Genomic DNA, 269055 nt, shown 5'->3' on the forward strand with positions numbered 1-269055 from the left:
TTTTTTCTCTAAGGTATTCCAGAGCCAAAGAGTGTAACAGATTAGTGTAAAACAGTTACAATAACCATTATTCTAAATGATACTGCCATTCTTTTGTATACTGATTAAATCTAAAATAGCTTTCAAGTATATTGTGCCACATGTAGCTACATATTTGTAAGGTAGCTAATTTTTTAGTGCATGGCTATTAGTTTACATGTACTAGGTACTTTCTCAGACATTATCACATGTCATGTTTCCTAAATGCTAATATGTTGGTTGGATATATTTCTATCCTACAAAGAAGTAAATGCATATTTAAACCACTAGATCCAAGTTTTTCATTTGTAGAGTAATACACACTGTTCTAAAAACTATCTTGTATTTTTAATTAAGGGAAATAAATTCATTTTAGTTAGAATAATTTGTTGATCTCTTAAAACTAAGCAGTAAATCACCATTAAAAACTGTATATAAACAGCTTTTAAATACCTAAATCATTTATCTTTCTTTCTTTCGTTTTTTGAGCGTGCACACAGGTGTGAGGGTGAGGAGGAGCAGAGGGAGAAAGAGAATCTTAAGTAGGCTCTGTGACTAATCATGTTTATATTCTAATGCTAGAATGGACTTGCATGTATTTATGATTTTATGGTTAATATACAATATACAGTTATAGCAACAGGCAATTTTGGGTTCCAAATTTGAACCCAAAGAGACCAAATAAAGAAAAATACATTTTTTGAATATGTAATACAGACCATTGCTCTATTCAAAAGTACACTAGGGGAGAAAAGAACAAATAGCTGTTAAGGATCATTGACAGGTGGGAATAGATTCAAGATAGTGTTTAAATAATCAAGTAGATTGAGTAAGTATCTCACAAACTGTTGTGATTTACATGAGTCTTGTACTGGCAAGCTTGAACTTTAAAACGTTTGATCCTCATATAACCCAGCCTTGCAGTATATTATTCACGTGTACTCCCAAACTGGCTCTCTGATTCTGTATTCAACCTTTCATATATCAGCAGATGACTATTAATTCCAGGCTATGGCTGCCAGGAATAGGCCTGACTCTGTCAAGGTGAGAGTTTTTGTGGGAGTATATTGGTAGAGATACAATTTCCCACGCTGCCCCACTTACGCTCACACTTCCAACGTTGGCCTTGTTGCCACTCTACCCCCGCTTGGCAAAGCAAGGAACTTTGAGGAGTCCTAGCACTAGAGGCCTAGAGCTTGCTTGTCTCTTCCAAATTGGCATGTCTTGGGCAGCCCAGGTGGTGCAGCGGTTTAGTGCTGCCTACAGCCCGGGGCGTGATCCTAGAGACCAGGGATCGAGCCCCATGTCAGGCTCCCTGCATGGAGCCAGCTTCTCCCTCTGCCTGTGTCTCTGCCTCTCTCTCTCTCATGAATAAATAAATAATCTTAAACAAACAAACAAAACAAAACAAAAAAACAAATTGGCATGTCTTGAGGAGTACAGCCAGTCCTCTGATAATCCTCATGTGGGGAAGAGATTTGGTTAGGGAGGAGTGGAATGGGAAGAGGCAAGAGTAAGTGGGTAGGAGTGGCTTCCCCATTCATCTCCAGGTTTGGGTTCAAGGATGAATGATCATTTCCCTCTCTCCTAGAGCTTTTGCCAGGTTCCTGTATGAGGTAGCAGAGCCTTGGCCTGGGTACATTAGAAAAAAGAAAAAAAAAAAGATACCATCCAGTGGCACTTTAGAGTATCTCACTATTGATTGTATTGCTTTTGTGTATGTCAGTTCTAGAAACTGTCTTGCCAATATATTACCTTAAAACTTTTTACAAAGAGTAGTTTGGAGATTGTGCTCAAGAGATCAACTCTCCAGCTTTTGGCCTTTTATCTCCCCTAAGGCAAGAGATGCCCGAATCAACTTTGTTTCAAAGTCACTAAAGGCTACTCTGGGGTCCCATGAAATGGGGTGGTGTGGGTCAACAGGAAGCAGTAATGGCAGGAGCAATTATGAAGGTTTTTATGGTTTTCGGCACTCTAGGTAGGAATGAATGCCTCTTATGTTTCACCTCAAGACTTTTTGACTTCATGCACATTTGCAGGAAGCTTATGTAACAAAGTAGGAGACAGCCAATATCCAATAATGCTAAAGACCAAATTATTCCACAGCTTTGCTCAAGAGGCCAGGCCCAAGAATATGTTTGGAGGATGCATTCTCTTTGACTTTAAAATATGTGCACAAGAAACCCCAGTACAGGGATCCCTGGGTGGCGCAGCGGTTTGGCGCCTGCCTTTGGCCCAGGGCGCGATCCTGGAGATCCGGGATCGAATCCCACATCGGGCTCCCGGTGCATGGAGCCTGCTTCTCCCTCTGCCTGTGTCTCTGCCTCTCTCTCTCTGTGACTATCATAAATAAATAAAAATTAAAAAAAAAAGAAACCCCAGTACAATAACGAATGAGGGCATTTAGTAGTATTCAATCTTCCAACTTTCATTTCATGAAAAGTAACCATGCCCAGTGTCACATACTAGAAAGTGGAAGGGCTAGTAGAGACAGCTCTTAACCACTGCTCTAAAATGTCTGATTAACTGCTGACATTTAGTCAAAGTTTAGAGCTTTACAGATATTCTCTCTTTTAATCCTTACAACAGTGAGAGGTCCCATCCACATTAATATCCTCATCTTACAATGAGAAAAAAAGCACAGAGAAATTATGTAACATTTATGGTCCGTAAAGAAGCCATCAAGGGGGACTTGAACCTAGGGAATCAGATGGGCCCTGTACCTAGATTCTATGCCTAAAGGCAACAGAAAAAAAATCCCCCCCCCAAAAAAAATCCCCAAATGAGAAACAATTATGATAAAATGCTAATAGACACTGCAGGCGGAGGCATATGTGCATGCACACACACACATATACACTTACAGGATATAAAAAATAGCTAGTAAAGGACGTCTGCTCACTTAGATCACATTTCAGTAATCAGGACACATACTGTCTTGGTTTAGGCTGCTGTAACAGAATACCATGTAGACTGGGTGGCTATAAACAACTGAAATTTATTTCTGACAGTTCTGGAGGCTGGAAATCCAAGAGCAGGGTGCAGGCAAGACTGAGATCTGGTGGGAGAGCCCTTCTGGAGCGTAGCCCGCCCTTTTCTCTAGGTCTCTTCCTCAAAGGGGTCTCTTTTATAAGGGCACTAATCCCATTCAGGAGGGCTCCACCCTCATGACTTAATCACCCTAAGGCCCTACCTTCTAATACCCGGGAGGTAAGGATTTTTAACCTAAACCGGGTGGGTGGGAGGCACACAAACATCCAGTCCGCAACACAGACTAATATGCCACTGTTGGCTGGTAAAATCCTCTTTAAAATTATAGTGACACCCCACCCCACCCACCCCCCACCTCCGTCCCCAAGCTGATCCTGTGGACTCCCAGTCTCGAAACGATCAACTGCTATAAACACCTTAAACGTCCTGAGCGTTTAGCAAAAAGGCCTTAGGCATTCTTGTTTCTCCTTCCAAAGATAACTAAAAACCGTAGCCCTTTCGGGTTGTCCTATTTACTCTCACCTCATTTTCGCAGGAGAGGGATTCACAGCCTTCCGACAAGGTCGTCTGCTCCCAGGCCTTAGGAACCCCGCGGAAGGCCGGCGCCTGGCAGCCGGGGGGGGGGGGGGGGGGGGGGGGCGGGGAGGCGGGGGCACTAGACCCAGAGGGAGGCGGGGGAGGAGGGGGCGTCCCGGCGGCTCCCCGGCCGGGCTCCGTCTCCGTACCTGCCGAGGGGGGAGAGCCAGCAGGAGTCGAAATAAAGAGGGCGGCCGCGGCACCTCCGAGCTCCGCGGCCCGGGACGCCGCTGCCCGCCGGGAGGGTAGAGTCCCCGCGGGCTCGGGCCGCTCCCCGACGTCGCCTGCCCACGGCCCCCGGCCGCCCGGGTGGGCCCGACGGAGGGGTCCCGGCGGCGCCGCGGCTCCGGGTCCCGCGCTCATTGTTCCGGGAGGCGGCGGGCGGACCAGGGCCAGCCGACTCGCCCCCGCCTGGGGTCGCCCCGCAGCTGCGGGAGCACCGACTGGTGGCGGACGCGCGGCCCGTGCGTGTCCCTTTAAGGGGCCGGGCCTGTGCGGCGGAGGGGCTGGCGGGGTGCGCGTCGCTCCCCGTGTGAGTGTGTGGGGGAGAGAGCGGCGGGCGGGCGGGCGCCGGAGGGAGGGAGGGAGGGAGGGAGGGAACCAGCGAGCGAGCGAGCGAGCGACGCGGGCCGCCCCTGCCGCCGCCGCCGCCGCCGCCGCCGCCGCCGCGGTCGGACCAGCGGCCTCCTCCCCTCCCCTCCCCTCCCCTCCCCTCCCGCGCGCGTCGCCCTGCCGCGGGGAGGGGGCTCGCGTCGCCGCCTCCAGCCGCTCCCGATGAAGCAGCTGCCGCCGCAGCCACCTCCGAAAATGGGGGATTTCTACGACCCCGAGCACCCGACCCCTGAGTAAGTATCTGCTCCGCGGCCCCCCGCGTCCGCCCTCGGCCCGAGCCCGGAGCCCCGAGGGTGGCGCGTCCTGACGGGCGGCGGCGCGGGCCGGCGCGAGGAGTAACGGGCCCGCGGTGGACTCGCGCGGGCGGCGTGAGGAGCAGGCCCGCGCCGCCGCCGCCGCTTCGCTGGGGCCGCGGCCGCGGCCGGTCGGCGGTTGGGCCCGGCGTTGGCGCGGCCGCTCGCGTCGCAGCGGCGGTTGGGCCGGGCCGGTGGGGGAGGGGCGGCCACGGCCGCCGCCGCCGCCGCGTCCGCACCGACCCGGCCGGCCCGAAGCTCGGCCAGCTCCTCCGGCTCCCGGCGGCCCGCGGAGCCCGCGCCGCAGGCGAAGGGGCCGAAGCGGAGGAGCTGCTGGTGTCGGAGTTAGCGAGACGGCGCCGGCGAGGGTAGGCCGCGAATCCCCGGGCTCGGGTGGAAGCCCGGCCCGTCGCCCGGCCTGTCGCCCGGCTTCCCGGCGACGGCGGCTCGGACCGGAAGGGCCTAGCGTGCCTCCCTCAGCCCGGGGCCGCGTTGGGTCCGCGCTGCACTCTCGGGTTTGATTTTCTTTTTTCTTTTTTCTTTTCTCCTGGAACTCGATCCTGGCCTCGTAGTGCTTCCGGCTTCAGATTCTGCACCTTTGGCACTTCGGTTTTGTAATGGTGGCGAGGTTTGTGTGGCCCCGATGTTGAGGTGACACCGGGTTTGTTTTAACGCCTGAAAATGAAAGCCTTCGGAGGGGCAGACGTTCTCTTCCAGATTGTGGGATTTGCACACTTTCGGACACTACTTCCTTGGTAACAGGAACCTTTTACCCTAAATGGATGACTTTCTACTTCTCATAAAGACTTACTTAAAAATCAAGGATCGTTTGAGGATTCTCTAAAGAGACAGCATTCTAGAAAAGTGAAATAGAGTTTTTCCCGGTAGTATTTTTTTCAGCCTTGGACATTTCTTTCTTTCTTTCTTTCTTTCTTTCTTTCTTTCTTTCTTTTCTTTTCTTTTCTTTTCTTTTCTTTTCTTTTCTTTTCTTTTCTTTTCTTTTCTTTTTTTTTTTTTTTTTTTTAAAACATTTCTGTGGAGAGAGCTGTATCTGCTACTGTATCTGCTACCTCCGAGAGCTTCCACTCCAGAGCCTGGATTCACTTCTTTCCCTATGCCCTCACAAGACTATTGTTTTAAAAAGCTATTCTGAAACTCCATTTGCTGGTGTTGGTTGAAGTCTAGACCTACGAATACACAACTCATTTCAAACTTAACGGTTGGTAGGGATTTCAGATGAAACTGTCACTTTTTATGAGCAGAATGATTCCAAGGATTTGCTCTTTTGATACATTTTACCTTAGCTCTGCTATTGCTCTTTTTTTTTTTTTTTAAGCCCTTTGGCAAAGCTTTTCAACTTGGTCCAGAAATATCTGGATCTTTTTTGATAGTTATTAGATTCAGTTGCAAGACAGAAGGATTCCGTTGGGGTATTGATGGTTGTTTCCGCACACAAAGAGAAATAATTATTCTACCTTTGTAGACAAAACCTGACTCTTATTTTTGATGTAAGTTCTCTCAACATGGCTTTATCCTTTCATAGGTTCTTTGCTTTTAAGTTTACATTACCTTGATTAGATTGTTTTGATTTACTGCATAATCATCAGTGCAGTTAGAAAGCTCATGTTGTGTAGGGTTTTGGTGAGGGACTTGGAGAGCCTCAGACAATTCTGTATCCTGATCCAATGAACACTGAACAGTTGTCCTGTACAAAATAACAAGCTAGCCCCCTGGCTGGACTAAGTGCTTGCATACGGTTCTTTTTACCAGGTTGTGTGGTGAAGTCCAGAGCTTTAAGGATCACACTTCTTGGGGAAAACATAATTTTTCATATTGTGGGAAAATGGACCCAGAAGTGCATCTTTGATGGGACGGAGTGGGAAGGAATTAAGAATGCTTGTTGTTTTACACAAGGTCTTTTTTTTTTTTTTTTTTTTACACAAGGTCTTGAAGTTATTTCTACTGCTTTTCTGTCACCACTGCTTTGCATTTCTTTTTTTTTTTTTTTGCTTTTTTTTTTTTTGCTTTGCATTTCTAAGTGACTAAGTTCCAAAGTATGTGTGTGTGTGTGTTGTGTGTATGTTAACCTGCATGGAGTATAGAATTATGAAATATTTTCTGATAATATAAGAACTAGAAGGAATTTAGCATCCTGGACAACACCAGTTTTTCAATGCAGAAACTGAAGCCAAGAGAAATGAAGTGACAGGAGACACTCTGAGGTACTATGTAGATGCTAGTCATTATACTACTGGAGAAGGAAAAGCAGTCAGTGTAGGATTTAAAGAACTTTTGTTTTTTTTTTTAAATTTTTTATTTATGATAGTCACACACACACACACAGAGAGAGAGAGAGAGAGGCAGAGACACAGCCAGAGGGAGAAGCAGGCCCCATGCACCAGGAGCCTGATGTGGGATTCGATCCCAGGTCTCCAGGATCGGGCCCTGGGCCAAAGGCAGGCGCCAAACCGCTGCGCCACCCAGGGATCCCGGATTTAAAGAACTTGGATTTCAGAGTCAGACATCCCAAGGTTTGAACACTAGTTGAACCTTGGACAAATGTCTTCTTCATCTCTCTAAGCCTGGGTTTTCCAAACATCTTGGAAATAGGGATTGTGACGGTAGCAACCTCATAGGGCTTTGGGGGAGGATTGAATGAGAATGGGTGAAAAGCACTTGGCACAGAAGGTAGCATATATAAATGCTTCTAGCTGGAGTCATCAGGGAAAACTTAAGAGGTAGGCTTTTAAGTGAAGCTTAAAAAGATTAGGTGGGCTTGAGAGGGCGACGAGACTGGGGGAAGGAATGACCAAGTGCCCTTTTAGACTTTAGGTACTTTGGAATGGTTCTCAGACACATGAAGAAATTGAGGCACGAAACATAAATTCAGTTTGATTGAAGTAACAGTTTGAACCTGATGTTCTGTTTGTCTTGTACTCACTCTTTTAATGAGTCACAGCTGTGAGACCTGGCTTTTTTCCTGTGGCATATAGGATTGTGTTTCAGGTGAAAATAGCTGTAATCACCTGAGTATCTGTGCATTAGGTGTCTGCTATTGGGGCCAGGTGTTGAGGACACTGCAAATTAGATCCAGTTAAAGTCTTTAAGGAACTCTTCTAATGAGAGAAGTACTTAACAGCCATAAAAGTGCTGTTCTTTGAACATATGCACGTCTATTTTGTGGCAAACATAGTTGCACTAGAGGTAAGTGGTGTACAAAATAAACAAAATTTGCCCTTCAGGGTACTACTCCTAGTAATGGGTAGTAATGAATAATATAGAATGTTCAAAGGTACGTGCTTTGAAAAATGGAGCAAGGTAAGGGGGATCCAGAATTTCTGGGGATGATGTGACAATTTAAAATAGACTGAGTGAACCTTTCTGAGAATGATATTTAGACTTACAGATAGATATAAAGACTTAAAGGGGAGGGAGTTAGCCTTTTTAATATCTGAGGTGAAAGCTTTCCAAGTAGAGGGAATAGTTCCAAGGTGCCGAGGCAGACCTAGTGAATTCTGCCTGTTATGGCTAAAATGGAATGAACAAAAAAGAGCAATAAATAGTAACTTGGGTAGGGGTAGGGATGGGGTGCAGATTTCACAGTGCTTTGTAGAGTCATTATAAGGACCTTGCTCAGAGTTTTCAACAGAGGAATGACATGATACTCTTTTAGCTTCAGAAGGATCACCTTCTTTGCAGGGGAGGACAGAAGCAGGGAGACTTAAAAGGAAATTAACAATCTGGGAGAGAGTTGCTGGTGACTTGTAAAGGTGGTAACCAGGAAATGGTGAGAAATGATTGGATTCTGGATATACACTGAAGAATAAACCAATATGATTTGTTGATAGGTCAAATTGCCATGTAAGAGGAGCCAAGGAGAAGTCCAGGGTTTTTTGTCTGAGTAATTAGAAACGTGGAGTTGCCATCAACCAAGGTAGTAGGTATGACTGTGACAAGAGCAAGTTTGAGAAATAGATTAGGAGTTCAGTTTTAGACATGGTTAAATTTGAGATGCTTGTTAGACATTCAGGTTAAATTGATATCTAATTCAATCCTCTGGAGTTCAGGGGAAAGGTCTGGACTAGAGATATATTTTGTGGTCATCATCTTAGTATTAGAACCACATCACTGGAAGAGATCACCAAGGGAGCCTGTGTAGAAAGAGATAAGGACTTGGGAGTGGTCCCTTTAAATTACAGTATTAAGAGGCTTTTATTATAGTGTGCAGTGTAGGGGTCTTAACATGGATGGTATCCATAAACTTAGAGGGGAAAATAACTTCTTCACTATTCTCTAATTGTAAGTTAGCATTTCTTTTAATTACCAATGTAAATAGCAAACTATAGTACTACTAACAGTAATTGTGATTTTACTATTAGTCCAAGTCAAATATTTTTTATAATATGCTGTGCTTGTAGATATCTCAAAATATTATTTATGTGTATCATTACATCAAAATTATAGTACAGAAGAGATCTACCACCACATTGTTAAGCATATGTATTACTGTATCACACATTTGGTATTTTTGTCCTCAATATAATTGGTCTCATTTGTAATCTTTGTATTTTATGCATTTAAAAATATTAAGCTGAGAAGAAATCCACAGGCTTCATCAGAATGTCAAAAATTTTTTGTCCAAAGCACACACGCACACAAAAAAGTTAAATCCTGGGCTCTGTAGCTAGGGTTTAGAATCTCACCTCTTTTTTACTTAATAGCTTTATGAACCTGAGCAGGTTTTGTAATTAGGATGTGCTTTTGTGTCATTATTTATAAAGTGGGGATCATAATAGTATTTTCTGCAAAGAGTTTTATGAGGATTTAAGAATTAGGACCGTGTTAGCTCTTTTGTTATTAGTATTGGTTGGAAAGCCACAGTTAGAAGAGTACAAGGCACCATGATAGGAAAGGCAGTGAATTTGGCCAAAATAAAGTTTATTGACTGGGAAAAAAATATTTGTACATATTTTAATAAAATATAAAGCAGTGATGTTAGTCGAGTTCTCATAAAATTCTCATAATTCACCTTACAGTGGGAATAGAGATGCCATATGAAGCCAACTAAGAGAAAAATACTGCAGGGAGGGTTTCCTGACTAGAAAGCATAACGGACTATCCTAGTACTTAAGAGAGAGTATACCTTTCCAGTATTCATATTTCTCTTTGCTCTTTTCTAGATTTCAGGCGGAGCATTCATCTACTGACACATTATGTCTTTAGAAAGGTATCAAGCAACTGTTGATACGTTGTGTTTTACTAAGAAACCTTTAAACTGCCAATACATACTTTTATATGTAAGATTATCTATTAGTCATACCTACTTAGTTTCCTCAGTGGAACTTTGGTATTCCCAAATCTTTTCTGCCACTTTTTACTGTACTAATTGATTTAATCTATTCCTTTTTTAAAAAATTGAAATGTATTATAATGTACTCTTTGACAGATTTATAATTTTTCTTGACTTGATAATTGATGGTATTCTGTGAGTATTGTCAGTTTTTGCAGAGAAGCTAGAATAGTCATATGCGAGATGGTAAAGGATGACTAGCCTAGGTTACAGAATCAAAAGGTGACCAGCATCCAGCTTAATTTCTGCTAATTTTTCCAGAGTACTGTAGAGTACCTTATTTTGTAATGCACTAAGAGCTATTGTAAGGCCCTGAGAGACCATTCATATTAGAAACTGAACCATTACATCTGGAGTCACCAAACATTAGGTTTAGACTCCTTCCTTCCTTTGAGAGAGCCAGGGGTGGGGAGCCAGAGTAGGGGCAGGGGAGGCATTTTATTTTGAAAAAATAACTTGCTGAGAATTTGCAAGAATAGTATAATAGAATGTCCACATACTATTTATCCACATTAACCACTTACTTGAAATTTTGTCACATTTGGTTTATCTTTCTATATAAAAAAAAATACATCTTTTATTTTTGACTGAATCAAGTTGCAGACATCAACTTTACCCCTTTACCCCTAAATATTTCATAGTATTACCTAAGAGAAGGCATTCTCTTGGATAACCAACGTATAATAATCAAATTCAGGCAATTTAACATTTGTAACGGTACTGTTAACTCTTAGACTGGCATATTTAAGTTTTGCCAGTTGTCTCAAAAATGTCCTTTTTTTAGTCTAGGATTACACGTTGCATTTAATTGTGATGTCTCTTAGACCTCTTTAGTCCCTGAGGATAGAGCTTTAAATTCAAGTGTTGGATCATTACTTTACTATTGTCTTTGGATTTACCACAATTGTGATATTTTAAGAATAATAAGTGTCTGGTAGTATGTTTTAAATGGTTTCTTTTTTTAATTACCAAAACAAATGCTTATTGCAGAAGGGTAAGATAATGCAGATATTTATAGAATTAAAAGTAATCCACCCTTAACATCTTTTCCCTGCTCTACCTCTCTAAATCCCACATCCAAGAGGGTAACTACTACTAACAATTTAGTGTAGACCTTCCAGAACTTTTCCTTTTTTATTTTTATATAAGTGGAGTCATACTACATATATCATTCTACCTTTTTTCTATAAATTGTGTTCTCTGCATATTTGCATATATATATATATATATTATATGAGGTACTCATCTTTTTTAACAGACACTATTGAGTTGCTTTATTTTCTTAAGGTGTCTGGTTGTCATATTAAACAGTTTAAACAGACCTTAGGGGATCCCTGGGTGGCGCAGCGGTTCAGCGCCTGCCTTTGGCCCAGGGCGCCATCCTGGAGACCCAGGATCGAATCCCATGTCAGGCTCCCGGTGCATGGAGCCTGCTTCTCCCTCCGCCTGTGTCTCTGCCTCTCTCTCCCTCTCTGTGTGTGACTATCATAAATAAATAAAAATTAAAAAAAAATAAACAGACCTTAGAACATGTGCTGGGTGGAAGGTGTCTCTTTATAAATATGTTTCCACACAGGGTGAGTATATTTGGTAATTTATGATTGTGTTTTCACGATTTTGTTTGGACTTTGACTCCTCTACTTTTTTTCCTTTTAAAAATATATTGTATATGTATCTATTTCTGTTTGTCCTGTCTGGTGGATTAAGTAGTTTTTTTTTTTTTTTTTTTAAGATTTTAAGTAATTTCTACACCCAACATGGGACTTGAACTTACAACCCAGAGATCAAGACTCAATCACATGCTCCATTGACTGAGCCAGTCAGGCACCCTGGATTAAGTAGTTTTTATTCCTGCCCTACTTTGATTAGTTGCTTAGTTATTTTGAAAAGAAAACTCAAGGCGTTTAAGTATAGTTTTTTTGAAAATACTTGGTTTGACGCTGGCCAACAAGCTGGCCAAGTGAAAATTCAATAGGTTTGTTGTTTTTCATAATAAGATCTATATTTGGAAGTTTACTTTCATGAATTCAGATGGGAAGCAGTTTACCTCATGTAACTTTTGGTTATTATATGCTAGTAAAATTGTTGTATTTGAGTCTTTTAGGTTTGGAATTCAAGTGTAATGTATTTTTTTTAAAGGTTTTATTTATTACTTGAGAGAGATAATGACAGAAATACCAAGAGACAACAGGAGCAGAAGGAGAGGGAAAAGCAGGCTCCCTACCGGGCACAGAGCCCAGTGCTGGACTCCATTTCAGGACCCTGGGGTCATGACCTGAGCTGAAGGCAGATATCCAACCGACTAAGCCACCCAGGCACCACCCCTCAAGTATAATGTATTTTAATTTGATAGTTTTGGGTTTTTTAAATCAAACTTGTGGTTACTTCAGTGTCTTTTCCAGCTAAGTGAATATATTGGTCATTGAGCTGGAAGTTTAAAGTTGGTCTAAATTCTTATAGATGCTTTTTATTTTAGAGTGCTTTTTCTGTCAGATGCTAACATCTCACAAGTGAAAATATCCTTGGGATGGTGTGGGAGTTGATAGGAGTGTGATCATGTTGGCAGGCTGCTGGGAGGTCTGCATACTGGGAGCATTGCTTATGGGCTTGCAAGATCCTGGAGCAAGTGGTGGTTTCTGACAGTAGCTCTTTCTGCTGCCCACTTCCTGCCATATGCATTTAAATCTTCTCTTTGGGGAGGGTTGATTGTATAGTAATCACCAATATTTGCTTCATGATTAGCTCATGGAGTAACTTGTACTTTGAGTCTTTGATATTTGGCCTCTTAGTGAATAGTTATTAATTACATACTGTCTACTGTAGTAGGCAGATGATGTCAAGCTTAAAATTTTTATGAATTTTGTGTGAATGTAAAGTAGAGCTAACATTGTTTTTCATAAATTACATATTTGGCTGCAGGCCCCCCCCCTTTTTTTTTAAAGATTTTATTTATTCATGAGAGAGAGAGAGAGAGAGAGGCAGAGACACAGGCAGAGAAAGAAGCAGGCTCCATGCAGGGAGCCCGATGTGGGACTCGATCCCGGGACTCCAGGATCACGCCCTGGGCCGAAGGCAGGCGCCCAACTGCTGAGCCACCCAGGCGTCCCTGCAGACCCTTTTTATGGAAGTCCATTTATTCTGATCCTGGAGCACACACAGATTTTCTAAACTTACTTGGTTAAAGATCTACCTCTTCCATTATTTTTTTTTTCTCTTCCATTATTTTATCAATTTTAGATCTGTATCAACTCTAAAACACAAGCTACACGTTTTATGGTACTGCTTTTTTTAAAAATTTTTTTAATTTATTTATGATAGTCACAGAGAGAGAGAGAGAGAGAGAGAGAGGCAGAGACAAAGGCAGAGGGAGAAGCAGGCTCCATGCAACGGAAGCCCGATGTGGGACTTGATCCCGGGTCTCCAGGATCGCGCCCTGGGCCAAAGGCAGGCGCCAAACCACTGCGCCACCCAGGGATCCCCTGCTTTTTTTTTTTTTTTAAGATTTTATTTATTTGCTTATGAGAGACAGAGAGACACAGACAGAGAGAGAAGCGCTGCCTTATGGTACTGCTTCTGTGCTAAAAATTAACTGTAGAGAGATGTTTTATTGTACCTCAACAAAATTCGTTTTGTTAGAAATAGGTGAATATGTACTACTGAAGTTTTCACCAAGACAACCTTAGCAGGTACACTCTTTAGGTTAAATTTACCACGTCCATTAAGAAATAAAAACCAGTTGCCGGAATCATGAAAAAATATAGTCTTTCTGGCATATTGATAGCAATTTGTCTAAGAAAGTAATGTTAATAACTGAATATCAACACATTGAAACAATGGTAGTTAAATATAAAATCGTTCTCCCCATTTATAATGTTGTTTGTCATTAGAGAGACAAACTACCAAGAAATACTTGATGTCCATCTATCTTTCTTTGACTACTTTTCTTATTTATTAGAGAAGATAAAGATAGTGTTAGAGGATAAAAAATTGGGACAGGAGTTGGAACCTGGCTGTGATAGGACATTTTTTTTTTTTGTCTGTGCATATGATAGCTGTAAAATTTGTTAACCTCTGTGCTTTTGTGAAATGTACCTGTTGCTTAAAACTTTTATTTCCATCATTACTATTTTTCCACATTATTATTTTATAAGATATATTTGCATGCATGTGCATTTTTATAATTCTCCAACTTCTAAGATCCCTTAGGTGGTTACTAATATGAAGTATTGAAGAATGGCTAACCATTTCCTTGGACCCTGTCTGTCTGAGCATTTATCCATCATCATCTTGCACCATTTAAACTTGTTTGGTTCTATCTATTGCTAGGACCTAAGGGATTTTGTCCCATGTACTAGCAAATCCAAGGAACATGATGGATATTTTATAGAGCCTTATTCTTTTAGATGGAGGAATCCCAGTCACTAGCAGTTGGGTACATAGTAGTACGTGCTTAAGAAATGTTTAAGTTGACTTGATCCTTCTTAACTGTCATTTTGATTTTTTGATAGTGAGTAGCAGCATTAATAATTATTGGCATCTATCATAAGAGATTCTTAAATATTACATTAGGATAGAGAGAGAATTGAGTGATATGAATTGGGCTAATGAATGTGATTGGTGCTGAGAAAAGTTTTTATGCTTCTTCTGTTGGTCCTTCTGGAGACAAACTGATGAAAATTGGAGACCTCATGATGGTGGTCTGAGAGAGAACATGAGTGCTTCTTAAGGTAGGAAGTATTTTGTGCTAGACCAGTTTTTAGTTGCTTTGTATTTGTGTTTTTTTCCAGAATCCTCTTTAAATTATACCCGTTCACCCTTGTTAATTGTCTTTCTGTTCAGATCCTTCAATCAGTAGCTTCATTTATCTCTTTATGGATATTAAGGGCCAAAAGGAAGAAAGGCAAATACAGATGCAGTAGTAAATCAAGGGATGTTTGGAGGTATACCATAAAGCTGTGACACTGAAAAATGGTAGAAAACTTGATATTCTAAAATTGAGGCTTTTGTTCTCTAGGTAGCTGATGCTTTTTATACCTAGGAAACTTAAAAAAACTTACATGCTAAACCTTAAACTCTATGAAGCAATTATAAAGTTATATTCAAAGTTTTTTTTTCATAATCAAAACTTTTAAACCTGATGTTAAGAAAAACTAGCTGAATTGAACTTTTGACTAATCAATTAACATTTGTTGAATTCCTACCTTTTGATAAGGATACAGAAGTAAGTACAGGGAGCTATAGCAGGGGCACTTAACCCAGACTGGTGGAGTAGAGGGGTGGGGAGTCAGGGAGGGCTGCCCGGAGGATGTATACTTAGCCTAAAAGAATGGGAGTTAGGCAGAAAGGGTGGATGGAGGATACTCAAGGGCCACACTGAAGGGTAGGGTACATAGGGAAAACTGTCCCTATGTCCATTTCCAGTTAGATTCCACTGTATTTGCTCCAGTGTGAATTGCTGAGCAGCATAAGACGTATTTCATGGAGGAAGGCCTATTACCTTACCTAATGACTTTTCATTCCTGTGGCTTCCCACTTTCTTTCCTCTCAATCATTACCATGGTTTACCATGGCTGTGATTTATAGGGAATGGAAGATAGTGCCTCTGATTTTATGAATAAGGGAGGAAAAGAAGACCCAGAGAAGTTCAAGCTATGCTTACTAGCTAGTTTAGTGACAGTACCACAACTTGAGCCAAGGGTCTTTTGAGTACCCAATTTGTGAAAGACTACCTTTAAAAAAAAAAAAATGGGGTGGGGGTGGGGCAGAGGAAGAGAATCTCAAGTAGGCCCCATGCCCAGCATGGAGCCCAAGGAGGAGCTCTATTTCATGACCCTGAGATCATGACCTGAGCTGAAATCAAGAGGCAGGCACTTAACCAACTGAGCCACTCGAGTGGCCCAGGACTAACTTTTTAATGATACTAAGGAATAACATGATACCTGCCATTTATAATCAACTCGATTCCTGTATTCTGAGTTAACTTGTTTTCCTAGGGATTTCTGGATTAGTTTTGAGTTGCTTACAATAGTTTAATTTGGAGGATGCAGAGAAAACTCTTTTCTCTGACTTTGCATATATGTATGCTAGAGGATTAGATGGCTGAACATCATTGCAGCAAAAGCTACCCTGGATGTGTGGAGCATCCAGTTCTGCTCCTTTGGCCAGATACCTTAAATAGTCTGAAATCTTCATTGGAAATGAACTTCTAGGAATTTTTAATCCCATATGAGACTCCAGCCTTGGTTTGTTGTCATTCCATATATTAAGGAAAACCAGGAGAGGTACATAGGTAGATAACTTGCCTTTTGTTAGGAGGGCTAATGTTTATTTTTGCCTTAATTCATGTCCTGCATAAAATTGCATTGCTGCTTGTGTTCCTTCTGTCTTACCGGTTCATGTTCTGTCCACATGATGAAGTAGTTGTAGTTCAAGGGTTCTAATCCTGGATTTTGGACAAATGGAAGAGCTCACAAGTAATAATGAACATAATGTGTGAGAGCATAAGATGCCAGAGACATCACTCCTCCATACTGATACTAGGGAATCAAAGTAGTTGTAGATTAATAGGAAAGGCTATGTAATCATGGTTACTTTGAAATAAACTTGTACCTAACTTGCTTGGATGTCTGTAGATATTTTTCCTATTTGAATTGTTTGGGAAATGAGATCATTATTGCTCTAACTTGTTCTAAGTTGAACATCAAGACCCTAACTTAATGATTCTCTGATTCGGAAATTTATATTACTCAATGTTAATTTATTTTTTGTTTTATTTTAAGTTTTTTTTTTAAGATTTATTTACTTATTTATTTATGATAGAGAAAGAGAGAGGCAGAGAGACACAGGAGGAGGGAGAAGCAAAGCAGGCTCCATGCCTGGAGCCTGACGTGGGGGATTCAATCCCGGGACTCCAGGATCGTGCCCTGGGCCAAAGGCAGGTGCCAAACCGCTGAGCCACCCAGGGATCCCCTCAATGTTAATTTAAAAACCAATGTTTGAGGGTGCCTGGGTGGCTCAGTTGCTTAAGCATAAGACTCGATTTTGATTCAGGTCATGATCTCAGGGTCATCGGAATTGAGCCCTGTGTCTGGCTTGCACTGGGCATGGAACCTGCTTAAGATTCTTCCCCTACTTCTTCCTCAAGCTCCTGTCTCAGAAAACAACAACCAGCAACAATGCTTAAGTCTTGGAGATGAATAGTAAAAAATAAACAAATAAAATGGGTTGGTTAACTATGGCCTACAGGCCAAATCTGACTGACCACCTGTTTGTACCTATGAGCTAAGAGTGGTTTTTACATTTTTTAATGGTGGGGGATAAAATCAGAAGAAGAGTACTTCATGACATGAAAATTATATGAAATTGAAATTTCACTACTCATAAGTGAAGTTTTATTGGAACACAAACCAAACAAAAATAAAAACTAATGCTTATTTTTATAGTATTATAGAAGTAGAAAGAAGATGTAAAAGATTGATGAATGCTTAAATTGAGCCTAGTTCATACTTTGAAATTTCCTGGTTAGTAAATTTCCTAATTTTTTTTGTCTTCATCAAAAGAAAGTTTGAAGAGTGTAACATTGTTTTGTCTCATTGAAGTTTTCAGGTTGGTTATGGTTTAAACCTAGGTTTAAACTGAACTTTTTTTGAGCCTATCAATGAATAACATACTTTGATTTTTGTAATAGGTATCGTGTAGGGTGGTGGTTGGCAAACTAGCCAATGGGTCAGACCCAGCGTGCTTGGATGTTTTAGAATAGCCTGTGAATTAAGTATGATTTTATATCCTTTAAATGGTTAAAAAAATGGAAAGAATAGTATTTTGTGACGTGAAAATGATATGACATTGAAGTTTTTGTGTCTGTAGATAGTTACTGGAGCACAGACATATTTATTGTATATGGCTGCTTTCACACAAAAACATTGGTGTTGAGTAGTTCTAACAGAGACTGCATGGCCTGGAAGCCTGAAATATTTATTTTGTGGCTCTTTATAGAAAAGAAATTTGCCTGTGCTTTTCCCAGGGCACTGATGAAAAATATATTGTCTAATTTCCAAGATTGCTTATGTACAGTTTTAAAATGTGTTAAATTTTCAGGAAGGCATGGCGCATCCTAGTTTCATGCTTTTTAGAGTTTCTTGGTAAGAAGCTCACTGTACCCCAGTCTGGCATTTGGTGAATCTCACAGTTACATTAGAATAATTACTTCTATTTTATTAACTTTTAAGAAAGGAGCTTAAGCTTTCAGGCTGTTTTTCCTCTATCAGAAGGTAAAATTAAATGTAAACAATGGGTTGAAAGGGCTCCTGGAGAATTAAGAAAATGAAAAGGGGATGCTGAAGGTAACAGCAACGGAAAGGCAGGAAGTAGCTGCCCATCCTAGGGCTGGAGGAAAAAGGGAAGAGGATGTGGTTCCCACAACCCAGGACCTTAGAGTAGAGGCCCTCTGGAGCTGAGACCTCTGAGGAAGGGGTATCTGACAACTGGTGCTGGTGTCTGAGGGGTTGCAGTCAGACTGGTCTGGGATTGCGGGGTGGGGGGGAGGTGGAAACTGGAATCACCAGGGTGAAATGTATTGGTGGATCAGTATGTGTAGGAACTGCGACCAACAGGAAGGAACAGATTCCCTCTTAGTCTTCCAGCCTTTTAGTCTTCTGGCTAGCACATGCTATTTGTGCCAAAGGAAAAAGTAGTTTACAGGGTCCTAATCATACTGTCACAAATAAGAGAGTGTAGAAAGTGTATGCTGGGAGCTGAAGGAAAGTATCTTAATGAAGGACTGGTGGTCTAAACGTACTGAAATATTTCTCTAAGCTCTAGATAGGAAATGATTCTAGTGTATTTTCAGGAATCTGGGAAGGTAAAAAAATCCAAAAGGAAGATTTTGGATGAGCATTGTGAAGCGTCTGGAGACCTTTCTTCTTCTTCTTTTTTTTTTTTTTTTTTTTTTTTTTAGTTCATAATGTCTGTTTCCTATATGTTGCATTCTTTTGGAGGAATTGTTTTAAGGTGAGATCCTGGCTTTTGTTTACCTTGTATCCAACAGACCAATTAGAGTAAAAGATTGAGAAGTGAAGAATATCTGAACTATGTTAGATAGCAGTAAAACCCCAATATATAAAAAGTGGGGACTTTATATGTTTCCATTTTGGATTTTCTACTATCCAACAGGAGAAAAATAAATCCAGTTATCAGTTATTTAGGAAATAAGGGGTTCCAAATAGGAGAAAGCAAATTTGAACTTCTAGTTCCTTTTTTAAAAAATATTTTATTTATTCATGAGAGACACACACAGAGAGACAGACAGAGACAGAGGCAGAGGGAGAACCAGGCTCCATGCAGGCAGCCTGATGTGGAACTCAATCCCAGACTCCAGGATCACACCCTGGGCCAAAGGCAGACACTCAACCACGGAGCCACCCAGGGATCCCTCTTCTAGTTCTTTTGAAACTACCTGCTTATCTGTCATGGATTGATATATTTTAAACATACACTAAAAATTAAGTCCTAGAAAAATGAAGTGAAAAACTAGACATTCAGAATCCAATACCACTGGTTAAACAGTTACATATATTCATAGTGGTAGTAGTTATGTGAATCTGTGTATGGAATAATTTTGCCTAGAACTACATGCACACATAAATGAATATGAATGCAGGTTGAGAAGAATGGTGAAAAATGAATTAGGTCTAGTCTGGTTAATAGTAATGTACCAATGTGAATTTCCTGGTTTTGATATTGGACTCCAGCTACATGAGATGTCACCAGCGGAAGGGGCTGGGTGAGGTGTACAGAGACTCTTTGTACTGTTTTTGCAACTTCCTGTCAATCTGTAATTATTTCAAAATAAAAAGCTTAAAAAACTATGAGACCACTGATTACTGATCAAGGTCAAATTGCTATAAAAGTTTGCAAACTCTAGTCTCAATTTCTGTACTTGTGGATATGTAACATACTTAGCCAATTGGCGCTGGCCAAAAGACTACAGATAAGTGTTAACTCCCTTTTCCTTCTGCAGCTACTCTGTATTTTTACCATTTTCTTCAATCTCTCTCTACCTTTCATCTTCTACCTCTACTTCTGTACTCATTTGTTCAAAAAAAATTTCTTTTTAAATATTTTATTTATTCATGAGTGACAGAGAGAGAGAGGCAGAGACATAGACAGAGGGAGAAGCAGGTTCCATTTAGGGAGCCCAATGTGGGACTCGATCCCGGAACCGCGGGACCACACCCTGAGCTGAAGGCAGATGTTCAACTGCTGAGCCACCCAGGTGTCCCTGTTCAAAATTTTTTAATGTGCACCTTTTTAGTGCCAAGACCTGGGGATATAAAAATGAGCAAAGTCCTCACTATTTATGCTTATTTTCTGGAAGTGGAGACTTTTTAAAATTGAGGTATAATCGATACACAATATCTTACTAAGTGTTTTAGGTATTTCATAGTGATTCATATTTTTATACATTATGAGTAAAGACTTGCTAGTGAAAGAATCTTACAAATATGTAATTCATATTGCTTACAGTTCCCATATATTGAGTACTATGTGCCAGGCGCTATATGGAGGATTTTAAATAGATATTCTCCTTTGATCCTCTCTTTGAAGTAAATATAGTACTACTATTTCAGTTTTATAGATAAACTCTCTGGCCACTATTTTCTTAAGTGTTAAAAAGTACTGCAGTTGATATTCAAATCCAGGTTGACTGACTTTCAGGGTTTTGCTTTAACCTTTTATACTAAAATGCCTCTCCATCTTGTGTTTTGAAAACACATAATGGGAGGAGTAAAGGGATAGGGGCATGCCTTTTGGTTGGTAGGCACTAGAAAGGCCCTAGAGTGGAAAACTTACGCTAAACTATGTAGGTTTCGTTTCTTTTTTTCTTTTCCTTTTCCTTTTCTCTTTTCTTTTCTCTTTTCTTCTTTCTTTCTTTTTTTCTTTCTTTTCTTTCTTTCTTTCAAGATTTTATTTAAGATTTTATTTATTAGAGTGAACCAAGTGAGCAGGGGGGAAGGGGAACGGAGGGGGAGGGGCAAGCAGACTCTGCTGAGTGTGGAGCCTGAGTGGGTCTTGATCACAGGACCCTGAGCCAGAACCAAGAGTCCGATGCACAATGGACTGAGCTGCCCAGGCATTCTTACATCTTTTTCATCATACTAGTTACGGTATTTACAAGTGTCCATTTTGGTTTTCAGTGCTCTCATCAGTATAGATGTAGATATGAAAACCAACTGCCTACTTTGACTCTTCTTTATGATATTAGCTGTTGTTGAGGTACCTGGCTGGCTCAGTTGGTAGAGCATGTGACTCTTGATCTCATGGTCATGAGTTCAAACCCCATGTTGGGCATAGAACATATTTAAAAAAATAAAAAGATACTGGCTAGTGTTGTTAATTTCAAGTCCTAGTCCTATCATTTTACCCTTGGTTGTTTCCATGAGGGGTGCATCTACCTTGTCAGTTTGTAATATTTTTCTGTCATAGAGAATAAGATTTGACCTCTTATAGTGAGCTTTTGATGGTACTTCACATCTCTTTGTGATTACTGGAATATTTTTAAGTGGCTAGGGGCTTGTTGGCTAGGTCTGTGGACCAACTGCATTTTCTTAAATTCTTGTGTAGTATAACTTGACATTAGAGACATAAACAAAAAATCCCATAGGAGTTTTGATACATTTCTGTTTTATAGATGAACCAACTTTATATTCTGCATTATTTTATAAATCTTACACCTCTGGAATTTGGTATCTGGAAGTGAAAATTGTAACCAGATTTCTAATTTGCAAAATGATGTACAAAATATCCTGTTGTTTTTATGTTTACCTTAACACAAGATTTTTCTCAAGAAATGGAAATACAGCACTCTGGTGACTTACCCTAAAAGATTGGCAGATTGGTAAAAAATAGATTTAGGTATTAAGAATATTAATAATCTCCTTCCCAAACAAAATATCTACTGTTACTGAATTTTTGCTTTTTAAAAAAATTTTCTCAACCATGAGTCTTTTTTAATTAAATGATCCCTAAAGTAGAACTGTGTGTTGATGCTACTTATCAGAAGTTAATTTATAGAAAATATTTCCCATCATGGCATAGTTCACTGTCGTTACATATTTGTGATCTGTGTGTTTTTTATTACTGTTGGGGAGTGAAATTCTAAATAAAGTTTAAATCAGATGGGTAAATCCTGGATTGTTTCTGCTTGGGTAAATGGATTAATGCTCAGCCATAGCCAGATGAATGAGCTCTGATTGTGGGTAGATGCGTGATTGAATGGTAACCGGAATATATAAGTTTTGCCAGAACACTTCTAACCACCCACCTTCACTTGCTGCATGTGGACACATGGTCCCTTGAGGTTTACTTGTTTGGGGATTGGTTATCCTCCCTTGTATTGCAATTAAACATTAACTTTTTTATTATGAAAAATTTCAAATATTCATAAGGGAGAGAATATATAGTACAATGAATGCCCTCCCTGCCCAGTATACTCATCCAGCTTTAACAGTTACTAATACTTTGCCATTTTGGTTTTTATCTGTCTCCCATTTTTGTTATTGTTGTTATTGGAATACTTTGAAGCACTCCAGGTATTTTTTTTCATGCTTTTGTATAAGAGATAAAGCCTTTTTATTTTTATTTATTTTTAAAGATATTATTTATTTGAGAGAGAGAGAATGTGTGTGAATGAGCAGGAAGGAGGATAGGGAGAGAGTCTCTGAAGCAGACTCTGCTCTGAGTGTAGAGCCCTACCCAGGGCTCAGTCCTACAACCATGAGATAATGACCTGAGCTGAAACCAAGAGCTGGGTGCTTAACGGACTGAGCCACCCAGGCACCCTGAGATAAAGGCTTTTTAAAAAGTAACCACCTGGGCATCTGATTTCTCAGGGTCCTGGGATCAAGTTCTGAGTTGGGCTCCCTGCTCAGTGGGGAGCCTCCTTCTCCTTCTACCTCTGCCTCTGTCCTCACTGGTGCTTGCACTGTTTTGTGTTTGCTCTCCTTCTCTCTCTCAAATAAAATCTTAAAAAAAAAAAAGTAACCACAATAGCATTATCATGCCTAGTACAATTGGCAGTAATTCTTTAATGTTACTTAATTTCATTTTTTTTTTGAAGTTAGGATCTAAATAAGCATGTGATTACCAGATTTCAGATCTCTCAATAAGTAATAGTAGCCTGTTAACGTTTATTGGCTCTGTGCGTCCTTGTGGTATCCTTTAACATGTTTTTCTATTACCTGTATTTTTTAGAGACTGGTAGTTACATCAGACTCCCCACCCCAGCTTTTTATTGATTACCTATTGTATCACTTATTTTAGTGATGGCAAAATTAACCACTGGATTTTGGTATAGTCATCCTGATCCATGTGTTACAAAGTTCCCCATCAACCTTTCACCTACTGATTTTAGTTTCTGTTGATGATTGTTGAGTTTATTAGATCGAATTCTCCTACTGACTGTGCTAAAATACAGTTCATATGGAAAGATAGGAAAAATACGGAATTCTTTGTCAATTTTCAGGTAATGAGTGGGTATCTTATTGGTAATCTAATCTCCAAAGATGATCAATGGGGACTTATTTTTTTATGAGTTTATCTTTGTTGTAGTTTAGTACATTGCACTCATTTTTTGTTCTTATTGTTGCTCAGATTGCCTCATTGTTGTCCAGTGGAAGCCTTTTCAGATTGGCTTCTGTGATCTTTTGTATGATCCTGGTAATCTTTGATAACTTCCTTGGCCCCAGCTCATTTAACACTTTTTATCACAGCCTAGAGTCAGCCATTTCTTCTGTGAGTCTTGGTTCCTTTTAATGAAAATAGTATTTAGATACCATAATCTATATACTAGTCATGGTACTCATGGCTACTGGGTTGTCAATGCTTAGGCCTTTTCATTGGATAGTTAAGATATATGTATTTTTTAGAAAAAGAAAATCATACTGATTTTTCCAGTTCGTATTTAAGGGTTTTTTTTTTAAGATTTTATTTATTTATTTTATTTATTTATTAGAGAGACACACACATTCACAGAGGCAGAGACACAGGCAGAGGGAGAAGCAGGCTCCATGCAGGGAGCCCCAAGCAGGGCTTGATCCTTGGTCTTCAGGATCAGGCCCTGGCCTGAAGGCAGCGCTAAACTGCTGAACCACCTGGGCTGCCCTATTTAAGAGGGTTTTTTTTTTTATTTTATTTTTTATTTACGATAGTCATACAGAGAGAGCGAGAGAGGCAGAGACACAGGCAGAGGGAGAAGCAGGCTCCATGCACCGGGAGCCTGACGTGGGATTCGATCCCGGGTCTCCAGGATCGCGCCCTGGGCCAAAGGCAGGCGCCAAACCGCTGCGCCACCCAGGGATCCCTATTTAAGAGTTTTTATGTTGAAACTATATATATTTTTTTTTTTTTAGATTTTATTTATTCATGAGAGAGAGGCAGAGACACAGGCAGACAGAGAAGCAGGCTGCATGCAAGGAGCCTGATGTGGGACTTGAACCTGGGAATCCAGGATCACACCTTGAGCCAAAGGCAGGCGCTCAACTGCTGAGCCACCCAGGCGTCCCTGTGTTGAAACTTATATCGCTTTTATGTAGAAAATCTTAGTTCCTAATGACATTCATGGAATAACTTAATCTATTTATATGTGACAGTTTTGGTAATGATATCAGTATTATTATAGTAAGACCACCAACAGTTTAAGGTTTGTTCCCCCCCCCCCCTCAGGATATAGTTCAGTAAGGTATTTGTAGTCAAAATACTTTAGTTTAGTTTTTGTGTTTATGCCAATCATCAATTTGGTATAGTTTTTATAGTTTGAATTTCTAGAAATTATTATTTTTTTTTTTACTTTCTCATTTAAAAAAAAAGTTACTGGAATAAAAGAATGTTCGAAGAGGAATAACTTTGAGATGCCTGGGTGGCTCAGTGGTTGAGGGAAGAGGAATAACTTTTTTTTTTTTAAATTTTTATTTATTTATGATAGTCACAGAGAGAGAGGCAGAGGGAGAAGCAGGCTCCATGCACCAGGAGCCCGACATGGGATTCGATCCCAGGTCTCCAGGATCGCGCCCCGGGCCAAAGGCAGGCGCCAAACAGCTGCGCCACCCAGGGATCCCGAGGAATAACTTTTCATCCTTGATCTCCTCTCACCATTTCCTTTAATATATACTCATTATGTTTAATTTTGGTTGAGTCTTCTATTTTCCACTGTTTTGTGTCTTGCTGTTTCACTTATCAATATATTCTGGAGATCCTACCAGAGCAGTATACAGAGCTCCTCATCATTGCTTTATTATGCTGTATACTGCTTTATTGAATGGATGTACCAGAGTTATTCAGCCACTCTTTTGATGAACATTTAGGCTAGTTCCAATCTTTTGCTATCACGTGGATAACCTTTGCATTTTATTTTAACCTTCATTTTTCCATGCACGAAATGGTGAGGGGTGGTGTGTTCAGTGCATTGTAATTCACAGTTATCTTATATTATCATTGGCTCTGCCTTGTAAGAATAAGTGTTTCAGGGTTGGTTTGTTTTGAGGCATGGTTATCTTTATCATACTTGTCCTTTTATTAGTTGACTTGAAACCTTTCTCTTTCACACCTCAAACATTAATTTGCTATTTTTGGAAAATGCTTAATAACTAGAAAGTAAATGATGGCTATTTTATTGTGTTTTAGCTGTTGCTCCTGAAGAAAACTGAATTTTTCTTTCTCTTTCTCTCTCTCTTTTTAAACTGAGTTTCATTCCTTTTCTGTGTGTTTTGATTTGGGTCTGGAGGTGATTTATTCTAGGAACATTCTGAGTTGCTGTGTTCATTGTGTTACCAAAATTTAAATGCAGCCCATGTAGATTTTTTTAAATATTTATAACAGAAAAAAACTTGCTTGTGAAACATGAAAGAATGAAATTATTTTCAGAAGCATTTTTAATATTAACACCAAAGAAAGCAGGTATTTATGAAAGAGAAAGATTCTGAATTATTATCTTTGCGTATAAAAAAAGAATCGTCTTCTATCTCGTGTGTAGGTTTAATCACATCACGTGTTTTACTTTCATTGTTTTAATTTTGAAGGTGAGTTTTAAAGAGCTAATTTGCATTAGAGTCTATAATAACCACATGAAGGAAGTGACCACCATCTATTTTCATGTTTCTGTTTAATGTGGTTAAGAGTAGGACTAGAAGGCTGGTTGGCATAAGTATTCAGTCTGGTAAAATACAGGGTAGGTGCAGCTTTTAAACACTCACTACTTTATATCCTACAATCTATCTATAGCAAGCCTCCCTCAGATTCAGTATTCCTCATTGATTTCAGTAGAGTATTTCCTCATAGAAGAGTCTACTCTGAAGTTGTGGAAGTGAGGGAGACCAAAAAACCTAGTGATTTCTTGCATACAGTTTAGGAGTTTCTTTAGATACGCAGTGGACTAGATTTCTTGCATACAGACTAGGAGTTTCTTGAGACACATGACCATCAGGACTGTTACTCTTTATTTCATTATACAGCCCCTTCTGTTGCTAAGCAGATAATTTACTAGTACACTGAGTCAAAATATGTTTCTCTGGAACTTTTTTGCCCTTTGCTCCTAGTTCTGTGTAATAGCTAATAACTATTTGATTTAAAGAGCAAGGGTTCTGCAATCAAAAAGCCTGGATACTTGGCTCTGTGACTTTGTTAGCAATGATGTGAGGTTTCTTCATTTACAAAATGGGAATACAAATAGTATACCCTTTATAGGTTTGAGGATTGCAGAAGGACTAGTTGTATGTAAAGCATTTATTCTAGTGACCCACAAATAGAAAATATTCTGGTAACTGCTTATAGTGGGGATGGTAGTCTAGTAATGGGGGCTATACGACAGTAGTACAATGTGACCAGCTCACTAAGAACTTATCCTCAATTCCTTCTGTGGTGATTCATCAGCTGGTACTAAAATTGGATTTCAGCATTAACACATTTCTGTCTTTTGAAGGTTATTTGTTTATGGGGATCCCCCTCCCACATCTACCTAATGAGGAAAATAAAACAGATAACTTAAGAGACTTAACTTACAATAGTGAATAAAAGAAAAAAAATAGTGAATAAAAGTAGTGAAACTCATTTGTATATAACAGGTCCTAAAATGTTCAAATTAGATCACCACATACTTTTGGAAAAAGCAGATTGCTTGAAGAGGAGAACGTAATTCACTTCATGTAGGTGTTCTTGCAAACCAGGTTAGAAGACAAATTTAGCCATTTCAGGTAAATATACAATTGTTAACATTTGGAATGATATTCTTACCTTTCCTCACTGACTGTGGAACTCTGCAGGGATACATTTGAGATCATCTGTGTTTGTTTACAAAGTGATTGCTTGTTTAAAGAAAATAACTTCTTAGTTTTACTCACTATCATATGTAGATACTATGTTAAAATAAGGTTTCAACTCTTGGGGCCTGAGAATGGTTGATGGATGTAACGTTGGGGGAGAGAGCTGTTATTTTGATGTGTGTATATGTATATACACTATATATACATATATATATGTATGTATGTGTATATATACATATATAAGATAGTGTTTGGATCAAATTATTTCCTGTGAGAATATTCTTGCCTGAAATTTAATAACATTTCATTAATTTTTTTCTAGATTTAATCTGTATGAGCCTCTATTAAGAGCTTTCTGTATATTTTAGATACTATGCTAGTTGAAGATGTGGACTTAAAGCAAATGAGTAACAGTGCTTCTGTTTATCAGGTCCATTGGCACTGGTTCAGGTTAGCGAATTCATTCAAAGTGCTTTGCCTAAAGTTTCCAGGCCTTTCATAAAAAGCGGGGTGGTATTCATGGCTTCATTGTCTACATAAATCACATATATTTCTCATGGATGTTTTAATCCACTTGTCCTCCTGGGTCCTATGTTTTGGATGAGAAAGTATGGCAGATGTTATAAATTAATTTATGGTCATTCTGAGTGGCTTTTTTTTTTTTTTCTCAAGTCACTTTTTAGGTGTGTCTTTTTCTTTGAGAATTGCTTGAAATGAGAAAGTTAAAACATGGTACTATTATTAAGGATTTTTTAAATTCAAAAAGTGATGAGAATTTATGCTAGGAATGGAAATGGTAAAGCCAGGGGAGATTATACAATAAGGGCTAAATGTTGCCTTTGTCTCTTTGTACTGAAACCCTAGCTGGGAGGCTGAAACAGTAAATAGAAGGTCAAGGTTGTAAGTGATTGTCAGTCTGGAAAGTACATGGTTTAGGGGTTGAGTTTAGTAGTAGTTCCTGGAATGGTAAGGAAAGGGATAGGAAAAGACAATATGGTACTGAGTGCATACTAGGTAATTGCCAAATAAATGAAAGACCAAAGTAGCTGAGGAGATTAAGATGGGTTTAGGGGGGATGATATGTGTGTATGGAGGAGGCTGGGAGAGAGGGAGGAGGATGGTAGAATGAAGAGCAGTATGGGGACGCCTGGGTGGCTCAGCGGTTGAGCTTCTGCCTTCGGCCCAGGGCATGATCCCGGGTTCTAGGATTGGGTCCCACATTGAGGTTGTTGTGGGGAGCCTGCTTCTCCCTCTGCCTATACCTCTGCCTTTCTCTCTGTGTGTTTCTCATGAATAAATAAATAAATCTTTTTTAAAAAAGCAGTATGAAAAATGACTTGAGGTTGAGACTGATCTATGTTTGAATTTGGAGACCCATCTTAACCATTGAAATTCTTCTGGGGAGTAGCGTAAAGCAAGTTTATCTAGATAGGAAAGTGGGAATGATGGTGTCAGACATTTACTGAGTACTTACTTCCCTTTGTTCTGAGTAGTGTTTTTGGCATTTTTTTGTAAAGGATTTTATTTATTCATAAGATAAAAAGGCAGAGACATAGGCAGAGGGAGAAGCAGACTCCCTGCGGGACTTGATCCCAGGAATCTGGGATCACAACCTGATCCAAAGGCAGATAGATGCACAACCTCTGAGCCAGCTAGGTGTCCCTGTTTTTGGCACTTAAATGCCGCTGGCAGCAAGATAAAACAAACTCGTGCTCAAAAGGAGCTTGTTTCTAGTGAAAGGAAATAGGCACTACATTATAAAAAAAGATTAAGAAGAAAAAGGAAAGTAAAAAAATCCCATATTGATAATACTAGGAATAAACTAAGGACTAAAATGCGATAGAGTGATGGGAGAATCTTGGAGATAACATTTGAGCTGTCATCCTGTTACTGAGAAGGAGCAATCTGTTGAAGATCTAGAGGAAATGGTATTCTAAGAAGACACCTTCAGGTGAAAACGTCAGAAATTAGTTTGGAATGTTTGAGGTACAGAAAGAGGGCTTATGTGGGCTAGAACCTAGGGAATGAGGAAGGACTGTGAAAAGAGGTTAGAGAGAGAGAGAGTAGGCAGGCATGTGCCATGATCTGATTTATGGTTTTGAAAGATCATCTGGCTGTTCAGTAAATTTATAATGTGTATAATGATCATTATAATTGGTGTATACACATGTATGTAATCATCATTAGCTCCATTTTGACCATGTTATATTTGAGATATATAGCAGATATTCAAGTAGAGATGTCCATTTGTCCATTGAGTACTGGGTAAGTATGTACATAGTGGTTGGATTTGGAGATGGGGGAGTTACCAGTATAGATGATACTGAAAGCCATGAATCTGAATGAGATAAGGGAAGAGGGAAAAGATAAGATGGAGAAGAGGAGAGCCAAGCAGGGATCAGATTTTGGGGTATTCCAACTTGAAGACATCCAGTAGAATAGAAAGAGCAATAAGATTAAGGAGGGAATAGCCAGTAAGGGTAGGAGGAAAACAGAATGTGGTCCCTGGAATGAAATTGACCATTGGCTTTTAAGATATTGGTCCCTAGTGGGACGCCTGGGTGGCTCAGTGGTTGAGCATCTGCCTTTGGCTCAGGTCGTGATCCTGGGGTCTTGGAGTGGAGTCCCACCCACATCAGGCTTCCTGTGGGAAGGGAGGGTTCTCCTCCCTCTGCCTGTGTCTCTGCCTCTCTGTGTCTTTCATGAATGAATAAATAACATCTTAAAGAATATGTTAGTCCCTAATAACAGCCCACCTCCACTCCGGCCTTTTTTTTTTTTTTTTTTTTTTAAGATAAAGTATCTTTAAAGTTGTTTGAGAATGAAGAAAAAGAGAAACAGACACTGATAATAGAGGAAAGGAAAGAAATAGGAAATGGAAGTCTATGAGAAGGCAAGAGGATAGGGCACTGAGTAAAGTGATGGGATCAATTGAGATTGGTCAGGGTGATGATAGTATTAAAGATTATGGGTAGGAAGATTTGTGAAACAGGCATCTCGGAGAGTAAGAAAGGGAATTGAGTGGCACAAGTCATAGAGTGAGTGAGTAGTAGAGACATGGCAGGATTTCAATGTAGAAATCATCGAAGTTTGATCTTTTTGTTGTGTTATATTGCCATCCTAATAAAATTATAAATGCTAAAGGTGTGCTTTCATGGACAGTCAGGAAAGTAGGATGAGGTTGAACCAAAAAAAAAAATTAAAAAGAAAGACCCTCATTAGCTTTCTCATTTATGGCAATTATTACTTATTACCTTGTATTGTGGTTATTTGGTATACCTCTGTGCCATCTTACCTCAAGCAAAGGGAGAAATTCAGTGAACTTGACATCTTGCCCAAATAGAGTTAATACTGCTTCAGAAGGGTAGAACCTTAAATAATTGTTGAACAAATAGTCTTGTGATTGATACAAGTTCTGATATATGTTATTAATACTGTTGCCTTTCTAAAATAAGTCATTGGGCAATCCGTAAATGTGGTTGTAAGCTGTTGAAAAACGTGATGTGGTCTCCACTTTTGCCGTAAGTTTACCTAACTCATGGTAGTTAGCTAGGATACCTATTTCCTACAAAAACCTTGACCTTCAGAAGGATTAACAGAGTTTGTTGAGAAGTTTGCAAATGTGTATGATCTTGGGTCAAGCTGTGAACTAAGTAGATCTGATCTTTTGTAATAAAAGTTTTACTTAAGAAGGCTTTCTCCCTGACGTGCCACTTTTCTGTATCATTGAATATCAGAGGCATTTAAGGTTTTACTTGTATGATATTATAAGTGCCTAAAAGTGTAAATGTCAAAACATGCATGACTTCTGGCTTCTTCATTCAGTGCATTCATTCTGACTTCTTTTTCCAAGACAGATGTTTTTGTTTGTACTTGTTGGGGAGCAGGTCACAGATTTAGCAACCTAAAATGGAAACAAATGGGGGGGAGTGTAGCTAAAGCTATGAAATTCCATTTCTTTCCTAATAGTGGAGATAATCACTTAAGTATTTGAGAAGGGCTCTCTGCCAGTATTTCTTCGTGACCTTTCCTTGGGACTGAGTACACACAGCAAGTTACCTTTCTTCCAGAGAGTTCAGAGTACAACTTGAGTATACCTCTTGGTGAGGATATGTTACAAGCAATGTTGGGAAATACTCTTCAGGTTGTCATTGGTGGCTTCCTTCCTTTGTTACCAACAGTTCTCTTATCTTTTGAGTTTTCAGCTCTTCACAATACCCTGCATCTACAATTTCAGTCTAGGGTCTAGTTTTTATGTAGCTTATTCTCATCACTGCCTTCCAGAATATGAATTTGAAAAATTGGAGGTAGTGTTTCTCTGGCTGAGGCTCTGTGACTCTCTAAGAGTCCACATAGCCTTTTTCTGAACAATTTCTTAAGGGATGGAGATTTTGTAAGGGTATTTAAAAGTTTTTCCATATTTGATTAGCTTTGAAATAATTTCAGACTTACAGAATGATCAAAAATAATAGAGGTTTCCTATATATTGCCTTCACCCCATGTGAACATTTTACCATTTATCATTTTTTTCTACACACATACATACACAAATTACATTTTTTCTGAAATGTTTGTTAGAATTATGCCTTTTTACTCCCATATCGTCCAATGTGTATTTTCTAAAAACAAAGGCATTCTCTTATTTTTTTTTTTTTAAGATTTTATTTATTTATTTATTCATGACAGACACAGAGAGTGAGAGGCAGAGATACAGGCAGAGGGAGAAGCAGGCTCCATGCAGGGAGCCCGATGTGTAACTCGATCCTGGATCTCCAGGATCAGACCCTGGACTGCAGACGGCCCTAAACCGCAAGGCCACTGGGGCTGCCCAAAGGCATTCTCTTATAATCATTGTGCACTTATCAATTTTGAGAATTTAACATCGACATAATACTGTTTTCTAACTCACACACCTTAAAAATTATTTTGACCAGTTTGAAGTTTTAAAATGTATTTCACTTGAAAACTGCCTTTTTCAGTGGTAATTTTCAAGTAAAATAAATTTTAGTATACTAATTTTAGATTGTCAGTATTCTTCAATTGAGAACTATCCTTTGATATCTGACAATTTTTGGTCTCTTTGAAAAAGGCCCATATATCACTCAGATGTGAGGAACACTGACTTTGAGCATTTGAGGAGTGTGAGTTTTAATAAGAAATCTTTATAAAGATTCATTCCCACTTCATCTTTAAAGTCTTATTAAAATCAAGATAGAGTAATAATTGCTGTTTCTGATTTGTGGTTCAGGAAATTAAGTGAACTTGTAGGCCTAGAATGAGAACTTCTAGGACATTATTTTTAGCTTTACATCTAGAACAGGAATTCTATCTCATTTGAAGTAGGTTCTCATCCAGATTCTTCTTAAACATTTTTGGTGACAAGGAAACTTCAGTGCCCTATACAATGTCTTATTCCAGTTGCAGATGCCTCACATATGATTTTTACATATCAGAAAGACCAACCACTCAGATGATTGGCAAAGGACCTGAAAAAGCACTTCCCAGCAAAAAGAAAATAGCAATGACTTACAAACATGAAAAGCTATTCTACATAAAAAACATGTAGAGGGATCCCTGGGTGGCTCAGCAGTTTAGCGCCTGCCTTTGGCCCAGGGCATGATCCTGGGAGTCCTGGGATCGAGTCCCATGTTGGACTCCCTGCATGGAGCCTGCTTCTCCCTCTGCCTGTGTCTCTGCCCCCCCCTTCTCTTTCTCTCATGAATAAATAAATAAATCTTTAAAAAAAAAAAAGTAGAACTAAAAAATGAAGTTACCCATGTATATACTGATATATAATGGTACCCAGGCTTTAAATGGAGAAAAACAAGGTATAGAATTTCTCTTCTAGAAATTCTGGAAAGATATAAAGAACTTAATAGTTGTTGTCATTAGAGAAAGAGATCTAATTTGAGTTGTTTATCTCTTATATGATGAATTTTCCCCAGGTACATATATTTTTCAAATAAAGAAAATGAATTTAAAATGTTCAAACTGGGATGCCTAGATGGCTCAGCAGTAGCATATCTGCCTTCAGCTTGGGTCGTGATCCCCGGGTCCTGGGATCGAGTCCCACATCAGGCACCCCACAGGGAGGCTGCTTCTCCCTCTGCCTATATCTCTGCCTCTCTTTTCTTTTTTTTTTAATTAATTAATTAATTTATTTATGATAGTCACAGAGAGAGAGAGAGAGAGGCAGAGACACAGGCAGAGGGAGAAGCAGGCTCCATGCACCAGGAGCCCGACGTGGGACTCGATCCCGGGTCTCCAGGATCGCGCCCTGGGCCAAAGGCAGGCGCCAAACCGCTGCGCCACCCAGGGATCCCTTCTCTTTTCTTTTCTTTTCTTTTCTTTTCTTTTCTTTTCTTTTCTTTTCTTTTCTTTTCTTTTCTTTTCTTTTCTTTTCTTTTCTTTTTTCTTTTCTTCTTTCTTTTTCTTTTTTTCTTTTTTTTTAAGATTTTATTTATTCATGAGAGACACAGAGAGGCAGACACAGGCAGAGAGAGAAGCAGGCTCCATGCAGGGACCCCGATGCTGGACTCGATCCGGGCACCCCAGGATCATGCCCTGGGCCAAAGGCAGACACTCAACCACTGAGCCACCCAGGCATCCCTCTCTCTCTGTCTTTCATGAATAAATAATCTATTTAAAAATGTTCAAACTTAAAATGAGCTAAAATCTCTCATTCCATACTTCTGTTGGTCACAGATTCAACTTCAGGAATTGTGCAGAATAAGAATATTTTATCTTCTAAGTTTTCTTATATTTTAAAATAAATCGCTATGGCCTTGTAAGTGGTCTTTCTTCCAGTGTAAATAACTGTACCATTTCTTGTATGACATGGTATCCAGAATAGATTCCCTTACTGTCCAGCTATTTATATTTATGAATATTTTTGATATGGCCAAATCTCTCTTATCCTAGGCTTCCTTGTGGAAGCTTTAGTTTTTGTGTGTCCTAACCAGAGATACTGGATAGTTAATTGGTTGAATTTAATAGTCATGTCATTCTTTGGTTCTTTGAACTTGCTATGACTAAATTTCTTAATTAAGTCGTTTTCTACATGTGCCCTGTGAACTATTCGAGATTTGTCACTATGCTGACATAGATTAATCAACATTCTTTAAATATAGTTCTTCAGCAGTCTGCAGATACTTATTCTGTACATTTTTGACAACTGGCTTCAGTCTTCTGTTTTTCCTTCTGTAGTAGCTTTTCAAAAGAAGAAATAAGGCCATTCTAGTGTGATCTTATGCTAGAGAGTAAAACGGCTGTTTTCTCATGCTTCAGTATTTTTCATGGTAAGGATACTGGGGACTCTGTACTCCTAGCTGTATTCCATACCCTTGTTCCGTCAACCTTCCTTGAATATTATTTTCTGCTATTTACCAAAACAAGTGTTCTTTAATTGAAAAACACTTGTGGCTGATTCTTGCTATGAATTGTGGCCTCACGATTTTGTTTCTTCAAAAAGGTCTTGTCCTCTTACTGCAGCAGCAGTCTGCTTCCATGGCCATAGCTGGGTGTTGTCGTTTCCTGGAAATGTACCCCAATTCTGGTACTCTGACCATAATTCAGATTCTTTCACCTTACCCTTCTCCCTCTCTTTCTGGTTTCCAGTAGATTTATTCTTCGAAGCTTCTAGTATCTTGCCCCTACCCTATTCTTTCAGTTTATCAGCTTCTTTCAGATTTCACTCTCTTCTCTGTTATCTGTGGATTACTAGTTCAGTCATTTACGTATTCTTGAGAATGCTTTCAGTTCTCCTTGCCTTCTACCCCTTTTGTTACCCCTTTTGTCCCATCCAACTTGTGGGAGTAACTCACCAGTTGTTAACTTCATTTGCTTCCAGATAGTTTAATTAATGCTGCCAGCAAAAGTAGAATAACTGTGCTGACAAGCTCTATTATAAATTAGTAATGTCCAACTTTGGGCAGCAACATTGAGGATTATAGTCTGCTTCCATTTCTGTTCCTTACACTTGAATTTTAAGTATTTTACCCTGAATTTTGTATTTGTAAGTATTTTACCCTGAATTTACACTTGAATTTTAAGTACTTTACCCTGAACTTAAAAAGAAATTTTAAGTATTTCTCTCAACTTTCAAATGAGGATGTGAGAGAGAAAGAGAAACTAAAAGGATATGCTTTCCTTATTTTGAAACTTAACTGTCTTCACTCCTCTATATTCCCTTTTTTCAAGATCATTCTCTTCAATCTGTTACAGTGATTCCATATTTTTTTGTGATCTAAACACCTTGTTTGCTTACCTGTTCTATTTATGATGAGAAAGGAAAGCAAGATACAGAATGGTTTGTATAATATGATTGCTATACTTAAAAAGGAAGATTTTTGTTTATCCCTGTCCTCTGTATCACTGCCATGTACACAGAAGTATTAGAAGACTTCTTAGACCAAGGTGTTAACAACAGTTGTCTCTGGATATTGGATTGTGGACTTTTCCTTTTGCTTGTGTGTAATTTTGTCTGTCTGTCTTTCTTTTTCTTTCTTCCTTTTCTTTCTTTCTTTCTTTCTTTCTTTCTTTCTTTCTTTCTTTCTTTCTTTCTTTCTTTCTTTCTTTCTTTCTTTTCTTTCTTTCTTTCTTAAGATTTAATTATTCATGAGAGAGACAGAGAGAGAGGCAGAGACACAGGCAAAGGGAGAAGCAGGATCCATGCAGGGAGCCTGATGTGGGACTCGATCCTGGGACCCCAGGATCACACCCTGAGCCGAAGAAAGACACTTTAACCCCTGAGCCACCCAGGAATCCCTCGTCTTTTTCTCTATTAACATGACATGCTTTTACTATGAGAAAATTTTATATTGTCCCCCATATTTTCTGTATGGGCATATATTATAAACATTTTGTTATGTTTTGGGAAATGTCTTGCCATCTCTCTCAAGCAGTTCTCTGATTTCTGAAATGGAGCATTATTTCCTCCCCACCTCTATAATGTTTCATCAGCTTTTTAATAATGTGATGACTTTCATTATAGTTTGTCAGGATTATCCTCTTCATTTGCTGTCTGAAGTAGAGATGCTGAGGCTTAGGAAAGAGTTCTGGTGACCTCAGTATTTCCAGCACTTCATGTGTATGGATACCATGTAGACGAGTATGAACATTCTTAAATGTCTACTGAAAAGGAGAGTACAAATAAATGTGAATGACATTCCAAATGCTTGGATGTGTCCAAGTACCTTTTATGTTCTTGAAAAAAATTCCTTGTGGTACTAATTTAAGTCAAATCTAGTATGTTATAGGTTGTAAGATACAGCTGTCTTATGAACCACTAAGAAAGGAAAAAATGCTGCCAATCAAACTATGATGTTATTGATAGTGTGATGCAGAGATGTTGTATTTGGGGAAAATGTACATCATAGAATTAATGAAATACAGTTGTTCTAAGATTGCATTTGTGAAGATTTTAGTGGTTTGGGGGTAGAATAGTGTTTAATCTTGACCCTGATTCAGATCTCATCCATGTATTGGCAACTTTTTTCTCCTTCATCACTTGGTTTTTGTATGGCTACATAAACACTGGTGAATGGACTGAATTATGATGGAATCAGGCCTATATTTTGAGACAGGGTTTTGTACATTCCTTTAAAGGAGCTTTTAAAACAAATTATTATATTCCAGTCTTGCCATACAGCCTATAGAGTGTTCTGCTTAAAATACTGATCTGGTTGTCATAACCTAAAGCCTTTTTGTCGCTTGCCTTTCCCCAGTATGCCTTGGTGCACTGGTGTACACCAGACTTTTGGCTTTTGATTCCTTAGTCTTAGGACACAAGTGTGGTTAGGATATAACTATGTGCTCAGAGAGCCAACAAGCTGTGATGTGGAGCAGAGTGTATACCTTGTAATCAGGAAAGGGACTATTGACACCACAAAGGATTGAAAACACCTAATGCATAAGATAAAATATATTTCTCATGAGAAACTGGCCTTTGGACCTGGCTGCTGCCCCCTACTTCACCTAATTATTGGCGTCTTTCTGTCCTACACTTTATAATGAGGTAATACTGAACTGTTTATAGTTTCCTTGCATATGTTGTTCTATGATTTAATCTCTGTGCCTTTGTGGAGAATCTCCCTCTGCCTTGGATCTCCCTACAGGTATATTCTTCAGAAACTACTCTTCTTTTAGGGAGGATTCATTTACTTTCCTGTCTTTCTACTAAACTGAGTTATCTCCCTCTTTGCTGTTACACTGTGCATATTTCTATCCTTGTATTTATTATGTTGGATTTACTTTTGTAACAAAATTATATTTTGTATTTACAGGATACTGTAAACTTCTTAAGGGTGGAGACTCTGCTTTATTCACCTTTTATTTCACAGTTTATGGTACTATCTTCAATAAATATTTGCTATACTAAATGTAATTGAAACTTGAAGAATAGACAGCTCATAATCGAATATTTTATCAGATAGGTTGTAGGCATCCTAGATTTTAATAAAAACAATTTTGATTTCAATTGGTTTTAAGTATTTATGATTTCTGTTTACTCTTTTGCATGCTTTCTTGGCTGGATGGCAATAGAGAAGAAGAAAATGAGGTAAGTATCACTTAACTAGTTTTTCAGTAATTATTGGACTAAAAACTCAAAATTATTGGGGTGGGTGGCTCAGTTGGTTAAGTGTCCAGCACTTGATTTTGGCTCAGGTCATGATCTCAGGGTTGTGAGTGAGGTTCAGCCCTGAGTCGGGCTTTAAGCTGGGCAAGAAGCCTGCTTAAGATTCTCTCTCTCCCTCTGTCCCTCCCCACTTTCATGTGTGTGTTCTCTCTCTGAAACAAAAAACAAAAACCTCACAATAACTCAAAATTTAACATCTTTTTTTTTCTTTTTTAAGATTTTGTTTTTTAAGTAATCTCTACACCTAGTGTGGGGCTCAGATTCAACAACCCTGAGACCAAGACTTGTACATTCCACTGACTGCCAGAAAGGCACTCCTAGCTATCATTTTGAATGTGAAATGAAGTAATAGCTTTTGCTGAATTTTTAGATCTATAGTAAATCATTCCAGTGAGGAATGTTTTATATTTCAAGGAAATGATTTTTAAACTTGGAGCTTCAAAAGCTTTAAGCAAGCTATAGGAAGCTGGCAGCTTTGGAGACAGCATTTTACTTGTTATGTATTGAGCTACCATGTAAGATTTCATTTGACAAGTGGATTCTGTTTCTTAAAAGCATTTGAAGACCACTGCTCTATGATAATACATGAGGAAACATTTACTTTCCCACTTGAATTGTTACTGTATGATGTTGAAAACTGATTTCAGATTTTACCATATTGAAGGGGAAAACTGTCCCTTAAATGGCCAGAATTGGTTAAAGAATATCAATTAGAAAAATGTTGCAGATAGCCAGTGTACCATCTTTAATTTAGGCTTGAGTGTTTTTGCTATAGATTTTTTTTTTAGATTTTTTTATTTATTCATGAGAGACATAGAGACAGAGACATAGGCAGAGAGCAGCAGGCTCCCTGCAGGAAGCCTGTTGTGGGACTCAATCCCGGTACTCCAGCATCATGCCCTGAGCTGAAGGCAGACACTCAACCGCTGAGTCACCTAGGCATCCCTCCTATAGATTTTTCTGATACTCTCTACCACCTAGATTATGCCTTTAACTTCTAAAGCCCACTATTTCCTTTGGTGGTTTGGCAAATAATGGAGGGGAAAGTCTTCTTAGATGTATACTTTGTAATTGTTGCTCATACAGTAGGATTGGACTATAAATCAGCATGCCTAAGTGTGTAGGGCCCAGGCAAAGACAGTGGGATGGTGTGCTAGGGCAGAGTAATTTACAGGAAGGCAAAAAGATCTGGTCTTCATTTGCTTACCTCATCTATAAAATGAGATGGGAGACTGCTCTATACCAGTGGTTTTCAAATCTGGAAAGTCCATTGAAATTGCCTCGTGTGCTTGCTTTCCAAAAAACCAAACAAAACATACTTTCTTGCCTTACCTTAGATCTGGTGAATTCTTTGGAGTTTTGTTGCAGATCTATATTTTACCAGTTACCTAAGTAATTCTGTATGATGCTGGGAGACCACTGGTTATAATGACTTCTGATGTTTCTTCTCAGATAGAACATAGTAACAAACTGTTTTCCTCACTGAGATGCTAGCCATTGCTCTTTTTACATGTCTTTTTTTGTGTTGTATCTTGAAGTATATAGGATTTTTTTTTATTCTTATTAAAAATTCTGCCTGAAAAGATAAAAAGATGAATTCTTTATATGAGACAAGAATATAAAAGTATGGGTAATTGTTGAAACTGGGGGGTGGTTACTTAGGGGTTTATTATACTATTCTTTATACTTTTGAGTATGAAATTTTCTATAACAAAGAAGTGCTTATCTAGCTTAGTGAAATTCATACCATCCTTTAAAAGAACTTTTCATTTTCCTGACATTTTAAACTATGATGCTAGTCATTTGAAAATAACTTTGTTATTGTAGTAACTTCTTGTTTTGTTCATTTATAGGCAAAGATTGAAAATGTGCAGAAAACAGGTTTCATCAAAGGACCAATGTTCAAAGGTGTTGCTTCTAGTCGATTTTTACCCAAAGGCACCAAGACAAAAGTTAACTTGGAGGAACAGGGACGACAGAAGGTGTCTTTCAGCTTCAGCCTTACAAAGAAAACTTTGCAGAACAGGTTTCTGACTGCACTTGGCAATGAAAAGCAAAATGATACTCCAAACTCCCCCGCTGGACCCCTTCAAGTAGACTTGACCCCTAAAATTAAAATGGACATTGGAGATACCTTATCTACTACAGAAGAATCTTCCCCACCAAAATCAAGGGTAGAATTGGGCAAAATTCATTTTAAGAAACATTTGCTTCATGTGACATCCAGACCACTGCTGACTACTGCCACAGCAGTGGCATCTCCATCACCTCCCGTAGTACCGTTACCAACAGTCATAGCAGAATCAACAACTGTAGACTCACCACCCTCATCTCCACCTCCACCACCTCCACCTCCCCAGGCCACAATACCCTCACCACCAGCACCAATAACAGAGCCAGTGGCCTTGCCACACGCATCAATCCCAGTTCTGATGACAGCACCAGTAGATGTAGCAGCTAGAGCACTGAAGGAACCACCCATTACAACTGTACCAGAATCTTCAGAAGTGGACACTAAGCAGGATGCTATATCTAATAGTTCAGAAGAACACATAACTCAAAATTTGAATGAGCAAGTAGATACTCCCTCACAAAAAGAAGATTCCCATATTGGGAAGGAAGAAGAAATTCCAGATAGTTCTAAGAGTAATCTGGGCTCTAAAAAAACAGGTTCTAAGAAGAAATCCTCACAATCTGAAGGCACCTTTCTTGCTTCAGAATCTGATGAAGATTCTGTACGGACTTCCTCAAGTCAAAGATCACATGATTTAAAATTTTCAACAGGCATTGAAAAGGAAAGAGATTCAAAAAAGAGCTTAGCACCTTTAAAAAGTGAGGATTTAGGGAAATCTTCACGATCTAAAACAGAGAGAGATGATAAATATTTTAGCTACTCAAAACTTGAAAGAGATACTCGGTATATATCATCTCGATGTAGATCAGAGAGAGAGCGAAGGCGGAGCAGATCTCGTTCTAGATCTGACAGAGGCTCCAGAACTAGTTTATCCTATTCCCGGTCGGAACGATCCCATTATTACGACTCTGATCGTCGCTACCATAGGAGTTCCCCTTATCGAGAGAGGGCACGCTATTCCCGGCCGTATACAGATAACAGAGCTCGAGAGAGTTCTGACTCAGAAGAGGAGTATAAGAAGACCTATTCAAGGCGTACCTCCTCTCATTCTTTCTCTTACAGAGACCTAAGGACATCATCATCCTATTCTAAATCTGATCGGGACTGCAAAACTGAGTCCTCTTACTTGGAGATGGAGAAGAGAGGAAAGTATTCTTCTAAACTAGAAAGAGAATCCAAAAGGACTTCAGAAAGTGAAGCAATGAAAAGATGTTGTACTCCCCCTAATGAACTGGGATTCCGACGGGGGTCGTCCTATTCCAAGCATGATAACAGTGCTTCCCGTTATAAATCTGCCCTTTCAAAATCTATATCCAAGTCTGATAAATTTAAAAATTCTTTCTGTTGTACAGAATTAAATGAGGAAATCAAACCGTCTCATTCTTTTAATTTACAGGCTCCTTGTTCAAAAGGTAGTGAATTAAGAATGATTAGTAAAATTCCTGAAAGAGAAAAGACTGGATCTCCATCTCCATCAAATCGATTAAATGATTCACCTACTTTTAAAAAGCTAGATGAATCCCTTATTTTTAAATCTGAATTTATAGGACATGATAGCCATGATAGTATTAAGGAATTAGACTCTTTATCTAAAGCGAAGAATGATCAATTAAGAAGTTATTGTCCCATAGAATTAAATATAAATGGATCTCCTGGGGCAGAATCTGATTTGGCAACATTTTGCACTTCTAAAACTGATACTGTTTTGATGTCTTCTGATGACAGTGTGACTGGATCGGAGGTATCCCCTTTGGTCAAAGCATGCATGCTTCCATCAAATGGATTTCAGAATATCAGTAGATGTAAAGAGAAAGACTTGGATGATACTTGCATGCTGCATAGTAAGTCAGAAAGCCCATTTAGAGAAGCAGAACCTCCGGTATCGCCACACCAAGATAAACTCATGTCTTTGCCAGTTATGACTATAGATTATTCCAAAACCGTAATTAAAGAACCAGTTGATATGACAGTTTCTTGCTGTAAAACCAAAGATTCAGATATATACTGTACTTCAAATGACAACCCTTCTTTGCATCATTCTGAAGCTGAAAAGATTGAGCCTTCAGTTATGAAGATTTCTTCAAATAGCTTTATGAATGTGCATTTGAAATCAAAAACAGTAATATGTGATAACAGAACCCTGACAGATCAGCACTCAAAATTTGCATGTGAAGAATATAAACAGAGTGTTGGTAGCACTAGTTCAGCTTCTGTTAATCATTTCGGTAATTTATATCAACCTATAGACAGTTCAGGCATTGCTTCATCTCTTCAGAGTCTTCCACCAGGAATAAAAGTGGACAGTTTGACTCTCCTGCGATGTGGAGAGAACACCTCTCCAGTTTTGGATGCTGTGCTGAAGAGTAAAAGTTCAGAGTTTTTAAAGCTTGCAGAGAAAGAAACAGTAGTAGAAGTAGGTAGCGGCCTTCCTGATTCAGGAAGGGGATTTGCTTCTTGGGAAAATAGGCATAATAATGGGTTATCTGGGAAAGGTGTGCAAGAGGTTCAAGAAGAAGGGAATTCCTTATTACCTGATAGAAGAGGAAGATCAGAAATCTCTTTAGATGAAGAAGGAGGAAGAGGACATGCACATACTTCTGATGATTCAGAAGTTGTATTTTCTTCTTGTGACTTGAATTTAACCATGGAAGACAGTGATGGTGTAACATATACCTTAAAATGTGACAGTAGTGGTCATGCCTCAGAGATTGTATCTACTGTCCATGAAGATTATTCCGGTTCTTCTGAAAGCTCAAGTGATGAAAGTGACTCTGAAGATACAGATTCTGATGATAGCAGTATTCCAAGAAACCGTCTTCAGTCTGTTGTGGTAGTGCCAAAGAATTCTACTTTGCCCATGGAAGAAACGAGTCCTTGTTCTTCTCGGAGCAGTCAGAGTTACAGACACTATTCTGACCACTGGGAAGATGAGAGATTGGAGTCAAGGAGACATTCATATGAGGAAAAATTTGAGAGTGTAGCAAGTAAACCCAGTTCTCAAACCGAGAAGTTCTTCCATCATAAAGGGACAGAGAAAAATCTGGAAGTTTCTTTCACACAGCCCAGCAGAAAACAAATAGATAACCACCTGTCTGAAATGGCTCATCCTCAGAGTGATGGGGTTGATAGTACAAGTCATACAGATGTGAAATCTGACTTTCTAGGTCATCCAAATTCTGAGGAAACCACAAAAGCCAAAATAGTTTCTAGGCAGCAAGAAGAGCTGCCAGTTTATTCTTCTGATGATTTTGAAGATGTCCCAAATAAGTCTCGGCAACAAATCACTTTCCCTAACAGGCCAGATAGTAGACTGGGAAAAACAGAGTTGAGTTTTTCTTCCTCTTGTGAGATCTCCCGGGTGGATGGTTTCCGCTCATCAGAAGAGCTCAGAAACCTAGGGTGGGAATTCTCTCAACAAGAAAAGCCTACTACCACATATCAGCAACCTGACAGCAGCTATGGAGCCTGCGGTGGACACAAGTATCAGCAAAGTGCAGAACATTATGGCGGGACACGGAATTACTGGCAAGGCAATGGCTACTGGGATCCAAGATCAGCAAGTAGACCTCCTGGAACTGGGGTTGTATATGATCGAATTCAAGGGCAGGTACCAGATTCCTTAACAGATGATCGTGAAGAGGAGGAGAATTGGGATCAACGTGGAGGATCTCATTTTTCAAGCCAGTCCAATAAATTTTTTCTATCCCTTCAGAAGGACAAGGGGTCAGTGCAAGCACCTGAAATAAGCAGCAATTCCATTAAGGACTCTTTATCTATGAACGAAAAGAAGGATCTTTCAAAAAACTTAGAAAAAAATGATATGAAAGATAGAGGGCCTCCTAAAAAAAGGAGACAGGAATTGGAGAGTGATTCTGAAAGTGATGGTGAACTTCAGGACAGAAAGAAAGTTCGAGTGGCGGTGGAGCAGGGGGAAACGGCAGTGCCCCTAGGTTCAGCACTGGTTGGGCCTTCTTGTGTCATGGAGGACTTCAGGGACCCACAGCGATGGAAAGAATGTGCCAAGCAAGGGAAGATGCCTTGTTACTTTGATCTGATTGAAGAAAATGTTTATTTAACAGAAAGGTAAGTTTGCCTAATACTTTTCCAACAAATTTTAACCTCTTTTTGTTAAGAAAATTAGCTTTCAACAGTTTGGAATATATGAAGTCAATAGTTCATATTAGTTTTGTGATAAGATATACATTAAAAAAAATCTAAAAAGTATTTACCTATTTAGATCATGCCATAGAGTCCTTCCCTCGGTATATCCTTCCCCCAGCCCCTCAGAAGGTTTTTTTGGGTGGGGGGAGTCTCATTACCTCTTTGGTTCTGAAAGTATGATGTAGGCCAGCCTTCTTTTTCTTTCTTTTTTTTTAATTTTTTTTAATTTTTATTTATTTATGATAGTCACAGAGAGAGAGAGAGAGAGGCAGAGACACAGGCAGAGGGAGAAGCAGGCTCCATGCACTGGGAGCCTGATGTGGGATTCGATCCTGAGTCTCCAGGATCGCGCCCTGGGCCAAAGGCAGGCGCCAAACCGCTGCGCCACCCAGGGAATCCCCCCTATTTTTCTTAAATTCCTTTTACATGTGAAACTGTGATTTAAAAAGAATGAAGCAAAATCCCAGCAAAATAGTCTGCTCTTAGAGAAGAAAAAAGTAGTTGTGCTGGATTTTTTTTTCTTTTCAAAAATGCTCAGAATTAAGTGTCTTTGAAAGGTACTTTATAAAGCTGGAACTAGATTAGAACACCGTTTTCTGTCTAGTTTTTAAATCTATGGCTAATAGATTAAATTTGGCAATAGCGTAGCCACTATTTTAGAAATAAATGGTAAAACAGTTTACTACAGTTTTCTAGCATGAAATAGGTATAAGGAGAATAGAAATAATGAAAACATATTCCTCCAGAGCAGAGCTCCACAGCCTGCTTTCCTTCACCTGTTCTTGGCAGTCTTCTCATTTTCCCAATATAAATATGTGTTGAATGTGCCTTTAAAAAAAAAAAATGTAGTATTCGAACCCTTTACCTTTTCCTTTTGGAAATTTCTCTGTTTAAGTATCTACCTAGCCATCATCCCTTTCAGTGTTAAAAAATTTTTTTTATAATGAAAATTTTTCACTGTGGTTAAGGTAAAGTTGAAGTTAGGTCACATGAGAAGTTTTTCATATTTAAACAAAAAACTTTTTTGGGGTGCTGGATGACTCAGTCTGTTGAGGGTCTGACTCTTGGTTTCAACTCAGGTCATGATCTCAGGGTTGTGAGATAGAGCCCTGTGTCAGGCTCTGCAGTGGGCATGGAGTCTGAGATTCCCTCTCCCTCTGCATGTGTGCATTCTTTCTTTCTCAAAAAACACATCTTTAAAATTAAAACCCTCTTTGTGATATAGAAAGCCTCTTACAGTTATATTCATTAGTATCTAGTAAATTAGGTTTAAATTTAAAATATTGCATATGTTAAGTAGTAGTTTTTAGGAATTGTGTGAGTACATTGATACAATCTCCAGAGTCTTTGTAAAAGACTAGAAGTAAAACTAATTAACCCCGTCCTCTGGGATTTACTCAGCAGTGAGATCCAGATACATATAAGACCATACATATAGATATGGTAGATGGGAACATTGGAGAGCCTTTTTGGAGTGGGGAGCATTTATATATATTCAACATTTTTAAAGTACCTATTGTTATATGCTGGGCAATTAGGAGCCACCAAGAAGACAAATAAATTATTGTAAAATAGTTTTGAGTACAGTGAGAAAAGAACAAAAATTCTTTTTGTTATGTCTGATGAAAATAGGGTTACCTAAATCTGTGCCCATTAGTCCTAATCTGGCCTTACGGAGCAATAAATAATAAAGCTGCTGATTTTTCCAAATTACAGTTCTTACATACTTAGAAATAGATAGATATTTGGTTTATCTTAGTTCCGTTTCTTCAGGCTAGGAATATTCATATGCTCATTAATGAATGGTACCTTGAATTGATCCAGATGAGTCATTCTTGTTACTCAAACTTAATTGAGGCTATCTGGAAACTCTTCAGGTACTTATAAACTGGGACTATAATAGAACATATGTTGAAGATGAAAGCAGATTAGTTAGAGTATTAAGATAGCCACATAGAGCCTCTGTGCTCTTCACTGTCTGGTAGTTGGGAAGTAAGTCAGACTGCCGTAATCTTAAGAAGGAGCTCTGGGATGCCTGGGTGGCTCAGTGGTTGAGCATCTGCCTTCAGCTCAGGGCGTGATCCCATGGTCTGGGGATTGAGTTCCACATCAGGCTCCCTGCGAGGAGCCTGCTTCTCCCTCTGCCTGTGTCTCAGTGTCTATTTCTCTGCGTTTCTTGTGAATAAATAAAATCTTTAAAAAAAAAATAAAAGATCTTTATTTTTCTTTTTGACAAGGGTTAGAAAGAGAGTTCAACGTTTCAACATAAAGGCCAGGAAATAATCACATTTTGATTTTTTTTAAATTTATTTATTCATGAGAGACACACACACACACAGAAGCAGAGACACAGGCAGTGAGAGAAGCAGGCTCCTCGCAGGGAGCCTGATGTGGAACTTGATCCACACTTAATGCAGGGAGCCCGACATGGGACTCGATCCTGGGTCTCCAGGGTCATACCCTGGGCTGAAGGCAGGTGCTAAACCGCTGAGCCACCCAGGGATCCCACATTTTGATTTTCCTTGCAAACTGTGGCATAGGTATTTATGAACCCATTCAGTTTTGAACAGTTTCCCTTTTTACCACCAAATCAGTCTGTGTTGAGAAAATTTAGCCCTCTGATATTCTCTGTAACACCTGGTTATCTGTAATGCAGTTCTGTAAATTATACTTTTTTTTTAATCGTTCAGTTTTTCTTTAAACAAGATTTTAGAAACACAGTGTTACTGAAAGATTCTCTGAAAGATTTACTGAGTTAAAAACTATTTTTTATGAGTGCCTATGTGGCTCAGTCTGTTAGGTGTCTGACTTGGTATCGGCTCAGGTCATAATCTCAGGGTTGTGAGATTGAGCCTCGCTTTGAGCTCTGTGCTAAGCGTGGCGCCTACTTAAGATTCTCTCTCCCTCTGCCCCTCCCCCCTTGTGTGTACATGTGTGCTCTCTCTGCTCTCTAAAAAAAAAAAAAATAAGTATATATATTTTTTATATATTTTCTTCCTCAACCATTTCTTCATCCAGGATGACTGATTCTTCACTTTAATCAGCTGTGTCACTTTTTGATTGTCATGAGTTTTCCTATTTTTTTCCTGAGCCAAATGTGACAATTACATTGTGACAATTACATCTTAGATTGCTCAGAATTTGTGGCTTAGCTGACCTGGACTAGGAAATATGAGGGCTGAGTCCAAAATGTTAAACTTGAATGTACCCTATCTTCCCTTTTGCCAGGGCTACAGGTTGCTTCTTATTCTTATTGTGCCATGATAAGTCTTAGTGTTTTCAGTCTCACAGATGCTAGTGAAGAGAGGTTTTCCTCCTTTTGAATATTTGACTTAACCAGAATCATTAAATGTGAAACTAATGAGATTTAGCACATATTTGATTGTGTATGTTGTATCATTGGCAGATTTCTTAAACCAATTCTTGTGAAATTTTACCTACTAGAAAGAAGAATAAATCCCATCGGGATATTAAGCGAATGCAGTGTGAGTGTACACCTCTTTCTAAAGATGAAAGAGCTCAAGGTGAAATAGCATGTGGGGAAGATTGTCTTAATCGTCTCCTCATGATTGAATGGTAAGTAAATTAAAATGCTCTCATTTTGGGATCCCTGGGTGGCGCAGCGGTTTGGCGCCTGCCTTTGGCTCAGGGCGCGATCCTGGAGACCCGGGATCGAATCCCATATCGGGCTCCCGGTGCATGGAGCCTGCTTGTCCCTCTGCCTATGTCTCTGCCTCTCTCTCTCTCTCTGTGACTATCATAAATAAATAAATTAAAAAAAAAATTTAAAAAAAAAAAAATGCTCTCATTTTGCTCAATTGTTCTATTAAATGTCTCAAAATAGTAAAAAGAATTAGTAATGGGTCAGAATTTAACTTTTCTCCTTCTACCTAATGTCAAGTATTTATAAGCCCTGAAATCTCCAATGTATAATAGTGTTTATAAGGAGACAAATTTCCCTTGCATTGTGCGTTATAGTATTCATAGTCAGTGCTCTGTAAAGTAGCTTTATTACTAACATAATAGTAGCCTTTTATCTCTTGAAAAGTTCATGTCCTGAGAGGTAAATGTTGGTATTTTTTAGCTTTTACTGTAAAATGAGATATAACTCTAGCATTTCAAAAGTACATAAGGTAAACTGTCTTCCAAACCCCAATCCCTCTAGTTCTGGTCTTTTCAGATAATTTTTTTGCCTATACCAACATTCATAGATACTTCCATTTTTTATGTATAGAAATGAATTCTTTTCCACATGCGTTTTTGAATTTTATCCTCTCACCCCGGGCCAAACACACACTCTTAAATATGTTTTGGAGACCTGTTCAGAGCTACACATACAGACCTACATAAATCTTCCCTAGATTACTTTGTTAGTCTATTTAGTTAACTCATAATTATTCATATTCTACTGAGAGACATTTGCTTCTATATTTTTCTTATAAACAGTAAACATCTTTATGTTAAAAAATGTGTGATTATTTTTTTATCAGTTTGATGAAAAATTGTATCATTTTTAACATGGGGAGAATATTAGGGTGATTTATAATGTAGATACCTTGTTTTTAGTGTTAATAAAATGTTTTCTTTCAAACTCAGTTTTTGGTTTTGCTCACATTCTAGTATTTTGAGAATAAACCTATACCTCAGAAAAATAAAGAGAAAGCACTTTGGTATTCCTTTATCTAAACTAAAAGTAGAGATGACAGTGCACATATAAGAAGAGAAGACACGAGTTAGCACTATTCTCCTAACTTGACCTTGTTGCTCTGGTCTCTGCATTTTTCTGACTTTTCCTGCCAACCTTGCTTTAAGAAATAGGAAGTATAGGATACCTTTCTTCATGTGTTTCCCACAATCAAACTTAGAGCAGTTGTCAACATCAGGTTCAAATTTAAGCTTGGTGTTCAGAGCTCTTCATAGTAGGTCAACCTGCCTTTCCATCTTCTAGCAGCCCACCTATCTTATCAGTCATCCTCTGCTGTTTTGTTTTCCATTCGTCAAGTGGGTCTTGTTTCCGGTTTCTGCATACAGGCAGCCCTGCTGAGTATCTCTTGTTGTTTTTTTGTTTTTTTGTTTTTTTTTTTGTAATTTTTTAATCTGTCTACATCCTGTGTCATTAGAGATTCTACTTTGAAGAATTAATTTTCTCCATTTCTCATTTCAGTTCCTCTCGGTGTCCAAATGGGGATTATTGTTCCAATAGACGATTTCAGAGAAAGCAGCACGCAGATGTGGAAGTCATACTCACAGAAAAGAAAGGCTGGGGCTTGAGAGCTGCCAAAGACCTTCCTTCGTAAGTTATGTTTTAATCATCTTTCACTTCATTTTTGTGTTGTTGAAGTTGGTTAGCTACTTTGTAGGAAAATAATGTGTCTGTTATACTGAAGTTTAATAATGATTATTGTGCAGAATGACCACTTGGTAGTTAGTTTGTAAAAATATTTTTTTCCCATATCTTTGAGGAAATTAAAAAGAAAAAATTTCCTCTATCTCTTTCTATATATGAAGGGAATTTTGTCATTGTGACATTTAGACCAGATAGGTCCTTCTTTGTCTGGTAGTTACTTTTCCTTTAATTCCAAGCAATTACCAAGTACTTGCTGTAGACCCCCAGAATCCCTATGAAACTCTGTAAGGATTTGGGACAGAATCTATAAGTCTATATAAAACTTTGTTGAGATAACAGTGGAAGGAGAGTATCTGAGATTATCAAGGTAGGGAATTAAAGCATACTTGATACACAATCAGTAAACATTTATTGAATGAATAAATGTTACCTTCCATCTAACTCATGTAACCTTTTTATATGTAATGCAATAAAAGATTCATTTTATTTTCTACCATATTCAGTATTTCCTTTAAACACTAATTTTTTTAATGGTAGGGAGGGACAGAAGGAGAGAAAATTCTAAGAAGGCTTCACACCCTGTGCAGAGCCTGATGCTCGATATTACAACCCTAAGATCATGACCAGAACAGAAATCGAATCAGACATTTAACTAACCGAGCCACCCAGGTGCTCCTAAATTTTTTATTTATAGCATATTTAAGTATTATGAAAAATGAATACCTTTTTCTTTAAAGTTAAATTACGTGTATTTACGATTAGAAAACTCTTCTATATATGTAAAAGGAATAAAGAAAACATTTTAAACTGTTCCCTAAAGCTCTTTAGCTTTTCTAAGCTTCTCACAAAAAACTCTGCTTTCGTAAAATAAACTAGGACTGAATATTTCCATGTTTCCCACATGTTCCTGCTCGTATAGCTTCCATATTCTGATGATAGTGTCAGTTTCATGTTTTAGTTCCAGGCTATTTAAATATTGATTGGTATTCTCATTGAAAAGGACATATTGTCAGATATACACAGGATGAGGAGGGCTTTGGAGCTAATCTGCTAGTTAGGGTTAAATACCATGACATTCTCTCTATATATTATACCTATTTCTTTTCTATTGAAAGTACTAAATAACCAAGGAAAGACCAATAAGGGGTGGAAGATAACTGAAAGAATTCAAGGAGAGAGATTAATCATAATCACTGATAAATGCTAGAGAAAACTCACAGAGAATGCAGTGAGAGAAAAGGTCTATTTGACTTTTAACGTCATCAGAGACCTTTGAGTAAAGGCAATAGAAGGGCTACTATATTTAAATTACCATCTTTTTTCTCAGAACATAAAGCCTCTAATATTTCAGTGCCTCTTGATTTCTTCAGAGCTGTTTCTCAGCTCTAAATGTAATGTTTTCATGATAATGTAAACCAGATTTGAGTGCTTAATATCCAGTTAGATCAGGGATATGTATTTTGGTAGTATGTATAAATGTAAAAGTGTCTTAGAATGAGAAAACCTCAGATGCTAGGTACTTTACATACATTTTAATTATATCTTGTATAATACTAAATTTATCCACTTTGCAATATTTTGTTGAATCTACTATTTTTTGCATGGATGTATGTATTTTCTATATAGCTCCTAGGCAGGAAGTGCTATTGTTTCCCTTTTGTTTTGCTAGGAACACCTTCGTCCTAGAATATTGTGGAGAAGTACTTGATCATAAAGAGTTTAAAGCCCGGGTAAAGGAGTATGCACGAAACAAAAACATCCACTACTATTTCATGGCCCTGAAGAATGATGAGGTGAGCAGTGTGAATGTGTTTGCTTTGAAACAGATCTGGAGGGATCCCTGGGTGGCGCCTGCCTTTGGCCCAGGGCGCGATCCTGGAGACCCGGGATCGAATCCCACATCGGGCTCCCAGTGCATGGAGCCTGCTTCTCCCTCTGCCTATGTCTCTGCCTCTCTCTCTCTCTCTCTCTGTCTCTTCTCTCTCTCTCTCTCTGTCTATCATAAAAAAAAAAAATCTGGAAATTGTTGAGTGTGAAGGCATCATTGATATGGACCGGTCTTTTTTTTTGGACTGGTCTTTAAAAAACATTAAGTGATGACAAAAAAGAGGGGCATTAACTGATATCCCCAGAGGTTTTTTTTTTTTTTTTTTTTTTTTTTGATGTGGGTTATATTTGTCACTACTTACATAAAAATTAAAGCCAGAAATTGAAAAATACTTATAAACCACTGGAAAGTAACAAGCCCATAATATATTGACATAAATAACATGTTTTTATAAAAGTAAAGTGTTTTCAAACAGTTTTTGTTTTAAACTGAGGAATACCATTATTTTGCATTTTTATAAATACCTCTAATGTCTGGTATAATAAAATTTAGGTAGATTCTCATATCTGTCTCTATATCCAGTCCTGAAAAACCTAATTCTAGGTCTTACCCCTGGACCTGCTGAATCTAACTCTTGAGGTGGGCCCAGGAGGAGTTTTAACAGGCTCTTCAGGGAATTTGGATACACACTCCGGTTTGAGAGCTACTGCACTGTGGTATAACATGCACCTTAAAATGGAGTTTTATACACATGAATTGAAATTGGAATAAAAGAGGATGTAAGAAGTATCTAAAAGTAAATCAAAGAGACATTGTTAGATATGGACATAGTTTTTCCTGTAACTAAGATGTTTATAGTTTGCGGATCTGCCAGAGGAAGCAGTCAATTATTTGTCACTTGGATGTGTCTATACATGAAAGAGGAGGGGATTTGAGGATGTAGGTCGTACATTTGCCTAATGCTTCTCCTTTGCAAAACATACATGTATTTTGAGATCTCATTTTTAATTCTTAAATGGTCCTTTTTCCCAGATAATAGATGCCACCCAGAAAGGAAACTGCTCTCGTTTCATGAATCACAGCTGTGAACCAAACTGTGAGACTCAAAAAGTAAGTTGAGGTACATTTAGAGTTTGGGATACCTTGTTCAAGATTGCTGTTCTTTTAATTTTAAATTGTATATCAATGGTACCTGTGGATTTTATTTTTTAATCATCTTAATTTTTTCCTACTCTGTTATTAAAAATCATACTTTAAGTTTAGATATTTATAAAATAGTACAGAAACCGTATAGAGTTCCATATACTTCACCTAGTTTGCCCAAATGTTCACAGTGTACAGAACTATTATATAATTACCCAATCCAGGAAACACTATTAACTGTTAACTAATCTAAAGTCTTTATGCAGATTTTGCCATCTGTCATTTTTCTGGACTAGGATCCAACCCAGCAACTCCTATTGAATTTTATTGTCACCTCTCGTTGCCCATAACTTTTGACTGTTATTTCAGAGGTATCAAAATGCAAAACTAAAATTTAATTTTGATGAAGTCCAGTGTATACTCTTATATTCAGATTTTTATCAGCTGCCCTATTTGGCTGTTTTAATAATGGACTGAATGGCCACAGATGAGAGGGATTATATGCAATGTACATGTAGTTACACTGCTTTTCAACAAGGCTCGGCTCTGGGTCTTGCTTATCTCTATGCCTGGCACATAGTTGACCCTTGGTAAATTCATTTATTGAATTTGATAAAACATTTTGAAATAATGATTTTAGTGCTCTAATTTGTGTTTTGAGCTTAGAAAAATATGTATATGTTAGAACATTGGTTCTTTTTTAGGCTAAGAAAGCAATGGACCCACTTCCTAGATAACTAATATCAGTGATTCTCTCTAATATTAAAATAGTGCTTTTGACTCCTAGGTATTTTTGTCCTTTGATCTGTGTACTAATATATTAGATACGGTTCTTCTAAGAGCCAAGCCATATAATAAATAGGAGAACCAAGTCCATAATCATTTAACCTAAGTTCTGGTTATAGTTTTTGCTTATACATGCTAAGCCATATGTTTAACTGTGAGACTCCAATTGTAGTGGGTCCCTTCATCTTTTTAAGTCTGGGTTTTTTTCATCAGTAACATGTTCACATGGTCTGGACAGGAGCTCTACAGTTGACATATCTTACATCATATTCTGGAGCTACCAGTTCTAACACCTGTATATTTACTCCCATTTTAATTCTTGAGTTACATGCAACTGTTTTCATGCTTTCTTCTCCTTTCACTACAGTCATATGACCACTGCTTCATGAAATTAAACATTGGTCATCATTGTTTACCTAGTTCCATGTTCCATCTCATCGTAAAATAGTTACTTTTTTTTTTTTTTTTAGAATAGTTACTTTTAACATAATACAAGGCAATGCCAGTTTGCCTATGATAGTCAGTGACAAGCATTTCCTATTTGCGTATTTTTAGTATAAGGGAATTTTTATTGTGTGGAAATGTATATTAGACAAGTTAAAGTAGCAATTACTTTTATTAGAGACAAATTAGAGGCAATACTCAATCTGGTAGTATTAAATAAGAGTAACACTTAAATATGTTAGTTTATTTAAAGAAAAATGTCCTTGCTATTTGGAAAAGCTTTTATAGTGTAAAGAGGCACATGTGTAATTAAGGCAGATGATGATCTTTAAAGAAAAACACACAGATTAATCAGTTACTAATTTCTTTTCTTTTAAAAACAACATCTCAGTGGACTGTGAACGGACAACTGAGAGTCGGGTTTTTTACCACCAAACTGGTTCCTTCAGGCTCAGAGTTAACATTTGACTATCAGTTCCAAAGATATGGGTGAGTTTTGTTTTTATTCTGTTTTGCTGCTTCTAATGGGGGAATGAAATGGACTGTTCAGATATAAAAATTTAAGACTTTGATGTGAATTACTAGAAAGTAATATGTACCCACAACTCTTTACTCTTAGTTTTGTGTATTTTTCCCTACTGTATGACACTTGTGGCCATAAAGGGATTTGTACATGAACTACATAATTTTCCTCTGAATTTCATGCTTATTTGTATAATTATGCTTCTTATGTAACTAAAAAGCCCTTTTTATTACATAAATGTCTACAGTGTATGTGTGTGCATGTACATGTAAAGAGAATAGTGTAATAAATCCCTGTGTATCCATCATCCATTAGTTATCAGCTCATGACTAATCTTTCTGATCCATACCACATTATTGAAAAATAATTTACTTAATCTCTCTAACCAAAATAACAACTGATGTAGTAGCAATGAATACCCCCAGCATCTATGTTGTGGTTTCATAGAACCCCACTAAAAGGAATAGGGTTCCTTGGAGAAGTGACTGATTTCAAGTTAAGACAGAAATTGAACCAGGTGATCTTAGATTATTTTGTCATGCCAGAAAACCCATGGATAAAAGATGACAGTCTTTTTTTTTTTTTTTTAAGATGACAGTCTTGTCAAAGGGACTTGGAGCTAGCTTGAATAGGTTCTCACAATAAGTGGGAAACTTCTTATTAACACTTAAGCACCAATAAGGATAATAACTATAGTGGTTTGAAACCTATTAATGTAAAATCCATGAGATTTAATGATACTTTAAAAATAAAAGTGCTTTAGTCATAATAGAAGGGAACCAATTCGTGATTTTCTTTTCATGTTTTAGCTATTTTTTGTTGAAAATGTCGCATAACATAAAATTCACCTTTTTAACCATTTTTAAGGTGTACAATTTAGTGGCATTTAATACAGCCATGTTTTTTTTAAAGATTTTAAAATTTATTTATTCCTGAGAGAGACAGAGAGAAGCAGAGACATAGAGGGAGAAGCAGGCTCTCCACAGGGAGCCTGATGTGGGACTTGATCCCCGGACCAGGATCATACCCTGACCCAAAGGCAGATGCTTAACCGCTGAGCCACCCAGGTGTCCCTACAGTCACATTTTGTATAGCCATCACCACTCTCTAGTTCCAGAATATTTTTATCATCCCAAAAGCAGCCTCTGTATGTATTAAGCTATCAGGCCCCATTTCTCCCTTTTCCTAGCCCCTGGCAAACACTGATCTACTTCTATATCTATGGATTATTCTGTATGTTTCACATAAATTGAATCATACAAATGTGATACTTTGTGACTTTTTTAGCATAATGTTTTTAAGGTTCATGTTGTAGCATGTACCAATATTTCATTCCTTTTTTAAGGGTAAATAATATTCCAGTGTGCGTGCATGCGTATGTACTCGTGTGTATATATGTATATACAAACACACAAACAATATTTTGTTTTATCCATTCATCTGTCAGTGGGCATTTGGGTTGTTTCCACCTTTTGGCTATTGTAAATAATGCTGCAGTGAGCATTGGTGAATAAATCAATTCATGATTTTTATTTTTTTAATTTCTTTTTTAAAAGATTTTTTAAAAAAATTATTCGTGAGAGATAGAAAGACAGAAACATAGGCAGAGGGAGAAGCAGGCTGTCATTATCAGGACCCCAGGATCACGCCCTGAACCGAAGGCAGATGCTCAATCACTGAGCCATCCAGGCACCCCCAATTCATGATTTTTATTTTTATTTTTATTTTTTTATTTATTTTTATTTTTATTTTTATTTTTTTTTATAAATTAATTTTTATTGGTGTTCAATTTACCAACATACAGAATAACACCCAGTGCTCATCCCGTCAAGTGTCCCCCTCAGTGCCCGTCACCCATTCACCCCCACCCCCCGCCCTCCTCCCCCTCCACCACCCCTAGTTCATTTCCCAGAGTTAGAAGTCTTTATGTTCTGTCTCCCTTTCTGATATTTCCCACACATTTCTTCTCCCTTCCCTTATATTCCCTTTCACTATTATTCATATTCCCCAAATGAATGAGAACATACACTGTTTGTCCTTCTCCGATTGACTTACTTCACTCAGCATAATACCCTCCAGTTCCATCCACGTTGAAGCAAATGGTGGGTATTTGTCGTTTCTAATGGCTGAGTAATATTCCATTGTATACATAAACCACATCTTCTTTATCCATTCATCTTTCGATGGGCACCGAGGCTCCTTCCACAGTTTGGCTATTGTGGACATGGCTGCTAGAAACATCGGGGTGCAGGTGTCCCGGCGTTTCAAAAATATGGAACGCTTCACGAATTTGCGTGTCATCCTTGCGCAGGGGCCATGCTAATCTTCTCTGTATCGTTCCAATTTTAGTATATGTGCTGCCGAAGCGACCACCAATTCATGATTTTTAAAAAGTGGTTTAAAAGTTTAAAAAAGAGAAAAAAAAATCAAGCTTTTATCCTGCCTTCCCTAAGTTAATTCTTCTCTAGTTTATTATTTATTTTATTTTTTTTTCTTCTCTAGTTTAAACCAAATAATTGATGAGAGGAAGTTCTTTGGAGGTCATTTCAGCTAATATATGAAGTAGTAATGGTATCTCCATTTTGCAGCACCTTGTGGACTTTTGGGCAATTGGTGTAGCATTCAGGGAATGAATGCAGACCAGGTTGTACGTAGGGCTTCATATTTTTTTTTCCTCTTATGTTTGCACTGTCCTCTTTGAAGGAAGGGGAACTAGAAATCAAGTGTTGTTTGTGATTTCTTGCTCTACTTATTGAATAATTTATTTTTAGGCCTCTAATTACTAGTGTCAAACTAAATCTGTCAGTTTCCGTTTGGTACAGTTCTTCATGCTTTTCTCAGGTAGCTCTAGTCACAGAATAAATAAATGGATGTGATGGTTTGTACCCAGGCTTGTAAAGTTAGGTTTGTGTTCTTTCCACCATTTTTCTTGACTCCATGGTTATATTTACTTATTATTATGTTTCTTATTAGTATTTCATTTTTATGTGGTAACTTTTAATAATCCTGTGTTTCCTTTAAGTATCCTGTACATGTTGAATTTTGTATCTGTATATGTATTTATAACAATACATTTTGTTTGTTTAGTTAAACATTTACATGTAAGAGATGTTGAGCTGGAACCCATGGGTGGCTCAGTGGATGAACATATGCCTTCAGCTCAGAGCATCATCCTGGGATCCTGGGATCTAGTTCTACATCAGGCTCCCCAAAGGGAGTCTGGTTCTCCCTCTGCCTATGTCTCTGCCTCTTTCTCTGTGTCTCTCATGTACTTAAAAAAAAAAAAAATGATGTTGAATTATTTAAGCAGTTTTGTTCTTAGCTCAAATATGTAAATGAGCTTTTATTTTTATACATTAGTAGGTACTCATAAAGTGGAGGAATTACTCATTGGTTTCTTGACTGATTTTGTCTAGCTAATGAAGGAAAACTGGGAAAAGAATGACTATTTTTTTTAATAGCAGTTTTCAGGCATTTCCCTTAAATAGTATCAGGTTTGTTAGAGTCTCTTAAAATAGTTACTTGTTTTTAGGCTGAATTGATTTCTGTCTTGTATGTGATTGTTATATTGTTGACATTTTTATATGGTTTACTTTCACATAGCTGACATCTTTTCTATGCTCCTTAAACAGAAAAGAAGCTCAGAAATGTTTCTGTGGGTCAGCTAACTGCCGAGGTTACCTGGGAGGAGAGAACAGAGTCAGTATCAGAGCAGCAGGAGGAAAAATGAAGAAGGAGCGATCCCGTAAGAAGGATTCAGTAAGTGTTTCATCTTTTCTTTCAACTTTTACCATAAATGTTTTAAGAAGGGAAGTAACTTTTCTGACTGAAATTTGAAAAGTCAGACTACAGCCAGAGAAAGTCAGGATCAGATGAAATAATCAGGAAAAGTATGGTTGCTATTTTTATTTCCAGTTCATAGAAATTAGATTTAGGTATTGAGAATTATTGAAGCCATCTTATAAACACATGGGCTAATAGTTTTTTGGAGCCTGTAAAACTTCTTATCCTAAGTACAAATAAAATGTTTATCTACTAGCTTACTTACGTCTGATCTACAGTTCTAATCTTTTCATATTGGTTTGGGTTTTTTTGTGTGGAACTCTTAAAAGTTTACACGTGTTCCTATAATATCTGAAAATCCTCTTTGGAGTATAAAGTGAGTTTTGAGAAGTAACAGGCAACCCAGGAGTGAGAATGGAATGGTGAAAGTGGGTCTTTTCAATTACCACATTAGCACAGTAATCAGTAGCCTTTTTTCTACCCCCAGTCACCTCAGTTACTATTGGAGGAAGGAGCTAGCTTGTTAATAAAGGGACTCCTAACTGAGTCAAGGACTTCATGTTGTTTTTTAAAATTCCTTTTCCCTTTTTCTGAGGATCCCTTCACCAGAACGGTATTTCTCAGCCTCAGAACCACCTGACAGAGCCCACAGTGAAAATGCACATTTTTCGGGTCTATCCCCAGACCTATGAATCTTAGTGGAGGGCTAGGAGCAGGGGCTAGGGGGCTAAAGGGATTAGTCAGCAAATTCCCTTATGATTCTTTAGCAGTTACCTCATGCCTGGGATTTTCAGGAACTCCTACAGTAAGAATTATAAATGGCTGCATAAATTAAGTATAAATTACTATTCAGGAGCACTTGGGTGGCTCAGTCAGTTAAGCGTCTACCTTTGGCTCAGGTCATGATCTCGGGGTGCTAGGATCGAGCCCCCTCCTCAGCAAGGAACCTGCTTCTCCCTCTCATGTTCCCCCTGCTGTGTGCATGTGCATATGCTCTCTTTCTCTCTCTCAAATAAATAAAATCTTTAATAAAAAAAAGTTTAAATTAGTGTTTAGATGAGATAGAAGACGTAATGGGACAAGGGGATAAAAGTATAATGGTTAAAAGGTGAGGTCAGGAAGCCCAAATTAATTAGGGAGAATTAATATGGAAAATCTGAGCTCCATAAGAAGCCATAGATAGCAAAAACTGTTGGAAAGGGCAGTTGAAAAATATAGAAGGCCTTTTAAAAAGTTCCAAAAAGGAAAGTTTCAACAAATACCTGTGTTGGTAGACCACTCAAGATGAACACGTTCATTAGAGTATTGTGTGTGCTTCAGCTCTCTTTTTGTAGAGCATATAGATTATAATGGTGTGCCAGACACTCTGCTAAGCCCTTGACACATTAACTCACGTAATTCTCACAATCAACTCTGCAATTGGGTACAGGGATTTTTCTTATATTGTTTGTATAGAGTTTTAGAAATGGTATGTTTATTTCTGTAATTTTTTAATTCTTTTTTTTTTTTTAAGATATATTTATTCATGAGAGACAGAGAGAGAGAGAGGCAGAGACACAGGCAGAGGGAGAAGCAGGCTCCATGCAGGGAGCCTGACATGGGACTTGATCCCGGATCTCCAGGATCGTACCATGGGCTGAAGGCTGCACTAAACCGCTGAGCCACCTGGGCTGCCCTAATTTTTTTATTCTTGTTCTAAAATCTGATCCACACTGATTTATATTAAACATATTTTTAACTGTTAAAAGGTTTTTCATCCTTTAAGTTTATATGTAGTCCTAGTAATGGACGCTAGTGTTCTTAAGCTTTGGCTGGTAACGTCATAGTATCTGTACATGTCTCTCTCTCTCTTTTTTTTTTTAAGATTTTATTTATTTATTCATGAGAGACACAGGGAGAGAGAGAAAGAGGCAGAGACACAGGCAGAGGAAGAAGCAGGCTCCATGCAGGGAGCCTGATGTGGGACTTGATCCCAGGTCTCCAGGATCAGGCCCTGGGCTGAAGGTGGCGCTAAACCACTAAGCCCTCCGGGCTGCCCTGTACATGTCTCTTCTACACATATTTCTTAAAGGTGTGTCCATGGAAGTGGAGTCCTTGGGTCAAAGCCTGTTAGCCTTCTTGACTTGCCTGTTGCAGGAAATTATTCTCTAACCTTCATTAAGATTGCTTTCATTTTTAACTTTCATTGTTTTATAATTGATAGTTATCAGAACAGCCACAAAATAGTTATTAAACATGATTTGTGCTTAAAATCCACATAAAAACTTCCCTTTGGCTATTTGCTGTTCTCAAAACTTATAGAACAAGCATTTTTAAAAAACTGTATTATTGGTAGGGGGTGTCCTTAAAATATGATGGTTTTTAGGTGGCGTTATATCTCCATCATACCAATATCAGATGACTTTCTATCTGGTAAGATTCAAGAACATCCGAAGGCACTAGAGTGTAGGCATTCCTTTTCTTTGTTTGCTTGTATTTATTCTGGTAATGGTTTGTATCAGTATAGGCTTTGGTTTTTATAGACTGAATTAGGTATAACATGAATCCAGTCATCATGGGTTACTCTGGTTGTGAATTTGAAGTTATTCCAGAATGAGAATGATTTGGATAAAACTTTGCACAGATAGAGGAATGACCTAGAATGATTCTAGGTTTCTAGGAGGGTTATTTCCCCTGACTTTAGTAATGAAGAGTTGAGCTTTAGTTTTACTTAGATTGTCTCCTACTGAAATTCCCTTCTGCATACCTAGATTCTGAATTCTAGTCAGCTACAGTTAGAGTCTTGGGAATACTTTTGGGTAGAGGATACCACAGAAAGGACAAGATAGCACGGTTTATTTGTTTGTTTATTTTTTAAAGATTTTATTTGACAGATAAAGCCAGAGAGCACAAGTTGAGGGAATGGAAATGGGAAAGGGAGAAGCAGGCTTCCCAGTGATTAGGGAGCCCAGTTGGGTTCGATCTCAGGATCCTGGGATCATGACCTAAGCCAAAGGCAGACGCTTAACCAATTGAGCCACCCAGGTCCTCTGATAGCACAGTTTAAAATATAGTTTTGCATATTTTAACTATTAAAAATATGTTAATAGTACTATAGCCTGCGTCCCCCATATTAGCCTTTAATTGGTAAACATTTTTTTTATTTCGTACTCTTATGATTGTATTTATCTATAGCTTATCTGCTTAACAAATCTAGAAGCTCTTCCAATCAAAGGTGGTTGTCTTTTTTGGGGACGTCACCAACCAGGTAATTAATTACCTAATGTAATTACTGGCTAACTAAATACTTAGCTGATGGAGGTATATTAAGTCCCTGTTATGTGATGATATTTGTAGTTTGTAAAGTACAAACATGGAATAGTCTGAGACTTCCCTTAGTCTCTTTTGAGTTTGTGAAACAAATTAATGATAACTAATTTACACAATAAGGATGAAAAAACACAGAGGAAACACTTGGCTTTCAACACAGAACAAACAAGTATTAATATCCAAAATATATAGAGAGCTCCTACTAATCAATAAGAAAAAATCCAACACAAAAGAAAAATAACAGACAACATCCAGACACTTCATTAATCCAAAAAGCCTAAAAAATTATTTTTTAAATAAAAATAAAATAATTAATAAAAAAATTTAAAAATTCAAAAAGCCAATAAAAAGATGTTCTGCCTCATTAGTGATGAGGGAATATCAAAACTATCAGATGTCAGATGTCATTTATAGGCTCAGACTTGATAAAAAGTCTGATAACTCATAAGAACAGGAGATCTACAGTGCTGGTGGGGGTGTAAGTGGATACAACCACTTTTGAAAACACTTTGGAGGGGTATGTGGGTGGCTCAGTCAGTTAAGTATCTGCCTTTGGCTCAGGTCATGATCTCAAGGCCCTGTGTCTGACCTCCCTGCTCAGCAGGGAGTCTGCTGCTCCCTCCCCCTCTGCGCATGCACTTCAGCGTGCAAGAGCACTTTCTCTCGCTCTTCGTGTCTCTCTCTCTCTCTCTCTCTCTCAAATTAATAAATACATAAATCTTTAAATTGAAAACACCTTGGAATTATTTACTGAAAGTGTAAGTATGTGTATCAGGAGTCACAGCAGGATTGCTTATGTTAGAAAAAGTAGAAACAACTCAAATATCCGTTAACACTAATATAGACAAATTATAATGTAATCCTAGAATGAAAAACTAGTCATGAAAAACTAGTCATTAAAGTGAAGGAACTGTGGCTGCATGCAACAGCATGGAGGACTCCTAAAATGTAAGGATGAATGAAAAACAAGCATGACACAGAAGTTTTGTCCAGTATGATTTCCATAAAGATAAAAAATAGACAAAATTAAGTTATAATATTTAGGAGTTTATACACAGATGGTAAACCTATTTTAAAAATCAGAGAACAAGGGATCCCTGGCGCAGCGGTTTGGCGCTTGCCTTTGGCCCAGGGCGCGATCCTGGAGACCCAGGATCGAGTCCCACGTCGGGCTCCCGGTGCATGGAGCCTGCTTCTCCCTCTGCCTATGTCTCTGTCTCTCTCTCTCTCTCTCTCTCTCTCTCTCTCTCTTTGTGTGACTATCATAAATAAATTTAAAAAAAATTAAAATCAGAGAACGATTTTTTTTTTAAAAGATGTTATTTATTTGTAAGCAACAGAGAGACAGAGACATAGGCATTAGGAGAAGAAGGCTCCCCATAGGGAGCCCAATTTCGGGACTTGAGACTCCATCCTGGAATCCCGGGATCACGCCCAGAGCCAAAGACAGATGCTCAACCGCTGAGCTACCCAGGCATCCCAGAGAGAACGATTTTTTAAAAAATTAGGAGATGTCTCAAGAGCAAAGAGGAGGTATTATAACCAGGGGAGGGCAGATGGGACCCTTCCTGAATGCTGGCAGTGTTGTCATCCCTCTGCCCCTTTTTTTTCACCTGCATGTTGATTGCATGGATATTGCTCACCTGTTTGTTAATCATTTACATGCTTTTCTTTATATTTCATCAGAAAGTATTACAAATTCTGCTTAGAGCCATTAAAGATAGTTCATGGCTGAAATACTAAAGTACTAAAAAAGAGAGTAAATAATTTCTTAGACTGATTAAGTACGTAACAGTAAATTTCTAAGTGCTATAGAATTATGCATATATATATAAATGTTCGCTTATCAACAATTTATTAAAATACACCGTAATACTTTTATGTTGACTTTTAGTTACTTCAAATCCTTTCTGGAAGGTGGTGACCCATAAATTAAGATAAATACTTGTACTAAATGTAAATTAATGAAGGCATCCATTGGTCTCCTGGCTCCCTTCTTCCTACGTATCCTAGGAGTTATTAATCCCACAATTCACAATTGTCCACTTGAGCACCCAAAATTATGGAAGCTGTATTATACTTGGGATTGGCATGATAATCTTTATGTATGTTATGGCCATCGAGCTTATAATTGTAGTGGGAATGTTCAAAGGTTATTCACCTTCTGTATTGTGTGTGCAAAATTTTGTTATTTTATTTCAGCTTCTATATTTTTGTTTATTTCCTTAAGAATGCTACTGTTTGGGATCCCTGGGTGGCACAGTGGTTTGGCGCCTGCCTTTGGCCCAGGGCGCGATCCTCGAGACCCGGGATCAAATCCCACATTGGGCTCCCGGTGCATAGAGCCTGCTTCTCCCTCTGCCTATGTCTCTGCCTCTCTCTCTCTCCGTATGACTAACTATCATAAGTAAATAAAATTAAAAAAAAAAAAGAATGCTACTGTTTTTATATACCAGCAGAGCTTTATATACTCTAGTATCTATTGAATGAATGTCTATTAAATGAAAAGGAACTCAGTTTTATCTCTTAAATGTTCAGAGTTAGAGAATCTTTTCCTGCCTAATTATGAAAAGAAATCTTTTCCGCCTCTCCCTCCCTCTCTCTCTTTTTTTTTATCTCTCTCTTTTTTTTAAAGATTGATTGATTGATTGATTGATTGATTGATTGGAGGGGGACGGACAGAGGGGGATGGAGAGGGACAAAGCAGACTGTGCTGACTGCAGAGCCCCATGCAGGCTCAGTCTCATGACCTGAGATCATGACCTGAGCTGAAATCAAGAATCTGTGGAGGCCTAACTGAGCCATGCAGGTACCCCAGAAAACCTCATCTCTTAACCCAGTAGTATTTGTATTTTGAAACAGTCCAAAGTGAGGTTCTGGCTGGTACATTTGGGGGGAAGGTGGAATTTTAAAGCCCTTGGTCTTTCCTATTCTAATCCTCTAGTATTTGAGACAGGAAGTTACACATTTAGGATATGCAGGGAAACAGCATCTTCGAGGAAATTATATTGGGTTAATATCTAAATTGGTTTTTCTGTATATATTCTTAATCTATATAAAACGTAAGAAATTATATTGGAAATGAAAAAGAAATGAACCTTAAATGTACATTTTAGAAGTGAAAAAATGAGTTTACATTTCTTCAGCTTCTTGCAAGTAGCATTTTATGTTTTCATATTTTTGTTCTTTACTGTTAGGTGAGTTTTGTGGTTTAATATAAAATAGAAATGTTCAGTGCCTTGCCTAAAATTATATTGAGATGATAAAAAGTTAATAAGTTAACAGAAAATTTCCTTAAGATTCTTGTCTTTCTGGGATGCCTGGGTGGCTCATTGGTTGAGCGTCTCCCTTTGGTCTTCCTTTGGCTCAGGGCGTGAGTCCCACATCGGGCTCCCTGCATGAAGCCTGCTTCTCCCTCTGCCTGTGTCTCTGCCTCTCTCTCTTTATCTCTCATGAATAAATGAATAAAAGTCTTTAAAAAAAGATTCTTTCAGATTTCCTTTCCTCTAATTTATTATCAGCGCATTTTAGACTTATATAATTTCAGGCCATGTTGGTTTAATGCTGTCTTTATATCTATCTCTTCTGTGTTGGTTGCTATCTTGTGTATATTTTATTCTGTTATTGCCACACTAATGCCACTCTCAAATTCCATTTTGATCAGATTATTCCCCATTTTCGATTCAGTAATAGAGCTCTCTTGCTCAATCACATCAGATCTAGATTCTTTTACATATCACCTCCAAGATCTTCTGATCTAACACCAGCCTTTCTTTTGATGAGGTTTTTCTAACTTCCTTACCATACCTTATCCACTCCAGCCAGGCCAAGCGAGGCACTGTCAGAATTTTTCATTTCCCTGTGTTTAAGATTTTCCCTTTACCCTCTCCCTCCAGTATCTTACCTATTATTAACCCTGTTTCTGTGAATTCACTTCTGGAGACTTATTCTAACTCCCTTCCTTCTTAGTTTTTAAGCATTTACAGTTAATGTTAATGCTTCATTGTTTGTTTTCATATGAATTATTTTTATCTCCCGAATAGTAAGTTCTTAAGGCATCCCCAATAGTAAGTTCTGTAAGACATCTTTATATTTTTTATAACATAGCTGGAAAACAACCACTGGTAGATTTTTTTTGTTGTTGTTTCCCCATTATTTAAATGTGATATTTGAAACATCCAGAGTATATATGTAAAAGTTATAAGGAATAATTATAAAAGAACCACTTGTGAGCACTTCTCTACTTCCAGCGCCCTGCTTAGCCCCAGAGGATATCACTGTTCTGAATTTTGTTTTACATCCATTGCCTTTTTAAAATTGAGTTTTCAGACCTGCACCTATGAAAATTTTGTTTTTGAGGTTTATAAAAACAGAGTCATTCAGTATGTAATCTTCTGGAATTTTTTTCTTGTAATAATATAAGATTGATGAATGTTGTTGCATTTGGCTGCTTCTTGATTCCTTTCACTGTGGTATAATAATCCATTGTATGCAAATGCTAGTTTATACAACCTGGTTACAGATGTTTGTTAGTGTTTTTTTGCTATTATAATGGTCATTCAATAATGAACATTGTTATAATTCTGTGAGTACACATGTGTAGAAGTTTCTCTGGGGTTTATTCTTAGGTGTGCAATGGTAGGCATACGGGATACAAATATTTTATTTTTGAAGCCAGTGTGTTTTTTTTTTCCTGGAATACTTTTCATGTAATATTAATTTGTTTCCTATAAAGGCAGATTTTTGTTTATTTTGGTTCATTGCAATGACTTTCGCACCTGAGATTATACCTGACATATAATAAATACTTGGTAAATATTTGATGAGTGAATGAAATGCTTTTCAAATTGATCATACCACTTATTACTTTCATTAACAGTATATAAAGTTCCTTTTGATCCACATCTTTGCCTAGACTTGATATTATCAGACTTCATTTTTCCCTAGATTAATCTAGTAAATGTGACATGGTTTCTTACTTGGGGTCTAACTCTGTTTTCCTTATTACTGGCAAGGTTGAACATCTTTTTAGGTGGTTTGATTCTTAGATTAGTGGCGTGTTTGTGGTCTTTTAACCAGATATATTTCTTTGCTATGGCAGGTAGATGGGGAGCTAGAAGCTCTGATGGAGAATGGTGAGGGTCTCTCTGATAAAAACCAGGTGCTCAGCTTATCCCGGCTAATGGTTAGAATTGAAACTTTGGAACAGAAACTTACGTGTCTTGAACTTATACAGGTGAGCTCTTTGATGTTAATTTATTTTTGATTTCTGACTTTGAGGTGGGGCATTGAAAGTACAATCTAGAATGATGATGACAGAAGGTTACTTCTGAGGAGAGTTACTCTTATTTTTAAAATGGTTTGTGAATTCTATATGACTTTGAAAGTTTGTACTCTTAAAAATATCTTAAGAGGGATCCCTGGGTGGCGCAGCGGTTTGGCGCCTGCCTTTGGCCCAGGGCACGATCCTGGAGACCCGGGATCGAATCCCACATCGGGCTCCCGGTGCATGGAGCCTGCTTCTCCCTCTGCCTGTGTCTCTGCCTCTCTCTCTCTCTGTGTGACTATCATAAATTAAAAAAAAAAAAAATATCTTAAGAGTTCAGCATTATTTAATCTGTTAGTAGATCTTGTTTGTATTTCTAGTCAAAGAACACTGTGGGATTTTTCTGTGTAATAATTCATGACATTTGATACAGTCCTCCCCTTTTGATTATTAGTATTCCCAAGGCCATTTTTACCACATGGTCTTGAAGCAAGGAATTTTAAGAGCAATTTCATTTACTCCAGTTTATTAAGTATGCCACAAGAAGTTGAACAATAAAAATGAATGATTTAAAAGAAAACGAAGAGAAAAACGCCTTTTGAACAAGCATCTGAAAGGAAGAGAGAAATGAAAATGATTTCGACTAATTGTTACAGTTTTAGCTTTTTCAGTAAGAATGCTGAATGTAATTTGGTTCTTAGTCCTTCAGAATTGAATTTCATTGTAAGTGACATATTGATATTTATATGTTCTTCTGTAAAATCTGTTTACATAAAGACCAAGTTGACTGAATGCAATTTAGGTATCAAAAAAGATTATAATCTTTTACTTTAAAGCATTTATTATTTGTATCTTTTAGTTGCATTAATCACAATAGTTTCTAAGTGTTTTGTGAATATAAACAAACTTTTTATTCCCCTTTGTTGACCCTTTTTAATGCTCTGTCTGGTATTGCCCACCCGACCCCCACCCCGATATCCTGCATCCTGCTTCCCTTCCTGCATGGAAGAATACACATTCACAATCTTGCCTGAAGTCTTTTCTGGAACGTCATGGGCTCTCATTGTTATGGATCTGGATGGCAGAACTAGGTGATGGCCGGGAAAGTAACCAGAAGCTTCAGGAAGAGGTTAGTTCATATTCAACTTGCTTATTTCCTAAAACTGCTATATAGATTGCTTAGGTTGAGTGATAGTATCAGTAATAATGAATTTAGCACTATGTTTACCACTATTAAATAAATATTATCATCTTGGTATCCTTCCTGTAACTATAACTTTTTACATACACCTTGCTAGTAGCAAGTTTGCCCCATGGTTTTTCCTTTTGTGTCCCTATGGTTGATACTGCATAGTTGGGAATTTAAGAGCAAAATATCCTATCATAGTTAAGTGAAAGATCCAGTTTGTTGCTAAAGCCATAGTTTTAAACAGATAGGAAACTTATATTCTGGGACTCTAAAAAATTAGTGAAGAGACAAATTCTGGAATGGCAAGAGTAAGAACGTTTTTGAGGAGTCAGTAAGTGTTTTAAAGATCTAAATTAAATGTTCATTGGCAGTGTTGTTAGTGGAGTTGTGATATTTATACCTTCTCATGAAATTATTTTTAAACCTAGTTTAAATGTACTTCTTTTTGATCATAGTTTCTGATATAATACCAAAGGCATTTAATCACTTCTAAAAATAAAAATAAAAATGGGAATGAGCAAATAAGTGGTTGTCTTGCCTCCATTCTTCTCGCAGGAGATTTGTCAATAAGTAGAAGTTGAGGAAGACCTGGGATTTCTCCCTCCCTTTTTTGTAAGGGTCTTCTTGGCTTTATTAAATGATTTATGAATTTAGCAGCATCCCATCTAGGAAGTAGAAGGGAACAACCTACCTTGGAGTTTCTGTAGAACTGCATTAGGGAGTACTTTGGAAGAAATTCTTGGATTTCAGAGTGGAGGGGTGGTTATCTCTGAAGAAAAGTCTTTTTTGTTAGCTGTTTCTCAGAGGCTAAAAGAGGTAAGTACTATCTGCATTTTTTGTGGGTAAAACATCATTTAAATATAGGTTGTTGCATAGTTCCCAAGCTTATATCACAGTCACTTAGAAAACTTTTTAGAAAAACATAGCCAGGATGAGGTACACTACTATATATATTTTAAAAATTGCACAGGTTTGAGAACTACCAGTAGAGGTTATTAATTGGTCCTATTTGATCTTGTGAGCAGTTACTTTCTCCACATCTTATTTTTGCTGGTCAGTCTTTAAAAAGTTTTCCTTCCTTTCTAGAGGAAAATAATATTATGACATTTAAATCCTTCTGTAGTTATAGAGACTTAGGTCTTAAGACATTTTAAGAAAACCCACTGCTCTTACAGGAATGATCTGAGTCCCAACCAGAGACTTGAAAAGTCAACTCTGTAAAGTGATGTGATTATTTTTTTTTATTTTATTTAATCAGATTATAAAGACTTTGGAACACTTACCCATTCCTACTAAAAATATGTTGGAAGAAAGCAAAGTACTTCCAATTATTCAACGCTGGTCTCAGACCAAAACTGCCATTCCTCAGTTGAGTGAAGGAGATGGGTATTCAAGTGAGAATACGTCACGTGCTCACACACCACTCAACACACCTGATCCTTCCACCAAGCTGAGCACAGAAGCTGACACAGACACCCCCAAGAAGCTCATGTTTCGCAGACTTAAAATTATAAGTGAAAATAGCATGGACAGTGCAATCTCTGATGCTACCAGTGAGCTGGAAGGCAAAGATGGCAAGGAGGACCTTGACCAGTTAGAAAACGTCCCTATAGAGGAAGAGGAAGAGTTACAGTCACAACAGCTACTCACACAACAGCTACCTGAATCTAAAGTTGAGAGCGAAATCACTGTGGAAGCCAGTAAGCTACCCACAACTGAACCAGAGGCTGACACTGAAGTAGAGCCCAAAGAGGGCAATGGCACGAAACTGGAAGAAACCATTGCTGAGGAAACCCCATCCCAAGATGAAGAGGAGGGTGTATCTGATGTGGAGAGTGAGAGGAGCCAGGAACAGCCAGATAAAACAGTAGATATAAGTGATTTGGCCACCAAGCTCCTGGATAGTTGGAAAGACCTAAAGGTAAGAAAACATTTTTGTTTTAACCTGAATTACTCAGGTCTAGAGTTCAACGAATCTTAAGTTGAATTACCTACTTTCCTAACTATACATGTATTTGAAAAATGGAATAACATCTCTCTTACTGACAGCTGATTATAAATGTCTCAAACATCTTTTAAACTTTGGCAAGAGATATAGCAGCCAAACTAATACACAGATGTCCCCTTTTCTTCATTTAGAAAAGCATATCACGGCAGTGAATTTAGTTATTCAAGTGCTCTTTACATTAAAAACAAAAACAAATCCTTTGAATAACGTATGATTCTACATTTGAAAATTCTTTTTTTTTTTTTTTAAGATTTTATTTATTTAATCATGAGAGACACAGAGAAAGAGGCAGACACAGGCAGAAGGAGAAGCAGGCTTCCTGAAGGGAGCCCAATGCGGGACTCGATCCCAGGACCCTGGGATCATGACCTGAGCCAAAGGCAGAGGACCCAGGTGCCCATACATTTAAAAAGTTTTTGTAAGATTCTATGTAAGAAAAAGAATGTTGAAATTAATTGGAAATTTGTATTAGATTAACTAGAAATTAAAATTAAAAATTAATCAGAAAACCAAGGATTTGGTTTAATTTAGCAACTTCTCATCAAAAATGATTGCACATAAATTTCTGTTCCAGTAAAACAACTTTATATGGAGCTAGTTGATATTCAGTTCCATTAATGTTTTTGAAATAGGCTTGCCTTTAAATGCCTATTTCTTTGGATAAAAGATGTTATCTAGAGGAAAAATAGAGAGATCTGGAACCCTTATGCTTAATACATGCATAATCTCTTGTTAATGTAGCAATATGTGCAGGGTGTGCTTTGCAGAAAACCCAGGCTGGGTCTTAGATAAACACAGAAGTGAATAACAGGATGAGCCTAGGAAAGAGGTAATACATTTCGATTCTAAGTGTTCTGGATCTGGGATTCAGGTCTTGAGGACTCTGTGGGAACAGGTTACTTCCTAGCTTCTATTTTTCTGTTCCTCTCTTCTGCCAGAAGTGAAGGAGCCAGATAAACCAGCAGTACAGGTTTATTTGCAGCAAGATGGACATCTGAATCCTCCTTGTCCCCAATTATGACTACAAAGGACACTCATTAGATCCTGTGATTTGACCCCTATGGAACTGGCCTCACACTGAGCAAAATGAGTAGTTGGTTGGTTGTTCACTGTACTTACTTTTGGCATTTGTAATTTGCTGTGTTGAGACCCTTCTTTAAGTAGTGTGTGGTTTCAGCTCTCGTTGACCTATTTGAGCTCCTACTCATACTATTCTTTCACCACTTAACAGTTTATCATGAACTCAACCTTATTAAACCTTATGAAATCCTTCCTTTTTATAAACTTTAATAAAAGAAAGGATTCATAGTAAATCCGGTTATGATACAACATGGGAACTACAGGAACCAGAATTCCAGTTAATTGAAAAAGATGCTGGGGACGATCACTTGGGTGAACCTTCATTTAAGGCCTGCTTTGTAAGGGCTCAGGAGTCTGGAAGAAGTCCCTCTTGTGTTTGGAGACTGCTAGTAGAGCCTGTACCACAACTGGCTTCTTAAGGAAGATGGGAATGGAGACGTGTACACGAGTGGACATAGAGCTTTACACACGTTGTTTTATAGAGCGGGGGGGGGGGGGGGGCAGATCTAGTAGTTCACTTTTGCCTGCTACGTCTCTGGTTGACATTTTTAAAAATGAGAGTTATAATTTCTTAAAAACCTGTCTCTTAAAATCTGGAAAAAGTAAATACTTTTATTTCTCTATAGTTTTTTTTTTATTGTAATGGTAGTGGTTTAAATTACTCTCTGAGATATTCTTAATTAGCTAAGCTGGTCAATTATGCTCACAGTTGAGATATTTTTGAGTCCTACAAAATTATTTCTTCCCCTGCTTGTTGTCCTCCCTCCTCCTATCTGAAAGATCAAAGCAGTGATCTGATCAAAGATCAAACTGCATAGTACTATGTAGTTTGATGATCCTCTTGACTTGAGGTTTAAAATTTTATTCATATTTAAAATATATCCTTCTTAACCTTTATACTTTGGATTTATCCTAATTCTTAGCATCAAGGAAGCCATTAAATAAGATTTTCCTTCTTCAAACTTTAGTTTGCTCTGGAATCATTACCCATCTAGAATTGCATTACTGAGAAATGTAACTTAACTGAATTCTGATGTTTTGTTACACATTGGTGCTGGGGCTCTTAATTCATCTGTCATTCTAATTAACATTTATCATGGTTCTAATTCCAAAACTCTGATTGTGGTTGTCCTTAAATAAAATATTTTAGCTAGCATCTAACCAGAACACTGAAATCAGAACCCATAATATGAACATGTTTTAGGTGAACACGTGGACTTGATGTGATTATTGTATACTCCTACTATCCCGGCATTGAAAGAGTTAACTACTTCTGTCTGACTTCCACCTATGTGTTCAAGTAGACGTTAGCAGAAAAGAAAATGTCTTACTCATCCAACCTTTATTAAGCACCTGTTGCCAAGCATTGTTTTAGTTGCTGATGTTAATTCTGAGATCATACTAAAAAAACATTGATCTAAGATTGTGGTTATGTTAGCCACTTCAAGCTTCCCTGACCTTCTGGGGCCACTGTAACATTGTTGGACATGTGTTCCACTTGGCCTTCCTACATACTGGATGAAGTGAAGAATTGAAAGAGGTTGCTTCAGATCCTTAATCTTGATTTTACTGTGAAGGCAGACCATAGGGATCATCAGTAAATGAGAGAGGGTGGGAGGGAAGGGAATGAAGCTTCATGAATTACTCTTTGTCCTCCCAGATCTGATGATGATCCCCCTTGTAACTTGAACCATTTCCATCTAGCTTCTCAGGGCAGCAAGGAGCTTGTTAACATCACCAGCTGACCATGTGTCTCCTTTTCTCAACTCCATTTTCAACTTCGTGCTGAAGAAAAACAAGAACCTAGCGTGCATTCTGTGAAGAAACAGGAAGATGGTTGGGAAGTTGGATGATGCATGAAAAATATAATAGGTGAAAAGAGGACAGAGGTGGTTAACTCACTGGCGCCGGCGTTATTTTGGTGCGTCCATTGCCGACAATGGATGTCGTTCTGGGAAAATCCCGACTCCTGGCGAGAAAGGATTAAGTGAGCTACTTTTTCTATACCTCTATACACAGGACTGCTGCCTTGGCTTCACAGGGCTTACACATTTTGACTCCTAAAGTAGACCTCAACAGGAAACATCTCCTAACACATTGCTACACATAAGCGTGTATTCATTTTCACATGCAAATTTGCCAGGCTACATTTTCGGCAGGGACATGTACATATATTTCTGTTTGCAAAAGGAATTATTGTACATCACCCCTCATGCTGAAAATCTACCCTAGACTTCACAGGGCAAAACAGCTGGTTGTAAGTGGTGATTAATTATAATTTGGAAAAGTCTTCATTTGGATCATGAGAAGAGGTAAGGTTCCCGTGAATTTGGCAGTTTTCGTTTCAGTTCAATATCCAGTAGACTGTGATGGCTAGTGATTCCAGAGCCTCTCTTTTAAATACTTAGATTATAGGATGTGCATCTCTCTGGAGATTTCTCTCCAGAGAAATCTGCGTAGATACAGTTATACTTGGATTAGGTGATTTAGGGGCAACATTCTGTACATGTGATAAGTAGGACTATTCTTTAATGGTATTCTTATTCTTATCTTTTCCATGTTTATCTCAAGACGTTTTCTTTAATTCGACATATTATTTGCCTGGACAGTTAAGTGTTAAAGTCTTTATAGAAAGTTTAAAGAAAACACAGTTACCCAACTGAAGTTTTGAGTCGCTACATGAGTTTTGGTCTGTAACCAATACTGTATGTAGAATATGCTATGCAACATTTCAAAATGAAATTATGTGCCCTGGATTTCTGTGATAAATTTCCAAATCCTTCATTGAGATGATTCTGTATCCATAAGGATCAATATTATCCTTTTCTTTAAAATTCAGAATTGCCCCTAAAATTGGTCTCAAATACTGCTATGTTGAATTTTTTTTTTTTATAAGTGTCAGACTTGGTAAAAGATAAACCTCATCTACAACTTACTGGTAGTCCCTTTTGTTATTATCAGATAAATCCTTTCATCTAAATAGGGGCCACATCTGCCCCATTGCTTGTTTTTGTAAAGTTTTTTTGGGAACAGAACCATACTCATTCGTTTACAGAATGTCTGGCTGCTTCTGCACTGCAAGGGTAGAGTTGAGTAGTTGCTTCAGAGTCTGAATGGCCAGCAAAGCCTTAAGATATTTACTGTCTTGTCCTTTACAGAAGAAGTTTGCCAGTAATTGATCTAAATGGTAAAGTTCAGATGCTGGCTGCTTCAAACAGTCTGATTTTGAGTGAAGTCTTTTTGACACTTTATTCTTTTAGATGTGCTCTTAATTTATTTCCCTAAAGACATAATGATCATGTTTTAATAGCTCATGAAGTTAAAAAAGGCTTGACTCTGGTTAGGAAAAGTTACTTTTTTTTTTTTAAGATTTTATTTATTTATTCATGAGAGACAGGGAGAGACATAGGCAGAAGGAAAAGTAGGCTCCCCCCAGGATCCTGGGATCATGACCTGTGCCAAAGGCAGATGCTCAACCACTGAGCCACTCAGGTGTCTTGGAAAAGCTACTTTAAATAATTTGGATGTAAGACTGAGAAGTGGGAGAGGATATCCATGATAGAACTGCTGGGCTAGAAAAGACCTTTAAGGAATGTCGTTTTTCCCCTCAGGACCATGATCAGGTTAGTTGGAAACGTTAGGATTTTTTGAATATAAATAAATTGGTATAATCTAGTCTTATATGTAACCATAATAAAAATGTGTAAGTTTTTCTTCTTAATACTGTTAACTCTTACTTCTGAGGTAATTCCAGACTTATAGGAAAACTGCAAGAATACTATTCTGTGCATTCTGCATGTGATACATTCTAGTGACAAACAGAAAAAAGTCAGCTAAAAGTTCCTCTTATCCCTTCACCCAGATTCCCCAAAGTTAACATTTTACCAAATTTGCTTAGTCATTTTCTCTTAATTTTTTTTAACTTTGAAGGAGTAAGTTACAGATATGATGCCTGTTGCCCCTAAGATATTTTAGTATATATTTGGTAAAAACAAGGACATTCTTCTGTATGACTGCAGTATATTTATCAAACCCAGCAAGGTACTATGACATAATACTATTGATTATGTGAGCAGCAGATCTCATTCAGATTTTGCCAGTTATACACATAATGTCCTCTGTAGGAAAAAAAAAATCTGATGTAGAATCTGAGCTAAGTGTTACATTGAGTTGTATCTCATTAGTATCCTTTAATCTGGAATAATTCCTCAGTCTTTGCCTTTTATAAACTTCCAGTTTTTAAAATATTTTTGAAGTTATTAAAATTTTCCTCAGTTTGGGCTTGTCTGAAGTTTTCTTTTGGATTCAGGTTATACATTTTGTCAAGATTATTAGTGTCCTTTATTTGATGGTGATTTGTCCTGTTACTGGTATCACCAAGTTTGATCACTTGGTTATGGAGGTGTCTGCCAGGTTTTTCTGCTGTAAAGTTACTGTTGTCTCCTTACAATTAAAAAGTGTCATAGGGGTTCCTGGGTGGCTCAGTGGTTGAGTGTCTGCCTTTGCCTCAAGTGGTGGTCCTGGGATTGAGTCCTGCATCAGGTTCCCCACAGGGAGCCTGCTTCTCCCTCTGCCTGTCTCTGCCTCTCTCTCTCTCTCTGTGTCTCATGAATGAATGAAGTCTTTAAAATAAAAATCATAGAGGAGCACCTTTGGACATATGAAAATACTCTGTTTTTTATCAATTTATTTATTCGTTTTAACATCTGGCAAATTTGCCTGAATCACTAATGACTATGGTTGCCAAGTGGTGATTTTCTAACCCATCATTCCTTTTACTTGTGTGTTTTGGTTGACCTTCTTGTAAGCAAGAGCTTTAACTGCTTTCTCATGTAGTTCTGTATTCATTGATTAATATCACTTTAGACTCCTGGATTCTTGAGATTGATGGTTCTTAGTTTTTTTGGGTTTTTTTTTGTTTTGTTTTCTATTTTACTTTTCTATTAGACATTCTTCCAAAAGCATTATTTTACCCTGTATTTTACTGAGTTATTAGGTATTATATTAGCATTAGAAAAACTCGGAAGGGGGGTACCTGCTTGGCTGGGTTGGTTGGGTGTCTGCCTTCAGCTCAGGTTATGATCCCAGGGTCCTGGGATTGAGCCCCACTTCAGGCTTTCTGCTCACTGGGGAGCCTGTTTCTCCCTCTCCCTTTGCTCCTCCCCCTGTTTGTGCTTTATCTTTCACTACTCTCTCTCAAATAAATAAAATATTTTTTAAAAAGTGGAGATAAATGTGGATAATTAAACTTATACGAAGGAAGAAAATTATAACAAAGAACTGAGAGCTTTACACATTTAAATAAATATGAAATTATAATTTGTAAACTGCATCTGAGAGCAAACTTCATTTGTTCAGTTCATGTTTTTTTAGTAGGCTCCGTGCACAGCGTGGAGCCCAGCATGGGGGCTCAAACCCACAACCCTGACATCAAGACCTGAGTTGAGATCAGGAGTTGGACGCTCAACTGACTGAGCCACTCAGGTGCCCCTGTTCATTTATTTTTAACAACAAAAATACACTTATTTTTCAATAAGGAAACTCATTTAGAAACTATTTTTATTTTAAAAATAGGCCTGCATTCAGCTGTAGATATTTTCCCCCAAACTGCAGTGAGATTTATTTTGATTTGGGAAGAAAATACCATTTGATGGCATGAAATGCAAAATTTAAAAGCTTTTTTTTTTTTTTTTAAACATCCCAGTACGGAATTTTTAAGACTATTAGTGGAAAGTAGATGAAGAATATTAAGTGCACTGTACTAATTACTGACCAGCTACGGGTGTTCTGTTTCTTCCCTAGTTCTTTCAAGGAGAAGTTAAATTGAATCATCAGCAGAATGATCTTTATACTTTATAAGCAAAATGAGAGCTTTTGTTTACATAGCTTTTAGATTTTGCTTTTCCTAGTTTTATTCTGAAACTCAATTTTACCCCGAACCGTAATTACCATATTAGCATTGTAATGCACTCTTGTATGCAGTTCAACAAAGCAAGTAGTATGCCAGCAGGCTCTTTTCACCTAGAGTTTAGGAAGAACAGAATTGGTCACAGCTGTTTAAATACAAATCTCAGGGCACCTGGCTGACTCAGTTGGTGGAGCATGCAACTCTTAATCTCAGGGTCGTGAACTCAGGCCCCATGTTAGGAGTGGAGCCTACTTAGAAAAAAAATTAAAAACAAATTTCATATTGTTTGCCAATGTGTAGTTTCTAAGTTCTGACAATCAAATATATGGGTACATATCTACATACCTCATCTTAATTTTCAAAGGTAGACAAAATGAATTCTTCATAGCCTAGCTTTGCCTCCCTGAAGCTGAAGACTTTGTAACTTCATAGCCAGACTCATGTTGCGAGTGATTTTCAATTTGTCTTGAAAGAAGGCCCACTGAGTATTCATTCTGCTGGTCTTTAAAGCCAGCAAGTCCGGGCCAGCCATTGTGATTGTGTAGTCAGCTTCTTATTCAAGTTAAGAAACACTGATCCTTTACTGTTCTTCATATCCACCACCCTGGTGGCTTTTTTACCCCCAGGCCATCCTTCACCTTGAAGGCAAAAATATTACTAATTACTTCACAAACTTTTCCCATTCCTCTTCAGACTTCTTCTCCGTCTCCTTTGCCTTAAATCTACTAACTACAGCTCTGGCTGGAGCAGCCTCAATTTGATGAATTCTAAAAGAACTGGCAGCTTCAGGGAAACCCATCTTGTAGATGTGATAACCACGCTTGCCCCAGTACTAAATTATGCTGCAGAGCCTCATGGATTCTTGGTTTATACACTAAATTATGACCCATTAAGTTCATTTATTTGCATAAATTGTCCCTTGTTTGGCCAGTGTGAGACCTTTTCAGTTCCCCTTCTGTGTGATTTTAACATGTCGCCATTACTTTTTTAACCTGGTACAATATGCTATTTCAGGTTTCTCTGTACTTTCCCTTTACCCAGCCCTGGAATTGGCCATTTGTCTAAGAAGCTCTGGTTCTCTTGTAATGGGAAATGATATTTAGAAACCAAGATCTGGGCTTTAGATGAAGTCCTTGCTACTGGGGCAATGCTTGTTGGAGCTGTCAGCAGACTGTAAACATATCCATATTTATATACTTGTATGTATATAAATATATACACATTAAAAATACACATATTTATAAATACATGCATATACATAGGAATATATTTACATATATACACATATATGTGTGTTTCTAGATGAGTAAATGTGTGAATACATAATGTACTTGGCCTGTCATTTCCTTGTCTTTCCTTCTTTTAGTCTGAGACCACACCCTCTTTTGAATCATTTGAATTTCCCTGTGACTCTCACTGATGGTTCTTATTATGCCTGTCCCTTGAAAGGTGGTATTTCTTGGAGCGCCTGAGATTTCTTTTGTTCTGCATGTTAAATAGGTCACGTCTCCTCTTCACCGTTTTTAATTTAGGCTCCTGTCATTTCTTGCTAGGACTGTTGCAACAACCTCCTGTTTGTCCATGTTGCTCCCATTCTTTTCCCCTTCATGTTATCCTTTATTACACTTTGGTGTTCTCTTTTTAAAAACACATGTGATCAACAGGAACCTCTAGTAGCATCACAGAGATTTCCATTAATTTAAGAATAGAGCCTTTATAGGGTATGGCATGGGAAATACTTCTGTGTTTATGTAACTTTCTTGCCCAGCAGTGTTTCTTACACATTTAGTGCATGAGTCACATCAGCCTATTCATACATACGCGCTCTTACATGTCCTTGTACATGATGTTCACTTTGGTTGGAATGTCGTCTTTTTTTCTTTCCTTTTAAAATCGTCCTTTTTCTGGAGTTGCAGTTTATCCTTTGTGATGCTTGTCCTTTTCTGTATTTCTATACAGTGATAGAACTCTTAACAGATTACTAAAATTAGTTGCTTAGATGCTTATTTCCCATCACATGACGTCTTCCAGAGCAAGGACCATTTCTTGATTTTTATGTAGTAAGGGTTACTTTTATTATGGTATCTTTAAATAGTGGTTATAATAATACCTCTTAATAATAATGAATGACTAGTATGTGCCCCCTACAACCAGTAGCCAGAGTGACCTTTTGGAACTGCAGATCTGTTCATGTCACTGTCCTTTTTAAAACTTTTAAATGGGGATGCCTGTGTGGCTCAGTGGTTGAGCATCTGCCTTCAGCCCAGGGCATGATCCTGGAGTCCCAGGATTGAGTCCCGCATGGGGCTCCTTACAGGGAGCCTGCTTCTCCCTCTGCCTGTGTCTCTGTCTCTATTTTTCTGTCTTTCATGAATAAATAAGTACAATCTTTAAGTAAATAAATAAACAAAACTTCTAAATGGTTCCTCATTACACTGTTAGAGTGAAATCCGTTTTTCTTCATGAGGCTTGCATACTGTGGCATAGTCTAGTCCTTAATCCTTTATGCCATGTCACCTCAAGCCATTCTGGTTCACCAATGGGTCTGTGCTACTAAGGTCCATATACACACAAACACACTTTCACTCATTCCTGAAAACACTGTCTTGTTTAGATGTCTCTTCTTGTTTAAGTTTCATCCTTTCCCTGGGAAAGCCATTCTCATTCCTCTGAGACAGTACTCTGCCCTTTCTATATGCCTTATAACATCCTTTCCAGTCATAGCCCATAACATTTCATGCTTGTACAGTGTGAGAGCAGGGAGTACTTCTATCTTGGTCACTCAGGTCTCCCCAGGGTACCATGAGGGCCTGGTATGGCCTTTGGCACTTCATAAATCTTTGAATGAAGACGTGAAGAAGTCCATCTTTTTCCACTGTATGATGCTGCTTATTGAATCTGTGGTGTGTATATTTTATTTGGTAGATTATCAGAAAATATTTCAGTGTCATATAATCTGTACAACTCTGTGAAGTAAGTGGTGGTGTTTTTATCCCCTGTAAAATGTAAAGAACCAGGCCTATGAGCTTGTGACTTAGCTTTTAAGTGACAGAGCTGAAAATCAATTCAAATCTTTTGATTTAAATCCCCTATTCTCTTCATTCCTTTTTCTGTTCCAGTTAATAGTGATTTCTATATCCTTGCTATGCAGTTCATATATAATTATGTACCTTTGGTGAATACTTCAGAGTTCTCTTAATTTCCTTCTGATTTAGAAACTGTAATAAGTCCAAATTCATTCTGAAGTCATAGGAGCTACCATTTTAGTGTGTTCAAGTATCTTTTTTCCCTTAATGATGAAGAGATTTTCAACCTGTGATCTCTGATTGAACTTAAGGGGATTTTCAGAACCCCTGAAATCATATGCAAAACTGGGATTTTTCTGGGGCAAATGTCCATAAATATGAGCCGCTTCTCAAGGATGTGTCTATGTGTGAGTTAGGAAAGGAATGAACTGTGGTCCAGATAGTATTATCTAGATGATTTGGACCCCAAGAGGGTTCCTGCTATTGTTTGTGTTGTCTTCAGTATCTTTCATTGATGTTTTTATAGTGTTCAGAGTACAGGTCTTTGACTTCCTTGGTTAATAAGTTTATTCCTGGATATTTTATTATCTTTGGTGCAATTTTAAATGAAATTGCTTTCTTAATTTCTCTTTCTGTTGTTTCATTATTAGTATATAAAAAATGCCATGGATTTCTGTATGTTGATCTTGTATCCTGCAACCTTACTGAATTCATTTATCATTCTAGTAGTTTTTTGGTGGAGTCTTCAGGGTTTTCTATATATAGTACCATGTCATCTATAAATAGTGAAAGTTTTATTTCTTCTTTACCAATTTGGATGCCTTTTACTTATTCCTCTTGTCTGATTATTGTGACTAGGACTTCCAGTACTGTGTTAAATAATGACCCCCTGCAGCGCTGGGTTGATCAGTGCAACATATAACTTCAGTACAATCACCTGGGGGGCTGTGGTGATTTTTAAGTTTTGATTAGAAAAGTCATAGAAGTAGTTAAAGTTGAAAGGTATAAGGAAAAAAAATCTTAGATTTGGAATTAATTTGCCTTGAAAACAGAACTCTGAAATTAAGAAACATTTAATCATCATGACCTTGGTTATTCTTCAATGATTATTTACCAGCATGAAAACAATTACTTTTCTACACACATATTTACTATTGGGCTAGAGAGGCCTTGAAAGTAAGGACTTGTGTCTGCTGTCCTTACTTGTGCTTTAGTACTTAGCGTAAACCCAGCACATTTAGGTCTGTGTTGAATAAAACTGAGCATTGCTAAGATTCTTTGAATTAAAGTCGAGCTGGGTAAGACTGGAGAAGAAGGAAGGGCTGGGGGACATGTTTAAAGTAAACAGCAGTGAACTAGGGTTTGTTTGTTTGTTTGTTTTTTTTTTAAGGTATTGACACTTGCTGAAGAGCAAGCAACATTTAGAAGTTGCCCTGAGAGTTGTTGGTTCCTTAGGCCTCTGCCTGAGACTTCACGACCCTCAGGTGGTCATCTTTCCTATGAATATAGCCATAATGCCCCAAAAGTCTTTTGGTACTTTGTTGAGGGCTTCTTCTGAGGCATATTATCTTTTTCTCTTCTTTTCATTTTAATTTTTAATAGGCCATTCCAGTACATGATACAAAGTTCAAAAGGCATACAGTGAAATATTTTGCTCCTACCCTTGCCCCCTGTCCTGTTTCCTGAAGGCAGTCAGCACAATCAACTTCTTGTGTATCCTTCCAGGGATAATTTGTGTATATTATGTGCATGTATCTTCTTTTTTATAAAGCTGGTAGCACTATTTAGCTCCTTGGTTTTTTTTTTTTTTTTTTTTTTTAAGATTTTATTTATTCATGAGAGAATAAGGCAGAGGGAGAAGCCTACTCCAGGCAGGAAGCCCCATGTGGGACTCGATCCTAGGACTCCAGGATCACGCCCTAGGCCAAAGGCAGGCGCTAAACCACTATGCCACCCAGGCGTTCCAAGTTGATTCCTTTCTTTAGCTTAGCATGGACTTTTTATAGAAGTCATTTCAAACACATTCACATATACCTGTTGGATAAATTACTAAAAGTAGTATATCTGAGTCCTGTGTTATCTGTAATTTTAATAGGTCTTGCCAAATTGATCTTTACAGTTATATCAATTTAACGCTCATCAGCAAAGTATATGCATAGGGGTGTCTATTTCATACACCTTGGCCAACACAATTATTGTCTGACTTTATCTTGGTTGAACTGATAGGCAAAAATAGAATGTTATTGTAGTTTTCATTTGCATGTCTCTTATGCATGAAGTATTGAGCATCTTTACATTTGTATTTTCTATTTTGAGAACTATGACCATATGTGTTGCCCATTTGTCTGAGTGGCTGAAAACTGAAATTCAATTTTATTACCTCCCATTTTGTGGGGACCCAGTTGTCTGAAATTAGAAGAGTATCTTCAGGGGCTTAAAAGAATAAATAAAATTATTCTACTCCCCTTTTTCCTCACTCTCTTCCTCTCCCCCTCTTATGTGTGTGATTTTATGAACTCTCCAGACATTTATGCTCTCCTTAAATTTTCTTTGTAGTCAGATCTTAAGACTTCTGTGACCTAATGGAGATCCCTCTATTCCCACTATTTGTAATACAGTTTGTGAGGTAAAAACCACACTCTTATGCTGTACCAGGACATGCTGATAGGAGTTAACAATTCTTCCTTCTGTTAAAGGGAGCTAATAGAACCATTATCGAAGGTATTTCACAGAATTTGTGCTGAGGGAAGAGGAACTAGGGTACATAGCAGTATTTGTCCAATAATTTTTTTTTCTTTGATTGGGCCTTGGGGTAGTGTAGGGCCATAGATATTGAGGTTATATGTTCATTTTTTATTTTGCTGTTAATTAAGAAAATGGATTTTTAATTTATTTTCTATTCATTCACTCATTTATTCATTCATTCATTTATTTATGAGAGCTCACATGAGCCAGGGGGAGGGGCAGAGAGAGGAGGAGACAATACCAACCAGACTGCTAAGTGCAGAGCCCAATGCAGGGCTCAATTCCATGACTCCAAGATCTTGACCTGAGCCAAAACCAAGAATCAGATGCTCAATGGACTTGGTCACCCAGGTGCCTCGATTTTTAATCTTTGAACTAGTGTATAGAACCTGTGGATCAGGTTCCATCACTGGTCATATCTTACCCAAAGTTGTGTGTTTCTCTGAGTTCTTACCTCTTTTTCTAAATTTTCAGCATTCAGTAAATCCAGATAAGTATTTGGTATGTTTGCTTTTGATACTAAAACTTCACAAATGCCTTAAAATCCTGGGATATGATGGGGTTTTTTGAAATCATTTTCAAATACATTCAATTACCTTGGAAAAACTTCTCACAGTTAATTAAATACATAAAACTACATTCATTTATATATAACAAGCAGATACACAAATATATGGTGTTCTCAGTATCTTAATCTTCACGTTTTCAAAATTGTTTAGAGAAACAAAACATTATGACAAAAAAAGTTTTCATCCAAACATCCCATCTCTGCTGACATTAGCATCTGTCTTTGTCTAAAGGGTTGTTGTCTTAGCTAAAGTCACGTTGTTATTAAGAATTGGGCAATGCAATACAAATACAATGCAGACCTGTTACAAAATAAAAATGCATTGATTTTCAGAAAGAGTAATGAAAGGATTCTGAGAGACTAAGGAATAGTGCAAAAAAAAAAAAAAAAGAATAGGGCAGCATCATGGTATCAGTCCATTATTTGGGAAAAGTATACCAAAAAACATCAATGGTGGTCTTAACTTCTTGGGGAAGAATTAGTGATGTTTTCTCTAACTTACTGATTTGAAGATTACAAATAAATTTTAGTGAGTTGGTGAATTTGCACAATCTGTGAACAAGGATAAATGGAATCATATAATGCTTTTTGTGTTTGGTTTTTACTTAGCATAACATTTTTAGGATTCATCCATGTTGTGGCATTTATCAATACTTAATTCCATTTTATAGGTGAATAATATTCCCTTGTATGGATATTTTTGTTATCCATTTATCAGCTTATGGACCTTTGTTTTGTTTCTACTTTTTGCCTGTTAGGAATACAGTTAATGATGAATATTTATGTACAACACTGGTTTATTTTGTGAATATTTATGTGAACACTGGTTTTCATTTCTCTTGGGTATATACCTAGAAGTGGAGAGTTTGAGTCATGGTAACTCTATATTTAACTTTTAAGGAATTGCCAGTCACTTTTCCATGATAGCTGTACCGTTTCACATTCCTACCAGCAATGCATAAAGTTTTCAATTTTTCTACATTCTATTTCACTTTGCATAATATCCTCAGCGTTCATCCATGTTGTCATAAATGGCAAGGTATCTTTTTTTTCTCATGACTGAATAATATTGTATCATGTAATTGTACACTATATCTTCTCTACTCAACTATTGACAGACACTTAGTTGTTTCCATATCTTGGCTAGTGTGAGTGATGCGGCTGTGAATATGGGAGTGCAGCTCTTTCAGAGATCCTGCTTTCATTCTCTTTGGATATATGCTCAGAACAGGATGGTTGGCAAGTGTTCATTAAAAAATAGGAAAATACTGTATGAATCAAGTATAAAGACCTTCCACCTTTAAATTTTATTTTCTTTCAAGTCATCCTATTTTTCTGTATGTACTTTCTCTCTTGGCAGTCTCCTAAGTACCACAATCAATATAAGTTATCTCTTAAGATTTTCCCAAAATGTGGATCTCTTTCCTTAGCCTCTTTCCTAAATTTCTGATCTGTATTTTCAGCTGTTGACTCTTTGCCTTTCAGATGCAAGTACATAATCTTCTCTTGCAAGCTGATTCATCATTCTCTGTTGTACGTTTTTATTAATAGCATCATCATTTTCTCAGTAACCCATATCCAAAACCTCCATCTCTCTTTATTAAATAAAAAAAATGATCAGGGTGCCTGTTGTGACTCAGTCAGTTGGGCATGGGACTCTCTTGATTTTGCCTTGGATTATGGTCTCCTGGTGGTGGGATTGAGCCCCCTTGTGGGGTACAGAGTCTGCCTATCCCTCTCCCCCTCTTCCCCTCCCCTCTGCTCAGGTGAGTGAGCACGTGCACATGTTCTCACATTCTCTCAAAATCTTTCAAAAATTGCAATTTCTAATTATAGCAGTCATTCTAAAAATGCAGTTTCTAAGTAACTAAAATTTTCTGTTAGGGACTGTATTGTTGGAAGAGAACTTTTTATAAAATTATGATGGATTTGAATGACATCTTTAGGTCTTTTGCAAGTGTTATTTTAAGTGGCCACTACTTCCTGGTTATTTGTGCAAAAGTAGAGCAAGGATAATTGAATGCCTAGTTGAATTTATATATAATATGTATTAATATGTCTGTGTCATATTCTATATGCTAAATAATTCATTTACATTAACTTTCCAGCTTTTTCCTATCAGGAATTTTTTTAAAGTTCTAGTATGGTACTATTTGCACTGTAGATAATTTATGAAATGTGTGACACAGAACTGAGAATCTTGAATTTTAGACCCCCCAAGGTCTTGATTTTCAACATTCTCTTCTGGGAAATAAAATTTTGAGGCCTATAGATCTGAAAAATGCCTTTATTTTATTCTTGCATGTTTGGGAGATCATATAACTATCATTTGGGAATAAATCTTTCTTTAAAATGTTTAAGACATATCATTTTCTACTTACAATGTTGCTATCTATTGAAGTCTGATGCCATTTCAGTTCCTTTGTAGGTGCCTTGATAACCATCTGGTGACTCATATCTTTGTTTCCTTTTTTTTTTTTTTTTAAGATTTTATTTATTTATTCATGAGAGACACAGAGAGAGGCAGAGATACAGGCAGAGGGAGAAGCAGGCTCCATGCAGGGAGCCTCACGTGGGACTTGATCCTGGGTCTCCAGGATCACATCCTGGGCTGAAAGTGGCGCTAAACTGCTGAGCTACCCGGGCTGCCCCGTATCTTTAAGTTCTAAAAAATTTTCTTTTTTTTTCTTTTTCTTTTTTCCCCTTTTTTATTTTTTCTTTTTTTTACTACTTCCCTCAGTTTTCTTTCTCCTTGCTTTCTGGCATACCTGTAAGATGTAAGTTATCTATATAGCACTTACCCTCTAATTTTATTTTTTGATCTCCCATTTTCTTTCTTGACTGTGGTTCTGCTTTCTGGGTGACATTCAACTCTTTTTTCTAGCATAGTTCTTATTCTTATGTTTTCTTTTCTTTTTAAAGAGCATCTTATTTCATGGGTACTGTATTTTTCTTTGTGAATCATCAAATGAAAGAACATGAAAGAGAATGTATGGAGTAGAAAGAAATTTAAGTATACATGTACATTCAGTACTGATTTCTTAGAAAGAAAAGATAATACAGATGAGTTTATACCTTTTTTGTTCTTCCACTGTCACTTTCTAGGACTTCAGGATGGAGTTGGAATAAACACATGTGTTCAGTATACCATGTTTTTATTCTCTGCCTCTTTTTTTCTATATACAACTCCTAGTCATTCTTCAGTATAATTCAAATACTTATTTCCTTCAGGATGCTTTTTCCAGTCCTCTCTCTTAAGGCCAGTTTTAGTATAAGATAGTGTACATTTACTTTCTCTTTTCCTTGAATGGTCAGGAGGTAGCAGTAGTGGTTAAGTGTATGCTTTGGACAGAGACAAATCTAGGCCTAGATCCTGGGTCTAATATATAGCCCACTGTGGCACCATATGACCCTAGTATATTTAGCCTCTCTGAACCTGTTTTCTATGTGATGTAGATACAGCAAAGGTACTTCTTATAACAGTGTAAGAATATATGAGAATGCAGTTAAAGGACATGGCACATAATAAGAATTGTCAGCCACGATTGTTAGCCTGTGAATCTCTTGGTGACTGGTACTGTGTATCTTCAGTACCCTTTAAACATAGGAGACCTTTGATATGTGCTTTTTATACCTAGTTTCTACCTGAATACTTGTTATATAAATGAGCAAACCAGATTTCCACATATAGCTATCAAAGAACTCGTGCTATCTTTGTGTCTACAAATTAAAAACAACACGCATATTTATGTACTTTTATAAAGGGATGTTGGATGCAGTGTTTGTGCATGAGCTTATCAGTGATTCAGTGATTATCAAACAATTTCTGAAGATTGATTCTGAGCCTTTGACTGAAGAGTAATGATTAATTGACTCAAGCATAGGCTGTTCTAAACATTGATAAGAGTTCAAAATGTTGCAGATGCATGCTTATTAACCTGACCCTGGAAATACAACCTGCAAATATGTTTGTGGCTATATGTGAGGCCTATAAACAGCATTCTTACCAGCGATGAAAGAGAGTGAAGGTATAAATTTAGTGATTTTTTTTAAATGAGCTTGTGCAATACTTGAAGTTATTTAGCACTGTGTGGTTTTGATTTCTGCAAATTATGAGTAGAATTTCACTTATTGGTCCATGCAACAGTGATTGGGTATTGCCTGTGTGCCAGACATTTTCTTGGTGCTAGAGATACAGCAAAGAGTAAGACAGTCTTGGCCCTTATGACTTACAGCTTTGAGTGCATGTGAATGTGTGTTACTTAGGATCAGCACCTAGACACCAAAGAAGTAAAAACAGGGTGTTAGGTAAAAAAATATTAGGTGGAGTGACCTAGGGTCAGACTCTTTTAGGTCCCTCTGAGGTAAAGGATAGTCCCCAAACCCAGGCCTCCTGACTCATAGTTTTAGAGTTCTTTCATAACATACCAGTCTCTTGAGTAAAATTTTTAGCAAACTAAAGTGATTTTACATGGAGGGTAAATATAAATGAATCCGATTCAGATAAACATTTTTCTGTAATTTTCTGGAGATATGAAAGTATTCCAGAGTTCCATATCATGTAAGTTAACCTTACTGCTATTTATTCACAGGATAGAATGATTTTAAGAAATATTATAGTAATCTTCACATGACTGTTTCCTTCTCAGTTTGCGTTATTGTGGAACTTTGGAGAAATTCAGGACCTCAAAGTAGATTATCTGAGTTTCCAGTTTAAAATTTTTTTTTTAAAGATTTTATTTATTCATGTGAGACAGAGCGAGAGAGAGGCAGAGACATAAGCAGAGAGAGAAGCAGGCTCCAGGCAGGGAGCCCGATGTGGGACTCAATCCCGGGATTCCAGGATCATGCCCTGGGCCAAAGGCAGGCACTCAACCACTGAGCCACCCAGGCATCCCTCCAGTTTAAATTTTATAAACAGCTTTAACTGTATGAAGAGGAGGATCAAGTTAGTAGCTCCCAAGCGCTTGGGTGCATGTTGATGGAACTTGTTCCCCATCGTGTTAGACACAGAGTAAAAGTCAATAGTTCTTGGTCACAAGTCCGTAATAATCATCCATTTTATTTATTTTTTAGTTTTTTAGTTTTTTAAAGATTTTATTTATTCATGACAGAGAGAGAGAGGCAGAGGGAGAAGGAGGCTCCGTGCAGGGAGCCCGATGTGGGACTCGATCCCAAGTCTCCAGGATCATGCCCCGGGCCGAAGGCTGCACTAAAACCGCTGGGCCACCGGGGCTGCCCAGTCATCCATTTTATGAACATCAGAATACATTTTCTACTCAGCACTTGCTCTAAACTTTATTTTTAGAGGGGGCAGTGGGGGAAGGGAAGAAGAGGAGAAGAGAGAATCTCAAGTAGCCTCCACAATCCCATAACCCTGAGATTATGACCTGAGCCGAAATCAAGACTTGGATGCCTGATTGAGCCATCCAGGAGCCCCCAGTTGCTCTAAACTTTTGAATGGAGTTAAGAATATATTTTTGAGAAACATTTCAGCTGTTACATTAGTTGCCACCATAGAATGGGTCCCAACTTGAGATCTGTGTAATAAATTATTGTAATAAACACTTGTAATGAACTTAGACCAAAGAAACTAGGTAAAAATTGTGTAATCGTTGTTTGACACAGACATGTCAACTGTGTATCTATATGTTCTAAGTACTCTTTATGAATGAACGTGTTACCTTTTGGAGTACCTAGATTTACAGCGCACCTAATGCAACAGCCATTTTGAAGCCTTTAAAAATTAATAGAAGACTGTTTTTTTTTGTTACAGTGTGGGTAGGTGTTGATAAGTGGCATTCTTACTTTTTCCCCAAGTTTGGTAACCTCTTTGAGGGGTGGACAGAGGAGTCAGAGCTAACTAAGAGTGTCAGCTTTTCCTTACTGTATTTATCCATGATTCAGTATGACCCACAGCTGAACACTGATAGCTGGACCACTTCAGACATCCCTCTAAGGAGCGCCCCCAGGTGTCTTTGAGCTGAGGACAGGCATACACAATTCATTCTCATTCTCCTCTGTAACGAGGAATGAGTGAAGGCTGCTAAGAGAAGCTAGTAGTTCAGTGGTTCTCAATTTTCTGTAGGCATCAGAATCATCTGGAGAGCTTCAAAAAAAAAAATTAGAGATGCCTGGGACTCATGCCCGGAATTTTAGAGTTTATTTGTCAGGGACAGTATCTCTATGAAAGTTTCCTGGAATGATCTAATTGTGCACCCAGAGTTGAGAATCACAGTTCTAATGGAAGTCCTATATAGGAAAGAGGGGCTAGGGGAATAGAGGATGCCACCTACATTTATGCATAAGTTCCTTAAGTAGTACTTCTTCCCAAATAGTGCTGACTGTTCACCATATCCTGTGTCATCTTGTACAGAAGATAAAATTGTTGTGGAGTCATACTATCTGATAGCCTCATAACCTTGGACAGATTGCCAAGTTTTTTAAGTAGGTTTTCCCATTTGTAAAATGGAGATAATAGTACTTACCTCATAGAGGTGTTTTGAAGCTCAGAAAAGGTAATGCTTTGAAATGCTTAATATGATACCTAGCACACAGGTGCACATCTAGTTATGATAATCATCTTTATTAGGTGATTTATAAGCATGCCTGGAGAGTTGAAGGATTTTTTCCTAAAAAACCTATGTTCATATAGATTGCCCCAGTATCTGGTTTGTATTTGTCATCTGTAATTGCAACTGAGTATTAAATCTTGACCCTTCGTCAGTTGTATGGCATGTGGATTATTTCTTATTTTCCACAAATATGCTAGAGCCAACAATCATGTGGAAAGAGGAATTCTTTGATTTTCTTGGAGTACAATTGCTAAAAAAAAAAAAAATGGAATTACCAAATCATACAGGTATGGTCTATATTATGGGATTACTCTAAAGGAGGAGTATCGTGATAGATACTGTTGAGGATGTATGGATTTGCCATTTGCCCACTTACTAAAGTGACTGGATAAGTAAATGTTGAGCTACTTGATGATTAGAACAGTGAGGAATTGTCAGGAAACAACATGTTCTAAGCCTTAGATTTTATACATGAGAAAAGGTAGTCAGGGTTTAAAAACATAGTTTACATTTGTCAAGAACAATTTTGGTATACTATTAGATGGCTGTTTCAAGAGCAATGATGATCTAATGCTTTTCTTTTTTTAAAATATGAAAGTAAATGTTACATTTGGTCATTAGCCAAGTTGGTTTTGCATTTATAGAAAAATATAAATGAGAGACATTGTCTTTACACATAGTTTTTCTGAGATGTTTTTTATATAGCTGAGTAATTACTGACCCTTCTTCCCTTAAGTAGGGATGGCAAGTGAGAAGTTAGAATTGTTCTTATGAATACTCTCAGTAAAGAAACTATAGATGACTTCATTTTATAGGCAGAAAACATACAGAAGTGAAGATTATCAGGAAGTATATTTCTGCCAGAAATATAATGTCCCAGTTATTTATTCTATTTGGCTAATGAAATCATACAAGTCTTTTGATGTTTAAAAAACAAAATATGGGGATCCCTGGGTGGCTCAGCGGTTTGGCGCCTGCCTTTGGCCCAGGGCGTGATCCTGGAGTCCCGGGATCGAGTCCCACGTCAGGCTCCCGGCATGGAGCCTGCTTCTCTCTCCTCCTGTGTCTCTGCCTCCCCCTCTCTCTCTCTCTCTCTCTCTCTCTCTCTCTCTCTCTCTCTCATAAATAAATAAATAAATAAATAAATAAATAAATAAATATTAAAAAAACATAAATATACATGATAAAAGTGTGTGTGTGTAGCCTCTATGCTACAAATTTTTACTTATTTTTAAGAAATCCATCTTTTTTTTCTTTTTTTTTAAATCAGAATCTATTCTTATTTAAAGCTAGATGTAAGTCAAATTTTGGAGAATATTTAAATACCAGCCCATTCCTATTCCTTTGTTGCCATGTGAAATTAAGCAGCTTCAACACAATCTCTGCTTCTACTCCACACCAATAACCCTTCTCTTGGTTTATTTTTCCAGGAGGTGTATCGAATTCCAAAGAAAAGTCAAACTGAAAAGGAGAACACAAGTAGGTATTCAGAGGTACTCTGTGTATATGGCTTTACAAATACTCTTTTGGAAATATGCAGAGGTAAATGATAAGAACTTTAGCAGACAGTATGTAATTAGGTAAATGAAATATTTGGTGTAAAAGTTTGGAAGCTTGCTTTTTTATACTTTCTTAGTGAATTTTTGCCAAAGGAGATGTCCCTTTATACTACCTGTGTTGTTGCTTTCCTTGAAGTCATGGCTTTTAGTAGCTTTTCTTCCATTTATTTGTTTCTCTAGAGCAGGCATTGTTAAACCTGTATTCCTAGATGTTTGTGTCTTTACCTGTAGATGTTTATATGCAAAATCCTTTATTTACATTATGGGGAAAATACAAAACTTTGATCAGATTCTCAGGAAGTCATTGATCCCTCACAAAGTTAAGAATCATTATTACAGGGGCACCTGACTGGGTAGATTGGTAGAACGTGTGACTCTTGATCTCAGGGCTGTGGATTTGAGCCCCACATTGGGTGTAGAGATTACTCAAAAATCTTGGAGGGGAAAAAAAAAAAAAAGAAAAAGAATCTTTATTACAGAAAAGATAACAGGGAGGCCATGGTAGTCTGGTTTCTGTTTTTTACCACTTAGTTATGTTTCCAATATCAATATGCTTCTTTAAAGATGAAAACAATAGGTCAATTATTGTGGCTATTGTCCATCTCTTGAGCCCTCCAGTATTGACCCAATATAAATAGAGGGAAGGAGCCAGTGTGGTCATATTTTTGGCTTTTTTTTTTCCTTTTTATTTCTTTGTTTTGTTTTTAGTCTTTTTTTCTGTATTTTTGACATGAGCTTTTCATAATCTTAAATCTTATTGGTTAAATAATCTTATAGGTTAAAGCCCTGTGAGGTGTACTTTGCATCATTGTTGGGGTTTTATTTTTGTTTTGAATATTTTTAACTCTATTGGTTTAGTCTTTTCATAGCCAAACATCCATACAGTGCAGAGAATTTTTCCCATAAGAAAGAAGGCAGTGTTGAGTAGTGCAGGTTGGCAAAACTAGTGGCACCACTGTAAACTTGATGATCAGAGGCTAGCTTTTCTGGGTTCAGTGGGTTGAAAGCATTAGCCATCATGGGCAAAACTTAAATACCTATAAGGGTCCTCCCCCACCCCCCCGTGTTTTGCAAATACCTAGTCTGGTATGCCCTCTGAGAGATGCCTTCTGAAAATTGTTTATAATGGGTGACTGTAATCTTCTCAGGAAGCAGGAATCTTTTCAGGAATCTTTTGTGTGCTAACTTTAGTCCCTCCCTCTCCCTTTATGGCCCCCTTCCCCCCAGTAGTTAGGCTTTTTAAAGAAATACTTAGAGTTAAAGCCTGGCTTCTATGTTACCCCTCAATGTCAAGCAATTAAATAACTTAGAACTTTTAAAATTCCTAAGAACTGTAAAATATTTTGGGAAATATATAGTCTAGCGTTACTGTCATTTTATAATAGGAGAAAAATTGGCCTGAATAAATGAGATAACTTCTGTACCTCACATATTCTAAGATGCAGAGTCAGAATATGAACTAATAGTATGATTCCTTTTCTTGTTTTACCAGGATATAGTGAAGAAATAGCTACATTTTAAGGAAGTTAATACCAGTGCAAGGAACCTTGTTTTAAGAAGGAAATAGAATAGTCATGGGCAGACTCAGATGAAAGTAGGTAGTAGTATTTCACAAAAGGATGTTGTGCTAATTCCTTATGAACTGGAACAGTTGTTTTAATTGTATAGCATTTTCTACCAGTTTGTGGAATAGATGAGTTCTGTTAGCATCTCACTGACAAATGCTCGGACATGGCCACTGATCAACCATTTTGCAAATAAATGGAGTTTTTGACCTACTAACAGAAGAACACCAAGAATGGCATATGTAAACCTAATCCTGCTACTAGGGAAGAAAACAATTAATAGCATGTTTTTCTGAGGTGAGAAAAAGAAAAAGCCATTAATATTTATCATGAATCTGCTTTGTGCTACGAGAGATATTTTATAAGAAATACTTTCTAGAAGAGAGCAATCTGATTAATCAGGTAGCAGTGCTAACAAACACAAAGCAGCATATAGTACCAGTTAATTTATGTTGAAATATTCAGTGGTGAGATTTAGACTTCTTATGGAGATGAGAAAGTAGGTGTGGTCACTGAAAAGTGATACCTAACACAGCTTTTGGGAGCAGTGACAATGGAATTGGGTGAGGCCCAGTCTAAGAGGCTGAATAGAAAAAGTTAATAGTATTATCTTTCAGTAGGAAGATGGCATTCTTTTTTTTTTTTTTTTTTTTTTTTTTTTTTTAGATGGAGCTCTCTGGCTTTAATAACTTCCTGAATTATTACCTATTATCATCTGTGTTTGAAATATTTTCCTTTTGAAATGATAGTTCTTAAAATATTGTCTAATTCCTCCCCCCACCTTTTTTAAATTAAAAAGACTGTTTCCCTTTGAGATTTTTAAGCTTAGCATGCCATGTTGCTCTTCTATAAATTGTAAATATACAGAGTTACAGGGGCAATAGAAGGCTTTTATATTTTGAACTGCAAGCAGACTGCCTTGTTAAAGGTGATGGGAATATTTTTCATGTGTGTGTTCCATAGAACTTGTTAGAAGCATTGAAGGCTTGACGGTTGGGAAAGGTGGAAAAGAGAATTCATGGCAGAGATTTCAGGAAGTAGAGTGCACATACACATAAAACCTTGTGTCTCATCCAAATTCAGGATGGGTCTATAAGGGAGGAGTCCATAGATCCATTTGTTGGATAGAAATTGTATTATACAGTTGACGTGCTATCATGATGGAGAAGAGTCTGCCAAGTAAATTTTTAAAAACCCTTTTCCCTTAGTAACTGAACGAGGAAGGGATGCTGTTGGCTTCAGAGATCAAACAGCTGCCCCAAAGACTCCTAACAGGTCAAGAGAGAGAGACCCAGACAAGCAAACTCAAAATAAAGAGAAAAGGAAACGAAGGGGCTCTCTCTCACCACCTTCTTCTGCCTATGAGAGGGGAACAAAAAGGCCAGATGACAGGTAAGTGGCCTGTGTGAGTTATCTCTTTTCTGAGCCAATCAGAAAGTTCCCAAGTCAGTTATTCTGATTTTGGACACCAAAGGGTTTTGGAGTAAATATATTCTCTTGTTGAATGAGTATAAAGTTTTACTGATAAATATTGAGATAGAATCTCTTTCGACAGTGAAGACTAGGGGATTTTTAGTACTTGAATGTTTTCTACTTGATAACATTTAAATACTATTTGAGGAGCCAAAGGTATGTTCTTTAAAGGGGAGTAGAGGTTGGTGGGAGACAACTCTTCAAAGATAATGGTAAATCTTCTAAAGCCAGTACATTGTTTTCTAGTGAATCTTGTGCCACACCAGTCAAAATGCTGATGGATTCCTGTGTCAGAGGCTGTCTTTGTCAGTGCTTGTAGAAAAATAAGCCACATGATCACCCACTGGGGACTAGAAAACATTTATCCAGAGAAGTTCTTTTAACATTATTTTTGAGGGCTCCTGGGTGGCTTATTCGATTAAGTGTCTACCTTCAGCTCAGATCATGGTTCTAGGGTCCTGGGATCAAGTCCTATGTCAGGCTCCCTGCTTTTCCCTCTGTGACTACCCCTGCTCATGTGCTCCCTCTCTCGCTCTCAAAAAAAAATCTTTAAAAAATTGAAGATAATTCATTTTTTGAAAAAAATGAAATGTTGCATTCATATAATGGAGTTATCAGAATATTTTATTTGGAGTTGTCAGGGTTTATAATAGTAAATTCTTTGTGATTTTAAATTGTATTACCCTAATTGCTAAATAGATTATTTAATAATCTTGTCATTTTTTATTGGCCAGTCCTGTTTTCTGTGAAGTGTCTTTTTATATGTGCTGTTCATTTAGTATTTATTTTTTAGGGATTCTTTATATTCTAAATATAATTCTGCTTGGGCAGTATTTTTTGCAAGTATCTTTTCCCAGTTTGTGACTTGTATTTTTACTCTTCTGTGTCTTATGATATACAGAATTTATTAATTATGGTGTAATTGAATATATCACATGCATGGTATGTTTCCTCATGGTTAGTGCTGTTTTAAGAAAGTCTTACCTATCCTTGAGGTGATGATACTTATTTTTTCCTTGTCCTTAATTTATTAGGACTTAATTTTTGTATGTGTTGTGAGATAGAGCTATGGTTTCATTTTTTTTTTTTCTGAGTGAATACCCAGTTGTCTGCACCATTTACTTGAAAATGCATCCTTTCTCCTTGATCTGCAGTACCATCTCCAGTAAGTTTTCATATGTGGGAGGATCTGTTTTAGGGCTCATAATGTGACTATAGCTTATATTAAATCTTGATATAGCAAGTAGGGCAAACCCCTACTTAGTCTTCTGGGATGTCCTCTCGTTTCTCAGACTTGTTCTCCTTAGGATCTGCTTGTTAGGTTTCTCCCACTCCCTCCACCTGCCTGCCCCAAGATGATTCTGAGGAGACTTGACATCCTTACAGTGTTGAGTATTCCTGTTCCTATGTTCAAATTGAGTATTCAGACATTCTCTAATTAAGTTTTTATATAAAATATATATTTCTATATAAATATATATATAAAATATTATATTTTAAATAGAGATTAAGTTTTTCATTATCTTCTTGTTTATAGTTTCCTCCAGAAAGACGTTGGTATCTTGATATATTCATTTCTGAAAGCCTTAATTTTTGTTACATTTTCAGCTTGTTGCTGGTGTGTAGATATGCAGTTGACTTTTGTATATTGATCTCGTGTTCGGTGACCATACAGAACCCTTCACTGATACTTCAAAAGTATAGGGAGTTTTGCCCTTTATCTTTTTTTCTTTGTCAGTAGTCCACATCATGTAAATTTTTGTTTTTCCTTCCTTTCTAATCCTTTTGCCTTAGTCTTGCTATTTTGCTAGCAGTACCTAGCAGTTCCTTCAGTACAAATCACAGAATAACAGTTTTTTATTTTGGAAATTGATTTCTGGTCATTTATTTTCTTCTTTTTTTGGGCTTATTATACATTGTTTTACATTTTTAAATTAGAACAGTTGGGATATTTAGCTCAGTAATTTTTAGCATTTTTCCCTTCAAAGGAAAGTAAGGATTTAAATTTCTCGATAAGTACTATTTGAACTAGTACAGTTTTATCATAATCTGGTTCTAAATACTATTATGGTTTCATTAAATTTCTTTTTTTTAATTTCAAATTTAATTGCTGTTAATCGGTTTGTATTATACCAGTTCTTAGAATTTTATTGAGACTTTCTTTAGAGTCTATTTCATTTGATGTTAGTAGAAGTACGCTGTTTTCCTGTTGGTGGGATTTAACCAATATGTATTTTTTCCTTCCTTTTACTTTCAACTTTTCTGCATCTGATAAATAGCTCATAGCTGATTGATTTTTAAAAATTCTTTGTAGCATTTCTTTAACTGGTTTCACTTTAATAAAATCTAAAGCCTATCAATATCCTGAACAACATAGGTACTTTAGGATACTTTAATCATTCAGCCTTCCCAATTTATATGCTGTTACTGTCCAGTATTATAATTTCTTGTTGCTCCTTCTTACCCATCAGTTACTGTCAATTTTTTATATGTACACAAACTGACTTACAAATTTGTTTACATTTATCAGTTTCTTTGTTTTTCTTTCTCCTCAGACCTTCCTTTAAAAGATTTCATTTGGTGACGATTTGTTCATCTTATTTTTCAGTTTTTATCTAAAAAATCTTTTTTTGTTTGCGTTGCTCACCCTCAGTTTTATTTATTTTTATTTTTTATTTTTTTAAAGATTTTATTTATTTATTCATGAGCAACACAGAGAGAGAGAGAGACAGAGAGAGAGGCAGAGACACAAGCAGGCTCCATGCAGGGAGCCCGACGTGGGACTCGATCTCGGGTCTCCAGATCACGCCCCGGGCTGCAAGCGGCGCCAAACCACTGCGCCACCGGGGCTGCCCTCACCCTCAGTTTTAATAATCAGTTTTATTTAATCAATAGGTATAAATTACTTACAGAAATAGTCAATTTTAAGTATATAATTCAATATGTTTTGTCAAATGCATGCAGTTAAGTAACCACCACCACAGTCATGATATATGTATAGTTCTGTCATCTCAGAAAATTCTCTTGAGCTCTTTGTAGGTGGTCCCTTTCTTCTATTACCCCTAGTTCCTGGCAGTCAGCCTCTGCTCTGCTTTCTGACCCTCTGATTTTGTCTTTTCCAGAATGCTATGTAGATAGATAGATATCTATATGGCATCGTACTCTAGATAGGATTTGATATGTCTTTCACTTAGCAGATTGCATTTGAGGCCATTCATGGTATTATGTGTCCCCATAGTTCCTCTTTATTATTGAGTCCATTGGATAGGTATACCAGAGTTTGTTTTTGGATTCATTAGTTGATAGGCATTTGGATTGTTTCCAGGTAACTGCTGCAACTTGTAAGACTTGTATGTGTATGAGTCTTTTTTTTTTTAAGATTTTATTTATTTATTCATGAGAAACACAGAGAGAAAGGCAGAGACACAGGCAGAGAGAGAAGCAGGCTCCATGCAGGGAGCCTGATGTGGGACTCGATCCTGGGTCTTCAGGATCACACCCTGGGCCAAAGGCAGGTGCCATACCGCTGAGCCACCCAGGCATCCCGGCATGAGTCTTTATGTGAATGTGAACTCTCATTCTTAAAAGGAAAGTTCGCTGAATTTACAAGTTTTTCTGAACACTTTGAAGCTGTTATTCTTCTGTCATCTGACTTCCCTTATTGCTTTTGTGAAATTTCTTGGTACAGTTATCATTCTTTAAGTAATCTAGCTTTTTTTCTCTTGGTCTGCTTTTAGATGTTCTCTTCGTATTTCGGTGTTCTGTAGTATCCCTACCCTATGTTTATATGAGGATTTCTTTTTCGTTGATTGAAATTCGTTGGACTTTTTGAATTTGAAGATCATCTTCTCTGGTACTAATTCTCTTCAGAGCTGATCTCTTGCTTAACCATACCATGGGTCTTAGGGACTTTGAATTGAATATTGGATTATTTCTTGGTTTATAACACTTGTCATTTCTGTGCATCAACTTCTCCGTATGATACAATGCTTTTGTGCTGTGATTTTAGCCATCATATAAATCTAGCTAAGCCATTTCTTTCTATACTATCCCTTGTCTTCACTACTTGAGATGACACTACCTTGCATCCTGTCTTCAATATACCCTGGCCTAGCATTTTATGTCATCTAATATATATTTTAGAATAATATATTAGTTTTTAACTTTATGAAAAAGGCTGCTCTTTTGCATTTAATCTGAGGGTACTTTGTTTTCACTTGATATTGTTAAGATTTATCCACAATTGTATGTGTCAGTTTATTCGTTTTCATGGCTGTGTGTAACATTTGTTGTAAAGCTTTTTCTAATAAGTATAGTGCTATTATCTAATTATGATGTACATATGCAGCAGAGTCTCTTGGGCATATGAGTAGAATTGTTGGATTGTCAGATATCTGCATGCTCAATTTTATATGATAATTGAGTTTTAATTTCCATTCTTTTTCCTTTCTAGGTGTTTCATGGGGTTCTTTTTCAAATCTACCTGATTGTTTTTTATGGTCCCATTCCTTGGTGATATTTTTTTTTCCTTAGTGATATTTTTAATAGCCTCTTTTATTTTTTTAAACATACTAAATGTCTCTTGTAGTCTGTATTAGACAGTTCCAGTACCAGTAGTTTTTGTGGGTTTCTTCCTCTCATTTGTTTATATGTATACATGTATAATTTTATTTTCTGATGAACTCATCATGCTCCTTAAAATTTGATCTGTGGGAATTCCCTGAAGCTTGGATTTAAGGTGTTTTGTTCTATAGACTGTTTGCATTTGTTTCTGCCAGGCAACTAAGGATACTACCATCCCATTAACACTTTAAGGGAAATTTTCAGCTTAAGAGTTTTTTAGACCATATGTTTTTTGTAGTTTGGATAAATGTTATGTCGTTGTCTGTGAAGCTGTTCTTAGATATTTCTTTGCTATGAGACTTCTTGAAATTAGTTGTCATTTTAAAATTTTTGCCAAGAGCACTTTCTCCTAAGTTTGATTCACTCCGTAGAACTTCACAACAGACTCTTTTAAGCCCTCTATTCTCTTCTTGTGAATGTTAGAGCTGATGGATTCCAGTGGGCCTTGTCAAAAGCATCACAGGGCATTAGGCTTAGCAGTAAAATATTATGTTTGGTATTACACAGAGAAGAGGAGGTGAATATAAATCCCCATACTTTTATGTGTGCATTCTCATCCTTCACTTAACTGCCCTCTGTTGAATTTGTCATAAATGTATGTGGTCAGACAGACTCAAATTCTATAGCTTTTATTAGTGTATTTTGTTTTAATTTCAGAATTTGTGGACTTAGAACTGTATAGAAGACTATAAAACTATAAAGAAGAATCTGTTTAGAATATTATACATATCTTTAATTTGAAGTTCTAGAATCTGAGAATAAAGATAGTTATTATTTTCATCTAAATATTTCCTTGGGATTCTCTTTTATCTGCAAGACTCCTTAAGTAATTTTGACTGATTTTTAACCAATATCAAATTAGAGTTGGTGTGATTAATGACTTAGTATTGAGTGACATAAGATTTATTATTATGTTCTTGATTTAGGGAAGAACATTTGTGATGCTCTTCCTATTTTCTTTTCTAGATATGATACACCAACTTCTAAAAAGAAAGTACGAATTAAAGACCGCAATAAACTTTCTACAGAGGAGCGTCGGAAGTTGTTTGAGCAAGAGGTGGCTCAGCGGGAGGCTCAGAAACAACAGCAGCAGATGCAGACCCTGGGAATGACGTCTCCACTGCCCTATGACTCTCTTGGCTACAATGCCCCTCATCACCCCTTCGCTGGCTACCCACCAGGTTATCCCATGCAGGCCTATGTGGATCCCAGCAACCCTAATGCTGGAAAGGTGCTCCTCCCCACACCCAGCATGGACCCCGTGTGTTCTCCTGCTCCTTACGATCATTCTCAACCCTTGGTGGGACATTCTACAGAACCCCTTGCTGCCCCTCCACCTGTGCCAGTGGTGCCACATGTGGCAGCCCCTGTGGAAGTTTCCAGTTCACAGTATGTGGCCCAAAATGATGGTGTGGTACACCAAGACTCCAGCGTCACTGTCTTGCCAGTGCCAGCCCCAGGCCCAGTTCAAGGACAAAATTATGGTGTTTGGGATTCAAACCAACAGTCTGTCAGTGTCCAGCAGCAGTATTCTCCTGCACAGTCTCAAGCAACCATATATTATCAAGGACAGACTTGTCCAACTGTCTATGGTGTGACATCACCCTATTCACAGACAACTCCACCAATTGTACAGGTAACTAATTTTGGTATCTCTCTTGTCTGTCTTACAGTCTGTTTATGGGGTGTTAAATCTGATGCAAAGGGGAAGTCCTGCCATTGTTTGCTTTTATATATTAATCAATTGTATATATATTAGCTATCTACTATTGTGTAACAGATTACTCCAGAACTTAGCAGCTGAAGACAACTAGTAATTACTATCTCACAATCTTTATGAGTCAGAAATTCAGAAGCTGGTTGGCTGGTTGGCTGGTTTGGGCTCAGAGTCTTTCATGAAATAACAGTCTAGCTGTTAACCAGAGCTGTAGTCATCTGAGGTTAGGCAGAGGATTGAAGAAGATTCACTTTCAGCCTCACTCACATGGTTGTTAATTTGGTTTTCTATCATCATGTGGACCTCTCAGCAGGATGTCTTACAACATTCCGGCTGACTTCCCCCAAAGCAAGATCAGAGAGAGGCTTTTGGGTACTCCTTTCCTTTTTGCTTATGGGCAGTGAATAATATACAGTTTATGCTTTTATATCCCTATGATGGGAGAACCCTTTGTCATGGTCAGTGAGTCAGGTGAGGGCTTACCCTTTTCTTCTTAGACCCAACGTGTATATTATTTTTTTACCCTCTATATGTTTATCATCACAAGATTTGCCAGAATGTCTCTGATGCACTGAGCCTAAGGATATCAGTATGGTAGGAAATAGTAATGTTAAATTTAAAGTTGAGTGTACTGATCTTATTTTTCAAGGTGTATTTTTGTGCTTTTTAATCAGGTTTCTTTTCTGTAGAATATAGCAATACATTTTAAGCTTTAAAAGAACAAAAAAAAAAAGAAGACTGTATAAAGCATCATCCTCACTACACTCCCCATCATCTCTCACATCACTCCTTATCACTCCTTAAAGGTGAATTTGGATGGGGGAGACTCCCAAGGATACTTCCTGCACACATTACTTAGTACTGATCAGTTATGTTATTTCTGTTACTATTTTTGTGATGAAACTGCATCAAAATTTAGTTTGCAAGGCTGTGACAAAGTATCCATTTTTAATTCCTAAAATTTTAACTGTGTTAACTACTTTCATTTTGTATGATCTCTTTAGCCACATGATTATATAGTTTATGTATTTATAGTTTTGAAGACTTGAAACTATCCTATGTGTTTCTACTTAACATGATTCTTAACCATTTTTCCAAAGTACTCTGTATTTTTATGTGTGTGTGTACCTACACATTTTAATGGCTATATAATATCCCATTTGCTTATCAAATCATTGCTTACCATTTCCAGGGGATGATAGTCATTTAAAAGTTCTTTTCGTAATTATAAATAGCACTGCACTCAACATCCTTAGATTTGTTTTGTTTTGTTTCATGTTTGGCTTAAAATGAATGTTACAGTGCTAAATTAAGCTAGTAAGAGCATGCGACTCTTGATCTTGGGGTTGTGAGTTTGAGCCCCATGTTGGGTGTAGAGATTACTTAAAAGTCTTAAGAAAGAAAATGGGTGTTATTGGCCATCAAGTATCAATTTTTTAAGTATTGTTTTTCTTTTTATATGTTTAATTTTGCCTTCTACAGAATGCTTTAAGTATCTTTAATTTCTTTTTTTTTTTAACATTTTTTTAAAAGATTTTATTTATTTATTCGTGAGACACAGAGAGAGAAGCAGAGCAGAGGAGTGCAGGCTCCATGCAGGGAGCCCGACGTGGGACTCAATCCTGGGTCTCCAGGATCAGGCCTGGGCTAAAGGTGGCGCTAAACTGCTGAGCCACCGGGGCTGCCCCTCTTTAATTTCTAAAGATTCTCACTTCTGTCTTGTTGTATTCTTTCTTGGACCAAGCCATTCATTTTGATTTTTTTTTTCCTGAGAATGTGTATCAGATATCAAAACATAGTCTATTTCTGTCCCATTTCTATTCTGAAGTATGTTCTTAACCTAGGTTTTAGAGACAAAGCAACAGCAGTGGAGGATACCTATTAAAACTTCCCAGGAGAAAAGTCATTGGTCATTTGGCCATCCTTCTAAAATGGGATTTATTTTTTCCATCCCACCAAGAAAAAGATTTCTTTCAGGTTTAGTCACAACCTTAAGACTCAGGCATTACAATTTTGCTTGCTTATAGTTTTCCATTCTGTTCCTACCAAGGAGTCATTTGCTGCTCCCTAATCTATTTTGTGTGTGCTAGAGTGGTAGATAAATGGACTCAGATGGTCCAGACTGTCATTTCTTCTCTGTGAGATTAGTTATCAGAGATGATGCTGGGCTTTGGGTGATGAGAAACGTAGAACATGTTAGTGTGTATGTGTTTTGACTCCTGTCCATCATTTAATGTATGTCTTGGAGATGGGCACTTAGTTTATATTCTTTGGTTTTAGTTTTCGTATCTATGAAATCAGCTGAATGCCTCAGAGTGGTTGAAGTTTGCATGGATAATGGATACTAATAATGATAGATTTAAAGCACAATGTACCTTGAAGGTTTAATTATATTCAGTTACCTTAGTGATACTGAGAGAGTATGGACATTAGTGGGGTGTGAAATGCTCCTACTCATGGTCCTATCTCTGGTGTTTGGTCTAAAGATCTGACCTCCAGGATATGAGGCCTTGAGGTCTGTGTTCTAGTGTGGTATTGATCGTACCAGAATTGGGCTACTGAGAGTTTTCAAGATATGATAACTTCGACAGTGAAGGTAGTATGTGATGTGATACAATACAGATTTGTGTATATGTATGCAATATCTTTGACATTTGGAACAGATGTGTGATCAGAAGGTGACTTTCATTTTTTGCCACAATTGCTTATTAAACATAAAAGCTCAATTTCATCTGAGGCCACGTGATTTATAGTGGTTTTGTGACATTACAAAGTGACCTATTCTTACAAAGTCATACTAAATCACATCTCAAAAAATGCAGTGTTAAGGACTATAATTTTTCACATCACAGAGTGAAGTAACTCAGATATAAAGTAATAGTGATTTTTTTCCCCTCTCTAGAAGTGAAAGCAGAATAATTGTTTCCATTCTGTAACATTTTCAACCTTTTTAGATTTCTCTTGTAATTTCCATGAGAAATCCCATTTTAAAGACCTTTGTAGACTGGATTTATGTTTGAGAGATTAGCTTTTGTGTAATTTCAGGTCTCTTGAAGGGGAGAGCCAATCTCCTACAGATTTTCTCCCTGCAGATAGAGAATTTGATCGGCATATGCTGTTTGTTTCACAAATGTGTACATCTTTCATATGAACCTCAGTGGTACTGCAAACCTATTTCCCCTTTTTATTGCTGTTGTTAGTTTTGGCATTGGCATGTGATTATCAGGTGGTTTGGATAGATTCTATAGAACCCTGAAAAATGTTCATTTTCCTCTTCCTTCTTGACAGTCTGAGTTTTGAACACTTTACCTCTAAATGATTATTGCTATATTGGATGACCTTTTTTTTTTTTTTTAAGTCCAGCATGGCTGATACTATTCAGATATTTTTGGTGTTTCCTTTGGAAGCTCTTTCCAGTATGTGTTAATACATTCTTTCCTGATGATCAGTTATTATCCTTTAAATATATGTTTGCATTTTAGAAACAGGTGAAATTTGTCTGGAGTCTCATCTGGTAAATATAGGGAATAATCAAGCTAGATAAAGCCATTTCAGTTCAGAAGTTAACACACAGCCAGCATTTGGAGTCAGAGTGTTCAGGCTAAAGAATCTATAGCTTGACTTCACATTAATCAGGTCCTTTAAAGTATCTCCATTGATGAGCCTTACTAACTCTGATCTTGTCAAATTCTCTAGGAGCAAAGTTTCATTGATGGTCAAAAGAATTTTTAGCCTCTGAAATAGTAGCATTTTTTCTGTGTAGATTTGGGTGCTTAACCTCCTGATCACTCTGGAGATATACGTTTATCAATTTACTGCCTCTTCAGCCTCCCAGAAACTGTTTTTGTTTTTTTGTTTTTTTGGTTTTTTTTTAAGATTGATTGATTGATTTGAGAGGAGAGCATGGGTGCACAGGCACATGCACAAGTTAGGGGGAGGGACAAAGGGAGAGAATCCTAAGCAGACTCCCACAGAGCACAGAGCCCGAGGTGGGCTTGATCTCAACACCCATGAGATCATGACCTAAGCTAAAACCAAGAGTCGGACAGACCCTTAACCTACTGAGCCACCCAGGTAACTCCCAGAAACTGTTTTTACTCAGAATCAGATTTACCAGGGCAGCCCAGGTGGCTCAGCGGTTTAGCGCCGCCTTCAGCCCAGGGTGTGATCCTGGAGACCCGAGATCAAGTCCTGCGTCAGGCTCTCTGCATGGAGCCTGCTTCTCTCTCTGCCTGTGTCTCTGCCTCTCTCTCTGTCTCTCTCTCTCTTTCACTCTCTGTGTGTCTCTCATGAATAAATAAATAAAATCTTAAAAAAAAAATCAGATTTACCAGCACATATAAACCCTCTGTGTCACAGTAATTTGCCTCTTGTATCCATTCTTCAGGGCACTTCCTACTAATTAGGGCCCTTAGAAATTTACTTTGCAAATAATGGGTGATCATACACTAGAACTCAGATATGTTTTGTTTTATGGCTTATTTTTAGCAAAGTTGGAGTTGAACTTAAAGAATTATTTATACTTCACCTTTGAGATTATACTTTTAAATTTCTTAAACAGTATTTGATCACCTTTTTTGCTGGTATCCTTTTGTACTGAACTCTGATTCAGTATTGTCTGGGTATGCATCAGCATTAAAAAGTCTTTTTAGTTTAACCAGATTTTAGGCTTTGGGACCAGAATTAGGCTGGGAGATGATATTTGTTTCTACCAAAAAAAAAAAAAAATTGTTTCTACAAAATCTTTGATGTTGTACCAATTTCCCATCTTATATCCAAATACCTAAAGATGAAAGCATTTCTGTTTTGTGATATTCTGATAATTCTACTTTGACAATTAACATTGAGTCTGGTTTATGATCTATGTAGATTAAGCTGCTCTAGAACACTGAATCAAGTACTGTTGACTTTTGAACAATGCAGGCATTAGGGGCACCAGTCTCCCCCTCCCAGTCAAAATTTGCATATGACTTTTAACTCTTTCAGAACTTAACTACTGTTGAGTGAAAACCTTACCGATAACATAAATAACATAAATGGTTGATTAACACATATTTTGTGTGTTACATGTATTATGTTCTATATTCTTATAGTAAAGTAAGCTAGAGAAAAATAACATTAAGAAAATCATAAGGAAAATACATTTATAGGGGCACCTGCATGGCCCAGTCACTGGGGATCTGCCTTTGGCTCTGTTTGTGTTCCCAGGGTCTTTGCTGTCGGAGATCCCGCTTTTTCCTCTCCCTCCACCACTCCCTGTGCTCTGTCTCTGTCAAATAAATGAATAAAATCTTTAAAAAAGAGAAAATACATTTACAAGTACTATACTCTTGAAAATCCATGTTATAAGTGGCCCCATGCAGTTCAAATCCATGTTGTTCAAGGGTCAGCTCTGTTGTATTCTTCCTCTTTTTCTCTGTGCCCTCTCGGTACTTACTCATCCAGAAATCTCCTTGTTAGCTTCATTGGCCTCTTCAGACTCCTTGGTTTTTTACTGGTATCGTTTGAAATGATTGTATTTTCTATTTGGGGGTATTTATCTATATATGCCTCTGAAGTTATTTTATGTGGTAGAGTCTCAGTCTGTAGAATCAAAATCTGTCATTAGTACAGGATAATCTGTTTTTCATCTCTTGGTAGTCATCAACTCTTAAGATGACAGAGCTGTTTTGGGGACTTGTTGTTACCTTTTTTAAAAGCAGTTTTTCTGTCGATGAGAACTAATTCCAGAGTTGCGGCCATGGCATTTACTTTCTTAGATAACTCCAGGTGTGGGAGATACCCACCTCTGATGTTGACCAGGACTAAATGAGACAATGTATGCGAAAGGGTTTTCTAAGCTCCATAAAGCACAGTACATGAATCCATGTGTGGTAAGAATTTTGGATGAAATGAATTCTGCTCTCTTCTTTGGAAGGAGTTGTATTATTGAAGACTACAAAAAGTTACCCAAAAAAAAAGTTTAAAATTTGATCCCCATCTTACTTCCCTGCTACAAATCCCTCACTCTCTTTGATATTTTCTGGTCAGAACAACCTGGTAGTTTTTAGGAATTGGTAGTAAAAAGGCTCTCTGCAAAGAGCCCTAGGGAGCGGTCTCCTGGATATCCTAAGTCCTGCACTCCAGTTGGTACTATAGCCTCGGACAGCTCTTAGGAACTGAACCCCCACTGCCCCCTAATTTTTATCTGTCTTTTTTTTTTAATAATAAAAACAAAGTAAATAAATGACTAGGGAATTATTTTAAAAAAGAAACTTCTGTGTTTGCAACAAAAGAATTTAAACATTTGTATGCAAATATTCTTTACTGAAAGTTTTTAAAAATTAGTGTATTCCAATAAGATCGTGCCAACTTTGAAGTCAATTACTGTTATATTAGAGCTAGAAAATCTAAATTGTGGATTTTTTCATTTTATCTTTTAGAGTTATGCCCAGCCAAGTCTCCAGTACATCCAGGGACAACAGATTTTCACAGCTCATCCACAAGGAGTGGTGGTCCAGCCAGCCACGGCCGTGACGACAATAGTCGCGCCAGGGCAGCCTCAGCCCTTACAGCCAGTAAGAAATATTTCAGTTAAAATGTTCATTGGCTGTGTATCTCATCTTTAGAAGGTTACTTTTGGTTTTGGGCTTTTTTTCTTTTCCACTTTGTTTTTTAACTTTTGTAGTCCTCAGTTTCAGTCAAGTGCTTATGTCCCTGAGGAAGCATTACTCACCCATTTTTGAAAAAATTCTATGAAATTTACAGCAGTGTTGATAGGTATTTTGCACCTGGTATCCTTTTTATTTATAATTTCAACTAACTGATCTTGTATTTTTATACTTTGCTATGAATTTCTAACGTAACAATTTTCTCAGTAGCTGTTTTTATCTTATGAAGCACTAGAACATGATCCTACACTAGACATCACGGACTAGGGGTATAGAACGACATACATCACTCACTATACATGTACAGTGTGTAGTGTGAGAAACCTTGGTATTCTAGCACATATGAAGAAGGATGTGGTGCAGTCTTGATGACGTGGGAAATAGGAGGCTGGCATTGGAAGCAGCTGAGCTTCCGAGCAGAATAACTTCCACATTAGCACTTTGGAACTCTGACAGTTCTGGAGAAGGCTCCTGCAGCAATCCATTGGGTGATGGCGGCTTTAGACAGGTAGGACAGTTAGTGGAGATGCGGTGTAAAGACAGCGCTGAAACAGTTGGGGGCTAAAACCTTATACACTTTCAGCAGATATTTGAGGGCTTGCTGTGAGTTAGGCCCTTCTAGGAATTCTCAGTACAAACCTAAGCTTCCATTCCTATCCTTAGAAGTTGACATTCCACTAAGAGAGTTGAGAATCACAGTGAATAATACTAAGAGTAGAGATTAGTGTCACAAAAGGTGCAGATACGGAAAGAATCATTCCCAAGTATGGGAAGGATTAGTAATCTAGTAAGTTCTGAATGGTTTGAAGTATTCTAAAGTGACACAGAAGCTTAGGGAAAAGAGGTCACTTTATAGGCTAGAGGACTACAGGAATGAAGTGGAACTGAAGCAGGACACCAAAAGCAGCTACATGAAACAGGGATTAGTAGTATACACAAAGCAGTAATGCTCAAAGGCCTGTGTTTGCTTGAAAGTGGTCACATTTTATCTGAGCCTAGGATCTTGGGTTCCTCTTTGACTGCCCAAGCAAAATTTAGTAAAGCTGAAAAAATTATTCTATGTTAACTGGCTTACATAGAATGAACAGTTAAGGGCATATATTCTTATAGCAATCAATTAATAGTCTGCTAGAGCTACTATTACAAAATACCACAAACCCAGTAGCTTACACAACAATTTATTTTCTCACCATTCTAGAGACTGGAAGTCTGTAAGATCAAGGTGTTGGCAGACTTTGTGTCTCCTGAGGCCTCTCCTTAGCCTTGCAAATGACTTCCTTCTCACTGTGAAGAACATGGTTTTTTCTCTGCCCACGTTCCCTAATGTCTCTTCCTCTTATGAGGGTATCAGTCCTGTTGGGTTATGACCTCATTTAACTTTAATTCCCTCTTTAAAGATGCTCTCTTCAAATGGTCACATTGGGAGTTAGGGCTCCAACATATGAATTTGGGGGAAACAATTCAGTCCCTAACAGTGATTGTAAAGTTTTTAAGCTTTTTGAAATGTGACATTAAATTTAAAAAATATAAATATCAAGTTTCAAACATACAGAAAAATAGATAATGAATAAATGTTAATATTCTATCATACTTTTCAGATTTTTTTCTTAAAAAAAAAAAATCTAAAAAAAAAAAAAAATCTAAAGCTAATTCAGCTAATCAGTATCCTGAAGTTGGTATATGCCATTTAGCTTTGTTTTCTTGTTGTTGTTTTTTAAGATTTTATTTATTTATAGGTATAGGCAGAGGGAGAAGGAGGCTCCCTGAGGGGATCCTGATGTGGGACTCATCCCAGGATTCCAGGATCACAAGCTGACAAAGCAACCACTGAGCCACCAAGGTGCCCCTAGCTTTGGTTTTATTAAGGTTGAAAGATACTGCGCTAGGTAGTGAGCTGCTGAATATTTTTCAGTGTGAGCTCTTGGATGGTGAACATGGAGCCAACTGTCAATTTTCTGATAGATCCCTATAGCTCTTCATATATGCCACCTCTGATCATTTCCCAGATTGGACATTTGCTTTATCTTTTTTTTTTTTTTTTTAAAGAAGAGGTGGATGTATGTTTTTACATATTGCTTAAGTAGGCTACTTTGTCCTCTTCAGCTAGATTAGAAGTCACTGAACAAGAATTTGTGTGTTTCTTTTTAGCCTGAAATGGTAGTGACAAATAATCTTCTGGATCTGCCACCCCCTTCTCCTCCCAAACCAAAAACCATTGTCTTACCTCCCAACTGGAAGACAGCCCGAGATCCAGAAGGGAAGATTTATTACTACCATGTGATCACAAGGTAAGAAGGGCTGCGTAGGCATCCCAAGTCAGCTTTCAGTTGGTCAAAGAAGCTGCCATCATAAGGGGAGATTTCTGAATATTGGCTTGGTGTCACTGGCTGTTGTTCACTGTGCTTGAGGGCTGCTAGATTTCCAGAATCACATCTTAAATGTTATGTCATACCTTAGATTTTAGTCCTTTTAAGATAGATATATTTTGGTGTATTTTTAATCTGTAAGACTCTTTGGAGAAAACTAGAATTTAAAAAGATAATGACTTCCATCTAACATTGTGTAGGTATCAGAGGTCATGAACAAACCTCTTCTGTACAAGCCCGGATATAATAAATATTTTAGGCTTTGCCAGCCAAACAGTCTCTATTACAGCTACTAAATTCTGCCACTGTTGTACAAACAATCCATAGACCATACATAAATGAATGGTCATGTCTTTTTCCAATAAAACTTGATTTACAAAATAGGCAGTAGGCCAGATTTGGTCTATGAGCCATGGTTTGATGACTCCTATTATATGTAAGAAGCCCAATTTATCTTTTGCTTAGATGGATGACTTTATGTGAGTATATGTGCTTTCTCTCTGTGTCTGCGTGCGTGTGCATGTGTGTACTCATCGGTGTATAATCTTACGTGAGTTGTTGGGGTACATGTTTTATAATCTTGTTACCAATCTGTATAGAACTTTATCAGTTAATATATAACTACAATATTTTTAGTTCATACTTATACTGTTTCTGGGGTCAGCAAACTATGCCCATAGGTCCTTGTATTTGTAAATAAAGTTTTTTGGGGAACGCAGCCACCCCTGTTTATTTAGAAGTTGTTTGTGGCTGCTTTCACACCAAAGTGGCAGAGTAAAGTAGTTGTGACAGAGACCCTATAGCTGACAAAGTCAAAGATGCATAACTCTGATCATTCATAGAAAAAAAATCTGCCAACTCCTGCTATCTTGTATGGCTGTACAAAATTTTATTTAACCCCACCCTCATTATTGGATTTTCACTGTTTTATATATAATTCCAACCCTGGACATTCTTAGAGACACTAATCTTCCTACCTTCTTGAGTAGATTTCTAGAGGTGAAGTTGTTGGTCAAAAGAGATCGACATTTTAAACTGATAATTATTGTCAGCTTACCGTTAAAAAAAATTGTACCAATGTAGACTCCCACAAAAAGTATACATACAGTATTGCCTTCATGTAGTTTCTTCTAATCTTATAAGTCTAATAGATGAAAAGTTTTATTTTCATTTCTAATTCTTTTATGGTTGAAGTGAACTGTCTTCATTAAATTATTGGCCACTTACATCTTTTGTGAATTGCTTGTTTGGGACATCTACCCATTTTCTGCCATTATTGTTAGATCTCTTTATCAAGAGTATTGCAAATGTCTTTGTAATGTTTAAGAATTTCATATAGTCCCATATTTTCCTTTATGCTTTATCAAGTGCCTGTGATGTTGCCAACTAAAGATGGTGTGGTAGGAAAGCAGAAGACCGCAGTGGGAGGACTGGCCTGACAGATAGGCTGCTGGTTCTCTGAGGCTTTTGACATCTTAAGTGACTTTCCCTATAGCATTCCCTGTGGCAGCTGACTTCAGACTCTTGAACATGAACTTTCTTCTAGTTGTTATCTAGCTTAAAAAAGATCTAGCTTTAAAAAAAAAAAAATCTATGCTTGTGTATTTTCAGAGCAACTATAAACATGCTTTGAGTTAATGTGGTAGACCCCTTCTTGCAGTCAGTTGAGAATATTCTGAGCCAAGGGGACAAGTTTTTGACCTGAAGTCTTTTCCATGCTATCAGTCATTAAAGGGGCAAAGCCACAGACAAGAAGGCTCCTAAAACAAGGAACAGTTTTTCTCACATGGCCAAGGATCATAAGGAGTGTGTTGTGATTTATTTTGTTTTGCTCCAAGTACATGCTAAGTACAATCACTATTGATCTGTTCATCTTCAGAGGGGAGGCAGAGGCAAGGCAGAGGCAAGGACTGACTCCATGTACTTTTTAGATTTTGCTGAATCCTCTTTCCAGAATATTAAGAACCAGGTGAGAAATAGGATGTTTGGTTTTATTGCTCTCTTCAACACCCAGTAGACATTGCCACCTCATTGGCTAGAGAAGTACAGTGGGCAAAATGATGTATGTCTTTGGGATAGAATCATGCTGCTGGAAAGATAGCAAAAGAATTTTTTTATGAAGCTGACTTATCCGATGTCTCATTATGTAAGCTGTGTTTTATGTGTATCTGAGCAGAGGTACCTGTGCCAGAGTTCTCTGTTTTTTGGCCATGACCGTGTGGCTCTTCTTAACCTTCTTTTAGGCAGACTCAGTGGGATCCTCCTACTTGGGAAAGCCCAGGAGATGATGCCAGCCTTGAGCATGAAGCTGAGATGGACCTGGGAACCCCAACATATGATGAAAATCCCATGAAGGTGAGTGTGGCTTACACGTATTTCCTGATCATTTGGGACTCTGTGCTCTGTCATTTTCCTGGGCCAGTAGCCATGTAGTCTTGTGATTCTCTTTTTCTTATTGTCTAGAGAATTAACACATGTAATAAATGCTGGAGAGGGCTGAGACATCCAAACAATACAGAAGTATGGTATGTAGGAGCAAAAAATAAAAGCCCTTTCTTTCTTTTCAGCTGCTCTCCTGTCATCTTCCCTCTGTGGAGATAAATACTGTTAACTAATGCAGGAGTTCTCAACCGGGAGCAATTTTGCTCCCCAGAGGATATTTGATAATATTTGAGACATTTTTGGTTGTTAACAAGTTAGGGGACATTTTTGTTTGTTAACAACTTAGGGCTTCTAGTAGGTAGAGGCCAGGGAAGTCATGAAATATCTTACAGTTCACAGAACAGTCCCCCACAACAAAGAACTGGCCCAAAATGTCAGTAGTGCCAAGGCTGTGAAACCTTTCTTTGGCATACATTCTTCGAGGCCTTTCTGGAAAACGCACAAGGTGTTGTGTTTTGTTTGTTTGTTTGTTTTTTCATTTTAAGCACATACAATCATGGTATTTATTCTCCATTGTAACCTCCTTTAATGTATCTCAGCTCTTTGGGCACTTGGCTGCCTCAGTCAGTGGAGCATGCAACTCTTGATCTTAGGATTGTGAATTCAAGCTCCACATTGGGCATAGAACTTACTTAAAAATAAAATCTTAAAAATACCTATCTTAGATCTTTCCTTGTAGATCTGCTCCATTCTTCTTGATGCTCTATGTTTTCTTTTAAAATGTATTTTAGCTCATTAATGATATCTTACATAGATGGTGTGGTTCATTGTCCTGCCATGAACATTTTGGGATTGATGGGTCTGGAAAAAAGTAAACTATTTACATTAAAACTTTACCAGAGGGCAGCCCCAGTGGCCCAGCGGTTTGACGCCATCCTCGGCCCTGGGGTGTGATGCTGGAGACCTGGGATCGGGTCCTGCATTGGGCTCCCTTTGTGGAGGCTGCTTCTCTCCCTCTCCCTCTGCCTGTGTCTCTGCCTCTCTCTCTCTCTCTGTCATGAATGAATAAATAAAAATCTTAAAAAACAAAAACAAAAAAACCTTACCAGGAGTGTTCCACCCCACATACACACTTTTTTTTTTTTTTTTTTTTTTTAAAGAGTTGGAACAGGGACGCCTGAGTGGCTCAGTGGTTGAGCGTCTACCTTCAGCCCAGGGCATGATCCTGGAGTCTCAGGATCGAGTCCCACATAGGGCTCCCTGCATGAAGCCTGCTTCTCTCTCGCTGTCTTTGCTTCTCTCTCTTCTCTGTCTCTCTCATGAATAAATAAATAAAATCTTAAAAAAAAAAAAAGAGTTGGGACAGAAACATTTTACTATGCAGATATTATTTTAGAACAGAGAAGGCAAAAAGCCTATTCTCTCTCTCTGACAAGACAGTAATTAGGATTAGAGATCAAGTAAATTACTCAGTGACTGAATTATAATCATTTTTGTTGCTATTTGTAATAGGACTTGCTATCTCCTAGGGTGAGGTGTCTTGAGTGAAATAAAAGACCATATTTCTATGTCCTAAGATCTGAATAGTTTTTTTTTTTTTCTTAAACAGGAAAAGTCATTTTACTAGTTAAGTCATTGCAGAGGTAAGGAGAGGGAAGAGGGCAGAAAGGAAGGAACTGGAGTGAGAGAATTAAAGTAGAAACAACATACCTTTTTTCATGTTTTATTCACTTTGGGAGAAACGTTTTTCTTCTTTCACCATATATTTGGCATTTGCCAAAAAAGTATGCACTTAAGTTAAAATCCATATGGAGCTTGCTAAATTTCAAGTGAATAATTTGAGTTACTTAACCACATCACTGTAGCTATGATATTGTCACATTTTCTTGAATCTTAAGTGTAAGAATGTGCCCAGGATTGTTAGGCAACTGCCATTTAAAATAATCCAGAAGCTTACAAACACACAAAAACCCACAGTAACTCCCTCTTCCCAGACTTCTGTATCTATGTTGGTTATATCTTTTGAAAAATAAACAGAAGGTTTGAGAAGAGATCTCTGGAGATCTCTGGAATATAGGTAAGCTCTGAGACCCAAGTTTATCAAGCATATCAAGAGATCTTACCATCTCACATTAACCATTAATCATGATTCAGTCTTTTGGTCTGTAGAATACTGTTTGATTGACTGTAGGAGAAGTATAATCTTGAAAGCTCACATTACTCAAAATGAAGTATACATATTACTCTAGATGAGTATATTTTTCAGGTTGTATCTGATAACATACAGAGAAAGTAAGTAACATGTTCTAGTCAAGGCTGTGGGTTCTCAACTCCTGCCCTAGATTAGTCACACTAAATACATACACTGAATTCCAGAAAAGCTACAATGCCCTAAATTCACATGATATTCACAGTGACAACAGTAGAAAAATATGTGGGTGTATAATTAGGTTGTAGTGGAAAACTAGTCTAATTTATAATCTATTTTTTTTAATTTTTAATTTTATTTTTTATTTTTTAAATTAATTTTATTTATTTGTTCATGAGACAGAGAGAGAATGAGGCAGAGATAGGCAGAGGGGGAAGCAGGCTCCACGCAGGGAGCCTGACATGGGACTCGATCCCGGGTGTTTGGGATCAGGCCCTGGGCTGAAGGCAGCGGTAAACTGCTGAGCCACCCGGGCTGCCCCTAATTTATAATCTAAACAATACTGGAGTATCAGTTCAAAATTAGGGCTAGAATTAATACTAGTTGTTCTTAATGGAAGGCAAAGTAAACAGACTGTTAATTTGGATGATTAGATTTAAAAGTTGGTAGAGAATAGTCCACAGGTAGACTGTGTAGGGATGCATATATCCTTTTCATGAATTCTGAACATGAAGCTCTTACTGCCTGCTTACGTTGTGAAAGCATATATGAAATTTGAAGGGCTAAACCTCAGCCAGGAAATTGGTCAGAGTATGGTGGATATAACTTGACTATGATTAAGGAACTTCAGAAGGAAAAAAAAAAGTTTTCTGTGGCTACAGAGAAGTGTTTTCTCACAGGGTCTCTACTTAGGGGTTTAAAGAACCAACTAAAAATTACAATTTTTGTTTTCATTGTGTAGTGAGATAATGAGATTACCCCAAGATGAAATTCCGGGAATGACGAAGATGGTGGGATTTCCCCTGTCTAATGGAAGAGTGTTCCTTGGTGCTCTTCTAAAATGTCAGCGATAGGGGTACCTGGGTGGCTTAGTTGGTTGAGCGTCTGGCTCTTGATTTCAGCTCCGGTCATGATCTTGGGGTTGTGAGATTGAGCCCGAGTAAGGGCTGGGCATAGAACCCACTTAAGATTCACTCTCCCCATGCCTCCCACCGCCCGCTTTTATTTTTTAATTTATTTTTATTTATTTATTTATTTTAAAGATTTTATATATTTATTCATGAGAGACAGAGAGAGAGAGAGAGGCAGAGACACAGGCAGAGGGAGAAGCAGGCTCCATGCAGGGAGCCTGACATGGCACTCGATCCCAGGTCTCTAGGATCACACCCTGGGCCGAAGGTGGCACTAAACCCCTGAACCACCCGGGCTGCCTGCTGCCCGCTTTTAAATTACATGCATACATACATAAAATGCCAGCGATGAGTGGGAAGATTTTCTGTTTTCAAATAACTGTACTACACACTCATTTAGCATTATTTAAAAAGCTAGCTTAAATTTAACACCAATGTAAGAGACTGCAAGGAATTGTATGTATTTTTAATACTTTTTTTTTTTGAAGCCTGGTAATAGGTTTCTGAAAGAATAAGATATTTTAACTATATATTGTTACTTTCTGTTTAATACATGAGCATGTATTACGTCCCTCAAGGTCTGCTTCATTTGTTGTGGAAGGACGGACAGGAAAGTTCAAAAATAAGCACATTTGCATTTATACCAGAGAGGTGTTTGACTAAAGGACTATAATGTATATTTATAAGAGTACTAGAATTTTCTCCAATCCACATAGTGTGGCATTCTTTAGCATTTCTTAAAGGCTAGCCTCCTGACATTTGTTTCAATTATATCATTAAATTATTCCAGGAATGTTAAGCAACAGACAACAAGGAGTCTATTCAGGGGTCTGCAAAAGCAAATATAAATCCAGTGCTTAACTCAAAAATAACTCTCCTATGTCACTATGCCTCCTCTATGTAGGGAGAAGGGGTTGTTGCATGTGTAAAGATGAGAAGGAGTTGGGAAGTTATAAAGAGGGAACCTCTTAATTGCCTGAGAGGGGTTACAGAATGAGACTTCTAATGGAGATTCAAAGATGTCATCTTTCAGAGAAAATAGGAGAAGCTTTTCCATTCTTCTTCTTTGCCATAATACATAGCTCTATCTTGGAATTCAAATTATAATGATAAGAATGCACAGAGTAATAAGGCTGCCAAATGTAGTTCTTACTGTGAATAAATAGTGATAGGTTAGAGGTGTCTTCTCTCCCACATGGAATCAGAATCAAACCAAAATAGGGCTTTTACAACTTCAGTTCCTTGAGTGCATTTGACTGTAAAGTAGTTGTATCATTTCTACTTGAGCAGAAAATAAAACTCAAGTTGGGGAGGTTTTACACCTAATGTTCAATTTTATGAAAATGACACCGTTACCAGCTTGAAACATTCTAGCTATGTAATTCAGAAAGAGAGGAAAACAAAACTTTCTATGGCCATTTGTTTTTGTCTAAATTTTTTCTACCTTATTCTTGCATATAAAATACTTTGTTGTTTGTGGCATATTTAATATCACATCTTTGTATTTGCAAATGCTCTTTCAGCTGTAAATAACAAAAATGAAACTCAAACCAGCATAAACATAAAAAGAGACATGTCGGCCTGTATAACTTGGGAGTCAAAGATTACAGTCTTTGATTCTGCTTCTGTGTGTAAACATGGCAAGCATCAAATCTGGAAATTCTTTTAAGGAGAACAGCTCAGTAATTATTGGGAGTCCTATCTAAAGCACCGTGTGCTGTGGGTGAGGGTAAGGGGATGATAGTGATGCGATCTGAGACCCCAATGCTCCAGTAGCTTACCTGGTCATGGGGTTATCACAGTGACTCCTGTGTTAACAGTCCTTGATTTTCAGTCAATGATTCACAGATAGATTAGTTTCTAGATAGTCAGGAGCTGAGTCACCCTCAGCTCTTATGAAATAAGATTTTAATGATCTTTGAGTGTGAATAGTAAGCAAGATTTTGGCATTGTTTTGGTCAGTTATCATAGAAGGTAGAAGAGAGTACTTGTAAAGTCCATGCAAGTGGTGTGGACTGGTGGAAGCTGGGGAGAAGGCTAACGAGCACCTGCAGCAGAACAGCCACCCACACAGGAAACCCTTTGTTGGCAGTGATGGGGTGAACTGCCTGACTTTAGGAACATTGGCATTACTTGGTGAAGGGCACTTTTGGTGACGTAGGAGAGCTGGATTCTTTAGAGATTTTCAAAATCTACTCACAGAGAAAAAGTAACTGTATATGACATTTTCACAGGTTAAACATTTAAGGTTTTGTACAGATTTTGGTTTTAGGTTCTTTATCAAGAACAAAAGAAAGAGGTTTATTCAGTACATAGAGGTACTGAATGAAATATTTATTGAATGAATCTGTCAGGAAAGTAGCTGAGGACTTCCTTGATTTCTACAGTGTTTATGTCTCAAGGCTTCTGTCACAACCCTAAAATTCGTAGTGGAGCTACAACAAGAGGAATTTGTAAGCACCACTGCAAAGCAATTCAGACTTTTATGGATGGTTTTATAACATACCTTTTCATTACCCATGACTCTGACAGTCTCTGCCTTTTAATTGGTATGTTTAATCTGTGGACATTTAGTAAATGTGTCAATAAGATTGGGCTTAAGGTCTGTCCCCTTACTATTTTCTCATTTTCATCTATCTTCTATGGGGATTTTCCTGCTTTCTTTTGGATTAATTTATATTTTTCCCTAAAGTATTTCATTGGCTTTTCTATTGGCTTATTAGCCATTCCTCTTTGTTTTTAGTAGTTGCTCTAAGGAGTGGTTATCCGAGTGTAGTGTGGGGACCTTAGGGATTTTAAGACTGTTTCAAGGGAGCCATGAGGTCAAAACTTTTTTCATAGTAATACTAAAATATCATATGCTTTTGCCACTCTCATCCATTCACAAGTACACTGTGGAATTTTCCAAAGGATACAATGGCATGATTGAATGAAGGAGGAAATAAGAATCCAGCTGTCTTCTGTTAAGCCTGACATTAAAGAGATTTCCAAAATGTAAAACTATGCCACTCTTACTAATATCTTCAGTTTTGGAAAAGAAAGTTATCTTTTCACAAAAAAAAAATTATATTCACATGATGAGTTTGTTAATAATTTTAAAATAAATTAATATTTTTTTCCTGTTTAATTTCTAATATGGTAAATTTGGATAGATAGAACCCATAGGAACAAAAGCTCTCTGGGGTCCTCAATATATGGAAAGCAAAAGGGAATATTGAGGCCTAAAAGTTTGAGAACTACTGCTCTACAGTTTGCTATAATATGAATATTTATCTTGTTATAGTCTTCTGTTGTATCAAATACTATTTTATTGATAATAGTAGGAACCTACTTACATTTTGTCTGCTCTTGTCCATTATGCTGCCATACTTTTTTTTATTCTTTCATACCCCAGAATTCAGTATTATTTTTTTTAAACAGTTTGTTATAAGTTAATGAAATTTTTTTAAACTTGGGAGCAGAATCTTATATTTACTCGCATATTCACCATTTCTTGTATTCTTTATTCTTTGATGTAGGTTTGACCTTTTTTTCTGAATTCATTTTCCTTTAGACTGAAGAATTTCCGTAACATTTTGAGTTATTTAGGTCTAATGGTGATGAATTCTCTCAATTTTTGTTTGTCTGAAAAAAGGTCCTTGTCTTTTTCCTCTTTTCTTTTTTTTACTAGATTATTTTTAAAAGCAATTTTAGGTTCATGTCAAAATTGAGCAGAAAGTGCAGAGTTTCCATATGCTCCTCTGTCACCACACATGCATAGCTTACCCCCACTGTCAACAACCTGCCAGAGCAGTCCAGTGAACCTACACTGACTTACCATTATTACTCAAGTCTATAGTTTGCATTAGGATTCTTGATGTTGTATACTCTGTGGGTTTAACAAATGTGTAATGGTATGTAGCCACCATTATAGTATCAGACAGAGTAGTTTCACTGCCATAAATATCCTCTGTGCTCCCCGTTTGTCCCTCCCTTCTTTTCTACCTCCCTCATCCCTATCCCTGACAACCACTGATCTTTTTACTGTCTCTGTAGTTTTGCTTTTTACAAAATGTCATGTAGTTGGATTCATGTAGTATTTGTCCTTTTCAGATTGACGTCGTTCACTTAGCATTCTGTATTTAAGGTACCTTCATACCTTTTCTTGACTTGCTAGCTCATTTCTTTTTAGCACTGAATAATATTCCATTGTTTGGATCGATCACAGTTTATATATTTGTCCTCTAGCTACTAAAGGACATCTTGGTTGCTTCCAAGTTTGTGCAAGTTGTTTACGGGCATAAATTTTCCACTCAGAGTATGTTTTGTTTTGCAAGAAACTGCCAGACTCCTAACTTTATTTTTTTTATTTTTATTTTTTTTTAAAGATTTTATTTATTTATTCATGAGAGAGAGAAAGAGAGGGAGGGAGGGAGACACACAGACATAGGCAGAGTGAGAAGCAGGCTCCATGCAGGGAGCCCGATGCGGGACTCAATCCCAGGACCCCAGTATCAGGCCCAGGCTGAAGGTGGCGCTAAACTGCTGAGCCACCTAACTTTATTTTTGAGGGATATTTTCACTGGATAGAGAATTCTAAATTGATATTTTATTTCCCCCTTTCACCACTTTAAAGGTTGTTATTCCATTTTTTCCTTACTTAAAATTGTTTCTAATAAGACTATACTTATCTTTGTTCCCCTAAATATGTCCTTCTTCCTTTCTGTCTGCATGGAGAGAAATCTTAATCTTCTCCTTATAATTGGTTTTGAAGAATTTGTTTTTGATATACCTTGATGTTCTCTTGTGTTCAACTTCTGTGGTTTTTTGAGCTTTCTTGGATCTATGGATTGGTATTTTTTATTAAAAATGGAAATAGATTATTTTATGTTAGTTACATTTTTTCAGCTCTGAAGTTTCAGTTGGCTATTTTTAATACTACTGATTTCTTTGCTATTTATGTATTCCTTTATATCTTTGAATGTTTATAATGTGCAGCTTCACTTTCATTTCTGGTCATGTTTCTAGTGATTAATTTTTCTTGTGGTTATCAGATTAAAATTTTCCTGCTTCATGTGCATCCATTAATTGTCATTTGAACATTGGACATTGTGATTGTTATGTCATTGAGTTTCAGAGTTTTGTTTTCCATTAAAGACTGATAAGTTTTGTTCTGGCAGCCAGTTAATTTATGGATGTTTGAGTCTTTAGAAATTTCTTCTTAATCTTTGTTAGGTTGGTTCCAGAGTAGTCTTTTCTCTTGGAACAACTACTACTACCTAGTCTTCCTGGGATTTCCACTGAATGCCTTGGGTTAATACCAAGGTCTCTTCACTCCAACTGGTAGAAACTTGAATGTTTCCCAGCCTTCTGTGAGCTCTGGAAATTGTTAGTTTATAGCTCATCTCAGACACTTTGAACTCCAGTCTTATCTCTTAGCTCACTGATACCAGCATGCTATGTTCTACTTAGGTTTTCCTCCCTACTCTGGGTTTTGGCACACACAGAGAGCCAGGATACTCAGGGCATACCACCTTTTTTTCCCCTTGTTTCTGGGATTGTAATCCAGTGCTGCTTAATGTCCTATGGCAACTGTTGTTTCATGTATTTTGTCTAGTGTTTTGGTTGTTTACAGTGAGAGAGATAGCTTGTTAACAGTTAACTTGTCATGGCAAAAAGCACAAGTCTATGGAAGGGCTTTGAAAAAACAAAATGGGGGATCCCTGGGTGGCGCAGCGGTTTGGCGCCTGCCTTTGGCCCAGGGTGCGATCCTGGAGACCCGGGATCGAATCCCACATCGGGCTCCTGGTGCATGGAGCCTGCTTCTCCCTCTGCCTGTGTCTCTGCCTCTCTCTCTGTGACTATCATAAATAAATTAAAAAAAAACAAAATGGGTGCCTGGGTGGCTCAGTGGTTGAGCGTCTGCCTTTGGCTCAGCTCGTGATCCCAGGGTCCTGGGATCGAGTCCTGCATCGGGCTCCCCTCAGGGAGCTTGCTTCTCCCTCTGCTTATGTCTCTGCCTCTCTCGGTTGTCTTTCATGAATAAATAAATAAAATCTTTTTTAAAAAAAAAAGAAAAAAAACAAAAGAACTTTATTGAGTATAACATACCTACCATAAAATTTGTAGTTCTTTTATGTTTACAATTTAATGGCTTTTTAAAAAATACTTATTTATTCATGAGAGACAGACACCAGAGAGAGAGGCAGAGGGAGAAGCAGGCTCCTTGCAGGGAGCCCGATGCGGGACTTGATCGTGGATCCCAGGATCATGTCCTTGGCCGAAGGCAGATGCTCAAATGCTGAGCCACCCAGGTATCCTCAATTCAATGGCTTTTTAATAAATTTACCAAGTTATGCAACCATAACTATAATCTGCTCTTAGAACATTTTTATGCCCTTCAGTAAGATTTTTCATACCCTTTTACACTTAATCCCCATACCTATCCCAGCCCAACCACAAATCTGTTTCATTCTTGATAGATTTGCCTTTTCTGGACATTTTCATATAAGTGGAATTATATAACATATGGTCTTTGGTGGCTGGCTTCTTTCATAAGGTAATGTTTTCAGAGTTCATTGTTATAGCATATATCCTTGTTATAGACTCCTTGTTTGTTTTTTTTTTAATATTTTATTTTATTTATTCATGAGAGACAGAGAGAGAGAGAGGCAGAGACACAGGCAGAGGAAGAAGCAGGCTCCATGCAGGGAGCCCAGTGTGGGACTCAATCCCAGGTCTCCAGGATCACGCCCTGGGCCAAAGGCAGGCACCAAACTGCTGAGCCACCCAGGGATACCCTATAATCCTTGTTATAGCATATATTCAAATTTCATTTTTATGGCCGAATAATACTCCCTTGAATAAATGTCACCATATTTTGTTTCTCCATTTACCAGCATCAGTTAATGGACATTTGGGTTGTTTCCACTCATTGGCTATTATGTATAAGGGTATATGGACATTTGTGTTGTGAGTCTTTGGACATGTGTTTTCAGTTCTCTTGGGTGAATATTTAGGAATGAATTGCTGGATGATGGGACTAATTTATGTTTGACTTTTAAGAAACTGCCAAATGATTTTCTAAAGTAGCTATATGAGGGGTGCCTGGGTGGCTTAGTCAGTTAAGCATCTGCCTTTGGCTTGGGTCATGATCTCAGGGTCCTGGGATTGTGCCGGGCTCCCTGCTCAGTGGGGAGTCTGCTTGTTCTTCTCCCTCTGCTCCTCCTCACCCTACTTGTGCTCTCTCTCACTTGTTCAGTCTCTCTCAAATAAATAAATAAAATACTAAAAAAAAGTAGCTGTATCATTGTACATTTCTGCTCCAGCAGTGTATGAAGGTTCTATAGGAGTTTTTGTAGAAACAGGTATTCAAGGGGAAAGGCTGCTAAGTGTCACGTGCTTCCAGCAAAAAACTCTGGACATTCACTCTGTATTTAGCTTCTTAGCCTTTTATCTCTGATTGTCAGCTTTACCTTTTCTTATATTTCTATGAGAAAATCCAAACAAAAGGCATCTATTCTGTTGTTAACCCTTTGATCTGGATATAACCAATGAAAGAACAAATGAGTTTTGATTTTCCAGCCAACTTGCCCTGAAGCACAAGTCAAAGGCTTGAGATGTCAGTCTTTGGATCCCTTTCCAGAACATAGTCTCTAATATCAATATCTACTCTTACTTGGATAGCGAGGGACTTACTTGGGTCCAGCCTTCCTAACCGGTTTTTATGACTGTACTCATCTCATTAGCATCTCAAAAGGCAGGAGAAGGATGCTGGGGAGTATGTTTTTATTCCTTCTGTCCAGCTGTTTTTCATCTTTAGGCTTTCATGTAAGTTTTAATCCCCTTGGGGGTACAGATTGTACCATTGATTTATAGGCCTTGTGTGAGGTATTAGGGATAGAAAAAGAAATAAAACTGAATACAGTCTTCATGAAGTTCATTCTAAGTAAAGAGCCACATCAGGGCTCCTAGGTGACTTGGTTAAACGTCCAACTCTTGATTTCAGCTCAGGTCATGATCTTAGGGTTGTAAGATGGAGCCCCGAGTCAGACTCTATGCTGGGTGAGGAGCCTGCTTAAGATTCTCTCTCTCTAAAAAAGGAAAGAGAGGGAGAGAGAAAGAAAGAAAGAGTGAGCCCCATCTATAAATCAAGAACCCAGTGGGATAATTGCTATATTAGAAGTATGTACAAAATGCTATGGGAGCACAGTGATTAATGGTCTGAGAAGATGTGCTATGTCACAGAAGACATGATTTTACCTATAGTCAAGGTGGGCAGGAAAGAACATTCTAGGTAGATAAAACAGTTTTGGCAAAGGTGTAAAGTCAGGATAAGACAGAATGTGTATAGGAAATAATAAAATTTGGTACAGTGAGAGTTTGGTGCATATGAGGTAGTGAACAAGACAAAAATATGGAAATGTAGGTCATATTTAAATTGTCTAAGATCTTGGTGTCCTACTAATGTGATTATTGTATGAAAGGTACTTGGGAGCCAGTGAGTGCTTTTAAAGTAAAGGAATCAGATGTGTTTGCCTTAAACAAAACAGGGTTGTGTGAAAAAAAATGAGATTGGTAGCAGGGAGATAAGGTTGGAGGGTATTATAACAGTTTAGGCAAAGTGAGAAACTAAGAGTGGAGATGTTAGGGACTCCTGCAAAGACATTTGAGAGGCATCATCATCAGGGCTTCACAAACAAGTATGTGTGGAAGAGGCAGGGATGACCCACCATCCTCATTTGTAGTTTGGGGGGAGATAAGATCCCATTATTCAGTCTAGGGGTTGAAGGAAAGATCAGGAGGAGGTTTGGAAATATATTCAGTGTGGAATTTGAGCTCCTTTACAGGATTCAGGGTAGGAATGACTGGTAGGCAGTTAAATCTAGATTTGAGCCATCATTAAATTGGTGGGTTTTTTATTTGAAACATTAGGGGGATATGGTACCTGCACGGGGAAGGTGTGTAATGGGCAGAGAATTCTTTGAAGAGTGCTATGTGGTGCTGGATGGGTGGTTTTGAAAGTTTTTGATGCTGAGACTAAGCATCTGTGAGAGCCCTCCTTCTCTGTTTTCCTCCAGTGTTGTTCCCTCCTCTTGGTCATCTTGTGCTCTCTTCCATCATCCGTCATGTGGTGAGTGTAAAGTCAAGCCTTCCCTTTGAGGATCCCAGACGTGAATCATTCCTGACTGCTTACGTGATTGAAAGGCAGCAGTTTTTACTACTGGTTTTTGGCTTTTAATTAACATTCAGACACAAGTGTAGTAGATGTCCTAAGTGTAACTATGTTGTGTTAAAATAGTGGTTGTAAAGTGTTTGTTGTATTGAGGGAATTGGAGGAAGATGGGATCCGAGGCCAAGAGTCTTTTCAATTGATGGTCCCATCTTTGGCATTGGGGTAATTTGCAAAAGGATTCCATATGAAATCACTTCCCAGCAATGGAGGAGAGAACCAGGAAATCAGATTTGAGAGAGTATTGTCAGAAACCAGAGCCCAGATCTCTGCAGAGCAGATGGTGAAGTTGCCCAGTAAGCATGGCCTGACGGATAGAGGGGGGACCAGAAAGAAACTTCCAGGGCTGCACTACACTCTAGGCCAGATGGGAAGAGGAGGAGGCCTTCTGGTTCTTAGCAGTATCTTTAGGACCTCAGTTCCGGGTTTATCAGCCCTGGGAAATATATCAGCCCTGTGTGTAATCTAGTCAGGCTTTTGAAATCGCCATGAGATCTTTTTGTTCCTGTCCAGTCCTTCCTTCCCCAATCCCCACCTTTTTTTTTTTTTCTTGACAGAATAAAGTGTGGTGCCTTATTTAGAACCCAAACACTGAAATATTTTTGCTTTTTCTGCTACCAAAGGGTCACAACTCCAAAACACAATATACTGAGCTTTTATTTTCAAGGCTCCTTCTCACTTAACCTTTTAATTGATGTATACAGTCTTGTGCATTGCAGAATTTAGGTTGAATTGTGTAGTTTCTGATAAGCTCAAATTCTGCTTCTGGATTCATGCTGCCCTGAAAGATAAAGTTCCTCCTTGAATAATATTTTACATCTCCTGTTCCAAAGGGTATTTAATTAAATTCAGGGAGAAGCATTAGGCTGGTATATCCTGCTCTCTTTGTCAGGACTCCTTTCAGCCAGCCTGTGCTCCTGAGTCCCAGGGCACATGGGCTTTGTGCTTTGGTTATTTCTGCCTATATAATAAAGGATTGAGCTTGCATGTGTTTTGTTACACACCCAGTGTGTGGTTACCAGAGCCATCCAATAAACTTAAAGTCATTCCTTTGCTAAGCCAAAAAAACTTGAAACCTCACCTTGGATAATGTGAGGGTACTGAGGCCTTCTCTATTATATTTATATCCGATCATATTCTAACCAGACTCCCTGGGATCCAGACATGCCCCAAATGAAGGCTGACAGCAGGATGATTTGCTAAAGGCAGTAAGCTCTGGCTATATACTAAGTCCTTTCCCCACATTTCATTGTGTGCTCTCATCCGGCCACTGTTCACATAGGTTCCCGCCAGAATCCTCCATTGGCTGATGCTGCCCCAGGAAAAGGCAACCTGATGATTGCTGAGGCCCTAGGAAAACATTGCTTTCTCACCTAGCAGAGTGCTTTCCACCTCTCCGATGGTTCCTAGTGGTCTCAGTGAGACCACTTGCAGGACAGGTAGATATTCTCTACCCCATGAAATAGCTTAATTTTTCAGGACCATTGGTCCAGGCTAATGATCTTTTGTGGTGCTAAAGGATTTTTAATTGGCAGTCGGCATTTGAGAAGGTTAACCCTGGTTTTAAAACCTTACCTATTGTAGAGATGCTAACGTTTTAAATGGGAGTTTTCTGGAATCAGGGAAGTTTTTCATATCCGTGTCCATCAAGTGCTGTCCTCAGCTCTGACTCTGGCTCCAGGTATTGTTTGGCATTGGACCTGAGTAAGCGTTAACCAGTTTCTGAAATCATTTGTTATGCCATTTGTGGACCACAGACCAAGAGAGGTACATGAATTTTAGTACTCTCTAGAGTGCTTCATTTTGGTTTATGATTTCCATGATGTAAGTCTAGGCACCCTTCATTTTAACATTTCCTTTCTCAATCCCAATTGCTCAGCATTCAAAAGGACCGTGAAAGCTCCTAGACAGAGCTCAGTGTACTGTGCTCTGTAACTGTGTTTTTAAAGCCCTACCAACCTCACCCAGTCAGAGATTAAATTAGAAAGCAATTAAATATGCACTAGATTTATTTAGCTTTCTGAACACATACCCCATTCAGAGGGAAGCAGAACATTCCTCTTTACACAGTGCCCTCACTGAGAGCCTGGCCTCTTCTGCAGGATCAGGAGCCTTGAGATGGTTGTCATACCTCACGGGGCTTTTTGTAGCTGTTGCTGTTGCTGCTCATTTCTGAGTTCTCTGAGAGAACAGCTGAGGGTGTGTTGCAGTCTCCCTGGTTATTCAGACCGTCCTTGGTCCCTTGCTGCCTGAGGTCTTGTTGTGAAGCATAGCCACACACTCTACTGCTGGAAAAATAACCGCAAAATCCCAAAGCAAAACATCAGAAAATTGAGTTTCAGTGTGCTTTTTGGTCTTGTTTCCTGAGAACAGGTTGACTCTGTATATTCTTTCTATTCTGCCCTCCCTCTCCTGCTCCCACAGCAGCAGAAAGTAGAAAAATGGAAAATATGTAAAGCTTTTATAACAAATCAGAGAAAGCAGGTTTGTAGCAGCCCAAAGCCAAGGGAGTACCACCTTTCTTTGGAGCCAGTCCAGAGCAAAGGGAGTTGAACAGCTCCTTCATCACCAGCGCCTTCAGACTGTTTATGGAAATGGAGGAATCAGCACTGGGGGATGGGTTGGGAACAGAAAAATTCTCTGCTCTCAGCGGCTAGCAAAAATATGAAGTATCTGTAATAACAACTGCAGTTTCTACGTCCATCTGAACTCTTTCAGAAGAGAATGCTTATAAATCTTTTCTGTGGAAAAGCAGGTTTACTCCTGAGGGGCTTGATGGTTGGGGGTGGACAAAGCTGGGGAAATGGCCTTGGGCAGGTGCTCTGAATGCCAGGGCTGCGAGCCCCTTACCTCTCAGCAGTGTCTGGCTAGGGGGAACTTGGCAGCCTCCCCTCTAGCACAACTGGAAGGGAGTATTTTTAGGTTTGTCATCATCTTACCAGCCTGGGACAGAATATCTTCTGTGTCTTAGCATCTACTCATCTGCTCACTGACTTGGATGACCCTCATCTCCTTCCCCCTATACTGTGACATGTCTTTAGTCTTTACATTCCTGAGCTGGAGATACCAACCTCCAAAGAGCCTCTCCCGTATATTGAGACAGTTTTGTACAGTCCAGACAGTTCTGCCTTTAGAGAAAAGATGATGGGTTCACAAGGGGAGTAGAGGGGCCTGGATAAGGACCGTGGTGTGGTCTGACCTTCCAGTTTTGTGGTGAAAGGTCTAGAGAACAGAGCATTTTGCCTTTGTCTTGGAATCCTAGAATGTCAGAGTCAGGAGAGGTGGAGCTCACTGAGCCCAGGCCTCACTTGGCAGTGTGGGTACTGAAGCTCTGAACAGGGACCTCAGTGGCCCATCACACAGCATGTTCCTCTGCAGAGAAGGTGATTCTGAAACAACTGGAAATGTTTAGTACATCAAGGATGTAACTTTAACTTAAGCAGAGAACTTGGTTTACAGGAAGGAGGTGACAGGATTGAAACATGAGGTGAGACTGGTAACAGCAGCCAGCTGAATCTAAGCCATGCCCACTTAGGATTGGCTTACTCTAATCCTAATGGATCCTAAAGTATTAGGAGTCAGGTGTCCCATCTGGGGGAAAGAAAGGAAGGTTTTGGAAGAGCAGGGCATCACTGACCTGACTTCTCATGCCAGCACTGTTTGTTTTCTTTTGCATTTCTAGACCTCAAAAAAGCCCAAGACAGCAGAAGCAGACACCTCCAGTGAACTGGCTAAGAAAAGCAAAGAAGTATTCAGAAAAGAGGTAAGGTTTGGTGGGTATGGGCCCTAAGCTCTGCAGGCTCAAGCCTAAGCCCTTTCTTTTCTTGTCCTAAGTGGTATGCTGCCCTGCCTTTGGGTGTTCCTTTGCTTCTGTGCTATGACTGTATAGTTGTCGTGTGAGGAGGGCCCATTGGCATGGTCCTTTACAGGTGGGTAATAAGCACTTTCATATCCATTATCACTTCATTCCTGTAACTGCTCTTGAGGTAGGCAAGACAGAACTGTCATTCTTCTTATGTAGGTGGAGGTGCTCTTAAGGTTCAGAAGTTCTAGACAGAAGGCCTGAACTCAGGCCCCCTAGCTCAAAGTCTAGTGTTCTGTGGTGATGTCTCATTCAGTGGCAGCCTCATCCTCACAGGATTGGAGAAAGTAGCTCCTCTTCATGATGCTGGAAGTGTGTTTCCAGCTGTCAGGACACTGACCTTGTCTGCCTCAGGGCATCTAGATTCCAAACTCCAGTCTTGATTCACCAACTGTTGGAAGAAACAGACCTGTAAATGAGTAATGGCAGCTGTATGTGGAATATGCCATCTTAGGGCTGGAGACCACTGTTCAAGGTGTCAGGCAGCACTGTTGAGTTAGGGGTAGGAATGGGCCAGGTAGATCAGGAGGGGTATAACTTCAGGCAGTAGAATGTACGGAAGCAAAAGAAATCCTCATCCCTCCTAGGCAATTGTAAGTAGTCCATTGGCCATACGTAGCACAAGGTATGTGAGAGGTGTTGGAAGATGAGGCCAAACAGTGTTGTGTGTCTGGCAGTTACCAGGCGCCATGATAAGGACTTGAAGCTAGGTAGAAGGAATCCCCTGACTGTATTTGGGGAAGCAGATTGAAATGAGACTCTATGAAGGCCAGAGGACCATAGAAAAATTGAATAAATGCCCTTTCCAGGGCTTTAGCTTTAAATCAAGAAACTTAGTTTCTTGCTCTCCCCTTCTGAAATTACTGGTATTTCAGCTCAGCCAACCAGCAGCTGTTTGAGTGCCTGCCTGTGATACTTGACCTTTGAATGTCGGGAGATGCCTGGAGTTTCAGGGATGGGTAGGCTCTGTTCAGTGTCTTTTGACAAAATGGCGATTGTTGACCTCTTTGCTTCCTTTGTACCCTGGACCTTAGCACCACAGATACTTTCAGAGGTTCCATGCCAGGAGAGTCTCTCTTGAAAGCCACTGGTAGAATAGGCACTACAGAGACAGTTCAGGAGGACACTGGAAGTTGTGTATCGGAAAGTGTCCTACCCTGGGGCTTCTCTCACCAGCTAGCATACCATGCCTGCATGTGCTTCACGTTGCTGTGGGATGGATCCAATGGAGTGTGACACAGAATCTAAGTGATCTTCCATAACAAAATGCCTGTGTTTCTGGGGTTGCTGAGCCTCCTGGTAGCACTGGAATGTTCTCTCTACTCTGCCTCCAAGGCTGCAGGCTCTTCATGCCAAGAACATGAGATTTGTTAGCTGAACACAGGGGCTGCCATGAAATTCAGCAGTGAAGTCTTGCTGGTGGGTCTCCTCTTCTGCTCTAAGTCAGGCTTGCTTGTCTACCCAAGACAGCCCCCCCCCCCTTCTCAGGGCTGACCTAAGATCCTTATCTCTCCTATCCCACTCGCCTAGTAGCATTCTTTTATCCAAACCAGCCAACCTGAGTGGCAAAAAGGGAAGGATTGGCTATCTCATTATTTCCTCAGTGCAATCCTTTGCCCTCTCCGGACTTCTGAGTGGTGTGTGCTCTTTCTCCCGCCTACAGATGTCCCAGTTCATCGTCCAGTGCCTGAACCCTTACCGGAAACCTGACTGCAAAGTGGGAAGAATCACCACAACAGAAGACTTCAAACACCTGGCTCGCAAGGTATCCCTCTGTTCTGAAGATGTTCTGGGAAAACCATGTACCTTTCATCCTAGAAAGTGGGTTTTCCTTGCCACAGGCTTGGCTGGGGACCCAGGAAGAGGGGGAGGGAAGGTTAGGGAACGCAGTGCACCCTACTTGAGGGTAGGGTTGGTGGTCCTCTAACAGACTTGCAGAGCTGAGCCTCCCCTTTCTGGTGACCCCAGCACCAGCCTGCCCCAGCCTCTCTCTGTTAGACCCCGGTCTTGGTGAGAAGGGCCCTGAGGCACCAGGCTGGCCTTAACCCCTGAAATCCTTTCCACTCTGGTCTCTCTCCCTTTGTCCTGGACAGCTGACGCACGGCGTTATGAATAAGGAGCTGAAGTACTGTAAGAACCCTGAGGACCTGGAGTGCAATGAGAATGTGAAACACAAAACCAAGGAGTATATTAAGAAGTATATGCAGAAGTTTGGGGCTGTGTACAAACCCAAAGAGGACACTGAATTAGAGTGACTTGTGGGGCCAGGGTGGGAGGACAGGTGAGCAGGTAGGACCGACTCGGGAGAAGAAACCCCGCGGGCCCGCTGCCCCCTTCCCTCCCCCTCTGTCAGGGCTGTGCTACTGGTGACACATCGCCCTGGGGATTTCAGACCTGCAGATTTCAACTGAAAGCCACGAAATCGAGCTCCATCTGCAACAGGCGATCCCTGGTCAGGAGCTGTTGGGGTGTGGTTGGAGGCCCGTCAGAGGCAAGGGCTTAGGGAAGGACCCCGCTAAGATCCTGGCCAGGCCTAGCCCCACTCCCAAACCTGGGTCTCCTCCTTGGCGGTGCTGTCAGCGCACAGACCCATGCGCATCCCCACCCATAACCCTTCACCCTGACGATCTGTATTATATTTTAATGTATATGTGAATATATTGAAAATAATTTGTTTTTTCCTGGTTTTGTTTGTTTTTCGTTTTGCTTTTAGCCTCTACGTGCTAGATCACAGGAAGACTTTGTAAGGACGGTTTTAAGTTCTCCTGCAAGGTTTAATTTGTTATCATGTAAATATTCCAAAGCAGGCTGCCTTGTGGTTTTGGCCAGCCTTGTGCTATGTTGATAAGATTGATTTACTGCTTAAAATCACTTTACTTTATCCAATTTTTACTGAACTTTTTATGTAAAAAATAAAATCAATTAAAGAACTTGGCATGTGTGTTCCCTAAAAGCTAGTCAAGCATGTTTGAATATAGTGGTGTCACCGGCAAGAGAAAGGAGAAATGGCGGCCACAGATGTAGGAAGTCCAGAGTTAATCCTGGAACTTGGAGTTCATCACAGGCCTTGTTCCCGAAGGTCCCACTGCGACTGACACTTGTGGCCTTAGGATCTTATGCCTGTGTTCGGGGTGGAGTCAACTTGTACTACATGTATTCCAGAGCAAAAAAAGTAGCCTGAGGGCCTCGTCGGCCCTGGGCTTCTCTATACTTTGGTTCATAGGTCAGGCAGGAGAAAGGTACGAGTCTTCCCCTTTACATCTCCTGGCTGTAGGGAGAGGCACTGACCCTCTTCCCTCCAGAACTTGAGTTCCCCAAGCTCCCTGGATTGCTCTTTTAACTTGCAGGTTAAAAGACCCCTCCCACTACGCACCCTGACACTGGGCTTGGACACTAGAGGGAGGACACCTGTAAAGGGGTACAGTGCACAGGCTCTCATAAGAATGGACATCTCGAGCAGCCCGGGTGGCTCAGTGGTTTAGCGCCGCCTTCAGCCCAGGGCCTGATCCTGGAGATCCGGGATTGAGTCCCACGTCGGGCTCCCTACATGGAGCCTGCTTCTCCCTCTGCCTGTGTCTCTGCCTCTCTCTTTCTATGTGTCTCTCATGAATAAAATAAAAATTAATTAAAGAAAAGAGAGAGAATGGACATATCCTGGAAGAGGCAGGGCTGTGGCGTGACCCTCCTCCCCACCACCCTTTGATGGACCAGTTGTCTGGGCTGTGAGGCTTTAGGCCAGTCTGGAGCCATCCTAGCAAAGAGATTGGTCCCCTTTCTTCCTCACCAGGGCTAATTTGCTGCCTGCAGTAGCACCCTCATGGAAGAAGCTGTGGGCCACCGAGTCTTAGGCAGGTGGTGGATGGCAGAGTGCTCGCCTGCTGGGTGCTGTGCTGGGCACCTAGAGCTCCAGTAGTGCTCATTTGATACTTAGAACCCTGGGAACAGAGTTGGCAGGGTTGGATAAGGAAATCCAGGCTCAGGCTCAGGAACTCATATCCTCATTGTTAAAAGAGAAAACCACCTATTTTAAAGTCCTACTCATTGGACATGCCATTTAACAACGTAGCCATAGTGTTTTCCCATGCTGCTGCAACCTTCAAAACTTTAAAATACATTATATCACATGAATGGACTAACTCAACCCTCTTTACTTTTGAGAGTTGTTACAGAGAGTATCTCCGTTCCTGTACACATTGAAAGGGAATGTCTCTCTTTGGGTGGGTTTGCGGTGCAGGGATGTGGTCCCATGCTCTGTGCTCTGCTTCTGCTTGCCACCAAGTCAAACTCGTGGTTTGACCCCAGGCTCCAGGTTTCAGATTTTCCAAGGAAATTTAGGTGGTGGTCCATTAAAGGTGGTGACCAGGGAGCTGTAGAGTTTCAGACAGGACACCTTTGAAGAGGGATTGTGTTATCTCAGCTCCCTATGGAGTTTTTTCAAAATCTTTTCCAATTCCACACACCCCTTGACATCTTCAGACTCCAGTCCCTCCGTTGTCATAGGGGTGCCAGCCAATCCAGAAGCTGTTGGGTGCCACTCAGCACAGGCTTCCACATTCTGTGCCAGCCCAGTCCTCGATTGCCCTGTGGCTGACTTGCTGCCCAGGCAGCTGTGAGGTCTACCAAGTGTACTGGTCTGATTTTGGCTGACTGAATGCTGTGCCTCTCCTGCTCTTTCTCCTTGGTTATTGCCCAAAAGTCATCTCCAGATTGAGGGAGCTGTAAACCTGCCCTTCCTGCAGGACAAGATTTCCAGGGTTAAGCAGTCCTGGCAAACAGTTTCTGGGGAGCAGCAGTCTGACATCTGGCACTCACTGAGCAGCTAATCTCAGTCACATCTGTTGGTGGAGGACGGGGTCTACCTGAAGCCTCCGTGGGCCAGCACTGGATCCCACAACTCCTGAGTTTGGGTGGCTATGTTGAAGTGCTCTGCCTGTCGTGGATGCCTGGATGGTGGCCACTGTTCCTTCCTAGACAGGGGCCTGTCCACTGTAGCAACCCCTTCCAAAGGAGGTAACCAGCCTGCCTGCTTCTCCCTTCAGGGCGGGCAGATGCGTGGGGTACGGGTAGTTTGGCTACAGCTGCTCTGCCCTCAGCTGCCCCTCAGGTGGGTGGGATGGCCCACTTGCCCTTGGCTTGTGTGGAAACCACATAAGCAGCTGTGGAAGCATGTTTGGAACTCCTTCCTGAGTCTGGAACGTGAGTCTTGTAAGGACAGTCTTTCTTCCTTTTTTTAATCTAGAGACCCGAGGCCCTTGGAAGCTAGCTCCCCAGGGTGTCTGCCTCCAGCCTCCCCTTGACACTGGTCACAGCAGAAGTCACAAAAAATGGTCTCAATCCCAGGGCCCCTCAGTGCCAATCTGAAAGTATAACGGGTGGGGGACCTACTGAATGTGCCATTCTATTTATCGTTCTCCAGCTAAGGAAGCTGTGAGTGCAGAAAGGTAAAATAGCTCCCTAACATGCACAGCCAGTGACCCGCAGATGCAGGGTGTGAGCTCCAGCCTACACCGTCTTCTACAGGAGTATACTGCTTCTAGCTCCCGCGCTCCTCCCGCATCCCAGAGACCCTCCTTTTTCTGGGCCTCTGCCTCATGGCCACCCAACTGTCCCACAGGCCCAAGGAGTCAGAGGCAGCACAGTAGTCCAAAGTTGCCTTTAATATGAGATACAAAAGTAGAAAAACCAGTTGACGCAGATAAGGGAGGTGTAGTGGGGAGGGGGAAGGCAGGACCACTGCTAAGTCCCTCCCCATGTCCTGGTCGCTGTCCTGGAGGAAGGTAGGGCAAGGGGAGGTGAGCGGTGGCTGGACCTTCTGTGTTCCCTCCAAACAGAGCAGGCTGAGGCCGCCAGTGCCAGGAAGCTCATGAAAAGGAAAGCACATGTGGCTGTGGGGGGAGCACCAGAGCAGGTTCCCTGAGAGGCCTGGCCGTGGTGGCATCACTCACACCACAGAGCAGCCCTCAGCCGGGGGACCCAGGACCCGGAGCACATCTTCACGGCCCATGGCAGCCAGGGTGTCCTCTAGCACCCTCAGGGTGGCACCACTGCCTTCTTTGACAGCCCAGTCCCTGAGCAGGGTGTGGGCTGGCAGCTGGCCCCGGGCTATGACCTCCACAGCATCAGCCGGGTAGCCCAGACGGCCTGCTAGGCCCTGCCAGCCTTTGTCAGCTTCGCCCGATGCTTCCAGGAGCCGCTCCACTTCCTCTTGCTGCGGCCGAGGGAGGTGAAGGTAAAGCCGGCAGCCAAATTCAGGATGTGACCCTGGGGTGGGAGACGTAGGGGACGCGAGAGGGTCAGGTGGGCTGGGTGGTATGGCTGAGCTGGGTCTAGAAGTCTGTAGATGGAGAAAGAGGCTCACCCTGGCTGGGGGCACAGGGCTCCCGACCGCTAGGATTGTCCAGGAAGACAATGCTGTCCCCATGCCTCTGGTCCCTGTCGAGGTCCCCCAGCTCTGCAGTCCGAGCTTTGGCCAGCTGCTGTCTTTGTTTATGTGAGCGCCAGCTGTGGGGAGCAGGGGGGACCCGCCAACCTGTTCCAGCCTTCACTGGGACACAGTGCAGATTGGGAGGGGTGTGCTATGGGGCAGTGCCCAGAGTACCTACCACTTGAAGGCCACGTAGGCGAGCAGGCCGAGGACCACGGTGGCCAGGAGGGCACAGTAGACGGGGATAATGTTGCCTGAGGCCCCTGGAGGCTCAGGGGGGAATGGAGAGGAGGTATTGGGAGCCAGAGCTCCCCCTATCCACACCCCTTCCCCATCCCTGTCCTGCATCCTCCGTGTCTTATCTGTAGAAGAAAGGACAAAGAGGATCAAGAGCAAGGAATCAAGGCCAGGTCCCTGAGTAGCCTCACTTAGGCTTTGCTGCCAAAAATGTTTGAAACAACAGTCCCTACTTCGTGGAATTAAACACTCACACCACGGCATCCAGATTGGCTCGTTATCCCAGGCTCATCTCCCACAGCCTCCTCTCTGCTCACCAGTCTTGGACACCGAGCCCTTCCCGGGGGGACCCTCCTCCTGGGTTTTCAGACATCTGCACTTGCTGTTCTAACTTCTCCAACTGGCAGGTATCCCCTATTCTGGGAAGGCCTCCTTGATCTCTCCCATTTCTGGCTCCTACTGTACCTTCTCTATTGGAGCATTAAACCATGCATCCTGTCTCTCTCAGCAATCTGGACTAGGAGAGCAAACTGATACACACTGGTCCCCACGGGGGCCTCTGCAGATGAGGCCTTTTAAATTTTTGCAAAATAAAGTTGAGCTAGGAGGCAAGTAAACGCTGTTGTTCACTTCTGCCGGGAGGCCAGGAAATCACAAACCCGTGCAGGCAGGGCATAGGGTCCAAGGACTGCAGAGTTTGTGACTGGACCCGTGCCATCTCCCCACCCACCCATCTCCCCACCCACCCAAAATGTGGATCGGAAGGTACTTACCCACGTGGACCGTGCCTTCTCTGTGGCTGGAGTTGTGAAGCATGGCTCTGCTGGCTAGCAGTGCTCCCAGGGACTGCATCTCCTGGAGAAGGGGTTGGAGTGTCATGGCAACACTCAGGCAAGGGGGCTGGGAGACTTCTCTGAGTCCAAAAGTGGGTGTGTGTAGCAAGATGGGGGAAATCCTTCAGGCCAGGTGTTGGGAGTCTGTGTCTCCCCCCACCCTCTGCTCCTGGCTCACTCCATCCTGATTCACTCCAGAGCTGGTTATCACCACCCCCCCACCTCCCCATTCACCAACCTGACAGTTTCCTCCTGTGTCAGATGGGGTGGGGTGGACAGAGCTAGCCCCCACAGGCCAAAGCTGGAGGAGCCAGGGTGCAGGAGGAGAGCAGGTTGGAAACCTCAGCAAATCCCTGGTCTGAGTCCAGGGGTGGCATGGGAGGACCAGAGACTCCCATCCCCACCGCCGTCAGAGCCAGGCTGGAGACTTGCCAGTGGGGGCCTCCCCCAGACTTGTCAGCATAAGCTGAGGAACCCAACACCCTAAGCTCCAAAGGCACAGCTCCCCCAAGTGACTGTGGCCCCACTCCTGCTTCCAGGGCCTGTGTCCAGCCCTCACCTCCTGTTGAGAAACTGCTCAGGAAGGTTCCTTGGTGGGTTCAGCCAGAGCAGAGAACATAGGGCCCCAGAGGCCCCCTGGTTCTTTTCTCATCTGGGAGCTCAGCCTGGAGGCCAGAAACCTCAAGGACAGGACTACTCAGTCCCAGGACCCGTCTGGACCTACAGGCTTGATCCTGCGGGGACTGGCTCCCTAAAGCCGGGTTAAGAGAAACCACATCTGGACTAGAATGGCTCCTGCCAGGAAAAGGCACGGAGAAGAAACCTGGGGGCAGGCCCTCCAGCTCCCAACTTCCACCACCACATCCGGTCTGGTCTCCAAACTCACTTCCCTGCCCAGTCAGCAAGTGGGTCGGGGTCAGAGGCGATGGTGGCCCTTCCAGGAGTGAGGCTTGTGCGTCTGTGTCACTTACCACACACGGGGCCCTTCCCGGGCCTGGCTGGCAGGTGGGCCTGTGAGCAGCGCGCCTAGGCGCAGCCAGGCCTGCAGACGTCTGCCCGACCCAGCCACCGAGCCGGAGCTGCGGGGCGGGTGCCCCTACCCCCCTACACACACACACACACACACACACACACACACACACACACACGTCTCCAGGCCGTGGAACACGCCCACGCGGGGCAGCGCGCACGCTCGCGGGCCTCGACGCGGGGTTCAGAGAAGCAGCCCTGGGCTCTCTCGGTCCGGGGAGCCCCGGGGCGCGTTCCCAGCCCCTCCTACCCTGCTGGGGCTCCCAGGATCCGCTCGGCCGGCGGGACTCGGGCCCCTGCGCCCCCAGGCTGCGATGGGCCGGCCGGGAAGGCGCGGCGCAGGACCGGGCGGGGAGGCGGCCCGAGCGCCCACGGAGGAGCCGCCTAGGCCGGAGCGCGCGGGGGCGCGGGGCGCGCGGGGGCGCGGGGGGCGCGGTCGCCCGGGGCCCCGCCTCCGCCCCGCCCCGCCCCGCCCCGCGCAGGAACGCGCACACGTGCAGAGGCGCAGCCGGGCGCGGCGGCGCCGCGGACAGGAGACAGGACGCGTGGTCCTGGGGGGGCTCCCGGGCCGGGGTACCGAGCCCAGGACGGCGGCCTGGGCAGGCGGAGGCGCCGCGCGCACGCATACTCGGAGGCGAAGCAGCTACAAAACTAGGCCAGGTTTATTGCCGAGAGCGGGGGAGCGGGGGCCGCCTTTAGAGATTAAGGCCACAGCCCGGCCCCCGGGCTCCGCCGGGACGCGGGGTTTGGGAGCCTGGGCTCCCGCCCCGCACTGTGCAAAAAGTGCTGTGCGGCCGCTCCGGCCGGTGCCGGACTCCGGGCGGCCCCTCTGCCGGCGAGGGGCGGGACTTCCGGGAGCGAGCCGCCCGCCAATCCCTGAGCTGGGCGGGGGTGGGGTCCCGCCCACCCCCGGAGCCGCGCCGCGCGGCCGCCTCGCGGGCGGCTCCCCCGACTCCCGCCGGCTCCCGGGGCGGGGCCTGCGCAGTGGGCGGGGCAGCTGTCAGCGCGCCTCTGCCGGGTTGTACTCCGTCTCCCCCGAGGACACCTGCGAGATGCGCCTGGAGGACCGCCACAGCTTCCGCGCGAACTGGCTGCTGCGCGCCTGGGGGAGCGGAGGACGGAGGAGTAGGACTGCGGAGAGCGGGGCCAGGAGCGTCCTGCCCGCCCCGCCCCGCCCTCAGCCTCACCTCAGAGGGCTGCCCCGCGCCCACGACAATCAGCTTGCCGTCCTCCAGGCCCACGAGCACGTGGCTGCGCTCCTTGGTCACAGCCACGCTGCGGATGGGCACCTTCATGGGAAGGGGGGGCGCCGCCGGGAGCAGTCTGCAGGGAGGGAGGGAGACCCGAGCTCTCAACGGCAGGGCAGCTTTGCTGCGTCTTCATCCTCTGTCCGCTCAACGCTCAACGCTCAACGCTCAACGGACGGATCTCCCACAGGTGTGTGGCTAAGGGGGGCCCGGGGCAAGATCAACCCACTGGGGGACAGGAGACAGGCCCTGAAGAATGTGCCATGGACACGTTTAGGGATTACGAGCAGGTCCCCCAAGGGAGGGGGGTTGGTAGAGGGGTCTAAGTGGGGAGTACCTTCTGTTATCCTCCGCCAATGCCCATCACCTTGAAGGTCCATGAACTCATAAATAGTGTCACTCACTTGTTCAGGTGGAGGATGTGCAGGGCACACTGGGCTGTGCCCAGCAGAACAAAGTCCTCTGTCACCGCCAGGGCTGTGGGCTGCTCTACCAGGGGCAGTGAAGCCCGTAACTTCCCATTCACGGAGTACAGGTGCAAGGAGTAGGTGACCTGGAAGAAGCAAGAGGGGTCAGCAGGGACAGAATCCCAACTACCCCTTTCTCGGCTGAGCACCGTTCTTCCATACCTGAGCCCCCACACGCTCCCGCGCCGAGCTCTGTACCACAATATGGCCCTCAGACCCCAGCGCCAGATGGAACACGGGTCCGGGTAATGTGGCCCCCGGGGGCCGTAGTGCTGCCACAAATTGGCCACGGCGTACAGTGTGGATGATCACAGTTCCATCCTGTAAGAAGGCAGCTTAGGGTACTGGGCAGGGGTCTTCAATCTCCAGGGACATTGTCTAGCAAACTGGGCCTCCCCTGGGCACAGACACGCACACACACCTCAGATCCCGATACAGCCATGTCGAGTTCAGTGTTGATGGCCACACAGCTTACTGCAGCCTCATGCCCATAGAGGACCTGCACGGGCTTTGACGCCAGTCCCACAGAGAGGCCACCCTGTGGGGAGCCAGAGTTGGCTTAGGACTGGGGACATCTCACTACCCTGGCCCCCGAGTGAGGAGGCTAAGGCTCAAGAAAGTGATGGTCTTATCCAAAGCCAGAGAACTGGAGGGTCATGGAGACCCGGGCTTGCTCATGGTGGCAAGAGAAGGGCAGGACTGACAGTCAGCTGAGGGGCAGATGGGCTGCAGGTCTGGACTGTGGGGGCCCCACGGGGCTGCCCATCCAGCACACACCTCCTGCAGGAGCCGCCACACCATGCACGTGGTGTCCCGGGAGCCTGAGATGAGGTAGATGCCACAGGTGTCCAGTGCAAGGCAGGTCACCACGTCTGCACGGGGAGGGTACAAACGGAACAGAGGAGTCACACCCTCCCTGGCCAGCTACCCCTACCTGCACCACCCCAGCTCCAAGGCCATGCATACCAAGGTGACGGTTGAGTTGCTTCAACAGCTTGCCCCGGGGCAGTGCAGTCACTCGCAGGCTGCCATCCCAGTGGCCGCCACTGAACAGCAGCTTTGCGTCGGGGGCCACTGCCAGGGCTTGCCCACTCACGCCACTGTCCGGCACCCACGGGCCACTCAGCAGTCGTTGCATCCTGTCCCGATGAGGGGGACGACAGGTGTGAGGCCAGGCCAACACAGAAGACCCAGGCCCTCAGAGACCTTGGCCAGACCCTTCAGCCAGCTCCCACCTTGACTAGGTATGTGTGTGGGGGGGAACAGCTCAGGATACAAGGTATTTAGAGCCCACCCCTGCCCACCTCCCTCTCTCCTACTTGGGGTTGCCTATGGTGGGGTCTTTGTTGAAGCTGAAGTAGTTGTTTATGTTACGGTCATAGGGCAACCAGTTGTGGACGCCCAGCAGCCCACTGGCACTCACAGTCACCTGTGGGCAAGAGGGGACAGAAGTGGGTGTGAGGCAGAGTCAGAGAGGGGTGGAGCTGGGGTGGGCGCTGCCCCGAGCACTTACCAACAGATCTGAGGAGCCCTGGATGGTGAAAGAGTGGGACTGCCGGTGGGGGACCATGGCCAGCACCAGGGGCACGCCGTCACTGATGACCTGCAGAGGAGAGTATGGGGCCGGCTGTGCCTGAGTGGTCTGCCAGGAACCCCACACCCCTACCCACAACCAGGGCACCATTCTTTCTTCTCCTCTCAGCCCCCAGTGCTGGCAGACTAAGGTGTCAGAGGGCAGAGGTCCCTCTGCCAAACAGGAGGGCATCTCAGAAAGTGAGGGAGTGAGAAGCTGGGATGGACAAGGCAGGTCTCAGAGTCTCATGCTTGGGCTCAACTTGGTCTTAACCATCCTCTTACTTCATGTCCCCCATTTGCTGGCAGGAGGGGAAGAGAAGCTAAAAATGTCAGGCCCAGGGGCCTTCTCATGTGAACAGAAACATGAGGAACATCACCCAAGGCCAGACTGCCTGCCTTCTGGTCTCCCTAAGGCTTTCAGAGGCGGTCAGGGGAGTCGACGTGTCCTGGCCTCTTCAAAGAAGGAACCCTACTCCTGCTCCCATATTCCTTTCCCTTTACCTCTTTTTCAAAGACATCTAACGTCAGTGACCTTGATTTAGGTTTTCCATATGCCCCAAGAGGTTGGTAAGGACTCTGGAGCTGAACCCATCTCAGAGTAGGAAATGAAGCCCTGCCTCCCCTCACCTCTGCAAAGAAGGCCTTGAGCTGGTCCAGGTGTTGGAAGATGCTAGGCGAGTTAGTGTCCAGACGTGCAAGGCGTTGGGCTGCTTCCTCGGCTGACAACCGAGCTGGATGTGGCTCCTGTGGACAAGTGGCTGGTCAGCACCATGGTATGGGCATCCCTGACCGTGATCCCTCAAGCCCCAAGGTGGCCTTACTTTTAGCAGCTGACAGGGAGTCTGCCCGAAATTACTGATGATGCCCTCCAGAGCCTTCCGTTCCCGTTCATCCACCACGTGGTCCAGGTCCACGGCCCCTGGGCAGGCAAACAGGGCAATCAGTACTCCCTCTGCACTCTCCGCTCCCAGTCCCCCCCCCCCCGCTGCACCCTGGCCCCCGAGTGAGTCCAGGCCACTGCCCACCTTCATAGGTGCAGTAATAGAAGACGTTGAGGGCTTCTTCCGCGGCTGGCCCCCGCTGCTTGTAGCCAAAGATGAGATCAATCCACTCATGCAGGTGGGCAGACACATATTCTGACTCCTGGGGGTGGGGAGGGGCCAGTCAGTCCAGAGACAGCTGACCCCCCCACCCCACCCCTGCCCCTCAAGCCTGGGGCACCTGTCCGCCTGTCTGTGCTCATCTCCTCACCAGAGCCTGGCGGTGCTGCTGGATGAAGTCCTCAGGAGAGCTGGCCCACGGAGGCAGCACCACGTCGCCCACCTTCTCATTGGTCAGCTGGAGGCAGCCCAGGTCGAAGCCTGGCACAGAGGACTGGGTCAGCTGTCTCCCTGTGCCATCTTCACGTGCTCCCTGGCCACCCCCAGCCTGTGCGCTCTGTCCCCAGGCCTCCCAGCCCCATGCCAGCCCTCACCGTTCTGGTTTTCCAGGAAGTCGGGGAAGTAGAAGAACTCTGGGATGAGCTCCTTCACATCAGCAGGGCTCTCCAGGCGGGCCTGCCAGGCTGCTGCCACTGAGTGAAACTGCCGGTCGGAGCAGTCAAAGCTGCAGGAGGGGCACAGGCCAAAGTGAGGTGGGGAGAATGAAGTCAAGGAAGGAGAGCTGTAGCTGGGGGAAAGAAGGGAACCTCCCCCCATCATCTGCAGCAGCCCACCCCCACCCTCGCCATCTGCCAGCCCCGCCCTGGGCCGCACCGGCCACTCTGCAGCTGGACATGCAGGGAGGTGAAGGGTTCCACGCGGATGAGGTAGTGCATCACGCCTGCGGCGTTGGAATAGTGGGTGCCATAGTGGAACTTGTCAATGGTGCCCGCTGGGTCCTCGAAGCTCTCGTACCTGGAGCCACAGTTAGAGGGAAGTCAGCAGGAGCCCTGCCCTCGCCCATCCCAACCCTCAAGCCCGACTTTGCCCACATGCTCACTTCTCCCTCACGAGTTGGGCGTGCTTGGGATTCACCACACCGATGGGCTTGGACAGGTCGCGGAAGACGGCCGGGTTGCTGAGGTCCAAAGTTGGGGACACGTAGTCCTGCAGGACCCAGGGGAACTGGCCACCCACCCATGAAGGAGCTGCATGAGGGTCCTGATGGCCTACCTGCCCAGCCTGCCCTGCCCTCACCCTTAGGAAGATGGGCAGAGCCGAAGGCAAGGGGAGGGGCAGGGTGCACCACTTGGAGGGACCCAGGGAAGCAGGCCAGGACAAGATTCCCTTTAGGGAGAACAGAGGCCAGGGGGGTATGTTGGGTGCGGAGAGAGGCAGGAGCAGAGGCCAGATGTCAGGCAGCACCTGCCCAGGGGCAGGCTCAGGGCTTGGCCCACCATCAGCGCCTACACTGGAGTGAAGCAGGGTTGGCAGACCAGAGGGGCAGGGGTGGAGATAAGGAGTGGCTCCTCACCACAGGGTACTGAGACAGGTCATTGTAGGTCCGCCCCGCAATGGTGTTGAGTTGCATCAAGTACTCGAAGTTGGAAATCTCACGCTGTACCCATTTCTGGGGGGCAGGGGCAGGCAAGAGGTGAGTCAGCTGGACTGTCCAGCACTCCTCCCAACCACAGGACCCTGGCCTTGCCCCCCTGCCTCCTCACACTCGAGGTCTCTCACCTGGGTGAGGCCGGAGGCACGCAGCATCTCCTGGGGGGAGCGGCTGCTTAGGTAGCCTTGGGCCGGGGGTCGTAGGCGCAGGAGCAACGAATACATCTGGTTCCGTACCTGGGTGTGGGGTGGGATGGGGTAGGGTTGGGGCCTGGGTGCCTGGCAAGGAGACGAGGCTATGGCCCCGCCCACCTTGCACGGGAAGTTGAGGAAGTAGTTGGCTTGATCAATGAAGAAGAGCTCGAGTGCTGAGCGGCGCAGGTTGAAGCGGCGCAGGTGGACCTCTCGCAGCTGCGTGAGCGGGCGCCGGAAGTCGTGGCCAATGCCTGTGCAGATGGACGTGGGTGCAGCAGTCACTCACCCTGGCCCCACCAGGCCCCAGCCATCCCCTGCTGTCCTGACCAGCTCTAGTAGGACGCACCCTCCTCCGTTTCCACACGCTCGGCGCTGCCATCATAGAAGTACACGTGCTGCGTGGTGATCTCCAGCAGCCCTGGGATCACAGCCACCACCGTGACCAGCTGACACTCGGCTGAAAGCACCAGCTTCTCATGTTGCTCGTCCAGTTCCACTGCCTGCATCCTGGGGGCCACACCCACTTCAGGCTCAAGGCTCTAGGACCCCCTTCCGGATAAGCCCAAGACCACACTCCAAGTGCCACCAGGTCATGGGGTACATTCTCTCATGCTTCCCAGAAGAGAGGAACTGTCCAGGGTCCCAGTGCCCACTGACCCCAGTCCCCACCCCAAAACTGGGCCTCTGAGTGTCTTGCCAGGACACCAGCTCCTAACCCTGGCATCCCCCATTCAGCCCCTGCCCACTCCCTTGGGACTCCATGTTGATCTGGTTTGTGTTTCTCAGTCCTGGCCTGGGGTGCCTAGTGATCAAAGAGCCACTGCCACTTCTGCTAGACAGCTCTCCCCACCCCCACCCCCCACATCCCACCTGATTTTGGATAGTCCCTTCACGGTGTTTTTTTTTTTGTTTTAAAGATTTTATTTATTTATTCATGAGAGACACAGAGAGATAAGAGATATAGGCAGAGGGAGAAGCAGGCTCCCTATGGGGAGCCTGCTGCGGGACTCAATCCCAGGACTCCGGGATTACCACCTGAACTGGAGGCAGATGCTCAACCGCTGAGCCACCCAGGGCTCCCCCCTTCAGGGTGTTTACCCCTGTCCCAGGAAAGGAAGTGACTCGGGAGTCAGTCCCACAGTTGGCATGTGTCCACTGGAGTAGGCCCCCTGCTCCCCGCTCCCCACTCTCCTGGTTGCACTCTCCCAGCCCCACTCACGCTTTCTCCAGTGCAGCCAGCTCTTCCTCGCTCAGCTGGTCTTCCTGCAGCTCCTCGGGTAGAGTGCTGACTTTGGCCTCCTTGGTCACTGCTAGAGGCAGCGAGGCCTCCTCTGTAGGTGTCAGGGGGCCCTCACCTGCAGTGCGCCCAAGGGTGCTCAGTCAGCTGGGCAGGGCAGGGCTGACGAGGTTGGGCAAGATCCAGCTCAGGGCACCCTTTCTCACCCAGGTTGTCCCGCAGAGCGCTGGCTTCCAGGTGCGGGTTGAAGTGGTGGTTGGGCACTAGCTTCAGACGCATGCGCGAGTACGTCTCGGCGCTGGACAGCTTCCAGCGCGGAACAGGTGGGTCCCTGCAGGTGCGTCCAGGAGGGTGGTCACGCGTGGGCACGGCAGTCCGTGAAGTCCCCATCCCTCCCGGGCATCACCCCAGGCGCAGCCCCTCCCAGGCCCCGCCCCGGGCGTCCTGCTTCCCACCTCAGGGCCCAGGCCCCACAGGGGCTGGAGAGCTGCCGCCACAGCGCCCCCCAGTGCAGCAGGGCAGTGGACTGCTGCGCTGCCTGCTGCTTCACCGCGGCCCCGTAGCGCAGCCCTTCCAGGCGCACCCGCCTCTGCGCGGGTTCCAGCACCAGCTCCTGGGGGTGGGGGACAGAGGAATGGGGTCAGACCTGCCAGCGGCTTCCCGACCCACCAGCCGTCCTCTGGGCGCAGGAGTGGGGCGGCTCCCCATACTGGCCGCAGGCTGCCCACCTGGAAGGCCCGGCGGCCCTGTGTCCGCTCCCGCTGGCGCCGCTGTCCACTACTCATGAGCGTGTCATAGCAGGCGTTCCAGAAGCCCGACATGAGGTCGTGGCTCTTCGCATACGTGTCCATCTCGAACTGCGACATGGTGGGTTGTACCTGCAGGATTGGGCAGGGAGAGGAGATCAGCGCTCCATGCGGGGGGCGGGGGGGTCCCCATGTCTCTTCCCGCGCCGCCACCTCCAGGCACCTGCTTGTCGATGAAGTGGCGCCATTCAGGTGTGGCACAAAAGGCCTGGAAGTCCTCAAAGAAGGTGGGGCTACCGTTGGTGGGTGGCAGGGAAGGCAGTCCCCACTGGAGCCCCAGCGGCCCATAGGCACGGTCCAGCAGCGTCCGCACCAGAGGTACCAGCCACGAGCAGCGTTCAGTGGCAGCAGCAGCTGCACTTGGGGACTCCTTGTCCTCGGTGGTCATTTTTGAGGGGGAGGTGTTCAGCGCCCGTGCCAGGGCCGCTTCCAGCTTAGACAGCACATAGCAGGCCTCTTCCCGCCGCATGGGCACCGTGGTCTGCAGCAGTGAGTGCAGCTTCACATAGGCCTGGGCGTGCAGCTGTGGGCAGCAGGGAGTGTGAGTGGCACCCAGCCACTTCCCAGGCTCCCCACACCTGCCACTGCGGGACCCCAACCCACCTGGTGCTCACCTGTGGGTCCTCCAGCAGGATGTAGCCAAGCACTAGGCGCAGGCCAATCTGTGCCATCTCTCGGAGATCCGCTGTGCCATTGGCCAGGTGAGGCCAGGCTCCCAGGCGGTCAAGCAGGCTGCACACTCCTTCAAAGAGCTACAGCCCAACATATTCCAAGCAGCCATCATCAGAGGAAGCCAGAAGCCCATGGGGAGGGAGCAAGGTAAGGTTTAGTCTGGGGGCCAGGTGGGGTTTGCACACACAGACACCATGCTGATGCACCCAGGAATGTGCCTGTGCACTCCTCCACCTCCCACACCAGATGCCTGCGGGCTCACGTGAACACGCGGACTCGTGTGGCTCACAGGCCTCTGAGCTGCCGCACCTTCTCACTCCACAGCTCCTGGTTACCATGGCCCTCTGCGCACAGGAAGTCCTGCAGCAGGCGCAGCAGCCAAAGCGCCTGCTGGGTGAGGCTGGCCAGGACCCCAACAGGGGCCTCTTTGATGTCAGTCAGGGCTGATTCAAGCATCATCTCCAGGAGGCTGGGGAGGGGCGAGAGACTCCGGTGTCTGCCCTACTGCCTTCTTTGCCCTCAGGCTCCTCAGGGAACCCTCACTCCCCGAAGTGGCCTCCTTACCTGCGCTTGATGCAGTCTGGTGGCCGCACAAGCGTAGCAGAGGCCCCCAGCTGGGTGAGCACTGAGAACACCTGGCCGCGCTCCCGCCAGGCGGCCTCATCACTGCCTTCCACACCACGCCATGTCACCGAGAACAGCACGTTGGTGAGCAGGTTGCACAATTCCTCCTCAGAGGTTTGCTGTGGGCACAGATGCGAGGTGTGGGGTGGGTGGGGAAGGGAGGGAACTGCTGACTCTCGCACTCTCCCTGTGGAGTATCCCTTGCCAACCATTACTGGGTGTCCCTACTAGGAGGGACAGCCCTTGGCCAACAGACAGCCTGGGGCCTAGAAAAAGGGTGTAGAGAGGCCTTAGCCACTGCCTGAATTCCAGGGAAAATCCTGAGATTTCAGTGACTCGTCAGAGGAGATGAGGTGGTTCACAAAATTACCCCACGGTTCTCACAGGCCCCATGAATTGTCTTGGAATTCTCTGGAAAATGCCTTAGTATAAGCAGAGATCCCTCCCCCAACCTGGAAACACAAGGCAGAACCCTTAGAGTGATGCTGCCGAGAGACCCTGTAAAGTCTCTGCCCTCTAGGCTCTCTTGAGGACTCTCCAGAGCCTGGCTGGTGTCCTGACCCTGGCCTGACATCATTTGTCCTATTCTAGGACCCCGTCAGGAACACAACTGCCGCTGAGAGCTAGCAGGGGCAGCACCCAGGCCAACTGGGTGAGAGCTAGAGCCGCGATGTCAGACAGTACCCTACCCATGGAAAGGTCATACTGTGTGCCCTGGGTCCCAGAGGGGTCTCTCGGAACTGCCCAGTGGCACAGGGAGGACTCGTCTCACCTGAGGGTTGCTGGCATTTGAGGCATCATCCCCGCTGGTGGTGGGCTCCGGGAGGCTGCCATCCTCCAGCACATTGGAGAGACTGGAGCTATGGCGGCCATGGGCAACAGGGAAGGGCCGGGGCCCGTCCAGCGGGGACGGTGTGCCAGGCTGGCTGGCCGGAGTAAGAGTCCCACTGCCGCTGCCACCACCTCCGCTGGCAGTGTTGCATGAACCCACGCTGGCCCGTTCCAGGCCCAGGTCAAAGGGTATACAAAACGGGGAGAGAGCATGGTAAAAGGTGTCAGGGTCGGGGCTGGGGGTCTCTGAGGGCAAGAAGACATCCGAAGTCTCAGGTGACTCGGTGGGTGGCTTGCATAGGGCTGGATCTGGGGAGAAGGGCAGGGGACTGGCAACTGTGGTGGCCTCCAGGACGTACAGCCGGGTCAGCACATCCTGCCAGCCAGCCTGTCGAGCCAGCAGCCGCACTATGTCTGGCTGTCCATAGATGAGGTGGAAGAGCTGCCGGGCCAGGGCACAGCAAGTCAGGATTCATCCGACGGTCTGCCTCCAGACCCCCCACCCCAGGGCCTTTGCAGGGAGGCCTCCAGAGAGCCTTCATCACCAGCAGGTGAAGTGAAGCCCCCAGGGTCGAAGCCCCCTTTTCTGCAAGCTTTCACCTCCCAGACTCACCTGGCGACAAACGTCCAGGCGGACGCTGAGGTCAGCTTGGAGGGATAGCTGCACCACGGCCAAGAGATCAGAGAGGTTCACGCAATCTGGAAGGGTGGTCAGAGAGGCCCTGAGGAGCTGAGCCCCGAAGGGGACCTTGCTCCCCCTTTGGCTCAGCCCTGGCCCCCCATGCCGACGCCTTCCCTACATCTGCCTGCTCTGTTTCCTGGACCTGTCTGACCCTTCCACCTGGCCTGCCTCCTGGCCCCCACCAGGTTGTACCTGCCCCCAGGAACAGCTTGTAGAGGCCCTGGCAGAGCTGGGGGGAGGCAGCCCCCTCTGGCAGGCAGGCAATGAGACCCTGGAGACTGTACTCTCGCAGCCGAAGCCGCTGACGGCTCCGCTCAGGTAAGCGCTCATTCTGCTGCAGTTTGCGCAGGATCTGGGGGAGGGGGAGGGAGGATCACAGGGGGTTTGTCATCATGAGGAAGGAGTTACTGGAGGAGGGAAGTCACCACGTAGGTCTGTGGCTCCGAGAGGGACCTGTTTCACCTCCCTGGCCCTTGGGCAGGGGCCCCGGCAGATGGAATGCTAGGGTCAGCGCAGGCTGGCTGTACCTTGCAGACTCGGTCGGGCAGCAGCGGCAGTGACCTCGGCTGCACTAGCAGAGCCAGCAAGACCTCCAGGTTCCCTTGCTCCAACAGGAAGATGGCCAGAGACTCCTGTGCTGGTGAACCCTGCAGCAGTGCCAGTAGCAGGTCCAGAGCACCCACCACCTGGGGACACAGTATCATTCTGGGCTGGCCGCTCCCCTCAGCGTGGCCACACCCCACCCCTCACCCAAGCCTCACCCTCACCACCCTCCAGCCTACCTGGCCATCATCACCTGCAGCCACCAGAAAGCTAAGCACAACCTGCATGTCATCAGTGGCAGAGCTCCGAACCAGCAACTCCCGCACCAGGCCAAGGAGTGAGGTCTGCACGGTGTGCACATCGTCAGCCGCTAGGGGGTGCTCCCGCTGTGGGCTGAGCCGGTCCCAGCAGGCACAGCCACCCAGGACCAGGAGAAGGCAGGGGGAGGGGGGGAGAGAGCAGGGAGAGTGGCAGGTGAGCTGGGGGACCGAAGCACATTCCCAAGGTCAGAGGCGGCTGTGTGGGCCCCATAGCCTGCTGCCCCCGCCAGCCTCACCTGTAGTGGGTGCGCAGCGCATCCAGGATGAACTGAACCCCATACTTCTTCCGCAGCTTCTGTCTGTGCTCCCGGACTATGCTAGACATATACTGGATGTGGCCTGAATGGGCATCATCAGAGGACTCAGGCCACCAGGTATCCCTCTAGGACAGGGCCATGTCCCTGCCAGATCTCCCGGGGGAGGGTTACGTTCCCCTTCAGATGCTCTAGAGCAGATAGGTCTCCTCAGATTGCCTGGAGCGGGGTTATCGCTTCTCAGAAACTCTACCCCCCGCCCTGCCCCTCCCTGTGGCATCCCCTCCTCCGAGTCCCCACACCTACCAAGGCGCACGGCAAAGTCACTGGGGCTCCAGAGGTGGAAGTTGAAGAGCAAATGCTGGTAGAGCAGGTACAGGAGGGGCCCACTGCCCTCTGCTGCCACCTGCTCCATCAGCAGCTGGGCAGACATGAGCACGTTCATGTCCATGGCCCAGCTGGGAACCTGGAGTGGAAGGAGCAAGGGTGAGGTGGCAGGCCCAGGCTGCGTGCCACTGAGCCTCCCAGCACCCACCCTGCCCCGCACAGGCGGAGGGATGCGAGCACCCTGCCTGCTCAAAATCCGTCTGCAGCTCCCGGCTGCCTCTGAGGTACAAGCTTCCCAGACTGCTGTGCGGGTCCCCTGCCCCAGTGGGTGCTGGCACTTCCACCAGACCCTGTCAGCCGAACCCTGCCAAGCCCGGCAAGGCCCCGCTCTGACGCCACCACCTCTCCCAGGAGGCTCTCCCTGAGGGCGCAGGTTCCCCTTCTCAGTACCCTCACCCAGTCCCCTCGGTCAGACAGGGCAGCACCCGGCCCGCCCTACCTTACGCAGGAGGGCCCCAATGATGGCAGGCCCCTGGCACTGCACCAGGCTCTCCTGGTTCACAGCATGGCCCTGCAGGAAGTTCCGCAGCATCAACAGAAAGGCAGCCACGGCATTCCTCTCCATGCGCACTTCTACTGGCCACCAGGAAGGGGACAGATGTGTGTCAAGGGCCTGCCAGTGGCAGAGACCTCAAGCACGCCAGCCTTCTTATCATGCCAGGATGCTCTCGCCACCCTAACCCAGGCACCAGGGCTTCTTACCTGAGGACTTGCCCAGTGGGAGAAGCAGGCCCTGGGTATTGTGGCCAGAGGTCAGTTCAGGCCCCACAAGGTCATGTGTCTCGGCTGGACCTGCCTCGGCCTCTTGGGGCTGTGAGGCCACTCGCTCCAGCAGGGGCAACAGGGCAGCCATGCCTCCCACACAAGTCACCACGTCCTAGGGGAAAGGCTAGCTGTATGAGGGCAGCTCCCAGCCATTTCCTGCCCCACTCCACCACAGCAGGCTTTCCCGGCTGGGAAGCTGGGTCCAGCGGAGGTGGCTTCCCCAAAGACCTCCCAGGGCATGGTGTGGCTCCCCAGCCCGCCCTGCACACACATGTGCCTATGCTCAGGCTCCCCGCACTCCCTGCCCGTGCACACACACACCTTCACGTCCCAGGTCTCCACCCTGTGGCCCGTCAGGCGGCCATCCAGCCCATGGCCAGGGGACAGGTCCAGGCAGATGTTATTCCTACAGGCCTGGGGGCAGGGGGTGGGCAGGCGCCAAGGGTCAGGTGGAAGGCGAGGCGGCACATGGAGTGTGGGGGCCAAGGGCAAGGTAGCAGGGTCGAGCCAGTTGCCCCCCACCTGATACCTGAGGTGAGTAATGGAGGAGCAGCTTGGTGCTAAGCTCATGCAGCTCACTCTCGGGCTTGAAGGGTGCCACCTCATTGGGCCCTGGGGGGAGGGGTGGGCAGAGGGCTTCAGAGCTGGCTGGGCCTCTGGCCAAACCCCATCCAGAGCCTCCCTCTTCTCTTGCCTGATCAGAGGACATATACCCCCAGGGGTGCCTTCTCCCTCCTAGATCCCTGAGCACTTTATGAGCCACGACTACCCGGGGCTGGGGCAGGGCCCAATGGGTGGGGGTGCTCACCCAAGGTGAACAGGGCCCGCAGGGCTGCTGGCGGCAGCGCTTCATGAAAGATGACTATGGTCCCTAGCTCCCCCTCCAGGGATGTGGGGCTGCCCCACCGAGTGTCCTGTGTGCCTGCAAGGGTGGAGCTGATGGTGCCCTCCTGCAGGGGGGCCACCAGTCCAGACCCCCAGCCAAGCCCTGCAGTGGCTGGGACTGACTGGGAGCGGGAAAAGGAGGGATGTGCATGAGCCAGGGCAGCAGGGACCGGTGGCGTGGGTGGCCCCGTGGTGGTGGTCGTTGTGCGGTGCCCAGCGGAGCCGATGCAGCAGGAGGAGAAAGGCTGCGGGGCCAGGGTTGGGGAAGTGGTCAAGTCACAGCAAAGCCTGGGGTTCCACCTGCGTCCAGGTCCTCACAGAGACCCCCCCCCACGGCTGCACAGACCCCAGAGGCTGAAGGTTGAGGCCTACATGACAGAGGCGGGGGGAACACTGGGGCTCCAGGCTTCACCCTCTCCAAGATGCCCCAGCTCCCCAAGGCCTCCCCAAACCCTGCATGGCACACCTCACTGAGAGAGGGGCAGCGAAGGGGCGCCGTCTGGACCAGCTGGCCATCTTTGTAGACGTGGACCAGGTTTTGGCTGAAGGGCCGGCGCCCAGGCACATGGACGATGGCCACACAGTGCTAGAAGAGAAGCCACATCAGGCTGCGGGCCGGCACCTGGCGTCCCCTCCACCCCGGACCGTACAGGAGAGAGGCTCACCCAGGCAGAGTCGGCAAAGGACACTTCAGACAAGCTCATGGTCAAGTACTCCTTCCGGGTACACACGGCCACCACGAGGGTCCCGGCTGCTGTGAAGAAGGCCTCAAACCCCGAGCCGCTGCTGGTGAAGAAGCTGCGGGCAGGGAAGGCAAGCCAGTTACGTCTGCTGCTTGCCCACTCGCCCTGCCACGGCGCCCTGCTCCCTGGCAGCCACCCACCTGTACAGCTGCTTTCGCTGGAGTGGCCGGGACGGGGCTGGGGCAGGTGCTGCAGCCACGGGGTGCAGACAGAGCCAGGCATGGAAGGTGAAGCCGGGTCCCGGCCATCGCTGCACGGGGGGCACCATGATACCCGCCATGCTGGGCGTCAGGTCGAAGTAGTGAAGGGCGCGCGCAGGGCCCTGGTGCCGGGCCATGCCCGATAACGCACGAATGATGGCACCAGCGTGTCTGGCATTCCCGGCCTCGGCCCCAGCCGGCCCGGAGTCCAGTCCTGCGGGGGGGCGTAGCAGGCAGCGCAGCTCCAGGGGCCGTAGAGACATGCGGCCCAGGGCTTGCAGCAATGCCAACAGCTGCTCCTGGCAGTGGGCCCCCAAGGCTGCCCCCGCGCCGAGTGTCTCCAGCAGGTGGCCCACCAGGCCTGCCTGCACGCACGTGGCTCGGCTGGCAGGGCAGCTGTCACAGAGCCACCGAAGGCGTTGTGCGAGGAAGAGCCGCAGCTCTGCCGTGGGCAGTGCTGGCAGCCACTGCATCAGCATCAGTACCGGCTGCTCGTTGAGGATTGGTGGCGGTGGACATATGCTGTGGTCACCCTCCACAGCCTGGGGATAGAGAGAACACGACAGCTCCTGGGCAACAGGCATGGGGCAGGCCACCCTGCCAACCGTGGGACTTCCCTGTTTCGGGGCATGTGCCTTCAGCCCAGGAGAGCAACACAAGCTACCCCGTGACAAGCCTCCGGCACCATTAACCTCCCAAGTCTTAGCTTGGAGGACACAGGACACCTGTGGTCAGGTCACAGGTCATACTGTGTGATCCCCACAGCCAACAGAGCCCCTACGGCGGAGAGCTCACCTTCCATGGTAACTCGGTCCTGACCGCCCTGGGAACCCTGACCCCACACACCACTGCCCTCACCATGTTGAGTAGCTCCTGTAGCAGCCGGTGCGTGGGGGGACCGTGGCTCTGCAGAACCTCGTGCAGGTGAGGGAAGCCAATGCGCTCTTTAAACACCTCCTATGCAGGGTTGTGTGGGGAAGAGGGGAACATGCCTGTGGGCCCCAGGGCCAACCCACACCCCATGGAAACCCTGGAGGAAGGATCATCTTTCAAGGCTCCCACACCTGGCTCTGCTTCTGGGTCATGGCGCTAGAGAGGGCAAGGGGGCTGAGGATGGATGCGGGGATGAGGGTCCCCCTCGGAAGGCTACAGATCATCCCCAGTCCAGCCCTGACCTAGGATATCCAGCTGACAGCACTGAGCTGCACCCCACAGGGCAAGATGGTCGCTTCCTCAGCTCCCTTGCTCTAACAGCCACCAACCAGAGCAGTTCTGGGGACACGTGGTCAGATTAACCCCACCCCAACACCCCTACCATAGCCAGACTGCAGCGTCCTCACCTTGGCTGAGGGGGAGCCGCTCATGATGCAGGTCAGTACCCTGACCACATGCACTGCAATGGCATCTGTGTCCTGGTCCAATACCTTAGGATGGGGAGGGCCAGTCAGAAGAAGCAGGTACCAGGGTATCACAGCGGGCAGCCCCCTGCTCCTGGTGTAGGGCCAGGACACGTAGCTGAGCTGGCTGGAGGCCTTGGGAGTGTGGTACCAGGCCTCCTGCTCCTTGTCTGAACTAATGTGACCCTCACTCTGACCCTATGCCAAGCAGCTTGGCAAGACCCACTTTGACAAAGAGGCCAGGGAAGAGACCAGGACCGGGAATGGCCTCCCTGGGACAGATCAACAGGGGACTCTCTCGCCATACCCCTTTGTCCCCCACTGTCTGGTAGGCTTGCAGGCCTCTGTCCCCACCCATTCCCCCCCATGCTAGACACACATGTGCAGGCAGGCAGGCAAGTGCTCCATCACCCATGATTGACAAGGGGGTGGGAAGTGTGGGGATGATCAATCACAGGATGTTAGAACCAGAAGAACCTTCGAGACCTTTGGGTCCTACCCTGCCCCTTGCCCCGAGATCCAGGTGGGGACACTGAGGCCCACCTTGGCTGACATCTAGAAACATGCTGCTCACTTGCCCTACCCCACCCCTGAGGGTTGAGGGATCAGGAGGGCTTAGAGAATTTGCCAGGCTGCTAGAGGGTGCATTTTGGCTCCATGGGGTCTGACTCCCCAAGTGACCTCATACCACCTTCAGGGCCTTAATTTCATATCTGTAAAAACCAGGGGTCTCACCTGCCTTTGCCTGCTTTGTAGACAAATAGATATGCAGGCTCTCAGAAAAGACAAGTGCAATAGCCACAGACAGGCTGCCTCATGAAGACAAAGCTGGGGGCCTCTGGAGGTTGGGGCCCAGGGGTTAAGCCAACAGAGAGAGGGTTCTCCATGCAGAGCCCCCAAATGACAGCTGGCAGTTTCTTACAGCTCCCTTGGAAGGTGAGGCAGAGAGAGCATCATAAGGGGATGAAGGACTCCCAGTGACCTACCTAAGGGAAGTACAAGGATCCATGGAAAGAAGTGGCCCCGTGTGGGGGACTTCCTTATCTGTGAGGGGCCACAGCCAAGTCCCATAGTATCTGGGTTTCAGTTCCCCTTTTGGGACTGGGGGCAGGTGGTTGAGTTTCGAAGGTTCCTTCCAGCTTGGCCAAGCCAAATCCTAGCTCCCAATACTAATACTAAGTAGGGCACAGATCACTATTACCCGTTCCCTAGGATAAGGGTCTAGAAGGTGGACGACACAGCATGGGGGACCCAGCCCCATCACTACCAGGCCACAGCAGGCCTTATGCATGTATCAGCTCCTTCCCCCTGCAGAGGCAGGAAGGGCTCAAAGAGGGAGGCGCAGGTGGTAGGTGCCCAGGGAGGCAAGTGCCTGAGCAGGTCAGCCCCAAGGTGGTACCTTCTGGACATCGGGCTCGGTCAGTAACCGGGTAGCCAGGTCACTGTCCCCCTCAGGGGGCGCCCGGGCCTGCAGGTACAGCTGTGTGGAAGGGGGAGGGCACAAGGTAGAGGAGGCAGAGGAGAGAGAGAAGAGGAGGAAGACGGGGAGAGGGATGGGGTTAGAGCAGGACCAGGGGCAGCAGCTAGGGCTCTGCCCCCGAGGGAAGGCTATGTGTGCCGAGACACCCAGGCAGAGAGCTGGGCCAGGCACCAAGGAAGGCAGGGATCTGAGAGCTGCCCATGCCCTGCTCAGAACAGAGTTGGGGGTGGGAGGCAGGTAAGTGGGCAGCAATAGGTACTCTATCTAAAACAGCCAAGCCCTCCTCCTGCCCCTGGACTTGGGGCTGGGGAAAGAGGGACGAAGGGCCAGGGCAGCTCCTGTCCTTCCATGATATCTCCCTCCTGTGGGGTGCAGAGCCATCCCAAGCCTTGGGCCATCCCCCCAGACACAACCCCCCAGGCCAGTCCAGCCCAGACTGGCTCAGCAGCAGGTGGCCCCCAAAAGTGGTTCCAGGCCCCCCAACCCCACCCCGAGCTGGGCCCCGCCCACCTTGCTGTTCTGGATGAGGCGAGTCAGGTGTTCGAAGCAATTGTTGCTGAGGAAGGTGGCCTGTAGCACCGGCCGGTCCTCACATACCAGCATCCTGGGGATGGCATCTGTGGAGGGGTCTAGGGTCAGCCCTGCTCAACCCCCTATCAGCAACCCGTCCTCTCAGCCTTAAACCTTCTTCCCATGCTGCCCGGTCCTGCCTTCCATCATCACTTAGACCTTCCCCTGCTAGAGCCACCTCCCCAAGAGCCTGGGAGCCCATACCCACCGAGCATGCTGACCCGTAGGGTGACAAGGGCCTCTTCAGGGCCTGGGCTTGGGCCCGCTGGCCAGTCGGCATTAAGGATGCGGAAGTAGCCCTCAAGCAGGGTGCGGAGCTCTGGCCCACGAGGGGGTGTGCGGCTGGCATGCAGGACATGTACTGCCCCCACGAGTGCCTCCAGCGCCAGGGGCACTAGGCGGGGGTCCTGGGCTGGCCCATGGTCCCAGCCCCGTATCACACCCAACAGGCCCTGCACAGAGCCAGCGCTCACAGCCATCTGCCCGTTCTCCTGCAGGTGTGGGCAGAGATGCCAGTGGTCAAGGGGCTCGACCAGCAGAGACCCTGAGATGGCCACCCTCTGGTCCACAGGCTCCTCCTGGCTTACCTTCCCTCCCGCAAGGACAGCACCAAAGAGATGGACGAGACGCAACAGCAGCATGGGAGGCAAGCCATCTGCATCCTGCAGGCTCTCTGGATGGGGTGGGTGCACAGGACAGAACAATATCACCAAGCTTGCAGGGGACTACCCAAGAGGAGAGTGTCCTGGGTGGGGGTAGAGGGCTGGGACACCCAGTGTAAGGGAAAAGACCTGGTTCTGTACTTGGGACTCCAAAATGTTATGGTTCCATGCTGGGGCGGGGGGGGGGGTCATCTAAGGGAAGACACGGCCCTTCTTTGGGGAGCTTGAAGGGCATATGGTCCTGCCCTGAGAGCTTAGCCAGTTCCCCAGATCTTAATCCCCAAAGTGGGGACCCCAGGGTAAGCACACACACCACTCTCCACCCCACTTCCCCGTGGCAACCTAGGGTTTGGCTTCTCAGATACAAATCTGGTCCTGCTACCCTGTGACAGTTGGAGCTTCCTGTAACCTGCTCTGGGGACCTTGCTGTGTCTATTATACAGATGCCCCTCACCCCCACCCATGCCCCTAGTGGGGACTTCTAGGGGCTTTCAGGGTTTCATATGTGGGAGGCCCACCTGGCCCTGCTCCAGCAAAGCTGGACAGGATGCCAGGCCACAGACTGCAACACAGAGAACAGATGGGACCAGCCCTGGGTCACATGAGTGGTGTCAATGGTGGGGGTGGGGGGGTGGGGGGCAAGAGCAGGGCTCACTAGATTCAGGTGGCATGGGATGGGACAGCTCCTTGGGCACAGGGCTTATGAGCTGGAGCCTGAGAATGCAGGTAGCCCAGAAAGGGTGAGAAAACAATAAGGAAAGATGTGGCATAATTTGGGGACGGAGAGGACAGGGTGCAGAGGGCAAGTGGGGTTGGAAAGGAAGGCTGTGGGAGGAGCAGGATCTGATCCTGAGATGCCACGCCACCAGTGAGGGATTTATGGCAACAGGAACAAAATCCAGTCTGTTCTGAGAAGAGCACTCAGCCTGTGGGAGAATGGAGGCAGGGACCTCCCCGCTCTCCCCTCTTGGAGCTGCTGCCCCCGCTCCAGACCTTAGGCCTGCGGCCACGTGGTCTACCCCAGCACCACTTAGATACCGCCTGTCCTCACAGGACACTGCCTGTTACCAAGCCTGACCTGCCCCTATCCAGATATATCCTGCCCCGTCCCATCTAAAGTCCCGGACAGTTTCCCTCTGATGAGAGGGAAGAGAGTCCCCTGGGGGCAGAGGTGGCCAGAGATGTCCTGGGGTCAACTCCTCCAGGGCTGCGGGAGCAGGAAGTGGAGACAGTGCGGATGGATGTTGTCTAAAGGACGGTAAAAGGATTGGACTGGGGAGTTTTAAGATGGTCCGATCAGAGTGAGATCCAAGTGGCTGCAGGGACCCAGGAGGCAGGAGGGAAGGAGGAAGGGAAACTGATCTTCCCCTACCGGATGGGAGGCCTTCACTCCAAGCCCAGAAAAGAAAGTACCCATTTCACCCAGAGATGCCCTTTCTGTCCCTTCTGGCCCCGGAACTCCTGGGCTCTGGAGTCCCCCCTTGGTTTCCCATGAGGTTTCCAGCCCCACTTGCAGCCACCACTGAGGGCCTGTGTCCTGTTCAGCCAGCCTCTGGGATGGGGAACTGCAAGGGGCTCAGGTTTAGGGGTGGGGCCAGGTGGGGCCTAGGGGGGGCGGGAGGCGGGGCCTGACCTTGGAAGAAGGCTCCGAATTCACTGGGCAAAACGGCTGGAGGGAACTTGTATTTGCTCTTCTCCCTGGAACTGATGACTTCCCTGGGGGCGGGGGTGGGGACGGGCAGGGGCCCGGGTGAGGCCAGGCACTCCATCCCTCCCTGGCCATCCTCCTTCCCCTGGGTACCTGTGCCCCCCCCCAAAAAAAACTCTGCAGGACAGGCCACTGCCCCCACCCCAGTCCTCTCCCCAGCCTCCTCTGGGTCCTCCGCGGTGGGCTGGCTCTCACCCACTGTGCTGGCGCCGCCAGGTCTGGTAGGGGTCAAAGAGGCCCTCGCAGAGGAGCAGGGCGTGCAGGGCCACGCTCTCCAGCTGCGGCCCCTGGCCCTCCTGTGATCCTGGGGCTCCTTTCAGCTGTAGGTACCAGGAGAGGGCAGAGGGGGTCAGCTGGGCCCTGGCTACTCCCTCACCCCCACCCCCATGCTCCCTCAGGGCAGGGCCCACCTCACCTTGGTTGACAGCTTCCTCAGCAAAGCCAGCACCCGGGGCACCAACACCTGGCCCCAGCCCGCCTCCACGTTCTCTGGGTTCCTGGGCAGGGGACAGCAGGGAATGGCGAGAGGTGTCACAGGAATACGCCACCCCACTGTTGGCCCCCAGGTCCCCAGCTGCCCGCCCCCCTTGGAGAGGACTGTGACGGGGAACCACCCACCTGCAGAGAATGATGAAGAGCTTAAGCAGCACCAGGGCTTGCTCCAGGTCCCCCTCGTCCAGCTGCTCTGCCAGTACATGCAGTGCGTCTGGTGGCAGCAGCGGCACCTCTGCGCCCGCCTCATCTGGTCTGCAGGGAGGACGGTCGCTAGGGCACCGAGGACCCGCCGTCTCTCTCTGCCCCGTCCCTGCCCTCCCTGCCCTCCGGGTAGATCCAGTCTCACCTGCGTGGCTCCAGAGAGGACAGGGAGATGCTTTTCTCGAAGGCACCCACAAAGGCCTTTAGCCACTGCTGCAAGTAGCCCAGGTCCTTCTGCAGGCAGAGGGGGTAGGGCCACGGGGGGGGGGGGGGCGGGCAGAGAGGGCACCGAGGACAGGGGCACACCAGGGGGTTGTCGACAGCAGCAGTGAATGGAGAGTGAAGGAGGGAAGACATGGGTGGACAAGGATTGGGGGCAGGGCAGTGGGGGTGGAGAGGGTGAGAGGCGGAGAGGGGAGGAGGGAGGACAGGAAGTTTGCAGGTCAGCATCAGAGGGCTGCCCTGCATATTGACCACTCTCCCAGGCCCCCTGTCTGCTTTTCCCAGTCTCCCAGTCTCTGCTCCCACCTCCCGAACCCTGGGGGACACAGCCAGGGGAGGGGCTTCAGTGTGCACACTCCTGGGATGTGGCTACAGCCCACATTGCTGCTGGGGCTGAAGGCCTTCCACCCACCAGCCACCCCTGATCTAAATAAAGCCTTGGGCTGCCATCTACCAGCTCAGCAGCCACCACCTCCAGGAGGCCTTCCCTGACTATGGATCCAGTGCTACACGTGTGCGGTGGACCAGGCAGAGCCATGCACGCACACATTCCCCACATGGACACGCAGAATGCCCTACCTCACCCTGGGAACCTAATGCCCGCCCTGGCTGGTTACCTGGACCCCAGGCCCCAAAGCTGGTTCCATGGGTAAGAGGGGCAGCGGCCGAGCCCGAGTCTGGGCGCCTGCCACCAGGGAAACTTTGGTGTGAACGGGAAACGTCCCCTCCCGCCCCGGCCAGGGCAGGAAGCGCAGAGTCACGGTGGGGGAGGCGGGCTGCTTCCTCCCGGCAGACCGCAGGGATGTGGGGGGGCCCAGGGGCACCCAGGGCCCTGCAAGAGAAGCTGTGAGGGACCCGGCCCAGCACTGAGGGCGGAGCCTGCAGTGCAGTGGGGCGGGGTCACCCTGCCCAGGGAGGGGCTTGTGAACCAGAGATATGTTTTACTAGCATGAGGTTCGGGACTTGCAGTCCAGGAACAGGTTCTGATTCCCGCTGCTACAAGGCCCTTCATTCAAGGCACCCACAGCTCCCTGACCTGTGTCCAATGCCTCAGGCCCAGGGAATGATGTGCAAGAGGACAACTCAGTCATACCTTTGCCCTGTCCCCCTCCCCTGTGTCCTGGCCTCTCTGCCTGGCCCTATTGGTCTCTACTCCAGGGACACAGCTGAGTAGGTCCCAGACTAGCCCCAGTCTGCTGTAACCTCTAAACCCCTCCCAGGACACAGTGGGTGGTGGCCTAGAGCTCCTCCTGCCACCCCACCCTTCTTCCCCCCAAACCAGTTGAGCCCAGAAGGCACATTTCTTTCCCAGAGCCAGAGGCTGGTAGGTCAGGTCTAGCAGACTGAAGAAAGCTAAAGAGGCAAGGGACACATCACAGGTGCTGTGTCCCAAGTGCCACAGACCTCAATTCAAGGACTTCCAGAACTACCTTGGATGGATGGCTTATTTCTGGGGCCTGTCAGCTCCAGGCCACAGGGTAGGGACTGAATGGGCCCCAAGGAGGTGGTCAGACCCTAGCAGACCCTGGGCCAGATCCACAAGAAACCTAGACAGAGCAGCTGTCACCCTGTGGTTGGGCACCTTCCTGTGCATTTGTCACAGATCTGAGGCGAAGGCAACTGAAGGAGGGGCTGGGGCCACTGAGGTGTAGACTCAACGTGCCATGGCCACCGTGACTTTTTGTCCGTCAACTCCTCTCTCCACCCTCTGCCACTGGCCACCTCTCTGCTCACCTACCTCTGTCTCTGCCCCTCCTCTCCATCCATCAGCAAGGACACCAAAGTGCCTAACCCTGAAACACCAGAGCAGGCCAGGCCTCCTAGGCCACTTCTGAACATTTCCCATAGCGTATGGGGACGGGGGGTGGGGGACCTCCAGAGAGGATGCCTCATCCACTACAACCACTTCAGCTGCTCCTTTAAGGATGCTGAAAGTCAGACCTTTGTTTTAGGCCAGGGCCACTCATGGTTGCTGGCCAGCTAGCCCAAGCTGACCATGTGGCCTCTGCCTCAGTGACCCCACAGATCCCCGTCAACCTTCAAAACTGGCCCAACACCATCCCCACCCTCTTCTGCCCCCAAACCACCCCCAGTCAAGCCAGACATCTCTCGCCTAAAATGTACATCCCTTTTGCCCACTGCAGTGCTGCTGAGGACCTGAAAGCCCACATTTGGCCATGTCCCCCCACCCTGGCCTGAGGATAGGGCTCAACTGAGCCCAGCATTGCAGGCCCCTAGACCAATCACAGCCGCTCTCCAGCCTCTCCGCCCCTGTCCATCTGAGTCACATCCTCCGGTCCAGGCCCCTATCCACCCTATGCCCCCTGCTGTCCGTGACTTAGGCTTTTGGTACTTAAGTGGGAAGCTGCCAGCTTCTTTGTGGCCATCACCTGGATTGTCCCCCCCCTCCAGAACCCCGGGTGGATCCCTCAAGCTCTGCACACTGGCTTTCCGCCCCTAGAACCACACCCGCGGCCTGTCCAGCAGGTCCGGGCTGGGCTGCATTAGGGGTGGAGGCAGTCAAGGTAGCCTTGATGGCTCTGGAAGAGCAGGAGGGGTCTCTGAGGCAGATGGGGGGATCATGCCTGTCCCTCATTGGATGCAAGCCCCACCTGCTTGCGGGTACGGGAGACCCTACAGGGGGGCGGGACTCACAGGTACAGAGGTGGTGGCCAATGACAAGGGGTCTAGAGCTGGAAGAGGAGGCTGTGGCGCCTGGGCCTCCCACACTCCTCAAAGAAGCTCTGCATCTTCCAGCTCCTCCCTCATGGTCCAGCTCAGAGCAGGAATGTTGGGCAGGGCCAGCCCAGTCCCTAAGCTGAAGGGGCCAGAGTCCCAACCCCACCCCTCCCACGAAGGCAGGTCAGGAGCAGCCACACTCCTCAGGCCCTGGGGGTCCTGTGTAGGTGGTGCTGAGGCCTGCTGCAGGGGGGCAAGCTGGGGGGATGCATGACCACGTCTGCAGGGGCCCCAGTCTGTGCCTGCCTAACCCTGAGGGCACTCAGGCCCAGGGGTGAGAGATCCCCAGGGCTCCTTAGGCCCAAATAATCCCTGGGTGGACACGGAACTGCCACTTCCCCAGATCTCGGAGGGAACCCAGAAGGCAGAGGGCAGGCGGCTGTGGCAGGAATGGGTGGGTGGGGCTGTCTGCCAGGGGACAAGGACGACAGGGACTGCCGCGATGCTTGACCTCATGCTGCCCCTCAGCTGGCTTGCCCTGCCGCAATCCTGACACCAGCCCTTGCTTGCCCTGGGAGTCACCTCAGGGCCCAGACCTCACTTCAAACCCCGATCCCTCCCATCACGTCTTCTTGGAATTTATAATGGCCCAATACCTAAAAATTCCTTAACCACCACCCGGCATCCAGAGCACCTCCAGTACACACGAATGGTCACCACTGTCTGATAAGCCATCACCCACCCCAGCACAGGCTCTAGGGCAAGTCCACAGCCTCCCCTCCTGTCTCAGCACCCCATGCCCCCCCGATGGCCCAGCCCAAAGGCATTACTCACTGTCCCCCCACCCACAGGTCTGCAAGTGCTTTGCCCTCCATGTTCCCTCTACCTGAATGCTCTCCAGAGCCAGCACCTTTCTCAAGACAAAGCCTTGTGCTTCGGAGGTTGGGGCTGCCAAATTGAATCAGTGGTTGAGGGTACAGGTTCTGGAGTCCAAGCCCTGGTTCTCAGACTTAGTAGCTTGTTACTTATCATTAATCTCTGCACTTCAGCTGCCCCTTGAAATCCATCCCTCCATACCTGCTTCACAGGTAAAGCCTCCCCAACCACAGCCTTCAGCACGAAAGAAGGAGAGTGGGAGCTGCATCCCCAAATCCAGGAGCTCTGCCCTCCCAACCCCCTGGCATTCCCTAGAGCAACACTAGTGCTCTCCCCACCCACTTCTATGAGTAGCCGATGAGTAGCAGACCTTGGTTCACACGGGTGGCTGTCCCAGGCAGGTGGAAGGGTGTTGGTGGAGCCAACCATTAGATTAGAGCTAGGAGCAGGGTGAGGAGAGAAGACTGTAGCTCCAAAGTGGGTGACCCCACTAGTCAGAATTGCCTGGGGGCACATAGTGAACATCCCATTTCCAGGGACAGGCAAGCAGAAATGGGACAGGGTGGGGTGGGGTCTGATCGGGATAACCTCTCTCAGGCCTGGGGGAACTCCCCACTCAGCATCAGGAGAGGGATGGCAATGTCAAGTAAAAGATGGATTCTGGCCACACCAGGGTACCTTGAGGTCAGACTTGGAGGACCTCAGGTCAAAGAATGAAGCAGAAAGATGGGGACTTTGCCAGAGGCAGGAACAACTGAGCCATAGGGGTACAAGTGCCCAGGTAGCTGGGTCAGTCTCTCCCCCTCATCTGGGGACCAGGTCTTGAAAGGGGTGGACCTTCTGGTCTCTAGAATGCCCCCCAGGGCTTAACCTTCCCCTTGTCCTAGCACTATGGAAACAGAATTTCCTTCCAGGGTCCCCATAGTAACCGACCCTGTTTCCATGGGGACCCCACACTTCCACATCAGCTCTCCAGTTGCCATAACAACTTCAGGGATTACCAGTCTCTCCCCCCAAGCCTGGGTTCTGTGCTCTTCTCCCCATCACCCTAGACCTGCCCCCTTCAGCTGCCTTGGTCATAAAGTCAGGGAAGAGGAAACCCTGTTTGCCCCTCTGAGGTGCAAGCACTAAAGAGACTCTTCCAACTTCCTTTCTCCCATTTCAAGATGGTAAACTGAGGCACAGGGAGGAATATGACCTAGCCAAGGGCCCAGAGGGAGCAAAGGGCCTGACCAGGTGTCCATGAGGCAGAGCTCATCAGTCAGGGTGAGGGACCAGGGAGGGGTGGGCAGAGCAAGGTCAACTCTAGCTCTGACCTGACCTGACCTCCCTGGAACCCTAAATCCCTGACGGCATAATTGGAGCGGTCAGCCTAGGCTCCCCACCTGGAACCTGAATGTCTGTCCCTCCAGTCCTTTGCGGCCCTGAGTGTCCCGGATGTCAGCCCCCACTCCCACAATGTTCCCTTTCACTAGGGGGCTGTTGAGCAACACTACGCTCCAGCCCAAAGAGGGGCTGCTCATTTGCATGTTATTTTGCATAACTTTTACATGCTGCCCAACTGCCAGCCTGTTGTGTGCTGTCCCCAGACCTCTTATCCTTGCCCCCTTCCTAGCCCTCCTTGGAGGAAGCCCCGCCCATCGCCCAGGCCTCCCTCTCCCTCCTGACAACTGGCCTCTCCCACTTCCCACTGCCACTGTCATGCACTTGCTCCTGGGGTTCCTGACCCTTCTGCCCACAAGGCCCAAACTCAGCCTCCTTGGCACAACCAGTCATTGGTGTGGGGCCTGTCTCCTGCATCCAGCCCCTCAGCTAGTACCCAAGGGGCCTCTTGAAATGTGGGGTGTGCCAAGTAGCAAGCACAGTGAGGGTGAAAGTGGGGACCTGCCTGAGCTGAGGTCCAGCTTGGTCAGGGGAACAGGAGGGAGACAAAGGCCCCCTCAAATAGGAGGGACAAGGCTCATTCACACAGCTTGTGCCATCCCAGGGTACAGAACCACCAGAGGCTTCCTATCCACAGGACTAGACCTTTCTTGGACAAAGGAACCCAGCATGAAGACTGGGCTGGAGCTCTGATGGACTCTACCCCAAACTTGTCCCATGACCTTGGCATGACCCTGCTTTGGTTTCCCCATCAGAGTGCTACAGGACTCAGACTAAGTGATATACAGGGGCACTCTGGCCCCCCTTCCTTCCTCAGTAGCCACCTGCAGCCACTCCCCCCCCCACTTGAGGCCCCCAGTTGAGCAGGGCCCACGGGGGAGGAGGGGGGCAGGTGGGTCTGAACCCCGGGGTATGTGAGGAGAAAGGAAGGGCAGAAAGGGGGTGCTCCCCTGGGCGGGGCCTAGATCCACAACTGGGAAAACAGGTTTGCCAGCTGATGTCAGCTCTCTCAGCTGAGGGGAGGGGCTCGGTGGTTGAGAGAACCTTGTGGCTGGCCAACTCTGGGGTCTCTTAATACCCTCTACCAGTTCCTCTTCCTACTTTATCTTCCTTCTTCCCTCAAGCAAACACACAATGGGTCCCTAGTAGAGCTCAAAGGAGCATAGCCACCACTCCCTGGGAGCCCAGCGTGGAGGGGTGGGGACCTGTTCCGGGAGCAGGAGCAGGACCAAGTGGGCAGGAAGGCAGTGCTGGGAGGTTGGCCGAAGCTTCCGGTTCATACTCACATCCTGGATTTGTTTGCCAGGCCCTAGGCCGCCCCCTGAATCCTCAGGTTTCTAGGGCTACAACCAGCCGGCCTGTGCCCCAGATCTGCCCTGGTGAGGTGAGGAGCTGGAGGGGGAGAGGGAACTCAGAAATGAGTGCTAACCACCTCCTGAGGGAATGAGGGAGCTGACCATCTGCAGAGCTCAGCTAGAAGGGGCAGCGGGAGGCAACCATGCTATGCTGGAGGTCCAGTCCTGGGAGACGGTATCTAGATCTAGACAGCCTTCCCCCAGCAGCATGCCATTCAGCCTGAAGATCCATCATTAACCTCCCTCCGACTCACTACCTGGTTCAAGCCCCCTTCACCTGGTCACCTGGTCACCTGAACAAGTTGAAGACCAAGAATCTGCCCACAGCCATAGGAGCAATCAGAGGCACGAGGGCCAGGGGGAGGTTTCCTTGTGAATCTTTTCCCTTCGCAGGGACCAACCCTTGGAGATGTAGACAGGAGGCCTGGGTGAAGGGACCCAATGGGGCCAGGGAAGAAGGACCTATACCAGCTACCCCTCTGCAGAGTCTAGGCCACCCTGAGGTCAGGGCTGGGCCAAATTTACAGATAGAGAAGTAGAGACTCAGAAGCGTAAAGAGCTTGCCTTGGGTCACACCAAAGAGGGACTCTACACATGCTGCCTCCTACCAGTGGCCTGGACCTCTCACCACCAAAGTGGACTCAAGAAGCTGTGGCCCTTATGGCCTGGATTCCAGGTCCCTAGGGCCCCAGATCCAGCCTGCAGTCCCAGGAGACAGTCGGCCAGCCTCTTCCCAGAGGGCCAGCTGAATCTGTTCGCGAACTTCCCCCTAGTGATGAGATCAGGGGCACACAATAGTCCATTGTGCCCAGGGCACACCTGAGCCAGGAGCAGGATGCCAGGCAGGTGCAGGGAGGGAGGCTGAGGCTAAGTGAAGAGGAGGGGGGCGTTACCCTAGGATCCCTCCCTGCTGTGAAAGCAGAAGGAAAGTGGGAGCCCATGGGCATAAGACAGAGTTTGGGGGACACCAGGTTCTCAGCCTCGACAGGACACCCGGGTCAGTCACTCCCTTCACCTTCTGAGGCCACGTGAGGTTGTCTCTGAGACAGGACGGGGTGCTCAGGAGGAAAGGACCTTCCTCCATCTCTTTCAAACATCCCTCCTATCTCACCTCCCTTTCCCCTCCTTCTGCATCCAAGGCGAATCTTTTCTTCTGGCTGGACCCCCAGACCCCCCAGGGGTGGGGTAGGGGCCTCCTCGGATCAGGGACAGGGAGGAGTTCATCACTGCCAGCGCCCTGATGGGGAGCAGTCTGAGGCAGGCTCAAAGCGAATCCAAGCAGGGACGCCCCCTGCTTCTCACCCCCTCCCCCGCCTGCCGGCACCCCCAACCCACTAGACCCTTCCGGCCAAGACTACCCAATAGGGCCGCGCCCACAGGAGAGTCAAGCCCAAATGCAAACTAAGCCTTCCTGCCCCTCACAACCCTCCCAGCTTCTCATTTATTTTCCGGGCCTCAGTTTCTACATCTGTAAAAGGGGGAGGTCGTCTCGATCCGGGCCCCTCTCCGCATCGGGCGCGATCGAGGTTGCGCGGTCCCCACCCGAGAGGCTCTGGTGAGATGCACCCCCGCGGGGGTCATCCCCCAGGTGTAAGCGCCGGAGGCACCGGCGGGCCGGGGCGGCGCACACGTGTGTGCCGAGCCCGAGTCCGCCCCGCGCGCGCGCATCTACGCGGCCCCGGGAACGCGGGGCGCAGGTGCAGCGGGCGCGGGGCGCGCGGAGCCGGGGGCACAGCGGGAGCGGCGCGGGGCGGGCTCACCTGAGCGTAGTAGAGCAGCCACAGCTCGTACAGCCGCTCCGAGGCGGCCATGGCCCGGCCCGGCTCCGGCCCTGCTGCGCGCCACCTGCCGCCGCCGCCTCCTCCGCGCCGCCCGCCGGTTGCCCTCGGCCAGGCCCATGGGCGGAGGGCGTCACTCCGGGGCGGAGCGGCGCGGTACTACTCGGGGAAGTAGTACTGGCCCCCGCCGCGCGGAGCCACCCGAGGCTGCACGCTCCTCCTCCTCGCGGCCAGCCGCCGCCCGGCTTCCTGCACTGAGCTGCCGCTACCGCCGCCCCGCCTCTCCCGGGACCGTGCAAAGGGCGGGGAGCCCGGAGGGAGGAGGAGCTTGAGGTCAGGGCGGCCCCGGAGGGCGCCCCGCAGTCCCGCTCTCAACAGCCCGCGTCTCTAACAGTGCCTTGGGGAGAGCCTCCCTGAGCCTCCGGGACGAGGGTCGGGGTCAGGTTTTCCAGAGTCGCCCAAGGTCTAGATCCGCCCCGGACACTGCCCGTCTGGCAGGAGTTGCCACCCTTGGTGCAAGGATGGGGTCTCCGTCTCCGGGTTGGGGAGAAGGGGCTGCGGGCCGCGTTCAGATGGCCACGGTCCTTCCACAAATAATGATAGCAACCACCCGACGACCACTTGTAGAGTTAACCACGTGCCTGGCGCTGTTCTCAGCGCTTTAATGGGGAGACCGATGTGCCACGTTTTTGCTCCTACTGTTTGTGGAGCACGATGGGGAACATCAGAGAGCAGCAGGACATGCCTGAAATAACTCTGAAGGCGCAGTGCCCTCCATCTGTCTGGCAGATCCCTGGGAGATTTAGGCAATCCTCGTCTGTCCCCTCCAAGAAGCGTCCTAAGATGCTCCAGTAGAGGCATCCTCCACTCTAGGGCCCAGCACTTGTCCTTACATCTTTTGTTTCCTTTAACCTCAAGAGGTTAAAGGCAAGTGGATGTCTTATGCCTTTGTTTTACAGATGGAAAAAACGAGGCCCAAATGGGCCAAGTGGGAATCACTTGGGTAGGCAGGGACAGCGTGGACAGGGATGGAGGCCTGACGGACTCTATGCTGGGCCACTGCCACCATCACCCTTGCTTCGCCCCACCAGACTGCCTGGGAGGTGAGGTTCCCTCTGGTGTTGGGCAGGGGTCAGGCCCTTTGTTGGAGTTGGGGAGAAGTTTGTGGAGCCCAGAAAGATACTATGGGGTAGAGAAACTGGAGCCTGGAGGCCCCCAGACCTTGAGTGGCCAAGAGAAGACAGCCTCTCTCCACATCCCTATCCTTTTCCATCGTCCTGACTTCTTCTGGGGCAGCCCCTCCACTCCGGCCTTTTTTTCCTGTCCTGTCCATCCTACCTCTGAGCTGACATTTCCTGAGCACCTACTACCTGTATCCTAGGTACTGCCTGTGAACCTGGTACAGGTTCTGGCAAGTTACCCCTCCAGATGCAGGGGAACAGGGCACCAAAAGTCCCCCACTAGTGAGTTCAAGAGAGTCATTTTGGAGGGGCTGGACAGAGGTCTTGTGGCACGGGGCCCTCTGAAGGGGACTGGGCATCCACCTGCTACCACCCTGGGAAGGGAGGCCCCAAACAAGGAAATAGTCTTGTTGCGAGGCAAGTCATGGCATGTGTTGGGGGGAGGGAGGCATGGATTCTGTATGGCTTTGGGGACCTGTCAGAAGGTCTTAATGTCAGCCAAAGTGGTCTCCTGGTTGTTGTGGAGTGGGCTGGTTCACGCAGGAAAGAAGACCCTGGCAGCTCCTGCTGAGGAGCAGTGTACCTCTTGGCCACCTGTTGCAGTCAAGGCCATATCAACTCTCACTAGTTCTCAGGAACTAAGCTCAGGGGGTCCCTGGGGACCCTTGGGCCCAGGTTCGGTGTTTGTTGTTCTCCAGATTAGGTAGTCTGACTCTGAGTACTTTGCTGCTTTGGGGGGCTTGGGAGTGGGAAGGGATCATCCATGAGCCTGGAGGAAATGGCCATCGAGCCAAGCCCTGCACCGCACAGGCTTTATCTGAGCTGAGAGCAGACACATTAGGGTCTACGGGCCCATGACAAGAGCAGCCAGGAAGTCACTGATGGAGAGGAAGAGGCAGATCTCTTATTAAACTGGGATCGGAGTGGAGGGTCAGTAAAGGCTTCTTGAAGGCACTCAGGCCTTGAAGAATCAGGACAAGGGGACAGCGCCTTCCAGGTGGCTCATATGGAGTGAGATGTGGTTGGGGCTTGCTTAGGCCAAAGTAGAGCGATCGACGCGCTCTATCCTCCTTCATTCAGGTCTGACTCCACTTGCCGCTTTCTCACCGATTGGCATTGGACGAATCGAGCCTTACGGCCTCTCTCTTTACCTGGCCCTCCCCCAACAGGCGAGGCGAGTTGCGGAGAAAGGTGGGGCGGGCTCTCCCATAGAAACTCAGTGCTGATTGGCTATCAGGACTTCCTGTTCTCCCGTTCTCGTCCCCGGATTGGCCGCCAGAGGTACATCCACTCCCTGGGCCTGCGCGCTGCAGGACGAGAGAAGAGGAGGGTGGGCAACATGGCGGCTACTGCGGCTGGTGTGGGCCGGCTAGAGGAAGAGGCGTTGCGGAGAAAGGAACGGCTGAAAGCCCTACGGGAAAAAACTGGGCGCAAGGTGAGGAGCGCAGAGTGAGGGCCGTGGTTGAGGTAGTCGGTGTTCGGATCCAGAACAGGGACTACAGGACGGGGGGGACCACTAGGAAAAGGCAGCTGCTGAGGACGCGCATGCGCGCGCCTTGGCGCTTGCGCGAGGAGTCGGATCCCTCCCACCAAATCTGGTGTTGGCTGGGTGGGATTCTTTTGGCGCTGGTGCCATCGCCGCGCATGCGCGTAGCGGGGAGGGCCGTGGTCCACGCGCTACGCGCTTTTTGGCTACTGTTAGGTGTTTCCCTTGTGCGTCTCCAGGGCAACTTCTAAGTTTGAGATGTTCATTGAATTAGCCTTGGTTTTTTTTTTTTTCTTTCCGCGTACGAGCGCCCCGAATCATCCCCTTTTCTCACGATCCCGCCGGCCTTCCAACCTGGTGAAATTAAGTGCATCTGGCAGGTTGGCAGATTCCTCCCCTTTCCGCCGGCGTGTCTTGGGCAGGGCAGTCGGGGACTGTGCCCTGGGCCCCCGTCTGCAGTCGTTGAGTACGAAAGTCAGGGTGCACGTCAGGGAAGGAGGAGGGCTCTTAGTTCTTTCCAGGCTGCTTCTCTGGGGATGGACCTCCTGGTCCCCTTAGTGACCGAACTTGGAAGCATCTTCCTCTCTTCCGTTAGACGCCAGATGGGCCGAAGATTCCCTTTCCGCTTTGTTGATCTTTCCGAGCAATCCGCAAGAAGGAGAATCCTGAAGTTCATTACCCGTGTGCAAACCTTGGCCCCGCCACTTGGGGCGGTGGGCCTGGGGACGCACTGCTTCAGCTTGAGCCCGCCTTCCCGTCCTCAGTGGGGCATAACAACCCCTCTGTATTCTCCCTGGGTTGCTTTGACATCTGACGGGATCATCTGTATGAAAGAGCTCTAGAGACCTCAGGGTGGACGCTGTCAGTTCTGTTGTTGGATGAGCAAAACCCCTCAATCCTACAAAATACAAAGGATGGGAAATAGCCAGACCTTTGATAGAGGGGGGAAATGGAACTCAAGTTTCCAACTTTAAAGAGGCTGGTCAGTCTGACCCGTTTCCTTTCTGCATGGCGGCCCTGTGGGAAAGTGAAAGGGGAAGTAGTAGCGAGTGAAAGCTAGCCAGATTGGCTTTGGCTTTTCATGCCGCTTGTTGGGCCCGTCGGACGGTTATGTTTGAAAACTGCCTCGCCTAGGGAAGCTCAAGCCTGCACCTTCAAGTGGCTAGCCAGCTTGTGCTGTTGGCTTGGATTTGGGGCCCAGATTACTGGGACTGGGCTTGAGGTCAGAATACAAAGGACAACATAGCATCCTCAGGGCCCATTGCCATGGGAAGGATGCCCAGGTCATCAGGAGAACGGGCCTTTAAAGAGGGATTCTCTTAATGGGCTGGGAAAAATAGGGCCTGATGGTTATTTTGTTGTTGTTTCTTTTTTTTTTTTAAATTGTGGCAGAATATATGTAATACAAAATTTACCGTTTGAAACAAGTTCATAATGTTATATGACTGTACAGCTATGTCCAGAGATTTTTCATCATCCCAAATGTAAACTCTGTATCCATTAAACAATAACTCCCCATTCCCCTCTCAGCCCAGACCCTGACAACCCCCAATCTATTGACTGTTTAGGTATCTTATATAAGTATAATCATATAGTATTTGACTTTCTTTGGCTGGTTTATTTCACTCAGCATAACATTTTTTTTTTAAAGATTTTATTTACTTATTCATGAGAGAGGGGGCGGGGGGCAGAGACACAGGCAGAGGGAGAAGCAGGCTCCATGCAGAGAGCCGGATGCGGGACTCCATCCTGGGTCTCTAGGATCACGCCCTGGGCCAAAGGCGGTGCCAAACCACTGAGCCACCAGGGCTGCCCCAGCATAACATTTTTAAGGTTTATCCATGTTGTAGCATATGTGAAATTTTATTCTTTTTTTTTCATGAGAGACACAGAGAGAGAGGCAGAAACACAGGCAGAGGGAGAAGCAGGCTCCATGCAGGGAGCCTGATGTGGGACTCGATCCCAGGACCGTGGGATCATGCCCTGAGCCGAAGGCGGATGCTCAACCGCTGAGCCACCCAGGCGTCCCAATTTTATTCCTTTTAAACCTGAATAATACTCCTTTGTACTATACCACAATTTGTTTAGCCATTCATTTTGGGTTGCTTCTAACTTTTGGCTGTTATGAATAATGAGTGTATAAATATCTGTTTGAGCCTCTGTTTTCAGTTCTTTTGTGTATGTACCAAGAAGTGGAGTTTTTGGATTATATAAGCAGTTCTGTGTTTAACGTTTTAGGGAACTGCCATGCTGTTTTCCTTAGCAGCTGCATCATTTCACATTTCTAGCAGTAGTACACATGGATTCCAGTTTTTCCATGTCCTCGTCAACACTTGTTATTTTCTGTTTTGTTGATATTAGCCAGCCTATTGGGTGTGAAATGGTACCACATTGTAGTTTTGATATACATTTCTGTAATGATTATGTAATTATGTAATGTGAGTGATGTTGAACATCTTCTCACGTGCCTATGGCTATCTGTATATCTTTAGAGAAATGTCTGTTCAGATTCTTGGCCCATTTTTAAAAAAGATTTGAAAGGAAGCGGGAGGGAGAAGGGGAGAGGGAGAGTCTTCAAGCAGGCCCCCACTGAGCCTCCCCCCATGGGGCTCCATCTCATGACCCGTGTAATCATGACTTGAGCTGAAACCAGAGTCAGATGCTTAATGGACCAAGCCACCCGGGTGCCCTTTTGCCCATTTTTAAATTGACTTTTGTTGTTGCTGTTGAGTTGTAGAAGTTCTTAATATATTCTGAATAGTAACCCCCTATCAGATATGGGATTTGCAAATATTTTCTCCCAATTCCAGTGTTGTCTTTTCACATTCCCAGTAATGCCATTTGATGCACAAAGTTCTTAAATTTGATAAAGTCCAATTTATTTTTTCTTTTGTTGATCCTGCTTTTGGTGTCATACCTAATGAACCATTATCAAATTTTGGATCCTGAAGCTTTTATTTTCTTTTAAGAGTTTTTAGTTTTAGTTCTTATACTTAGGTTTTTGATCTATTCTGAGTTATTTTTATGTAGAGCATAATGTAAACATCTAATAGTCTTTTGCATGCAAATATCCACCTTTCCCAGAACCATTTGTTGAAATGACTGTCCTCCTTTCCCTATTGAATGGTCTTGGTATCCCCACTGAAATCATTTGACCATATGTGAAAAAGTTTATTTTGGGACTCTATTCCATTCTATTGGTTTATATTGTCTGTCATTATACCACTACCATACTGTCTTGATTACTATAGCTTGTAGTAAGTTTTTTTTTTAAGATTTTATTTATTTATTCATGAGAGACACAGAAAGAGAGGGCAGAGACGCGGGCAGAGGGAGGAAAAGTAGGCTCCATGCAAGGAGCCTGATGCGGGACTCGATCCTGGAAATCCGGGATCATGCCCTGAGCCACCCACGCATCCCACTTGTAGTAAGTTTTAAAGTCAGGAAGTATGAATCTCTTTCAAGATTGTTTTGGCTTTTTGGGATCCTTGAGATTCCATATGATTTTTATTTATTTTATTTATTTTTAAGATTTTATTTATTTGTTCATGAGAGACACAGAGAGAGAGGCAGAGACACAGGCAGAGGGAAATGTAGGCTCCATCAGGGAGCCCGACATGGGACTCGACCCCTGGGCTGAAGGCAGCGCTAAACCGCTGAGCCACCCAGGCTGACCTCCATATGAATTTTAGAATGGATTTTTCTATTTGTGCAAAAAGCACCATTGGGATTTTGATACAAATTACATTGAATCTATAAATCATTTTGGAGAGTGTTGCCATCCTAATATTAAGTCTTTCAATCCATGAGCATGTGATGTCTTTCTGTTTTTTTAAGTTGTTAATTTTTATTTAAGTCTTTAATTTTTTTCATCAGTCTTCTTTAGTTTTCATCATACAAGTCTCTAGCTCATTGGTTAAATCTATTCCTAAGTGTTTTATTCTTTTTGATGTTGTTGTAAATGAGATTGTTTTCTTAATTTATTTGTTCAGATTGTACATTGCTAGTGTATATAGAAATGCTGCTGATTTTTTTGATTTACAAAAGTGGCATCTTGCAACTTTGCTGAATTTGTGTATTATTCTAACAGTTTTTTTTTTTGTGGACTCTAGACTTTTCTGCATAAAAAATCATCGTCTGTGAACAGAGACAATTTTACTTCCATCCCAATTTGGATGTCTTGTATTTCTTTTTCTTGCCTGATTGCTTTGGCTGGAACTTTGGGTATCATGTTGGCTAGAACTCGTGAAAGCAGTCATCTTTGTTTTGTTCCTTATCATGGAAGAGCTTTCAGTCTTTCACCATTGGGTGTGACATTCACTGTGAGTTTTTCAAATATGGCCATTGTCTTGTTGTTCCTTCTATTCTTAGTGGTGGTGTGTTTTTCGAAAGAGAGCTGAATTTTGTCACATGCTTTTTCTTCATCAATTGAGATGGTTGTATGATACCCCCCCCTTTATTCTATTATTCTATGGCATTAATTGGTTTTTGTATGTTGAGCCATTTTTGCACTGCAGGGATCCCTTGGTCCTTGCTGGATTTGTTAGTATTTTGTTGAGGATTTTTGCATTCGTGTTCATGATGAATATGAGTTTGTAGTTTTCTTTCTTTTTTATTTTTAAATAAATGATGGAATGTGGTGTGGTTTTTTGTTTGTTTTGTGTTGTTGTTGTTGTTGAGAGAGCTAGAGAGAGCACCAGCAGAGAGAGGGAGGGAGAAGCAGACTTCCTCCTGACACAGAACTCGATCCCAGGACCCGGGGATCATAACCTGAGCTGAAGGCAGATGCTTAACTGACCCAGGTGCCCCAAATTTGTAGTTTCCTTGTAGTGTGTGTGGCTTTGGAATCAAGGTAATACTGAACTCATAAAATGAGTTAGGTAGTATTCCTTCCTCTTCAATTTTTTGGAGGAGTTTGAAAAGGATTGGTGTTATTTCTTCTTTAAATGTTCGGTAGAGGGGATCCCTGGGTGGCGCAACGGTTTAGCGCCTGCCTTTGGCCCAGGGCGTGATCCTGGAGACCCGGGATCAAATCCCACGTCGGGCTCCTGGTGCATGGAGCCTGCTTCTCCCTCTGCCTGTGTCTCTGCCCCTCTCTCTCTCTCTGTGTGTGACTATCATAAAAAAAAAAAAAAAAAGCCATAATAAATGTTCGGTAGAATTCACTGGTAAAACTATCTGGTCCTGGGCTTTTCTTTGTTGGGGCCTTTTGATTACTTATTCAGTTTCCTTATTATAGATGCATTCAGAATTTTTATTTCTTCATGAGTCAGTTTAGGTACATTGTGTATTTCTAGGAATTTTCCTATTTTATCTAGATTTTCCAATTTGTTGGTATACTGATTGCTACTTTAATTGGGTTTGATCTTCATGGTTCTGGCTTCAGAAAGCTCTTGGACATGAACTCATTTCTAAAAAATGTGAAGTCGGAAATCACATGGCTTCTATCTTGGACTAGAGAGTTCACTGGCCTTTGGAGTTTCCTTTCATTCTTTTTAAGGAAGAGTTATTGTGAAGCCACGTTCTTGACGCCATTGGAAGCCTTTTCCTTTCCTGGTGCATCTTTCCTATCCAGGAGCTCCTGATTTTTGTACCCTCTCTAGTCCTTTTCTTGCAAAGAGGAAGTTAGAATTTTTTGTTGACTCTTCAGTTTCTAGACTGTGGTGTCGGTGGATCAGTGGCAGGTGATGAAGTGTTGTTTGGCTTGATTCAAAATGGGTTATTAGAGCTGGTAATTCATCCCTTCAGCAGATGTGTACTGGGTACGTCCTCTGTGCTAGTCATTAGGCACTGGAGGTACAGCAGTGAACAGAGCAGATGGAAGTCTCTGCGCTAAACAGCTTGCATTTAGCTGGAGAGACACCTGCAGCATTAGATAGAGAAGGGCAAGGAGAAAAGGAAAGAAGGAAAGAGAGATGGAGAGTACATAGTGCTCCTCTTTTTCTCTGTGGCCCATAACGGTTTAATTCTCTTTATTAAAGACAACCGTGTTTTCAGATTTGTCATGGAAATGGTGCTAGTTGCTTGCTTTATCTTATCTAGGCTTGATGACAACTCTGAAAAGAAGGAAGGAGGAGGGTTAATTTATAGGTGGAAGCACTGAGGCTAATTAATGTGAGGTGGTTTGCCTAAGGTCACATAGCTGGGAGATATTCCTAAGTGAGTGTTAGGAGAGGCCACGGGAACAGGTGGTGATTCTCTTTACTCACTGACTTGGACTGGAAGGTCACATAGCTGGGAGATATTCCTAAGGGAGTGTTAGGAGAGGCCACGGGAACAGGTGGTGATTCTCTTTACTCACTGACTTGGACTGGTTGCCCAGATGCAAGGTAGGGGCGGCTGGAGACACTTCATTGTATACTTTCTAATACCTTTTGGTTTTGTGAATTACACTCTCAAAACAAACAAATAAAAACATAAAGCAAAACAAAAAAACCCTCAAAACCCACAATGGTAGAAAAAGAATATAGGCCCCAAGTTCAGGCTGCTCTGCTGTGCATGTCTTAATCATCTCTGGATCCTGATTCTGGTCCTCCTTCCCCTGATGAGGATGGGGATACCCTTATTTCCCACAGTTTTGTTTTTTTAATGATAAACATAAACATAAAACTTCCCATTTAAGCATTTTTCAGAGGCGTTAGTATATTCACAATGGTGTACAACCATCACCACTATTTCCAAAACTTTCTCATCACACCAAACAGAAACTCTACCCTCATTAAGCAGTGACTCCCTGTTAATCACACCCCAACCCCTTATCTATTTGTATTTCTATCAATTTGCCTATTTAAAGTACCTCATCTAAGTGGAATCTTACAATATTTATCCTTTTGTGTTTCGCTGACTTCACTTAGCATAAGCATAAGTTTTCAGGGTTATCCATGTTCTACCCTGTAAGAGAATTTCATTCCTTTTTAAGGCTGAATTGTATTTCCATTGTATGTATATACCATACACAGTGGATATTTGTTCATTAATTTGTTGATGGACCCCTTTTGGCTACTGTGACTAATGCTGTCATTGGCATATTGGTGTACCTATTGGCTTATAAGTATTATCTGAGCCCCTGTTTTCAGTTCTTTTGGGTATATGCCAAAGCAGTGGAATTGCTGGGTCATATAGCAATTCTATGTTTAACTTTTGGAGGAACTATCAAACTGCCACAGAAACTGCACATTTTCCACTACCACCAGCACTACACTAGGATTCCAATTCCCCTACATTCTTGCCCAACATTTATTTTTCTTTTTTTAGAAATTTTTTTTTAGATTTTATTTATTTATTTGCCAGAGAGAGAGAGAGAGAGAGAGAGAGAGCACAAGCAGGGGCAGCAGCAGAAGGAGAGGGAGAAGCAGACTCTGCTCAGTAGGGAGCCCAATGTGGGGCTCTATCCCAGGACCCTGGGACCATGACCTGAGCCAAAGGCAGATGCTTAACCCACTGAGCCACCCAGGCATCCCTTTAAAAAATTATAGGATAGGGGCAGCTGAGTGATTCAGTTGGTTAAGCATCCAACTCTGATTTCAGCTCAGGTCTTGATCTCAGGGTTGTGGACTCAAACCCTGCATCAGGCTCCATGCTAGATGGAGCCTACTTAAAAACAAATTATGGGGTGTAAAGGTGATCTGGCTGCAACATTTGTCACCACATAGATAGTCAAGTTTGATTTGGCTAATCTGGCTGGCTAGGTGGGTGTTTCTTTCCTCACCACTCCACAAGCATCCCTTGTGAAGCGAAGCTGTGCGCTTGGTTAAAGAGAATCACCTTCCCCAACAGAGGAGGACCGTTTTTCCATCAAGGGTATAGGAGTAGCTGCGCTCCCCTGCTAGAACCTCCAAACAAGCTCTCAAGGTCCGCGTGTAGAACGTAGGGTAGTCAAGCTTCCAAGATTCCAGACACATCCACGTGAGGTGCTGCATGTGGCAGTCTGCCTTTCTTTAAAAAAAAAAAAAAAAAAAAAAAGAATTACAGCTATCCCAGTAGGTGTGAAGTGGTATCTCATTGGGGTTTTGATTTGCATTTCCCTGATGATATGTGCTGTTGGGCATCTAATTGGGTGCTTATTTGCCATTAGTATACGTTCTTTGGAGAAAGATTTATTCATATCCTTGGCCCATTTTTCCATAGGGTCATTTGTCTTTCTGTTGTTGAGTTGTTGAATTCTTCATATATTCTGGATATTAAACCATTGTTAAATATGGGACTTCCAAGTATCCCCCCCCCATTCTGTGGGTAGTGTTCTTTGATGCACAAAAGTTTTTGTTTGTCATTTTTTTTAATTAATTAATTAATTAATTAATTAATTTATTTAACAGAGAGCACAAGTGGGGGGAGCAGGAGAGGAAGAAGCAGGTTCCTTGATGAGCAGGGAACCCAATGCGGGGACTCGATCCCAGGACCCTGGGATCATAACCTGAGCTGAAGGTAGACACTTAACCGACTGAGCTACCCAGGTGCCCTAATGCACAAAAGTTTTTAAATTTTGGTGAAGCCCAAGTTTGCTGTTTTCTTAGAAGAGTACTTTTCACATAATATTTAACCTCTGCAGTTCCTGAGTGATGTTTCTGTTAGGGTCAGTGCCTGAGAAAGTTAGTCAAAGGCCTCAGGTTCACGTTACTTTTCCAGCCCAGGGATTTCTTGGGAGACCTATATGTGACTGGTGAGACTAGAGAGGAAGTAAGAGCGGCCTGCTGCAGGCAGACAAGGGAGTGGCTCCCCACTTTTAGCTCAGTCATCTGATGTGAAGATGAGACCCCTGTAGGATGGGCTTCAGGATCCGGCACTTTCTCAGCCTGCTCCTGGTGCTGGAGAGTAACTGTCTGCCCCAAGCGGATGGGCCCCTAGCACTCACTGGCAGGTCCCTCACTGATACCTACTTTGCACATTGTTTTCTTGGAGACATCAAGATTTCATGCCTGGGGTTGATTTCACTCGTGGTATTAGCTTCCTCTCCTCCCCGCACCAGACTCTGAACCGATTTAGTGATAGTATGGAGGAGCCGATACTGACATTGTGACAAATGGAGACAAGATCAGGGCGGTAAGGTTTCCGCATATTATTCTGCAGTAAAGTTCAGTTGTATCTGTGCAACTGGCAGTCTTAGTACTTCCTCGCCAGCCCACCTGACTGAATCCTGAGGGGGCAAGCCAAAGGGTTCAGAGAAGCTGGGATGCCCAACGTCAAGGAACCTAAGTGACTTCTGGAATGCAGCATGCAAACCCCCCCAGAAGAGTGGGATTCTCTACAGGGTGCAGCACTGTCTGTAGGTCAGCCAGCCCAGGATGACAGGTGGGAAGAATGCTGTACTGCTGGTGGTCATTTCCTGGGAAAGCCAGGATAGGTCTAGAGACACTTCACAAGAAGGCAGAGTGGAATTTAGGCCAAACCATGGATAATGGGACTGAGAAGCAAATATTAAAGTAGCTGGAAAAGTATTCCAGGGGAGCAGTTGTGAGGTGGGAACATTTGGTGGGTACGGAGGGGACATTCGGGAATGCGCCAGAGGGTTTGACAGCAAGCAATTGGCAGTGTTAGGGGTAGGGTTCTGTGATAGGATCTGAAAGTGCTGCTGGGTACTTTGGTGGCCAGCTCTGCAGAAGCTCGGGCTTCCAGCCAGGAGGGCAGCCACGTACATTTCTTTTCTTTTTTTTTTTTTTAAGATTTTATTTATTCACGAGAGACAGAGAGAGAGGCAGAGACACAGGCAGAGACACAGGCAGAGGGAAAAGCAGGCTCCATGCAGGGAGCCCGACATGGGACTTGATCCCAGGTCTCCAGGATCAGGCCCTGGGCCGAAGGCAGGCACTCAACAGCTGAGCCACCCAGGGATCCCCGTCACCTACATTTCTATACTGTATTTGAACTTCATTTCTTGGTGCTTTTCCAGAAGTTCCAAGCTGAGTGAGTAGGTGAACCATTCCAGGCTGTGTAGATAAAGCTCTGTGGCACTCTCTACCATGCTATCCGGTAGGCAGTGGCCACATCATCCTTCTCTGACCTCTACTCAGAGTAGCCAGAAGGAGGTTCCTAAAGATTGTTAACTTGCCACAAACACTCGTGCATGGCTCTCTGCTTTCATAAGCATTTAGCCTGCTTGGGGCTGTCTCTCTGTGCCCTGGGACGGAGAGGCTGGTTGTCCAACAGGCCAGCCCCTCGGGGGTTGCACGCAAGCTCAGGAGCAAGGTCTGGCTGTCATCTCCCAGGCTCTGCAGCAGTTCCTATTTCTCACCTGGCTCTAGGGACCAGGGCAGTGCTGGGCAGTGGCATCTGGTGCAGTGATGGCAATGTTCTTCTGCCTTGAGTATGTGTTGCCCAGAACCACAGCTAGGAGCCACATGTGGCTCTTGAGCCCTTGAAATGTGACCAACGTGGTGTTTTATTTTATTCAGTTTTAATTACTTTATATTTAAACAGCCACACTTGACTTAGGGTTGCCTTTTTGGACAGTGTGTCTCTGGAGAACTTGCTCCCTCGTAAGAGACCGTGTCTCTCTCTGCCTAAACTCTCATTTATTGAGATTTATGAGGCAGAGAGTAGGTGGAAACCCAGATGACTGTGAGCTCAGCCTTGAGGAACCGAGGGCTTTGAAGTAGGCAGTCTTCATGGCCGGTGTCTCCAGCAGATGCTTATTTTCTGCCCTTCGGTGTGTGTATCCAATGGAGTTAAATGCTAACACTGCACACTCAAGAAACGGGCAGTCTGGAAAGTGAGGGTAAGCTCATTGATAATCTTGGACTTGGGTGCACCAGGGATGGTCTTGGCTATTGTGGGCTGAAGGTGGAAGGGGGCACTAGAGGGAAGGGCTGGCCACTGTTGGGGGGTCAGAGGGGGAAGGGCAGTGAGATGTGGGGAGGTGGCGGTAGTGAAGAGCCCAGTATTTTGGGTGAGGAGTCAGACTTGTCTGTGCCCTACTCATCCCTCAGGAAATTGCTTCTGACTTGGGCTTGTGTGGCTATATCCCCAGGTGTAACAGCCTGAAGGGTAAGTCAGTAGAGGAGTCACTGCCTCCATGTTGACAGCCTTTTAGAGATCGGCTGTCATAACATTTACATGGGATTTTGAGACGGGATCTCATGATTTGCTCAATCCAGAAGCAGGCCTTTGAGGTAGGTTTAAAACCATTTATTCCTGTTTAGTAGACCAGGAAGCCCTGGCTGGCAGGACCTCTCATGGCCGTGCTTTGGGATGTTGCTGACCCTAGGATGTTCCTTAAGCCCTGGCCCTGTATCCTTCACTTGTCACCCCCAGGTGCTTGGGAAGAAGTAGCCCGCTGGATGAAGTCTCCCTATCACACACAGAAACTGCTATCAGGCTGCTTGGGGATGCTGGCTGGCATAATGGAGAGCATGGTCTTTGGAGCCAGATGGATCTGGTTTAAATCTCAGCTCCATTCACATCTGTGGGACCCAGAGTGGATCTTTAAAACTTTGTGCTTCCGGGGCAGCCCCGGTGGCACAGCGGTTTGGCACCGCCTGCGGCCTGGGGTGTGATCCTGGAGACCCAGGATCGAGTCCCACGTCGGGCTTCCTGTAGGAAGCCTGCTTCTCGCTCTGCCTGTGTCTCTGCCTCTCTCTCTCTGTGTCTCTATGAATAGATAAACAAAATCTTTAAAATAAAATAAAATAAAACTTTGTGCTTCCTTAGCCTTGTCTATAAAATTGAGACATGGCTCCTGACCTCATCAGTAGCTGAAAGAACAGAGAAGGATGCCTATGAAGTGGCTAGTTCAAGGTCTTGCCCATGGGCCTTTTATAAATGTGTATCTTTTCTTGCTTATGCTGTTGAAGTGAGGAAGTCTGGGTGGTTCTCTAGCCTTCCATGCTGGGTGACAGTGGGTGGAGCTGGCCCTATTTCCCGGAGGGAAGCAAAGACCAGCATCTTGCTGGTCCCATGGCTTTCTTCAGCCTATCTCCACTTCCTTGAAGGTGCAATTCACTTGTGCAGAGTGTTAGATTAACAAAAAAAGTAGATTTGCAGAGCCACAGCCATGATGGGGTGTGTGTTCCCCCTTCTTCCTAAGGACTCATCTTTTCCTGAGGCCTGCTCAGATGCTGAGGTCTTGGAGCCAGTGAGAGGGAGAACCTTGTAGGTGGGAAGTTTGGGACCTTGACACAGACACTTGATGATGAACCAGTGTTGCAATTTTGGATTGAGTCATCCCTTCTGAGGGCCCTAACTTGTTCATATGTGAAATGAAGATGTTGGGTCAGTCTGAGGTTCTCAGACTTACCTGTGTGTCAGGATCAGCTGGGGAGACAGTGTGTATTCTTTTCTCTGGCTCCACCCCAGATCTACTGTTGAGATCTTGGTATGGAGCTTAGAAATCATGCATTTTTCAAGATGCCGGATGATTCATTTTTCTGCAAGTCTCTAATCACTTCCTTGACATTCTCCCTTGACAAAAGGAAGTAGAACACCTCCTTTCCCTGGAGCATTAGTTGGTCATCCTCACTGCGGGAACTCTGCAACCAGCCATCAAACAAGTATTGAGCACTGACTGTGTGCCAAGCCTGGGGACCCAGATTGTGAATAAGACTACCTCTCTGCCTCAAGGGGCTTCCATGGGAGGGGTATACATGTATACATGTAAACAGGGAAGATAGTGTCAGAAACTTTTGAGTGCTGGTGTGTGTGTGTGTGTGTGTGTGTGTGTGTGTGTGTGTGTGTGTGTTGAAGGAGAGCCTGTAGCTGTTCTAGGACCGGGAGCCCCCTCTGAGTGGGAGATTAGAGATGTCGATGGTTGCAGGGGAGGGATGGGATGCCAGATCTAAGGAAGAGCATTTGAAGCTGAGTGGAGAACTTGCATTGGCTTGTTTGAGGGGCAGAAGAAAGCCCTGCATGGCAGGTGTCAAGTGAAGGGTTGGGGGGTAGGGTGGGGATGGGAATAGAGAGGCTGTGGCAGGCTGGGGCCACAGGGGCAGGACCTTGCTCTAGGGGGAATGGGGACCCATTGGAGGCCTGAGTGCCAGGTCTTGCCCTGAGTGTGTGTGCAGACGGGAGAGTGTCACTTAGGGTTATGGGACATCCCAGCAGGTGGACTGTAGGGGTAAGCGGGCTGGGGGGATGGTAGTGCCTGTTCCTGAGATGAGAGGTACAGGAAGAATGGTTTTGAAGGGGAACCAGGAATCTTATGTGGGCCACATTAGGCCTATTAGCCATCTAAGTGGAGAGAGCCTGGCAGGTGGGTGTTGGGACTTTAGAGGGATGCTTGTGTGAGTAGGATCTGAAGCCCTGGGGCTGGGTGAGGTCCCCTGGGGACAGGGTTTAGATAGCACAGACAGTACCCAGGGGCTCACCCTGCAACCTACAGGAGAAGTGGCAGAGGAATCTTGGGTGGGGGGCATTGGGGCTAAGAGAAGCTGGGTGAGGACTGCAGTGGGTTTGGACACTGGAGTGGGTTTGGATACGACGGGGCAGTGGGTGTGGTCTAGCTGTTTGCGGGTGGCCTGTGTGGGAGGGGAAGGTGCTAGTGGGGTCCTGGTGACAGCTGCATTGGGAAGGGGGCCTGTACCAGGTCTCACCAGCCCTCACCTGTGAGGCTTGCTGAACTCTCAGGAGAGGCAGCACCAGGCTGAGGCTGTGCTCTTGTGGCTTGCGGCTGGCCCAGTGTTGTGGAGTGGGTAGCCTTCCTGCCCCCTACCCTGTAGGTGGGCTGTTCCCACGTGTGCCAAACGCTACCCCTGAGTCAGGTTGGCAGCTTCACTCATGGTTCCCTGCACCAAGGGCTGCTGGGCAGATTGCTTTTGCCACCAAGCTCTACTGACTCTGGGACCAGTAGATAGATCAGTCTTCATGTTCCTCCTGTGTCACACAGGGCCCACCCTCTGGCCCTCTGGCCTTGGTCTGCTTCCTGGGGCTGGGTGCTAGGGAGACGCCCACCTCCTGGCTGAAGTCCACACAGTGCTCTCTCTATGGCATGGAAGGGGTGCTGGCTTTCCCTTGGAGCTGTGCAGGGAAGGCCCTGCGATGGGCTTCAGTGAAGAGAAGGGGACCTTCCCTGAAACTGGTCTAATACCCTGGGGGAAACCTACTAGCCTGGAATAGTGGTGGGCCTCTTTCTAAGTTACCCTCAGAGGGCAGGGCTCTTTGAGGCAGATGCATGCTGTTCTGGATCTTTTCACTATTTAGCTTGCCTGTGATGGCTGAGGCAGACAAGTACCTCTAGACAGGAGGCTGTAAGACAAGGTCCTCCTTTCTTGCCCCACTCCTGACATGCCATTAGGACCTCAGTTTCCCCTTTGAGTGATTCTTGAGACATGACAAGATGTAACCAGGTGTTTGCGAGGTCTCACTGATGGGGTACAGGGAGTTGGGAAGCAAAGGAATCGTGAAATTCAAGCTGGCTTTTAATCCTCCTATTAGCTTTTGCAGCAGCAGAATTTTTGTTACCTTAATGGTAAATCCCTCCGTTTTACCTGTTTCCTAGAGCTGGGAGGCAGGGAGGGGCTGTGTTTCCCTCCCAAGTAGTTATCTTCTGGGTGTGCTGTGTGTGTGTGTGTGTGTGTGTGTGTGTGTGTGTGTGTGTGTTGTGGTGTCCTGAGGTATTTCTCTCTTTGAGGACTGATTTCTTATTGTCCTAGACAGAATGAGTCCTCTCTTTAGATTTTAGTAGTCTATTTCTGGTTTCTACATGGGCTTTTTTTTTTTTTTATTAAAGATTTTATTTATTCATTCATGAGAGACAGAGGCAGAGACACAGGCAGAGGGGGAAGCAGGCTCCATGCAGGGAGCCTGACGTGAGACTCTGATCCTGGGTCTCCAGGATCACACCCTGGGCTGAAGGTGGCGCTAAACTGCTGAGCCACCTGGGCTGCCCTTTACATGGGCTTAAATTCTGTTTTTAGCAATTCTGTCCCAGCATTAAAAAACTTCCCTTTTAATCGAAGTATACCGTACATAGAAAAAACTAGATGAACCAGCCCAGTGATTTTTCCTAAGTGAATACGTTATGTAATCTGTCACTCAGGTCAAGAAGCGGGGCAACATCCCAGCATCCCCCTCTTGCTCCCTGTGCTTGTGCCCCAGGAGTAATCACTTGGGGCCTCTAACACCCTAGGTTGGCTTTCTCTTGAACTTCATATGAATGGAATCATACGCTACATACTCTTTTGGGATCCGGCTTCTTTCATTCAGTGTTGTGCCTGTGAGCTGTTGCATGTGGCCTCAGCTCTTCTGACTGCTGTACCGTATGCCATTGTTTGAATATACCACGTCAGATCCGTCCCACTGTAGATTTTCAGGCTGGAGCCGTAATCTGCCATTCCCAATCTTATACACTTCTTGGTGAACATGTGTATGTGTATCTGCTGGGGGTAGCCCTAGGAGTAGAATTGCTAGGTCATAGAGGAGATGCTGCCGTGCAGCTTTCCCAGCAGCTCTACCACGCCACACTCCTGCCAGCAGTGAATGAGAGTTCCTCTCCCAATACTCCAGCTATGGTTAGTTTTTTTCAAGTTAGCCCTGCTGGTGGAGGTGTAGTGGTATCCCTTTGTGGTTTAAGTTTGCATTCCCTTCCTAACTTAATGCAGTCGAGTGTCTTTTCATATGTTTATATGAAGTACCTGTTCAAACCTTTTGCCTCCTGTCCTTTTTTATTGAGTTACCTGACAGATTTTCCTATTAATTTCTAGGGGTTCTTTGAGCCTTCAGTGAGTCCTTTGTTCTGTATACATATTGTGTTTTCTCCCCTTCTGGGCCTTGACTTTTCATGCTTTTAATTGCATTCTTTGGTGAACAGAAGAAGTTCTTTATTTTTGTGTAGTCCAATTCATCAAGTTTTTTTTTTTTTTTCCTGACTACCTTCTGTGGCTTGCGTACGGGAATCTTTGCCAACTCCTAGGTCACAATGACATTCTCTTATGTTGTATTCTAGAAGTTTTATTGTCTTACCTTTCACCTTGAGATTTCCAGTCCATCCAGAACTTACTTATTTTTGCATGGTATGAGGTAGGCGTCAAGATCCTCCCGCCCATGTGGATATCTGTGACTCAGCACTATTCATTATTTGGCCCAGTTGTTTTTTAGAAAGAAGGCTGTTTTCTTGTGAACGGTTGGCATGCAGCATGCTTAATAATACTGCTGATCTCCTACAACAACTTGATAATAATTGTAGTTATTATAGAAGTAGTACTAGTAGTACTGTTTTTTTTTCTTTTTTTAAAAGAAATCTTTTTAAAAAATATTTATTTATTTATTCATGAGAGACACAGAGAGAAAAAGAGGCAGAGACACAGGCAGAGGGAGAAGCAGGCTCCATGCAGGGAACCTGACGTGGGATTTGATCCTGGGTCTCCAAGATTATGCCCTGGGCTGAAGGCAGCGCTAACCCACTGAGCCACCAGGGCTGCCCTAAAAGAAATCTTTTAAAAATTTCATTTATTCATAAGAGACACAGAGAGAGAGGCAGAGACATAGGCAGAGGGAGGAGCAGGCTCCATGCAGGGAGCCCGATGGGGACTCAATCCCAGGACCCCAGGATCATGACCTGAGCCAAAGGCAGATGCTCAACCACTGAGCCACCCAGGTGGCTTGGAAGCAGAGGCAACTCTTAAATTTATTTAACAAAGCACTCAGACATTTCCAAGTGCCCTGTGGCAGCGGCACGATGATCCCCGGTATTCTGTGGCTCGACTCTGAGCCCCTGAGCCCCGGTGGCTTTGTGCACCACAGGAGGACTTCCTGTGTACTTGGAGGGAAGGCGGGGACCCGCCAAGCCAGTTCCTCCAGAGCTGCTCGGCCAGCCTTGCCCGACCAACTAACTGGGGGTGTTCTGGCTAGAAATACGAGTTGCTTCCAGGTCACTTGTTTCAGAGTTGAGCTGTTTTAAACAGACCCCTGCCGACAGGTGGACCAGGATGTGGTTAATCGACAGCGCTAAGTATTGTAATACAGATTTGAAATGGAATTCGTGTTCTCCTATCGGGGATGATGTGACCCATGTTTCACCTTGGGATAATGAGGAACACTTCACCAGCCCACACCCACACACTTCCCCCGTGTCCCCATGCAGGTGCCCCATGTGCCCCCCACCACTCCAGTGCGTGTATCCATACACACACAATAGTGCACCTGCCCACTCTCCAGTCTGCATGCACCACACAGCCACTCCCTCTGCATGCCCAACCCCCAGTGCCCCCAGCTCACACCTACACATGCCCGTACCTCCCCCAAACACACACACATGCACACACACACACACACACACACACACACACCCATACCCTCAGCACCCGTCCCCACACACACCCTAAGCAGCTGGGAGGGCTTGTCACTGCTAAGCCACTGCTGAGCTCCAGGAGACCCCACTATAGAGCTTGGAGTGGCTGGTCTGATCTGGCCCTGCTGCCTTCAGGGCCCTGCCCTTAACCCCTGAGGCTTTCCCCTAGGTTTGTTTTGGAGGGAAGCAACAGTTTGTACTGTTGAAGGAATTCCAAGAGGAAAACCGGTCACTGTGGTAACGACTCCCTGTGGGGAGTAAAATCCACACTCCAGAGCTGTCTGGATTCAGGCTTCTAAAGAGCTGCTCTGTCCAGAGAAAATGTGAGTGGCTGGCCAGAAGACGTTTGTCCTTTCAAGGACAGCCCCTCCCCCCCCTGCCGCCTCTACACGGTGTCCTGGGCGGGGTACCACTGGATTTCTTGCAGGGCAATTGAATCCTAAAGAAAATGCACCTGTATTTGCTACCTGGGTGAGGAAGCCATCAGACAGGAGCAGAACTTTCCTGCCCTGAGTCCAGGAGCCCGCAACTGTTCAGGAATGGGAGTGCATGCTGGGCTCTCTGGGACAAGGAGTGGGGTACTGAGCTGTTTGAACCCCTCCTGTGCACCCAACCAGCATTGCTCCTCCTGTTGCATGCCTGCTATGTGCCAGGCCCCATGAAGGGCTTTGGGGCTGAAGTCATCAAGGGCAGACTGGGGCTCAGTGGGGAGACAGGACCCACTGCTGTCTGCTGGGGAGGGGTAGCCGAGAGCCCTGAGTGTCCTGAGTGGAGGGCCAGGGGGCCCTTGTACACCGTAGTACCACATCCACTGCACGGAATGGGGAGCTTCTGAACCCACTGTGAAGGCACCTGACCCCACTTTCTCTCCTTTGTTGGCTTGTGGGGCATGTCCTTGGGCTGCCCAGGCTGCACAGCTCTCAAGATGGAGCCTGACATGGCTGAGGTTCTGCGTTTACCTGAGGAGAGAGACTGGGTACAGGGCACAGAAGGCGATAGCTGCCTGGAGGATGGAAGAAGAGGAGGGGAGGGGCAGAGCAGGCAGGTGTGGAGATAGTCGGGATGTGGGAAGACTACCGTGGAAGCCCCCACCCCCACCCCTCGCCTCCTCCATGTCCCCCGCATACTGTGACTAGCCTTTTCTGACTTGGACTCACATTCTCTGCATGCATGCAGGATGTGCCCTTCTAAACGGGTCAGCACAAGGGCAAGAGCTGGATGGTCCCCTGGCTGACACTGGTGGCTGCTCTGTATGAATTGAGGGAAGGGAAGAGGCATGCACGTGAGGATTTGTTCTGTGATCCTTTCTGGCAGTGTGGCAGAGGGGTGGGGGGCAGTGAGCATGGCTCTGGTGGGGGGGATGTCATGGGCCTCACGCTGAGCATGCAGGTCTCATGCTGGGGCTCCCCTGTCGGCATCATCATTACCATGGTTGGCGCCTACTCACTGAGGACCTATTCTGTGTGGGCCACCATGCAGGGCTCCTCACACCATGTCCACTCTCATTCACCAGCTCTCTGCAGCTGAGGAAAGTGCTATCTCCCACGTCCAGGAACAGGCACAGCATACTGGTCACCCAGGTCCAGGGCACGACACAGCACTGCACACTGATCACCCAGATCCACCACATGACACAGCACGGCATGCTGGTCACCCAGGTCCATGGCACAGCACACTGGTCAGCGCTGGGCTGCTTCCTTATGTGCTCCTGCCTTGTCAACCCCTTAGCCGAGCACATGATTTTACAAAGTGTACTTGGCTTCTTGAGGAAATGTGTGTAGGTGAGGATTAAAAGACCTTGTTTAAGCAGTGTTTCCTCCCACAAATAAATGTGCCAGTTCTGACTTTAGTTTAAATTTGGTTTCAATTAGGATTTTATCACTTGTAGATCACACCAAAGAGGAGACAACTGTCTTACCTTTACTTTTCCTCAGACTGTGACACACTGAGAAGCAGCTGATCAGAGGTTAAAATAGCTTCTAGTCTCCCAGAAGCTTCAGCACACTGTTTCTCTGTGAACTTCTGACTTGCCTGGGAACTTTTTTTTTTTTTTTAACATTTCAGGTTGGTTTTTTTTTAAAGATTTATTTATTCATGAAAGACACACAGAGAGAGGCAGAGACACAGGCAGAGGGAGGAGGCTTCATGCAGGAAGCCTGATGCAGGACGCAATCCCAGGACCCTGAGATCACGACCTGAGCCAAAGGCAGACACTCAACCACTGAGCCACCCAGGTGTCCCTTGCCTGGGAATTAATGCCCAAAGAATTTGCTTTTCCAACCTGGGTGCCTGAGTTGGGGCTGTGTACATTGTACACTCAGCTCCGTTGGGATGGAGGGATAGGGAGATGGACCCCAGGTCAGGTGAGCGCTTGCTTGTGTCAGCGGTTGGCCTTTGTGATGGACTTAGGGGGAAATGCCAGGGCCAAGTACACAGAACACTTTACATCCTGCACCCAGTTTCTTCATTTGTAAAGTCTCCCTGTGGATCTGATGAACCATGGGCCCTAAGACAGCTTTTAGCTCTGAAAACACTGCACCTGCTTTGCTATTAGGTTATTGCTATAAATGGTCATGTGTAGCCAGGGTACTTAGTTACAACCAACAGAAATCTATTCTGGTTAGTTAGTTAGTTTCTCTGTTTTTTTATTTTATTTTATTTATTTTTTTATTCTTAGAGACACAGAGAGAGAGAGAGAGGCAGAGACACAGGCAGAGGGAGAAGCAGGCACCATGCAGAGCCTGACGTGGGACTCGATCCAGGGTCTCCAGGATCACACCCTGGGCTGCAGGCGGCGCTAGACCGCTGCGCCACCAGGGCTGCCCAGTTTCTTGGTTTAAAACAAGAGAGCCAGGGGAGGGATCCCTGGATGGCGCAGCGGTTTGGCGCCTGCCTTTGGCCCAGGGCGCGATCCTGGAGACCCGGGATCGAGTCCCATATCGGGCTCCCGGTGCATGGAGCCTGCTTCTCACTCTGCCTGTGTCTCTGCCTCTCTCTCTCTCTCTCTCTCTCTGTGACTAACATAAAATAAAAATAAAATAAAATAAAAAAAAGAGAGCCAGGGGTGCCTAAAATAAGAGAGCTCAGTTGGTTAAGCATCTGACTCTTGATTGTGCTTGGGTCATGATCTCAGGGTTGTGAGATAGAGCCCTGTGTCAGGCTCTGTGCTGGACATAGAGCCTGCTTAAGATTCTCTCCCTGCCTCTTCCTCTTCTCCCCCTCTCTAAGAAAAAAAAAGAGAGAGAGAGAAAGAGAGCACCCCAGCCTTGGATTTATGCAGCCAAAAAGAAGCCCAGCATGTCTCAGGAGAAATGGCTCTGTGAGGAAGCCCTACTGTCTCCAGGTATGACGACTCTGCAGCATGCTGTGCTGCAGCCCCAGAGGCAGACTCCATCTTATACTAGCGTCTTATATTAGCGCTGCCATCAGAAGTCCCTGAGGCCGGCCCCCTGCCCCACCCTGCTCACCCCACTGGGCAGGCCAGTGTGGGGGCACTTTCAGCCTCTGTACTGTGCAGCTATCTCTTCCTTCCCCAAGCCTCAGTCAGAGCCTCCTAGTAAGGGAGGGGCGCAGGCCCTGGGCGGCCCATAGAATGATGGGCACTCAGGTTCCAGTCACCTTACCCCATGGCTCCAGGAGACATGATAGCCTAGACGGACTGGCCAGCTTGAAGTCAGGAGACCTGAGGTCTGGTGCTAGCTCTTGTCCTCGTCCTGCACACTTTCCCTGGACCTCCTGCTGCCCTCAGGATGTTTATGTTATATGAGAACTTTCTCTGTCTCTTCCCATCCTGCCTGCTCTGTATCCAGAGCCCACCCTGGTCACTGCAGTGGCCCTCAGGCAGCTTGGGGTGGCCTCATACGGGTCACTTCATCCCCCGGTCAGCCTCTGTAAGAGCAGTGATGTGGTCTGACTCAGAGGCTTCTCATTTGAATCGTGTGGTAAAAGTGTGACCCCGGGGGGTGGGCAGGAGCTGGGAACATTCAAGACTTCCAGGTCTTAGCCTGGAAGATTCTGATTTGGGAGGTTCTATTTATAGCCTGTTCCATGGACTTCTGGGTCCCTTTCATGCTGTACCAGATGTTATCAGAGACCTGTGCAGCCTTCACAGTTTGTGGTTTTCTTTCTTTTCTCATTTGGTAAGAATGGACAGGGTCACCCTCTGGCTCTTGTGCAGAACGCACAGCCAGACCTTACTTGAAAGAGTTTTGGAAGCATGATGCAATCAGAAAACCTTGGTTTAAGTGCTGACCTATCTTTTACCAGCTGTGAGCCATTGAGTACGTCCCTTGGTGGTCCCAAACGGTCATTGCACGGCTAAGATGATAGTATGGGATCCCAGGGAAGGGGGGGCAGCAGGCCGAGGCCCCATGTGCGTGAGAGGGAAGTGTGAGTGCCACTTGGCCCTGTGCAGGTGGGAGCAGCTGTCCTCTGCACAGACTCACAGGCAGCAGCTGTCTGCTCTCACAGGGCTGAGAAAGTAGCTCTCTTGACCCACATCCGACTCCTTTTTCGGTGGCTTCAACCGGTGACCCTCACCCTTCCCTTTCTGGCCCTTTCTTCATGCCCTTTATAAATAACGCTAGCCACGTGGCTGCTGCCTCCCTGACTGTGCTCCAGCTTTTGCCGGCTTCTTGGTGCTGGACAGACAGGGCTGAAGTCAGTAGCACCTAGGGCAAGCCCCACCATGCTGGCTCCTCCTGCCCCAGTGTGCCTTGGCTGGCCCTCTCCACAGACACAGGGCTCAGGCTCAGCGTGCCTGCTCCTTCCAGTTATTCTAGCAACACTGCCCTGCCCACTCTGCTCTCCCCCAGACAGCCCACTCTTCTTCCAGGTGCGTTTGGGTTTCCTGGTTAGCTCTGAATCACTGGGCATTCCCGTAGTACCCAGGGAGCCACGGCACTTGGCTTAGGACATTCTGTGCGGTGACTGTGCATTCACCTGTGTGCCAGCACCCTGAGGGCAGAAGTCATGTCTTCGTCACCTTTTCATCCGCCAGATGACAGGGCTCAGAGACATCTCGAAAATATTTGAGTGAAGAAATGAAGCAACTGGATAGGCCCGTGGGTTTGGGAGTTGGCCAGGCTGAGATCTTTTTCTCAGGGAGAGGCTGACTTGCCTTTATATAGAGGTCTGTAATCTGCAGCCATACTGGCGAGGTGAACTTCACTGGGTGCGAAGTCTTTCCAGACCACAAGTTTGCAGAATCAGTTGTTCAGGCATGGACTGGGGGCGTTTTGACACCTGCCCACACGGAAAAGAGCCCCCCCGCCTTGTTGATTGCAGGCTTTGAGGAAGCCAGTGGCATCATGTGGCTAACAGGAGCCTTGATGTGGTCCTGTTGGCTGCTGTCAGGGAATGGTTTGGGGACCCAGCACTGGTGTGAATAGGCACATGGGCCTGGTGTGGGGGGAGGGAGAAGGGTGTGATTTTCAGGGCCACTCAACTGGGGTTTTCAGGCCCTTGTTTGCTATTTTCCTTGTATCCAAGGATGGTGAACATACTCTCAATAAGTTCCCTCTTCCTTCTAGGGCTCAGACTGAGAATCCTGTTCACCATCCAGAGTTCGAGGGCAGAGGAAGGATCTGGTGTGGGTCAGACACCGGCCATATGTCCTCAGGAGCAGAGATTCTGGGTGGCTGTTTTATTCCCCAAAACCAACCAGCTGGGCCCCCATGCAGTGCATCATGACTCCAGCTGTCCACATTGAGGCCACAGGAAGAGGATTCTGGGCCAGCCCCCCAGTGCCACACAGGGCTATCTCATACCAGGCAGGGGTTTCTAAACTTCATGAACATTATTGTTTGCCTTTGCAATTCACTGCTCTTGCTCCAGCTATGAGCTTTACCATGATGAGGAAGTCCTGGTGGTTGCAAGTTCTGTTCTGTGGCAGAGGAGGCACTTTCCCCCTTGAAAAAACGGGAAATGATGAGGCAGGGGGAGAGGGTAGGGAGGTAACCTCATCGCTCACCACCAGTTGGTTTCTTAACTGAAATTTTTGTCCTGATCAGGGGAGCCGTCTGGCCCAGTTGGAGGGCACTCAGCCTCCAGGGCAGCTGCTGGTTTGGCTGTTGGGCCCAGTCCAGGGCTGCGGGCTGGTGTGTGCAGGCGTCAGCCTTCCCCCTCCTCCCCGCCCCCCGCAGCATGTTGGTCCTTTGGGTTTCATGTGTGTTTACATTCTAGAAAATTCACCAAACATTGACTGTGCTGGGCCTCAGGGCTAGCCATGGCTTCCTGCTTTCCTGCTGAGCCAGGTGAAGGTCAGGAGAGTCTGTTTAGGGTGTGATACAGTCAAGACAGTGAGTCACGGGCAGCTGGGTTCCTCTAGCTGCTTTTGTTTTTAGATCTTTTTGCTATTAAGTCATTTTGATAAGAGAATGAAAGGAAATGGTAAAAATACTACCCACAGTCATGTATGTGCCCGTGAAGTCTTGGGCCACATGTGTGTCATGATGTGATGCTATGGTTCGGCTCATGGCCATGTGTGTGGACTCAGCACCTCTCACGGTCCTGTGTGTTCTGTGTCACAGTGCTGTTTCCATGACCATACAAGCCAGGTGCAGGAGCAAGTAGGACTCACCTCGCAGTTGCAGGTCACCCTGTTAGGAGAAGTACAGCTGTGAGCACCTCGCCATGTATCACTCTTTTATCTCCTAGTGGTGCTCTTCTGGGTTGGAAGTTCTTGGCCCAGAAATGGGCATATCGGGGGCTCCTGATGGTTTGGTCATGTCTCTCTGAAATGACACTGGGGAAAGATGTGAGGTGGTGTGATGCTGCTGCTCCGTTAAACACCAATGAGACCACCTGTGTGTTGGAGATAGGTGTGGGAGCATGGCTAGAGCAGAGGGCTGGCTCTTACAGGGAAGCAGCCTAGGCTTGACTCTGACCCTATCCTTTGGACCCTGGTACCAACAGCTGTGTGACTCTGGGTGGGCTACTTACTTACACCAGACTTCCATTTTTATAATCTGTGAAAGAAAGAAAGCAGTGATGACTTGATTAGATTTTTTGAGAGAGAGACAAAGTGCACAGATGCTGAGACAGGGTGAGGAGGCATGGGTTCAGGGGAGAGGGACAAGCAGACTGGCTCCTGCTGAGCCAGGAGCCCAACCTGAGGCTCAATCCCAGGATCCCAGGATCATGCTGAGCTGAAGGCTGACACTTAACCTACTGAGCCACCCAGGTGCCCCTAGTAGATTTTTATGATGAATAAGTAATTATTTCAGTTAATTGGATAATCAGTTGCTTGGCATAATGTAATGAATGCTATTATTATAGGAAATACATAGAGCAGAGATGAGTAACAGTGGGGTCCAGCCTTCCCCAGAGCTCATCTTTTACTGGGAAGTCTTCTAGTTTGATGGACCCATTAGATTTGATCCTTACCACACTACTAAGGAGTGGGCATGGTTGAGATTTTTTCCCTCAATCTACAGGAAAGAAGCAGAAGTGCAGGTGATTGTTGGAAGGGAGGCTAGAACAGACAGCTTGGTGCTGAAAACGCAGATCTGTCTGATAGAAAGAACCACGTGTGTGGTAGCAGGGAACTGGGCTTCTGTGACTGTGTCCTCAAACTGGTGGAAAGACTAGGACCAAAAAAAATAAATAAAAAAATAAAAAATAAAAAAAAGAAAGACTAGGACCATGGACTCTGACATGCACGGACCCGAGTTAGGTCCACTGAGCCTCAGTCCTCACATCCAGGAGGCAAGCTTAGTGATGCTTAGTTCATGCAGGTTGTTGGGAGGAGAACTTGTCCGTAAGGGGAAGAAGTAGCATATGTGTCCTGCCTCCCTTTGGTTGCTCCATCACTCATTTGCTAGTAGTCCAGCTGCTGTTAGGCGTCAGGTGTTGGGGGCAGCAGTGGACAGGCCTCTGAGAGCTAGCTCCCAGTCGAGGAGGGAAGAAGGATGACGAACAAAATCTCACATGGGCAAGTCCAGGTAAAATCAAATGTCTGGGACTATTCTTGTTGGAGACCCTGCCTGGAAAGAAAGCCCTTCTGCTGAACATGGGTGTAACCTTCAGCCCACATGGGGAGGGAAGGGGTCGAAGCCCACCCTCCGTCTCTCTGCCTCCATGCAGTTTGGTGGCACGTGCAGAATGAAGGCTTCTGTGGGGAAGCCTCACACATGCGGTGCCCTTTCTTCCAGCTTGGGGCCCTTCTCCCTCATCCGCGAGGGAATCAGTTAGGTCATTCTTAATTTGAGCTTCAGTTTTAAAAATTCCATGTGTGTCATCTGCAGAAACTTGGCAAAAAAAAAAAAAAAAACCACACACACACACACACACACACACACACAATTAGAAAAGGATGGTGCCTTCCATTCACACACCACTACCTTTTACAGTGTTAGGCGTGGATCAGCTTCTCTGTGGGTTGGACCAACCATAATTGGCCCTTTGCTTCCCAGCCTGGATCTGGACCCTGGGCCCTGGGTCTCTGAAGTCTGTTTTGGTTCCTAGAACTCTACTGGCTACCCACTTTCTTGTTTGTGTGAAGGGGTGCAGGCCGAGCAGGGGGTAGGGAGGTGAAAACAGAGGGAGGGACTAGTTCCCCAGGGGATGCGGCGGGAGCTAGAGTTCAGGTCAGGCCTGTCGCTGATGGACAGCAGGACCCCAGGGTGCCAGCAGGCTGGCGCCCACAGTGGGTGTCACATGGGGCCCTGTGCCAGGAGGTGGAGCCAGGTTCCTAACCCCAGTGTCTGTGAAGTAGCACTGGCCCCACTCTCACAGGGAGGAAACAGAGAGGCCCTGCAGTTTGCCCTGCGTGCCACCACTGGTCAGCTGTGGAAGTGTGGTCTGCCTCGCACTGCCTGGCCAGGCCTGCTGCCTGGGCATCTCCATCCCACAGTGCCCCCTATAGGGAGGGCCCTGTGGGAATTTGGAGCCTGGCCCCACCGCCCAGAGGAACTGGTCCAGGCTGGCCAGGTGTGAAGGAAAGGGGGCACTGGTCTTTGCCCTGCCCTCAGCATGACCTCTCAAGGGCTTCTTTCCTGTGGGGATGTGGGGACCACGTGGGCCCTCCCAAGCCTCTGCACCTTCTGGTGCTACCTGTTCCCTCTGCCGCCCTGCCCCTGCCTCCACTCCTTGAGGTGCAGAACAGGTGGTAGGAGAGCCTCCCCAGATACCTCAGGTGCCACCCAAAGACCTGCCCCCACACTCCACACACCACCGCCACGCTGTTGACACTCCCTTCCCTCCTCCGGGTCACTACCCCCTTGAGAATCTGAAGAGCTATGGATTCTTACTCCAGAAAAATGGGCCTTTCATACCTGGCCTGTGTGTGTGTGACTGATGACCTCTGGGATCCCATCCACGGTCCCAGGCTAAGTTCCACCCGCCCTGGTCTGTGAACACCAGGCTCCCTCTCGGTGTGTTCTTTCTGCCCCTCGGGACCTGATGTGGATGGAGTACCTAGCACAGGGAGCCAGTCTGTTAGCTAGTAATCTGCTGGAGGGGTTGCCTGCCATCGCCTCCGAACACCGCCAGTTTCCCGGCTGTGCCTGTGGCAAGAATAGGACCAGGCTTGGCTTGGGGCCAGCACCCCCCCCCCACTCCTCTGCCACATGCAGGGCACCGGCAGCCATCCTGAGGCCGTGCTGTGTGGTGGTGCCAGCCCCGCCTCTGGCTGAGGAGCGGGCCCTCTTCTCTGCCACCGAAGATGCCCCACTGGACCCTTCTTCTCCCTGGGAGTCCTGGTCAGAGCCTGGAGTCCGTTGTCTGATGCCCCCCGAGCGTTTGGGCACTTCTGTGGTAGTGCCACTGCCTTAGTTCCGGCCCTCATCTGCAGGCCTCACCTCCAGCTTCCGGGCTGTTCCCCCAGCACTTTGTTCTCTCTGCTCACGAGCCTCTGGGGAACGCCTGCTTCCACCGGAGAGCACTGGTGCCTCTGCTCTGGGCTGTCGGGCTCCGCCCTCCCTGCTGGACTCTCTGAGTCTGATTTTCAATGGAGCCCTGAACGCGGAGAGTCAGAAGGTGGGCCCCCCTGCACAGATTGTCCGACACGTCCTCTGCTGTCTTCATGAAGCAGACGTTACTGCGCTGCTTGTCTGCCCTCCGGATTGATGAAAGTGAAAGCTTATCATGAGCTGTGCAGATGCAGCCAGTCTGGGCCCTGCGGCCCTGTGGTTTCTCCGCAGCCCTGCCCTTCCTGGCCTGGCCCCATCCTCCCTACCCTTCAGAGGCTGCTCCTTGTCCACTCGAGCCACAGGCTCTTCTCCTTCCTCCCTGACTATTCACTCTTATAGCCGTGCCATGATGTCAGAGTGATAGTGTCTGTTTTCATAGAAGAGGAACCAAGGCCAGACTGGTTGAATGACTTGCCCACGGTCAGATGGGTGAAACGGACCCTGGGCTTTGCCAGGCAGGGTCTGGCACAGAGCCTGTGAGCTCCGCTGCTGCACCTGCTGTAGGTGGTATCAGGCTCATGGGTACAGACAGGTGAGGTAGCTATCTGCCCTTGAGGGACTCTCCACCTGCTGGGCAGAGTGGACATACAGGCCAGGTAGTTCCATCCCCCGCCCCCAGCAAACAGTGCTGGGGACCCAGTGTTGGGCCCTGCCTGCTGGGATCATTGCTTGCCTGGGAGACTTTGAACCTCCCTCCCCTCCTTCCTCCTGTTCTGGACAGTAGAGGACTATGCAGTGTCTGCACCCAAGTGTGGTGGCATTCAGCCCAGGGCTTATCACTGCATCTTCAGGGTGAGTCAGACACCGAGTGTCTGCCCTACCCCCTAAGTGCCCATGGAGAACGGCGCCTTTCACAGCCGCACCCGACAGGAAGTCTCTCTGCCTGACATGGGGCTGCCCTGGTTCTGAGGATGGGCAGCAGGGTGAAATTGTGAAACCTGCCAGGTTTGCCCTCAGTAGTGTCAGTCCCTTCCTATCCCCCTCACTTCCCTTCTGTGCTTATCTCTCATTGACTTTTCCCTGCCCGGGGCCACAGCAACCAGAAAGGCTCAAGCTGGGGCCAATTTCACCTCTTCTTAGGGGACCAGGTTTGGGTCTTAGTCTTTCTTGATCTTGATTGTTGACCAGAAGGGCCATTTCCCTGAACAGCTCACCAGGCATACCCAGAGCTAATGAGGCATGTTGCCCGGGCATTGAAAAGGGTTTCTGTACCTGTGGGTTCCTGTCGGGTCTCCAGCTGCTTCATTTATGGGCTAATGGCAGGGGGAACTTAGACCAGAGATTGGAGTGTCTATTAACCCTTTCCTGCTTCTTTCTTTGTCTTCTGGAAGGAAGAGCCCTGGGCAGCAGCTCCTCTTAGGGTGAGGGTGAGGGGCTTGCTCCTTGTCCCCTCAGCTCAGGAGCTCCTCCTTCAGCATGACTGCCCCTGATGGCAGCTCCCAACCCCCATTTACTCTTCACCAGCACATATGCACAAACATCAGCAGGCTGGGACAGGTCCAGGCCGGGAGTGGACAGTCTCACCTGGCTTCTGGTCTCCCCATCTTCTCCCACGATTCCACTTCCAGGCTGCCACAATGCCCTTTGAGAACATTGGCCCTGGCTGGGCTAAGCCCGCCCACAGCCCTGGGGGAAGGCCTTGTCAGCCCTCCTCTAGCCCTGCCCTCCCCCAGTCCGGCCTGACATGGCTCCTCAGGCTCCACAGGTCTGGACAGTGCCCTCACTCTGCTCTTGTGGCTTTACCAGGCAATTACCATTCTTTAGCTGCTTGGTAACCTCCCATTGGATACTTGGAGCTGACTTTAAGCGTTACCTCCTTCTCTGACAATGCCTATCCCTTGCCGATTCCCCAGGTATACAGAACATGTCATAAAGTCTTCCTACCACTCATGGCACAGAGGTACGTTTTTGAAGTCTGTTCCTTTAAGTAGATTTGAGATCCTTGAGGACAGCATTCTTGTTTCCTTTATCTTTGTGCTGGGCAGACCCAGCACAACAAAGGGAAACAGGAGGGAAGAGGGACCCCAGTCTTTGCCTGGGTGGGGAGGGCAGCAGAAGGAGAGGCAGCAGCTTCTCTTCTCCCCCCACCTTCTGCATTTCTGATGGTTGATTGAGTTTCTGATAGGGTTCAGGCAGCAAATATGGATTAACGTGCTCTTCTCATCCCCTGTAGGGGTAGTCCGCTAATGAGGGCTTCTTCTGGGGAAGTGACTGAGGAGCAAACACATTGTTAAAACACCAAGTGTGAAATGTCCCAGAATTGATAAACCTCCAGCTGGTCTAATATTTTATTATTTTCCAAAGAGCTCTGTGCCCAACGTGGGGTTTGAGTTCATGACCTGGAGATTAAGAGTTGCACGCTCTACCGACTAAGCCACCCAGGCGTCCCTCCAGCTGGGCTAACAAAGAAAGACAAAAGACAGAGGTTATCGACATCAATGGATGTCACTACAGATCCTACAAAAGTTAAAGGGATAATAAGAGAATATTATAAGTGTTTTTTTGCCAATACATGAAGTAACTTAGGTGAAATGGATAGTCCTTGAAAGAAGAATTCAGGAGCCTGGCTCAGGAAGAAATAGAAAATCGGTAGAGTCCCATATCTAAAAACCTCACAAAGGAAACTTTGGGTGGGTCGAGATGGCTTCACTGAAGTCTTATCATAGATTTAAGGAAGAGGTAATACCAATCTTGCATAACCCTGCACTCCCGAGGGTGTACACCAGGGCCTGGGCCTAGACTGGGGCTGGCTGCAGCCGGTCTGAGTGCATGTGGTCAGGTCTGAACCAGGTCTGAACCGTCGGGGAGCATGGGAGAGGTGGCTGGGATCAGAGCCGGTTTTAGAAGCTGAGTGCTGCTCTGGATACACTCTCTCATCTCCTTGGTGAGAACGTAGGGCAGGGGGGCAGAAGGACCTTGATCCAGACCTGCAGTCATCACTGACAGGCTCTGTGGCCTTGGGCAAATCTCTTCCCTCTCTCTGGTGGCCATTTGCTACCAGGCTCCCTGTATGTTGAATTGAGGACCTAAGAGACAGCTGTGGGGGCCTTCAGTTCCTGGGGGCCCTTTGAGTCTCTGAAGCTGGGGTGGGCCACAAGGGTAGTCTGCACCTCCTGCCTCCATCCCAGGTAATGAGTGTCCTGCCTTGGGACCAAGGCCAGGATCACCCAGAAGCTGTTTTCCTTCTCACAAATGCTTACTGTCCTATCTAGCTGAATTTCTGTTGAGTGTGAAGACTGGAGCACACCTTGTCCTTGCTTTTATGTGGCCTATTGTTACCCTGCTTCTCTCCGCGCCCCCCCCCCCCCCAATATCTTTATTGTTCTTGAGCACCTGCTCTTCACACAGCAGCCCAGGCTAGGGTCATCCTTAACCTCACACTATGTGCAGAATTGATGCACTATGTGCAGAATTGATGCACACTATGTGCAGAGTGATGTGAGGCCCAGGCTGCTGGGCATTTTTTAAAATGTCACATAGATAGTGGGGTGTTTTCTCATTTGTTAATGAATAACCAGCCTGTACCAAGGCACTTGAGTGTCTCTGAGACTCCAGGACAGTGGTGGGTGCAGTGGCTGCTGAGAAGGGGCATGGTGTTTGCAAAGGACAGGTTCTCAAAGGCTGGTCCTGGAGCCCCCACCGTTGTCTGCCAACTGGTCCAGGTTAACAGAGCCCCGTGGAAAGAGACCTTCCTGTGGGGTGCTTCTGGAAAAGCTGAGCCTTTTTCTGCCCTTCCACCTCTGTCCTTACTCACCAAGGGGAGGCAGGCCATCAGGGAGTAGTCCACTGGCTGGCAGTTGGGAAGGAGCTTTCTTTTTTTTTTTGACTGTTCAGGCTTACAGCTTGCTTAATCCGCTGGCATTTCATCAGGGACCAGTGCGTGTGTCAGTTGGGCCTCCGTGGAAGGGGTCCTGCCCAGGCCCCCGCAGCCCTGGAGGCCAGTAGAGAGCCCTAGTTTGTGTCTCCTTTGAGAATTTATACTCTGTCCTCCTCCTTCCCTCTTGGGCCATCACCAATTAATGCCTTTCTGCCCCAGGGCTTGCTTATGGTGGCCAGACTCTGCCAACAGCTCCCCCAGCCTTTCCTCTGGCTCCTGGTGCCTTAGGGCACTGGTCAGAGCCCCCTGTGACCAGCCCCACTTGGCCTGCCAACTTTACCAGCATTCCCCTTTACCCCTTCACCAGGCCTGCTGCTGCTGCTCCAACCACCTGGGTGTTTTGCACACCACACCCACCTTTGCTCAAGCTGCGCACCCCCCTTCTCAGGAATGTCTTTCCTACTCCTGTAACACCCACATTCTGTCCATCCCTCCCCCTCTCCCCAGAATCCTGTTGACCTCTATCCTGCTGCTGCTGTCACTCATTCCTGCTGCTTCATCCCTGAGCTAAGCTGCTCTGGGTTGAAGTAGCAAGGGGTTATCTTGAGCTGTTCACATCATAAAAGCGTTTCTCTGGGCCAAAAGCCTCTAGCCTGCCTGCTTTGAGTGGTCTCCTTCCCTGCAAGTGTGAGGCCAAGGAATGGTGGGGTCTGGCTGTTCTCAGGTCCCCATGATGATCACTGTTAGGAAGTGACTCATAAAACAAATGCCACTCTTGTGGAGGCAGTTGTCAGCAGCATAAACGAACTCTGAGGAGAGTTAGTGCATGTAGCTGGTTTACTTAAAATTTCTGTCGGCTCTAGCGCTCTGCTTTTTTAAATTTTAATTTAAATTTGATATAATAAACATATAATATATTATTATTAATTTCAGAGGTTAGAGTTCATTGATTCATCAGTTGTATATAACACCCAGTGCTCATCCCATCAGGTGCCCTCTTTAATGCCCATAACCCAGTTATCCCATCCCCCAGCAATCTTCCCCCCACACCCAGCAATTCTCAGTTTGTTTCCTAAAGTTAAGAGTCTCTTATGGTTTTGCCTCCCTCTCTGTTTTCAACTTATTATTCCTTCCCTTCCCCTATGTTCCTCTGTTTTGTTTCTTAAATTCCATATATGAATGAAATCATATAGCATTTGTTTTTCTGTGATTGACTTATTTCTCTTAGCATAATACCATCTAGCTCTGTCGTCCATGTTGTTGCAAATAGCAACTTTTTTTTTTTTAGTTTTGTTTTTTGTTTTAGTAATCTCTACACCCATCAGGCAGTTCAAACTCACGACCCTGAGATCAAGAGTCATATGCTCCTCCAACTGAGCCAGCCAGGCACCCCTCTAGCTCTTTCTTTTTTTTTTTTTTTTTTTCCTAGCTATTTCTTATGTCATAGCGGCCTCCCTGTGGCAGCACCTTACTGATGTCTCAGAATACTGCTTCAGTGAGATGGTCAAAGGCACGTTGCTGCTGGTAATGCAGTGCACAGTGACACCCTCTGGAGGACCAGTCCTGGCATGCACAAGGACCGTGGGGGTGCCTCAGGACTGAGAACATGGTCATACATTTGAGCACATACATGTGCACACACCCTGCATGTCCGTCTGTCCCCAGGGCCAGTCTGATCCTACAGAGTAAGGAAGAAAGCTTGGGAAGACACTTGCTTCTGCAGGTGGAAGCAGCATGGTGGTATCCTTTGTTGTGGCCCCTGATGTGTCTGGAGAACAAGTATACAGTGTCAGGTTTGAGGTGAACATAGCTTCTCTAGCCCTATAAAGAGATGGGAGGCAGGAGGAAGACAAAGAAAAGACATTTAGAAGAAATTTTTCCCATAGAGATTTCAAACTAAGTCCCCTTACCTCTATCCCTTGAATATATTATTATAAGCCCGGTTCTAGTTTGAGTTATGCTAGTCCTTAAGGTAAATAAATAGATGTTTCTGGAGAGGCCTCTGGCATGGAAGGGGAGTCAGGAGGGAGCTTTTGCCCCAGCTTGGTTGCTGGTGACTGCCCATCCCAGCTCAAGGGGTGGCCTCATGCAGACCCATGAAGGGAACCCTCTGGCACTGATCACCTGTTTCTCACCACTAAATCCTTCTAGCTTCTGCTAGCATTCTCTGAGGGCCACCACTGTGTGTCTGGCCTGGGCTGGGGGCACCAGTTGTTAAATTTTGGGGGTGGGGTGGGTAGCGGGGGAGTTGAAGGCTTGGGGCACGAGGCTTCAGTGTTGTGCCCACTCAGAGGCTACAACAGCAAGCTGTTCCTTGCCAGGGTGGGTGGCTCCTGAGCTGTTCCTTTTTTCACCAGCTCCCTGGGCATCAAGGACTGGAAGTAGGAGCATCCATCTGAGCAAGTGGTTTTCTTCCTCTCTTTGTAGGACAAGGAAGATGGGGAGCCCAAGACCAAGCAGCTCAGAGAAGGGGAGGAGGAAGGCGAGAAGCACAGGTAAGGCCTGTGTTCACCTCCGTGTCATCCACCTCTGTCACAGCCTCTGCCCCCATGCCTCCCCCACTCATGCTGTGGCTGCCTTGAAAAAGCTCGCCCTTCCCCTCCACCCGAGCCTTCTCTGCCCCCTTTCCCCCACTGACCAGCTGGCTTTGACCTGGCCACCAGCATTTCCTTCCTGACCCCCATATGGCTTATCCCTCTTCTCAAAACCTCTTGCGTGGCGTGGTTCCCCGGCACCTGGAAAATCAGGTCCAGACCATGTGTGGCTTGTGTGCTCTGCCTGGGCCACCCGACCCCTCCTGGTTCCCCATCACCCCTCCGGCCCTTCAGCATCTCTTGGCAGTGGCCTCTGTGCTGCTGTCTCAGCCTGGATTCCTTGTCCTCTCCTTCTTCCTCTTATCTCCACTTCACAGGCTGGTCTTCATACGGAGCTGGGCTCAGAGGCCTCTGCTTCCTCCTCCCTGTCTGTGCTCCCCATGCCCCTCCTGGGAGATCAGGGAGCATGTTTCTCTCCTGCCAGATCCTGTCACCTGGTCCAGTCAACTTCAGTTGCCCGAACACAGTGCTCTGCCCTGTGGTTGTGGGCACACAGTCTGCCCCCTGTCCCCGTCCCGTCTGGATGGCTGGCACCTCCATATAGCTTGGGTGCTGCTTTCCATCAAAAATACCTGGGAAACATTTGTACATCCCAGGGGTGGGGCAGGTGGGAGCCATGTGGTTGGTCTTCGTGTGCTGGGGAGAACCTTCATGTCTGCACAGCACTTCCATGGCCAGAGTTGGGGATCCCATGTCCTCCTCCTCCAGCCTTGCGCTAGGGCCACAAGGGTAGCTGGGGAACTGTGCTTGGAATCAGACTTGGTTTCTGAATGGACAGGTCCCCTTGGTGTTCCCTGTCCTGAACAGTTTCCTTCAGGCACCGGGCTTGAAGGCACCTGCTCACTCGGGGTAGTGAATCTTGATGTCCTAAGCAAACTTACCTGGGCGGACTGTGCTTTGAGGGGGCACAGCAGGGGACCCTCCCTGGAGAAGGAGCAGGACTTCTTGATGCCACAACCTTGTCTTATCTTCACCATGGTGAGTGGAACCTTCCCGGGCACAGGCCCCTCATCAGAAGCTGATCCCAAACGAAATGGGGCTTTTTCAAATCCATGGGGCATGCGCTTGTATGACTTGGCAGTTTACAGAGTGGGTTCACACGGTCTTCACGGGCAGCCCTGTGTGGTTCTTGCCACCTCGCTTTTTATCAGCAATGGGAACAGCTCTGTGCTGAGAGGTATAGGTGATGCTCAGTGGTGGTGCTGGGACCCTTACCACCCTAGTGGCAGGCTCTGTGCTTTCTGGTTGGGTCTGGCCCCCTCCACTGGCACCTCTAGGGGCCCTCGCTAGTGACAGAGATGAAGGCCAGGTCACTGCTCTTTTGCTGTGTGATTTGGGGGTGGATACCTGCATAGTTTCCCCAGTTCTGTGGGACACTGTGTACCTGCTGAGGGAACCTTTTGGTTTTCTTCTGGTTTATTCTTACTTGGGGCCTCGGCCTTGAGTCCTGATTTCTGGGCTGTCTTCGTTTTGATGGGAGGTCCCTGCTCTCATCCCCTTTCTCCTTGATGAGAAAGAGAAGGGTCATTGGTTAGCAGGTGGCTAGGTTGGGCAGTTGAATCCTTAATTGTTGAAGTGTGTGATTGAATCTCAAACAAGGTGTTGATGGAGGAAAGAGCAGGCTTCAGAATTGAAAACAGTCAGGGCAAGAGCATTTATATCAAATGAAGAAGCCCACATGATGATAGAAGTGTTATTCACTCAACAAGTCCTGACTCGGCTGGTTGGCTGGTTTGCCCAGGGCATCACTCCTGGTCTGGGAGGTGACGGTGGACCAAACACAGCCCCTGCCCTCATGGAGCTGATGCTGTCTAGAGGGCGACAGACTGAACAGAAAAGCAAGTGTGTGGGAGGAGGTCAAGGGCAGTGAAGTGGAAGCTACAGAAATGTGAACAGCACATGGAGATCAGCTGCTGGGAAAGCCCGGGGAAGCTGGGAGGATTAGGGGAAGGCTTCAGCCGGCTACAACACTGGATTTCTTAAATAAAAAGGGAGGAGGGGGAGGAGGAACAAACCTGTCTCAGAATCAGCAATGTTACTTTTATTGACTCTGGAGGAAGGGATTACAAGTGTTGTGTTGTGTTCTCTGAATTTTTCTGTGTGCCTGAGGGATTTTATAACAAAAACCGTGTGAAAAAGAAGGGTATATAGAGCTCCAGGTTCCTACTCGCGAGCTCTGGATAAGAGTCCCCATTCCCCCTGCATTCACCTTCTGGGTTTTTGTTTTTAAGATTTTATTTATTCATGGGAGACCCAGAGAGGCAGAGACACAGGCAGAGGGAAAAGCAGGCTGCCTGCAGGGAGGGAGCCTGTGGGACTCAATCTTGGGACCCAGGATCACCTCCTGAGCTGAAGGCAGATACTCAACCATTGAGCCACCCAGGCATCCCTACCTTCTGGACCTTAACAAGTCATTTGTGGTGAAGCTCGAGACCCCCTCTGAAATCCCCTGCTGAGCCCACTGGGCTGAGCAAGGGCAAGGGGCCCACTGTTCTTTGCTCCTAGCAGCCCAGGGATGAAGCATGAGGGACACTGCATTGGGGTTCTGCTTCAGCTCAGCCCATTCTTCCACTTTTCTCTGAGTCCACCCCCTCTGAGGCAGGACAGTTCTAGCTTGCTCATCATGAGCTTGGCTTCTGTGTGGCCATCCCTCTGCTATCAGTCACTGCCATGGTTGTCAGGATGCCCAGGATGCCCGACCTTAGCTGGGAGTGGAATTGTGCTCCCCAGGAAAAGTGGTCTCCCCTAACTTGAACAGCCCTAGAGCAAAGGCTTTGCCTGGGTTCTTCAGGAAGGCAGAGCCTCCGTCCCTGTTCCAAGTGGCCAGACCCTTGTGGGTTTAACCCCACACTGCAGGGTCTAGGGCTTGGTTATGGGCTTGCCGGAAAGAGCACAAGGCAGCAGAATCTGTGTCTGTCTGAGGAAAGAGGGGACCTTTCTCCTCATCTGTATTCCAGATCTTGAAAGGGACTCCCAGAAGGATGCTTATGTCTTGGGAGCTGGCTCCATAGAGCCCCTAGCCACAGCCCCTGCCATGACCCCCTTTGCCAGTGGGGATAAAGAGACAGCCTTCCAGCTCCCCTTAGGTGAGGGGTGGCCAGGGATGACCACTGAGGCTAGTGACCAGTGGGCATCTTGGCTTCCTTGGCTCCTGGGAGGTAAGTACAGTCTGCTTCAGTCCAGGTCAACCCACACTGAGCCCAGATGCCAGGTGGGCACCTGTGTGGCCACCTGCCCTTCTGAAGTGTCCTGAGAGGATTGCAGGACCCACTTGGGGCAGCCTTCAGCCAAGGGCAGCAGGACAAGACCTCAGGGAGAACATTCCTCTTGAGTTGGGTCTGAAATCTCAATGGGTAGGATTTGGGCAGAGAATGCTCAGAGGTGTGAAGCAGCTGCAGGGTGAGAAGGTCTGTGTGTATGAGGGTGACATCTTGTTGGGGAGGCATGGACAGACACCCTCTGACCCACGGCTTAGAAACCCCAGCCCGGGCTCCGTACAAGTGACCAGAGCGGGGAGGGAGATGTCATGCAGCGGCCCCGTAGGCACTGCACGGGCTTGTGGAGGTAGCCTGGGTGTTGTGTTGGTGTTCATTAGTTCATTGTCAGGCACTTTGGTTTACATGGCCAGGACTGAATAGAGATAAGAAACGTCGAGACGGTTCTTTGTGCAGCAGGGCCCAACATTGTAGAGAGCTAGGCACATGGAGAGAGCTGGGGACCTGGAAGCAGCTCAGGCCGAGAGACCAGTCCTACTGGTTACCAGCCTCCTGGCCCTGGCAAGCCTCGTTCCTCAGGGAGCCTCACCTGAGTAGCTTCAACTGAAAGATGGGGAGAAGAACAGCACTTGCTTCCCTGAGGAGCACAGCAAATACCACCACTTTTTACTGGGCTCATGCTGGGCTCTGTGCAGAAAGGAGAAGCTCTTAAGCGCTCCCGAGAGAGCTGAAGGACTCCAGACAGACATGGAGAAGGCGGAACTTGCACGCAGGCTATGCTAACTTGCAGATAGGGCAGTTGTTGGGGAGACAGCAACTTGTCTCATCAGTGGATGAGGAAAGGAGTGAGTACATGCAGCCAGGGAAGGAATCATTAGGTCCTTTGTGGAGCCTCCCGTCCTTGGTACAGGTCATCTTCAGCAAGACAGTTGGGTGGCATCGTTTTGCAGATGCAGCGTGGGGCCAGGGCATGTGGCTGAGGAGATGGGCAAACCCAGCAGAGTGGGAGGCAGGCCCCCCAGGGCCTCGCCCCCTCACCAGCTGTGCTGGAGAATTCCCCAGCTTCCTCTCTGCCTCTGCTCCTGTCCATTTGCCTAAGAACCCTTTTCAGAATCTTGTCTGTTCTGGTTCCTTTGGCCTTTCTTATAAACTTTAGTTGGCTTATTAATATCTATAAAAAAGCTTGCCAGGATTTTGATTGGAATTGCATGAAATCTGTAGATCAAAATTCCTTAAAATCTGTACTGCTTTCCCCAGGATAAACCCTACCCTGTCCCCAGACAACCACATCCCCATTGGGGTGGGGACTCGGTCCCTTGAGGGTGGCCCAGCCCAAGCCAGGGTCTGTGGGAAGTAGAGAGGTGTTTGCATTCCCAAAAGGGCCCTTCATGTCCTCTGGGCTGGATCTGTCCTCTTCCAGTCAGCCCTTCCTGTAGCTAACTCTGAGGGGCACCCATGACTCATCTCTCACACAGTCCCTTGCTGACCCCCTCCATAAGACACAATCTTGTGGTCCTGGAACCCTGGCCCCCAGAAAGGGGCATTTCTGTCAGCTGCTTCTGTTTTTTTAAGCCCTCAGTCACTTCCTCCTGATGGCAGTCAGCTAATACATGTGCCATGGAGGGGTGTCTAGGGTAGGGCCTGTGGCTGACAGTCACGGCCACCATGCCAGGTGGGAGGAGAGGGGAGGAGTTGCACACCCTGTCAGGCATGGGGCAGGGGAGCGTGTCTTGATAAGTGACTCAACAAGCAAGCCTCAAACCCTCAGCCCCGACAGCTACCACCTCCCTTCGGCTTTGGATTAAGGTGTGTACCCAGCTGGAGCAGTCACCTTTCAGGGACAGTGGCTCACCCTGTAATGGGTGCCACATACTGTTGCCCAAGAAACTGGGCCACCAGCCCTCCTCTCTGGGTTGGAAAACCAGTTCTCCAACTCCACGTGAAGAGACGTCCCACCCCAGCTGAGGCCCAGCCCATGCCTGGCCTGGTGCCCAAACCCTAGTGGCTGGCAAATGCCAAGCCCTCTCTCGTCTGTGAGTTGGGTCCCCAGGACGGTGTCCGTGTACCAGCACACTCGCGGATCCATGACATCAGCTTGGTTCAGCAGTCACCGTTCCACCCTAGTGGTGACTACCAGTGTAGCTAGCTCTCACTCAGTGTACACTGAGTACGCTGCAGGCCCGGGGCTGACACAGTTGGGTGAACGTGGGTGGCCATAGCTATTGATCTGTCTTGGTGGAGCTCCCATGTGGATCTCACCCCCAGCCAGCTCTGGTGCTTCTGACCTCCCCTTTTTTTAAGGCAGAGGCATGACTGCCTTTCTGTTCTAGATTTCTAAAGCCCCTTCATCCTTTAACACCTGTAACCCACTGTGGTATGAGGGGGCTCAGGGAGGGTCCTGAGGGCTGGGAAGCGGGGAGGGAGGAGGAGTTTCAAGAATGGCCCTGTAGGCCAGACACCACAGTGGGAAGATGAGGGGATGCCCAGCATGATTTTTTCCTCCGGGAACACCAAGGGCCCAGAGCGCTGGCTGATCCACTTGCAGCCCTGGGCAGGCCTCCGGGCATGCTGTCAGATAGCCTTCACTCTTCCACATGTCGGCAGGTCCCTAAGGTGCTTAGTAAGGTGGCCCGGGGTCCACCTCAAGGCCAGAGACCCGGGTTTGGATTCTGCCCCTGGCTTTTCCCTCACTCCGAGACCTTGGGCCTGAATTCACCATGCGTGAATTTCTCAGGACTGTGTCATTTTCTGCATCGGGAAAATGTCAGTAACCACCTTACGTTGAAGGGTAGTCCTGAGAGGCAGGGTATGGAGGGTGTCCCTAGCGGGAAGGAAACATTGTTCCATTCGTCTCAGCCTGTACTTTAGGAAAGAGGGAGGTGGCAGGGCCGGGGGAGGGCAGGACATCAGGTCCAGAGGATGTAGGAGCTCCCACCCCTTTCCCTGAAGCCCTTGGAGGAGGTGTTTGCCAGGGGTCACCTGGGAGGCTCTGTCCACCCGATGTGGCCCTGTCCAGCACGTGGTCAGTTCTTATGCCACATCCTCTCTGTCAGTAGGACAGGAGGCCTGGGGTGGTTTGGCAGGGTGGAATTAGAGCTGGCTAGACAGGAGGGGAGGAAGTTTGCCCTACATCTGTACCCTGTCTCTGTAGTGTGGCCAGAGTTACCCTTTAGGGGGACAGCTGAAGTACAGCGACTTCTGTCTGTGAGTGGGGAAGCTGCTGGCCTCTTTAAAAGTTTCATTTGCTCTTAAGCCAGCCATCAGGTATCCTGATTGAAAGTGTTGAGCAACCACTGACGAAAACATCACCAGAGCCTGTGTCCTGTCTGTTTCATACTGATCTCGTGCTTTACTTGTAGAGAGATTTCCAGGTGTTCTGATTGCACTGTCCTGAACTGGACCATCCCCCCCACTCCCATCTTGGCAGTCGTCTAGAAGGGTGCTTGCAGCCTCTCTGGGGGACTCTGCCAGAAGTGTCTGCCCCGGGGCTGTTACAGATTATGCTACCAGAAACATTTCAGTGTGGAACATTTTATTTTGTTTGACCCTGTTTTGTTATTATTTCTTTGGTATAATTTCCCCAGAGCAGGCTTATCAGGTCATGGGGTTTGAATGCTCTAATCTGCCTTGAAAGAAGTGACGACCAGCCTCTGGAGCACTTGTGCACACCATTTGGATAGTTGCCTGTCACCTTGTTTTCACGGGCCCCCTGGGTCTGGCCTCTGGCAGCAACAAACAAGGCCTTGTTTATGTTGGAGACATGGGGGTGAGTGTGTGTGTGCAGAGCCTAAACCACACAATGTTGTTTAGGGGGGGTTGTGTGTCCCAGGAAGAGCCCTGTGTCTCCGTACCCTAGATGTGCAAACTGAAAGCCGTCTATGGTCAGAGCTGCTGTCTCCAGCCGGTGCTTGACCTCCAGGACCTCACAGGCCTGTGCTGGGCTTGGCTTTCTCTGTGCTCTATTACGGGCAGAGATCTTCAGACAGTCCTCTCTCCGGTCCTGGAGGAACCTTGCTGGCAGGAGGGACAGAGGTAGTTGGGTGGGGTGGGCCTGCCCTGGCCAAGCCTCTTTCCAGGGGCCTAGGGCAGGGCCGAGAGAGAGGGGCTTATGTCCCTGAGGGTAAGGCTGACAGCGCAGGTGAGGGCACAGCAGGCCAGGGCTAGGAAGCCTCTGTGAGCAGCAGGGTTTCTCTGAGGCCTGTTCACCAGTGAAGGGGTTGGACCGGATCATCTGGACACTTCTTTCACTTGGACATTCTAGAACTTTATTTCTGGGTAGAGTTTCATATTTTACAGAGAATATCAACTTTCTCCTTCCCCTGCCCCTGAGTGGCACATGTGGAAGGTGGGAAGACAGTTTTGGGTGATTTCCCAGTGGTCTCCCTGGCAGCTCACACCTGGGAGTCCCTGCAAGCTGCCCTTGAGGGAGACCTCACAGCAGCCACTGAACCTGCTCAGGCACTTGCTAGGTCTCCTCAGAGACCCGAGGGTGGGAAGTGGAGGACAGAAGATAGAAAAAATTGTTTCCCCAGTTTCAGAAGTCTCAAGATGTGAACCAGGACATCACTCTGCTGCTTTGCTACAGAGACAACAGAAGGCACTTAGGAGTTGGCTGCCCTGACCTGGCCACATTCCTGCCTTCTGTGAATCTTCTAGGCACAAATTCTTTGCTTCCGGTATTGTGTTCCTGAGCATTAAAAAGCCCAGAGAGCCCCAGGCTGCCCATCACACACCCTCTGTGAACTCCTCTATTGAGCTAGAGGCAGGTGTCTGCTGGTAGCTAAGTACTGGGGCTGGGACTCTAGGAGTTTATAGGATGGGGTGTGCAGGACAGCCATGAAGGGGCTATATGCGTGGGGTCTGAGGGCTGCTGGGTAGAGGGGCACGTAGGACAAAAGGAACACGGGAGAGGAGCAGTCAGCCATGTCTTGGGGGTGGGTGGCGATCTTTGGGCTGCCCACAGTACCATCTTGTTGAGCTCGCTCTTGAAGCCTAAGGGGCAGGAAAGTGGGTAGCAGACAGGGCTGGCAGTGACCCTGGGGATACTTTATTGGAAAGCAGGCTGTGGGGACCAATAAGGAATGAGACCAGCGCTAAGTCTTGTTAAAAGACTTCGTCTTGTTTAGGGGTCACTAGGGGTCCTGGATCAGAGAGGGTAAAGGTGAGGGTACACAGGTAACCTCTGTGTCTGCCCACGCTCCATGGGAGAGATAGCAGGCTCAGCTTAGACGATGGCTGCCCACATGGAGGGGACTGGGGGTGGCCCAGGGCATTTGCACCTGCTTGGCTTAGTCAGTAGAGCCTCCAGCTCTCAATCTTGGAGTCATGAGTTCAAGCCCCTCATTGCACATGGAGGCTATTTAAAAACAAACAAACAAACAAACAAAAGTAACACTATACGATTTCTTGTGCAGCCAGGACCTCAGAACATTTTTGCACCATTCACTTCTCCTGTCTTCTGTGCCATTGACAGATGCTGCATTTTCTTTTCTTTTTACTTACTTACTCATTTGCTTATTTATTTAAAGTTGGCTCCCTGCCTAGCATGAAGCCCAACATGGGGCTTGATCTCATGACCCTGAGATCAAGACCTAAGCTGAGATCAAGAGTCAGACACTTAACTGAGCCACCCAGGCACCCCTGCTGCTGCATTTTAAATCCCAGAAGTCGTTATGATTGTTTTGTACAGTCAGTATTCTTTCAGGTTTCCCTGCATATTTACTCTTTCTGATGCACTTCATTCCTTGCAATTCAGTGCTCCTCTCAGGTCATTTTCCTTCTGTCAAAAGTACTCCCTTTAATATTTCTGAAAGTACAGATTTCCTGATAACCAATTTTACCAACTTTTCTTCTTCTGACCAAGTTTTTCTTTGAAGGCTAATTTTTTTTTTTTTTTTAAGATTTATTTGAGAGAGAGAGAGAGTACGTGAGCAAGGGATGAAGGGGTGGCCAGAAGAAGAGGGGAGAGAGAATCCCAAGCGGGCTTCCCACTGAGCACAAAGCCTAATGCAGGGATCAGTCCTACAATCCTGAGATCATGACACAAGCTGAAATCAAGCATCAGACCCTTAACCAGCTGAGCCACCCAGGCACCCCTCTTTGTTTTTGTTAAGATTTTATTTATTTATTCATGAGATACACATAGAAAGAGGCAAAGAGGGATCCCTGGGTGGCGCAGCGGTTTGGCGCCTGCCTTTGGCCCAGGGCGCGATCCGGGAGACCCGGGATCGAATCCCACGTCGGGCTCCCGGTGCATGGAGCCTGCTTCTCCCTCTGCCTGTGTCTCTGCCTCTCTCTCTCTCTGTGACTATCATAACTAAATAAAAAAAAAAAAAAAAATTAAAAAAAAAAAAAAAAAAAAAAAAGAAAGAGGCAAAGACATAGGCAGAGGAAGAAGCAGGCTCCCCGTGGAGAGCCTGATGCAGGACTTGATCCCGGGACCCCAGGATCACAACCTGTGCCAAAGGCAGACACTCCACCACCAAGCCATCCAGGCGTCCCTCTTTGAAGGCTGTTTTATCTAGACTTATCATTCTGGTGTGGCATTCTAACTACTGTTGGCATTACCCATAAATCTTACCCATTACCCATTGTCTTACGGTTTCCATTGTTTGTGTGGAGAAGTCAGCTGTCCATTGTATGTATTCCTTTGATGGTCAGGTGTCTAATTTAAGAATTTCTTTTTGTCCTTGGTGTTTAGTAGTGTGTAAATGATTTGCCTAGGTGTGCTCATCTTTGGAGTTGCTAGTGTTTCTTTAGTTTGCATATGGCTTGATGTTTTCTACTTATTTTGTGACATTTTGTTATTATCTCTTTAAATACTGCTTCCAGGACTCTCATTACCTGTTATGCTGGATCTTTCTGCCACGTCCCATGGGTCTTTCACGTTCTTGTTTGTATTTCCTGACTGCTGCTCCTCTCTGCCTCGGTCTGGATGTTTTCTGACTTACCTTGTAGTTCACTAATCTCCCTTTAGCTGTTCTAAACTGCTGTTGAATCCATTTATTGAGCTCTTAACTTCAGTTATATTTTCAGTTGTAGAATTTCCATTGGATTAATTTTTACCACTTCAGATTCTCTGCTGAAATTCTCCCATCATGTGAGATACCTTCCTGAACTTTTATTAATTTCAGTTATTTTATTTTATTTTATTTTATTTTATTTTAATGTCTGCATTTCCTTTGAGGGTCTTTCTGTCATCTTTATTTTTTTCTCATAGCTTTGGTTGAATCCTGGCTATTGTGTATGAAGAGTCCTAGGGATAATTTGAGGTTCTGAATAATTTATTTTCCTCGAAAGAAAATGTATTCCAGGGGCACCCGGGTGACTCAGTTGGTTAAGCATCTGCCTTTGGCTTGGGTTGTGATCTCAGAGTCCTGGGATCGAACCCCACATGGGGGTCCCTGCTCAGCCCACTCATGTTCTCTCTTGCTCGCTCTCTCTGTCTCTCAAATCAATGAATAAAATGAAAGAAAGAAAGAAAGAAAGAAAGAAAGAAAGAAAGAAAGAAAGAAAGAAAGAAAGAAAGAAAGAAAGAGGGAGGGAGGGAGGGAGGGAGGGAGGGAGGGAGGGAGGGAGGGAGGAAAAAACAAAAGGTAAAGGCAAGCAATTATGCTGCAGGTGCCCTGACCCACCCTCTCAGGACTGATGAAGAGCCTTCCTTCCTTGCACTGATGCAAACTTTTTGTCTCTTCAGCCCCATGAGATGGCAGGAAGCTCTGCTTGGGGTCTCAGCTTTTCAGCCTCTGCTTGTAAATAGATGCTTTAGGGGAGAAGAGGCGCCCAGTGTCAGTCTCACTCACCTGTCACAGTTTCCCTCTTACTGTGATCGTGGCCCCTCAGATCCCCGTCACCTGGGACTTCTCCAAGGGTAACAAATAGATTTTAAAAAAGATATCTGTTGTCAGGTTTTTGAAGTTGTTTGCAGAAGCAGAGGGTTAAACCTTGGTCCTGTGTTGGAAAGGCCAGATCCCCGAACAGAACCCAGTGCCCTCCATGACCCATCCCAAAGACTCTTGCCTTTTAGCCAGCTTAATTGGACATTAGTGATAGGCAGCCTCTTCAGTAGGTCTCACAGAGTGCATCTGGGAGGACTTGGACCTAACTTAACAGTGCTGGGCATACCATTCTTGGTTACAGATGTGAAAACTGAGGCCCGGAATGGGACAGTCCACAGTGACTAGGACCCAGGTGTTCTTTAAAAAGAAAATATATATATATATATATATATTTATTCATGAGAGAGAGAGAGAGGCAGAGACACAGGCAGAGGGAGAAGCAGGCCCCATGCAGGGAGCCTGATGCAGGAGTCGATCCCAGGGCTCAAGGATCACGCCCTGGGTCGAAGGCAGGCACCAAACCGTTGAGCCACCCAGGGATCCCTGGACACAGGTGTTCTTGACTGCTGGACCAGTGCTCAGCTCCAGGGGATGCAGGGGATACTGGGCGACATGGCAGCTACAGGGGATGGGGGTGCTCGTGGCCAGCCCCCGGCCAGTGCTGCTGTTTCCTGTTGTGCTGGCCTCTCCCTATCCCCCTGCCAGGCCCTCCCTGTTCCAGTGTCTTCTGAAGCCTTGGCAGCATGGGGGCCGGGGGAGCATGGGTACTGTTGCTATTGCTGCGAGCCCCAAGTACGGCTCCCAGCAGCCTCCCCTCTCTCCTGCTGATGTCTCACAAAACCCTGGAGCTGGTTTCTGAGAGTGATAGAGGTTTTTTTTTCTCACTAATCCCTGCAGTTTTGTGCCCACACCCAGTTTCTCTTCCGCTTCCCCCCCCCACCCCACCCTGTCATAAACGAAAGTCAGTGCACCAAATCACGTGCTGCTTCTCTCCCAGTGCCTCAGCAGTGTTCACCAGCATCAGAGGGTAGAGGACAGAGTGGGTATCCCTGCTCCTTAGTGGGCAGCAGGCTTCCTGCACACAGGCTCTGCTGGCACTGCCCCCTGGCCTTGGGGCCCTGGCAGAGAAGGGGGCTAGTGGAACTGGTACATTAGGGGACCGATTGGCATCAGAAAGCTCCCTAGTTCGCACCAGTGTCTCTTGCTAGGTGTGTGGCCACAGACACCCCTGCCTCAGCTCTAGACAGGCTCCTGCCCCAGGGGCTGGGGACTACAGCAGTGCTCTTGCCTGACAGACAGAGGGTTCGGTAGGTGACAGACTGTGGGAGCCCTTGTGCTGGGACAGTGTTTCCTCTCCTGGAGGCTCAGGACCTCTGAAGGGCCAGCAGTCCCCGAGGGGTTCAGAAAAGGTAGTGAAGAAGGAGGACCCACATCCCAGCTCCCCTGGCTGGCGTGTCGGGCCACTTCTGCTTCCCCGAGGCCAAAATGGCCTGTCCCATGGTCTCTGTCTTGCTTTTTATTCAGCAGCAGCGCTCAGAAACTGTCACTGCCACCCCGAGCAGTTAGCCAGGGCCCCTCCTCCTGCAGCAAGCCTCTGGTGGGGAGCGGCCCGGGGTTAAGGAGGTACTGAGCAATGAGACCCCACACGTGGTGCGGCCAGCCCTACCCAGGAGATGCGACTTCCCTCTCATGGGCCAGACCCACTGTGTGATCCTGGTCTCTTGTGGCTCCCGTCCCTTCAAAGAACACTTGGGGTCTAGCTGGTGACATTTTAAAGACCTCTTGCCACTGTGAGGCTGGGCTGTTCTCCTGGCTGTCCCTGTGACCTGGCTTTTCCAGCCTTGCACACTGTTGTCCCCATGCTTCTCTCTTGCCAGCTGCTCCTAGCACATGCACACCCTTGCCACCAAGAGTTGAGGTCTGTACTGGTGGCTCTGGGCCACCAAGGCTCTTGAGAAAGAGGCCAGACCTAGAGAACCAACATGTGACCACCGGTGTCTCCGTGGGGAGAAACTCAGCCCAGGAGCTCTGACCCTGACTCCAGGTCAGGTCAGGTGCTGCAGCCACTGCCATGGGACCTGAGGACGGGGTGCGGTCTCTCTGACCCTCAGTTACCCTCATTGTCAGATGGAGCTCCTCCAGGAGAGACAGCCAGTGAGTGCTCCCCAGGCCCCCCTGGTCCCAGCTCTGGGTGAGAGCCCTCAGTGCAAGCAGAACCTTGGCAGAGCAGCCTGCGTGGGGCTGAGGCTTGGAGTGGGGGGGGCCTGTCCCGGTGGTCCTTCTGTTCCTGTGCTTTCCCTCTTCGCCAGGCTGTCTCCAGAAGAGAATGGAGGAAAGTCGAGAAGGCATACACTAGCTTATGTGGCTTCATTGCAGTCTGACCTGCAGATGTATGGGGTGAACACAATGGCCATACACTCCATCTCTGCTTGTTATTTGCTTTCGTAGGGAACTCAGGCTGCGGAACTATGTCCCAGAGGATGAGGACCTGAAGAGGAGGAGGGTGCCACAGGCCAAACCAGTTGCGGGTAGGTGGACTGCTTTTCTCCACCTCTGCTCTGAGGCACCATCAGATGCCTCCACCTTGGCAAGTGTCGCCCTCTCTCAGAGAATATCTGGCAGTGCCAGGGCTGGAAGCTGGGCCCCTGGGACCCTCTAGCACCGCCTCACGACCACGCAGAAGTAATCAGGGTTGAGTGACGGCAGAGAGGCGGTCAGGGCACCCGAGGGTCTTCCAGGGATCTGCAAGCAAAGAAGCCACATCCCCTGGGAGGACCTCTCTGGACTGAGAAGTGGAAGTGGCCCCGAGGCCTTGGGACAGTGGGGACAAGGGGGAGGGTGGAGATGGTGCTGTGGGTACTTGGAGGTCACAGTGAGACCCTGAAGAAGGCCGACCATTCAGGTGCTCAGAGAGCAGTGGGCTGGCAGCATCCAGGCACAGAGGGTGGGAGAGGTGTTCCTGCCGGTGAGGCGGGGGCCCGGGCCTGGGGCTGCCCATCTCCCACGGTGTGGGGAACAGCATAGCAGCCAGGAGCTTCTGGAGATGCTCCACACTGGAGAGGCAGAGTACTTCTTATCACATAGTTCCTGGTCCTGTTTTTACCCCTAATTTTTGTTATCAATTTTTAATTAGACAAATAAATGAATAATGAATGATTTATCTTGCAAACGTAGTGTTGCCCATTCAGCCACACCCCAGTCTGCTTCCCCACATTCTTTTCACTGAAATTCACGCACTTCCTAGGTGATTTGCTTCATGGTTTGGGCCACACTGGGGTGGGGACAGAGGGCAGGACAGGGAGATGGGGTGGGGAGTGGTCCCATGGTGCAGGGTCAGCACCTGTGGCTGAAGGCAGGTGAGGCAACACATGGCAGCAGTGAGGGGGTGGAGGGAGCCCCTGGAGCCCAGATTTGTTGATATCTGGCCCTACAGGGGCAGGCCCTCCCAGTTTCCCACCTAGAGGCCCTGTGCACTGTCAGCCGCTGGGCATAGCTGAGAGGTGCGTGAGGTAGCCCTCCCTGGGGTGGCTGTCGCCCTGGTCCTGGGAGTACATACCTGAGTGGGATGGGAAGAAAAGCCAGTCCAGGGTCCAGGGGACATCGCCCAAGCCTAGGAACCCTTGTAGATTAGGGGAAAGCCAGTCCTCTTGGTTCTTCACAAAGCCATGCTGTGGATGGATATACCCAGGTGGTTCCCTCCTTTCCCAGCAGGGTAGATAGCCAGGGAGCACCAGCCACGCTTCCTGGCTGCAGGTCTGTGCTCTGCGGACTCCTAGCAGCTGCCCCCCCCAGAGGCCCTTCCTTTACCCCATGATTGCTTTCATCCCAGGAAACCCAAGGCCTCCCTCCAGGCCATCTTTGCAGAGTCTTCACCTCTGGAAGTTGGGGGCTCTGGGGGAGGGGCCAAGAAAGCCCAAGGTCTCTGCGGGGTCCTCCCTGCACCCTCTAGGGCTTCCTGGGGCACCAGGGTGTGCTTCAGGTGGAGTGGTGGCTCCTTACTGACAGGCCTGTTGTTGTCTTGCACCCTCTAGTGGAAGAGAAGGTGAAGGAGCAGCTGGAGGCCGCCAAGCCAGAGCCCATCATTGAGGAAGTGGTGAGAGCCCTGAGTGCGGGGGTGGGGGCTTGGTGGGCCCTCCTCTCCTCCCCTAGCTGCTCTCCTCCCTCCACTTCTCTCTTCCATCTCCCCCCTCTCTCCCCTCCCCTCCCTCCCTTTTTTCCACTTGCTACCTCTGTGTCCTGGAGCTGGGCCCCTCCCATCCTGGCATGTGTCTCCTTCTTCCCCAGGACCTGGCCAACCTTGCGCCCCGGAAGCCTGACTGGTGAGTGCTCCAGGCAGGGCAGTCCTCCCAGTAGGGAGATGGACAGTGTGGACACATAGCTACACGACATAATTCCTGCGCAGAGTACCTCCTGACGGGACATAAAGGAAGAGTGTGAGAGAAGGCTTTAGGGGTGACACCCAGGGGATGGGAGGGACTCAGGGAGAAGAGGAGCAGCAGTCCCCGCCAGAAGTCCCTTCTGCTAGGGCAAGGATCTGCCCCACCTCAGAGAGCTGTGTTTGAGCAAGGCCAGACTTGGCCCTCTAGGAGCCAGGATGGAGGCAAGATGATGGGACAGGCAGACAGATTTCTGTCCCGGTTCTGCCATCAACTGGCCTGTGCTGCTTTGGCCTCAGTTTCCTCTTCTGTGATGTGGGGCTACTCCTTCTTCCCCAGTGCCCCTGTGCCCAGGCTGAGGGCTGTGTGGCCTAGGGCTTGTGTTCTGCTTGACCTCGGGCCAGAGGCACAGGCCACGTCCCTCTTACCTGTGATCCTGTGGCAAGTACAGTACTGCCAAAGGTGTTCTCATTTGTGGAAACAAAAGCCTGGGGCATGCATCCTAGGAATCCCTGAGCCGGGAGAGTAGGCTGTGTGCACACTTCTGGAAGCTCCTGGTGGTGAGGGTGGGCATGTGGCTGGAGGAGGAGCAGAACCCACCGTGGGCCAGGGCAAGTCACTCCCTGATGGTGCCTGAGGGGACTAGACCAAGAGAGCAGGCCCTCTGCCACACCTTGACCCAGGCCTGTGTTTGGTGGGTGTGCGGCACCAGTCGGGGCAGGCGGGCTGACGCTGGGTCTTGTAGGATGCAGGAAGGGAGAGAGGAACACCCTGGCCTCCTCCCCGGGGCGGTCTCCTGAGGCCCCTGAATGTGATTCCTAATGGCAGAGGGGCTCAGGGAGGGGAGGGTCCCAAGGCCACACCCAGCCAGACTTCACCTTCTGGCTTCCTTGCACCTGCCTGCTCCAGGGACCTCAAGAGAGACGTAGCCAAGAAGCTGGAGAAGCTAGAGAAGCGGACCCAGAGGGCCATCGCTGAACTGATCCGTAAGTGTGGGGCCTGGCAAGGAAGGATCCCTGCCCTGGGTGGGGAGCAGGTGGCCCAAACAAGGGCCCCTCCCCACTCCTTCTGTCTGCCACCCACCCAGGTGAGAGGCTGAAAGGCCAGGAGGACAGCCTGGCCTCTGCAGTGGACGCTACCACCGAGCAAGAGGCCTGTGACTCTGACTGAAGCCCGCATATCTCCTCCCCGTGTCAGGCCTTTCCTGTGGGCAGCCCCGGACTGAGGTGGGGCTGGGCTTGCTCTTACCTCCAGTTTGGCTCCAGGGCCACACATGGCCCTTGCCGTGGGGTGAGGCACCTCCTTGTCTCCTAAGTGGTCCCCACCGCCCCGAGGGGCAGAGCCAGCGGCAGCCCAATGGGCTTGCTGTGTCTCTACATAAGTATGTATTTTGAACTTTCTTTTCTCTCTAGAAATAGAAGCAAGCAGACCCATGTGTGTGGCAGAACCTATTAGACATTTCTGGGTCCTTGGGGCGCTGTGGGTCGGGCCCTGAGGTGGAGCCACAAAGGCCCAGACCTGACCTTGTGAGTGCAGGTCCTTGTCCAGTCAGATGGTCGTGTCAAAACCTGTGGGTGCTGGAGAGACAGGGTCAGAGAGCCTTCTTTAAGCCCTCCCACGGTCCCAGACCTCCCAGGAGTCTCTGGTCAGCCTGAGAGGCTCCCGCTCTGTCCTCTAGGGATCCCCTCACAGTGTGGAGAGGGCAGGGAGAGGCTGGGTATGCGGAGGGGATGTGCTGTGCCTCGGCAGTCCATCCGGGGCTGCTTCAGACCAGGGCCCCTGGCACTGTTACATCTCATCCTGCACAACACTCGGCAGCCCCACTCCCTCCATCCCAGTCAGAGCCAGACCATGGCTTCTCGGGGACAGGGCCCCTGGATTGGGGATACCCTCCTGTATCCTAGGGTAATACAAACTGGGTCCCCAGGGTCCTGGTGTTATGATTGCAGGCCTCCTCTGTGGAGCTGACTCTTCAGAGTGACTGGCCACAACTCTGACTCCAGGTACCTGAGACCAACTAGAATTTAATCTCCAGAATGATAACACTTTTGAGTTTCCTTCGGCGTTTCCCCTTAAGTGTCCCACCCTGCCCTGTGTCACCCCAGTGCGTCCTTCCCCCTGTGCTGAGTTGGGCTGACTCTGGCCAGCAACGCCAAGAACTCAGGCCATAGGGCTGGAGCGAGTGCGTGTACACAGACCAACACACTATACAATAAAGTAGATGCTTTCAGCTAAATGTATGCAACTACCCTGAGAAGGTAACTTGTACAGAGAGGGAGCAGAAACCTGCAGGCACTACTGAGGGCTGACGTGGTAGGTGGCTGGCCAAGCAGCCAGTAGGACCAGGACTCTGATTCGCACACAAGTAAAGGGTCACAGGTGCCCGCGGGCAGCAGGGCTGGAGCCAGACTCCCTCTGCATCATGGTGTCTAGAAGTATCTTTCCCTTCCTGGGAATAAAGGATGAGAAGGTGCCCCCCGGCCCTAGGACTGCCTTAGACAGCATGATGCTCGTCCTTGGCAGCGTAGGACTCGGACACCTGGGGACGGGGCCCAGTGAGGTTCCCACTCTGTACTGGCGCTGTGACTAGAGTGTGGCCAGCCCCACAGAATGAGAGCCCTCAGAGCTGAGGAAACATTTGCTTCTGCATTTACAGCTCTGTATGCCTACAGAAAACCGCCGTGCACGGAGAGAACAAAACAAACACCATCACACTCGATGGGCATGAGTACAAAAATGACAGGATCCGTGAGGAGATCTAGTGCCTTGAGGAGAGGCTACCACCCTACCAGGTGGAAGAATTTATACCTAACAAGCTGATAAACTGACTTTCTAACATGCTTCCTCTAAAATGAGCATTTGTTATATCACCAGAGAGAGAAAAGAGGCACTGAACCCACTAACTCAGGAACAGGGACTAGGTATGAGGACAATCTGGTGAGTAATCCTGGAAACAAAGAATGTTTACTAAACTAAGCAACTCACAGATGCACATACATACACATAATAAGCAACTCACGGGAGGAGCTAACTAGTAACAATCAAGGGATTGATAAACTGGAAGTAAAAGCTGAAGCTCCCGAGAGTTTGAGAGAAGAGGGTCTGTCAAGAACGTGAAGTACTGCCACGTGTCCTTGAGCAGACAGGAGATCGGGAAAAGGAAACTAGAGAAAGGAGAAAGAAGAAATAGCTGACCATTTCTGTCTCTGGCATTATGGTACAACAGTTGCCTGAACTGATCCTCCCTTTGCAAATAGCTAAAATACTAAGTACATAAATAATCACGACAAATACTTCTTAAATGCATCACTGACCTGGCAAGAAAGTAAGGAACACTCAAGAAGGTAAGAGAAGCACCAGGACGCTGAAGCCCGACATTTAACTTGAAGGTATTTGATAAACCAAATGAAACAGCATGGTTTTGGGGTCCTCGGTACCTGGGGCCAAGCTAACCCAGTACTTGTGCATAATGAGGAGTCCGGTCAGAGAGCCCTCCAGAAAGCTGGGCTTCCCGAAGGGCAGTACCCTCTGAATTAACAGTAGATCTTGGCATCCCAGGAGAAAGTTTAACCTTGCCGCTGACTGGAGTGAAAAAAGTTCTCCCTCCTAAGGACGGAGCAGGCCCTCACATGGGTTTGCACATGAGAAATCTCAAGCCCGAGTGTAAGTGGTCCCAGAAAGTGGTGGTCTCAGATGCTTGATAGACATGCAGATCCTTCCTGAATGAACCTTTATTCTTTGCAGTCCTCAGTGAGCCCCCAGGAATAAAGTTCCAGGAAAAGTGAGCAGCTTCTGGAAAAGGTCACCAGATCTACTAGGCAGCAAGGCACTGAGAGCAAAGGACATCAGGAGGGACGTGGTAGACTTGCAAAGGATTCACACATTAGAATTACCAGGCACATGATTTAAATGTTTAAAAGTGATGTAAGAAGGCAGCCCGGGTGGCTCAGCAGTTTAGCACCACCTTCTGCCTGGGTTGTGATCCTGGAGACCTGGGATCGGGTCCCATGTCAGGTTCCCTGCGTGGAGCCTGCTTCTCCCTCTGCCTGTGTCTCTGCCTCTCTCTCTGTGTCTCTCATGAATAAATAAATAAAATCTTTTTTAAAAAATAAAAATGACATAAAAACTAAAAGGCTTGAAAAGAGGAATCGATTTGCTAAAAAACCCAAGTGATGTTCTGGAAATAAAAATTGTCATAGCGGGATCCCTGGGTGGCACAGCAATTTAGCGCCTGCCTTTGGCCAAGGGCGCGATCCTGGAGACCCGGAATCGAGTCCCACATCGGGCTCCTGGTGCATGGAGCCTGCTTCTCCCTCTGCCTATGTCTCTGCCTCTCTCTCTCTCTCTCTCTGTGTGTGTGACTATCATAAATAAATAAAAATTTAAAAAAAAATTGTCATAGCAATTAAAAGCCCTGTATCTGTGAATTAGAGCTAAAGAAACAGATTGATAACCTAAAACAAAAAGCTCAGAGAGACAGAGGACAGAGTGGGAAGAGCCAGCATAACATGTGATTCAGGTTCCAGGAGGGAGAAAAAGCAAAAATGAGGAGGACGTAATTTTTTTTTAATGGCTATGAACAACTCTTCAAAATCACCAATCCAAAAAAAAAAAAAAAAAAAAAATCACCAATCCACCGATTCAAGGAGGTCAACAAATCCCAAGCAAGGCAACAAAAAGAACTCAACACTCAGATGTTCTATGTCTTGATATGGATGGTGATTAATTAGTATATTCACTTTATGGCTATTCATTGAGCCACACCCATATGATTTATACACTTTTTGTATATTACAGCTCAGGAAGCAAGGTCACTTACAGTTTTCTCATATCTTGGATTACTCAATTACTGTATTCAAATTCCATACAAAACTCAGCGGCTTGAAGCAGAGCTTTAATATCTGACAGTTCCTGTGGGTCAGGAATTCAGGAGTGGCTTACCTGGGTAGTTCTAGCTTGGGGTCTCTTTGGGATTGGAGTCAAGATGGCCCCTAGGGCTGCAGTCATCTGAAGGCTTGGCTGGGGCTGGAGGCTGTGCTTCCAGGATGGCTTCCACCCTCGGGATTACTCATGGAAGCGTGGCGTGCACGCAAGTGCTTGCCACAGGGATCTCTCCACAAGACTTGTGCAATTGCTTGTGTGCTATGGCAGCTGGCTTTCCGCAGAATGAGTGATACAAGGCAGAAAGCAGGGGAGGGTTTTAGGGCCTTTTATGACCTGGTCTTGGAAGTGATATCCTGCCACATTGTATTGTTAGAAGCAGGTCATTACATCCAGGCCACACTTAAAGGAGAATTAGATTCTGCCTCTGGAAGGGAGGTCTGAGAATTTGTGGATGTATTTTAAAACCACTGCATACCTAGACAATAAGTGCAATAAGTTGGCAGGACAAAAAGAAGACAAGATGTTAAAATTAGAAAAGATGCGTTACCTTCTTTTTTTTTTTTTTAAGATTTTATTTATTTATTTATTCATGAGAGACACACAGAGAGAGAGGCATAGGCAGAGGGTGAAGCAGGCTCCATTCACCGGGAGCCCGATGTGGGACTTGATCCCGGGTCTCCAGGATCATGCCCTGGGCCGAAGGCAGGCGCCAAACCGCTTAGCCACCCGGGCTGCCCAATGCATTACCTTTTAAGGAGCAAGACAGCAGATGTCTCAACCACAGCCAGTGTTAACTGAAACTATACCTTCTGGTATCAGTGTTAACTAGACGAAAGGAAATTGTCACCTTAAAATTTTATACCTGAAGAAAATAGCTTACAAGTACAACATATTTTTAGACAAACCCAGAGATTTTGTCACCAGAAGATTCACTTGAAAAGAAAGCATTTTAGGGTAATGAAAATAGTCTACAATATTGTGGTCGTGGTTGCACAAATCTGTGAGTATGCTTAAAGCCATTGAACTGTACACTTCCAGTGGGCAAAGTGTATGAGATCTATCTTAATAAAGCTGTTTTTTTAAAAAAATAAGTATTCTCCTTTAAAAAAAGAGTTCACAGGGATCCCTGGGTGGCGCAGCGGTTTGGCGCCTGCCTTTGGCCCAGGGCGCGATCCTGGAGACCCGGGATCGAATCCCACGTCAGGCTCCCGGTGCATGGAGCCTGCTTCTCCCTCTCTCTCTCTCTCTCTCTGTATGACTATCGTAAATAAATAAAAAAAAAAAATTAAAAAAAAAAAGTTCACAGTATGTCTTCAGACTGAAATGAGGCACAATTCAAGATGGAAAATCTGAGATATGAGTAGGAATGAAGAGAAAAAAAGTGGAAATCTAAATAGGTATTGACCTTGTGGGGAATAAAAAAAGGAATGAAAAAAATTACCTGAAAGAAAGCAAAGAGAGGGATCCCTGGGTGGCTCAGAGGTCGGACGTCTACATCGAGCTCCCTACATGGAGCCTGCTTCTCCCTCTGCCTGTCACTCTGCATCTCCCCCGCCCCCCCCGCCATGAATAAATAAATAAAATCTTTAAAAAAAAAGCAAAGAGAAAAAGTGGAACACATAAATGAATCCAAAAACATCATTAATTATAATCAGTGCCTTTTTAAAAAAACTAAATCTGATGCTAGTTTTAAAAAGCCTAAACTCAAAGATTGCAAGGAAAGGGATTTGAAAAGCTCTATGAAGAGGTGTCTGGGTGGCTCAGTCGATTAAGCGTCAGCTTTTGGCTCAGGTCATGATCACCAGGTCCTGGGATCGAGCCCTCCTGTGGGGCTCCGTGCTCAGCGGGAGTCTGCCTCTCCTTCTGCCTCCCACTCCTACTTGTGCGCTCTGTCAAATAAATAAACTCTAAAAAGAAAAAAAATACCTTTATGAAGCTCAGAACCAAGGAAGGAAGCCAAGGTGGCTGCGGAGACCTTGGGCCCGAAGTGTGATTAGGTATTCTGTGTGCAGCCCTGAGCTGTCATCTGTCGCACGGGGAGAGCTAAATAATCCAGCCGCTTTGGAGAAGTAGAACACGTGCACACCCCGTGCGTGACCAGCAGTTCCACCATTAGTGTCTTAGGGAGCTGTTGCACAAATGTACCAGGAGACGGGGACAGGGTGCTTGTAGGAGCATTCTTCATAATAGCTTGTGCGCACACTTCACACACACGTGCATGCACACGCACACATTAAATCATGTAAGGAAAGAAATGGAGTATGAGCCATTTGTGTGATGCTCCAGAACGGGCAGAGTGAAACGAGGTACTCTACGGGTAGGCCTGTGGGTGGTGAAGTCGGTGCAGAAAAGCTAGGTGATGACCCTCAACATCAGGCCTGCTTGCGGTTAGCTCCGGGAAGGGGCCCTTCGAGGCATCGATAATGTTCTTTCACTTGGTTTGAGTGGCGGGAATACATTTTATTCTCTGTCCGTTCATTTTATTTTATTTTATTTTATTTTATTTTATTTTATTTTATTTTATTTTATTTTGGTGTATATGCTGTATCTCACACACATACCTTTTAAGGAGAGAAATCTCCAGAATTCACAACATAAATTACTCGGTAAGTGTGGTATTTTAAAATAGCCACATCTGCAGTTTTGTTAGTGGTCCAAGTTAGAACATTGAGGGTGAAGAGACAAATCATCAGGCTACATGGGGAAAAAAAACAACCACCACATAAGAATGAATGAGTTCCATTTTCCTCAGTAGTAGGTACTACAAGACAAATTCTTCCCAAGTACCAAGGAAACGTGACAATCCGCTTAATTAGTGTACGTCATTAGGGCCAGATAGACATTTTCAGGCTTATGATACCAAGTGTTTACTATGCACAGATCTTTGCCGGAAGAATGAGCAGGGAATGCTCCTTAGCAAGAGGAGTGGTGGTGGGGGCCGCGAGAGGGGTGTGGGAATTGGGGCCGCATTTGGCAGACGACCACGAACAGGATCTCAAACAAGGAGGGCTTTATTGTTCTTGTGTTAAGTCCATGGCGATACAGTGGATCCAGGGACACAGATCCCTTCTGTCCCCCCAGCTGCCGTCCTCAGCTCCCCTAGGAGCCTGCGCACTCCCAGGTGGGAGCTACAGGGAGGAGGCGGAAGGGCAAGGGGCAGGCCGGCTGAGGGAGCCGTGGCTTCACGCCCGGTCAGCCCCCCAGGCTTGCTCCGCGTCCCACGAGCCCTCACTGCAGACGTGTGGGGAGTAAGGGTGTTTTAAGCTGGGCACATTGCCACTGTGATTGAAATCGAGGTTCCACGAGAGGAAGAAGGGTAGAAAGAGTACTGGGAAGGCAGCCAGCAGTGTCTGCCACAGGATGCAGGAAGAAGTGGCGACCAAAGAAACTGGTAAGCATTGCAAAAATCAATAATTGGCTGACCTCTAGCAAGACTTACAATGACACAAGGCACGAATATTAGGAATGTAATAAGGCTGCCCTGACGACCCCAGAGACCTCAGGAAGACAATGAAGGGATACTGTAGATACCCACATCAGTTTGACAAGTTGATGAAATGGACCAATTCCTTGAAAAGCACAAACTACCACGACTCATCTGAGATGAAATAGATGGTTTGCATAGCTGTACCTACTAAGGATACTGAATTCATGATTTTAAAATTTCCTTATTCATTTAAGTCATCTCCATACCCAGTGTCTGGAACTCATTACCCCAAGATGAAGAGTCATGCTCTACCCACTGAGTCAGGAGCCCCCTGACACCATTTTAGATTCCCCTGTAATCAAGCTGGGGGTGTTGGTGGAAAGATAAGTACATAGATCAATGAAAAAGAATAGGGAACCCAAGTAGCCCCAAACAAGTATGGCTAAGTCATTTTTGACAGAGGTGCAAAATGAGCTCAAGGAAGGCAAGGTAGGATTCAGCAGATGGTGCTGGAGTGGTTGGATATCCGTAGGCCAAAAAAAAAAAAACCCAACCAAAAGCCAAGGCAATATACAAAAGTTAAAGTGGATTGTAGGTTTATTTTTTTTAAGTTTTATTTATTCATGAGAGACAGAGACATAGGCAGAGGGAGAAGCAGGCTCCCTGCAAGGAGCCTGATGCAGGACTCAATCCCAGGACCCTGGGATCACAACCTGAGCTGAAGGCAGCTGAGGGTCTCCAGGATCGCACCCTGGGCCAAAGGCAGGCGCCAAACCGCTGCGCCACCCAGGGATCCCAGTTTGGCAGTTTCTTAAACACTTAACCTGTAATCCAGCAACCAGAGTCCTCCTAGGCATTTACTCCAGAGAAATCCTGTCCACCAGCTTTCTTTATAATCACCAAAAGCGAGGGGGGGGGACCCTCCAAAATGTCACATGTGTCATTGGTTATTGAATACTAGGTAGCTTGAATTTGTTGTCCAGGGTATGTCCAACTAAAACAAATGAGCCTAGATCTCTAGTGTAATGGAGGTTTCCAAGTCATCATCAGATGAAGTTCAAGGTCAGTATAGTTTCCCGCTCTTCATTTTGGAATTAAAATATTACACAAAAACAGATGAAATAAGTATGTGGTAATAAATTTCTGACATATGGCAGTGTATGGGAGCATTCCTTCACTTGGTCCTGTACTTTTGGGAGTAATGGAGTGGAGAATCAGGTTTTTGTTCTGTGAAGAAGCAAACCAACCGCAAAATGTCCTTCAGTAGGTTCCCTGTTAAACTGGCACATCTGCCATGGAATACTACTCCGCATGGAAAAAAGAACAAAACTGTTGATAAAGCGGATGGCTTGGGTGAATCTCAAGGGCATTATGCTGAGTGAAATATGCACACACATATCTTTATGTATAAAGGTCATGTGCCCTACAATTCCCTATCTGTAACATCCTCGAAATGACAAAATCCTAGACCTGGGTAACAGATTCGTGGGTGCAGGGGTTAGGAACAGTAAGGGCAAGTGTGACTATATAAAGGGGTAGCTCAAGGGAGATCTTCATGGTGAAAGAGTAGTTCCTGGTTGCACCGATGATTTCACAGATCCATGTATGTGTTGAAATGGGATAGAACTATGCACACACATTTGCCAATATCAGATTCCTGGTTTTGATGCTTTACTAGTCTCCCATTAGGGGAGACTGGGTGAATGGTACACAGGACTGCTCTGTATTATCTTTTTTTAAAAAAAATTATTCATGAGAGACACAGGCAGAGGGAGAAGCAGGCTCCCTGCGGGGAGCCCGATGCAGGACTTGATCCCTGGACTCTGGGATCCTGGGCCAAAGGCAGATGCTCAACTGCTGAGCCACCCAGGTGTCCCTCTGTATTATCTTTTTAACTTCCTATGAATCTATATTTCAAAATTAAAAAATTTAATTTCAGCAGCAAAGAATGGTAGGTCATGTAAAATTGTGATTTAAAAAAGTATTTTAAAAATAAGACACAAGTTTTCTAGAGTCTTGTGGTAGATCAGATGGGGGCAGTTCAGAGTGGGTCACAGCAGAGGGTGGGTTGGGGGCTCTCGGGGGCTCTCAGGCCCCAGCAACCCGCTTGTTACAGGGCTGAGGGAATGAGCAAGTGGCAGTGCCCACCTCTGTGGATGGAGGGAGCCCTCGTGTGCCCATTGCTACCCAACTCCCCAGCTTCTCCAGGACAGCCCTGACTGACCTCCCAACACTTCAGGTCCCTCCTCCTTGAAATCTTTGAGGACTTTTGGCCTCCGGGTCATCTCTGGAGAGGTGTCAGACCTGGGTCGTTCAGCAACGCCACTTCCCCAGCAGAGGACAGGAGGACAGGGCCTGCTGGCCCAGAGCCCCGGGCTTGGTGCAGGAGGGCCGGGAGGAAGTTGTACCTGGGATAGGCCCCTGGGGGCTGGTACGGGGCCTATTCCGCAGTGAGGAATCGGGACGGGTCGCCGGGGTCAGAGAGAAGCCGGGCCCTACAGTTCGGAGGGGAAATTCTGTCTGCAGCGGGCTGCAGCCAAGAGTGTGGAGGCACCCGGTGCGGGCAAATCTAGCCCCTGGAGCCTGGCTGTCCTCCCGGCCACGTCCCCTGGGGTCCCATGCGGCTGCTCACCAGCTCTGGGCTCTCTGAGACGCCTGCTCACCTTCGCGCAGGTGCCTCTCCGTGGGGCTCTGAGCCACGTCCAGGGTTTGCTGCAGGACCGCCACCCCTACAGGAGCCGAGGACCTACCCTTGCTGGGCACTGTTCTGGGGCTGATGTGGCTGGGACTCCCATGATCTCTCGCCCTCCCGGGCCGACCTACCGGTGGCGGGAGCCAAGCCCCTCCCTCAGGCCAGCCTGAAAGACCTCGCTTCCCCCGGCGCCATCTGGCTGCGCCTCACAGCGGGGCCTCGTGGGCGGGGGGCTGGGGCCTCAGCCTGGAGGCTGTGGGGACCAGTCTTGGGCAGCCTTTATTTCCCCACTTCTTCCCGTGGCCGCTGGGGGGCAGCAGAAGACACCGATCGGGGGCCCCTGAGGGAGCGCAGGTCAGCCCAGCCTGTTTCCCGCTGCTCCAGCGGGTCTTGGGTAAGCACAGCGCCCCCGGAGAAAGCAATCGCGCGGACCGGCCACTGCGCCCATGCTGGCCTTCCCCAGCTCCCAGGCACCACACTCCAGGGCACGCGGGCCCCCAGCTCTGGGGGCAGCTCCAGCCCTGCCGGGTCCAGGCAGCCTCATCCCTCCTGTGGGAGGGTCTGCACCTGTGGGAGGCATCCGTGGCCAGGACACCCAGGGATGTGGACCCGCTGTAGTCTGGCTGGGGAAAGGGACTCTCCTGGAAGGTCAGGCCCCCTTAGCCCCCAGGCCAGACCTCGCACGGCATCCTCTGAACCTGTCCTGAGCATCGATTGTCAGAGCCAAGCTCCCAAGATGCCTGTGGTCCCAGAGGCCATCCGGGTGGCCTAGGAGGCTTCACCCACCTGATGGGCCCGGAAGGGCGTTCGTGGGCATTCCACAGAGTGGAGCGAGCGAGCGTGCGTGCTGGGTCCTAAGGCTGCTTCCTCCCTGGCGCAGGCCTGGCCTCAGGGCCTCTGGCGGCCGTGGGCTGGGCAGGGGTGTCCAGGCAGTTTCCCGGCCAGCCTGCCCCTTCTCTATGTATTTACTGGTTTTCTTAAAATGTTCCCATTACTCAGGCCTCTGGTCGGCACTGAGACAGAAATAAATCCCACAAGGCAGCCCAGCCAGAAGCCGGGAATCCAATTCCCCATCAAAGGCCGGAAGAGGCCCCTATGCAGAGCTTGCCAGACCACAGTGGCCCACACACTCCACATGGCCACGAATACGGCCACGCACACCCCCCCCATGCACACACACGGGCACATGCATGCATTCTCACACGCATACCCACACCTGCATGTGCAGGCACCCACACGTCCCCCACGCACTCACGTTTGCCTAAAGCACACACATGCATTCACACATATGCACCCTGTTCACACAGATTGGCTCCCATGCACATATGCATTTACATGTACACACCCCCCAGTGCAGACTGTTCATGCACATGCTCCCTGACAGCTAGGCTTGCACTCGGTTTTGACCACACACCCTGAGGTCACAAACTCAATCATCCCCAAGGTGCTGGTAGGCGAGCTAAGTGGTGAGGGGGTGGGAGGATGGGCAGCCCCTGTGCAGCTCTAGAGGAGAGCAGCCTCATGGGAACGCAGGCCAAGGCTGCCAGGGCTTCTGAATTTTTAAGAGAAACTGGAAAGCTGAATTTTTATGTGAAATATCCTGATTTTTAAATGTTGGCTCAAGATGTTGAAAATACTGTGATGGCCAAACCAAACATGTCCCTGGGCCAAATTCCACCCACAGGCGGCGTTCTCAGACCACAGGTCCACACAGACACACACACACACACAAATAGACACACACGTATACACAGACATACATACAAACAAATGCAAATAGACACACTGATACACAATACGGTCACACAAATAGACATGCAAATGGACATATACACACGCAAAGCAGACACAGATATATATATGTATATATATACAGATAGAACCACCGGGCACCTGGGTGGCTCAATGATTGAGCATCTGCCTTCGGCTCAGGTTGTGATCCCCGGGGTCCTGGGATTGAGATCTGCATCAGGCTCCCTGCAGGGAGCCTGCTTCTCCCTCTGCCTATGTCTCTGCCTCTCTCTGTGTATCTCTCATGAATAAATAAATAAAATCTAAAGAAAAAAAAGAGCCAGCAACTGACACAGTACAGATAGACACAACAGACACATAGCTAGACACATATATGAACACACACATATAAATATACATACATAAATACAAATAAATACACAGACACAAACATACACTAATACAAATAAATAGACACACAAATCTATACACACATAAGAGCCCCATGACACATCCGTCTGTGTCATTGATGTGGGTGAGCTTGGTGGGGCACAAAGCCTGCCCGTGTGGTCTCTGGGCAGGGCCAGAGCATGGTTTACATCGAGGCTGTCTCCTGACCTACTGGGGAGAGGGTCCCTGGGACGGACCAGCTACCTTGGGCGGCCAGGAGAGCACAGCTGTGCAGAGTGGGAGGAGCGGACGACGGGCCTCTGTGCCAGGACCTGCAGAGTTTGCAGCCACAGGTGCCGGAGCTCGGAGCTTGGGGTGGCCAGGAGCCCGCCCTCCCATGCCCCCATCCTCCCTGTCTGGCCTGGTTCCCACCTCCTCCCCTTTGGGAAGCAAAGCCAGCAGGAGCCCATGGGGGCTGCTCGTCTGCAGAGCTCCCCAAGGCACTCCTGGTTCTGTCAGAGAACTCTGATAGGAAGCCTTCAGGGGGATGCCTTCAGGGGGATGGAAGCCTCTAGACCCCCCATCAAAACTGCTGCGGGGGCAGGGAGGCTGAACAGTAGGTGCACAATTAATGCAGCCACCTCCCCTCTCCTCACCCACAGATTTGGAAAGCTGAGGCCAGAATGAAAGGTTGGAATCTGCTTTTCTGACTCTTCTGCCTCCCAGACCCCGGCCCCCTTCCTCACCCCAGCTCTTGGACAGGCAGGAGCTGCACAGTCAGCACCCACCACCTCTTGGCCCCCACAGCCAGCATGACTGTGATACTGAAGAAGGAAGGGATCTGTCCCCTGGTCTTGTGTCCTAGGGGTCGCTAAGGAGCAGGATGGGGTACCAAGCCCACACTGACCAAGAGACCTGGACAGGGGCCTGACCTCAGAAGAGAAGCCGAGGCTCAGAGAGGGGAGGCTGCTTGCCCAGGATCACACAGCACACACTGGGAGCCAGCCAGGGTCCAGGCCCCTGCCTGGCTCTGGAGTCCCCTCCTCTGCCCAAGAGGAGGCTCTTCTGCCCCAGCCAAGGCTTGTTTCAGTTGGCTGTGGTAGCCTTAGGCTGGGATCATTCTCCTGGAATTGGCTGAGGAAGCATGAGGGACAAGCAGCTGGACCCAACCCAGCCTGTGTGCCGGGGCTGCGCAGCAAGCCCCACTGCTCCAGCCCCTCTGACGGACCCCCACAGCCAGACCTCTTCTAACAGCAAGGCAGAGCCAGGACCCTCTCAGACCCCCGGGCAGGGTCATGGCCCCTCACACGCCATCAGCACAGGGCTGTGTCCCCTTAAGACCCCCTAGGGCAGGGTCGTGTCCCTTCTGAACTTCCCCTTCCCCTACTCTGTTCCGTCCCAGCTTCCCAGGGTGAGGTCAGAAGGGCGTGCGGGTGTCACAGCCTGCCACTCTGGGTGGGCGTGTGGGGCTCGACTCCATGCTTATTCTCAACAGGCTTGCAGGTTGAGGGTGGGCTGAGCCATCTCTCTGACACCCCTGACCCCCTAGGCCCCATCCTGAGCAGGGAGTTATGGTCTCACCCAGGCTTGGTGCCCCCAAGAGGGTACATTCCTTCCAAGGATCTTCACAGGTCCCTCTCCTAGTCTGGGCTGAGGAAAGACAGGCCAGAAAGGGCAGCGCCTATTCACATGCCCAAGACAGGTGGGAGCTGAGGTCTGCCTTACTGGCCCAGCTTGGAGTTCAGGGCAGCCCCCGAGGTGCCAGACACCGTGGCCAAGATGGCTGAGGAGCTGGGGTCTCTCAGTGTCCTCCCCCTGCCTGCCCACTCCCAGCTCGGCCGGTGTTTACGTGTTCCCTGTGGCTTGGCTGGGCTGGGAGGCCTTGAAGGGAGAAATGACCACCTGGCTCCAGCCCCTGCTCAAGGCAAACAGGGTCCTGACTGCGTGCCAGGCCCACTGAGGGCTCCTACTTCCTCTGCCAACACCTGGATGGCCCAGGCGCTGCTCAGGGGCCTCTGAGTGGGAAGGCTGGCCCTGGCCTAAGGGCTCCAGGTCTAAGTTAGCAGGAGGGTCCTGGCCCAGGGCCTTGGGCTGGTGTAAGGTCGAGTCCTGTCCTGGACATCCCAGAAATGGTTCCCAGTCTAAAGGGGAAGGCCTGGCCCTGTCCTGGGGGGTATGTAGTCTGAGGAGAACAGCCCTGTCCTGGAGGAACACCCATTCGTGAGGGGTGAGCACAGCCCTGTCCTGGGATGGAGGCTAAACCTTGTCTTAAAAGAAATCCAGTCTGAGAGGAGAGGTTCAATTCAGACTGGAAGCTATGGTCTCACCCAAGCTTGGGGCCTGGCCTTGTGTTCCAGGGCCCCCCAAGAGGGAATGTACCAAGAGGGTACATTCCTTCCAAGGGTCTTCAGAGGTCTGGGGGGCACCCAGTCTGAGGGGGAAGACACAGGCCTGTCCTAGGGGTACCCTAGGGTGTGTTTCAGGGTGAGCGGGCCTCATGGACTCGACTTCAGAAGCCTCCCAAGGAGGAGTCTGGGATGGAAAATAGGGCCCTGGGGCCCAGCCAGCTAGAGAGGCCTCAGCGACTACGTGTGGGGTAGGTGGGATGAGTTTGCCAGAAGGCCCAGGGGTCCTGTAGCTTGGAGCCCTGAAGAGGGACATGATGCAGACACCCCTAGGAAGGGGATGGGGGCCTGTCCTGCTCAGGTCTCCTCTGTCCGCCAATGCCTCATGCAGGCTCCTCCCTGCTACCTGCCTCCCAGAAGGCTCCCTCACCCCTGAGCTCTGAGTGACCTCCTCTGGCCTCTCCAATGGGGCAGGGGCTCTTCTAAACGTGGCTCAGGGCTCCTTGCTCTCCCTGTATGATCTCCAACAGCTCCCAGCATTCACAGCAGTCCTCGATGCTTAAACTGCCTCAGGGGCCCTTTGGGTCCTGGCCCTTCGCTGGCAGCATTCCAAGCACATCCCACCACATAGCGCTCATGGGTGCTCCAGGCCTTTGGGCAATCCTTTGCCTTCCCCGCTATCCTCAGCCTGAGGCTGCTCAGAGTGTCTGTGCCACCCCGCTGCTAAGTGAGTCTGTGGTCCTGGCCCCGTGACCCCTCCCCCCTCCCCAGGGGTGGGAGTGCTGTTGGAGATGGGGAGCGCTTTCCAGATGCTGAGTCCAAAACCCTTTGCGCTGAAGAGGGTAGGGGGGCCAGCTGGGGGAACTAGCCCGTAAGGCCCAGAGGCGAGGCTGTCTGCAGACTTGAGAAAGAAGCTTGTTCTGCTCAGAGCATGGGGTGGAGAGGCACTTGGGTCAGTTCTCAGTATCAGGCGAGGAGGGCCTGTGCCATTCTAGAGCCCAAGCCTGGACTGGGCAGAGGTCACAGGGGCAAGTAACCTAGCAGGCGGGTGTTAGATAAGGATGCTTAGTGACAGCCTGAGATCCACGGTGAGTGGATGTACTGAGTCCTGCAGGCCCTCACCCCAGCCGGACCTGTGGGCTGACCCCAGGCTCCCTCACAGCCCACAGCTCACTTGATGGCCTTGGCACACTCTCAGTCTGGTCGCCAGAGGTGTGTCAAATCCAGGGTGGGGGCTGGGGATCATGTGTGCAGAGCTCCCTGAGTGTCCCAGCCCCCAAGGGGCTCAGCATGGCCACCAGACAGGCAGGAAGGGGCTTGGAGCAGGGCCAGGGACCCAGAGATCTGCCGTTGGCTGCTAGTGAACAGTGACAGGGCAAAAGGGGACGAGATGGCCTAGAGGAACCCGGGTTCCCCCACCCCACCCGACCCGGAGGCCTGGGTCTCAGCAAAAGCAGCCTAGGTGGCAGCGTGTGGTGGGGAAAGGCTGCGGCCTGGCTCCTGCATGGCTCCACTGGGCCCCTGGGGGACCCCCGCAAACTCGGGCCACTCTAGGCCTCTCCCAGGTCCTTCCTGCTGGACTGTGTGCCCCACCGACCCCTCCAACTGGCCCGTGGCCCCTGGAGGCCCTTCAGAGGTGAAATCCAGGAACTTCTCCATGGCTTCCACCCCTCCCCTCCCGAGCCCCAGTTCAGACCACAGGAAGCTACACACCGCTTCCTTTTCCCTTTTCTTTCTTTTTTTTTTTTTTCGTTTTTTTTTTTTTCCTGTTTTGTCTTCCCAGCCCCAGCCCTGAGTGGGCAACTGTCCAACCGCCTGTCTCTTGGTCCGTCTGTCGGCCCTTATGTCCACGAGTCCAACCCTGGCACAGGTCCCCGATCACATGACCGTCTCCCACTCCTCCTGCAGCAGGGCGGGAGGCCGCTCTGGCGCGGAGGCCTCCTCGTCCAGCCCCGAGCAGGAGCCGTTGAGGAACCCATCGTCCTTGGGAGCTGCCGTGGCAGGTGGTGTGGCCGGGAGGGTCGGGGCCCCTGGCTTGGTGTGGCCCGGGATCGGGGGGTGGCCGTTGGTGGTGGCGGTGGTGGTGGTGGCGGCAGCGGCGGGCAGCAGGCGGGGGCTGAGGGGCAGGCCAAGTCCCGCGCGGGGGCCTACGTTGGTCACGCTCGTGTGAGACACCATCGGGCCGTAGCTGTAACTGCTGCTCCCACTTCGGGCCTTGCGCTTGAAGTCCAAGGCCAGTGTCCAGCGGCTCCAGGATTTCTTGATCTCGGCCTGTACCTGCAAGGGCCGCGGGAGGGCGGACCGTCAGGGTGGCGGCTAACCCCTCCTCCTGCCATGTGTGCCCCCAGCCCCAGCCGTGCCCTTGTCCCTGCCCCTACGCTCAGCCCCGAATGGAACCAGAGGTGTGGGGTGTTCCTGGAAAATCCCAAGGCCAAGTAAAACCCCTGCATCCTCAGAAGTGGTGCCTGGCTGCAGGCAACAGACACACCCAGAAGCTACAAGGCTCCAATGGCCCCGGGGTGGCTGAGTCCTTCAATTTGAATTACGGGGAATTCAGCCCTGGGGTTGGGAAGACACTGCCCTTGCCAGAGATTGAGGAGCCGGCAAATCCTAGCTCATCTTGAGCCTGAATCATCTGGAAAGACTCTCTGCCTTCAGAATCTCCTTGGGGATGTCTTGGAGGAACAGAGGAATTGGGTGGAAGAATGGAGGAATAAGGCTTGGGGGACCCCTGGCACTTCTGTGTCCCCCTTGCCTGGCCCCAACGCTGCCCCCCTCCTGCCACCCTGCTTACCTCACCATTGCAGAAACAGTATATGATGGCGACAAAAAATCCCTGTGGAAAGACGTGCGTGGGGTCAGGGCCCAGAGGCTGCATCTGGAGAGCGTGGGAGTGGCCACCCCTGCCCTGCGCCCCCTTCCCACCCTCAGCCAGGCCTTGGCCAGGGCTGCGCACCTGGAAGGAGTTGAAGAGCATCTCGTAGTGCATCTGGACTTGCCAGAGCGTCCCTGAGACCTCGGTGTACGGCGTGGCCATGAAGACGATGTAGTGGACGCCAAAGAGCGGCATGAGCACCAGTGTGGATTTGAGCAGCTTCCTGGGCCAGCAGGGCAGGCAGCTCAGGGACAAGCCACTTCCCCTGGGTAGGCACTGTGCCACCTGCACCTGCCAGCCCCAAGCTCTAGGCGCCTAGAATTTCAGCTGAGCCACCACCCTCTCAAAGCCACCCACTGCCCACCTGTCCCTCGTACTCCCTACAATCAGCTTTTTGAGGGGAGGTCTGGGTTTGTCCCCACCCCCTGCCCCCTCGCAGACCCTGCTCTAGGGCAGGGCCTAGCACTTAATGGCTTAGGTTGGCTCTGGGATGGCCCCAGAGAAATCCCATTACTGCTCAGGGTGGGGCCAGCCAGGGAGTCAGGAGCTGAGTCCTTCCCAGACACGGGCTCATTCCTGGGGCCTCTGTCTTTGTTTTCCTACGGGCACTGGGGCGTGATGCCCCCGGGCACAGCTCACCGGTACTGCTGCCGCGTGTCACACCGGCCGGCATTGGTCTCCCGCAGCTTGGTGGCGAGCACCCGGACGATGTTGATGAACAAGATGAAGTTGAGCTGTGGGAGTGAGGCAGGGCTGCGTCTCGAGCTGCGCCCTGGCAGGGTGGGGGCGAACACCCTGGGGCCCATGGCCCTGCCAAGGCGCTGCGCTGCTGCTGCGTCTCCAAGAGGACCCTTGTCTTCCCCATCTGGGCCAGGGCGGGGGTCGGGTGCTTCTCAGGCCTGTGGCTCCAGCCTTGGCGGCGCCTGTAGCGCACGCCCCCACCCGGCCCCGTTGCCAGCCCCGCTCACCACAATAGAGGCCAGGATGGGCACCTGGATGATCCACTTCTTGTTCCCAGAGCTCAAGTCCCAGCACCTGGGGGAGGCCGAGGCATCAGCTCCCACCCCTGTTCCCACCCTGCGCCACCCCCCGCCCCAGAGTGGCCCCAGAGTGGTCTGCTCTGCAGGCAGCTGTTAGGGACAAAGGACAGGGCGCTGTTGGGTATGACAGAGCCTGAGGCTGCCCTCAGACACTTCTTTTGAAGCAGCCTCTTGTGACCCTGAGAGAGGACCGGGCTCAAAGCCAGACAGAAAATGGTAGCGGGGCCCACTCAGGGCCAGGGTACAGGGAGCCCCCTTACACACTGCACAGACCAAGGGGGTCCCGGGGGGTATCCCGGGCCCCTTCTCCACCTGGACCTACCCGGTGTTGGCCAGGGTGGCTCTCACGCTGACCCACACAGCCACGAAGACAGCGGGCAGACCTGTGGGCACATAGGGACGGTGCGTGAGGGACCGTGGGCACTGCCTACCGCATCTCTCCCCTCGGCACACCCTGCCCGGCCCATTCCTCTCATCCTCCATGACCCTCCTCACCCCGGGCCCACAGGCGCCTGGTGATGGAGCCACACACTGACATGTGCTGCTCTGCCTCCCCAATAGCCTCCTCCCAGGACTCTAGCACTCAGGACCCAGTTCAGCCCTCTGCCCTCATCTTGGCTCTGCATCTCCTACCCACACATGCAGACCTGTCGGGTGCGTGGCAAAATAGGGCGTTGCTAACTTCCCCATGCCCAGACCATTCCCTCCTTGCCTTTAGGCTCTGGGCTGAGAGTCCCTGGGGGGAAGGGGCCTAGTACCAGCAGTTTTCTGTCCCAGCACCGCCCTGCCCCCAACACACACACTCAGTATGAAAGGTCCTAGCCACCTCCTCCCCACCAGGGATGAGGCTGGATGGAGTGACAGTTGTCATCCAGGCTGAGTAAAGGCCACAGGGGAACCCTGGTGTTCCCAGGCCTGAGTCAGCTCAGATGGCACATGTACGGTACCTCTGAATGAGCCCTGACTCTAGACAGGAGCCCGGGTTCCCGCCCTCCACCCCCTCACACCTCATTCTAGGTCAGGTGCACCCTCGGGAGGGGCAAGGTGTGACCTGGGTTTACGGTGGGCAAAAGAGCTGTGACATTCTTGTGTCCCTCAGTTCTGTATGCTCGCAGTCTGTGTGTTTCCTGCCCAACCCTGACACCCTCTAGCCCCAGAGCCCAGGTCAGTTCCAGGGACCAGAGCCCCAACTCTGGGGCTTGCCATGGCTAAAGTCAAGGTCAGAGTATGTGCCAAGGGGCTGTGGCTGTTGACCTGAGAGCTTCTGGGTGCCGAGTGCAGGGAGGGCTTCAGCCACCGGGCCTACCCCTCTGCAGTCTGGCCAGTTGCCCCGGAGCCCAGCCAAGCTCTGGTGCTGCCAACAATAATGGACAATTATCAGTAACTCAATCCCAGAGCCCATGGGGGAGGAGTGCAGAGCCCCAGCAGCCCATTCGGCAGAGGGGCTGCTGAAGCCCCAGATGAGGCCAAGAGTCCGGTCTGGGGCTCTGGGTCATGGATCCCATAGGCAAGGTGGCAGTGGTGTGGACAGCTCCACGTGGTGTGGAGATTGGTAGGGAAACAGTGCTTGGGGTGGAGGGAGCATCCCAGATCTCAAATCCAGCCCTAGGATGGCCTCTGACCCACCATCCCACTCTGATGCTGAGCTGAATCTTGGCCTGAGAGCACCCCCTCCCTCTCCTGGGTTTAAGCCTCCACGCCAGGTGAATCTGCCTCCAGGTGAGCCCCAACCCCAGGCTGAGCACTCACTCCAGATACACCCAGACCTCTGGCCAAGGCCTGTTGCCTGAACCTGGGATAGGGTTAGAGTCAGAAAAGGGGTGGGCAGATCACGCACTGGCGGCTCCAGGTCCAGGCCGGGATATGCTGTGTGGACACCTCACTCTTAGTAGCCCCTTTGACCCTGCTGCCTGTGGTCCCACCCTTGCCTTTGCCACGCTGCCCGCCGCGCCTGCATACCCCAGCCGAAGACTGTGAAGCCCCACAGGTACTTCTTCTCTGAGAAGAAGGCCATGAAGATGAGACTATGCAGGTACAGCCCCTCCACCAGAATCCAGTAGTAGTTGGTGGCCAGGAAATAAAGGAAGAAGGTCACAGCTACCCTGCAGCCCGCCTAGGAGAGCAGCTGATGTTAGCCAGAGGGCCGGCCTGCATCTGGGGAAGTCGGGGATGGGCTAGGGGATGAGCTCGGACAAGTGGTGCTGGCCGACGAAGGGCCAGGCTCTGGTCAAGGGCCAGGGCAAGGGCGCAGCTGAGGAGCAGGGGGCGGGGGTGGGGGAGGATGTTGCCAGGGTCAGGAGGGCACTCAGGACAGGGGCAGGGGCCAAGGTGAAGAGGTGGGGTGGCTGTGGGGTGCTGGGCAGAGGCGGGAGGGTTGATGAAAGGGGCGGGAGGGGGACAATCACAAAGTCCTTGGCTGAACGGGCGGGCGGGCAGCAGGGCTGAGGCTGGGCTAGGGACACGGTGGGGTGTGGGGTGGCTGTGAGCGGGCCCACGACGATGACGGTGATGCCAGACCTGCGGTAGCAGGAGACAGGGGCGGGGGGGTGTGCAGAGCTGGAGGTGCCCGGGGTGGCTGGGGGTGGGGGGGGGCACTCACGTAGCCGGCGGCGGCGGTGGGCGGCGGGGGTGCCTGGGCGATGGCGCGCAGCTCTTCCTCGGTGAGGCGCTCGGCCTCATCGAGCGTGGCGCCCGAGTAGAGCACCGCGTCCTTGACGAAGATGCTCACGGCGCGAAGCATGAAGGACAGGAACAGGTGCATGTGGATGTAGTTGCGTGTGCAGTGCAGCCGCCTGCAGGGCGCGACAACACCGTGGGTGGGGGCCCGGGGACATGCGGGGGTGTGTCGGGGGGGGGGGGTGCGCAGAGGGAAGGTGCTACCCCGGTCCGCCCCGGCCCCGCCCACCTGAAGTAGGCCAGGATGAGCACGGCCACGGTGAGGGAGGCCAGCGATACGGAGTAGCCCACGGTGTAGATCATGCCCAGGCGGTCAAATACCTCCTGTGTGCATGGGGAACACACAGTCAGCGCCCCGGGACTCAAGGCTCGCTCAGGGGTCACCAAAGGGGTGGGGGTGGCCTTATCCAGATCACCCCCTGATGGGGTGGGGAAAGGGAAAACTCGCACCCGTTCACGAGTCTCGTTGGTCAGGAACTTGACACACTCGCTGTAGTTGGCCCATGTCCGGTTGTGTCCAGGCACCAGCTCCCAGCTGCCATTGCGGTCACAGCGACGGTAGGCATGGCCTGCAGGTCCACGGGAAGGGTCAGCATATGCAGAGAGGTCTGGGACCCTGAGCTCCCAGTCTCTCCCTGTGGTCCCTGCCCTACTCCAGCCGGCCTTACCTTTGTGATTGAAGTCATAAATGTAGTCGGGACAGGGCACAGCCACCACCTCACCTGGTGCCCCCAGCGGCCAGCAAAGGATGTGGTCCCACTCGGGCAGGCAGGGGCGCCCTGTGCCCACAGAGACAGACAGACAGGGTGGGGGACACCAGTCAAGTCCATGGTTAGTGACCCAGAAGAATGAACACACCTGTGGTCGTTGGCTCCCTCAGGGACAGGTGTGCCCCAGGACTGGAGAACTCAGGCCTGGAGCGTTCTAGAGAGAATGCATTGAGCCTTACTACCTACTGTGTCCTACATAGAATTGAATCCCTGGCCTCATAGAATTCACCTACAGCCCCTGCGTGCGGGTACTGGCACTGGCCCTATTTCCTAGATTGGCTGGTGGAGACCAAGAGAGGCAAGTATAGCTTAGGGCCCTCCTCAGGTACTCAGCCCCTGGCCAGGCCTGTCTCTTTTTCCTCTGCTTTTGGTCCCACCTCCAGGTGTCTCTGGAGAAGGGCAAGTGCCCAGACTAACTCCCTTAGTTGAAAATGTTTTCCGTGGGACCCCTGTCCAGAAACCATGGACGGGAGGCAGGAGGTCTAGCTGTGCCAGCTGGACTCCCAAACAACTGCTGACCTCATGCAGGTGTCCACCCTCTTTGCGTTCCAGTTTCTTCACTGGGTAGCTGGGATTGACCATATCAGCCTGTGCTTCCACCACCATCCCAGACCACCCTAAGCACCTGCTATCAGACTCCAATGATCATTTGTAGGGGGAGGTATACTCCCCCAAATCCACATGCTAATTGTGGCATTCGAGACAGGGTGACATATCCTACTTTGGGGTTCCAGCCTCACAGCAGAGATACTAAGTGACCTTGGAGGGTCCCCAGCCTCTGAATCTTCCACTTTCTTCCCCCCTAGTTCCCTTCTTTCCCCCTGCAGGGCTCCAACCACAGGACTCTCCAGCCATCCTGGAAGGCTGCCTTGATGGCTGGACCCACCCCAGCTTGGTGAAAGGCTCTCTGTCCTGGGCACCATATTCCCAGCCCCGCCTGGCCAGGCCCACAATTCCCTCTGGTCCCTGGGGAGCCACAGGGTGACCACAGCCTCCCAGATGTGGCCCATCTGGAATCTGCTGCCCACCCAGCCGGTTCAAACCGGCCCTGTGGCTGCAGCCTGGGCTCTGAGTTTGTCTCTCCTTACCTTCCTGAGGGACAACACAGCCCTGCATCTCCCTCCCTCTCTTCTTCCCTCCTCTGCCCACTGTCTCAGGCCCCGCTGCTCCCAGCCACCCTCCTCTCCGGCTCTGTGTCTATGGCCCACCACTCTATGTGTTTTGGTGCGCCCTCTTCTGACACACTGGGTCCCAGTCTCAGTTTACGCCTCCTGGTACCCTCTCTGCCTCGGTCTTTGTATCTCTCCTTGCCCCTCTGTCTCCCAGGTTCTCTGTCATCTCTCTCCACAGGAGGGGCCACAGCCCAGGGTCCCCCACCCCGGGGTAGTGCGGAGCAAGTTCTCTGCCCAAATCTCCCAGTGGTCCAGCCCCCTCTGCATGATCCCTCCTGGGCTCTGTGTCCTCCCAGCTCCTCCCCTGCTTTCCTGGGGAGCGGGCCACAGCCTATGCCTTTCCAAAAGAGCTCAAGAGCATGAGCTCACCGAAAGGGGATAGAGCCGTGGGGTGGGCGGGCCTCAGCCAGTCTCGGATGGACACACAGACATACCTCGGTGCCTGCTGCCAGTGGGCACCTCCTTGTCCTCCTCGGACTCAGGGTAGAGCTTCCCAGATGCCTTCTCTTTCTTAGGCTTCCCTGATGTGGATGCAGAAGCCCATCCTTTGTCTGATTCCATTATGTCAGCTGGAGAAATCAGAGCAGTCATAGCTGTCAACGAACTGTGCTATGGCAGGGGACCCAGGTACCTTCCTGCCTTAGAGGGATCCCCTTTGTACAGTGGGGTTGATCCCTGCCCTGCTGACAGCCCAGGCTGTTGGGAGAGCTGAGGTAAGAGGTGAGAGTGCTTTACAAACTGTAGAGCACTCGCCAGGTGCAGAAGTAAGCAGAGAGCATGGAGACTGTCAACAGGAGGTTCAAACAGGAGCGAACACCATGTGGGTGTGGGATCAACTAGTGGGTTGAGCAGTAAGTGTGGATAAGACTTGGGCAGAGGTCCTGTCCTCCGACCCAGGAGCGGGAGCCAGAGCCTGTGCAGGAGGACAAGACTCCCACCAGGGGGCGCAGGACAAAAGTGGACAGTAGGGGTGATGTCCGTGGAGGTTAAACAGTGAAAATGAAGGCTGGCTGGAGCACGTGCAGCTCAGGAAGCTGGCGGTGTGGACGCCATGAGCAAGAGTGTGCAGTTGTCAAGGGTGTTCAGGCACCTGCTCCTGCTGCTCCAGGTCTCTACCTCGCTGCAAAGTCTCCCTCATTATCTGACCTGTGTCCCTGCAGTTACCTGGGCCCTCCCATGTCAGGGTTTGTGGCAGCAGTGCGAAGCTGAGTGCGGACCCCCAGACTGGGATGGAGTGGCTGTGCCCGTTATCCTGCCTGACCCTGGAGCGTTAGTGGGGGGGGGGGCAGCAGGATGAAGCGGAGCAGGAGGAGAGGAGCTCCATCAGGATGAGGCGCCATCGGGGGTTAGGTGCCCCTGGGCTTCAACTGGGTAAAGCACTAGGACCCAGGGTGGGGGGGTGGGCATCTGATCCCCAGACCCTGATGTGATTGGGGCAGGGGACTAAAGAGCCACCAGAGGAGCCAGTATGGACAGGGCTGGGACTGCACAGACCATGTAAATCCCTGTGACTGTGAGCAAAGCCCACATGCGACAGTGTGTGTCACTGTGTGTGCTTCGGTCCCTAGCAGTGTAGGGGCCAGCTCCAGACAGGAAACAGTTCCCCTCGGCCAGTCAGGGGGGTCTGGGCCTCTTCCAGGTTGATGAGATTAATCAGACAGGCAGCAGAGGCCTGAATGCCTACTAATGAGCTCCCAGCAACGCTTTCCAGGAAGTAGACTCAGGGAAGAGATTAGCTGGAGATGAGGCAGGAACTGGGAAGGCAGGCGAGTGCCCCTCCCACCTTGACCTTGGCAGGGGTCCCCGAAGATGCGGTGCTGGTGCGCAGAAGGCCCGCCGACCCCATGTCAAACCCCCTCTCCTGGACAGAGACCATGATTCAGAGTCATAGATACCCATCCCTACCCTCTATCCTTCTCCCCATCCAGTCCCGTGGACCCTTGATTCTCCTGACCCTGGACACCTTAGCCTTGTCCTCTGACCAGGTGGCCTTCAAAGATCTACTTATTCTTGTGGACCTGCCTTGGATACCTCCTCCTCCAGGAAGCTGTCCCAGTGCACCCCAGTGGGGTTTGGCATCCTACTCTGCTCCTGATCCTGGTGTGCCCTGCCAGGGCTAAGCCTGTTAGGGATGATTTAGGCTGTGGCTGCCTTCCTACTGCCCTAATCCCACCCTGGGCGGGAAGGCTCTGCATTTCAGCCTGCTGACTTTGATCACAACTGACCCACCTCGCTTGGGCCTGACCCTCCCTTTAACTGGAAGCCCTCTCCCCTGCTGCCCCGTGGTTCTGCATCCTAGGCTCTCACCTGCCTTGGGCTCCTCCCCCGCTTCTCCTGACCTCGCCCCCAGACCCTCTTTCTTTGGCCGTGCCTCACAGGACTACGCCCCCACCTGGCCTCTGCAGGACTTCTTTGAGCCGCTTCTGGCACTGGGCCTGGGCGCGGTGCAGCAGGAAGATCTGCTCCTCTTTGGTCATGACGTCATCTGCATCCACCTACCAAGTTGAACGTCAGACTGCAGGCAGGACTTCCCAACCCAGTAGCAGGTCCCACAATCATCCCAACCTCTCTGAGGGAGTCCCGCCTTTCCAAAGACCCTGAGTCTAGAATTTGGGAACTCTGCCTTATGTAGCTCCCACTTTACCGATGGGAAGCTTTGGCTCTGACGGATAAAAGAGGGAGGAGGGGGGATGTCCCCTGCCTGCTCGCTAGTAACCCTGTGGGCTGCAGCCACTGATACTCTCGGTCCAGTCTGTTCCCCAAGGGTACAGGGAAAGGGACTGGAATGTCCCAGGATGTATCCTCACAAGATCCTGTCTGTGGGGGACCTAGTGGGGAGAGGGGGTGGATAAGGAGTGGTGAACTCTGGGGATATAAACCAGGCCTGGATTCTTTCAAGCCCTGGTGCCCTGGGGGACCTTGGGAGTCACCAATTTCCATCCTGGCCCTCACCCCAGTCAGTGCTTTCCCCAGTGAATGGTGAGTGCCTCAGCTGCTCCCACCCTCGAGATCTCAAGAGCCAGAGGTCAGAGGAACTGCTGGCAAGTGGTCCGGTTGGGCGGGCACTCCTGTGTGGCCTGTGAGCGAGAGTCACCCACAGCCCACTGCTTATCTGGAAGGCCCTTTAGCCCAGCAGACCCCGAGTTCTGACGGTGCCAGCGGGCCTTTGCTTCCTCCTCTTCCTTCCGACCTGCTCACCCTGGGCATTGGCTGCCACCCACTGGGATACTTGGCATCATTTTGAGGAAGAGAACCGGAACTTCATGGGCATCTGGGGGCTGAACCTGTGTTCCTCTTAGGGTCCCAGGAGGGTCAGAGCAAAGGCAGCGTGCTGCCCTGGGGAATGCTCCGGGCGACCAAGCCCAGCACTGCCACGAGGGCGAGGGCGACCCACAGAGATTAGTAGTGGCTCGCGTCCCCCTCCCGCTCAAGTCTGACGCGTCCGTCCCCTTAGGCCCCAGGGCAGGGCTGCGTGCCCTGACCCCGCAGGGCGGAACCTGGCCCCTCAGCCCCGCAGCAGGCAGAGCTGCCGCCCCTCGGCCCTCGGACGCCCCAGGGCCCCTGCGAGCGCAGCGTCGCCCGGCGCCGAGCCAGGGGGCGGCGCGCTGGGGAAGGGGCGGGGGGGGGGCGGCGGCCGGGGCGGGGCGGGGCGGGGAGCCTGGCTGCGGGGGGCGGTTACTTGACCGCGTCTCTCGGCGGCAGCTGCAGGGGCTCCCAGGGCCGAGGAGTCTCCAGTGGGCTCGGCCCGGCTCGGCGGCCGCTGCTTTCACTTAGCGGCGGCGCGTGCGCGCGTGTGCGCGTGTGTGCGCGTGTGTGCGCGTGCGCGGCGTCGGGCGGACCGCGCTCCGCTCCCGGCCGTGCGCTCGAGCGCGAGCAGCCAGCGGCGAGCCCCGGCCCCGTGCGGCCCCGGCCCCGGCCCCGTGCGGCCCCGTGCGGCCCCGTGCGCTCTGCGTGGGCACCGTCCCGCATGCACACCTGGGGCGCGAGCCTCGGGGGCTGGGGACACGCGTGTGAACAGCGGGCGTCTGTCGGGTGTCTGTGCTTCCTCTGTCCGCGGGAGCCTGCGACCTCAGCAGGGCCCCTGCCATGCCCCCCGCCCCCACCCCAGGAAGGCCGGAGCACATTCCGACGTGCTCCCTCCTCTCCCCTCCCGGCTCTGCAGCCTCCCCGCCCAGCGCCGCCGACTGGGGCAGAAGCGGCCTCGCAGGAGGCGGCTTGAGGCAGGACGACCTGCCCGGAGTCCAGAGGATCCAAGATTGACCTCAGGTTTTCTCTGTGCGTCTGGCATTGGGGCTCCCTGCGGGGCTGCCCCGCTCACCCCAACCCATTATCGCACCCTTTCGCTACTGTTGCCATCACTACAACTAGTACCTCCACCAAGAGCCGCCACCACCTTCACCAATGACACCACCACGACCGTCACCATCCCCCATCACCACCACCACCACCACCACCACCACCACCACCACGAGCACCGTCCCGACTGAGGTGAGGACCTCATTACCATCACCACCACCGGCCCTACTCCCACCATGACCAACACCGCCACCACCAGGATCACCACCATCTGCGTCACCACTATCACCATCACCACTGAAGGTGACATGAGCACCATCACTGCCATCACCATTATTGCCCCCAGCCCCTTAAGCACTGTCTTATCCTTACTCCCTAACCACACCCCAGCCCCCACCTCCATCTCTCTCAAGACAGATGCCGCGCTGTATTTTTTTATTTTTTCTAGCTCCCGAGTGACTGAGGTATCCATCAGTCCCCAAAGACTGGCACACCAGCCCTCCCAACAGACAGACTAGCCTGCTGATGTGACGGAGGGCTGGCTGACATGGGTGGAAAACTGCCCATTTGGCAGACTGACCGACAGGTGTGCTAGCTGGGCCATGGCCAGGGACTAACACGTGCTCTGCTCAGCCCCCACCTATTGCTGTTGGCTTTTCCCTCTCTGTGGCCAAGAGGCATCCCCTCGTCTCTGGAGTCTGGTTTCCATGGCGGGGCTGGGAATGCCTGGGAGAAAGGAAGGCATGTGTCTCCAGCACTCCATGGCCCTCAAACTCCTCCATTCATCCACAGGGATGGTGCCCCCACCCTGGACTCCCTGAACCTATAGGCCCCATTTCTCTGACTGCCACTGCAGCAAGAGGAATCCAAGCCAGAGTCAAGGAAGCACCAACCCAGGGCAAGGAAGGCAGTTCCACACCAAGTTCACTTCACTTGCCTTGCGTGCAGCTCCCCCGCCTGCAACACCCTCGTTTGCCCCTCCCTCCAGCTGCACCCTCTCCTCACCCAAGGAGATTCTGCTGGCCAGCACAGGAGCTTGAATCGCACCTCCACCACTGACTGGCTCTGCGTCTAGGAAAGTTGCTTAACCCCTGTGATCAGAAAGACGATTGGGCTGTCGGTGAGGATTTAGTGCGGTACTGCGTGGAGAGCCCGGGTGTGGGTGGGGTCGGGGCAAAACTGGTTGCTCTAATTGCTCCCATTAGCAGCAGCAGCACCAAATCATGGCTCTCCCACTCTGGTTACGGGCACCCCTGCTGCTGGGCATTGAGGGTGGCCCCAGGCTGGGGACGTAGAGTGGCAGGGGGAGATCGGGTACATGAGTAAGTCTAGGGGGCTACAGTGAGGGGTGGATGGGAGGTGCGACTCCAGGAGGGTGAAGAGCAGGGAATACAGGAAGGCCCACTGGGTGATGTGGTGTGTGATGAGCTTTTGGGGTGATCCAGCCTGGACTCATAGTAAGAGCCCAGATCACTGCCAGCACTCCGCCTCTCCCAGAAAGCCTGGGCTTGGTTGGGGGGCAGGCAGGAGGACCCTTCGTCTGCCTCTGCCCCAACTGGAAGCTTTATGTCCTGGGGGTGGAAGGGAAAGTGCAGCTCTGATTCCCCTCCTGGCCCGGTGATTCTGTCTGCTGCTCCCTCTCCCCAACTTTCCCCTCTTCCCCTTCCGTTGCAGAGTTCAGATCTTTCTGGCCCAGCTCCTGGAGTGAAGGACTCAGAGGTGCATCAGTTTAGATACATAGAGTCTGCAGATCTTGGGTTTCAGGAGCAAGAGGTGAGGGAGCCAGCGCTGGATCATGGCCAGGCATCACCCACTAACTGATGGGGCCACCAAGCCCTGGCACCGGGTGTCCCGAATCCCCCCCCCCCACATCCCTCTTAGGGTCTCGTGTTAGGGCTGACTTCCCCTGACTTAACCACCCTGGGGCTTGGCTTCAGTGTCCCTCGCCTTGGCACACCCCCCCATGTTGAACCTCCCAACACAGAGCCTTCCTGTGTACACATGTGTGCACGATGTGCATTTTGTGAACATGCAGGGGGTGGGTGGGGTGATGCCCTGACCTCAGCCCTGAGCTGAGAGGAGTAGGGAGAGAGACATCCTGGGAGCAATGAGCTGGTGTTTGTGGGGCTCCAGGCAGGGTACAGGTGGAGGCTGGAAGCCAGTCTGTTATTTACAAACATAGAAGCTGCTGTCCCAGGGAGAGAGTAGTGTGTGGTCAAGAGGCCCGGATGTGTTTCTCATTTCCTGAAGCCCGGACGAAGAGAAAAGCCATCTGCTCATTACCCCTCCCCTGGGGGGCAAGCAGCTCCTTCTACCTTGCAGGAAGCTCCACTGAGGAACAATCGATCGGTGTGTCAGGAGTTGGGGATGGGAGTGGTGGCGGCAGTGCGGGTGGAGGTGAGGACAGGGAGGAGACAGCATCAAGGCTGGTGATGGTGATGGAGGTGTGACGGTGACAGTGGTGGTGGAGAGAGCCAGTTCCATGCCACTGACCAAATGAGGGCCACTCCTCTCAGTTTCTCTCCTTACTGCCAAATTCCACACATTTGCTGTCTGTGATCCCAGACATGCCTACATTTTCCTCCAGGCAAAACGAAGGAAGGAATACAAGGGCTACTTCTCCAGCTGCCTACACCTCTGCCTTTGGGAAAGGGGCTTCTTCCATGGAGTGGCGTCAGCCTGGAGATGCCCTCTTGGGTCATCTCATCCATCCACCCACCCTGGTTCAGCCTGGTCCCCTGGGGGAAGGTGGCTGTTGGCTTCCTGCTCTCCTCTGGAGTAAACAAACCTGCCTGTTGGTGTCCATTCAGGCCCTCTGCCCACTGGCACCTGCCAGTGCCCCTGGAGTTTTGGCCACACCTCCTTTACCTTCTACCACAGCCCCATCTTACATATGGGGACATCAAGGCTCAGAGTCGCAGTTAAAAAGAAGAGGGCCAGTCTGCTGGACCCCGAAGCAGCAACCCTGGACGAAGCACCCATTTCCATGGATGCCCGAGTGCGAGCTTCCGTCCCAGCTTTCCAGAGTCCTCTTGGGCTGTGTCTTCTGCTGCATCAAGCAAGTGCTTCCTAGCAGAGCCTTTGAGGCAGCCTGCACAAAGGGAATTCTGGGGTGGGGGCAGACAGGATCACATGGCCCTGGTGCTGGTGATGGCATTTGGTGCTCAGCTCTAATGGGACAGAGGACGGTTGCACCCTGGTGTTAGGAGTGAGGAGAGTGGTACCTCCAGAAAATCCAGAAGGAGAAAACTTTGGCTCGCAGGAGACCCCCTCGTGACCTCCTGGCCTTCCTGCATCTCCTCTCCAGGTTCCACTACTGGGACCTGTGCTGGCACCCATCGATGTATCCCGTGCCAGCTGGCCAGGGATTGCTCCCCGCCCCTTGCTGCCCTCTGTCTGTCCGGCTGGCCCGAGCAGGCTGGGACGGGCTCCCTGCCGGGGACACTCCTGCCCCGCCACCGCTGACAAGTGCTGACTTTTCCTCCCCCTCTCCAGGCCTTCCTGAACAGGCTGCCTGTGTTCGGGGCTGGGAGGGGCCGGGGGGAGGCACTGTGACGCCTCTCATCCTGGCCAGCGTGGACGCCTTCAGGGCAGGCGGTGGGATGGAGCCTGGGATGGCGGAGTTGGCTGCTGGACCCAGTGGATCTTCACAGGCGGCCTCTACCTGGCCTGCAGTACCAAGGCCCAGAAGGATAGCATGGCCTAGCCTAACCGTACGCCTGGTCAGCAGAATAGGATCCCACCAGGTCTCACCTCCATGCAAGGCCAGTTCCTAGAGTTGGGGTTCTTTAGGGTATAGAGGTTTCTGACATCTTTGAAAATCTGAGCGAAACTGCCCTCTCTCCCTGTCACACCATCTTTGGCAGACAATATCAAGGGTCTGCAAAACCCCCATCCCACCCTTTCCTTTTCCTAGGGACTCACTCCCTGCAAGAGCTGCCTTCCTGATGTGGTGGCTGGACCAGGGAGTGTCCCCAGAAGGCCCACAACAGGAATCTGGGGGAGGCAGCTTGACGCCTCATTAAAACATTCCGAAGAAAACCCAAGTTCCCGGGAGGGCTCGGCCCCCCTCCTCCTGCTCTGTCCACAGGCCCTTCCCAGAGCTGGGGTGTGTGTGGGGTGTTTAAGGGCAGGTGATATAAAAAGCCTCAACAAATCAATACAAAAAAGACAAATAACCCATAGAAAGATGAGTAATGGCTCTGAACAAGCTCTTAGAAGAGGAACAATAGACCAATGCAAAGTCCAAAACTCATGGGTAATTGGCAAATTAAAAGGACAAGAGACACCATTTTTCACCTATCAGAATGGCAAAGGTGAAAATCTTCATAACTACCCTATGAGACAGAGGGAGTGGGAGAGAGACACTCCTGGTCACTTCTGGTATTGTGCATAGAAACTGGCACAGGCTTTCTAGAGGGCAGTTTGGCCATGTCTTAAAAAAAAAAAAAAAAAAAAAAAAGGAAAAGAAACGTGCATGTGCTCAGACCCAGCAATGAAGAATCTAGAAATACCCTACAGGGAAATGGTCACACAGGGACATAAGAGGGCATTTCAAGGAGCTTCCCTGCCACTGTCTGGAATCACACACGCACACACAAAAACTATGCAGAAAAGATCTAAATGTACATTTCTAGGAGCTGCTAATGAATCCTAGGTTTTGGAATACTATGCACCATTAAAATAATAGGTTTATATTTACTGACAAGAAGATCTCCGAGATACACCTCTTAAGTAAAAAAATGTACACAGCAGAGCTTTACCTACAGATACCACTCATTTAACAACAAGCAGAAAACTGACAGAACAAAACTCTGCTTTATACGTACACAAAAAGGTTATCTTTTGGAAATAAACAGACAAAGGTCTGGGAGGACATCCCCCACACAGACTGTTAAAAATGGTTTTCTCTTGAAGAGCACTGGGACTCGGGAGTCATCAAGAATGAATTTTGTTTAATCTGTGTTATGTGACTCTTTTATAAGAAAGAACATATTCAAGGATTAGTTCAATTAAACATAAGAAAGTACAAGCAAAAAAATAGAAGGATTTTATGAAAGAAGGAAAGAAAGAAAGGAACAGAGAAACAGAGAAAGAAAGAAGAAAAAAATGAAAAGGAGGAAAAATTTTAAAAACCCACCATAGGACACGGGGATCTCCTGTCAGCACATCCCTCACCTTGCTTTGGAGGAAGAAGCTCAGCACGGGAGTCTGAAGACCTGGGTTCAAGTCCCACCTCTGGCACAGACTCACTGCGTGAACCTCAGGACCCTTTCCCATAAAATGGGTGGGTGAACGGGACGGAATAAGAAAACATTTGTGACAGTTTCTAGCTCAGCATTGGAGGACAGTCATTGTTCAATACATGGTGGTTCCTTCTGGTCTTTAAAAGATGGGCCATGGCCACACTGGCCCTAGAGCAGGCTGGGGCCTAACCCCCCAGCCACCACAGTCCCTCCTGTGCCTGACCCCGAGGTCACATCTCTATGCTCGAGGCCCATGTTGACCTGCGGCCTCTGCCATGGCAGTTTCTCCTTCACATGTATGCAAGTTCAGGGCGTCCCCAGGATGAGGCGTCCCCAAGGCTAACACCATCCCTTTGCCCCCTACTCACATCTGTGGGTCCGTCCCTTCCTTCAAAATTCACTCCGTTTGGCCCCCAGCACACAGTTACTATTCTCTGTAAGGACAAAATGGACCAGCTGAGTCTGGCCACAGCCCTTTCCTCCCGGTGGGATGCTTTTTGATCCCCCAGCCCCCGAGGTCCCTGGAGACGGGAGCCTGCTCCCGGGGCTGGCTGGGCAGGCAGTACACAGGTCTGGCAACAGAGGCCACCAGCTGAGTTCAGTGGACTTGGTGGGCATCAGCACAGATGTGGACGGGAAGGGCAGTCCCCGGGTTCAAAAGAGGAAGCTGGCAGGCTGGCAGTGTCTCACTGGCTCCAGCTGAGCCCAGGGGGCCTACAGGGGATTGGGTGATCTTTGAGCCACATCCTCCAGCCCTAAAACCAGGGAAGGCCCATGGCCTCAGTGTCCAGCCACGGATGTCTCCAAAAGGTCTCAGGGCAGATCCAGCCATGGCACCCCTCCTGCCCTGCCCTCAGACCTGCCCCAGGGCTAAGCCAGGCAAATTCTCTGCATGTGCCTCAGCTTCCCCAGAAATCAGTGTGGGGCTCTGGGCACCCGTTACCGCCTTCCCATAGAGACACGGGGCTTGGCAATAGATTGGCACGTGAAAAAAGATGGTCCTACTGATTTCGTGATTCAGATTATTTTAAAAATGGGAACAATAACAAAACCTTTTTTTCTAGGGTTGTTGGAAAGATTAAAACTAATTAATACCGTAAAGTGCTTAGGACAGTGTCTGGCGAGTAGAAAGCACTAAAAAAGCATTGATTAAATGAAAAATAAGAACTAGACCTGGGTGCACATGTGCTCACAAGTGCACACACACACACGCGTGTGCACGACTATGCCCCTGCAAGTCATGTGCAGACCCACAGCTTCGGACACATGTGTTCACACACGACTCAGCCACAGGCTCACCCGGATCTAGAGAACAGCCTGCCCAGAGTCCCAGCGGTCCCGCTCTGACAAACAAACGACTCTCAGCACCCTCACGTCCATCATCCTGTCTACCCCAGGGATGTGCACCGGAGCTGAGCACCCGCAGATTGCGGCTGGCTCGGCACACACTCTGGAAGGGACGGTGGTGGGGAAGGCACGCCTGGCCCAAGGGGGAGGGTGGGGAATTGGGTCCGGTCCGGCATTTATTTCTTGTAAATGGCCTTGACTTCCCCATCTATAAGTTCTCGTATGGGGTGAGGTTTCTGGCTTTGGGGAGCCAGAGTCATGAGGGCATGGGCAGGGGGGGGGGGAATGGGTTTTGTCATGCTGAGGGCCCCCCTCCGCCCCCCCACCCCAGGAGAAGAGAGCCTCACTTAAATCAGGGGATTCTTAGGCAAATGTTTCTCGCTAGTTTTTTGCAGAAGGTGTGGAGGATAGCCCCAGGTCCCGCGGGCCTTAGGCAGGGCTGGAGGACTCCCAGAGCTCCTGCCTTCCCGCCTAAGGTTCTTCCCGGGTAGAGAGGGAGCTGGTCAGGAGAAGGTGGCTGCCTGCCTGCCTGCCTGCCTGTTTCTCTAGAAGGCACATGCCCACCTGGGAGGTACTGGGGAGGCAGCAGGGGCCTTGGAGCCGGACACACAGGCAGACAGCCTCCTCAGCAACGGGCTAGTCCTGTGAGACAGGGCTGCTGTGGGATCGACTACTCCCCGGGTCCTGGCCCCCCATCTCTGGCCCAGAAGGGGGAGGATGCTCCCCCCCCCCCCCCCCCCGCCCAGCCTCTGCCAGTCTCTCCTTTTCTCTGCTATTCTTGGTCTATCTACTCCTTCTGCTCTGGGGAGCTCTCATCTCTACCCCCTTTGTCTCTCTTCTCTCTCTCTTGCTTATCTCCCAACCTGCCTCTTCTCTCTCTCTCTCTGGTCTCCTCTTGGTCTCTGCTCTCAGGATGGGGGTCCCTCACTCACCAGACTCCCCCTCCAGCATGTTTCTTCTGGAGGAGTGTCCTGTGAGGGTGGTCTCCTTCAGAGGACCTCCATCCTTCCTCCGGGCCACATCACACTCGCCTCCCTGGGCAAGAGCGTCTGCGTGTGTGCATGCGATTGCGAGAGCTGGAGGAGACCCCTAAATCCTACCCCTAACCTAGGGGATTCTGACCTCAGATCCACAGCCCCGTATCCAGGATCGCAAACAAAACTTGCAGAAAACAGAGGCCCTGGAACAAATCTGTGGGACCCTCGATCAGGGCCAAAGCCAGGTCTACTGCTAGATCACACTGTCATCCCCGAAGGCGACGCAACCAGAGCAGTGGAGCTCACAGAAGCAGAGGATAGAAGAACCCCAACCACAGAGTTCCAGACCTGGGACCCCAAACCCAAGCTTCAGCCGTAAGGAGATGGGAGCCATCTGGAGCCGAGGCCAGACACCCCAGAGACAGCAGGCACCGGGGATCTGGGGTCAGAGGGGCCGTTGGTCCAAAGTTCAGATTGCCCAGGGAACCCAAGACTCTGCGCCCTGGACCCACCCCAGGCACCGCAGAGCAAGCCCGCAGCCTGTCCCCGAGTGCCGGCGAGGGACTTACCAGCGCGTACGCGGAGCTGAGCACCGGGCAGCAGAGCAGCAGCGCCAGGCCGGGCGCGATCCGGACGGCCCCCATCGCCGCCGCCTAGGGCCCCGTCCCTCGGGGCAGCCGCCGCCGCCGGCCCTGGTGGTGGTGGTGGTGGGGTACAGAGCTGCGTCAGGCCGGGCTGCCCCGCCCACGCCCGGGCCTAGGGGACCCCGGAGGCCAGGCGGCCCGAGGCCCCGGGGCCCGGCGCGGGGCCCATGCGCCGAGGGCGAGCGAGCGAGCGAGCGCAAGGGAGAAAGAGAGGGAGGGAGGAAGGGAGGCAGCCGGGGGCCGGGCGGGCGGCGGGCGGGCGCCGAGCGCTGCGGAGCTGCCCGTCTGCCTCGGAGCGGAGAAATCACATCCATATGGCCGGGCCCCCCGCCCCCGGCCCGCCCCCCGCCCCCCCCCCCCCGCGCCGCCTTTTCTTTCTTTTTTTTTTCTTTTGGGGAACTGGGAGCTGTGGCTTCGCCCCACGCCCAGTGGGGGAGGGGTCGGGGGAGGGGTTGGGGTCGCGGTCTGCGGGGGGCGAACCGGGCTGTTATTTTTAGCTCGGCGGCGAGCCCCGGGCGGGGAGGGGAGGGGGCGGGGCGGGGCGGGGGGCGCGTTTCGAGTCGCTCGGGGCGTGCAGTTTAGGGACGCGATCCTAACTTTGCAGCGACGCTGAGCCGTTCGGTGCTCCGGCCGCCAGCTGCGTGCCCCTTAGCCCCCCTCGGATCCCCATCGTGCCTGCGGCTGCCTCCCGAGCCCTCTCCGCATCCCGGGCCGGGGCCCCGCCCGCGCCCGCGCCCGCGCCCCCGCCCGCGCCCCCGCCCGCGCCCCCGCCCGCGCCCGCGCCGCCGGAGCACGCCCGCGGCCGGACGCTCTGCCTGTCGGCCTGTCCGTCCGTCTCCAGCTCCCCCAGCCTTGGCCTCCGTTCTTGCAGCAGCCCCGAGCTCCGTTTCGGTCACTCCCTCGCTCCCTCCCTCCCCTCCCCCTTCTCTCTCTCTCTCTCTACGAAAACAGTTGCAAGTTTCCAAAAAAGCCACGGAGCCGAGCGGCACGGGGCTGGCGGCTCCGCCGGGCTCCGAGGAGGCGCCGCCGACTGACACCGAGACGGAGCAGCCCGCCCGGGGCCCCGGCCAGGCCCGGAGCCGCCCCGAACCCAACGCCGCCCCCGCCCCCCCGCGCCGCCGGGCGCCCGCCCCCCCCGCCCCGACCCCGACTTACTCCGAGCGCGCCGCCGCGGCCCCCGCCTAGCCATGGGTGTCGGGGACCCCCCGACAGCCTCCCCAGGACAGCGCCCCGTCCGCGGCCCCGGGGGCGCCTCATGGGGCTCTCGGGATGCCCTCCGGCCGGCCCGGCCTCCAGCGCCCCCCGCCCGGCCGCCGCTCGCAGCCGCCGCCCGCCGCGCGCGTCCCTCGCCTCGGCGTCTGCCGCTCCCCTGCCCCCGCGGCCGGGCGCCGCTGCCCCCCCGCGCGCTCCCCGGGCCTCGCCCCCGCCCCCCGCCCCCCGCGCCCCGCGCCCCGCGCCCCGCGCCGCCCCCGCCCGGGCCGAGCCGCCCGGCCGAGCCCGCTGCCCCTGCCCCGGGACGCTCCTCCAGAGGCCGCGCCCCGGGTCGCCGGCGGCGGGGGTGAGTGTGCAGGGGACGGGGCCGAGGGAGCTCGGACGTCGGGGCCCGGGCACGTCGCCCGGGACGCAGCCGCCGCTCCGTTCTCCTCTCCGGGAAGCACAGACGGGGTTTTTTCTGGTCGGCCTGCCGGGGCCGGGGCCAGGGCCAGGGGCCTGAGCCCGGAGCGGGGCCTCCTCGCGGGAGGCGCCCCGCCGCGGCGCGCGGGCGGGCCCGGGGTCCCGGGGGAGGCTCCGGGCCGCCAGCCCCGCCCCGCCCCGCCGCGGCCGCGCGGGGACCCCCAGCTCGGGAGCCCCGAGGGGGTGGGCCCGCGGGGCTCGGACCCGCCCCCGCCCTGCCCCCGCCCTGCCCCCGCCCTGCCCCTGCCCGCTGCTCGGGGCTCACGTCTCTCCCACCCTCCCCAGTCTCGACCCTCGCAGACGCCGGCCCGGCCTCTCCGGCTCCGCCCCGGGCTCCACCCCGGGCGGCTCCAGCCGCGAGACCCCGGGCTCAGCTGGGACCCCCACTCCCGACCCCTTCACACCCCCAAACCGTCCTCGCGGACTCGGGTCCACCGGGGACCCTGGGCTTGGGGGAGGAGCCAGGGGCGTCTTTGCGGGCGGGGGTGGGGTGGGGTGCAGAGGGGGCGGGGTTGCGAGCTCCGGGCCAGGAGGGGACGCCGGAGCGCTGAGGAAGGGGTCCCGGACCCCCAGCCCCACACCTTTCAGGATCAGGCAGGGAAACTGAGGTGCTTGGAGGGCCCGGGATGCCTGGAGCAGAGAGCTTTAAGGATGCTCAGGAGCAAGCTCATGTGGTGGTCGGGGCTCTTGGAGATACCATCTGGGCTAAGTGGTGGTCCCTGCCCATCCACTTACCAGTTGTGGATCCTGGGCAGGACGACTTCCTGCTGTCTGGGCCTCAGTTTCCTCATCTGTAAAACGGGGACTTGACCAGCTGATTCAAAGGGCACTTTAACTTTACTGTTTTAGTGCTGCAGAGGGTAAGACCCATGGGCTCTGTGGACTCCCCAGACTCAGCCTGTGGAAATTGAGCTCCTCAGAGCCCCCAAACCAGCACCACCCCCTCTTCCATCTCAGGGATGGCCCCTACCCTCCATGTGAATGGATCCGCAAGCCGAGCCCCTAAGGTCACTGGAATCCAGCTCCAGCCAGCTTTCCCGGCAGCCCATCCTTGTCCAGGCACAAATCCACCCATCTCCCATACTGGCCCCACAGCTGTTTTCTCCGTGACTCTGTGGCCACACCCTTCTCTTTGCCCCACTACCCTCAAGTTTCTTGCCCTGGTGATTAAGGACTATGCTGTTGGAGGCACCAGCCTGTTTGAGGTGACTCTCCCCAATAGGTACTGTCTGTCCACTAGACAGCTGACCTTCTCCCCATGTTCACTCCTCTGTCCTTGCCTTTGTCGTTTACTCTGCTGGGATCACGCTTCTCTTGCCTGGTGTAAAGAACATCCCTCCCTCCTCGAGACCACATCTTTTCCACTACTAGCAGGGGGCACAGGTGGGTGCTGTGACTTGGGGGCTACCCCTGTGATGTATGGGTTTCTTGGGAAGAGGGACAGAGGCCCACGTGCCCAGAGTGGGTACCTAAAGAACATTTGTGGTTCTTCAGTGTTATGTTTTGATGGTCTTGGTTTTATGTCTCTGTTTCTATCCATTCTAATGACCACCCCTGCCCTGTGGTGATAGGGGGGGGGGAAAAAAAAACAAAAAAAAACATTCATGGAGGGATGGGGGCAACTGGGGTACAACTGGGGACTAATGTAGGGAGTCCTCAGATCTGATACCCGGAAGCTTGAGATTGGGAAACACACAATATTTGTACTGGGGAGGGCCAGGGTGGGCTGTGGGTAGAGCTGCAGAGAGGGGTCTGATGGCTATGAGCCTCTTAAGGGTGTTCCTCTAGCCATGACTCCATGTGCCTCACCCCAGACATGCCTGTTGAGGTTGATCCCCTAAGGCACCTCCTGGTCTCTGGTTAAAGTGCCACCGAGGAGGTTGTGTGTCACACATTAACTGGTAGCACCCCAGTGCCTAGCAGAGCCAGCCTGCCCTCTTTGTCAGGCAATCCCGGTGGGGCCCCAAGGGTCAGTTTCTGGTTAGTTTTAGGTCAGTTTCAGTGGCATTTGAAAAGGCTTGGTTGGGGGTAGGGAGTCCCCTTTGGTGACTCCCGTCTCTGATGGGGTCCTTGGAGGAAGAACCAGGGTAGTCACTAGAGCTCAGAACTGGAGCAGGGTCTGGACTCTGGTCCAGGGGCCCTAAACTGGGCTCTGCTGCCATGAGTAGGGCTGTGGCCAAGCTCTATAGACCCTAGGGCCAGGGTGGGCAGCAAACTCAAAAAGAAAAGACAGAGGCTCAGCTCTCAGCTCTGCTGCCTGGACTTGGTCCCTCAGAAAACCCCTTGTTCCATTCTGGGGGCTCTCTGGGAAAATTGGCCTGCAAACCCTCAACAGTTCATCCCCTAACCCTAGCCCGAAAATCAGCTGGAATCCCAGTCTCAACCCCGACCCCATGTGGGTCTTTAGCCCAGTGTGACCTCTAACCTCTGGCTGAACCCTGACCCCAGACTGAGCTTCCACCAAGCCTCAATCCCAGACCTCTCTCTGGTTCCAGTCCCCTCTGGAAGCTTTTCAAGGCAAGAGGCTGGTAGGGGAGGGGATGGCCAGGCCATAAGTGAACTGAGGTGCCACTTTTACAGCCATTTCGGCTGCTCATAAACACCCCCCACCCGGATGAGTCACTGGAGGCTCCCACAGCAGCTGGTCGGGCAGCCCCCTCCCCTTGCAGCAGGAAGCCTGGTTTTCTCACCTCTCAGGAAGGCAAAGGGAGGGAAGCTGGGGGCACAGGGGGCTGGGAGGCTGTGTCCAAGGCAGGGAACACTCTTGGGGCGCCTGGAGGAGACCCCCTGCTATAGCAATGTCAGATCCACAGGCATCTCTGTGCAGGCATGCCTTGTCTGCTCCACAGCACGACACGGGTACACACACACACACACACACACACACGCACACACAATGGGGTACCATGGTCTTGCCCCTCCCAGCTGTGTTCGGATCCCAGGGTTACCTTGGATCCCACTCACCTGGAGCCCACAAGGCCTTCCAAGTAGGGCCTGGGGACTCAGAGCAGGCTCAGGTTGGCCATGGAGGAGAGGCCATGGATCATCCTTGCGGCTTCTGTATGGTTCAGGCCTAAACAAGGATGTTGCTGCTAGGGACAGGAAGAGGCTTGAGTGAGAGCTTTCACTTGAAAAGAAAAATTAATTATTTTTTACTAAGCCCTGCACCAGCCCAGGACTTTGTCCCAGACCCCTGGTGGGGGAGCAGAGGCAGGTCCAAGGGTAGCAGTGTTTGGTACCCTGAGCTGGGCCCTCCCCCACCTCCATGGGTGTGCCTGCCAGGTGCCCAGGCCTCTGCTGTGGATGTGCCTCAGGGGTCCTCTCCTGGCTCCACCAAGCCCGTCTCCAGCCAACTGTCCTTCTATTTGTTCCTGTGTCCCTGTCTGCCCTTTCTGGCCTCTCCCACATCTCAGAAATTTCAGGCCCCTGTGAGGTATGGACAGAGCCCCATGAGGATTTCATTCAAGTTTTGGGCACCTGAAGAAATCAGATGGAAGCTGAGGGCGGTTCATACCCAGGTCCCAGGCAGGAAAGCTGAGACCTGAGAAGGCCTCTCACCTCTCTGTCCTGGGTACTCAGTGTTCCCCGACCAGGTGACATGTGGGGACACTCATTCTACGCAGCCCTGGTTCTAACCCTGCAGCCCCATGGCCGCTCTGAATCTGCCTCCTCGTCCACTGGAATGTGGGTTCTTGGCGTGAAACCAGCCAGTGTCACCCAGGCTCAGAGTCTGCTTATGCAGTTCCAGGTCCCGGAGGCAGAGGGTTGTGGACAGGATGACCTGCCTTCCTCTGTGGTTCTGTGAAATGAGCTCTGTCTGAACCAGGGCTGGGTCCAGACACGGAGAGTGAGGACGTGGAAGGATGGGGCGGAAGAGGCCCTGCCAGGTTCTGGAACCTCACCCCCGCACCTGGAGACCCTGGCTGGAGGCTGCCCTTCTGCCTGAGTCCAGCCTGAGCTGGTTTGGGTCTGAAAGTCCTGGGCCCAGCCTGACAAGGTGTAATGATTCACGTGGCAGCTGCCGCTCAGCACATTCCAGCCGGAGCCCCCAGCGCCCAGCACGTGAGGCGGCTGGCCCCAAACCAACCCCCCACCCGCAGCCAGGGCACGTTCCTAGGGGCCCCCATCCCCAGGGCGGAAGGGGGCAATCCTTCCCCAGGTCTTCCAGGCTCCCAGGGTGGGTACCACATGATGCAGTTTCCAAAGAACTGGAAAGGGAGGCAGAGAGCTTGGCCTCCAGGTGGGAGAGATGAGGCTGAGGGAGTAGACTGGGCTGGCCTGGATGGGGGGGTGCTTGGAGCGAAGCGGTGACAAACAAGCGTTTATGGGGTTCCTGCCCCCTTCCCCCCTGGCGCTGGGCTGCTCCCAGGCACGCAGCTCCAAGCCCCCCCGCCCCCAGTGGAGAGGCCATTCTGTAACCAGCACCAGTGGGGGACCGCACTTCTGTTTTACAGGCCACAGGACAAGTGTCCAAGGGGAAGGAGCTCGTCTGCCCTCTGTTAAGCCCGACTCTCCGCTCACAGCCTCTCCCTTCTCTGAGCCCCTCCCCACATCCTTGCTCTTTCCGCTGTTCCTACCCTCACTGGCCAGGGAAGCTGGGGACTCTTCTGCCCTGACCTGTGGGTCCCCTTCCTGCTCCTGGCCTTGGTTTCCTGATCTGCCATTGATGGATGGACAGTCCAAGGTTCGAAGGGGCTCTGTCAAGCGCCCAGGCACTCGGGGTTTGGATGCAGACCTGTGGATCTGAAACCCTGAAGTCCTCTCTCCCCTCGGGGGCCGCCGGTGCAGGCCAGCCTGTGTTCCTGCAGTGAGCCCCAGCCCAGGGCTCTGAGGGGCAAGTCTAGCCCTCAGCTCCGGGACAGGAAGTTGTATTTTGGTCCTGGGTCCTGGGGAAGGGGGCAGAGGTAGAATGGCAGCTCAGACCCAGTCATGTTTACTTGGGCCCAGCCCCCTCTGAGCTCAACAGGCCCATTCATCGGGAGCCCCATAAACCCTCTGGGGCTCCCTGAGGTTCGGAGTGCCTGGATGCCAGGTCTGGCTGCTGCCCCCAGATCTGCTGGGGTGGGGGTGGGGTGGGGATGGTCTCAGATGTGCCTCAGTTTCCTGACCTGTACTTCGGAGTAGTGGTTGCTGCCCGTGAACATTGAAGAGCAGCTGAGAAAAGCGTTTGTTCAGTGGGAAGAATCAAGGCTAGAGGGTCTGAAAGCTACCCAGCTCCCGTGTGACCTTGGAGTGGTCCCTTCTTCACTACAGGCTGACCTGCCCCCACCTCACCCCACACCGTAGTTGGCTAGGGTTACTGCGCATATGCTCCCCAACTCCTCTCAGCCCTAGGGTTCCTATGCCCAGCAGCAGAGGGGGGACCTGGTGGTGGGAGGGGCAGGGTAGGAACAAGCCCTCCCAGCCCAGATGCCTTTCAACAGCGTCCCCACATGCCTGGGCAACCTGGCCAACCTCTTGGGACCCTAGTGGGGGTGGTGGTGCGAGAATGGAGTCTCCTTTCCCAGACGCCTTCCGGGTGGGGTGTGACTTCCCGCTCCAGTGGTTGTAAAATCCCCTGAAGCCTGGTGGGTCCCTGGGGGTGGGGGTGTCTGTGCCTTGGAATACCCCCCTCCCAGGCGTGTTTGACACGTGTTTCCGCCTCTCCCAGCATGGGCTCCCGCTGCTGCTATTTATAACTTTTAAGAGCTCCTGCCGACTGCAAAGTTTTCTTAAACTCAAAATATCACCGAGGTCCTGGGCACGCGTTCCAGAGGCCGGCTGGGCCCTGCGGTTTGAAGGGCCAGGGGGCCAGGAAGGAAGAGGCAGAGGGAAGGGGGTTAGCTCAGACACTAGGTCCTGGCTGGGGCGGGTGGGGGGAGTGGGGGGTGTGGTGGAGAGACCTCGGGTCAGGGACCCCTAGGTCCTAATACTGAGCCCTGCTTGGATTGGAGGGATGCTCTATGTGGGTGGTCCTTGGTCAGGCTGGGCCATTTGAGGACGGCTGGGCCATTTCTCTGGGCCTCAGTTTCCTCTCATGCCTCAGAGAACACAGCCGGGTGAAGCAATGAGCTGGCAATGACACTGGGAACATCTCGGGCTGGGCCCGGGACCGTGTCTGTCCAGCTATCCAGCGCCCGGCACGGAGCCTGGCCCAGAGGCGCCGTGGACGTTGGCTGAACTGGCCAGAAAGGGGAAACACTTGGGGAAGTTTATAAAACTGTGTGTGGGAGAGCGGTGTCCAGAGAGGGGCAACGGTGTGCCAAGGGTCACCAAGCTCATCCAGATCAGGTACCCCAGGTCTTCCCAACACCCAGGGCCCTGTTGGCTATGGAAGAGGCTGAAGGTGCCCATTTGGGGACCAGAGATAACAGGAGTGGCTAAGCATAAATTAGAGACCTCCCCAGAGGGGGAGGGCCCTGGGAGCTGGTTGGGCCCAGGGAGGGCTGCCCAAAGTCAGGTTCTGTAGGTACATAAGCAGCCCCTTCTTGCCCTGGGTCTCTGGGGCTCCTCTGCCTCTTCAGGAGGGAGTGAAAAGCTCAAGCCCCACCCCCACGGGCAGGCTGGAGGTGACTGGAGCCCAACTCTCCAAGGGGAGACTGATGCCTGGGAGGTGGGGGGCTGTAGGGAGGGTGCACCCCAGTCCTCCAGCACAGGCCAACCAAGCTGCCCTTGTGGCTGCTCTTCTCACTGGGTCCACGGGGGTGGGGCGACTGGCATTTCCTTTCTCTGGACCCCAAGGTCAGGTGTACAGGGCCGGAGATGGCAAGGGCTCTTGGCAGCCGCAATCAATGATTCCTCTCTGTGGATCCCAGACCGCTACCATGATGATTTAGAGTTGGGCTTGGGCTGGGAGCATGCAGACAGGGGTGGGCTGCAGAAGGGGCCAGCTTATCCCCTCCAGGGCCAGAACTCCTGAAGGCAAGGGCCCCTCTTCAGAGATGAGGCTTGCTGTCAGACCAGGCTCCCCGGGTCAAAGAAAACCCCCAGCTCCTCCTCACTTATCTGCAACCTTGGATGAGCCCTGTGTTGGAGCAGAATTCCAGCTGATTGTTCCCTTATTGACAGGGCTCTGAGCTCCAAGCTCCAGACAAGCCCCAGCCTTCCGCAAGGTCCTGAGACCCAGGCTGGGGACAAAGGTTGGTGTAAGTGGGGGAGGGAGGAGATTCAGGCCCAAGCATGCCTCCATCTGACTGTGCTGGGGGGACTGCACGCCTTCTGAGTTGACCCAAGACCCCTACCCCGTTGTGCAAGCGTGTACCCTGAGGCCTCTGGAGGGGGAGAGGCTCCAGGAGTCAGTGATGAGACGGGGAACACATAACTAACCCCAGGCCCAGCCCCTGATGATCTGCTAGGGATGGGACATGATACTTTGAGGTCCTCTAACATTCGCCATCTCCCCAAGTAGCTTCTTCATTAACTCTGGCTCCCCGGAGCAGAGGGGGCTCAAGTCCCCCTGCTGCAGAGAGCTGAGGGCCTGGCATTCATTGCCCCTCTCCATGTGCTCCGGCCCCTGCACTTGGGTGTCCCAGCACCAGTTTGAGGGGTCATTCTGCATTCCTGGGCATCTGGGAGTCTCTGAATCTGCTATGCAGTTCCCGCCAGCCCTCAAGGCCAGCCTGATGGAGACTTGCCTGCCCCTCAGCCACCCCTCTGTCCCTTTGCCCCCACCCCTGCCTGCTCTGGGGTCCAGGGTCTGGGAAAGGAATGGGTCGGGAGACTTCCAGAGAGCCCTTTCCCACGAGAGCCGAGCTCTGACCCCCGTGCTTATCTGGCCTGAGTGCGCCAAGAATAACACAGATGCTAAGACTTGCGAGCCCCAAACCTGGGGACGCTGACCTCCCCAGGCCCAGCTGCTGTGCTCTGTCCTCTATTTTCCCTCTATGAACAGGGAGGGGCGTGGAGGATGACCCTGCAGGGGGCCGGGGAGGAGGCAGTGAAAGGGTGGCAAACACCTGGACACGTACATTTGCGTTCACATGCTCACATATACTCACATAATCTCCCAGACCTCACCAGGCAGGCCTGGTCTGGTTCCCTGATTTCTCTGGTCTTTGCTTCTAATTCCCACCCAGAGCTCCTCCTGCACCAGTGAGCTCAGAGGTGTGATGTGCTAGGTGTGTGTGTATGCAAAGGCACGTGAATGTGTGGCCATATGTGTTCAAATGGTGTGTGTATGTGTGCAAGTGTGTGGATGTGTGTGCATAGGCATGCATACATGCATATAGACATTTGTGCAAAGGCATCTGTATTGTGTGAGGATTTATGTTTAAAGGTGTGTGCATGGGCATGTGGTTGCACTTGGTGCAGGCACCTGTGGGAAGGGCATGTGATGTGTGCACACACACATACACACATCAGTGTGATTCTTGTTGGCTCTGGTGTTGGTGAAAAGAGACCAGGTGGTGTGGGGAGTGTCCAGGGCCCAGTGAGTATCTCCAGACAGACACAGACACATAGCAGGAGCAGGTTAGCCTGACTGTATTTCTGAGTGTGTGTGTGTGTGTGTGTGTGTGTGTGTGTGTGTGTACGGTTTTAGACAGGGTAGGCGGGCCGATGTATAAATATCCGCACAGGCAGGTACTGGAATTGACCCTAACTATTCCTGGCTGGGGGCTTGAGCCATTTTTAATGCAGTTCAACACCCTGGGCCACAGAGGGTGGTTGTGTGGCCACTGGAGGCAAGGACACAGCTGGTGCTGGGTGGAGTGGGGTGGGGACAGCGCTGGGTCTGCTGGGGCCACCACAGCAAGGGGACAGGGAGGGAGGCCCTCCTGGTCACCATGACCCCTTCTGCCATCATCACCACCATCCTCGTCACTCTCCTGCCATCACCTCCACCTCTGCCGTCCCCGTCTCCTGTGCTGTCCACATTCCAGCCCCCACCCCCTCTGTTGTGACTGCCTTGCCCACCCTCTTTTCCTGCCTCCAGGTCTGGTGCCCCTTCTCATCCACTTTGGGCTGCTCGAGGGCAAGGCTAAACCTGTCTTCTCCTCGGCTCGGAGCTGAGGATGGGGGCCGGGGGGGGGGTGCTGTGTGCACACACACCTCGTCTGTGGGGGGTCTGGGAGGCTGCATCCAATCCCGGATGCTCTCTCTGTCTCGGGCTGGCCTTGCCACCCTCCCCCCCCAACCCTGTTTTTGAATCCTTCCCCGTCTCTGTCTCGGTCCCCGTGTCTCATCTCTGGTCAGCCGGGGTCCGCGTCTCCAGTTTCCCCACGCGGGCCCGGAGGGGAGCCCGGTCCTCCTCCCAGCCAGCAGGGACTGTTTGCCTGAGACAGTTGGTCCATCCAGTCAAACAACCACCCAATTCAGACTCCTCGTCCGACCGACGGGTTTTTTTTTTCCCCTGCTAAATTTACTCTCCTTTTTGACTGAATTGGCCATTCAACAGAGGTTGTGTCCACATGCCCCCACCCCGCCCCGTGCCAACAGAGGAACGGTCTCACAGATGGCCAGGCACCCAGGGCCAGGAGCACCCAGACGTGCTCCGACACACATGGGCTCCCAGCCTCGTGTGACACACGTGCGCACACAAGACGTCACACATCTACACACACATTCACACCTCCCACCGCAGTGCCAGCATCCGGCCACCCTCAGACCTGTTCTGGGGAAGCCTCGGGGAGGTGGGGCCTGGGGCAGAGCCCCCACCCTGCAGCCTGGGGCAGCCATGACCCCCTTCCTCCGAGGCCAGCTTGGTCCCAGCCACCTTCCTGCACCCTCGGCCCATCTTCGTGGGGCTTCTGGTCACCTCGGGCTGCCACCGAGCCCCTGCAAGCCTCGGGAGCAGCTCCCAGACCCTGAGCCTAAAAGGGGACTCTTTTTTTTTCTTCCAAGGACAATAAATATTTGCTCTTTGGGAAACTGCTCATGGGAGGGTACAGGGTTTGGCCCAGTGGCGGGAATGTCCAGGGCAGTTTAGGGAGGCTGCAGGCCATGCTGGGGGGTGGGGGGGCAGGGGCACTGGGTGGGACTTAGCCCCAATCCCTCGGACCCTTGCCTCAGGCTCTGTTTTCTCCACTCTTTGGGTCAGCATGTTGGCACACCTCTTCCCATCCCTCCCACCCACCCGACACTCCTCTACACTCGAACTCACCCCTTGAGAGCCTTTCCACTCCCATCACCCTCGTCAGCCCCCACCCCCTTCCCACACACTCAGGAGGCCTGGCCCCAACTTGCAGTCTGACTCTTCTGACTAAATGAGGGGTTCAGTATTCTGGGACACATTTCCAATCGACCTCTTTAGACCAGCCTCGGAGGGCAGGACTGATGTCCCCCAGGCCAGGCCCCTGAGAGCACAGCATGCCCTTCAGACTGAGCCCCAAAAGTCAGGACTACGCCCTCCTTCTGTAAAGAACCAAGCCCGGCCAACAGTGTCCCCTGTCCTGTCCTCCCATGAGGCACTGGTCCCTAGAGGCTCTTGCCTGCCCACCCCTCCCTTATGCTCAATTGGGCTCCCAAATATAGCGGCCGTGGCCACAGCCGGCCAGGACACCACAGCCCCAAGCGTCAGTCCTGGGCAGGGATCAGAGGGGCAGGAGCTGATTATAGGTCCCTGGGCCAAACCCGGGGCTTGCCTGCCAGCCCGCTGGGTCCTGCCACCCCCACCCCAGAACCACAAGGTTGGAGCATCTGGTCCCCGTCAGCACAGTGGGCAGAGGGAGGGGCCTGAGGGTTGTATTTGGCCTGCTGAGGACAGAGTTGTCTGTGTGTGGTGTGGGGGTGGCGAGGATGGGCCAGGGCTCTGGGGCAGTGACGGTCACCTTGTCCCACCCCTGGCCATTGTACAGATGGGGAAACTGAGGCTCAGAGCAGTCAGGACCAGCCTGGGTCACAAGAGCATAAGGAGACTCCTGCCTCCCCCTTGGCCACTCCTTCCCATCTTTCAAGGCCTGGGGCTATGCTCCGGGAAGCAGGCCACATCCTGTTGGTGGCACAGCAGTGCTGCTGGGAAGTCCTCCTTGGAGTCAGACTTTCACCCAATGATCCAGGACCGTGGGATGGTGCACAAATTCCTCTCCTCCTGGTCCTCGTGGCTGCCTCGTGCCACCTCTGGCTAGAGTCTCTGGGTAGCTCCTGCTGCTGGGCGGTTGGGCAGGGGCTGAGGGCCTTGCATGGGGTCTGTGCTTATGGCACCTGACATGTGGCAGAGGGTTCACATCTCTGTGGATACACATGTGTGCCCTGGTGGGTGAGCTGCCACCCATGGGCCTGCCTATGCCTGGACGGGGTCCCCAGGACCTGCTGCACAGCAACATTTGACCTACTTCTAAGGCTCTGGGTCTGGCCCAGGCCGCGTTCTCGACTCCTCCGGGAAGTGTGGGCCTGCATCCCAGCCCAGAGGCCTCGGGCCAGGAGGGGCGGTCTGGGGCGGGCCAGGGCAGCCCGTGGAGCCTGTGGCCAGGGGCACAAGAGCCCGACCCTTCTTCCCTGCCTCTGGCTCCTGGGCCCAAAGGACAGCCAGGCCTTATCCATCCCTCCCTCCCATCACCCTCCACCACCCCCCTCCACGTGGCCACCATATTCTCAGCTCCCCAGATTGGCTCTGACAGGATGAGGGACATTCCTCATGCCCCTCAGAGGAACACTAGCGGGAAGGTCTGCCAAGCACTCACCCCCACTGTTTGCCAAGAGCTTACCCTCCCCCATCCCCCGCCCTTGTCTACACAGAGCTAGAGGGCAACGCCAGTCTGGAAAGCCAGCCGCCCCTGTCCTGGGTCCTGGGTGCTGAGTCCCGGATCCTGGGTCCAGTTTAGAGTCCTGGTCCTCGGCCTAGGGTCTTGGGTCTGGAGTCTGGATTTAAGGTCTGGGTTTGGCATCCTGCATTTTAAAGTCTGGGTTCCCAGAATGGGATCAGATTCTGGGCCTTGAATTCTAGGTTCTAAGTTTGGCATTCAGATTCTGAGACCCGGGTCTGGAGTCTGGGTTCCAGGTCTGCAGTCTGGGTTCTGGGTCCGGGCTCCTGGGTTCTGGGGTTTGGGTTTGGAGCCAAAGCCTGGTTTATATCCCTTTTACGCCCCCTGCTGGCTGGTCTTCATGGTCAAGTCGCCGTTGAGACCAGGGGGTAGCCCTACCTTTTCAGGCTATTGAGAAGAACCTCCACCAGTGGGTGGAAGTGGCACCCAGAGCAGGCCCTGGGTTGAGGTGGTGGCAGCAGCTGGCTGCACTGCTGTCCCCGGGGTCCCTTGCAGTGAGTCTAGCCAGTCTTCCAGCAAATCCCCCTCACTCCCTAATCTCCCTTGGCCCTATGCAGGGGCTGCGGTTTGGCAATGGGTCCCAGGCACCCGGTGAGAAATGGGTAAATTGAGATGTTTGGGACCTTTGCTCATCCAACATTTCCTGCGTGCCTACTGTGTGCTAGGCTCTGCTGTAGACTCTGGGAACATAGAAGTGTGGGAGAACGAAGACACCTCCATGACAGCGGATACCCGTGGGATGGAGGGAATCCACGTAAGAAACTAGATAACAAAGAAACAGGTTTATTTTAGGATGCACAGCGATGGGGAGTCAGGGTGAGAGACAAGGCAGAGGGAGCAGGTCCAGGATAGTCTGAGGAGGCTTCTCGGAGGACGTGACATATCACTGGGACCAGAGGGTGACAAGGAGCAAGCCAGGGCCCGGCTTCCAGACAAGGGGATAGGAGAAGGAAACAGCTTATGCAAA

At 47.4% G+C, this 269055-nt stretch overlaps 5 protein-coding genes, 2 non-coding genes and 1 pseudogene across 27 annotated transcripts; 3 read left to right on the forward strand and 5 right to left on the reverse strand.

Moving 5' to 3' along the window:
• The first annotated feature begins 4252 nt into the window (after nt 1–4252).
• On the forward strand, nt 4253–131229 carry SETD2 (SET domain containing 2, histone lysine methyltransferase). Of its 3 annotated transcripts, XM_055343496.1 has the most exons (21): nt 4253–4430; nt 37695–37710; nt 39642–44005; nt 47528–47659; nt 49248–49376; nt 51100–51223; nt 52291–52368; nt 54023–54120; nt 57787–57913; nt 66348–66482; nt 67522–67641; nt 68960–69622; nt 91042–91090; nt 93944–94127; nt 99798–100467; nt 106971–107105; nt 109347–109486; nt 111808–111919; nt 128119–128199; nt 129962–130063; nt 130392–131229. In XM_055343496.1, the coding sequence occupies exons 1-21, from the start codon at nt 4360–4362 to the stop codon at nt 130551–130553; spliced, it is 7692 nt and encodes a 2563-aa protein (XP_055199471.1). In that variant the 5' UTR covers nt 4253–4359; the 3' UTR covers nt 130554–131229. The 3 variants fall into 3 exon arrangements, 2 of the variants coding, with proteins under 2 accessions (XP_055199471.1, XP_055199470.1); XM_055343495.1 differs by lacking the exons at nt 129962–130063; nt 130392–131229 and adding an exon at nt 124285–124337; XR_008666857.1 differs by lacking the exons at nt 99798–100467; nt 106971–107105; nt 109347–109486; ... (2 more) ...; nt 129962–130063; nt 130392–131229 and adding an exon at nt 72494–72661 and having other exon boundaries at nt 93944–93993.
• On the forward strand, nt 21117–21189 carry TRNAK-CUU (transfer RNA lysine (anticodon CUU)). Its single transcript has one exon. It is a non-coding gene; the product is annotated as a tRNA-Lys (tRNA).
• LOC129522627 (U6 spliceosomal RNA) lies at nt 56421–56527 on the reverse strand. Its single transcript, XR_008666928.1, has one exon. It is a non-coding gene; the product is annotated as a U6 spliceosomal RNA (small nuclear RNA).
• On the reverse strand, nt 77080–77542 carry LOC129521736 (sterol carrier protein 2-like; annotated as a pseudogene).
• Nucleotides 131230–133936: 2707 nt separating the features above from the next.
• On the reverse strand, nt 133937–137237 carry LOC129521799 (death domain-containing membrane protein NRADD-like). Of its 5 annotated transcripts, none has more exons than XM_055343617.1 (5): nt 137072–137237; nt 135733–135814; nt 134901–135084; nt 134657–134799; nt 133937–134559 (listed from the first exon to the last, which is right to left on the reverse strand). In XM_055343617.1, the coding sequence occupies exons 2-5, from the start codon at nt 135809–135811 to the stop codon at nt 134240–134242; spliced, it is 726 nt and encodes a 241-aa protein (XP_055199592.1). In that variant the 5' UTR covers nt 135812–135814; nt 137072–137237; the 3' UTR covers nt 133937–134239. The 5 variants fall into 5 exon arrangements, with proteins under 5 accessions (XP_055199592.1, XP_055199591.1, XP_055199594.1 ...); XM_055343616.1 differs by having other exon boundaries at nt 135733–136543; XM_055343619.1 differs by having other exon boundaries at nt 136764–137237.
• Nucleotides 137238–137465: 228 nt separating this feature from the next.
• Nucleotides 137466–166823, reverse strand: NBEAL2 (neurobeachin like 2). Of its 6 annotated transcripts, none has more exons than XM_055342980.1 (54): nt 166574–166823; nt 158444–158532; nt 158221–158367; nt 158018–158099; nt 157798–157922; nt 157528–157610; nt 155820–155905; nt 155441–155723; nt 155173–155279; nt 154582–154662; nt 153126–153209; nt 152644–152742; nt 151726–152327; nt 151508–151640; nt 151309–151428; nt 150766–151087; nt 150487–150569; nt 150279–150371; nt 149895–150069; nt 149632–149765; nt 149112–149271; nt 148788–148890; nt 148471–148624; nt 148216–148374; nt 147881–148040; nt 147620–147705; nt 146948–147448; nt 146116–146294; nt 145861–146020; nt 145494–145631; nt 145043–145402; nt 144802–144951; nt 144529–144686; nt 144280–144404; nt 144056–144191; nt 143183–143343; nt 142771–143087; nt 142565–142660; nt 142091–142215; nt 141865–142005; nt 141585–141715; nt 141362–141471; nt 141136–141253; nt 140932–141029; nt 140738–140854; nt 140049–140138; nt 139855–139964; nt 139502–139674; nt 139313–139407; nt 138957–139073; nt 138698–138856; nt 138473–138621; nt 138009–138144; nt 137466–137923 (listed from the first exon to the last, which is right to left on the reverse strand). In XM_055342980.1, exons 1-54 carry the CDS (start codon nt 166622–166624, stop codon nt 137822–137824), a joined length of 8253 nt encoding a protein of 2750 aa, XP_055198955.1. In that variant the 5' UTR covers nt 166625–166823; the 3' UTR covers nt 137466–137821. The 6 variants fall into 6 exon arrangements, with proteins under 6 accessions (XP_055198955.1, XP_055198956.1, XP_055198957.1 ...); XM_055342981.1 differs by having other exon boundaries at nt 158221–158349; nt 166574–166822; XM_055342982.1 differs by lacking the exon at nt 166574–166823 and adding an exon at nt 159138–159204.
• Nucleotides 166824–169078: 2255 nt separating this feature from the next.
• On the forward strand, nt 169079–220460 carry CCDC12 (coiled-coil domain containing 12). Its single transcript, XM_055342986.1, has 7 exons — nt 169079–169207; nt 202629–202696; nt 216297–216376; nt 217880–217941; nt 218133–218167; nt 219134–219210; nt 219312–220460. The coding sequence occupies exons 1-7, from the start codon at nt 169112–169114 to the stop codon at nt 219392–219394; spliced, it is 501 nt and encodes a 166-aa protein (XP_055198961.1). The 5' UTR covers nt 169079–169111; the 3' UTR covers nt 219395–220460.
• A 14943-nt stretch (nt 220461–235403) lies between these two features.
• PTH1R (parathyroid hormone 1 receptor) lies at nt 235404–259523 on the reverse strand. Of its 10 annotated transcripts, none has more exons than XM_055343946.1 (18): nt 259375–259523; nt 257146–257201; nt 254662–254784; nt 252137–252202; nt 251701–251793; nt 244619–244721; nt 242661–242795; nt 240953–241063; nt 240735–240853; nt 240514–240608; nt 240208–240400; nt 239568–239721; nt 237931–237991; nt 237537–237603; nt 237208–237302; nt 236650–236791; nt 236488–236529; nt 235404–235970 (listed from the first exon to the last, which is right to left on the reverse strand). In XM_055343946.1, exons 3-18 carry the CDS (start codon nt 254734–254736, stop codon nt 235572–235574), a joined length of 1950 nt encoding a protein of 649 aa, XP_055199921.1. In that variant the 5' UTR covers nt 254737–254784; nt 257146–257201; nt 259375–259523; the 3' UTR covers nt 235404–235571. The 10 variants fall into 10 exon arrangements, with proteins under 10 accessions (XP_055199921.1, XP_055199922.1, XP_055199924.1 ...); XM_055343947.1 differs by having other exon boundaries at nt 257146–257308; nt 259375–259516; XM_055343949.1 differs by lacking the exon at nt 257146–257201.
• Between the last annotated feature and the right edge of the window lie 9532 nt (nt 259524–269055).

Source organism: Nyctereutes procyonoides, unplaced genomic scaffold (assembly GCF_905146905.1).
Source record: "Nyctereutes procyonoides isolate TBG_1078 unplaced genomic scaffold, NYPRO_anot_genome, whole genome shotgun sequence".
Lineage (NCBI taxonomy): Eukaryota > Metazoa > Chordata > Mammalia > Carnivora > Canidae > Nyctereutes > Nyctereutes procyonoides.

Excerpts from the sequence above, each read along its gene's own strand:
- SETD2 (XM_055343496.1), top strand. The coding sequence starts at position 4,360 with ATGAAGCAGCTGCCGCCGCAGCCACCTCCGAAAATGGGGGATTTCTAC. Across the intron at positions 94,128-99,797 it reads ACAAAAAGGCCAGATGACAG|ATATGATACACCAACTTCTA; the intron begins GTAAGTGGCCTG and ends TTTCTTTTCTAG. Across the intron at positions 128,200-129,961 it reads AAGAAGTATTCAGAAAAGAG|ATGTCCCAGTTCATCGTCCA; the intron begins GTAAGGTTTGGT and ends TCCCGCCTACAG.
- LOC129521799 (XM_055343616.1), bottom strand. The coding sequence starts at position 135,838 with ATGACACTCCAACCCCTTCTCCAGGAGATGCAGTCCCTGGGAGCACTG. Across the intron at positions 135,085-135,732 it reads AGAAGGCACGGTCCACGTGG|ATAAGACACGGAGGATGCAG; the intron begins GTAAGTACCTTC and ends TTTCTTCTACAG. Across the intron at positions 134,800-134,900 it reads GCCTACGTGGCCTTCAAGTG|CTGGCGCTCACATAAACAAA; the intron begins GTAGGTACTCTG and ends TGCTCCCCACAG.
- NBEAL2 (XM_055342980.1), bottom strand. The coding sequence starts at position 166,624 with ATGGCCGCCTCGGAGCGGCTGTACGAGCTGTGGCTGCTCTACTACGCT. Across the intron at positions 148,041-148,215 it reads TGCCCGACCGAGTCTGCAAG|ATCCTGCGCAAACTGCAGCA; the intron begins GTACAGCCAGCC and ends CCCCTCCCCCAG. Across the intron at positions 139,965-140,048 it reads AGGGCTCCTCAGATCTGTTG|GTGACTGTGAGTGCCAGTGG; the intron begins GTAAGTGCTCGG and ends TCTTGCCCACAG.
- CCDC12 (XM_055342986.1), top strand. The coding sequence starts at position 169,112 with ATGGCGGCTACTGCGGCTGGTGTGGGCCGGCTAGAGGAAGAGGCGTTG. Across the intron at positions 169,208-202,628 it reads GGGAAAAAACTGGGCGCAAG|GACAAGGAAGATGGGGAGCC; the intron begins GTGAGGAGCGCA and ends CTCTCTTTGTAG. Across the intron at positions 202,697-216,296 it reads GAGGAAGGCGAGAAGCACAG|GGAACTCAGGCTGCGGAACT; the intron begins GTAAGGCCTGTG and ends TTGCTTTCGTAG.
- PTH1R (XM_055343949.1), bottom strand. The coding sequence starts at position 254,736 with ATGGGGGCCGTCCGGATCGCGCCCGGCCTGGCGCTGCTGCTCTGCTGC. Across the intron at positions 252,203-254,661 it reads TCAGCTCCGCGTACGCGCTG|AGAATAGTAACTGTGTGCTG; the intron begins GTAAGTCCCTCG and ends TTGTCCTTACAG. Across the intron at positions 242,796-244,618 it reads AGAAGTCCTGCAGAGGCCAG|CTGACATAATGGAATCAGAC; the intron begins GTGGGGGCGTAG and ends TGATTTCTCCAG.